The sequence below is a fragment of the Tenrec ecaudatus genome, chromosome 15, assembly GCF_050624435.1.
Source record: "Tenrec ecaudatus isolate mTenEca1 chromosome 15, mTenEca1.hap1, whole genome shotgun sequence".
NCBI classification, from domain to species: domain Eukaryota; kingdom Metazoa; phylum Chordata; class Mammalia; order Afrosoricida; family Tenrecidae; genus Tenrec; species Tenrec ecaudatus.
In genome coordinates this window covers 110,952,645-111,241,002 of record NC_134544.1, presented here as the reverse complement: position 1 = coordinate 111,241,002, position 288,358 = coordinate 110,952,645, and the positions used below count along the sequence as shown (strand labels likewise).

Genomic DNA, 288,358 nt, shown 5'->3' with positions numbered 1-288,358 from the left:
CCCCTTGTGTCAGTTATTCTCATTATGCACCCACTTCTCCCATGCTTCACAGCTGGGAAACCCAACAGAGAACAATAGAAAACAAAATTGCACTGAGGTGGTAAAGACAAAATCAGAATAACATAAAGAACAAAAATACAAATAATGCGTAAGAAGGGAAAAACTTCATGAACATTCAAAAAGCCAGGGAAGAAATGTCTGTCATGGAAGAAGTAAGAGATACTTGCACCAAATAAAAATTCAGGTCATGTCTATAGGGAAGTCAACTGTTTTTATCATTAGAACAAACACTAAATTTAGATATCGTGGTGCAGAACATCAAGAACTATAAACTCTATGTTACAATGTGATAAAGGTTTGAAGATGCCATGGTTTCATTTCCATGTTATTCAGGAATTTTTTAATTAAACTTTTGTTTTGTTCTATTACCCAGTAGTTTTTAAACACTGTGGGGTTTTTTTCCTACTTGTTTATCTCTAATTTTATAGCATTGCATTCTGAGATGGTGCTTTGTGGTATTTTTATATCTGAAAATGCATTGCTTTGTGGTCTAACATCTGCTCTCTGCCAGTTCCAAGTATCTGAGAAAAGCTGCCTCGTGCTGTTGTTAGGTGGAGTGTTCTCTACATGTCTAGGAAGTCAAATTGGTGGCTGTGTCATTTAGTTCTTCTATGTCTTTGCCGTTCTGTCCTTCATCAAACGCGATGTATTAAAATGCCCCGCTGTTATTGTGGAGTTGTCTATTTTTTCTTCAATTCTGTTGAAGTTTGATTTTTGTACTGGGGGCTCTATCCTTGGAGGTATAGCCATTTATTATAGCATTGTTTCTTTAATCATTTATCCTTAATCATTATAGAATGTCTTTGCTTGTCTCTTATGCTACTTTTGCCTTATGGTCGATTTTGCAAAACATTAGTAATGTCACCCCTGCTCTTTTTTGATTGTAATTTGCTTTATATATTTTTCAATTCTTTGATTATAAATATATTCTTATTTTTGTGTCTAAAGTGTGTCTCTGATAGACAGCATGTTGGTGAGTTTAATTTTCTTTTTCATTCTGCTATGCTTTCTCTTGAGTGGTGCCTTTAATCTATTTGTATTAAGTATAATTATCGATATGTAGGGATTTATTTTTCAATATATTTATAATGATTCTGGTGTCTCTGTTGAATTCTGGGATGAGTTCATTTTATTTTTGGGGTTTTCTTATACTTGTTGTTTCAGTATTCAGTGCATCTTTATGACTTTTCTGTTCTTTATTTTGATGAGAAGGTTTATTAGTTTTCTTTTAGGCTACCATCTAATTTATAATTTTCTTGCCAAGATTAAAACAGTCTGTTCTATGATAAAATCATCTTGACTTCCTTTCCATTTAGAAGTGTTGTAACTATACCATTTATTCCTTCTTGTAGTTTTATAGTTGTCTTTTGGGGAGGGGGGAATTCCTGAGGTTGTGTTTTTTTTTTAATCATTTCATTGGGAGTTAATACAGATATCATATCATCCCATAGTTCAATCACATCAAGCATCAGTGTACAATTATTATAACAATCAGTTTCAAAACATTCTTTTCCTTCTTGAACTCTTTGACTCCCCTCCACCACCACCACCACCACTGTGCCGTACTATGAGATGAAGTTAGCCTGCATTGGCACAATATCCCTCTCTCAACAGTGCTTTAAAATGTGGTGGTGGAAAGGGAGAACTGATTACAAGGATCTACATATAACCTTCTCCCTGGGGAATGGACAACAGAAGAGTGGGTGAAGGGAGACGTCGGACAGTGTAAGATATGACAAAATAATAATAATTTATAAATTATCAAGGGTTCATGAGAGAGGAGAAGTGGGGAGGGAGGGGGAAAATGAGGAGCTGATGCCAGGGACTTAGGTGGAGAGCAAATGTTTTGAGAATGATGATGGCAACAAATGTATAAATGTGCTTGACACAATGGATGGATGTATGGATTGTGATAAGAGTTGTATGAGCCCCAAATAAAATTATTAAATTTAAAAAAAAAAGAGGTGAAGAAAGCTGATGGTGTCTGGCTATTAAAAGACATAGCTGCTGGAGTCTTAAAGGCTTGAAGTGAAAAAAAAAGTAGCCATCTAGCAGGGAAGCAACAAAACCCACATGCATTAAGCACACTGATCTGTGTGATCACAAGGTGCTGATGAGAACTGGTATAAGGTATCAAAGGACCCAAAACAAACAATCCTACTGATGCAAATGAGGGAAGTTGGAGTAGAGACCCAAAGCCCATCTGTATGAAGACAATTGAACATCACTTCACAGAAGGATTACGAGAGAGGAACAAGCCAGCCAGGGTGCAATATAGAACCAATGAAACACACAACATTTCTCTAGTTCTTTAATGCTTCCTCTCACCTACTATCATGACCCCAGTTCTCCCCTACAAATCCAGCTAGACCTCAGTTCTCCCCTAGAAATCCATGACCCCAGTTCTCCCCTACAAATCCAGCTGGAGCATGTACACTGGGACCTATAAGAACTCTCCACACATGGAATCCAGGACAGATAAACCCCTCAGGAACAGTAAGGGAGTAGCTATACCATGGGGATAGTGGGAAGATGGGAGAAGAAGAGGGAGTCGGGGGAACTGATTGCAATGATGGAAGTATAACTAAGACCACCACCACCCCAGGGGGATGATCAACAGAAACATGGGTGAAGGGAGACAGTGGATGGTATAAAACATGAAAATAATAATAATAATTTACAATTTATCAAAGTTTCACCAGGGTGGGAGCGGGGTGGTGGTGAAGAGGAGCTGATATCCAAGGCTCAAGTAGAAAGGAAATGTTTTGAAAATTATTATAGCAACATATGCACAAGTGCACTTGCTAAAATTGATGTATGGATTGTTATAAAAGCTGTAAGAGCCCCCAATAAAATGATTTATGAAAATAATAAATTAAATAAATAAATAAGAAAGAAACAAAATATTTGAAAAATTATTGTGGTATTGATTGTACAACTCTTCTGGATATGATTGAACTATTGAATTGTATATATGTGGATGAAGTGCCAATACAAGTGTTTAAGAAAATGAGCAGCAGGGGCTAATCAAAGACATTATTAATGGAAGATCTTTATGCCCCAGGGGGATAATCAATAACACTCTCTACCATAAATTAACCAGGAGGTTTTGAAAGGGAGCCCAAGGCAGATGCAAAAAACATAGATCCAGGAATGAGTTTGGGGCTGGCACTAAATCCTAGTTACAATTTAAGAAGCACACCAACATCAGTGACCAAAGGATTGTAAGTCAAATTATTCAAAGCCAAAGGAGGGAATAGTCTCAGAGCCTAAATTGTGAGAATCTTGTTTGCGGAGGGCTATGGATGGCATCAGGAGCCCAAGATGCGTTTGTGGGATCTACATAGGAAACAAGTCTCCAGTGGATTCCTCCCTATCTCTAACAGAGGAAAGAAACGGGTTACCAAACAGAGTGCACTGGAGGAATGAATATGGAAGCTCAAAATGATACGCCCGACGAACCGTCAAAACCTTGTCAGCTGATCCCCTGTGGTGCATGTTCTGCCGGATCTGGTTTTCAACGTTTTCTGTGTTTTAGTTTTTGTTTGTTCATCTTGGGGTTTAGCTTAGATATATTTTGTCGCTGGAGCGAACTTCTGTTTTGTTTTTCTGTTTTTCAATAGATGTAACCCAGGATTATAGTTTTCCTAACTTACAGTCATAAAATTTACAATTGCTCTTTTCCATCTTGTTTTCTGGTTGATTTTCTAGAAAATTAATATTGAGAGATTAGTCTTCAAGCTTCCTAATTCTGTCTTTATTCTTTCCATTCTACCTTTTCCCCTTTCAAAGTGTTCCCTATTGTTGAAATCCTAGGGGTTATCTTCTGGATTTCTAGTTGGGGTTTTGTGTGCTTTCTTTTTTTCCCCCCATTTATTTTGTTTGTGTAGTGTTCTTCTGAATTCTTCTGTAGTTTTGCTTGTTTTCTTGATGTATTGTCTACAGTTTCCTCAATTTGTTGATTGTACCTATCTATTATTCTTTTAAATTTCTTATCAAGTAGTTTTCATGTAATTTCTTTCAGAAAGATATCTTGGCTCTGTATTTTGGCAACTTGCTCGAGTCACTTTGTCTGGTTTTTACATATGAACTGAGGCTATCCGTGTTCTCTGAGACAGAATGATGTTGTTGGTTGTTGATGTGTTTTGCCCAGGTTTTGTTTCTCTTCTGGAGTTTGCCTTATTGATTTACTTGGTATATCCCAGGGAGCTGGCTGGTTGTGCGACTCAGCTTGCTAGCTTGGCGATTCATAGATGGTCACCACTTGTCTCCTGGTGGGAGTGATAGAGGCTGGGTCTCCGTGCATCGTGCTCTGTGTGCACTCAGGCAAAGTTGTGGAGAGTGGGTTAGGCTCTGGTGGTGCGGGGGGGGGGGGGAAGACGAGGGGGTGGAGGGGGTTGGTCTTTCCCCATTAGGTCGTGCACAGGCGCTGTGAGTATGACTGAGCCATGCAGACCCAGCAGTTCTTTATACCGGGACCGAAAAATACAAGGAAAAAGTAACAACAAAATATAATACATTTTAAGACTCAAAAACAAGGGAACAAAAAAACCCAAATAACTACAAGGAAATATCAAGTAATAAGGAAAGGGAAGAAAAAAGGCAAAGAGAAAAAAAACTCAGGAAAGAGTACGATACAAAGATAAAAGTAAAGAAAAACAAAAAGAGTGAAACCTAGGGAGTGAGGGATGCAGGTGATGCTCCCCCAACTACAAGGAAGGAATAGGGGAAAGGATACCTGGTATTGGTTGGCATACATTGCCATCTAAGGAGACCAGGGGCATATGGTGGCGAGATACCCAGTTCTGCAAAGAGTTCCTACTGGCTTACACAGTGGCTGAGGACAGGGGCCTCGTGCCATAAGGACTTCCCACAGACTCGGAGGGCAACTAGGGTGAGAACACTCGGTCCTGAAATTAGATCTTCCTCAGGATGTGGGTGCAGATATGACATTGCATGCTCTGCTTGCCCAAGGAGGCAGAAAGCGTGCAGCTCTAAACACAGGGTAATGTGCACCCAACATTCAATCTACAAGGCTGCCCCTCCAACTCAAGTGAAGCAGAGGCAGCATCGTGGAGTTTGTCACTGGTCGCGGATTGGGTGAGAGTGTGGACAGGCCACACTTTTGGTCACTGGGGTACAATGAAAAGCAAGGACAACAGCATACCTTTCTGGTGGCCAATCACTGGTATGAGTGCATATTCCATCCTGGGCAAGCAGAGCCTATTATCAAGGTCACGGTCCTGAACAGAACAGTGCTTTCAAAAGTTCAAAATGAACACGTTGTAACAGGTCCCCTGACAGACAATTCACTATGCTGTTTGTCTCGGTTTGCTGGTTTGGTTCAGCTTCCCCGCGAATCAGTATTCAATCTACTCTTCTAGTCTTTCCTCTGAGCTCTGGGTTCCAGGATCATCATGATATCTGCATCATTTGATTTCTCATGTCTTTGTTGCAGACAGAGTCTAATAGCCATTCTGCCTAGTCCACCATTTTCCTTACCATATCTTAAATTCAACTTCACCAATACCTCAGGATGAGCCAAACTGTTCATGAGACCATTTTGTTTTAAAATCTGATCTCTGACTATTCAGGAGCGTTCTGATTGGTTCATGTCTACCCTGGTCTGGAACCCATGCATGCATTCAAACAATATGTATTGGTTCTTCTTGTTGTCAGCTGTTGTCATCATTGTTGTCAGGTGGTGTTATCGGGTCAGTTTGACTCACAGTTACCGTAGGTCCAAGAGAACCAAACGCTGCTCGATCCAGTGCCCTCCTTGCAATCATTGCAGAGTTTGAGCCCATTTGTGCAACTGTTGTATCACTCCATCTCTTTCACAGTCTTCCTCTTCAACCCTCTATTTAACCAATGGTCCTTCCCCAAGAACTTGTCTCTTCTGATAAATAGAACCAAAGTACCTGAGGCAAATTCGCACCATCCTCACTCTAAGGAGCCTTCTAGCTGTACTTCTTCCCAGACAGATCTGCTTGCTTCACTGGACGTTTCCTTCCAACACTCTCTGCCGGCACCATCATTCAAATGCAGTCGTTCTTCCACTGCCTTACTTATCCATTGCCCAACGTCCACATGAAAATGTCACGGCTTGAGTCAGGGGAACCATAGGCCTCCAAGTGGCATCTTTGCTCTTCAGCATTTCAAAGAGGTCTTGGGCAGATCAGCTTAAAACAATACCTCAGTTGACTTGATTGCTACTTCTGTGAGCATTTATTTCTACCTCGGATGTGCCAAGCATGGTACTGAAAATATAAACATATAGAGCCGTAGGAGGGACCCTCAGACAGCAGAGGGAGGCGCAGGGAGCGGGGCGCACCGTCTGGACTCGGGTCGTACACTGAGAGACTCCTAGACCCTGGGGGAGCTTAGTGACAGGGACCTACCCCAGAGCCAACAGAGAGGGTGGGGTCTTCCGTAACTGGCTCCTGAATTCAGGCTTCAAGCCTCCTAAACTCTGGGAATAAACTTCTGCCTGTTCAAGCCCCCCCCAAAAAAAAAAACCATATAGAGCCCTATCTCAACAAGAAAGCAAACAAACAATTACTGTAACACCAAAAGTGCCTTGACAGAGGTGAGCATGAAATTCTAAGGGAAAGCAACGGAAAGGTACTCAGCTTGGTCTGGGGTCATCATCAAGGATTTCCCAGATGACATGACATCAGATGTTTTATCTTAATAAAATTAAGTAATTCTGCTATTTAGCAGGAAAACAGGTCAGGGGCCAAGAGGGGAACTGTTCCAGGAAAAGGAGCAAATTCACAGCAAGAGGAAGCAGACCTCATGCAATAATTTATCTTGTTAGCACCTTGCCCAGCACATCCTGCAATTTGAAAGGTTCTGAGGCTGGTTATTTGCTTGCCTAGTAGTAGCATACGACTAGCGTCCTCTACTTCTGTCACACACCTGAACTATTGTTTAGGAATCTAGAGGACGGAGAAAAAATAATGTAGGGCCTCTGCTTGGGTCTCTCCTACACCTTGTAGGTTTGTCTCTCAGTTCCTTAAAAAAAAGAGAGAGAGAAAAGCAAAATGTATATTTCTTTTATTAGCTACTATCAATTTGACTCTGACTCATGGCAACCTTATATTATAACAAAGCAAATAATCCCACTTCCCCGCCCCATTTTTCTTTTGAAGTCTGAATTGAGTGTTTGGGCTATTACCTCATGAGGCTGTTCCCCATTTTCACTGATCCTCTTACCAAAGAGGACGCCCTTTTCTAATAAGTACTCTTTCTTGATGTCATGCCCCAAATGAGTGAGCTGAAGTCTCGCCAGCTTCGTTTATAAGGAGCATTCTAGTTGTGCTTGGTTTTACTGTTTTCTTTACTTTTCTTGGCAGTCCATGGTGTATTCACCACTGTTTGCCAGCATCACTCTTCTGATGTATCCATTCTCTCTGACTTCCTATGAGTGTGAGGCTGGGCGGACTAGAGAAATAAATCCAGTGACACTCATATATGTGTAAGAAAGAACTTTATTATTATCATTTTTAAAAACATTTTATTAGGGGCTCATACAACTCTTATCACAGTCCATAGATATACATACATTAATTGTATAAAGCATATCTGCACATTCTTTGCCCTAATCATTTTCGAAGCATTTGCTCTCCACTTAAGCCCTTTGCACCAGGTCCTCTTTTTTCCCCCCTCCCTCCCCGCGACCTCCTCCCTCATGAGCCCTTGATAACTTATAAATTATTATTTTGTCATATCTTGCCCTATCCAGAGTCTCCCTTCACTCCCTTCACCTCCTCCCCCAGGGAGGAGGTCACATGTAGATCCTTGTAATTGGTTCCCCCTTTCCAACCCACTCACCCTCTACCCTCCCAGTATCACCCCTCACAGCCCTGGTCCTGAAGGGATCATCCACCCTGGATTCCCTGTGCCTCCAGCTCCTATATGCACCAGTGTACATCCTCTGCTCTATCCAAACTTGCAAGGTAGAATTCAGATCATGGTAGTTGGGGGGGAGGAAGCATTTAGGAAAGAAAGAACTTTATATCAAGAAGTAGTTATAGATCATGAAAAAGTCTCAGCCAAGTCTATCCCAAGTCCATCAGTCCAATACGAGTCCAATAAATCCCTCTTCGTACTCATGCACCCCCATGCAATGATGCAGAATCCACAAAGATTACAGGCCAATGGGTGTAGAGTTGTGTGAATCCAAGGGCAGTTTAAACATGGCAGGGCTCTGGCAGGGCTCAGGGTGGCCAGCATGCAGGAAAGTGAAACGGAAAAGAGAGAGAAAGCAGTTCTCAGGGTCTGACACTCTTATACCATCACGGAGTCATCAGGCTGCAACTTGATCGACAGATTTGACTCCACCCTAGTCAGGAGTGTCCAGTTAACATAACGTCACTTCACCACCACACACCTTATCCTTTCCACACCTTATCCTTTCATCTCCATTTTGATTCATTTTAATTTTTTTCCCTAGTTTTTAATGTTTCCTAGTTTTCTAGTTTTTAATGTTGAGGGTTTTTCCTCTGTTTTACTTTGCTAACGTTGTTAGTTGATTTTTAAAAATGTTTTTATGTATATGAAATCTAGGCTAGTTAAATCGATACAGACAGTAACTGGATTAATTGTTCCTTGTGGTTGTGGCAAGGGAGGTTCGGGATAAACGGGGTGCCAATAACAATGAGCACAAGAATGAAGCAAATGTTCTGAAAGTGGCTGTGGTGATGATTGCTCAGCTCCTCTTAAAGTGATTAAACTGTTGGATTGTATGATTTTGGAATTATATGCCAATGAAACTGCTTTTTAAAAAACTGTTAGGCAGTTTTGAAAATACAAAGTACATTAAGATCTAAATGCAGCATTTTATTATTACTTATTGTTATATATTTAACCCATTGTGACAGATAGATTTATTGTGCCAACCTGGCCAGTCAACACATGTGGGATTAATAAGGTCACAGTTTAATTGAAGGGCAAAGAGATAAATGGCTCGGCAAGTCTCACCTTTCTGTCTTTTGCTCTCTCATGATAGGACCAGTGTAAAGCTACCTTAGCTAGTTCTCTGCCTCTACTTGCGAGCTACACTGCCTGTGGGACACTCAACCCATGGACCGTGTCACTACAGTTTGAGGTTCCTTCAAGACCTGCTTTGCCACACTGCTGCTGGGGACTGTTGGTGACCCGCCCTGTTTACTACCTGTGGCCAGACTTCCTGTATTGCTCTACAGAAGACTCAGCTGTCTGCTTCCTTGACTTGCACCCAGCAGCCCTCGTGAGTTCAAGGACTGCCAGTATATTAACTGTCTCATGGAAATGAGTTGAACTAAGCCTTCTGTACTGCTCTGTGAACTGGTTAGCTGTTCATTTCTTCGTGTTGTATCTATATATTTATGTATCTATTTATAAAATCATAAGTGTCCAGGGTTTGTTTCTCTAGAGAACCCTGTCTAACACACCCATAAATAATATTTATTATTACTTGTTACTGCATTTTATTATCTGAATGCATTTTAAGTATAATATCTTCCGAAATGAATTGCAGTTTCAGGAAAAAATATGTTTAAGTCTATTTGTTTTGAATGTGGCAGTCATAAGGAAGTTAGATATAAGTTTATTAAAATAAAGCCAAATTCAGACAGTTTAATTACAGAGAATCCTTGTAATTAGACAAAATGGGGAAAATGGAGTATAATTACATAATACTGATTCATTGCATAATTCTGAGAACCATGGTGTAGTCAAGTTGACATTTCACTTTTTGTAAACTCCCCCCCCCAAAAAAAATATTCATGTCCTTGCCAAATGAACTCATTCCACCATATCATCCAAAGTCTTAAATCAAATCCAACTCCAGATTTAGTCCTGGGACAAAACTCTTCATCTGTGAATCTGGAATACAAGTTATCTGCTTCCTGAGTGAAGTGGTGGTAAAAACACAGACAGATATTTCCATTACAAATAGGTAGAAATTAGAGAAAAAGAAAACATGTTGAGGACCAAGAACGCCCAATCCCCAACAGAACAATTTATATTAATTTTCAAGACTTGAAAATAATTCTCTGTTCTCTGAGAACTCAAGGCAGTGACTGTCCTCTAGGCTCTGGGTGTTGACGATTCTCTCTGGATTCTGGGTGGAGGGCCCTTGAACCTGGGATTAAGTTCTATTATCCAGGGTACCTGGGCTAACAATGGTGCTCCCTCAGCTTTGGGTGGCTCCTTCTTCCAATCCAACTGAATGGCAACCCCACCTACCTTAGTTCCAACAACATTCATCTATCTCATTATGGTAGCTCTGTCCCTTAGCTCTGGACCTCAGCTCTGACTCCATCCTACGAGCATTCTTGAACGGCAGCTCCACATTCCAGAAGTGAGTTTGGTAAAGACGTGACTCTTAGAAACTTATAAAGCTGTGGCACACCCCACAGGAGCCCAGAAGTCATGGTCCCATACTTTGATACCCCTGAGTTGTGGTCCTACTCTTTGTGACCCAGGATATTCTGCTTCCCGTGTTTCTGATCTCTTTAGCTTCTTCTCCCTGATTTCTAGGACTCTTAGTGAAACTGGCCTCTGCCCACTTGGGCAAGTGTTCCATAACCCTTTACCTCTACCAGTAAGTTCCTGGAGGCCCCACTCCTCCAGTAAGCTTTGGCCTGAAAGTGCTCAGCTCTCATGCTCTGGGGTTCAGCAAACCTAGCTCCACTAGGCTCGTGCTCAAAGGCATACCACTCTGTCAGGAAGCCTCCTGCTTGAAAGAACTCATCTCTAGCTGCATGGGTTGGTTCTCATGCAGTCTTGTGCCAGTCTCTTGGATCAATCGCCATCTTTGTTTCCTGCCATTTCTTGTCACCATCTGTGCCAGCCTCAATTTTACAACTCTCCATACTTTCTTCTGATCCTTCACAAAAATTGCCTTTGATGTCCAAAATTTCACAAGTATAAAGAAGAATGAAGCATCAGGATTTGAGGAGGGCTTATTAACAACCTGCAGTATGCAGATGATACAGTCTTGCTTGCTGAAAGTGAGGAAGACTTTAAGCACCTGCTGATTAAGATCAAGGATAGCAGCCTTCAGTATAGATTAAAGCTCAATGTAAAGAAAACAAAAATCTTCACAACTTGACTAATAGGTGACATCGTTATAAATGGAGAAAAGATTGAAGTTCGCAAGGATTTTGTCTTGCTTGGATCCACAAGCAATACTCGTGGAAGTAGCATTGAAGAGATCAAACGACTTATGGCATTAGGTAAATCTGCTGCACAAGACCTCTTTAGAGTATTGAAGAGCAACGCTGTTACTTTGAGGACTAAAGTGCACCTGACATAAGCCATGATATTCTCCACTGCAGCATGTGCATGTGAAAGTTGGACACTGAATAAAAAAGACCAAAAAAGAATTGATGCCTTTGAATTGTAGTGCTGGGAAAGAATTTTGAAAGCACCATGAACTGGTAAAAAGGACAAACCAATCTGCGTTGGAAGAAGTGAAGCCAGAGTACTCCTTAGAGGCAAGGATGGCGAGACTGGCACACTGATACCAAGGGCTCAGGAAGAAAGAAAATGCTTTGAAATCGATGATGGTAACATCGACACAAATGTGATTGATACAATTGATGAATGGATTGTTGTAAGACTTGTAAGAGCCCCAATACAATGATTTTTAAAAGAAGCAGATGACTGCTATCACAAGGTGGGTTTGACTGTTGTGCTTCAAAGGTGCCCAATAAATGGTGGCCTGGGACAACCATCTATTTACTATTCTCATGTCCTCCTTCCTTCCTTATGTCACGAATTAGTCTGGTAGGTGTGTTTCTGCCTTTGTGGCTATGAGTGTTATTGGAAGTTTTGCCCTATCACCAACCAACCAACATTGTTTGAGTAAATAGTGTTTAACCCTTTAAAAGTCAAATCTATACACATCAACAGTTCATGTGTTGCAGTTCAAAGTCAGCCTATACTTGTATTATTTTTTTCTCAACAGTGTTTTAAATTCTGTATATGGCTATACTAATGACACTATTAATAGGATTACCTTATGCAATCATCCAGGGAGATGAAGTATAATGTTCTCTATCATAAAGTATTAATGATCTCTGTAAAACGAACCATATATATATACCTTAGATAAGTGAATGGATTGGGGGCTCGCACTTAATCCTAGCCCAAATCTAAGAACAATTATGCTCACCCTCATGAAAAGATCACTGACGATATGGGTGCTGTAGTAAAGTGTGGTGAAGAAACCAGGTGGTACCTGGCTATCAGAAGGTATTGTGTCTGGGGTTTTAAAGCTTGTTTTCAAATAAGTAGCCATCTGCGTGAGATGTCAACCGAGTTCACATGGAAGAAGCACACCAGCCTGGGTGACTCAAGGCTTATAAATAACAAAATCCAAATTCAAAGGAGGGAGTGTTATCACAGCTTAAATTCTGAACACCCAGTTTGCAGAAGGCTTTGGACGACAATGGAAGCCCAAAATCCATTTGCAGGACCTACACATGTCTTTAGCCTCCGGTGAGTCCCCTCTGAACATATCACAGGGTTATGTATAGCCTTGATATCAGACAGAGAGAATTTTTTAAATGATGATGGCAGAGAGAGTTGGGTTACAAGGTGGTACTTTATCATTTGATCTCCGTTTTCATCCATTTTAAAGTTGTTTCATTTAAAAAAATACTTTCTGCTTCCTTTAGGTTGAGGGTTTTCTGTGTTGTCTAGTCATTGTTGTTGGTGTCTTTGCTTTTTGTTTGTTTGCTTCCTGATTTTGTTTTGTGTAAGAAATCCACTCTAAGACAAGCTATAGAGACAGCAACTGGATTAATAATTACCCAGGGGTACGGCAGGGGAGAACGGGGGGAATGGGGAGCCAACAACACTGAGCACGAGAAGAAAATGTTCTGCAATTGATGGTGGTGATGACTGTACAACTCTTCTGAATATGACTGAACGATTAAATGGTATGAAATGTGAAGCATATGACGATAAAGTTATTTTAAAGTATTTTGCCATGCTCCTTATTAGGGAATATGAGGTTGGATGTTGTAGTGATTACATGGAACCTGCCACCTGTCTCCTCCTGCTGCCTTCCCCGGACAGAAACACTTTTCATCCACCCAGTTTCCACAGCCCTGCATGAGCACTTTTTTCTCCCTACTTCTTACCTACCCTCCACCACACCCCCACCCTTTGGGAACCTTCCCAGCACCTTCAGGCCCTCACTGACCTCTCCCTGCCTGTCCACAACCTCATGCTGTCCTTCCATTAACCCGTGCCTTTTGGGGTCAGACCAAGATGTATTAGACAACAGGGGAAGGCATCCCGTGACCATTGGGCTGTGGTCCCTTACTTGACCCAGTGATCACTGAAATCTACAGTATTTCATTTAGGGTGGCCTGCCCAGGGCATCCCAGGCCCAACCAGCGCCCTTCATGGGTCTCTATCAAAGACACCCACCTGAGAATTTCTTCAACGTTGTAGTTAATGCAACATGCCAACTAATTGTATAGTTGGTAAATGAAGAATAGGTAAGATTTTATTTCTCACAAATGATCTGTGACCCTTAAGGCATAAAACATTGTCCTACCTAGAGGAATATTTACATACATGCTTCAGGACCTAAGTAAAAAAAAAATAGAGAGAGAGGATCTTTATTCGAAATAGTCAAAAACTAGAAACAATACAAAAACATATCAATAGGTAGATGAGTGGGGTGTATTCACAAGACGGAACACTATATCAAAGTGGTAAATTATGCATTTCAAAAAGTAAAGAGCTTGAGGGAAAAGACAGGTCTAAGCAAACTGCCATTGGTAGGTTTTCCATTAAAAAGAGAAATTTCCACCACGGGTGTGAGGGGCGAGGCTGGGAGAATGGAGGGTGAGTGGGTTGGAAAGGGGGAACTGATTAAAAGGATCCACATGTGACCTCCTCCCTGGGAGATGGACGGCAGAGAAGTGGGGGAGGGGAGACTCTGGATAGGGCAAGATATGACAAAATAACAATCTGTGGATTATCAAGGGCTCATGAGGGAGGGGGGAAGGGGGAGGGAGGGGGGAAAAAAGAGGACCTGATGCAGAGGGCTTAAGTGGAGAGCAAATGCTTTGAGAGTGATTAGGGCAAAGAATGTACGGATATGCTTTATACAATTGATGTATGTATATGTGTGGATTGTGATAAGAGTTGTATGAGCCCCTAATAAAATGTTAAAAAAGAAAAGAGAGAGGAAGGATGGGGAGGGAGGGAAAAATGAGTTGATACTACCAAGGGCTCAAGTAGAAAGCAAATGTTTTGAGAATGATGATGGCAGCAGATGTGCAAATGTGCTTGACACAATGGATGGATTGTGATGAGCATTGTACGAGTCCCCAATAAAATGATTAAAAAAAGATTACCCCTTAAAAAAAAAGAAAAGAGAAAATAAATAAAAATAAAAAGAGACATTTCCAAACAGCCCAGACTGAGGGGACTTCCTGTACAAGAACAGGTATTCTAGCTCTTTTAGTGGTGGGTACGAGCGTGTTTAGTTATATTTAAATCAAGCATGTATTACCTTTATTTAGGGACCAACGATGGTCCAGTGGCAGAATTCTCACTTTCTAGGCAGGACTCAGGTTTGATTCCCAGTCAATGCACCTTATACAGAACCACATGAAAGACCCCAGTGACCTAATTTTATGTATCAATGGGGATGAGAAGTAGCAGAGTGGTATTAGAGAGCAAACTGTTTGGACAACAAAAAGGAAATACTTGATTACATAAATTGATACCATTCTAATTTACTCCACTATGAGGAATGACAATTAAATAAAGGAAGATTGGCATAAGGAAATCATTCCAAAGTTTGTATCCTTTATTTTACTCCAATTCTATTGAAATAGCAAGCATCTTTATTAGACTTCTCTAATACCAAGCTTCCAGAGGAAACTTAATTTATTTATATTTCTTAGTGGATCTGGAAATTACTACATAAATGTTTCCAACAGTAAAAATCAAGCCCCATTCTAATTTAATTTTTTAACTTTAGCCAACAGCCAATCACTGACACAGTTTCCTCTTTTGTTGGTTCCCAGGAACAATTTTAGGACAAAACATGTTGAAATATTTTTGTTTGTATTTTTCTCTCTTTACATCTTCCCCCTTGTGGTAGTTACATAATCTCCTGTCAATTTGAGGTAGTAAGAGTGAAGAGGTGCAGTTTAGCCTGTCAGTCAGGTCACAGCTTGATGACCTAATTTGAAGGTGTGACAGAAATAAATAGCTCACTCTGGAGGCTGGACCCATTCTCTCTCTGCTACACATTCCTGTTGACAAGCCACATGGAGCCACACTTACGGTAGCCAGCGCCCTAGAGATACATCCACTGCCAATGGATCCACAGGACTTTCCCCTCACTGGCCTAATCTAAAGGATTCAGACCTTGTACATGTATTATCAAATGGAAGCCTCACACTGTTGTTGCTTTGTTGACTGCCATCAAGTCAGATTCCAGCTCATGGAGATGCCCCATGTACAACTAAACAAAGTGTTGTCTGGTCCTACGCCATCCAATGATCAGTTGCAAATCAAGCCAATGTGATCCCTAGGGTCTGAAGGACAATGTCTAACCAGAACCACCACCACCATCACCACCACCACCTTGGACAAACAGCACAAACTTATGCCTGCAGAAACATCTTGTTCAATAATTTTTTGCGCAAACAGTGCAAATACAAAACATCCTGTTCAACCCGCCCACCGATGGCCCTGGTTCCTGAAATTAGTGAAACCACACACATATCCCCACCCACAGATGTACCCCCTTGACAAGTCCTGTGAAACCCTGCCAGTCTGTACAGAGAGGTCTTTTGTCTCAGGTCATGAAGGAGGTAGAACAGAAGCATGAAGCACAATTAGGACAATTAACTGTATGGTCTAAGAAATCATAAGCCTAAACCTCCAAAGGAACCAGCTCCCATGAAATTTGATTGTATATAAACAGTCTTAGTAGTAATATTTTGGTCATTATAATAAATATGTTTATCGTATAGTTTCAAGTTCAACTTTTTATACGTGTACAAATTATTCACAGCAATTGCAATAATTTCAACTCTACTTTTAAGCAATGAAAAATTTCCAACATCATTACTTGCTCCTTTCTCTCTCCCTATCACCAAATTAATTTAGATTTTTTTAAAAACTTTTTGTTTTTTTATGATATTTTTTTAAACCACATTTTATTAGGAATTAATTCAGACATCATACCACTCCATAGTTCAATCATATAATATCTACCACAACCCATATCAAAACATGTTTTTACTTCCTGAACTCCTTGATATGAGCTTCCCTTTATCCTGTCCCCCACCTCCCCCACCACACCCCCAAGGATCTTAATTGTAATTGTTGTCTCTATAGATTCATCAATCGTGGGTTTGATATACCAAAACTCAGAAAAACACATAACAAAGATTCAAGAAGGCTACCCACAATGACATAATACATTAGGGATAAACTCCAAAATGAAAAAAAAATTGAAAACCATATGGAGCCCAAAGTGTATCAGAGGGGAGATCAAGTGACAAGGTCATAACCATTATCATTTTAATCTGCTATCGCCATCTCTCCACTACTCCAATAACCACTTTATCCCCCATCCCTCAATTATGGCTAGAAGGAAATCACCAGAGTCTTATTTCCTGCATAGATCCCGCAAATGTATTTTGGGTTTCCACTGTCATCCATAGCCTTCTGCACACCAGAATCTCATGATTTAAGCTCTAATGCTATTCCCTCCTTTGGATTTGGATTTTATAATTTACCATTCTTGTATCTTGTTGGTGTGCTTCTTCTATGTGGACTTAGATGACATCTGAATTAGTTGACAATCTTAGCTGCTTGTTTGGAAACACTATTTTAAGACTCCAAACACTATTCTATCTGATAGCTAGCCACCATCTAGTTTCATCACATTTGACTAGAGCACTCAATAAAATGAGTCTCCTTCATGGGGGTGAGTATTGAGCAGGGCCAAATACTTGTTCTCTGATTGGAGATAGGTTTAACTGCTAAGATTAAGTGCAAACCCAAAATCCATTCCTGGATATATGTTTTTATTTGCATCTGGCTCCCCTTACAGACGTCCTTGTTAATTTATTGATCATCTCCCCGGTGCATAAGGATCTTCTATTAACCAATGGCACTAATTTTTTTCCATTAAAAAATCATTTTATTGGGGGCTCATGCAACTCTTAGAGAGATTGAAGCATTGCAGGCTAACTACATATTACTATACCTGAATTATTCACTATTACAGAAGAAAACCTTTTGTGGCTGAATGTCATTTACACAAACAATGGAAGTTGGTAGTCAGGCAAAATTTGCAATACTATTCACTGACAACGACACTGTGAATGTCAGTCACAGGTCTGCCAGGATAATATATATCTTAATGCATCAAGTAGGACATTGATGTACTAAGCCAATGTTGGTTCACCTACCAATAGTTCAGTACTCTTGGTATAGCCATCTTCTGCCTCTTCACACACCACGGAATATCTGTCTTAAGTACTCAGGGTACAGGTGTGTTGGATGTAGAGTATAATTCACTGAGTGGAGTCCCCACATCACATCCCTCTGGTATGGCCTTTGGAGCATGTTGTGCACCTTGAAGATCCAGGATTCAATGCCCCCATGTTCTATGGCACATGGTCTGGGTCCCCAGGGAAAGTACAGAAAGTTGGGCCAATGTGACTTATTAGGGGCATATTCCCAAGGCATATCCACCCCCTTCAGGGGCCTTAAAAATATTGTTAGTCCTTTATTTCCCCCATTTGGAAGTTGGTCCTTCCCCTTTTTTCTATCAACAGACATGTACTGTCTCTTCCCAGACACGTCTGCTCCCTTCCACCCTCCTGGCGTGACTTTCCCTCTTCCCTCTGATAAGAATATCTGCCAGTCCTGAGTAGGGAGCTCAGCATAACTTTGCATGGCAGCCACTAAGCGGCCATCCTTCCACTGCCCTCCTCGCTGCTTTACAATCGGATCCCAGTGAGGACCCCTCCGCCAAAGTAACCTTCAAGATACACAATGAGAGAGGATGGTGCATTGTTCACTGGCACCAGTGAGGCTCTCTACCAGGCTGTCTGGTGCTCCTGGTCAGCAAACTGGATGTTCTGCAAGCCTGTGCCTGCATCCATCCTATTTCCCTTCCCTACAGCAGTGGAATCAAACAGCATTTGTCCTTTTGTGATTGACTACCTTCACTCAGCATAGTAGTTTCATATCTCTCAATGTCTTGAGGTGTTTTGTGGTTTCATCACTGCATTTCAGGGATGGGTAGTATTCCATCGTGTGTATACACCAAACTTTTTTATCCAATATTTTACTGATGAGAATTTAGGCTGTTTCCAGCTCCTTGTTTTGTGAACTGTGCTGAATGAACATGGGAGAGCGTACATCTGTCCATGATGTCCCTTATTTCTTTGGGGTATATGGGAGTACCCAAAAATGGAAAATAACTCCACTTGGTGGAACTTTTTTTTTTTGTAAGAGAGAACTTTATATCAGAGAGCAATTGTACATTAAGAAACAGCCCAGCCCAGTCCAGATCAAGTTATAAATTCTTCTTCAGACTCACACAGCACATGCAATGATGCTGAACGCAGGAAGAAAGATCATGGGCTGGTGGGTGGAAAGTCTGTGGATCCAGTGACTGTGGAAGCATCTCAATGCTAGCGTGGGTCTCCACGTGGCTCACCCAGCTCCAGGGTTCTGGCTCCATCAGCATAGTTCAGGTGACCAGATTTTAACATTGGTAAAGCGGGACACCATTGATAAAACTCATATCCTGGCAAAATAGCCACATGGCAGCCGAAAACCGTATACCCAAGCTTGTCATGCATTCTTTCAAAAAATCAGGACTTTTAAAAAAACGCCGCGGGACGCGGGAAAAATTGTTAAAAATCAGGACATCTGGTCACCATAGGTAGCTTGTCACCAGAAACGTGCAGCGGAGAGAATGTATCTGGCCTCCAGCGAGCTATTTATCTCCATTGCGCCTCCAAATGAGGTCATCAAGCTGCGACCTGATTGACAGGCTAGATTCCACCCCTTCGTAAATTGACAGGAGATTATATAACTGACACAAAGGGGTAGAAAGCCTCGTCTTTCTCCCTCGAAGTGGCTAGTGGTTTCAAACCGCTGACCTTGCTGTTTGCAGCCAGCTTGTAACCGACTCTGGCATCACAAGCCCACCAACGGTAAAAGGTGAGTCCCAAAGAAAAGCATAAATACGGAGAGAGGATAAAAGCTTGGCCTAGCCTCCACCTCCTCCTGAAGCCTTCCTGCCCACCTGGTGGAACTTTTGTAGTATGAATTTTCCTGCTAGGCGAGCATCGAGAACTCGCTCTGAGTTAGTGCACACAGTGGCATCACCTGGGAAGGTTCTCTGTATTCACAGTGAATTTTTTTTCATAAAAGCAGTTTCTCTCGAACCTCATTTGTGTGTGTGTGATAGTTGATTTAACAGAATAGGGTGTGGTTATGAAATTTTGTTTTTTGCTAGATCATATGGTATTTCTATTGCCATCTGTTTTTGGAATCACCATATCACTTTCTACAGTGGTTGCACATGTTTACAAGCCCACCAGTAGTATATAAGTGTTCCAGTTTCTCCACACTCACTCCAGCATTTGCTGGTCTCTGTTTCTCCTTCTCCTTTTGCTTGTTATTCTTCTTTTTAATTGGCTGTGGTTATGGGTGTTAGATGGTATCTCATTGTTGTTTTGACTCGCATTTGTGAACGACAGCATTTCCTCATGTGCTTGTTAGCCGTGCAGGAGTCATCCTTTGTAAATAGCCTATCCAGGTCCTTTGTCCACCTTTTAAAAAGATCATTTGTTTTTATCTTGTTGTAGACTTGTAATATTCTGTAATTAGTCCTTTGTCCATTATGTCATTGCCAAATATCTTTTCCCAGTTGTGTGTTTTCATTTTATTCTCTTAATGAAATACTTTAATGTACACAAGTGTGTTATTTTTAATAGATCTAATTTGTATAATTTATTTTAATATGTTCAAACTACTGGAATATGAATATATGAATTATACACCAATAAAACAGGTAAAATTTAAAAGAAATACTTTATAAACTGATTATCACAACTGTCCTACCAAATAAATGTGTACCTTGGAGAGAAAAAATTTCTGAAAATTTCCTTTTGATTGGAACATGAAATTTGGAAGCAAAGTAAAAGGAATGGTAGTTGGCTGAGAGAATTTTTCAAGACCAACGACTTAGCCATTACAAATACTTTTGTTCCACCACAAAAATGGTGGAGCTACACGTGACCTTCAATAAGACGAACTGCAGTTGCAACAACAGGCTCAGACATAAATACTATGAGGCTGGTGGAAATCCAGGCAGCGCTTCATTCTGCACATGGGGTGACCATGAGTCAGAACTGACTTGACAGACACCGAGCAATAACATATCTGGACCTCGCCAGCTGGAATGCTCAAGAATCAAGCCAACTACATCTGTGGAAAGAAATGATAGAGACGCTCGATATCATCAGTCAGAACAAGGCCTGGGATGGCAGTTGGCTTGGAGTTTTTTTTTGTTGTTGTTTTTGGAGGGAGTGTTTGGAACTATGACCCCAAACCCAACGAACATAGTGTCCCAAGGACAGGAAGAATGTTGTGGCGGGGGTTTGCACTCACCTGGGCATTTCCAGCAGTCACTTCGCTGGAGTAGTCTGTAGAAACAGAGTTAAGTGTTGGAGGGATTCTGACAAGTTGGTACTGAGTAGCACACACAGCAGAGACTGCAGAGAACAGTGCAAGGAGCCACTGAAAGGAATAACACCTCCAGACCACAGGATTTTCAACATAAAGACAAGTAGACCCAAATGTACTAACATTAGCAAGCAGTAACATCAGCCAATTAGAATCCCCCTTGGTCATCTCCCTGAGGCACTCGGCCACCTGAGACAGGAGCTAGCTGGTGGGGAGCTACCGTGGAGCAACAGGGACATAACCCTAAGGGACCAGGGACTGGGACTGCAGAAAAAAATTCCTTTCTTTGGCCATCTTCCCAGACCAGAAGACCCCAGTAATACCCCACAGCAAGGCTCCCCAAGAGCAGGGACAACACAGTCTACCAATCCGTGCAGGGTATACATAAGGACTGGGGTGGGGTTGGGGGGGGGGGGTAGGCGACGCGGAATATATATATAACTTTTTTCCTCCCAATTTAATATGTTTATTTTCTAGCTCCTAACACACCATCTACCCAGAAGTTAGCACCCACAACAGAGACTAAGCTTCTGGCCGAACCTTAAAGCACAAACGTACATTAACAGCTCTCCTGCATCTCACTCTAGTATTATTTTTTCCTATTACCATTCTTAAAATTTTCATCTCTTACTATTTCCATTAATTTTCCATTCTTTAATCTGAATAGCTAACATTTTACCTCATAACACTATTAACCTACCTTTTAGTTTCACTTTTCTTCTCTTCCAGCCTTCTCTTACCTTCACATTCTCATAAAGCCAAAAGCTGACACTATTACTACCTCTTTTAAAATCAGTTTTGCTATCAAATACTAGTACCCATTCATTCCTCTATCATTGTAAATCAGGCATTTGGGGGGCCCATTCTCCTTTCCTTTAACCTACCAGATAACACTACCAGATCTCTCACATGTTTTCTACTTATTGCGCCTTTCAGTCTCCCTCACCTAAAATGTCCTCCCCCCAATGCGGATCACTCCCCTAACACATATCTAACACTTGCCCCAATATACTTAATAAATACTGCCCATCACCCCTCTACTACACCACCTAACATAGTTAACCACTCCCGAACAACACCACCTACCAAATATCCCTAATAGTGACACCAACACCAGGATATCAAGTAAACAGAAGAAGATGTTGGTACAAACACACACACACACACACACACACACACACACACACACACACGAGAAATGGAAACAGATAACCAAATACCAACCAGACTTAAATTTAATGCCTGGAATTGTATAGGCTATGGGTATACCAGAAAAAGAATTTTAAAGTGTGGGGGGAGGCCAGATGCTCAGATATCCTCCCAGAGCACCGATCAGTTGCCAAACTATATGGCAGGCCCCACTCCTGGCTATTAAAGACAATGGATGCCTGCAGCCATCTATTTGGTTCTAGTAGGTGGGGTTTACACCCTACTGATAATGGTTCCTATGGAGATCTAGGGAATAGGTCAAAGTTAAGCCGCCATCCTAAACCTAGTATCTGCCCATCTTGTCACATGTATAACCCCAGTCCCTCCTCTTCCTATTGCGTGTATGTCCCTAGACCACCCCCCTCTCATTACTGTATTACCTATAGGACAGCCCCTTCCAGTGATGTATGTCCTCACCTGTAATTAGAGGGCCTGCATTTCCCCAGAGAATATAAAAGGGGCTTGGGATAGCATTAAATCTCTCTCTCTCTCTCTCTTTCTTTCTCTCTCTCCCTCCACGTGGACCATCATCGGGGCAGAGGTGAGCATGCTACCATGAATTGTGTCTGACTCCCATTTATTTCAATATTTCACTTCTATCTCTCATGCTCTCTGTAACTTTACTATGATCTTTACTTATTATCGCTGTACAATTGTGCCTACCGGACCCGTAATGATGTGTTAGGGGCTGGCTTCCCCTGACATAAAAGAATAATGATTGAACTCATGTAACGAAGGCTTAATTCATGTGTAGCTTGCAAATGGATTTTGAACTTGCACTGTCATCAGGTGATACTATTCCTTTCTTCACATTTGGATTATTTACAATCCTTGGATCGCACGGGTTTGTGTGCTTCTTCCATGGGAAGTTAGTTGATGCCTCTTATGTGGCTGCTTGTTTTGAGACAAGCCTTTAAGACCCCAGCCACTGTTCTTCGGAGAGCTGGGCACCACTTGATTTCTTAAACCCAGTTTGTTATAGCACCCATATCTTCAATGATCTCTTCATGAGGGGAAGTATTAAGCAGGACTATGTCATAAGAATTAGATGTTCTTATATTGGGCTAGAATTAAATGACAGCCCCAAATCCATTCATATATCAATGGTTTATATTGGTCTCTGCCTCCCTTAGTGACATCATTCTCATTTTGTGTTAGAGAGCATTATAAATCCTTTCCCCTGGGGCATAAAGTAATCCTATTGATAGTGTTATTGATTTGGCCAATGGCATAGACTTCAAAATATTGATGCGGAAAGGAAATCATACAAGCACAGGCCAGCATCAGACTCAAGAAACCGTTCACTGCCACCAAATCAATACAGACTTGTGGTGATGCTTTCTGTTTAAGAGAATAGAAAGCTTCATCTTTCTCCCAACATCCGACTACAATACATGAATTGTTGGCTTACACAGATTATACTCATGTGACTGGACACTATTTACCCAAACAATGGGGGTTGGTTATCGGGCAAAACTTCCCATAACACTCGTTCACAAAGGCACAACCATAACTATCAGACTAATACATGTCATAAGGAAAGCAAGGATGGCATTAAAATAGTAAATATATGGCAGTCCTAGGCCACCAATCATTCAGAATCCTCAAAGCAAGGGATCCAACCAATGTCCAATGACCACGAATTCCATAACATTGAAGTAGCAGGTATCCACTTGTTATCACACTAGGATGTTTCAGCCTTAAGCCCAGGGGAGTATGCCAGGTTCTTAAATATGTTACAGGTGAATTTGAGATAAAGTCCTTTCTCTTAGTGGGGTTTCCCCATCAAATCCTTCTGGTGTGGACTATGAAGGAGGTTGTGCATCTCCAATAGACAGAGTTTAAAATCCCAGTAGTCTATAGCAACATTGCCTGGGTCACCAAGGGCTGGACAGAAGCCTAGTAAAGTGTCCAATCTGGAACATAGTAAGGGTTATACTCTCCTCTTGGGATCTACATAAGTATTGTAGGAGTTGCTCCACCTGGTTTACCCACCAACGTAAATGTAACCACCTTCTCATACACATGCATATCCCTCCCCCTTCTTGACTTTAATTTTCAGTAAGGTTTGCTTATCACTCTTGTAGGAGTGGCTGTTGATTTGAGATGACCTTAGCATAATATTGTGTGGCAGCAACTGAATAGCCTTCTCTCTCTACCTCCACCTTGAAAACTAACCCCAGGTGAGCTATCCTCTATGCAAGAAAGTTTAAAGATAAACATGTAAAATGTTGATAATATGGTTTATAAGCACTAGGAGGCTCTCTACCTTGTTGCTTGTGAGGCTGAATTAGAAGGTTACAATACCTGAGAGCAGAAGCATGCATTTATTTTGGTGTATAACCTTATAGTAGTGAACTTAAAGTGTTTGTCCTTTTGTGACTAATTTCACTCAGTATAATGTTTTCAAAGTCCATTCTTTTTTATAATCATTTTATTGGGGGCTCGTACAATTCTTATCACAATCCATATATACATCCATTGTGTCAGTACATATGTACATGTGTCGCCATCATCATTATCAAAACATTTGCCTTCTACTTGAGCCCTTAACATCGGCTCCTCATTTTTCCCTCTCTCTCCAGTCCCCCTCCATCATGAATCCTTCATAATTCATAAATTATTATTATTTTGTCATATGTTACACTCTCCGACGCCTCCCTCTGCCCTCTTCTCTGCTGTCCATCCCCAGGGAGGAAGCTATACCTAGATTCTTGTAGTCGGTTCCCCCTTTCTACCCCACATTCCCTCCACACTCCAGGCATCGCCACTCTCACCACTGGTCCTGAAGGAGTCATCTGTCCTGGATTCCCTGTGTTTCCAGTTACTATCTGTACCAGTGCACATCCTCTGGTCTAACCAGATTTTCAAGGTAGAATTGGGATCATGATAGTCGGGGGGAGGAAGCATTTAAGAACTACAGGAAAGTTATATGTCTCATCGTTGCTACCCTGCACCCTGACTGGCTCATCTCCTCCCCACAACCCTTCAGTAAGGGGATGTCCATTTGCCTACTGATGGGCTTTGAGTCTCCACTCTGCACTCACCCACATTTTCAATGATATGATTTTTTGTTCTTTGATGCTTGTTACCTGATCCCTTCGATAGCTCATGGTCACACAGGCTGGCGTGCTTCTTCCAAGTGGGCTTTGTTGCTTCTGAGCTAGATGGCCACTTGTTTATCTTCAAGCCTTTAAGTCCCCAGATGCTATATCTTTTGATAGCCGGCACCATCAGCTTTCTTCACCACATTTGCTTATGCACACGTTTGTCTTCAGTGATCGTATCGGGAAGGTGGGCACCCACTGATATGATTTTTAGTTATTTGATGTCTGATAACTGGTCCTTTCTACACCTCGTGGTCAGACAGGCTGTTGTGCTTCTTCCATGTGGGCTTTGATGCTTCTCAGCTAGATAGCCGCTTATTTATCTTCAAGCCTTTAAGACCCCAGATGCTATCTCTTTTGATAGCCGGCACCATCAGCTTTCTTCACCACATTTGCTTATGCACCCATTTTTCTTCAGGAATCGTATCAGAAGGTGTGCATCATGGAATGCCAATTTAATAGAACAATGTGTTCTTGCATTGAGTAAGTACTTGAGTGGAGGCCCAGTGTTCATCTGCTGCCTTAATACTAAATCTATAAATATGTGCACATAGATCTACTTTCCCACCCTCCTATATAAATATACTTACATATGTACAAGCCAGTATTTAGACCTCTATAAATACCCTTTATCACCTAGGTCTTTCCTCTATTTCCTGTTACTTTCCTCTTGTCCCACTATCATGCTCAGCCTTCATTTGGGTTTCAGTAATTTCTCTGTTACATTGCCTCAAGGTCCATTCTTATCATGAGGTGTTTCATGTTTTCATCAATGATTTTTAGAGACACATAATATTCCATTGTGTGTATATCCCAAATTTTCTTTATTCATCCTTCTATTGATGGGTTTTGGGCTGTTTCCAGATTCTTGCTATTGTGAACTGTGTTGCACTGAACATGGAAGAGCATATGCCCGCATATGCCTGTTCATGTTCTATCTCTTTTACTTTGGGGTGTATATCCAGCAGAGTTATAGCTGAGTCATGTAGTATTTCTATTCCCAGTTGTTTTAGTTAGCACTATATTATTTTCCACAATGGTTGTAAATATTACAAGCCCACTAGTAGTATATAAGAGTTCCAATCTCTCCATGCCCTCTCCAGTATTTGTTTTTTCAAAATTGACCTATTTTTGTGGGTGTAGCTATCTCATTGTTGGTCTGATTTTCATCTCCTAGATGGGTAATGATAGTGAGCCTTTCCTCATGGTAACAATTTGACTGTCATCCTTTTTGAAATATCTGCTCATGCCCTTTGCCCACCTTTTAATGTGATTTTTAAAATTATTATTTGGGTGTTGCAGAATTCTATAGATTTTAACAATTAATTCCTTGTCCATTGTATCATTGCTAAAGACTTTTCCCCTTGGGGATGATTCATAATGATCTGTATTGTAAAGTGATAGTGATGTCTCCAAAGTGAACCAGAGACATAAAATACGCATGGCTTGTCGCTGTTGTTTTAGGTGCCTTCCAGTCAGATCTGACTCACAGTGATCCTGTGAACAACAGCACGAAATATTGCCCAGTCCTTGGCCATCCTGCCAAACATAGCTACAGGAATGGATTTGGGCTCACACATACTTTTATCCCTAATCTAAGAGCAATTAGTGTTTATGACATGCCTTTACTGAGTACTTGTCCCCATGAAGAGATCACAGAAAATATGGGTGCTATAGCAAATTGTGGTAAAGAAATCAGATGGTGCCTAGTCATCAGAAAAAAATAACATCTGGGATCTTAAAGACTTCTGGTAAAATAAGCAGCCATCCACAATAGCCAAACATAAATTGAAATATCTAGGGATATACCTGACTAAAAGAACAAAAGATCAAGGGGCTTAAGTGGAGAGCAAATGCCTTGAGAATGATTGGGGCAGGGAATGTATGGATGTGCTTTATACAATTGATGTATGTATATGTATGGATTGTGGTAAGAGTTGTTTGAGTCCCTAATAAAATGTAAAAGAAGAAAAGAGAAAAAAAATGATTAGGGCAAAGACTGTACAGATGTGCTTTGTACAATTGATGTATGTATATGTATGAACTGTGAAAAGAATTGTATCAGCCCCAATAAATTGTTAAAATAAATAAATAAATAAATTTTAAAAAAGAACAAAAGATCTATATGAGGAAAACTACAGAACACTATTACAAGAAACCAAGAGCGACCTCAACAAATGGAAGAATATCCCATGCTCATGGATTAGACTCAATATAGTCAAGATGTCAGTTCTGCCTGAGGCATTATATAAGTTTAACTCAATCCCAATACTATAACTCTCATCTTTCTTCAAAGAAATGGAAAAACTGATCACTAGCTTCATATGGAGAGAGAAGAAGCCCAGAATTAGCAGAGAACTCCTCCAGAAGAAGGACACAGTGGGAGGGCTTGCTTTACCTGACTAGCACATACTATACAGCCACAATTGTCAAAAACCACATGGTATTGGTACAATAACAGATACCCAGGCCAATGGAAAAGAAATTAAAACCCAGAAATAAAATCATCAGCATACAGACAACTGATCTTCGATAAGGGCCCCAAAAATATCCCATGGGAAGCAGATGCCCTCTTTAACAAGTGGTGCTGGAAAAAAATGGATATTTACCTGTAGAAAAATGAAGCAAGACTCTTATCTCACTCCATGCACAAGAGTAAACTCAAGGTGGATCACAGACCTTGAAGTTGAACCCCAAACTATGAGGGCCATCAAAGAGGGAATTGGGGTCAACTTGAGAACTTTGGCACAGGGAATACATACGCTATCAGAAATAGGGAAGGACACAAACACAGAGGAGGCACAAATTGACATATGGGACATACTGAAGATAAAACACATGTGTACATCTAAAGAATTCACCAAGAGAGTAATAAGAGAGTCCATGGACTGGGAAAACATCTTTAGCAATGACATATCAGACAAAGGCCTTCTTACTAAAATCTACAATACTCTGCTAGCTTCCAAAAAGAAAAAAGCTAATTGTCCAATGAGGAGGTGAGCAAAGGACCTGAACAGAAGTTTCACAGGGGCAGAAATCTGAATGGCCAACAAACATATGAGAAAATGTTCCCGGTCTCTAGCCGTAAAAGAAATGTAAATTGAAACAACCAAACACCACCTAACACCCTCAAACGCAGCCCAATTCAAAACACCAGAAGGCAATAAGTGTGGAGGGGTTGTGGGGAGACAGGAACTCTCATCCACTGCTGGTGGACCTGTAAGTGAGTACAGCCACTATGGAAATCAATCTGGCAATACCTAAAGCAGATGGAAATAGAGTTACCATATGACCCAGCAATCCCTCTACTGGGCATATACCAGACATCTGTGCTCCAATGTTCAACGCAGCACAGTTCACAATTGCAAGGAGTTGGTAACAACCCAAATTTCCATCAGCTGATGAGTGGATTACAAAGCTGTGGTACATACATACAATGGAGTACTACACATCGCTAAAAAGCACTGATGAATGTATGAAGCACATCACTGCATGAGAAGAACTGGAGGAAATCATGCTAAGTGAAGTAAGCCAAGCAAAAAAGGACAAGTACAATATGAGTCCGCTGAGGTAAGCTTTAAAAAAAATGCAAAAGGGACATAGGGAAAAAGCTACTGTATACAAACATTCCTGGGCTGAGGACAAGGTAGTATGGCAGGGACCAGACCAAATACAGGGATACACATGCTAGCCAACTAAAAAGGAGGTGGGGAAAGCAAAAAAGAAATGGGTAGCAGGGCCACGGGGCACTAACCCACCCAAGGGGAGGGTACTGTTTACATCTCCACAGGGAAAGAGGGACCAGACTTCAACCCAGTGCTCCAAGATGTGAATGCAACATGCCGGCGTGGACTAGGGAACCAGTGGAGAAGTCTGAGGGGCTGGCTCCAATCCCAACTACTACGTGGACATCTGCCCCTCCCTCCAGAAGAATTTATTTCAAAGGACGGCACTGAATCTGCAGCTCCACGAGAGGGACATATCTGATTAGAGCACACGGGAGCAGATGAAGGGGTTGAGGGGGAGACTGGGAGTGCGGTGGGGAGTGGAGCACATTCTGGCCCACCAGGCCTTGAGGACGATGTTTCTGATTAGAGCAGCCAGTCCACAGAGAGGACCACATGGCTGGCCCCACTGTGAGACACAACATCCCTCACTGACCCATAGCCCTACAGGGGACAACACTGCAGACACAGTGTGGGAGTTGCACCCGATCTGATCCCGTCAGACCGAAGAAAAACACTAAGGGGGTGCAACAGAACAGCAAGGGAAGTGAGCAGTGAGGTCCTTAGGGAATGCTGAAGGTGGACTTTGGGGCCAGGACTTGGTACCCCAACACACTGGACTGGAAAACATTCCTAAAGGCCAAAAAACAATCCTTGAACTAACTACAAGTTTTTCTTTCTTGTTCTGTTTGGTTTGGCTTGGTTATCTGTCGTTGGTTTGCTGTTGTTTTGTTGTATATTGTTGCTTGGTTTTGCTCTGTCTTGTTTTTGTGCATGTTATTATCTCTGCAGGTCTGTCTAAATAAGATAGGCTGGATAAACAATCTGGAGGAGAAAACAACGGGACCGACAGTTCCAGGGGGACATGGGAGAGGGGGAGGTGGGGAGAAAGGTAGTGGTGTTAACAAACCCAGGGACAAGAGAACAACAAGTGATCCAAATCGGTAGTGAGGAGGGTGTAGGACACCTGGTAGGGTGTGATCAAGGGTAATGTAACTGAGAGGAATTACTGAAACCCAAATGAAGACTGAGCATTATAGTGGGACAAGAGGAAAGTCAAAGGAAATAGAGGAAAGAGCTAGGAAGCAAAGGGAATTTATAAAGGTCTAAATAAAGGCATGTGCATATGCAAATATATTTATATATGAGGATGGGGAAATAGATGTATGTGCATATATTTATAGGTTTAGTATTAAGGCAGCAGAAGGACATTGGGCCTCCACTCAAGTACTCTCTCAGTGGAAGAATACTTTGTTGTATTAAATTGGCATTCTATGATGCTCACCTTCCCGACATAATCGCTGAAGACAAATGTGTGCATAAGCAAAGGTGATCAAGAAAACTGATGATGCCCGGCTATCAAAAGATATAGAGTCTGGGGTCTTAAAGGCTTAAAAGCAAACAAGCGGTCATGAGCAGCAACAAAGCCCACATGGAAGAAGGGATCAGGTATAAGATATCAAAGAACTAAAAATTATATCATTGTGAATGAGGTGGAGTGCAGATTGGGGACCCATATCCCATCTATAGGCAACTGGACATCCCCTTACAGAAGGGTCAGGGGGAGGAGATGAGGCAGTCGGGATACAGTGTAGCACCGATGAAACATGCAACTTTCCTATAATTCTTAATTGCTTCCTCCCCCACACTATTATGATCTCAATTCTACCTTACAAATCTGGCTAGACCAGAGCATGTACACTGGTATAGATAGGAACTGGAAACACAGGGAATCCAGGACAGATGATCCCTTCAGGACCAGTGGTGAGAGTGTAGGGTGGGGGGAAGGTGCAGTAGAAAGAGGGAACCGATTACAAGGATCTACATATAGCCTCCTCTCTGGAGGATGAACAACAGAAAAGTTAGGGAAGGGAGACATTGGATGGTGTAAGATATGACAAATTACTAATCATTTAAAAATTATCAAGGGTTCATGAGGGAGGGGGGAGCAGGGAGGGAAGGGAAAAACTGAGGAGCTGATACCAAGGGCTCAACTAGAAAGCAAATATTTTGAGAATGATGAAGACAACCAATATACAAATGTACTTGACACACAATGGATGGATGTACGGATTGTGATAAGAGTTGTATGAGCCCCCAATAAAAAGATTTAAAAAGATGAAAAAGATGTACAGCAGAGTGCTTCTTAGAGGGGAAGATGGCTGTACTTCATCTCATGTACTTCGGAAATGTTATCAGGAGACACCAGTCCCTGGAAAAGGATGCCATGCTTGGTAAGCTAGAAGGGTAGCAAAAGAGAAGACACTTCGGAGATTCATTGACACAGTGGCTGCAACAATGTGCTCAAAAATAACAATTTTGAGGATGACCCAGACTAAGTTACGCTCCAATTCTACAGGGTATCTATGAGTTGGAGCCAACTCAATGATACCTAACAACAACAACAATACTTCAGTCACTTATTGTGTAGTAGTGAAAAAAAATTCCATCAAATAATTAAAGGGACAATGATTCATTAAATTACATACAAAGTACATTGGAGGCAAAAAGAATACTGGGGAAAACAACAAAAAATAATCAGAAGATGAGAATTTTTCACAACATCTTAAAATACAAGCAAAAGTTCACTAGGTATCTCAGTAACTGAGTGTTGTCTTAAAACACCACAGTGGGTGACTTTAAGGTCCAAATTTTTATTTTATCAGCATTCAGGAGGCCAGAAGTCACAATCAATTGTGTGGTTGTGAAGAGAGGTAGTTTCTGGTTTCTACATTTCTGGTAGCGTTCAGCAATCCTTGGCATTCCTTACTTATAGCCAGAAATATCCTCAGATTGTATTTTTCTTCCTCCTGTGTGTGATTCTGTATGATTCTGGTCTCTTTATAACTCAGAAGTGATTAGGTCTACCATATTAAAATCGTTAAAGAAAACTCTTTCCAACCAGTTTGGGAATATAATTTCAAGCTTAGAGGTAAAGATTTCAACATACACTTTGGGGGGAGATTTAATTCAATCTGTAACACCAGACAGACAAACAACACGGAAGTCATTGTAGGCAGGTGGAATTATACACGGAAAATCAAAGAAGTGCACAAGAGCATATTATGTGACCTCAGTGTATGGAATACTAGTCGGAAATGAAGATGGAAAGATAGGATTAGGTGGCCTTTTCAAGGGATAAATCTCAGGAATGATAAACCAATGTAGGTTCTAATCAGGGAAGGAATGTGATCATATTTACATGCAGTTTCTAAGTTGCTATTTAAGTTTATATATGCATTTTGGGGTACACAACTGAATACACTCCAATTCCACAGTTTATAGACATAATGATCAGTGGTATTGATTACATTCTTCACATTGTGTCCAAATTCTCATTTTTGTTCTAGTTGTTTCACTCCTTTTTACTGACTCGCCTTACCCTCCTTCTCGTCTATGCTTTAAAATATCCACCCGTCTATCAAAAGAGATAGTGTCTGGGGTCGTAAAGGCTTGAAGGTGAACAAGCGGCCATCTAGCTCAGAAGCAACAAAGCCTACATGGAAGAAGCATACCAGCCTGTGTGATCATGAGGTGTTGAAGGGATCAGCTATCAGGCATCACCAGAACAAAAAACCTTACCATAGTGAATGAAGGGGCAAGTGCAGAGTGGAGACCCAAAGCCCATTTGTCAGCCACTGGAGATCCCTTCACAGAGGGGTCTAGAGGAGGAGATGAGTCAGTCAGGGTGCGATGTAGCACTGAAGAAGAATACAGCTTTCCTCCAGTTCCTAAATGCTTCCTCCCCACTACCATGATCCTAATTCTACCTTGCATGTCTGGATAAAGCAAAGGCTGTACACTGGTGCAGATAGGAGCTGGAGGTACAAGGAATCCAGGGTGGATGATACCTTCAGGACCAGGGGTGTGAGGGGCAATACTGTGAGGGTAGAGGGTGAGTGGGTTGGAAAGGGGGAACTGATTACAAGGATCTATATGTGACCTCCTCCCTGGGGAATGGACAACAGAAAAGGGGGTGAAGGGAGACACTGGGCAGGACAAGATATGACTAAATAATAATTTATAAATTATCAAGGGCTCATGAGGGAGGGGGGATCGGGGAGGAAGGGGAAAAAAGAGGACTTGATGCAAAGGGCTTAAGTGGAGAGCAAATGCTTCGAAAATGACAAGGGTAAAAATGTACAGATGTGCATTATACAATTGATGTATGTATGTGTATGGATTGTGATAAGAGTTGCATGAGTCCCTAATAAAATGTTTTTTTTTAAAGAGGGAAAAATATATATCCATCACCCCTTTATTCTTCTATAGAAACTAACAACAAAAGCCATCTCTAAGATGACAATCTCCGGTCATTGGACTAAGCAACGATTATTTAGCTCACATGTTTGTACCTTTGAAAAGGTCCATCTACATGGGAAAGACACTGAAGGAAGGTCAGTGTGGTCAGTGAGGGAAGTTCGGCTCTGTGATGACATCCTCAACCACCACAACGGCCGCGAGGGGAGAAAGAAAAGAATAAATTCAAAAAGATGTTTGGGTAGTAGAGGCAGCAAGATTGAAGGACCACTTGTGGAGGGGGTGAATCAATACGAAATAATGCTGATATCATTATACAAGAGAAGGCCGTGGAAGAAAAAAAATTGGGTGAATACAATGCATTGAGACTTTATATATTTATGGTTTTCTTTCTGAATAACCAATGTAAGAAATATAATTGAATCTTACATTGTCTGCAATAGTGTAGAGTCATTCACTTTAAATGAAGAGCTTTTCTTCTGTATCAGTCATTTTTAAGTTTACTAATTCAGTGATAGTTCTCTTGACATTTCCTTGTGCTTGCCTTGAAAGACAAGCTCATCACCGAACATAATCTTTGTAGGTTCATTTCTTATTTTATCAGTACCTGCTAGGGAATCATGTTAGTAAAGTGGCATGAGAAGTGGAGACAAGTCAGGAGATACTTATCCATCTTTGTGTTCCCTGCTTTTTTCGTAGCACAAAGATTGTGCCCAAGTTTAATGAATGATTCATTGTCATCTACAAAAATCTAAGTGTAATAATAGGCTGGGTCAGACAAAGATTGTGAGACCCCAGAGACCGTGGCTACCAGTCTTCGGTTCTAGAAAGGAACTCATCCCCATGCCTAATTTTCAGCAAAATAGGGAACGACAAAATTGCAAAAGAATAGTCTATAATTATACTAACACATTACTCAATCTTTTAAAATCAAGAGGACAGCATTTGCCAAAGGACAAAGTTCAGAAGAATTGGGCGGTGGGAGGTCTGGGGGGAGGAAATGGAGACAAGAAATACAAGGAGGGCCAACCTAGCAGGGTCTACATTTGATTCAAAATTCAAAATGAAATAGCATACATGTTGAAGGCTTATGCTACCCAAAATCAAAGCATATAATAATCAATGAACTGTAGTGCCTACCAATTTTTGCCTTGATTACCTTCACAGATATGATCTCATATATAGAAATGTAATATCTCTATTATTCAAAGGTGAAATTTTCTATTCTTTCACATTTTCATACGCATCAGTTTATTGGACATTCTGTTAAAATTTTAGGTCAGCTTCGCTCTTAACAATTTGCAGATATAGATTTTTCAGTTCATTATTTTGTTCAAGAAAGAAGATTCATTACAGCTAGTCATCTATTGATCACTGTCATTTACCTCCTGAAGAAATCTTTCAAGAATAGCATAAATCTATTAATATTTTCTTGACTTTACTTTGGATAAGACTAAAAACCAAGAGTTGATATGGATAATGAAACACAATTCCAGTTAATAATTTTCATATAAAACCTTCATTTTAGCACTACTGTTTAGCCAAAAAATTCAACTTGGATTTATTATTATTATTATTAATCATTTTATTGGAGGCTTATACAACTCTTATCACAATCCATACATACATCAATTGTGTAAAGCACATTTGTACATTAGTTCCTCTCATCATTCTCAAAACATTTGCTCTCCACTTAAGCCCCTGGCTTCAGCTCCTCATTTCCCCCCTCCCTCCCTGGTCCCACCTCCCTCCTGAACCCTTGATAATTTATAAATTATTATTATTATTTTGTCATATCTTACACTGTCCGCCCTCTCCCTTCACCCAATTTTCTGTTGTCCGTCCCCAGGGAGGAGGTTCTATGTAGATCCCTGTAATCGGTTCCCCCTTTTCACCCCACCCTCCTGGTATCGCCACTCTCACTATTCAACTTGGATTTTAATAGTCTGAATATGTGACTTCCACTGTCCACCAGATTGTAGGACAAAAATATCCTGCCACCAGCTGCTCCTAGGGAGAAAAACGTGGCCGTCTAGTCCCATGAAGGTTGTTTTAAAAGATGATAGTCATGAAACTCCAATGGGACAGTTTTACTCTCCCTTACAGGGCCACTGTGAGGCAGACTCGGTGGCAAACAACAACATTAAGGCTAATAATGTTTTCATTTTATTTAACATTAGGACAAGTATCTAATTATCTTCCGGGGAAAACATCACCTCATAGTAAGTCTTCTGAAATGAAAATTGTCTCTAAAAGATGTCCTCCAAAGATAATTGTCTCACATTGCACAACTGTAAACAAAATTTCAATCCATTTAGGAACTTGAATTACATTGTGCAATTTTTTTATGAGTTCACCAGAAAGCTATTTTTCCAAAAAAATAATATACCATGGGAGCATTACAGAGCTTTTTCTTAGCCAAAATAATTTCAGATATGAAAGATGGGTTAAAACCTTCAGAATTAAATCAAATATTTTTCATGGACCAAGGAGGGACACACTTTCTTGAGAAACATTATTTCTTTGGAAGTTGATTTTTCATACTAAGTCACTATCATCACTAACTTTTCCTATAATTTACTTTTGTTTCCTAACTGTAGAGGGTAGCAAATGCATTTCAGGTTGACTGATGCTTCTAGATAATTAAGCTCATGCTATGTATATAGTAAAATATCAAGAAAATTTCAGCATTGACTTCATTTATTCAATGTGATTGTAAATATCCCGTTTTAACATAACTTGCTAAATTTCCAACAATTACTATCATTTCAGACCACCTCTAATGTTATGATGATACCAAGGAGGAAATCTATAAACATTAATCTTTTAAGCTTATAGAGACTGATATTTTTCCAGTTTCACACTCACATTTACATCTGTGTTGGCTAATTAGATACTAAAGAATTAAGACCACAGGTTTTCCTTTATGAATACACAATGGATAAATTTTATATAGTTAGGAAATTAATTGGGAGAAAGCAGTAACTATGGCATATTCTTAATAAGCATCAATTAAAGAGAAAATTCTCTTTCCTGAAAAAATGGAGTGTGTTAAAAGGAGATCATTATCTTCATTTCAAAACATTTCAAGAGATGTTTTATCTGTGCACTTTGGCCTGTGGAAGTACAGGGAAGCAAGGAATGCATCAAGACTTTGTCCAAGAAAAATGGGAACTTAGTTGTTTTGCCTGGAAATGGAATGATTTTGCAGTCATTTAAGTTTCTAGACACAGAAATTCTCTGAACTATGACAAGGCAGAATTTTATGTTCAATGAGAGATGGAAGCTCCATAACAAAAGGAAGCCATTTAGGGCTCAGCGTTTACACATCTCAAGTGGTCTTCCAGTAAAACTCTGTGCTCTCACCAAGCTGTAACATGTACTAAAACTGCATGAAGTGCATGATCTTTTGCAATAAGATTTTTTGATGACTAGTAAATTGGAATTAAAAGAGTCAACTCAAACACCTCATTTGAATTCTCCCAAAGAAATTTTTCAAATGTAATCCATCACTTCCTTTCAAAAAGCATTGCATTCAACCCTTCATTTTAAACCATTTCTGAATTCATAACTTTAGGTGCTTTGAATCATTCATGACTTCTTTTTTTTTTCTAACTCAATAGTCTTCTGGTCTTAGATTTATCCATTCATTCATTCATTCATTCACAGGTTTTTAATGAACCTCTGTTACATGGAGTCCCACAGTGGCTCGACCAATTAATGCACTTGCTACTAACAGAAAGATTACAGGTTCAAATCTATCCAGAGATGATCCAGAAAAAAAGATCTGGCTTCTGCTTCTGAGAGATCAGCTATGCAACGATGAAACATACAACTTACCTCTAGTTCTTTAATGCTTCCTCCCCCCACTATCATGATCCCAACTCTACCTTACAAATCCAGCTAAACCAGATGACATACAGTGGTACAGGTAGGAACTGGAAACACAGGGAATCCAGGACAAATAAATCCCTCAGGACCAGTGGTGAGAGTGGTGATACTGGGAGGATGGAGGAAAGGTGGGGTAGAAAGAGGGAACCAATCACAATATTTACATATAGCCCCCTCCCTGGGTGTTGGACAAAAGAAAAGTGGGTGAAAGAAAATATCAGACAGTGTAAGAGGGGAAAAATGAGGAGCTGATACCAAGGACTCAAGTAGAAAGAAAATGTTTTGAGAATGATGATGGCAACAATTGTACACATGTGCTTGACACAATGGATGGATGGATGGTGATAAGAGTTGTATGAGCCCCGAATAAAGTGATTTTTAAAAAAAAGTTACTGAAAATCATATGAAATTATACTGTGACACTGAGGAGACTGTCATGAGTGAGAATTAACTCAACAAATGGTTCTGGTTAAAACAGGTATAATTCTGCATTAGCACAATAAGGTGTTCAGAAGTATACTGTTATGAAATATTTAAATGATATGAGGCAAAATAAAATTTAGCACCAAAAGGAGTTCATAAGAGAAGCTATGAATGATGAGGGCAATGAATGTTTAAGGGTGCTTTACACAATTGATGTATGTATGGAATGTGATAAGAGTTGTATGAGCCCCAATAAAATGATTTTTTTTAAAAAAAGAGAAGCTACGTATGTTAAAGGAAGGGTCAACTAGATCCCTTCTATAGCATCCCTGACTTCAACTAACCACATTCCTGAAGTGACTTTCTCACTTTGTCATACACAAGCACACCATCAGTTGGCTCATGGAAGACCGATAGAAACTTTTCCTCCTAACAAATAAATCCATGTAGGACATTTTCTCTCCTCTACTTTTCCTCTAGCTCATCTAACCTAACCTATACCGCTGATTGTTTCCTTCTTAGGGTCATGTGTTTTTCTAGGAAAAAAATCCCTACATATCGTGTATTTTCAGGATTAGTTCAAAGAAATGGTTTGACCATGGGAATGAAATGATGACAGGGTTCATCATATGTTTATAGCATGATCAATCTATGTATCCCCATATCCTGCCAATGAATAGCCTAACCCAGTAAGGAATACAGTTTGAGAAAGAGGTTCCTCTACACGTGGTAAAAAATGAGCCTTCCGTCAATCCTGGAATAGCTAGATGGTCCCTTCGAGCTGTCATAAATTGAGGCAAGGAAGATGGGGCTTTTATCTTCATGTCATACAGCCATTGGCCACAAGCTGCTCCTAAAATGGAATGGTAATGCTCTGAGATAGAAGGAAATTGTCAATGAGACACATAGCTGTGAGCTGAGAGAATCCGATTTGGTCAATTTGGGAGTAGAAGCATTATTATTGAAAAGAGAAACTGAGAGGAACCTTAAATGTGAAGGTAAAATCATGGGAATGCTTAGGAGTGTTGTTGTTGTTGTTATTGTTGTTAAGGGCCATTGACTCAGTTCCGACCCATAGCAACCCTACGTACAACAGAACAAAACCCCATCGGTCCTATATCACCCACACAGTTATTCTGATGTTGCTGACTTTTATCAAGTAAACTTCAACTATGGAGGATTTATGTGCAAAAAGATTTTAAAGTTGTGTGGGGAAATTCCATTATCTTTTCATTCCATCTGCCCACCAAGTTTTTGAAGCCCACTTGAATAACAGAACAAAGCATTGCCCTGTCCTGTGCCATCTTAAAGTTCATTTGATATGTTTGAGCACATTTTTTGTAGCTATTATGTCAATCCAAATCATCATGTGACTCCCTGGTCTGGGCTGGTCATCTGCTTAGCCTTTCCTAATGACATGCCTAATACAGTCAAGACAAAGTTTTACTATCTTGGCTCCTACAAGCTTTTGAGTTTTCTTTTTATTAAGACCAATTGGTTCATTCTTTTAGCAGTGCAAGGTACACTAAATATTTTTTGCCACAACCAGAATTCAAATGCATCATTTTCTTCTGCCTTCTTTTTTCATATCCAGTAATATCCATAGAGGTGGCTAACAAGACCGCATCAGTTTAGTCATACTGTGGTGGCTTGCATGTTGCTACAAAGCTAAAAGCTATGCCACCAATATTTCAAATGCCAGCAAGATCATCCACAATGGCTAGGTTTCAGTGGAGCTTCCAGAATAAGACTAAGAAGAAAGGGCTGGAAATTTGTTTCTACAAATTAGCCAATGAAAGCCTACATTGCCCTTAACTCCAAAGTGATTTTTAAGTCTAGATTTCTTACACTAACAGAGTCGACATTAATATAATGCCCACAGACATTCACATATCTCAATGAATAAAATGAAGCTCAATGACTCGAGATGGTTGGCCCAATCATCTTGAAAGGATTCTCAAAATGACAACACCCTAACATAAAGGGCCCCTCCAGGTAGTCCAAATGGTACCGTCAGGTTCCTGATCATACTTCTTGGGAGTTTCAGTGAACATTGAACTTGAGGCTGTTTTGTTTCAGCTGCAAAAATACTGGCATAGAATGAGTTCAGGCTTGAAAATCAAATTCATGTGTTTTCTGCTCTCACACATTCAGGAGATTATATTTTTAACAAAAATTCTTTACCCTTGTAATCAGCAAGAAGTTTGGTCTTTGTGGAACCTGCAAATTTACATACTTGGAGGGGAAACAAACCAGCCTTCTGAATGACCGTGATTTTGCAAATCCTTTCTTCATCAAGTAATTAAAGATGAGATTTCATATTTTCAATTTAGCACACAGTCTAATTTTCAGTTTATACTGTTGTACTTCTCAAAGCAATTCTTGGAAGAGAAAGGGGTCCTCATTTCAGAACAGGTAATTTAATATAGTGCCATTTCATCGGACGTATGCAGACTCTACTTTCCACCAAAAATTACTGACAATGAATTCAAAACACATTCCACAGGGCCCAAAATTATATCCTCTGATTTTCTAGTCCAATTTTATAATGTTCTCACAGAAATAACTAATTTGTTTAGACTTACTCCTTTTTGAATTATTGTACTTTTGACAGATATTCATAGTTGTTATTGGGGAGTCCTTAAGTTTTTAGAGCCCTTGGGTGTTCAAATGGTTAACACTCTTGATTTTTATTTTAAAAGACTGGAAGTTCACTAAGGCACCTCAGAACAAAAGTCATACTGATCTGCTTTCAAAAGAAACAACCATTCAAAATTCTATTAAGTATATTTCTTCTCTGATACACATGGGATCATCATAAATCAGAGTCAACTCAATAGCAACTGGGTTTAGCATCATTTAAAATGGAAATTTGTCCTCATCTAATTGTCAATTACAAAATTGAAAATTCATAAGTTCTTTGGTCAGTTCCCGGCTCAGTAACTTTGGAATTGTACTCAGAGATTGAAAAGTTATGGAGGATGGCTATGTGTATACATCACACACATAAGTCATCAAAAATGTCTTCTTGCACAGGTCCGATAATTCAATTAATTAAACTAGCAATTGTATTAAGAATGTAGTTAATACCCCTTTTTAAAAAACATCCTAGTAACTAATCTCTAAAGATTTTACAACTTTTGCCTAGAGTGATCATTATTTTTTTATTAAAAGATCATTTTATTGGGGACTCTTACAATTCTATAATCCATATATTGCTTGCATCAGGTGAATTTGTACATATGTTGCATTCATTCTTTTATAGACATTTACTTACTATTGAACCCTTGGTATCAGCACCTCTTCCCCTTCCCTCCCCCATCCTCATAAGCCTTTGATAGGTTGTAAATTATTATTTTCGCATCTCACACTGACTGCTGTTTCCCTTCCCTTCCCCCATGGTTTGTTGTTCTTCTCCCTGTGTCCATCATTAAGATCATTTCCCCTTTCTTCATTCCTCTCCCCCACTTTCCCCTACCCTTCTGCTATAGCGAGTCACACTCCTATTCCTGAATTCTGTGTGTTGTGAGCCCCATCTCTTTTCTATACCTGTGCACATGTTCCGGTCTAGTCTGAATTGAGAAGCAGTACTGGGGTCCTGGATAGTGGGGGCTGAGGAAGCCTCAAGGAACCAGAGGAATATAGTGTTTCATGGATGCTTTATTGCACCTTGGTTGACTCATCCCTTCCCTGTGGCCCCTCTGTGGGGGGATTGTCCCATTGTCTACAGATGGGCTTTGAATCTCTGCTCCAACCCCCCTCGTTCTCAACAATATGTTTTTGTTTGTTTGTTTGTTTGGTACATGTCTTCTGATGCCTATTACCCAGTCCTCAATGACTCCTCATGATTGCACCGGCAGTGTGCTTCTTCCATACTCAGATACATTTATACTACTACATCACAGGTAAATAATTTGGCGCATGCTTTATAAGAGCCAATGAATTATAGACACATGTAAACATATTTGGATTGCTAGTAGCATTCCTTATGAGAATACTTAAGACCTCATTAGCAGAAACAAACTTTTGTGACTGTGTGTACAAACAAACATACTGAGAAGACTCACTAATAACCTATTTGTTATTTGGTCAGTTCGTGTCCTTCATGTTAGAGGTCATATTCATGTCTTTCCCTATGCAGAGTTGGTTGAAATGTCTGAATATGTAAGAGGGGTGGGCACACAGGAAAGATGACATGGTTTGGAAATAATTTATCCTTCCCACTTTAATTCGAAATACTAATAAGGAGAGAGGGGTCCTTTTGTCTTCCCCTTTGAGCTTTTAAAAGGCAGGCTGTTCATAACAATGCTTAATACTTAAATAACACCTTTCTTCTTCCAAGTGTTCTAAACATAGCAAATACCTTTTAGAATCTATTCTCAGCAGGGCAAGAGAGCTTCTTCCCTCAAACCCAGCGGAACCCTCCACTGGCACGTGTTAAGTGCAGTGACAGTGGAAAGGGGACAAAACAATGGCTCCCCACACACAATCACCCAGACTCTTAAGACTGTACCGTGACTAGTTAAAATCTTGAGCCACTTATACCTTCTAAGAATGGCCTTTTTTTTCCCAATAAAATTTAATATTATTTTTTTATTTCAACCCTTTGTCAGACTTTTTTTAAAAAACTTTAAAAATGCAGGCAAAGGAGGAAAACCCAATGTAGTGAATTACTATCGACTCGGTAAGGAGCTCTGGTGACACTCTCCAGGAAGGGTTGGACGGTTAACCACAGGTCAGCGGTTCTAACTCACTGGTTGTTTCAGAGAAAGAGGCAGCTATCTGCTTCTGTAAAGACTTACAGCCTGAGAACCCTATATGGGGTTGATGCGAGTCCCAATCGATTCAAAGGTTTATTTCGTTTAAGTCCAATGAGTCATAGTGAATTTTCAATAATGTAAGCCTGATAGCAGACCTAGCATAACTAGAGAAATACAATGACCCTGCAAAGAAGTGAGAAATAAGCTATATGCAGGCAGATACATCAGCATATTTAAATACAACATGATTTTTAAAAGTATTTTTGACTTCATTGATTCTTAAACATAGATTAGTTTCCATTTTAGCAGTCACAATATTTAATAGCATGCATTTACCATATCTTGATTTCTCCCCCTCTTCTAAGGTATTCTTCTACCCGCCCTAGCCCCACCACCCCATGGACCTTTCTGTTCAGTAACTAAGAATAGCCTTGGGCTAGGAAATAACCAAACTTCATGCCATTGAGTCAACCAAAGCAATTGTATAAAGCACATCTGTATATTCTTTGCCCTCATCATTTTCAAAGCATTTGCTCTCCACTTAAGCCCTTTGTATCAATACATTAGCACACTCTCTTTGGTTCTAGACTCCATGAAGAGGTGAGTTCTTGCAATTACACAACTGCCCCTTAGGACCCATTCAGTTGTGGAGGCTGGTCCTCCACACCTGAAGTAGAACAGCATGCTTGGTAAAGGAGAGGGGCAGTGAAAAAGAGGCAGGACCTCAAGAAGATGGACTGACACAGTGCTGCCACAATGGACTAAAGCATAGGACCACGTGAGGATTGCACACACTGTACTGTGATTCATTCTATAGGGCAGAGGTCCCTATGGATCAGAACCAACTTTATGACACGTAAAAACACCAATCAAGTTTTTTTATCCTTTTAGTGATCAATAAGTATTCATCCTCCTAAAAGGAGACACTTTAAAAAAGCCTGGTATCATTTATAGGTCTCTTTCTGCATCAGTTTGTATAAGGTTCAGTGAACAATTTTAAAATTGTACATCTTTAAAATTCTAGTTTAGAAAGATTACACCTATGTTATCCAAATGGAATTATTAAGAATAGAATATGGGAGGCATTTTAAGAATACTTGACTCAATCCTCTACTTGTATTACCTTTGGATTGTAGAGACAAACTACTTTCCAGAAGAGAAATAAACACTATTTTCTATTATATAATCTTATACATTCTCAAGTATTTTTTTATTCATTATCTTATTTTTTCTTCATAGACAAAATGTCTGTTTCTTATGATGAGGCCTTTAATATAAAAGAGTTATTCAATTTACTTTTTCTTTACTTTATGTGAGTAATTTTCTTAATCCCCTTTTCTCAAATAAGGGACTGGATTTGCAAGAAAGGTACTAATTTTAAATGCCCTGAGATTCAGTAGTTAAAAAATTGGTTATATACTGCTCACTTGTTCCATGACAGAAAATTTCTACACTGACTTTTAAAATATTGTTGGTGATTCTTTCTTTCTTACTCTTTATTTTTATATTATTATCACTCATATTTTTTCTTTCTGATTTGTGCTTTTTGCTTTGTTTGTTCCTGTAAGGTTTTCCAGTTTATGAAATACAGAAGGAGTGATGCATAGAGACAATAAATGATGCAATGGTTACTGTGCGAAATTGGGGCACAAACAATGAATGTGGGAGAAGTGAGGGAGCATTAGAACTGATTGTGATGATGTATTATAACCCTTTTAAAAAGCGAATTGACTATGGAAGAGTATGCTATTTGGATATTATATCAAGAAAACTACTAAAATATTTTAACAAAAAGAAAACAAACTTGACCTATAGTTACTATGGGTGAAAGAGGAAGAGAATTTGCCTAGGAGTCATTGAGTCCATACTAATGGTAGTGGAATAATTTAGAAATAATTTAGGGAGGCGCCACACAGGGCAAGATATGATAAAATAATAATTTATAAATTATCAAGGGCTCATAAGGGAGGGGGAGGGGGGGAAAGGAGGGAGGGGGAAAAAGAGGACTTGATACAAAGGGCTTAAGTGGAGAGCAAATGCTTTGAAAATGATGAGGGCAAAGAATGTACAGATGTGCTTTATACAATTGATGTATGTATGTGTATGAATTGTGATAAGAGTTGTATGAGTCCCTAATGAAATATTTTTATATAAAAAAAGAAAAGGTTGTCAATAATAGTTTTACAACATAGAGTATAATCAACAGCACAGAATAATATATTTAGCAGTTGTTCAATTAGAGAATGTTTTGTTGTTATGCTTCTTCCACAATTTAAAAAAATTACACAAAAAATTGTTATAATAGACAATCAACATTCCAAGCATAGGGAACCCCCATATCACAAATGAAATGTTTTCCAAAAGTTAAATAGAAAGTAAGCCTTTTAGAAATTGCAAAAGCATTCTGTCATGGAAACATAGTTAAAAATGATAGCTGAATTTCTGGGCTAGCCCATGAAAATCCATCTAACCCATAATTCTGAGTCCAATTGCTTCAAGAAGAGGTTTGTAAGAGAACAGAATTGTTCATTGACTGATCACTGGCTCGCTTCATGGGGATCTCTTAATTTAGTAAGGTTGCCTTGTCATGTTATTTCTTAAAATTTTATTCCCCTAGAGAGGGAGCATCTTCATCCTGGTGTCCCAAGCCTTGAAGGCAACATACCAGCACGAAGCAGCAACCTAACATAGAGGAGTACGAGGACTATGGGACCAGCCCCAATCCCAGCTATGTCTACTCTCTCCCCAGAAGGATGCACTACAGAGCACAGCAGGGAAGACATAGCCCAGGGAGAGTGACAGGTCTTCCAGGACCACACAGGAGCAAACTGAGAGAGAGAGAGAGAGAGAGAGAGAGAGAGAGAGAGAGAGAGAGAGAGAGAGAGAGAGAGAGAGAGAGAACCATATCCTGGCCCACCAAGCCTCAAGGATGACATTCCTACTAGGAGCAGCCAGTGCACAGAGAAGAAAATAGGGCCAGACCCACCATGAGACACAACCTCCCCTAACTGATGCACAGAGCTATAGGGGACAGCATTGGAGACACAGTGTGTGAATTGTGCCCAGTCTAACCCCCACATACTGGGGCAAAACACAAAGGGGGCACAACAGAGCAGTGAGGGAAGAAAAGCAACGAAGTCCCCAACGAATCTTGAAAACAAGGCTTCCGACTCAGGGAGCAGGGATCATCAGACCTGATCGGAAAATGTTCCTAAGGGTCAGGAGACAGACCTGGAACTATTTATAGGGTGCTTTGTTTTGTTTCATGTCTATCTATATAAGATAGGCAGGATCATTTACAATCCTGAGGAGAAAACAACAGGACTGACAGTTCTGGGGGAAATAGGAAAGGAAGAGGTGGGGGGAAAGGGGGAAGGGGGCCAACAAACCCAGGGACAAGAGAACAACAAGTGATCTACAATTGACAGTAGGGATTGGTCTATGCACATATATATATGTATTTATGTTAAGTATTAAGGTAAAAGACAGACATTGGGCCTCTAGTGAAGCCCGCCCTCAATGCAAGTATACTTTATTTTAATAATCTGGCATTCTGTGATGCTCAACTTGCCGACACTATCGCTGAAGACAAACTGGGTGCATAAACAAAGGTGGTGAAGAAAGCTGATGCTGCCCAGCTATTACAAGATACATCATCTGGGTTCTTAAACAAGTGGCCATCTAGCAGGGAAGCAACAAAGCCCGCATGGAAGAAGCACACCAACCTATGATCATGAGGTGTGGCTTGGATCAGATATCTGGCATCAGAAGATCCAAAACAATCCCATCACCCCAAACCTATCTGTAGACAATTGGACATCCCCTCACAGAAGGGTCACAAGGAAGGGATGAATCAGCCAAGGAGCAGTATAGCACCAATGAAACACAACATGACTCTAGTTCTTTAATACTTCTTCTCCCCCACTATCATGACCCCAGTTCTACCTTACAATCCAGCTAGACCAGAGCATGTACACTGGTACAGATAAGAACTCTCTACACATGAAATCCAGGACAGATAAATCCCTCAGGAACAGTAATGGGAATAGTGACACCATGAGGGTAGGGGAAGGTTGGAGAATGATCAAACACACACACACACACACACACACACACACACAGGAAGATGAGCAACAGAAATGTGGGTGAAGGGAGACAGAGGACAGTGTAAGATATGAAAATAATTTACATTTTATCAAGGGTTTACAAGGGTGGGAAGGTAAGGGAGGGGGGGGGGAAGAGGAGCTGATACCAAGGGCTCAAGTAGAAAGAAGTTGTTTTGAAAATGATGATGGCAACATATATACAAATGTCCTTGATACAATTTATGTATGGATTATGATAAGAGCTGTAAGAGCCCCCAATAAGATGATTTATTAAAAAATTATTCCCTAAATATGTATTAGTCAAATCATCATACCTTTCTATAAAAACTGCTTATTTAATTTCTTATAACTATAGAATTATTTTTTAGAAATTTGATTTATTTTAAAGCAAAAATCAACATTCTTTTCTTGGATAAAAAAATCAATTTCTCTTAAGTTTTTACTCGTTTATTTGTTTGATGTTTGTTATTTGCTTGCCCTGAGATGTATGCAAAGTTAAAATTCTTTTTCTAATCACTTGATTTGATAGCGTTAATCTATAGACGATTTCTCATTTTATTTTAAATGTTGGCCACTTAACGTCTTGGATAACAATGACTTGACAAATGGCAATGAAGCAGTTCACTACCAACTTGGTTTTTGGTTTTTTTTTTTCACTTTTGCCATTTCATTTTTCTGCCACCCTGATTAAAAATCAGTGGTTGATAAATTCATCACTTGCCAATCAAGGTATCTCTACAATTTGGTCCCGATTTACTTCTGCTCCTATATCTCGAGATTTTTTGTTCACAAAATTTTGCCTTTCTTCACAAATTGCTTCTTACCTTCAGGCACACTTGGCATTATCTCACCTTTATGTCTCTTAAAACTATCTTTGCCATAGAGTCTGATCATCCTACTTCTCGTAGGTTCATCCCAATATCACCATTCTGAACTAACATGCAGTGAAGAAAAGAGTGCATTTGGAATGCACACACTAAGTATGGATCCCAGCTTTTCCACTTCTTCAGATGTATAATGGTTAACATATTTTCAGCCTTTCGGAGCCAATGTTTCTCATAGATTAAATGGAACTAATAAATCGCTTTGAGGATTAAATAAATGATATGCAAAGTACAATGCTGCCTGTCTTTGATTAGCCCAAAGAAGCATATCACTCCCCCTTTTGAACCACAATGGCAAATTTTATCTGAGCCATTCATTTCCAATAGTGTACCTGTGCTTGTCTTCTGCCATGAATGTGTTTTGTCCCCTAGTTAGGCATTTATGGAGCCCTGGTTGCACAACAGTTAAGCACTTGGCTACTAACCCAGAGGTTGGTAGTTTGAACTCATCCTGTGGCCCTGCAGGAGAGAGTCCTACCAATCTGCTTCTGGAGAGATAAGAGTAACAAAGCCCATATGAGGCACCTCTACTTGTGTCACATGTGGTTACTATAAGTTAGAATCCACCGGACAGCACATACCAACAATAGCAAGCAGGTACTTTAAATGGTATATTTATCAGCTATTGAAAATATCTATCCCTCAAAAACCAGGCAGAAAACTAGAAAACATGCTAAGGATTTCATACAGAGTAATGTCATTAGTCACATAGATGTAGACCAAAAGAGCAGATGGGTGATGTAGGACTTGGGTAGGACTTGGGGGCGGCATTCAAGAGAGAAATTAGGAATTTGGAGCAGAGGGGCCCTCAAACATGCCTGCGAGGGATGTCGTATGGGTGCCACTTAGGTTAGCAAGGTGTTCTACCTGACTGGTCCTGGTCGCCAGGGAAAGATATGGCACAATTAGTGCTCAATATACCAAAAAGACACCAGAAGCTATTACTATGACTGTTATCTGTTGAAAGAAAGACACTAACAAGATAGCAAATAGAAAGCAAGACCTGTGTCTCTTTTAGCTGCATTTCAACCACTCTAGCAGGGGTCCTCAAACCTTTTAAACAGGGGGCCAGTTCACTGTCCCTCAGCCCCGTTGGAGGGCTGGACTATAGTTTTAAAAAAACACACAACTATGAACACATTCCTATGCACACCGCACATATCTTATTTTGAAGTAAAAAAACAAATGGTACAAAAACATCTGGCAGGCAGGATAAATGTCTTCCGCAGGCCGCATGTGGCCCGGGGCCCCATAGTTTGAGGACACCTGATAGAGTTACTATTGTCTCCTCTTGGGAAATCCCAACAGGAGGGCAGCTGGTAACGTAATCTGGGAAATGTAGTTTCCAGACCTAGCCCCACCACTCCATGGTAGAGTATAAAGTGGTGGGATTGTAGTTGAAAATACAATATACATTATCAGCACAAAAAATGATCTGTTAAGGCAAGGACCATTTGTTCTATATACAGAGCCTTCATCAGAAGATACTCTAAATATTTCTTGGTTGTTAATTAATTGTTTGCCTTGCAATGGACTGCTCACGGAAGCATATTAGGATTATCAATTTTAATTGTATTCTTACTAGAAAGAAATTTGGGCTTGTTTTAAGTTTTAACAAGATGCCAGTACAAGAAGGAAGAAAATGTTTTGAAATTGATTGTTTCAAATTCAATTTTACAACACGGTTTGATATCACTAACTATTGAATGGTAAAGTGTTTGGAGTAAGTCCTAATAAAGTGGCTGGGAAAATGCCTAGTAGACAATCAATGCCCAATAGACAGCTTATGATAAAAATTAATATAGTCATTCACTTCATTAATACCCAAGTCCCTCATGTGAAGTACCTAATTGTTTACATGGCTGAGGTTACACCTTTAAACTGTTTTTACTTCAGGTGTTGAGCATGTTTGGGCAGCTAGATGAAGCAGATTAGGCTTATTTACAGAGGATGAAATAAACTCGAGTGAAGTTTTTATGAAATGAAGTGAATATAAATGATGGAAAAAGTTCTTTTCAAGGTCAAGTGCCCAATATTAAAGGAATAATCTTAATGGACCTTGTTGCCTACCCTTGGATTCATGCCTGAGTTCTAGAGTAACAAACAAATCACGCTTTTCTATGATTTCCACGGGAGTTTCTACCCTCAAAGATCCCTAAATGGGGCACCTGGTTTGTGTCAACGGTACTCTGTAACACATGGGACGCCATGAGTCAGAACTAATTAGATGACAAAGGGTTTGGATTTGTTTTGTTTTGTTTTCTTGGAGCTCCAGGCAATAGAAACAGGGATGGTAGCCATGGAAAACTGTATTTTGGTACAGACAGTGTTGCTTTTAAAATCTGAAATCTGAAGCCAACATAGATAGCTCTACAATGGGGGAGCTTTGTTGTAAGTAAGAGGAGGAAGATGATGGATGGCATGGAATTGCTCACAGGGCTAATTCTTGGAATACACCTGTACAAGTTCCTAGGAGTTCTTAGAATCATCTGGCAGAAACTAGAGTGTGGACATGGGGAGCGCATAAGAATACTCTGTAAGACTTCTATTGTGATAGCATTTTTACTCCATTCATCTGTAGCCTGGGAAAATGGGCTTCATTTAAATTTCCAATGTTTTAAACTACTCTAATTTAAAGCAAAGTGTTTATTTAGTAAAGTGATATTTATTTTTAAGACACTCTTCATTGTACTTTCTCTTAGTAGTGACAATTACTATTCATAATTAACTTTTGTTTTTATATTTCAATATAACTATATTGGGTTTGTGTAAATATAGTGTAAAGAGAAAAAAGAAACAGTTTTGATGTGTCTTGATTTAAACAAATATTATAGACAATAATTTGAAATAAATAAAATCAGTTGAGAATTTTACTAATTTCCTTCTATACTCCCCCATTCTACATCAGTGTCCTTGAGATGCATGTTTTATTTGCATATTATATTTAGAATTAGAGGCAAATTATCACATAACTGTATTTACTCTGCCTAACATGATTAGAGCACATTCAGTGGGAAAGTGGGTCATGCATTGGGCTGTAAACTACAAGGTCCGCAATTGGAAACCACCAGAATCTCCCCTTTAAAGATTTACAACCTCAGAAACTCAAAAGAGGCATTTTTCCTTCCCCCTAAAATTTCTAATCGACTCAATGGTAGTGAGTGTGAGTGAATATGTGTAAATAATTAATTTCTCTGTTAATTTAAAAAATACAGTTTGGGTTAAAATTTTCTTTGGAAATTTAAGGAAGCCTTTTTTAAAATCTGATAAACTGTAACTGAATTAAGCTTATCTGAATTTTTATTTCCTATATCATTTAAATTTTATTTTCTGACTTTCCAGATTAAATTGTTATTGTTATCTTAATAAAGTATTTTTTTAAGATCATTTTATTGGGGACTCCTATAGCTCTTATGACAATCCATACATCAATCGTATCAAGCATATTTTTACATATGTTGCCATCATTATTTTCTAAACATTTACTTTCTATTTGAGCCCTTGGTATCACCTCCTTTTTTACCATTCTTCTCCCCTCCCACCCCCGTGATCCCTTGATAAATTATAAATCATTATTATTTTCATTCTTACTCCCTTCCCCCATGGTTTCTTTACCCCTCCTCTTCCCACTTTCCCCCTACCCTCCTGGTATCGCTACTCCCATTTCAGTTCCTGAGGGGTTTGTCTGACCTGGATTCCATGTGTCCTGAGCTCTTGATAAAGTATCGCTTTAGGTTTGAAATTTGCTCTTCTGAGAAGACAAACAAGCAGGTAGTTTAGGGATATTTCAGTTAAATTCCAAGTGTGTTAGTGCAGGTTGACTAGAGAAACAAATCCAGAAACACTCATCTGTGTATAAGAGAGAGCTTTATATTAAAGAGCAATTGTATATTGAGAAAACATCCCAACCCAGTCCAGGTCAAGTCCATAAGTACAGTATTAGCCCATGTGTCTGATGCTAGTCTATAAATTGCTCTTTAGACTCATGCAGCATATGCAATGATGCTGAATGCAGGAAGATCACAGGCGAGTGGATGAAAAGTCTTGTGGATCCAGAGGTGGTGGAAGCATCTCAGCGCTCTGGCTCTCATCAGCATGGCTCAAAGTGGCTTGTCAACAGGAATATGAAGCAGAAAGAAAGTGTGGTCTGCCTCTACTGATGGCAGAATCAAGAAAGAAGAAGTTCCCAGAATCCTTATGAGAAGGCCACGTCCACACAGATGCATCATTGGCTATGACCTGATTGACAGGCTAGACTCTACTCCTTCACTCATAATACCTTCTAGTTGACACGAGATTATTCAATTACCACACCAAGTCAACTATTCTCTCATTTTCCTTGTAGATAACTATCAACTTCTTCTGTCCTTAAAATTGATCCATATGTTCTCTGGTTATGTTGGATAATGATCATAGTGTGTTCAATCTGTACAAAATATCAAAGAACTCTTGAGGGTTTAAAAGACAGATATAGAAGTCTGTTTTTCAACTTAAAGCAAATCTTTTCAATCTGTTTATTGTTATATAACCTCTCAGGTCAGGAACCTATTTGGTAAGTACTGAGCAGTAGACAGACAAGACTTTTCCTTTCTTGGAATTAAGATTGTTTCTGATAGCATTGTTTTGAAACCATATCATTAACACTGACAATTTTAGACTATTGGGAATATAATTTTGTGATAAAAGAATTTCTTGGTCTCTCCTGATATGTTTCTCACTAAAGGAAATATATATATTTTCCCTGTAAAGAATGTAAAATACTTGAAATATTGAGTCAAACTTAGTTTAAATCTATGTCAAGGGGTGGGGGGACATCTAATTTTGTTTGAGCTGACTTTTCTAGAACACTTGAAGTGTTGTCCATGGAATAACCCATCAGAATCTCCCTGACTACTTATAAAACAGTGGTGAGAATCCACTATATTTTAAGCAATCGCAACGGGTGATTTTTTGTTTGTTTGTTTTTTTAGTCTTGCCTAGGCTTGAGAACTGCATTTATAGGACAAAGTTGCACTTAAGTGAATTTTTTTTTATTTTTCAGAGAAAGCTAAGTAAGTCTTCTGAAGCTAGTTTGAATTAATGTTTGGACAGAAAACAAAGTGTTAATTTGCTCTGAGTAATAATAAATAAATAATACGAATTTTAAATTGTTCCCTATGACTTTAGAATGAGGCAGTTTTAAGGTTCCCATAAATTCAAAAGATGAGGAAAAGGTTCTTGTAAAAGTGAGGAATCTTAGCAACATAGTGGTAGGTGGATTCTGAGGAGACTTATGACCAGGAAGAGAACCTCTGTGGTAGGCATAGCCAACATTCAATGTCATACGGCTTCGTATAGTGTGCCTTAACTTCATTTTGACACTTTGGTTTGAGGAAAGGAGGTGTTCCACCCACAAGATAAAGTGTGACTAGGATGGTACAGTGAGGGATAGAGATTGGAGAGGGGAGGGAGTCAGAATTCAGAGCAAGAGTTGATCCTGGCCAGATCCCTTCCAAAATGGGACTCTTCAGGGAAATTCTGGAATACACATAATATGTGAGATGGGAAAACCTGAGCTATTTTAATTACATATTAAAGAACAAGGTCATTTAAGGAACCTGGGCTATCTATATACTTGCAAACTTTTTACTTTAATGTAGTAGACTTTTTCAATGCTTCTATATGTTAATTCTCAGAATCTTGTTACTATCTTCACATAAAACAAGGAGCTCTGGTGGTAAAGTGGTTAACCACAAAGGCAGCAGTTCTAAACCACCAGCTGCTTTGCAGGAGGAAGATGAAGAACTGACTTGATGGCAGTGAGTTTGAGCTTTCGATTTTACATAAAGTAAAATCTTCCTTTTCTTAACAATAGCATGTATGAGTATCCTTTATCCAAAGAGTTTATACTAGTTGGAATTCTTTGCCACTGTCGGTAACAAAACCAAAATTGCTGTGGCTTTTAAAAGGTGGAAACTGATTCAGCCTTCATTTTAAAATACATGTAGGTTTGGGGCTCAAGGGTCAATTCTATGATCATCAGAGATCTTGACTTTGCCTGTATTTTTGTTTGGCTATTCTAAATATAGAATGTCTGCCCTAAAGTGCAAAAGGACTACCAGTCATCATGTTCACACTCTAAAAATCAGGTAAGGATCAGAAGAGAGTTATGTATCTGCCTATGAAGGACATATACCAGAAATGAGATACTTTTCCGTTTCCAATGCATTGGGCCAATCCTAGTCAAAAGGTTATGTTGTTGTTATTGTTAGGTGCCACTGAGTCCATTCTGACCCATAGCAAGCCTACGCACAACAGAACAAATACTGCCGTGGCCTGCGCCAACCTCACAGCTGTTCCTATGCTTGAGCCCATTGTTGTAGCCACTGTGTCAATCCATCTTGTTGAGGGCTTTCTTTTTTTAACTGTCCCTCTACTTTATCAAGCAGGATGCTCTTCTCCAGAGATTGGTCTCTACTGACAACATGCCTTAAGTATATAAGATGAAGTCTTGTCATCCTTGCTGCGAAAGAGCTCATTGGCCTTACTTCCTTCAAGACAGATTTACTTGTCCTATTGGTAATACATGGTACTTTCAATATTCTCTGACGGCACTACAATTCAAATGCATTGATTCTTAGGCCCTGGTGATTTTGAAGGCCCGTAAAAACATCATGTGGAGTGGCCTGCCAAATTTGTTCTCTCCTTCTGGACCGAAGGCCAGAGCCGAAACTTGCTGCACTAGATCGTCTCTCAGGCAAAGGCACACCTGAATTTGATACCTCTTTGTACTTATTGGACGTACTGGAGCAGCACCAAAGGTCATGTGTCCACCATTGTTTATTCCAGATGCCAGCTGGGACAGAAAGAACACCCAGAACTATGAAGTAAACTGGGTCCCAATGAGCAACGTCAGTTCTTTGCAGTGAATAGGAATTACATCAAACTGAAGAAAGAAGGCTCTGACTTCTAAATGATTTTCCCCCATAAAGCTGCTTAGAAGAAGGTCTCCCAGAAATTATTTGCACAGTTTCCCACTTAACCAGGATATTGTTATTCCCTAACTGTACAAAATCATGGTGGTGTATCATGGAGGATTTATGCTGAATAATGAAACTAAACTAAGCTAAACAAATGCACCAATTCTTCTGGGGCCTATCTGATTCAATACAAATTTCACATGCATATGAGGCAACTGAAAATACCATGACTTGGCACAGGAGCACCTTCCTCCTCAAAGTAACATCTTTGCTTTTAAATACTCTAAAGAGAATGTGTGCAGATTTGCCAGTACAACTTCTCTTTTGATCTCTTGACTGCTGCTTCCATGAACATTGATTGTGGATGTAAGAAAGACAAAAATCCTTGAGAAGCTTTTTTCCATTTATCATGTTCCAGTTGTGAGGATTTTGGTCTTCTTTACATTGAATTATAATCCACACTAAAAGCTGCAGTCTTTGGTTTTTAACAGCAAGTGCTTCAAGTCTCCCTCACTTCTGACAAGTAAGGTAGGTCACCTGCTTATTTCAGGCTGATGATAAGCCTTCCTTTGAACCTGATGTTACATTCTTCTTCACATAAGCCAGCTTCTCTGATTATTTGCCCTGTATCCAGATCACCGTAAATAAGTATGGCAAGAGTATGTAACTCTAAGAGACCCCTTTTCTGATTTTAAGCCAGGCAGTATTCCCTTCTTCAATTGGCACAACTGCCTCTTTATCCATGTACAATTTCCCCAGGAGCACAAAGACGTATTCAGGAATTCCCATTCTTCTAAAGGCTATGGCTTGTTTGTTACGATCTACATAGTCAAATGCCTTGTCAGGGTTAATCAAGCACAAGTAAGCATCTTTCTGGTGTTCTCTGCTTTCAGCCAAGATTCATCTGACATCAGCAATGATATATCCCTTGTTCCATATCCTCTTCCGAATCCAGCTGGGACCTCTGGCAATTCCGTCAATGTATTGTTACAATCATTGTTGGATGATGTTCAGCACAATTTTACTTGCATGTGATAACAGTGATATGTTCTATAGTTTGAGCAATCTGTTAGGTCACCTTTCTTTGGAATGGGTACAAATATGGATTTCTCTCAGTCAGATGGCCAAGTAGCTGTCTTCCAAATTTTCTGGCATAGAGCAGTGAGTGCTTCCAGTGTTTCATCAGCTGGTTGGAAAATTTCAGTTGCTATTCCATTCAGTGTAGCTTGAGCTTCTTTCAGCACCATTGATTCTTGCTCATATGCTACATCCTGAAATGGCAGAATGTTGACTAGTTACTTTAAATAGGGTGACTTTGTGTATCCATTCCTTTGTCTTTTGATGCTTCCTTATATTGAAGATTTTGCCCAGAGACCCTTTCATTATTGCAACAAGGCTTGAATTTTTTCTTGAAATCTTTCAGTTTAAGATATGCTGAATATGCCCTTCCTTTTTGGTTTCTAACCCGAGAGCTGTGCACATTTCATTATAATATTTCACTTGTTTTCTCATGCTGCCCTTTGAAATTTTTCCATTTGGCTCTTTGATTTCATCATTTCTTCCATTTGACTTAGCTACTCTATGATTAAGAGTCTCTTCTGATGTCCACTTTGAATTTTTTCTTTCCTGTATTTTTCATGACCCTTTGGTTTCTACCTGATTGATGTTCTTGATATTCTCCCACAGCTCCTCAGGTCTTCTGTCATTAGTGTTGAATCCATCAAATCTGTGCTTCAGTTCTTCTCGAAATTCGGGTGGGATACACTCAAATTTATATATTGGCTCTTCGGGACTTCACTTTATTCACTTTTAACTTGAACATACATATAAGCAATTGATGATCTGTTCCACAGTCAGCCCCTGGCCTGATTTGAGTTGGTTATATTGAACTTCTCCACCATCTCTTCTCACAGATGCAGTCAATGTGATTTCTGTGTATTCCTACTGGAGAAGTTCATGTGCATAGTCACAATGTGTGTTGTTCAAAAAAAAGTATTTTCTATGTACAAGTTGTTTTTGTAAAATTCTGTCATGTGATCTCCAGCTTCATTTATGTCACTTAGACTGTATTTTCCCACTACTGTTCCTTCCTCTTTGTTTCCAACTTTTGAATTCTAATATCAAGTAATTATCAATGTATCTTGATTACATATCCAGCCAATTTCAGGCTGAAGACATTTGTAGAAGTCCTCAATTCTTCATCATTCGCTTTGGTGGGTGAATAATTGTATTGATTGAGTTTCCTTGAAGACAGATAGATATAATCCTGTCACAGACTGCATTGTACTTCAAGACAGATTTTGAAATGTCCTTTTTGACAATAAGCACAATTCCCTTTCTCTTGGTTGTGTCATTTCTGGCATAGTAAACAAAATTAGTTAAAAATGGCCAATAACAGTTCATTTCAACTCACTAACACTTAGAATATCAATCTTTACATGTTCCATTTATTTCTGATGACTACCGGTTTCCCTAGATTCATGCCGCGTTCTAGTCATGAGATCTATGCAGCCACCTCTTCTCACCATGGGTTGCACCCCTTCAGCAAACAAGGAACCCAAAGGCTCCACTCCCACAGGCTTTACTTCATTCACACCCCAATTGTTGACTTTACCATGGTAGAGTAGTTCCTCCTCAGTCACATTTTGAGTGCTTTCAAACCTTTGGGGTCTAATGGTCTGCCTCCATTTATTAGGCCTTCAGTATCTGACCATATTTTATGCTATATATAAGATTTTAAGCAGTTTCTTCACCCAAAGTGGGCAGTTGATTGCGGTTCTTAACCTGGAAAGTCCACTGAAACCTGTACACTTTTATTGACCCTACTGGCATTTGAAATTACAGTGACATAGCTTCCAGCATCACCCAAACCACCACAGGACTACAAACTGACCAAGTGGAGGCACATGGCCATATTTAACTACAAAAAAGACTGGGAAATACAGTCTTTATTCTGAATTGCCATGTATTCAAATAAGGTTATATTAACTAAAGATGGGGGGATGACTAATAGGCATGAGGATCTAGAGCTGTTTCTACAGAAATTAACATATTCCTAAATAGTCAACTTTATTCTACTGGACAAAAAGTGAGAGGGGTAGTGATAATAAACCAAATAGAGGAAAGCCTTCTTAAAGTTTAATACATAATAGAATACATGTATATATGAGGAGACTTCAAAAAGTTAATGGGAAAATTCCACTATCTTCTCGTTCCAAGGCGGGGGGAGACATCGGAGAGTGTAATATATGACAAAATAATAATTTATGAATTATGAAGGGTTCATGAGGTAGGGGGCAGTGGGGAGGGAGGGGGAAAATGTGCAGCAGATATTAAGGGCTCAAGTGGAAGTCAAATGTTTTGAGAATGATGATGGCAACAAATGTACATATGTTCTTGACACAATGGATGGATGTATGGATTGTGGTAAGAATTTTATGAACCCCGAATAAAATGATTAAATAAAAAAAAAGAAAATTAGCCTTTTTAAATATGTCTGTACACCTTCCAATTCCATCTGTTTCTTATTGCCCTACCCTAACTAGGTCATAATTAGTCAGGACATACAAATCATAACAGTTATAATTTAGTTATTGAGCATCAAACACACACCAGGCATTTTTATGCATGCTGCCATTTAATCCTCACAACTGGACCAATAGGCAACATCATGATAAACAGAGAAAAGATTGAAGGATTTCGTTTTGCTTGGATCCACATTTTAAGCAATGCATTGCATTGAATAAATCCGCTGCAAAGGTTATCTTTATAGTGTTGGAGAAAGCAAGGATGTTACTTTGAGGACAAAGGTGTACCTGACCTGAGCCATGATATTTTCAGTCATGTGGATGTGAAAATTGGACATTGAATATGGAAGACTGAAGAAGAATCCATGCATTTGAATTATGGTCCTGGTGAAGAATATTGAAAGTACCATGCATTCCCAAAGGAATCAACATGTCTTGGGAGAAGTACAGTCAGAATATTTCTTAGAAGCAAGGATGGTGAGACTCTGTCTCACGTATTTTTGGACATGTTATCAGGAGAGTCCAGCCCCTGGGAAATGACATCAACCTTGGTAGAGTAGAAGGGCAGTGGAAAAGAGGAAGGCCCTGGGGGAAATGGATTGACACAACAACAATGGGCTCAAACATAACAATAGTTGAGAGGATGGTCCAGGAGCAGGCAATGTTTTGTTCAGTGGTTTTTAAGGTTGCTATGAGTTGGAATTTACCTAACAGCACCTAACATGAAGAAGTATTTTGTCTTGGTGAGGAACACGTCAGGGAGGTCAAGAGATGTTTTCCCCAAGGAGATCACTTTTGAGCTGGGACCTAAAGGACAAGTAACAGGTTCTTACAGGGTCACTAATGAGTCAGCATTCATTTGGTGACAGTGAGTTTGGAGAAATGAGTTCTTGTCCCAAGGGCTCCCTCCTCAGGTTCTTCTCGTGGAGGTAAGGACTTAGGAAATCTGTCTTCCAGTAGTCATACAGGGAATGGTTTTCCCACAATGTGACGGTGCACAGACCAAGAAACGAACCCCTGTGTTATCCATTGAAGTAAATATCTACACACCATCTTGCAATGGCTCTACCAGTTTGAAACGGAGACATCCAAGCACCAGTTCGTTGAGTTCCTATACTTTGGAGTAGGGATCCTCAAACCTTTTAAACAGGGAGCCAGTTCACAGTCCCTCAGACCCGGAAGACCAGACTATAGTTTTTTTTTTTTAAGTAATTAACAAATTCCTATGCACACCACACAGATCTTATTTTGAAGTAAAAAAAAACCGGCAAAAACACCTGGCGGACCCATGCATATCCTCGGCGGGCCACATGTGGCCCGCGGGCCGTAGTTGGAGTGTGTCTTTAAAAGCCTCCGGCAGGGTCAAATTCTGGGACACTGGGATGGAGAGTCGACAGTCCTAGAAACGTCCATTCACACACGCTCACAAGGGGTGGGGCCTCAGAGGCCGGGAGGTCGCCCTCGGGCTGGGCTCAGCCTTGATCTCCCGTAGAGACCCCCTCCCCAAGCGCGGGAAGCAAGCGGCGCGGGGCCGCGGGCGCCGTCGGTGGGGCTCGCGCAGTCGCAGTCGGCGCGCCGGCGCCGGGCTCCTCCCCTCCCCCGGCTCCGCAGTCAGCATGGCGGCCGTGGCGTTGGTGGTCCCTCGGGGGAAACAGAAAGCGGCAGCTCCTCGGCGAGGGAGCGGCGAGCGGGGCTGAGGGGCGGTCCCTGCCGGAACACCACCGCAGCCGTCACGGCGCCGGCCGCCGAGGCTGGCTCCGGCGCTGAGGTGCCGAGAGACCGACCGGGCGCCCCAGGAAGAGTCCGGGGAGCCGCCGCGCCCCCGCCTCAGAACAGCGTGCCTCGCAGGTGAGCATGCCAACCGGCGGACCGCGGGCGAGCCGAGCGCTGACGGGGCAGCGCGGAGACCCTTAGGGGGGTCCGAGGCGCCGGGACGCCCTCCGGCGGGCGAAGGCCCCGTCGAGGGGCGCGGCCCCCCGCCCTGCGTGCGCTCGGCGCCTCCAGGTAACAGCGGGGAGCGCCCCGGGCCACTTCTCCGGCGGCACCTGCCGGCCCCCGGGGGCGGGGCTGCCGGGCGCGAGCATCCGGGACCCGGCCGCCTGGAGGCGGCGGCCAGGGCTCGGGCTCGGGCTCGGGCTCGCAGGAAGCGCGCAGCCGGCAGACGCTCCACGGCGCGGCTTTCGCGCGGCGGGTTTGCTCCGCGCAGCCCGGGGTTAACACCTCGGAAGCCCGCCCCTGCGCGCGTGACCCCGGTGGGCGGGCGTCGGTACCTGGCGGGGCCTCTTCCCGGCGGGGGCGGGGAGCCACCTGTTGACGGCGGCGCTCGGCTGGATGGTGCCGTCCTCGCCCCGTGGGACCACCTGGCTCCTTGAACTTCTGACGCGGCGGTTTTGCTGGACGTCCCGCGTTAGGTAAAGGGAAATGCGCATCCCTGGTGTAGCCGTACCATTACGGCGGCTGTGTAAATGACTGTTTAAATGGACATTACGGCGGCTGTTTAGATGACGTGAAGCCTTGTATTGCTGCTGACGTTAGGAGCCCTAAGCATTGGTGGGCGGGTGTGTAATGGTTGCCAGAGGTGCCAGGAAGGAGAAATGAGAGGTTTGTCTTTTGCTCGATTTTATGTCCGTTCTACCCCTTTCTATTTAACCATCTGTTAGTTACGAAAGGTGGCAAGATTTTTTTCTTTTTTTTCCTAACAGTAAAATCTTGTATGCGTTCACAATGGACTTTTAAACGAAGCAACGCAATCGTTCTGCTTCTTGCTGTTGTCTGGATTCTTAGTTCTTGAAAGCAAAGTTTGTGTGTGTGTGTTTTCCTCTGTGTGTTGGGTGTGAAGTAACAGCAGTTGAATTCTGAAGTATTTGTAGTATAATATTTTATGATTATGCCATTACTAGCAGCGCTACTGAACATATGTTACTCGAGAGTGTGAACCATATGTTATGCAGAAACGAGTGAGTTTTGTGGTTTTGTCTTGTCTGTGGGTAAATTTTTAGTGCTTGTGTATTCTCTAAATCTACCATTCTTGCCATCTCGTAAGGGTTTCTAATTCTCTTAAATCAACTAAAAACGTTCAAGAGAAATCAGTCTTTTGGCTTTTTCGATATTTCTTGGCTTCCATTAATTTTTCTCAAGTCATTCCCACTGGGACAACTGAAACTATAGAACAAACAAAAGACAGCAGTGAACATTTTTAACGTGTTTTGTAAAACGCAACCTATAATTATGCTTTTTAGCTCACTATCATTGTTGCAATCTTTAATATTTTCAATTAGTGGGAAGAAGGGATAGTAAAACGTGATAGGAAAAACATCTTGTTAGAAAGTAAAAAAAAATTTTTTTTAGCATTCTAACATTGAATTGTGTTCTTTCCCTTCATAGATCATCTCTCAGTCATCTATGTGTAGGTTTACTGTGGAAATACTTTTTAAGCCCAGACTGGTTGCCTATAGCCACCTGTATGCTTCTGAAACAACTCCTTTTTTTTCTTTACCATTTTGTGTGAATCCTCAGAATCATGGTGGTAAAATAACCTCCTGGTTAACACTTGCTTCTATCAAGCTTAATTATAATGATAATTTTCTTCTCCCAAATTAATTATATGCATTAGGGAAATTGAGGGGGGCACTTGAGTCATCACTTCCTCTCTTCATGTGAGTAATTGAGAGCTGATATATTTTATTTTCCTATGCATTTTATGATTGCCTTTTACTTATAAATTCTCATCACTATAACATTAAGCATATCTTATAACTGATTAAGAAAAACTCTTCTGTCACTAACCAAGCATAGTAATATTTGTATTTGTTTTAGGATTTGTTTATGTATTTTTTTATATTCATAAAACCATCATTGCCATCTAGTCAATGCTGACTCGTAACAACCTATAGGACAAACTGCCCCTATGGGTTGCTGAGATGGTAACTTTTTACAGGAGTAGAAAGCTCCTTTCTCCCTTGGACTGGCTGGTGGTTTCAAACAGCTGACCCTGCAGATTGCAGCCAAATGTATAACTACTAAGGCATAGGGCTCCTATCCAAGACTTGTATGCCTTATATTTTGACATATTTTTAAGAATGTAATTTGATGAAGTAGCTAGAAGGTGGTAGTGGTATTATTATTTTTAATGTTCTTGGTACATCTTTCCTGAAAATAAATTGAGCTGTTTATCAATTTTATTAGCCAGACAATTGATTGATTATGTTTTTTTATTTTTTTTATTTTTAGCAGTCTCTCACGCAAACTTACTGCTATTGAGTTGGTTATGACTCATGGTGACCCTATAGGGCAGGGTAGAATGCTTCTGTGAGTTTTCAAGATTGTAATACTTTACTGGAATGGAAAGCATCTTTTTTATTCCATGGAGCAGTCTGTGGCTTCAAACTGCTAACCTTTTGATTAGCAGTTCACCACATAGCCATTACACCACTGGGGTTCCTTAGCACATTAAATTCCCAATACATGCAGTCCCCAGATTATGAATGTCAGACTTAAATATAACTTGTAGTTAGGAACCAACCAGGTAAAAGTCTAATGTGTTGAATTTAGGAGGTACATAAAGTGGGTTTTAATAACAAATGTGCTACTTTGCCACTTGTAGCTAGACATTGTTATTATTACTGTATTATGTTGAAAGAACCCTAATAGCACAATGGGTTAAACACTGGCTGCTAAATGCAAGGCCGGTGGTTCAAACCCATCAGAAGCTCTTTGGAAGAAAAGAGCTGTCTACTCCCTGGAAGAGTTACAGTCTTAGAAACCCTTTGGAGCAGTTCTATTTTGCCCTGTGGGATCACTGTCAATTTAAATCTACTTGATTATCAATTGGTTTATTATTATGTTCGAGATGAGGTTTTTGAGAAGTGTTTTAAGGCATAGACTATTTTATATACTAAGGCAAAATTTGGCTACCTTATATTAAATCTGAACAGAACTTAGTGGTTCTGACTTTATACACATTCGACTTGAAGATAGGCTTAGGAATTGAATCAGTTCTTACTCTGCCTCCTGCATGTGTTGTAAATTCAAAGAGTTGGAATGCTGTCCGTGACTATTCCATTGAGTCCCTTTTTCCCTATCCATAATTCCTCCCCACCACCATTGGGTCTTGTAGTGCTTCAGTTTATTATATTGCAAAAGCCAAAATGGGACTGCATGTAAGTGCCAACAACTGCTTCTTAAAAGGAAGCTAGTGGCTGATGATGTCAAAAGAAAATTGTGGGTTTTTTTTTATGTGAGCTTTTATAATTGTATAATGTTCTTAGTATTATGTACTAGTCGTTTTTTTGTCCTTATCTAACTTCCCACTATTGTGTTTTACCTTGTCTTTGTAACATAACATTTGTAGTACAGCCGGTTCCTTTATCGGCGTGGTATCATCCTTGATGTTTGCAATCATTTGTCACCTATTACCAGCCCTTAGGATGTTTCTAAATGAGAAAGATACATTTGGGAGATAGCATACGCATTGAAGATGATGAGGTATTCTTAAAATGGGGGATATAAAGACAGTGTGGTATGTTTCCTTTCCTCCGATAGTTTACATACTAGTGAGAGAGACTAGACTAACGCACAGGAAATCGTTAGTAAGTCTGTGATAGTATTAAATTGCGTGGTGCTGACTAAAAGGGAATATGGCCAGTGTAGGCTAAAATGATCACTTGAAGGAAATAGGACTTGACATGGAGGAAGGATGTCTATAGCAAAGAGATAGACAGACGGCATTTTAAGAAAGAAAGAAAGATGGAGTTGGAAGAAGTGGCAAGGAAACAAATGTGATGGTGTCTAAGAACACATATTAGGAAAGAAAGCTTAGAAGAGATTTGACTCAGCCTCCCGACCTGGTCACAGAGAAATAGGCATCACTGGACAAGAATAGTTTGTGTCATGATGAACCTAGCTTTGAAGGAACTATGCGTTCTATCTACTTTGATGGATTCATATCTTCAGCATTATGTGTAAAGACAGATGGTTGTTTTCCTAGCTCAGATTGGGAGTGGAAAACTTTTTCTGTTTAATGCCAGGTTGTAAACATTTCAGGGTGTTGAATATTCTTTTTTATTTCTTCATTATTTTTTCAGACCTTTCAAAGTGTATAAACTATTAGTTCTAGGACTGAACCAAACCAGAGGAGCTGTAGGCTGAATTTGGCATGTTGGCCTAATTCACTAGCTGTTAATTGGCTGGGTAATCTTCTATAAAGTACATATGAGGGTGAGTCAGAAAGTATTGCTACTAGGCTTCTAGTTCATACATACATGGGTTTATTCCAAATAAAATGTGTTTAAACATGTCGCAACAATCACTGGGTGCTGCAGACAAGTTCTCAGTAATGCATTTGCCTTAGTCCCATTAGGGTACCTTAAAAAAAAGATCCTTTTTGTGCCATGGGAAAAATGATGTTTAGTTCAGAGCTATTTTCATATACTGTGGGCAGCGAGGCAGTGGTAAAGGGTTAAGGTGGAGAACAGTTTTCTTACTCAGGTCACAGCCCCGAGGCATTTCAAAGAATCTCTCCACTGGTCTGTGTCTACTCTTATTTAAGCAGACTGTGTGGGAATGCTTGTTTCTTCTTGCTGTGGATCCTGCTCTGTCACAACAACCTTTAGCCCACCATATTGCCTACTGGCCCTGGGAAATTTGATTGGTCTGCAATACTGCCTGCTGACTGCAGTCAGGAGCAGGGCTTGCTGCCAGGATCATGTTCCAGCTTCCTGGATGTCAGTCCTGGAAGCAAGCTACTTTACTTGTGTCAGGAAAATCCTCCAGCTTAACATCTGACCCACAGACTGGCTGGACTTACCTGCTTCTACATCTGTATGAGTCATTTTTGGGTATAAATGCACACACAAACACACATGCAAACACAGTTTTGAAACTAAAAAAGCCAAGATCACTGCCAGCGAATCATTTCTGACTTATCACAACCCCATAGGGCAAAGTAGAACTGACCCTTCGAGTTTCTGAGAGGAACTCTTTAAGGAAGAGAAAGCTTTGCCTTTCTTCTGCAGAGCAGCTGGTAATTTTGAACTGCTGACCTTGAGGTTAACAGCACAACGTGTAATCACTGCCAGGGTTCCTAATGCTACCAGGGCTCCTATCTACAGTACATATTTAGTATATATATGTCACTGATTTTGCTTATCCATATTTAGTATAGGGAATCGTGATTTTGCTTTGCTTATCTAGTGTAATCACTACCAGGGTTCCTAATGCTACCAGGGCTCCGATCTATATTACATATTGTGTGTGTGTGTGTGTGTGTCACTGATTTTGCTTATCCATATTTAGTATAGGGAATCCTGATTTTGCTTTGCTTATCCAGAGAGCCCAGCCTAACCAAGCAAAGGAAACAAATTCACTGCCATCTAGTCAATGCGGACTCATAACAACCTCCATAGAACTGCCCAGTGTAATTCCAAGACTCTACAGGAGTAGAAAGCCTCATTTTCCTCTTGTGGTATCGAACTGCTAACCTTGTGGGGAGCAGCCCAATGCATAACCACTATAGCACCAGGGCTCCTCCAGTTTATTAACACAACTATGATCATTTAAAGGACACATATCAGTTATTTTTGAAATTGTATTATGTGAAAATTTTGAGTTTTCTTAATTTATAGATCTCTATATGAATTGTTGGATATGTATGTATGTATATGTGTATTGTTGGAATTCTAAGACAACTCTATTTCCTCAACACATTAAGTTTTTAATTAGTGTACCATTACCAGATGAATAGTGTGGCTCATAAACCTATTGGCTAGGGTTGCTCTATGTTGGGGGCCATCTTCAAAGCAAGTGTGTATAAGAACCTTTCATTCAGCAGACATTATTAAATTTATTAAACATTTGAAATATTAAGAATAATGATATTAGATTCTAGAAAAAGTAAAGATATATAGGAGGGAACACTCCCCCCCCCCCAAAAAAAAACAAAAACGGAATTGAATTGCACTGGGTGAAGCTTTCAGAGTATGCATTTTCCCTGCTAGGCGAGCATCCAGCAACTCACTCTGTGTGAGTGCACCCAGTGGCGTTGCCTGGGAGAGTTCTCTGGTCACCGTGAGTTTTTTTTGTAAAAGTATTGTTGCTGGGAACTCTTTTTAGTGATGGCCGATTTCAGAGAACAGCATGTGGCTCTGAAATTTTCTTTCCTGCTTGAGGGAAAAATGCTGCAGAAGCTGTTGTGATGTTGAACACAGCTTACAAGGACAGCGCTGTGGTAAAAACTCAAGTGTATCAGTGGTTTTCTCATTTCAAAAAAGATTAAATGTCGATTGATGACAAGCCTTGTCCTGAACGTTCATCAACTTCCCGAACGGACGTAAAATGTCGGCTCTTTGTGCATTTGGAGTTCGTCCCACCTGGTCAGACTGTTAATCAAGCTTTCTGTTTAGAGGTTCTGAAAAGATTGCATAAAATGGTGTGTGACCAAAAAGGCATGATTTGTTGCAGACGGGACTGGTTTTGCCACCATGACAATGCACCTGCTCAAGCAACCATCTCAGTGCGCCAGTTTTTGGCAAAAATCAGCATGTTTCTCTTGCCCCACGCACCTGACTAACCTGACCTCAGTCTGTGCAACTTTTTTTTGTTCCGTGAATGAAAGAACAGTGATTTGAGAAGTAGAAGAGGTGAAGAAAAAAAAACAATGGAGGTGCTGTCAGCCATCCGAACAGATGAGTTTGAAAAATGTTTCCAAGAATGGAATCACAGATATGACAAATGTTTTAAGTGTACTGGAGAGTAATTTGAAGGAGATAAGATTGTACATATCTTTGGCGGAAAAATAACCATTTTGGTTTTTTTAGGGGTACCCCTTCATAACAGAGCAGCCCACATAGAATCAGTGAGCCCTTCTACTCACCTCCCGCTAGTTATAAATATTAAAATTAAGTAACCAAACAAAGTTCCCAAACTTATTTTTTGTACTTTTATTTATTAGGATTTTCATACTTTATAAAACCAAATGTACCTTCTTAAATTTTTAGGTATTATCAACTTTATAAATTAAATTACAGCCTTCATCAGTTGCTACCTAGTAAAATTGTGGTTTGTTGAATTTTGATTTTTTTAAGGAGAAATGAACAGTTCTTTCCCCACCAATCAGTACTTCAAGTGTCACTATAGTAAACAACTTTACTGTTACATGTTTCCATTTTCTAGATTGGATTTTGAAAAAGTATTTTAGATGACTCAAAACCTAGATCTTTATTTTTAATATCATCACTTTTCAGCTATATGATCTTTGTCCCCCCAGCACTTAAAATAGAGGGTAATATCCATATGATTTTTATCACAGAAATATTGTGAGGACCCAAGGAAATATTGGGAAGCATCAAAGTGTCATAGAAATGCTTAATTTTTTTGATTGTTCAGTACTATTGAGACAGAACTCTCTCATGACAACCTTAAGTATAACAAAATGAATTTTTGCCTGGTTTTGCACTATATATTGAAAGTAATAACAGTCCTTCTATTCTTCCTTTATTTTAAGTGTGAAAGATTTCAAAAAAGTGTATGGAAAAATGGAACTCAAAGATAATGGAACTTTTTGAAGACCAGGAAACACGAGTTTGAGTTATATCTCTCAAAGTTCTGTAAAGATAGTCGGCTTTCTGTAAACATGTTGACTGTAAAGTTCCAAGTGCTTTCTTTATGAAAGAAAATGCGTAGCTAGTTTCCTCCACTTAGTCATTTAGCGGAGCGCTGGTGGTTCATCATGCTACGAACCGAACCGTGAGGAGAAGATGAGACTGGTTCAAGGAAGATGAGGTTTTCTGCTGGCTTAAAGATCTACAGTCTCGGAAACTAAAAGGAGCAACTCTACTCTGTCATACAGTGTTGCTATGAATCGGAATTGACTGAATGGTCATACATTTTTGGATTTTCTGTTCTAGGTGATGTTCCAAACACCTTTATATCTATCATTTAAATTAATCCTTAAAGCAACCCTCATAGGTAGGTACTATTATTATCAGGATATTAAGGATATTGAAGCATAAAGAATTTAAATTGCATACTTAAAATCTGCCCTTGACAGTGTTACAAAAGTCCTTTAGGACTGCCAATAAATACTCAGAAGGCTCCCTAAGCCTCCTCCTGAAGGCTTTTTGTTCTAGCTGATAGATCAACACACCTACACTGTTTCCCCCAAAATAAGGCCAGTGTCTTATATTAATTTTTGCTCCCAAAGATGCTCTAGGTCTTATTTTCAGAGGATGTCTTATTTTTCCATGAAGAAGAATACGGTACACATTTATTTTATTAAAAGAGGCCTCACACATCCTGTCTGCTCAGGCTGCGCTGCGGCCAAAAGTGAGCTGCGAGGTGGCACCCACTGCTGCAGTCCAGAATTAGTAGCTCCTGGAGGCCTTATTTTTTTTTGGGGGGGGGGGAGTGCCTTATATTTCCTTTTTAAAATTTTTTTAGCATTTTATTAGGGACTCATACAACTCATCACAATCCATATATATACATACATCAATTGTGTAAAGCACATCTGCACATTCTTTGCCCTCATCATTTTAAAGCATTTCCTCTCCACTTAAGCCCTTTGTATCATGTCATCTTTTTTCCACTTCCCCCTCCCTCATGAGCCCTTGATAATTTATAAATTATTATTTTGTCATATCTTGCCCTAACCGGCATCTCCCTTGACTGCCTTTTATGTTGTCCATCCCCCAGGGAGGAGGTCACATGTAGATCCTTGTAATTGGTTCCCCCTTTCCAAACCACTCACCATCTACACGGCCAGTATGACCCCTCACACCCCTGGTCCTGAAAGTATCATCCACCCTGGATTCCCTGTGCTTCCAGCTCCTATCTGCACCAGTGCAGATCCTCTGCTCTATCCAGACTTGAAAGGTAGAATTCGGGTCATGGTAGTGGGGAGTGAGGGAGGGGAGGAAGCATTTAGGAACTGGAGGAAAGCTCTATTCTTCATTGGTGCTACATCGCACCCTGACAGACTCATCTCCTCCTCTAGACCCCTCTGCGAGGGGATCTCCAGTGGCGACAAATGGGTTTTGGGTCTCCACTCTGCACTTCCCCCTTGATTCACTATGGTAAGATTTTTTTTTTTTTTGATAATGCCTTATACCTGATCCCTTCGACACCTCAGGATCGCACAGGCTGGTGTGCTTCTTCCATGTGGGCTTTGTTGCTTCTGAGCTAGATGGCCTCTTGTTCACCTTCAAGCCTTTAAGACTCCAGACACTATCTCATTTGATAGCCGGGCACCATCAGCTTTCTTCGCCACATTTGCTTATGCACCCGTTTGTCCTCAGCGATCATATCATGGAGGTGTGCACCCAATGATATGATTTTTTGTTCTATGATGCCTGATAACTTACCCTTTGGAACCTCATGATCACACAGGCTGGTGTGTTCTTCCATGTGGGCTTTGTTGCTTCTGAGCAAGATGGCCGCTTGTTTACTTTCAAGCCTTTAAGATCCCAGGCGCTGTCTCTTTTGATAGCCGGCACCATCAGCTTTCTTCACCACATTTGCTTGTTCACCCGCTTTGGCTTCAGCGGTTGTGTCGGGAGGGTGAGCATCATTGAATGCCAATTTAATAGAAGAAAGTATTCATGCATTGAAGGAGGTCCAAGGTTCTTCCACCACCTTAATACTAAACCTATAAATATAGGCACATAGTTCTATTTCCCCATCCTCATATATATTTGCATATGTACATGTCTTTATCTAGACCTCTATAAATGCCCTTTGCCTCCTAGCTCTTTCCTCTATTTCCCTTGACTTTCCCCCTGTCCCACAATCATGCTCCGTCCCCACCTGGGTTTCAGCTATACCTCTTTGTTACCTTACCTTACCCTTGACCATTCCCTACCAGGCCTGCCACTCACACCTCACCACCAATTTGGATCCTTTGTTGTTCCCTTGGACCCTCAGCCTTTTCAAAATATTTACTCACCACTTCAGCCCCTGGCATCAGCTCTTCATTTTCCCCCTCTCTTCACACTCGCCCCTCCCTTATGAACCCTTGATAATTTATAAATTATTATTTTGTCATATCTTACACTGTGCGACTTCTCCCTTCACCCACTTTTCTGTTGTCCATCCCCAAGGGAAGAAGTTATATGTATATCCCTGTAATCGATTCCCCATTTATACCCCACCCTCCCTCGACCCTCCAGGTATCACCACTCTAACCACTGGTCCTGAGGGATCATCTGTCCTAGATTCCCTGTGTTTCCAGTTCCTATCGGTACCAGTGTGCATTCTCTGGTCTAACTGGATTTGTAAGGTAGAATTGGGATCATGATAGTGGAGGTTTGGGGGGCAGGAAACATTAAGGAACTAGAGGAAAGTTGTATGTTTCATCATTGCTACACTGCACCCTGAAAGGGATGTCCAGTTGCTTACAGGTGGGCATTGGGTCCCCACTCTGCACTCCCCCTCATTCACAATGATAGGATTTTTTTCTTTTTTGATGCCTGATACCTCATACCTTCTACACCTCGTGTGCTTCTTCCACGTGGGCGTTGTTGCTTCTGAGCTAGATGGCCGCTTGTTTACCTTCAAGCCTTTAAGACCCCAGATGCTATATCTTTTGATAACTGGGCACCATCAGCTTTCTTCACTACATTTGTTTATGCACCCATTTGTCTTCAGCGATTGTATCAGGGAGGTGAGCAAACAAAGATGCGATTTTTTATTCTTTGATGCCTGATAACTGATCCCTTCAGCATCTCGTGATCACATGCCGGTGTGCTTCTTCCATGTGGGCTTCGTTGCTTCTCGTCTAGATGACCGCTTGTTTACCTTCAAGTATTTAAAACCCCAGATGCTATATCATTTGATAGCCAGGCATCATCAGCTTTCTTCACCATCTTTGCTTATGCACCCACTTGGTCTTCAGCTATCGCAACAGGAAGGGTGAGCATCATGGAATGCCAGTTTAGTGGAACAAAGTATTCTTGAATTGAGGAAGTGCTTGAGAGTAGGCCCAATTTCCATCTGCTACCTTAATACTAAACCTATAAATATATGCACATAAATCTATTTCCCTATTCCTCATATATAAATAAATTAACATATGTACATGCCTTTATTTAGACATCGGTAAATGCCTTTCCATCTTAGCTCTTTCCTCTATTATCTTTTACTTTCCTCTTGTCTCAGTTTCATGCTCAGCATTCTTTTGGGTTTCAGTGATTCCTCTCAGTTACATTACCCTTGATCATGCCCTATCTGGCCTCCTACACCCTCTTCACTACCAATTTGGATCACGTGTTGTTCCCTTGCCCCGGAGTTTGTTAACACCACTACCTTTCTCCCCTCCTCACCCTCTCCCAAGTTCCCCTGGAACTGTCAGTCCTGTTATTTTCTCCTACAGATTGTTCATCCAGTCTATCATATTTAGACAGACCTGTGGAGCTTATAACATGCACAAAAGCAAGACAGAGCAAAACTAAGCAACAGAAGAAAAGAAAAAACAACAAAAAGGCAATGAAAAAAACAGAAAAAAATCACAACAACAGAAAAGAAGAGCTTGTATTTAGTTGAATGACTGCTTGTTGGCCTTTACGAGTGTTTTCCTGTCCAGTCTGATGGGATGCCAACCCCTGGTCCCAAAGTCTATTTTTGGTTTTCCCTGGGAACTTCGTTGCTCTGTTCCCCTTGCTGTTCTGTTGTACGCCCTTAGTGTTTTGCCTCGGTGTGGTGAGATCACATCAGGCAGAATACCCACACTGTTTCCGGTGTTGTCCCCTATGGATCAGTTAGGGATGTCGTGTCTTATAATAGGGCCGGCCATATGGTCTTCTTTGTGCATTGGCTGCTGTGATCAGGAATATCGTCCTCAATGCTTGGTGGGCCACGATATGCCCCACTCTTCCTCCTCCTTCATTTGCTCCCCTGTGTTCTGATCAGATGTATCCTTCTCACTGTGCTGTAGCTTCAGTGTTGTCCTCTGAAATAAATTCTTCTGGGGGAAAGGCAGGTGTTCATGTAGTTGGTTGGCCCCTCAGACCTCTCCGCTGGTTCCCTACCCCATGCCAGCATGTTGCATTCACATCTTGGAGCACTGGGTTGAACTCTCATCCCTCTTTCCCTGTGGAAATGTAAACAATACCCTCAGCTTGGATGGGTTAATGCCCTGTTTCCCCACTACCCATTACATTTTTTTCCTCCCCCACCCTTTTTAGTTGGCTGCCATATGTATTCCGGGATTTGGTCTGGACTCTGGTCCTCACCCTGAGAATGGTTGTATACAGTAACTTTTCCCCTATGCCCCTTTTGCATTTTTTTAAGCTTACCTCAGCAGACTCATATTGTATGTGTCCTTTAGTGCTTGGCTTACATCGGTTAGCATGACTTCCTCCAGTTCTTCCCATGTGGCTATGTTCTTCCTACATTCATCACTGCTTTTTATTGATGCGTAGTGTTCCATTGTATGTATACACAGTTTTTTAATCCACTCCTCAGTTGATGGAAATTTGGGTTGTTTCCAACTCCTTGCAATTGTGAACTGTGCTGCGTTGAACACTGGAGCACAGATATCTGGCCATGGTTTTTTCTTGCCTCTTCTGGTTATATGCCCAATAGGGGGATTGCTGGGTTGTATGTAGCTCGATTTCCATCTGTTTTAGATATTGCCAGATCAATTTCCTTAGTGGCTGTACATACCTACAGGTCCACCAGCAGTGATGAGAATTCCTGTCTCCCCACAGCCCCTCCAATACTTGTTGCTTTCTGATTTTTTTTGAATTGGGCTATCTTTGAGGGTGGTAGGTGGTATCTCACTGTTGTTATAATTTGCATTTTCCTATGGCTAAAGATTGGGAACATTTTCTAATACGTTTATTGGCCATGTGGATTTCTGTTCCTGTGAAACTTCTGTTCAGGTCCCATGCCCACCTCCTCAGGGGCCAATTCGTTTTGGGGTGTTTTTTTTTTTTTTTTTGAAGCTAGCAGAGTATTGTAGATTGTATCGGGATTTCATTTAACTTGTATAGTGCCTAGGGCAGAACTAACATCTTCATTGAGTCTTCCAATCTACGCGCATGGGATATTCTTCCATTGTTGAGGTCACTCTTGGTTTCTTGTAATAGTCTTCTGTAGTTTTCCTCATACAGATTTTTTGTTCTTTTAGTCAGATATATCCCTAGATATTTCAATTTGTACTTGGCCATTGTGAAGGGTACCACCTTTTCTATCTCCTCTTCTGTGATCTTATGTGTATATTAGTCCAATGGACTTCTGTTTGTTGATCTTGTATCCAGCCACTCTGCCAAACTCCTCTATTGCTTCTAGTACTCCCCTTGTGGAGTTTTTGGGGATTTTCCATCATATCATCTGCAAAGAACGATAGTTTCACCTCTTCCTTCCCCAGGCAAATACCTTTGATGTATTTTCTTTGCCTTATGCTGTTACCTAATACCTCCAGTCCTATGTTAAATAATAGTGGGGACAAGGGGCATCCCTGTCTGGTCTCCTTTTTCAGTGGGATTGTGTTAGTCTTTTCTCCATTGACTGCCACATTGGTTTTTGGTTTTTCATATATAGTTTGTATTGTCTTGATGGATTTTCTTTCCATTCTTGTCTTCTCAAATGTCTTAAACAGGAATTGGTGTTGGATGTTGCCGAATGATTTTTCTGCATCTATCGATACTATCATGTCGTTCTTATAGTTTTTCATGTCAATGTGGTGAATAATACTAATGGTTTTTCTTATGTTGCTGCATCCCTGGTATGAATCCCATTTGGTCATGGTGAATTATTTGTTTTATATACTTTTGTATTCTATTGGCTACTATTGTATTAAGGATATTTGCACCGATGTCCATTAGGGATATTGGTGTGTAGTTCTCGATTCTTGTGGGATCCTTTCCTGGTTTTGGTATCAGAGTTATACCGTGGAAGGGGTTTGGGAGTTTTAGGTCTTTTTTTATGTTCTGGAAGAGTTTATGTAGGATTGGTGTTAGTTCTTCCTTAAATACTTGGTAGAATTCTCCAGTGAAATCATCTGGTCCAGGGGATTTTTTTTGTTAGTAATCCCTTGATAACCTTGGCTTTTTCATATATTGCTGTGTGTATGTTGAGATTCTTGGTATCCATCTGGGATAGTCTAGGGAGGGATTGTTTTTCCAAGAATTTGTGCATGTATCCCAAGTTGTTGAATTCATTGTAGTACAATCTTTCGTAGTACTGTGTAATTATCCTTTTGATTTCTTTAGGCTCTCTTGTAATGTCCCCCTTTATATGGAAATCACCCACTATAATTGTTCAGGTTGTGATTTCTTTATTCATCTTTTGGAGTGTTTTGGTTGAGGTATTCAGTAAGTTTCTCATTCTGGGACTATATGTTTACAATGCTTAGTGGTTCTTTGTCTTCCATTCTTTTGAGCATTATATAGTGTCCTTTCTTATCTCTTTTTTGTAGTTTGCACTCTGGGGTCAATTTTATCCGAGATTAGGGTTGCAATCCTTGCGTTATTTGAATTGCTGTTTGCTTGGTATACCTTTTGCCAGCCTTTGATTCTCAGCTCATTTTTGTCTGTAGCCTTGAGCTGTGTCTCTTGTAGGCAGCAGATTTCTGGGTTGTATTTTCTAAGCCAGTCTGCTAGACTCAGTCTTTTAATACCTGAGTTCAGTTCATTGATATTCAGGGTTATTATCTACATCTGTAGACTCTGTGATGTCATGTTATACTTTAGTGATGGGTGTTTTCCTACCTTCCTTTCTTTTAGTGTGTTGTGTGTGTGTGTGTGTGTGTGTGTGTGTGTGTGTGTGTGTGTGTATCATTCTTGACATCTTTCCATCCTTAAGCCAATGCTATTTGGGGGTCTGTTTTCTCTTCGTTGACCTCTGGGTGAGGTTGTTATATATGGCAGTCTCTTATTTATGCTTGGTGAGTGTTTTTCTTCTTCCCATACTGGGTCAGCAAGGATCTTTTGTAGGGCTGGGTTTCTTCTAAAGTATTCTTTGAGTTTTTTCGTGTCTGGGAAGACTTACTTCTCCATCTATCTTCATTGATAATTTGGCTATATAGAGTATTCTGGAGTTTGTGTTGTTTTCCTTCAGTTTTTGGAATATGTTACTCCACTCTCCTCTTTTTCATAGTTTCTGCTGATAGGTCTGAGCATATTTTTCTTTGGCAACCTTTATATATGATTGCTTGTTTTTCCCTTCCTGCCCTCATGATTTTTCCCTTTTCCTCAAAGTTGGATAGTTTAAAGTATTCTGTACTTTGGTGACTTCCTGGAATTTAGTCTAGCTGGTGTTTTTTCAGCGTCCTGAATGGTTGCCTGGTTTTCATTCATTAAGCTGGCCAAGTTTCCCCCCAAGAATTCTCACACCATTGTTGCAGATGACTTCTTTGTTTTTTCTCCTTCTAGTAATCCAATTATTCTGCCGTTTTTTCCTATTAATAGCATCAGACATGGCTCTTAGGTTTTCTTCAGCTTCTCTGATGACCTTATTAGATTTTTGTTAGTGTTTGTTAAAGTTTGCTTGGCTGTGCTCTAAGTCATTGGTGTGGTTGTCTGCTTCCCCCAGCCGACTCTCAAGATCCGTGAGTCTGCTACTGGTTTTTTTTTTTAATCTCCTCCCTAAGCTCTTGTATTACCCTTTAGTGTATGATCTTTTATCTCCTCTCTCATCTCACCCTTTTTCTGTATTTCCTCATATGCTGTATGACTGCAAGCAGCATTCTGAAAATTTCTTTCTGTGGCAGACCAATGTCTGCTTCTTCTGTGCACATCGTTAAGTTCAGGACATCTGCTATTGCCTTTTGTTTCTCTTGTTTTTTCGTTGAGGTCGTTGGGGCTGATTGCTGTTTGCATTGCATTGTTGTAGAGGAGTCAGGTGCCAATTTCCTGGCAGTCAAAGAGCACTGGCTTTCTGGGAGACACGTAGGAATGCTTTTTTGAACTGCCTTCGGCTAATTTCACTATGGAATTAGCCTACCACTTTACCCTCCCGTGACTTCACTCTCAAGGGACATGCCCCAGAAGGCTTGTGGGTTGCCTGCTTTGGTGTAGAACACCGCTAATGGTGGGAGGAATGGCCCTGGCCAGGTAGATCACTGAAGAATTTGGGCAGAGGTTCCTGCAGCAGCTTGGAACATTGGTGTTAGCCTAGCTGCCTTAGGTCGTGTGAGGCACAGAGGTAGGTGGGAGGAAGTTCCCTCAGTGATATGGGCCCATAGTGGAAAAATAGGAGCTCCCCCAGTCACTGACTGGAATTCCCAGTAAGTAGTTGGGCATAATATTCCTTGGTATAGGTCGACTAGGCTTTCCCCAGCCAAGGGCAATGCTGTACAGGGTGGAGCTGACCTAATTGGGTGGGGGGCAGGAATAAATGCCCTAGACTAAGGGGAGTGGTTTGGATGTCAGCAGTGAGAGAACATGGAAGAGACAGGAGGAAAAAATAACAATAAACTAAGCCTTCTGAGACTATGCATGGGGGGTGGATAGGGAGAAGAGAAACAAAAGTAACAATATACCTGAGCCCTGGTCCCTGTCCAGTAGTGCAAGGGTTTAATTCCTGCCCCAAGGCGGCAGCAAGCTGGGGTTGTGTTGAGATAAAGTCCTGAGCTGGCTCCAAATGGTCCCGGCAATGACTAAACAATGGCGGGGCTAAGATCAACTCCTAGCTGGCTCTCACTGTGGTAAGCCAAAAACCTCCAGCCCCTCAAAACCTAGTGGATCTGTGCCTACGTATCTTTATGATGCTCCTCCTCTGATCCGGCAGTGTTGAATTTCCCTCTTAGTAACTCTCCCTGGGCTGATATCTGTGGAGTCCCTCTGGTATGTGTTACTCAGAAGCCATCTTCCAGGAAGTTCTCAACAAAAATAATTCTATGGTTGGGGGAGTCACTACAACATGAGGAAGTGTATTAAAGGATCAGGACATTAGGAAGTTTAAGAACCATTGCTTTATGGGCTGGGAAGCCCACTACTCTATCTAGTGTATTGTGTTGATATTATATATAGTAGTGTGATCTTGGTAATAAATTAATGTACATTGAAGGGTTTCTGATATACCAAATTTAAAAATGTCATTAATCATATCAGTGTTTAATGCTGATTAATGCCACCTTTTGTTAAAACAGATTATTTGGGTTTTTTTAAAGAATTTTATTGGAAGTCTTAATGAAATGGACAGTACTGAGATTAAATGACATTTTAAAAGACATGGCAGCCTATAATTGTGTGCATCTGATATAAATCCTTATTCAAACAAATTTAAATAATAAGACAGTTAGAAGTTTAAGCATTTTCTATTAATGATTTATGAAATTAATTTTTATTATGGTACAGTTATTGTGGCTATTTTTAAAAGTCTTTCTCTTTATTGCTAGCTATTAATTTTGGTGAATATAGACACAGTAAAACCTGCTTTCACTGCATAGTTTCTAGACATAATGAGAAAGAATAAAGGATCATATTTTAATGCATCTCTATGTATGTCTTTATATGTATACCCACTGTGAGTGTGTACACATGTTGTTGTTAGGTGTCATTGAGTCAGTTCTGACCCATTGCAACTGTATACATAACATAATGAAACACTGCCTGGTCCTGCTCCATCCTCACAAGTGTTCCTATGCTTGAGCCCTTTGCAGCCACTGTGTCATTCCATCTTGTTGAGGTTCTTCTGGTTTTCTGCCCCTCTAATTTACCAAGCATGATGTCCTTCTCCAAGGACTACTTTCTCCTAACAACATATCCAAAGTATGAGAGACAGTATCTTGCCATCTTTTCCTCTATGCAACATCCTGGCTGTACTTTTTCCAAGACATATCTGATTGTTCTTTTGACAGTGCATGGTACTTTGAGTGTTCATCACTAGCACCATAATTCAAATGCTTTAATTCTTCTTTAGTCTTGTATTATTCAATATCCAACTATAACATTCATATGAAGTAATTAAAAATATCACGGTTCAACACTTAAAAAGTCTTGAGCAGCAGATTTACCAAGTGAAATATATCTTTTTATCTTTTGACTGCTGCTTCCACATGAGCATTGATTGTAGATATGAGCAAGATGAAATCTTTGATTTCAGCCTTTTCTCCATTTAGGATGATTACCTATTGGTCCAGTTGTGAGCATTTTGGATTCCTTTACACTGATTTATAATCCATATTGAAGCCTGCAATCCTTGATCTTCATCAGCAAGTGCTTCGAGTCCTTCCTCACTTTCAGTAAGCAATGTTGTGTTCTTTGCATGTTGCAAGTTGTAATAAGCTTGTCTCCGGTCCTGATACCACATTCTTTTTCATATATGAGACCCAGTTTCTCTGATTATTTGCTCAGCATGCAGATTGAACAAGTATGGTAATAGGATGTAACCATACTTGTAAATCTTCCCATATTTTAAACCATGCAGTATTCCCATGTTCTGTACACACAACTGCCTCTTGATCTATGTACAAAATGAAGTGTTCTGGAATTCTCATTCTTAAAATTATCTACAATTTTAAAGATCCATAGTCAAATGCATTGGTGTAGTCATTTAAACAAGAAAATATCTATTTGGTGTTGTCTGATTTCAGCCAGCATCCATCTGACAGCAGCAATGATCTGGCCTAACCTTCTGGTAGCTCCTTGTGAATGTATTGCTACAACTGTTGTTGGATGATCTTTAGCAGAGTTTAACTTGTGTGCAATATCAATGATATCTCTATAATTTGAGCATTCTGTTGGGTCACCTGTAATTTTGTAATCAGTACAGATATGAATCTCTATCAGTCAGTTGTCCAAGAAGCTGTCCTCCAAATGTCCTGGCATATGTGAGTAAGTGCTACCGTCATTTCATCAGCTCGTGGAAACATTTTGGTTGCTGTTGTTGGAGCCTTGTTTTGGCTAATGCTTTCAGTGCAGACTGAACGGACTGCTTCAATACCCTAAGTTTTGCTCCTCTGCTACCTTCTGACTGTGTATTCTTTCCATCTTCACACGTCCTTCAGTATGTTGCTCATAGAATCTTTCAGTATTGCAACTTGAATTTTTTCGGTTCTTTCAGTTTAAGATATGTTGAGCATATTCCTTTTTGGTTTACTAATTCCAGGTTTGTGCACATTTCATTACAATATTTTACTTTATTTTCTTGTGCTTCCCTTTGAATTTTTCTATTCAGCTCTGACGTCATTATTTCTTCCATTTCCTTTAGCTACTTGTGGTAGTTCCCGTATATATGCGTGTATAAGCCAAGTTTTTTCAGCACATTTGTAATGCAGTTTTTGTGGTAAAATTAGGTGCCTTGGCTGATATTCAGATTGGCTTATACTCGAGTATATAGGTCCATAATCTTGTGTCAGATTGAGAGTATTAATGGTGAAGGGGTGGAGTTTAGCTTGTCAATCAGGCTGTAGCTTGATTGGAGGGCTATCAAGATAAATGACTTGCTGGAGGCCACTGCCCACTCCCCTACTTGCTGTCTGCTTTTACCTTCCTTTTGACAAGCCTCGTGGAGCCACATGGAGCCATGCTGAGACATTTGAGTGGCCTGGAGATGTTTCCACCACCACCGAATCCATAAGATTTTGCACACACTTGCCTGTGATCTTCCTGCATTTTGCATCATTGCATGTACTGTGTGAGTCTAAAGAAGAATTTATGGACTAGTATTGGATTTGTGGGCTAATAAAGGACTTATGGATTTGATCTGGACTGGGTTGGGATGTTTTCTTAATATACAATTACTCTTTGATATAAAGCTCTTTCTTATACATATATGAGTGTCCCTGGATATGTTTCTGTAGTTATCCCGGTCTAATACACTACTCAACAATAAAGACACGCTTCAGGGTCTATTCTGACATCTACTTGGATCTTTTCTTTCTTTCTTGTCTTTTTAATGACCTTCTGCTTTTGTCATGAGTGATCTCAGTTTTCTCCCACAGTCACTCAGGTCTTTTGTCATCAGTGTTAATGTATCAAATCTATTGAGTTCTTGAAATTCAGGTTGGATAGACTCAGGGTCATTGTTGTAGTTACAGAATCTGGTGCCAACTTGAGACAATTAAGAGTAAAGGGGTGGAGTTTAGCCTGTCAATAAGGTCACAAGCTTGCTGACCTCATTTGGAGGCACTACAGGGATAATAGTTTGCTGAAGGCAGGACACACACTCTCTGCTTCATCTCCCTGCAAGACATTCCTGTTGACAAGCCACATGGAGCTATGCTGATCGCAACCAGAGCCTTGGAGCTGGAGGAGCCACGTGGAGACCTACACCAGTACTAAGATGCTTCGACTGCCACTGGAGCCACGAGACTTTCCACCCACTAGCCTGTCATCTTCCTGCACTCGGCATTATTGCATGTGTTGTGTCATTCTAAGAGGAATTTACAGACTGGTATTGGGCATATGGGCTTGATTTGGACTAGACTGGGATGTTTTCTTAATGTGCAGTTGCTCTCTGACATAAAGTTCTTAATTACACACATATGAGTCTTCCTGGATTTGCTTCTCTAGTCTACCTGGACAAACACAGTCATGTTTTGGCTCTCGTGGACTTGTTTTCATTTTCATCAGCTTCAACCTGAATATAAAAATGAACTGTGGTCTGTTCCACAGTCATTCCCTGGTCTGGTTTTTGCTGCTGATATTATGGCTCTCCATCTCTTCCCAAATATGTAGTCAGTTTGATTTCTATGTATCACATCTAGAGAAGTCCATAGGTATAGTTGCCATTTGTGTTTTGGAGAAAAGTTCTTTGCTGTGAACAAGTTGTTGGTCTTACAAAGTTCTGTCCAGCAATCCTCTGCTTTGTTTCTATCACCAAGACCCATATTTTCCAACTACTGTTTTTCATCTTTATTTCCAACTTTTGCATTCCTGTCTCCAATAATTACCAATGCATCTTGATTGCATAATTGGATCAATTTCTGACTGAAGATGTTGGTAAAATTCTTCAATTTCTTCATCACTAGCTTTTGCAGTTGGAGCATAAATTTGAATAATAGGTGTGTATATGTCAGTGCAATACTCAAGAGCGATGTATTTACTCTGGACTAAGTTACTTTGTTTAAAGGTTACTTCAGAGTATGGTTTGCAGAGCTTAAAGAAAATTCAGGACCTAAAGGAAAACTCAGGGTGATAATTTCGTGGGTTCCTTTAACCTCAGTAGGTCCACAGAGTTTGGATTCTTTTAAGACCGTTAAGTTCTTTTCTATGGTTTTCTCATTTTATAATGATTCTCTTGTGTTCTTGGTCACAAGGTGAAGGGGCACTTGTGGGGGAAAAGCCAGCTCCCCAACAACTAATCACAGGTTCAGTAAGTACAATTGTATAGTTAAGATATATAAAGATTATAATAATAAAGTCATAGAGATCATGAGAGATAGACTAGAGATTAAAGTAAAGAAGTCAGACAAATTTCATGGTAACATGTTCACCTCCTGGATGGCCATGATCTTACCACCCAGGTCCATGCACATTGTGGGCCAAGGCAAGGTGGGGCAGAGGAGAACAAGGTGTGGTGGGCCAGAGACCTCCCGCTTCTTGCTAACCAAGGTTTGTATCTACTGGGGCGGGGTGGTGCATGATTACAGGTAACAACATGTCACATGAAGGGTCAGTACAGTAGGAATATACATTATAGGAAGGGGATGTACAATAGGCATAAGTGTGAGAGGAAGGGGATGAGCTAGGGGTGCGCACATAATAGGAAGGGGTGACAAGATGGGCGGGCCCTAGACTAATAATGGCGGTCTAACCTTGGTCACCCTTGGGTGGGCTTGACCTCCCTGAACTCTACTTCAGGGAAACAATTTACTACTATGCTTATCAGAAGGGAGTGGGTCCTATTTGTTGTGGAATAAACAGTGATGATGGCTTGCTCTAGATGTCTGATAACCCTTTGGGAGAATAACCTCTGACCTACTTCTGTTGACTTTCAAGGGTATAGCCATTTGCCATGTATGTAGTAGCAAGCAGCTAAATTTGGCATATATTTGGGGGAGACAACATGGGAGAGTCTTTCTGTTTCCCACAGGTACTGATTCATGGAGACAGCTAGTCATATTCCAATTCTTTCTCTGATTCTTCGATTCCCTTGTTTTTCTTATGTTATCCATGAATAACAACCATTCATCGTATCTTAGATTTCTACCTTAAAAAAAAAAAAGATGTCTACCTTTAAGCTACTTACCAAGTGGTGAGTGTAATATAAACTTTAAGAAGTATTTAAAAAACAAAAACTTTAAGACCTGTATTATGCCAGTTTACTGAGTTGTCATCTAAGAGTATGACCACTATGCTCCAGATCAAATCTTCAATATTATTCAACAGAACAAGTTAGAGATAAAACTAGCTTTTCCATTAGTTGAGATAGTTGTTGAAATTGTGTTCATGGGAACTTATAAAGACTATTTTGCCTACTTTGATGTGTGTTTGAAATTTTCCATAATGTAAAGAGATTATAAGAAAGATATAAAGTTGCCCTTTACCACCAAGATATGAGATACGAGAATTTATATCATGTTTATATCATTATTCTGTGGTAAAATATTTTCCAAATATTTATGAATTCTAATGAAATGTTAGAAGGCAACCTAATTCTAAGTTACAGACTTTTCTTCATGTGATTGCTAGCACCATTTATATCTCTAACCATTATTTTTCAACTCTTTATCCTTCCTCTTTATTTTCAACTTTGACATTCCTGTCACTAATAATTATCAATGCATCTCAATTACATGTTTAATCAATTTTAGACTGAAGAAGTTGATAGAATTCTTCCAATTATTCATCACTAGCTTTAGTATTTGGTGCATAAATTTGAATAATTGCTGAATTAACTGGCCTTATTAACAGAAATACTATGTCACAGACAGTATTGCATATTGTGTTAGCCTGGGTAGACTAGAGAAGCAAATACAGAAACTCCTATGTATATAAAACACACGCAATAATGCCAAATGTAGGAGGAAAGCCGAATCAGTGAGCATGTAAGCATCTCAGCGCTGGAAGGGTTCTCCACATGGCTTCTCCAGCACCCACGGCTGCATCAAGGTAGCTCCATGTGGCTTCTCCTCAGAGATGTCTTTCAAGAAGTGAGCCTTGCCAGCTGAGGCAAAGAACTAGCTAAGGCAGCCGGACACTGGTCTGACTATCAGAGAACAAGAACCCAGAGAACCAGAAAGGCGAGGCTTACCATTTGGCTTTCTGCCCTTCAATTAATCTCACATGTGTTTATCGGCCAGGTTGGCACAATAAAGCTTAACTATCACACATATCAAGATAAATCTTGAAATGTTCTTTTGAATTTGTCTTTCCTGACATAGTATAGTATTGTCTGATTCAGTATAGCCAGTACTAGTCCATTTTAATTCACTGAAACCTAGAATATTGCTTTTTCTGCCTTCTGTTTTATTTTTGATTCCTGAATTTATTCTTCATACATTTCACTATGATTCAATAATCATAGATGTTTCCTTGAGTTGTGCTCCATCAGCAAATGAGGTCCCAAAAGCTTTGTTCCATCCATGTCATGAAGGTCTACTCTACCCCAGTTGTGTTTTAAGTGACTTCCAACATAGGGACTTCTTTTCTGGCACTGTGTCAGATAACGTCCCACTGCTGTCCATAAGTTTCTCAGTGGCTTATTCCTCAGAAGTGGGCCTCCTATTCCTTCTTTGTAGTATGTTCTTTATCTGATATTTAAATAGTAAATAAGCCATCTATAACTCTTTGGTTGTCTGGGACTCTTCAAAACTTGTTAAATCAAAATTTTCTTAATAAATAAATGTATAGCTGTAAATGTAGTGTAGCCGTATTACAAAAAAAGTTTGGGAACTAGAGGAAAGTAGAAAAGTGCCATAATTTCACAATCATAATACAGTGATTGCTATTTTATATACGTGTGTGTAGTACTATATATATATATAGTATGTGTATATATATATACACATTCCAGATTAGAAAATGGGATTCTTTGAAAAATATACTCTTTGAAGTATATAATTGTTTATAGTCTCATTTATGACGTGAGGTATAGTCAATTAATATGGCCTTAATTTTAGCTGTGATCATTATGTGATATAATATAAATTCTAACCTCTATACCTGTGGTTATAATACTATTTTAGAAAAAATTCTTTGTCTCTACCTTAATAGAGAGTCTCACCACCCTTTGTTTCCTTGGTCTATGGTCTTCTGAAAGACAAAACCACACCTTCGTCCAAGCTATTCCTCTGGGTATAAGAGCCATCTCGGAAGCAGAAACAGAGAAATTCAGTCCCATCGAGGAAGGAGAGCCACGAGTGGGATATGTTTGAGATCTCTGTCTGAAGTGGCAGAGACTGAGGCCAGAGGTTCCAGAGAGGCAGAATAAAGCAGCAGACTGGCCCAATGAGAAACCAACAGACCGTGTGGCTGAGGAGCCTGGGGACTAGAGAGAAATCTGGGTGCTGGCTGAGGAGAGGTACTGATGGGGACCAATGACTGTTTCATCAATATTTTCTTATCCTGGCTTATGGCCACCTGTTAATTCCTATGGAAACCCTCACTTAATTGTCATTATTATCCGTGAGTTCTCCGTGACCATGGTAATGAATGATCAAACCCAGCATAGAAGTAGAGTACCATAGGAAAAGGCTTATCTGGTCTCTACCTAGTGACAATAGGGAAGCCAAAGGAGGTCAGTTAGTTCCCATGCCTTTTACACATGGCTTTAAGACCCTGTAATTTTTTTCTTTTTCTAATTAGATGGCAAAAAAACCAGGCACATTCATTGGTTTTCTCGATCTACATGTGCTTTTTGTTTTCTGGAAAATGTATTTTATAGTCTGTTCCAACAACTTGGAGACCCTGTAAAATAGAGCAGAACTGCCCCATAGGGTTTCCAAAACGATGATCCTTATAAAGGAGACTGCCACACCTTTCTCCCTTGGAGTGCTTGGAGGGTTCCAACTACCATGTCTTTGGTTAGTAACTAAGCAACTATATCTCCAGAGCGCCTTATTTTTCATTTATCAAAACCCCAAACCCACTGCCAAGGATAGGAGTCTGACTCAGAGTGACTCTGTAAGACAGAGGAGAACTCTCTAGGGCGTCTGAGACTAAACCTTTACAGGACTGGACAACAGTATCTTTTTCCCCTATTGATTCCCAGCCCAGTGATTAACTCACGGTGCCTCCAGGGCTTCTTTATTTTTCCTGAACATCCTTCACTTACACTATGATTGTGATCCAACTTTGCTTTTTCCTATATATGCTCTATATAGACAAAAACCAAACACATAAAAAACAAACCCACTGTCATTAAACTGATTGGCTCTCAACAACCGTGTACCAGGTTTCTGTAATTGTAAATTTTCAGGGGCAGACAGTTGCTTCTTTGTTTTGAGGAGAGCCTGCTGAGTTTAAACCGCTGACTTGGGCTAGCAGCTCAAGGCCTAATCCCAATGTCACCAGGGCTCCTTGCTGTTTAGATAAGTGCAGCCAAAATGCCAGTCCCAGGACAAGTTCACAGATGCCAGGTCTAGGCCAGGGGCCAGCAAACTGGCTCACAAGCCATAGGGGGCTCTTTTGGTACCTACATAAGGCTCTGAAGTAAAATTGAAAATTTTTGAAGACTGCTTTTCAGATAATAGTAATTCTATTTGTTTGCAACAATACATTTATGGCTAATCAGTGTTTTTAAAAATTATTGTGAGGGACAGGATTGACTCTTCCGTTACAAAAATTTTCTGACTCCTGTTCTAGGCTATTGTCATTATTATTATAACAGCATCATTAGAGTAGAGCAGATTTGGGTAAAATAAATAAGAATGTGGACGTGAATAAGAAACCTCGGAGGGAAAAGGTAAGAAAGCATGCATGAGGAAGGAAGCTAGAACAGATTCCAAGTTTTGGCATTGACTAAGAAAGCATAATAACTGTTTCTAAGCTTTAAGTCAGGTGGGAAGAAAACACTTGTACTGTGAAATCTGCTTCTGGCTACATGTATGAGAATCATCAAACGAAAACGCTCACTGCCATTGAGTCGAGGCCAACTCTGAGTGACCCTGTAGGACAGGGTAGAACTGCCTCGGTGAGTTTCTGAGACTGTAACTCTTTTTGGGAGTACAAAGCCCTGTCTATCTCTGGAAGACCAGCTGGTGGTTCAAACTGCGGACCTTGCATTTCTCAGCTCAGTGCTTAACCACTATGCTACCAGACAGGCTCAATCCTCTTGTATTTTAAAGTTGGCTAATGGAAGAAAAATAGGCTAGAACCTGTGATAAATACAATTTAAGAATACAGCCGCAGTCTGGATGTTGTGCTATTTTAATTCAGATTTTGCTTTTGCTATGGTTAGAATATAAGTTAGAGCTGCACTGTTCAGTCTAGCACTGGGGTTCTCAACCTGTGGGTTGCAACCCTTTTGGGGGTTGAATGACCCTTTCACAGGGCTTGCCCGATTCATAACAGTAGCAAAATTATAGTTATGAAGTAGCAACGAAAATAATTTTATGGTTGGGGGGGTCACCACAATGTGAGGAACTGTATTAAAGGGTCATGGTATTAGGAAGGGTGAGAACCACTGATCTAGTAGCCACCTTGCCACTATTTATATGTAAACTGAAATAAAAACTCAATATCTCAGTTCTGACCACATTTTAAGTGGTTATTATATAGTAGTTATTGTATAGCTAGCAGATAGAGAATATTCTGCCATTGCAAAAAGTTATGTCAGGGCATACTAGGAAAGAGAGTGACTAGACAGAGGAATTAGTAGTTATGTGGTGGAAAAATGAGGTGAAACATCTTGAGAAGGATATACACATGATTAGTATGTTTCATGACTACTAATACTACTTGATACCATGGAGTCGATGCTGACTCATAGTGACCCTATAAAACAGAATTAAATTGCTCCTATGACTTGAGACCCGAACTCTTTTTGGTAGTAGAAAGCTCCATCTTTCTTCTGAGGAGTGGATGGTGTTTGAACTGTTGTCCTTGTGGAGACTCACCATGCCACCTGGGCTCCATGTTTCTATCAGTAGTCTTGAGATGTAGTCAAATAGTTGATATGGCCCTTCTAGCCATAGTCTAATTTTCCATATTCCCTTTTGTGATATGTTGTATATTTTAGCCTCTGTGCCTGTGGTCTTAGCCCATTTCAATTTGGGTGACCCTGCTGGTATTTGAAAACGTGACATAGCTTCCAGCATCACAGCAACATGCAAACCAGCATATTATGACAGACAGACAGGAAATGGTGATCAAAGTATTATATGAACAAATATTAAATGAGACAGAAAGTATCATAGGAAGTTGTACATAGATCACTGTTCCAACAAGAATTGATCAATGTTCAACCTTTTTTTTTCCTTTTAACTCTTTATTGTGAATTCATGCACATTTGGTTTCAATTTATCCTTTGAAATCCCCTCAGTATACCACCATTTATCCCACTGCTCATGTTTCGTCTTTCCATTCATCTCTCTTTTCTAATTTCTGTATTTTGTCTTTAGGGAAATACCACCCTTTTGATTATCCTAACATGAGATGAGTTCAGTTCTGGACCAGAAGGGTGAGTAAGGGATATATACATACCATATATACTTGAATATAAGCTGACCTGAGTATAAACCGAGGCACCTAATTATTACCTGGGAAACCAGAAAAACTGATTGACTGAGTGTAAGCTTAGGGTGGAAAATGCAGAAGCTATTGGTGAGTTTCAATAATCAAAACTAATGAAAATAAAATTACTAAAAATTGAGACATCGGTGGGGTAATGTATTTAAATACATCCATTCTTCCACCAATGAGCATTTGGGTTGTTTCCATTATTTTGCTATTGTGAATATTGCTGTAATGAACATGGATATGCATGTATGTAGGATACATATATCCAGTAGAGGGTTTTTTAATGAGTCTCACATTTCTATTCACATCTTTCTGGGGAAGTGCTGTACTTCTTTCCACAGTTATTCCACCATTTTGCAGTCTATGAGTGGCACTTGAGAGTTGTAGTCTTTCCACAGCCTCACAAGCGTGTGTTGCATTTGTTTTCTGTGCTTTGTACTTTGCTGTTAGTGCTGGGGTGTGGTGATATTGTTTTGATTTTCATCTTCCTAGTAGCTAATTACGGGGAGCATTTCTTCATGTTTGTTGATTGCCTGAGTGTCTTCTTTGATGAAGTGTCTGTTCATGTCTTCTGCCCATTTTAAAATTTAATTATTTGTCTTTTGTTGTTGCGGTGTTGAAGTTATCTAAATTTCAGGGAGTACTCTTTTGCCTATTATGTCATTCCCTCTCTTTTTTCTTCCAATTTTGGTTTCTCTGTTTATTCTTTTGGTGAAATCTTTTGACGCATATTTTTTGGAGAACCAGTAATCTACTTTGTCTCTGATGTTTGCGTGTTTTTCACTATATTCGATGGTGTTTATTTTTGTCATGTAGGGCTCCTCTAGAATTTTCCCTAGTTTTTCATAGATCATCTTTATTGTTTTAGGTTTTTACACTTAGATCTTTGATCCATCTTGAGTTCGGATGGGCCGTGGCGCGACCCGGGCGCTCACGGGGGATCACACGAGGCGCCCCCAGAGCCTGTGGTGCAGCTTTCCTGTTCTTTTTGTCACCAGTGAAATTTTCTGTTTTCTTGAAGCCTTTCATAAACCCCAGTGATTAACTATACCTTCCAGGATGACACCTTTGGAAGCTCCAGAACAGTTGCTATAACATTTTGAGCCGACATCTCTTTGCTGTGAGTTTTATTTGCATTTTGCCGACTGCAGACCCTTCGAAGCCCATGTTTTGATTGGAACATACTCTCTCAGTTGTATTGTTAAATAAAAGACTTATCTCAAGTTTATATATAAGTTGGTTTATAAAATTGCCTTCATTAGTTTTGATCTTCCTTAAAAGGTTGACGGAAAGATTGGCTTTTTGAGCTTGCTCATTTTTGAACAACACTTTTAGCACAAATTGAGCTGAAAACTTAACTCAGTCAAGATATGTGCTTAAAATTGAAAATGCCAAGTTATGTAAGAAGCTACTCAATCGCTATTGTGTTAGTCTGGGTAGACTAGAAAAACAAATTCATGGACACTCGTGTATAAGAAAGAGTTTTCTCTAAAAGAGCAATTGTATATTTAGAAAACATCCCAGCTCAGTCCAGATCAAGTTCATAAGTCTGATATTAGCCCATATGTCTGATACCAATCTATAAATTCCTCTCCTGACTCACATAACACATGCAATGACATCGAATGTAGGAAGATCACAGGCCAGTGGGTGGAAGGTCTTGTGGATCCAGTGGCAGTAAAAGGATCTCAGCACTGACAGGGGTCTCCAAGTGACTCCTCCAACTCCAGGACTCTAGCATGGCTCCATGTGTCTAGTGAACAAGAATGTCTCCCAGGGAGTGAATGTGTGTCCTTGCCTCCAGCCAGCTATTTATCTCCTTAGCACCTCCAAATGAGGTCATCAACCTGTGGGCTGATTGACAGGCTAAACTCCACTCCTTGGCTCGTAATAGTCTCAAATTGACAACAGATTATGTAACTACCACAGCTGTCCCATTAATGATAATTCTACAGTTTTCTTCCACCAGTTTCTATACCTCAGTCACATGTTTTTCCTTATTTGAGGTTCACAGTTTCCCTTCTCTTAGTTCATCTTTGAGATCTTCCTGACCTAAAATGTTTTCTCTGTTTAAAAACTTCTTTTTTTGTGAGGCAGTGTTCATGTAAACTTGTCGCAAAGCTTTAGCAATTTAAGAATATATCCCCTTGAGTCTTGTTAAAATTTTTACATCAACCTTAACCCCAAATAAGTTTTTCCATGGTATAATTAATACATATTTTTAAGACACTGGAAGCCCTGGTGGCATAGGGGGTTACTGCAAAATCAGCAGTACAAAACCACCAGCTGCTCCTTAGGAGAAAGATGAGACTTTCCACTCCCAAGAGTTACAGTCGCGAAAATCCACAAGGGTAGTTCTGTCATGTCCTGTGAGTCACTTGATGGCAGTGAGTTGTTTTTTTTTAATAGCTAAAGATGTTGGACATTTTTCATGGTATTCGTCACCAGGTGAATATCATCTGTGATGAACTATTTCTTTAAGCCCTTGTTCATTTTTTATTCATATATTTTATAATTTGGTTTGGATAGATACATTGCTTGGGATTTTTTAAATTGAGAGTTAACAGAGATATTATTCTTAGTTCAGTCACATCGGGCGGTATTGTACAGTTGCTACCACAATCAGTTTTAAGACATTCTTTGACATCGGATACCTTTTAGTTAACCCTCCCAACCACCCATCACTGTATCCCCCAAGAAACCCTTCTACGTGCTGTTCCTATACATTCATCAATTCTGGCTTTTTTATACTGAAAAGCAGGAACAATGTAACACAAATTCAAGAGGGTGACCCTAGGATAAACCCCAATATTAAAAACCAGAAGATGGTGAAAACCAGATCAGGCCTAATGTACAACAGAGGAGGGAATCAACTGACAAGGTTTTAGCTGTTCCCGTCAGGTTTGTCATTTTGATCTCCTATACTCATCTCTCCAATGCACTCTGTTTAGTAACCACTTCCCCCCCAGTATGGATAGCGGGAAATCCTGGGAAACGTAGTTCCCACAAATATATGTCGGACGCCCACTGTCATCCATAGCCTTCTGCAAACCAGATTCTCACTATTTCGGCTCTGATACTATTCTCTCCTTGGACTTCGGATTATATGATTTACACTCCTTCAGTCACGATGTTGGTGTATTTCTTCCATGTGGACATAGTTGACATCCCACTTAGGTTGCTGCTTGTTGTTGGGAAAAAGTCTCTAAGACCCTAGATGCTCTTTTATCTGATCACCAGACACCATTTAATGTTTTGCCACATTTTGCTATAGCACCCAGATCTTCTATGTTCCCTTCCTGAAGGAGAGTAGCAAGCAGAATACTTGGGATTTTTATATCTTTATTAATAAAGAAGTATTTTGGGTTTTTTTTTCCTCCCTTGTAAATACCCTTGTCAAATTTTATATTAGGTTTTATTGACATCATTATTATTTCTACCTTAAATGTCTGATAAAATACACAAGTAAAAACACTTTTGTCAAACAAACCAAAACCAGTCTTAAAAAGATTCGTTGCAAGCAAATCAATACCAAACCTTTTGTCATCTAGTTAATTTCAACTCACAGCAACCTTGTAGGACATGCTGGAACTGCCCCCATAGAGTCCCAAGAATGATGTATTTACAGAAGTGTGCCACATCTTTTTGCTGTGGAGTGACTGGTGGGTTTGCACTGCTTGCCTTTCAGTTAGTAGCTACGCAGTTAACTAACTGCTACTAGGAATTCTTGTAAAATAAGCTCACTTGAAAACTCCTCAAGGGAAGAATAATTTGGGAGGACTAGTTCTCCTAGATAGTGAGATTTATTGTAAATATATTTATTACTAGCATAGGAAAAGACAAGCATGAATGGCTTATAAATATATTGAAAATGTTCTTTAATCAGAGAACTGCAAATTTTGACCTATGAGATGTAGTTTTATATTCATTAAATTTTTTGATGTGTTTATTTTTTTAAACAGTTTTATTAGGGGCTCATACAAGTCATCACAATCCATACATGCATCAATTGTGTAAAGCACATTTGTACATTCATTGCCCTCATCATTCTCAAAACATTTGCTCTCGACCTAAGTCCCTGGCATCAGTTCATTTTCCCCTCCCTCCCTCATGAACCCTTGATAATCTACAAATTATTATTTTGTCATATCTTGCCTCGTCCGACGTCTCCCTTCACCCACTTTTCTGTTGTCCGTCCCCCAGGGAGGAGGTCACATGTAGATCCTTGTAATCGATTCCCCTTTTCCAACCCACCCTCCCTTCAACCTCCCAGTATCACTGCTCACACCACTGCCTCATTCAGGTGTCATATTTTACTGTCTAGCCCAATGTTCAGCTGAAGTAGCTAAATGCATTAAGTTCTGTATAAACATAGATGAAAAGGCAAGAGGTATATAATATAAACAGAGCTGCTGCTATAAAAACTTTAATGGGCCATAGTGTATACATTGACAAACCGTTGACTGATAAGCATATTTCTTTTAATACACTCAATAAAAGTACTTCCTTGATTGAAAGAAGTCAATAGTACTGTGAAATTTTCAGTAACATTTCCTTACATTAACAGTAAAGGTTAATTTTGTAAGGACGTGCACACAAATGGCTGTTCTGTTTTTGTTTTGCAGAGTTGGAGGGTTATCCAGTATATGAATGGTTTACTGATAATGGCCGAACACCCACCGCTACTGGATACAACTCAGATTTTAAGTAGTGAGATTTCTCTTCTATCTGCCCCCATTGTAAGTGCAGATGGAACACAGCAGGTAAGGAAACTGAGATGTTTATTCCCTTAGCTCTAGTATATATTCATTTATTTCTGAAGAAGTTTAAATTAATGAGGCTATTTTAAAATCACTTCTAAAATGTCCCAATAATAAATGATCAAATTTCTCATGTGCATGTTGATTGGCCAAGTTGTTTTCAGATAGTAAGTCATTCTGTTGTGCATCGGGGTCGCTATGAGTTGGAACTGGTGCGATAGCACTTAATAACCACAACAGAGTTGTTTTTGTTTCCCTACAGATAAGCAATGGACTAGCCCATGAGGTTTTTAAAAAGTAATTGTAACATATTGCTTTAATGATTATTATAAATCATTACTGCAAATCATTATGGAATCATGTTATGAAATTTTAAAACTGCTTTTATAGTAATAGAACTTTAATATTCCAGTGTTTTTCCCCGTTTTGCTTTTTTTTACTAGACTTTCCCATCCCTAAAGCAAATATACATTTCTTGAAGATCTAGAAGATCTCAATTTAGGACTCCAAAATGTAGTTTTGAAGTTTATGTTTGCACTCAGTATTCCTATAATAATCCTAAACGTTTGGAAATTAATATGTGCTAATCAGTGGATATGCCGACTAGGTATTTAAGTATTATAGGTAAGGGAATAAATAATAACAAGGAGAAGGCATAATTCATGGTTGACTATTAGCTTACTCTGTAGCACACATTGTTCTAAGAACCTCATATACATTGGTTTAATTCAACAGTACTATGAGTAAGGTATATCTGCCTGCTTCAATTTTGCAAATGAAACAATGAATTTCAGAAATGCTGAATAACTTTTACAAGAAAATGTAGTTGCTTGTATTCTGGTCAAATTTTGTTACTTTATAAATTCAGTTTCTAAATTATGATTTATTTATAAGACATTTATTTACTATGGTTTTGAAAAAACAAGAGCAATTAACTTAGATTCTAAATTTTTCTTTCTTGAAAACGTGGCCTAAAGAGTATATCCTGATTTTAGTTTTGATATATGCTGAGATTATATTTTTTTACATTAACTTCATTTTTCTCATTTTTTGGTATAGTTTTATCGATATAAAATTCACATATACATTTTCATGGTCACTTTTTAAGAGTTGTATACACATCATCACAATCAGTTTTATTGTTCCCTTCCCCTCCAGCCTTATTATTTGCTCCTTAGTTCCCCTCACCATCCTCATCCCCAACCCCAATAAGCAATTGCACCAGTGACTCTATGCATCCACTCCATCTGTGTTTCATAAACTGAGAAGCATAACAGAAACAATAAAAAACAAAATGAAACAAATAATTTAAAGTAAAAATAAATATAAAAATTAAGAAAGAAAAGATTGACAGCAATATGAAATTAAACCAGAAAGGAAATTTCTGCCATGAAAAAAGTGAGAAAAAATTTAAAACTACAGCAAATTCAGGTTGTGTCCAGAGAGGGAGGTCAATTGATCGGGTGTATTATTATATTATAGTTCTATGCACTATAATCAACTTTACAGTAATCTCTTTCTGGCAGCCACGCTGTTTATGTCCCTCCACTGTGGCCAGAAGAGATCTGCCAGAGGTTTAATTCTACTAGGTTCTCTGCAGATGGATTTTGGGCTCCCACTGTCCTCCATCGCCTTCTACTAGGTGTTCACAATTTAATCTCTGATACTTGTCATCATATTTGGATTTTGTTATTGTCAGTGCGCGCACACACACACACACACACACAGACTGGTGTGCTTCTTCCGTGTGAACTTATTTGATGGCTCATTTAGATGGCTGCTTGTCTACAAGCCTTTAGAGACCTCAGACACTATGCCATTTAATAGCCAGAACGATCACTCTGAACTGTAGCACCCTTATCTTCAGCGATCTCTTTTTGGAGGCGAGTATTCATCAGGGACACCTTGTAAGAACTGACTGTTCTTGGATTGGGGCTAGAATTAAGGGGGAGAATTAAGGGGAAGTCATCTGCTTCTCCACGGGTTATAAACCTGGGTTACGTTAGCGATAATATTATCATTTTATGAAAAAAAAACAAACCCCTCCACCAATAATTTATTCCAGTGGCGTAGAATTTAAGGTACTGTTGGGAAGAGGAGTTGAGGTGAGTATAGTCTAACTGCAAACTGCAATCCACGAGTAGTTTTATGCAGATTGAATTCTTAAATGATTAAGTGCCATTTACATTGAGCATGAGGATTGGTGGTCAGGGGGAAATTTTCCCGTATCATTTTCCTTACAAGGGCAGGTCTTTGCCTAACAGTTTAAAACCTGTCATATTAATGCAAGGAAGGGATTGAGGTAGAAAATATATGGTAATTCTGTGTGGCCCCTTCGTTGGAAGCCCTTAAAGCAGTGGTTGCACCGAAGGTCCAGCAGCCATTATTTCCACAGTGTTGAGATGGCTATCCTTTGTTTCCTCTGTCAGGAAATTTCAGTCCTAAGTCCAAGGGCTGCAGGCATTCAGATGGGCTTCCACGTCAAGTCCTTCTCGCGTGACCCTTGGGTGAGGCCCTGTTCCCTGTAAGGCCAGCGTCTAAGGTCATCATAATGCTTAGTCCTTAGCGTGGTTCACCATGGTTTGGGTAGAAACTTATTGAAAAGTGTCTACCCAACTCATGAGGGAGGGGCAAAAATGAGCTGATGCCAAGGGCTTTAGTGGAAAGTAATGTTTTGAGAAGAATGAGGACAATGAATGTACACAGTTGATGTATATATGGATTGTGATAAGAGTTGTATGAGCCCCTAATAAAATGATTTTTAGAAAAAGGTGTCTACCCTAAAACATAGAACTGGGTGTATTTTGCCCTTTAGTTTCTTGCAATGCTATTTATTAGTATCCCTTCCCAATGTGAGGTTGCTCCTCCACATTTACCCCCTCCCACATCCTCCAATAGACGTAAATGCCTTCTCTGAAATGTAGATGATCCCCTCCTTTAGTCTTAATTTGATTTTCCAGTAATATTCTCTCAGACCTATGGATGGCCTGTTGATTTGTTACAGCTTTGAATCAGTGTTGTATGGTGTCAAGTGAATGGTTGTCTCCCTTTTCCCCTTCTTGAAGGAGTAACCCAGGCTGATGTGAGGTCTCTTCTTTTGAGGTGGTTCTTATGAAGTGCATATAAGTGGGGTGATGTATGATTCATGGGTGGTGAACGGACTTTCTACCTCCTTGGGAATTAGACTCTAAGACAATGGTTCTAAACCTGTGGGTCGCAACCCCTTTGGGGGTCGAACATCCATTTCACAGGGGTCACCCGATTCGTAACAGTAGCAAAATTTCAGTTATGAAGTAGCAACGAAAACAATTTTATTGTTGGGGGGTCACCACAACATGAACTGTATTAAAGGGTCGTGGCATTAGAAAGGTGAGAACCACTGCTCTAAGATATGTTTAACTGGTGTTTCTCCTTATAGAAATGGACTCATACGCTATTTGTCCTTTTGTAATTGACTAACTTCACCCAGTATAATGCTTTCCAAGTCCTTCCATGTCATGCAGTGTTCCATACTTGCATCATTTTTTTAGGCATGCATAGCAGTCCATTTCATGTACCATCGTTTCTTCATCCATTCTTCCACTTTTGAGCACTTGGCCTGCTTCCAGTTGTATTGCTCTTATGAACGGTGCTGCTGTAAACATCAGAGAGCATACATCTAACTCGCCTAGTGTCTCTTATTTCTTTGGGGTATATGCCTAATAGTGGTATTGCTGGATGATATGGAATTTCAATTCCCAGTTGCTTTAAATATCACCATATTGTTTTTCACAGTAGTTGTGTGTGTATATATATATATGTGTGTGTGTGTGTGTGTGTGTGTGTATAATGTCTACCAACAGTTTATACAAGTTCCAATCTCTTCAGAAGCTCTCCAGCATTTGTTGTTTTATGTTTGTTTGTTTTTTTAATTGGGTTAGCATTGCGGGTGTAAGGTGGTTTCTCACTGTGGTTTTAATTTGCATCTCCCTGATTCAAGCCAGTGATTGTGAGAATTTTTTCATGTATTTTTATTTCTTTTTTTTGTTGCTATTTTGTTTTTAATGAACTGTCTGTACATGTCTTTTTCCCACTTCTTAATTAGGTCATTTGTTATTCTTGAGTTGTTATAAAATTATGTAGATTTTTGTAATTGGTCTGATGTGGCTGATAAAATTTTTTCCCCAATCTGTGGGCTCTCATTTTACTCTTTTGATGGATATAAGTGATGTAAGTTCAGCATATTCCAGTCATCTGTTTTGTATTCCATTGTGTGTGCTTTCTTTATTACTTTATATATTTTATATAAAATATCTTGTATATTTCTTTATATATACTTGGTAGTCTTATATATGCCCTGAATTAGGGCCATACATTTTTTTCCAGCTTTCTTATTGATGATCCTGATAGCTCTGGGGTTTATATTTAGATCTTTAATCCATCTTGAGTTTGTTTTTGTACATGGGAGATATAAGGAGGTACCCCCAAAAAAACAGAATTGTGGGGCAGAACTTTTGTGGTATGCATTTTTCCCAGTGGATGAGCATCCAGCAACTAGCTCTGAGTTAGTGCACCCAGTGGCTTCACCTGGGAAGGTTCTCTCTGGTCACAGTGAATATTTTTATAAAAACAATGTTGCTGGTATGATGTTGACTAAGAGTGATAGTAGGGGACATCCTTTTCCGTTCCTCATTTTCAATGGAAATGTCTCTAGTTTTTCACCATTGAGTATGGTATTTGCTGTTGGTTTTTCATGTGTGGTTTTTCTTAAGTTGGGGAATTTCCCTTCTAGTCCTACTTTGTTGAGTGTTCTGATCAAAAAAATGGATGTTGGGTATCGTCGGGTGCCTTTTCTACATCAGTTTACTTGTTTATGTGTTGGATTACATTGATTATTTTTTGAATGCTGAGCAATCCTGGCATCCCTGGAATGAATTATACTTGTTCATGGTGAATTATTTTTTGGATATGATGTTAGATTCTATGTTCATGAAAGAGATTTCATCTGTAATTGTCTGTCTTTGTGGTGTTTTTGCCTTGTTTGGGGATCAGTGTTATGCTAGATTCATAGAATGAGTTTGGGAGTTGGTTTTCTTTTTTGGATGTTCTGGAATAGTGGGTGTAGTATTGGTGTCAGATCTTCTCTGAATACTTGGTAGAATTGTCCTATGAAACCATCTGGTCCTGAGCCTTTTTCGGTTGAAAGATTTTAATGATCTGTTTCTTCTTTTGTTACAGGTCTGTTACCCTTGTGCAACGCCTAGCTGCATTAATTTGAGTGAATGATATTTTTTGGTATCTGTTCATTTCTTTTTTGTCAGATATGTTTGAATAGCGTTTTTCGTAGTATTCATCGTATGGTTCTACTTTTCATTGTATGGTTGTTCTTTTTATTTCTTTTGGATCTGTTGGAATGTCACCCTTTTCATCTCTCTTTCTGGGTATTTGCATCTTTTCTTTTTTTAACCTTTGTTAAGTTTTCCAGTAGTCTACTTTATTAGTCCATTCAAAGAATCAGCTTCTTGTTGTGGTGATTTTTTTTCTCCATATCATTTATTTCTTATCTGATTCTTATTATTTATTTTCTTCTTTTATTGGAGGGTTTATGTTGCTTTCCTTGTTCAGTTCTTGAGGGTGTTGTGTTAGGTTATTGATTTTGGATTTCTCTTCTTTTTTAATGTATGTGTTGGTTACTATAAATTGGCCTCTGAATACTGCTTTCGCTGTTCCCCAATGGTTTTGAGATGTTATCATTCTCGTTTGTTCCAAGAAAAATTTCCCCCTCTCATTTGCTTTATTACACAGTCATTTTGAATATCATGTTGTTCAATCTCTGTGTTTGTGTTTCTGTTCACTTAAATGTTGGCTTCTGGTTTATAGCGTTGTGGTCTGAGAAGATAGGTTGTAGGATCTTACTTTTTAAAAATTTATTGAGGCATGCCTTGAGGCCTACTCTGTACCCGTTATAATTATGTATTGTCTGTTCTTGCCTTTTATATGTTGTTTGCTTTGAAGTCTGTGTTTTTTAGAGATTAATATTGCTATACCTTCTTTCTTTTGTCAACTGTTTGCTTGGTATGCTTTTGTCCAGCCTCTGATTTTTAGTCTGTTCATGTCTCTTATCCATCCTGCTACTGTCTTTCTTTATCCATTAACATCCAGGGATATTACTGATATACATGTACTTTTACTGTCATTTTGCTTTGTATTTGTGCATGTTTTATGTGAGTGTGTGTGTGTGTTGTGTTTAATTGTTCTCTTACTATCACCTTTGTGTGGACCAATATCTTCTGTTGTTTTCTTGACATCTTGATGTAGTTATTATAGGTAGTAGGGAGGTGAGGTTATGTGAGGGGAGTTAATTCTTATTATCTGGGGAGAGTATTAGTGGAAGTGTTAGGGGGCATCAAAATTCCTGTGTGGAAAGTCTTTAAGAGGCAAGAGAAAAATTTTTAAAAAACTGTGGGGGGTTGGGAATCAAGTGGGCTGTTTGGTGGATTATAAGAAGGGGAATTAAACACACAAAATTTTCTTATTTTGCAATGATGGAGGAAAGGCTAGTGAAAGGGAAAATTGAAAAGATTTTAAAAAGGTAAAATTTTAGGAATAGTGTCATCTGGTTGTAGAAGGATGAGAAGGAGAGAGGATTGTCAAGAGAAAAAAGAAAGAGTTATGAAATGAAAGATTCAATATTGAAATTGAAGGAGAAGAACAAATGATAAAAAATTGAAAATAAAAGTAGAAATAATAATACTAGAGGAAGAAGCTGAAGAGCTGTTTATATTTGGCTAAGCTTTGCCCAGGTGCGTTGTCTCTGATTTGGAAAAGAAATATTTGTGTTTCTTGAAGACTGAATGAGAACTTATGTGAATTCAGGGCCAGATTTTGGAACACACTGAGTGTAGATCTGTTCAGCATTTATGTTAGTGTGTGAGTATGTGCTCTTGGTCAGGGACTTGGGGTGGCTGGAATATGTTTATGGTCTTTGTTGTCCTGGAGACCAGGGGGTAATGTCAGGACATGGAGAAGTGCTTAGGGTGATCTTGGGCTCCATGCATATGAAGGAGTAGGGGTTTTAGAGAAGGATTATGGGGTGTACTGGGGCTGTGCACCTAGTCTTGGTGATGGTGTAAGAGGAAGAGGTGAGTATTGAGCGGTCAGGGGCCAGGCTGTAGCTGTGAACCACCTGAGATGATCTAGCTAGCTCTAAATTAAAGGAGGGATATTGCTAAGTTGCAAATTAATGATGTGTTGTGGCACTAAATGGAAGGAAAAAATAATAACTTGAAAGGGGGAAAATGATGGTGATGGCTTTGTTTGTTTTCAATGTAGACCAGACGATGGAGAAGTGCTGAGTAAGGGGGGCTTATAAGATAGTGCACGGCTCTGTGTTTAAGAAGGGGGAGATACAAACACCACCACAATGAAAGGACAGTGGGGGTGGAAACCTTTTCTGGAGGAAATCAGTCTTTGTGGAGGAGAGGTCTTTTGAGCAGCTTGGGACAGTGTCTGGTAGTACTAAGTTGTTTCCCCCTTGTGGTCTTGTAGAATGAAAACTCAGGGTTGAGAGTTAGGCAAGCAAATTGATTTTGATGCCAGATAGACCTGGTTTATCAAGTGGGAGAGGGGGTGTTCACTCTTTTCATATGATGAAAGTCACCAAATGGTGGGTTATCAGGTCTGTATCTGCCTCTCCTTAGAGAGAAGGGAGAAGCAAAGGCCTGCTCAGAGGTCAGCTTGTATCTCACAGAGGCCTGGAGTGGTCTATATTGTAATGCTGATGAGCGGCTGGCTGCTGATAGACCTGTGGATTACACAGTTATTCAATACCTCGACTGGGAGAGCCTCTTGAGCCCTGGGGCTATAGACCTTGATGCAAACAAATGCTCTAGCTGTCTGATATCTCAAAACTCTGGAAATTCGACTGTGAGTGGGTGCCCTCCCAAGAGTACCCACACACACGCATAAGTAGGCTCTGTGAATTGTGTAGTCCAGGTGGTGGTGTTCTAATATGGGGTATTAACTAATTCTCTCAGGTCTGTGAGCTCAGCTCCAATTCCTCTGTCTCTTAGCACTTTGCTCCTGTTGCTAGGCTAATACCATTGTTTCAGGGAAAAGACAATGTGAGGCAAACAAAAGGTGGGGGGGAGGAAGGCAGCCTCTAAAGACCGAGATTTTGGTTGCCTCAAGACTGCCCTTTCAGGTACCCCAAAACAAGTCATGTAGAGCTGTACTCTACCCCCTTCCCCCACCCCTCCCCAGGACAGGGGCCACTGTCAGTATCCCGTGGCGTATCTGGTGGGTTAGACTTCCCTGGCCTGTGTGAAATTCCCGCAGAGTCCTTCCTCCATGGCTCAAAAGGCGGTTACCCTTAGTATCAAAAAGCTAAGACTGATGAGGTAGGACTGCATGGAATCAGATCAGACTCGTGACTTGAGCAGAGAGCTGAGCCCAGCAGTGTCTGTAGCTGCCCCAAGTTTGTCATGCAGAGTTCTAGCAGCTCGTTTGATCTATTGCTAGCTAGATCCAAGACCAGGAAAAATTGTCACATGAATAGGAGAATCAGCTCGCACTAGTGGCTGATGATAAAGGGGAATCTCTTGGCTAGGGTTACTGCTCTTTCATAATACTTAATCTTTATGTTGAGAATCTCTCTGTCAGCTGTTAATCGAATGGTTGGTGTTTTAACTCAAAAACCTGCTGGAGAAAGAAGAAAGTCTTTTCCTGTAAAGTTTTGGAAACTATATAGGCAACTCTACTCTGAACTGTAAGGTTGCTGTGAATCAAAATCAAGTAGACAGCAATGGATTTACGAATGTTTTATCTACGACATATAGGCATTTAGCTATATGGATCACAAATTATGAATGGGATTATAAAAAACAGGAATTCCAGAATACCTGTGCACTTGTGGAACTGATTCACGGGTCTAGAGGAAGTCATTTAAGCAGTGTAAGAGAATACTGTGTGGTTCAAAATTGCCGGTTTTATGAAGGGTGTTGTGTATCCTTCCCCTTTACATATTTTATCTGTATGCCGAAGTATGAAGTCTTTATAAGTGGGAGAGTTTGTCCTCAGAATTGGAGAAATGCTCATTTACATATTAAGATATGCAGATAACAACTCTTGCTGAAAACATGAAGACTACTGATGAAGCCCTTATGGATGAAAATTGAAACTTTCAGTAAGGATTACTCCTGAACATGAAGAAAACGTTACAAAAATCCTCAAAGCTAGATGTTATCATGATGACGAATGAAGAAATTGAAGTTGCTGATGTTGTTCTACGTGGATTAACAATTAGTGTTCATGGAAGAAGCAATTAAAAAATATCTAGTGGTGTGTGTTTCATTGTACAAATTTTCTGCAAAAGACCACTTCAGCATTTTGAAAAGCAAAATGATGACTGTTAGGCCAGGTTGACTATAGAGAGAAGCAAATCCAGTCACACTCTTGTATGTGTAAGAAAGAGCTTTATATCCAGAAGTAATTATACATCAAGAAAGCTTCCCAGCCTCGTCCAACTCATGTCCATAATCCCTCTTCACATTCCTGAAGTCACGTGCAACAGTGCAGAATGCAGAAATATCACAGGCCTATAGGTGCAGTTGTGTAGATCCAAGATCAGTGGAAACATGGAAGGGCACTGGCAACTCTCAGGGTGGCAGCAGAGCCCCAGCGTGCAGGAAGGTGGAGTGGCAGAGCAAGGGAAAGGTGCCCAGAGTCTTCCTTGTAAGAAGGCTAGAGCCCCAAGGAGACAGTTTCAGGCTGATTGGCAGGTTAAATTCCACCCCTACACTTTTATACATCTTTAAGTTGACATAAAACTCCCTACCACAATGACTAAGGTATGCCTGACACAAGCTATGGTCTTTTTAGTCACTCCATAGGTATTTGAAAGCCAGACAATGAAAAAAGGAAGACAGGGATAAAAATCAGTGCTTTCAAACTGTTGTATTGGTGAAGGATAATGGAGATAACATGGGCTGCTAGAAGAGTGAAGAAGAAATAGACCATTCCTTAAAAATGAGCGTGGGAGCCCTTCAGGTCACTTACACTGGAAATGTCCCAGGAAAGACCAGGCCTTTTTTTTTTTTTTTAACATTTTATTAGGGGCTCATACAACTCTTATCACAATCCATACATATACATACATCAATTGTATAAAGCACATCCGTACATTCTTTGCCCCAATCATTCTCAAAGCATTTGCTCTCCACTTAAGCCCTTTGCATCAGGTCCTCTTTTTTTTTTTCCCTCCCTCCCCGCTCTCCCCTCCCTCATAAGCCCTTGATAATCCACAGATTGTTATTTTGTCATATCTTGCCCTATCCGGAGTCTCCCTTCCCCCCCTTCTCTGCCGTCCATCTCCCATGGAGGAGGTCACATGTGGATCCTTGTAATCAGTTCCCCCTTTCCAACCCACTCACCCTCCACTCTCCCAGCATTGCCGCTCGCACCCCTGATCCTGAAGGTATCGTCCACCCAGAATTCCCTGTGCCTCCAGCTCCCATATGCACCAGTGTACAACCTCTGCCCTATCTAGTCCTGCAAGGTAGAATTCGGAGGATCATGGTAGTTGTGGAGAGGAAGCAGCATCCAGGATCTGGAGGAAAGCTGTGTTCTTCATCGGTACTACATCACACCCTGACTGACCCATCTCCTCTCCTAGACCCCTCTATGAGGGGAATCTCCAGTGGTCAACACTTGGGCCCTCGGGTCTCCACTCTGCACTTCCCCCTTCATTCACTATGGTATATATATCATAGTGAATGAAGAATATATATATTCTTTTTTTTTTCTTTGCATGATGCCTTATACCTGGTCCCTTTGGCACCTTGTGATCGCACTGGCTGGTGTGCTTCTTCCATGTGGGCTTTTTTGCTTCTGAGCTAGATGGCCGCTTGTTCACCTTCAAGCCTTTAAGACCCCAGACAGTATCTCTTTTGATAGCCGGGCACCATTAGCTTTCTTCACCACATTTGCTTATGCACCCGTTTGTCTTCGGCGATCGGATCATGGAGGTGTGCAGCCAATGATATGATTTTTTTGTTCTTTGATAACTGATAACTGATCCCTTCGGGACCACGCAATCACACAGGTTGGTGTTTTCTTCCATGTGGGCTTTGTTGCTTCTGAGCTAGATGGCCGCTTGTTTATCTTCAAGCCTTTATGACCCCAGTCACTATCTCTTTTGATAGCCGGGCACCATCAGCTTTCTTTACATTTACTTATTCACCCGCTTTGGCTTCAGCAGTTGTGTCGGGAGGGTGAGCATCGTAGAGTGCCAGTAATAAAAGAAAGTATTCATGCATTGAGGGAGTGCTTGAGTAGAGGCCCAAGAAAGACCAGGCTTTATTTGACAAAGTAAAGGGTGAGGGAAAGTAAGGGAAATCCTCAATTAGATGGATTGACTCAATTGCAGCAACAATACCAATGATTTATAAAGAAGATTTTGGGTTTGGCAACAGTTCTGTTATACATGAGGTCTCCATTTTTATAGAACAAATTTAATTATAGCAAAAAGAAGAGTGTCTTTAGTTATTATTGCTAGTATCTAGCTTTATGTTCTTTATACTCTAATGCATAAAACAATCTATTAAACAATTTGATAATGTATACTAATGTTTCTAGAAAAGGCAGACAACAGATTGAAATATTAAGATCAGTGCCCTCCTTGCACCTCTTTTCTTCCACCAAAATGGACACTGGTTTATTTTTTAAATTTTCTTGAAATTTCACAAGGTGCTTCTGCTAACTTAAAATAGCAGTAATGTAAAAGTCAGTAGAGTAAAGAATTGGGAATAGCAAGATAGAACAAAATTCAAAGAATCTTCAGACAGAGTCAATGTATGTAAACATCAGGTTTTAAGAAAAACTCTTAAGGAATTAGAGCAAAGCTTTGAATTCTAACTAGCAGAGTAATTTGATTTGAAGGAGAGAAAGCTGGAAAGAGCACCGTCCTTGCTTGATAGATTTGCATTTGATTTGCATGACCTAAGACTTAAAGCTTTTCTGAATATGTCTATAAAATGGAAGTAATATTAGTTTTTTCTTCTAGTAAGCTATGGGGATGAAATGAGCCTGAAGAATCCTTGCTTGATGCAGTTAGGCACTTAACTGTTAGCTGAAAGATGACAGTTTAAACTCAGAGGCACCACAGACTCTAAACCTAGTGATGGACTTCCTGACGGAAGCAGCCTCGAAACCCTGATTGAGTGCACATAAACTTTTGGATACTATTGTTCAAAATCTCAGAAAAAAAGTTGTTTACCAAGCTGCTTTATCATAATCTCCATCTTATTAATTTGTTAATTAACATTATTTTGGAAAAGAAAGGAGAAACATGGCTGAGTAGAGTTACTCTTAATCTCTTTCTGGACATTTTTGGAGCAGTGGAAAGATTGTAGCAGCCTAAATTTCAGACCTGTGTGATACACGGGAATAATTGAAAATGCCTCCAGGAGAAACTGACAAAAAAAATTGGTAAGGGAGGAAAAATCCTTGGGTTCTGTTCCACTCTGGCAGGATGCTGCCTAGGTAGTAAGTAGCCACTCGCCCTTTTCCCCTGCTAGTCAACTTCATACCTGCACCATAATTGGGGAGAGGCTGTGTGGGAACTTGGCTGAGGATACACAGGCCTGCCTCTGAGCCCTGGGATTAGGATGGCCCTAGGTTTCTTACTGTATATCTGCTGGATTGGAGAGATTTTGGGTAGGCTGTAAATTGGCTCCCACCTTCTCAGTGGACCTCTTAGGGTTTGGATTGTGGCAGTTTGCCTGGAGTATCAGGAGGACTGACTATCTCTGATTGGAGCAGAGGGCATGTATTAGGGGAAACAGTCAGTAGTGGGTGAGCATTTCCTCTAGGGCCCAGGACTCAAAGTACTAGCATGTGCCTTCCACAGGGCTAGGCCCAAAGAGTACTGAGGCTCAACACCTGGAGGACCCTGTAACAGATGTTTTTGATGAATGTTCTAATTAGTCGCTTCTCTCCTCTCTATTTGCTGGTTTGATCAAAACTTTCCAGGTACCCCTAACAACTTGGGAACTAGCCTCAAGATCATGATTTTGAAGGAGCCTTTTTTTAACCATGTAGTGACTCCGGCCCCTGTTGAGGTATGCTTCGTATATGCTGACCAACCTTGAGCACCCAGGATCTGCAGCAGTTGTGTGAGAAAAACTCTTCATTTAGAGTTAAACAAAAAACAAATTAATAACACTATGTCTTGGAGATAGCAATTGATTGCTGTACTCTTGTGGAAACAGCATAAGTAACTACACCACACAGAGATGTTGATCTGGAGGAACCTCCTAGAGGAAGAGGAGAGATCCACTGATCTCCCATGATGGAGATTACAGAGATGGTCTCCAGTTAATTTAAGCATCTGGAGGAAAAATTAGAGAAGAGGCACATACCCAAACTCAATTCAAATGTGCCTTTACAGAACATGCCAACAATGGTGATGCCGGAAGGGTAGGGGGAAGATGATGGGGAGAGGAAAGGAGAAAGGGGGAAGCGATTGCAATGATCAACATAACCATAAACCCCTCTAAAGGGGGAAGAACAACAGAAAACATGGGGGAAAGGAGACAGCCGTCAGTGTGAGAGATGAAAATAATAACAATATACAATCTATCGGGGGGTTATGAGATAGGGAGGGAAAAAAAGCTGGTACCAAGGGCTCAATAGATACTAAATGCCGAAGAGAATGAGGGCAACATAGGTACAAACATGCCTGATTCAGTTGATGTATGGATTGTGATGGGAGTTGTGCGAGCCCCAATAAAATGATTTAGAAAAGAAAATTAGAAATAATACAACCCCTTCAAAAAAATACAAAAAGCAAACACCAAAACATTAGAACTCAGTAACATAGTGAAACAACAAAACAGCAAGATATAAACATTGGAATAAAGAGTAGCAATCTTGAAAATGAATCTTTCCAGAATAAAATACAAGTTGACGTGGTTATAAAAATGACCAAAAAAATAAAACCTTGACAATAATTTAAGAATAATATAGTGCACCATTGAAGGAACAATGTACACCTGATAAATGTCTTAAAATAGAATGAAAAAATGAAAACAGTAATCAAATGCTCTAACATTAATGATATGGAAACAGTCCTGAAAGCTCCACTGCCAAGTAGAACGATTGCATACAAAGACCAAGCATCAGGATAAGTTCAGAGTTTTCCACCAAAATCATTCTGGCATGAAGGCAATGGAAGAGATACTCAAAATACTGAAAGAAAGAAAAATTATCAATCAAGATTCCTACATTCAGCAAAATTATCCATCAAATAGGAAGAACTAAAACATTTACAGACCAAAAAAACCCTAAAGGCATTTATAAAATTTACACAACCACCTTTACAAAAAATATTTAAAATGGAATTCTATAGAAATAAAATCTATAACAATAAATAGCAAATTAAAAATATTAGAATAAGAATTACTATGGAGAAAGCATTCTACTGAAGCAATACACAAAGTGAAGTAGAACTAAATTAAAATGAATTGTGGGTAATATTCCAATATAAAGATTAAGAATAAATAAGAGCAGAGAGAGCAGGACTTACAATTAGTACCTGAATGATGACCATATGTAACTGTTCACAAAATACAACAAACTACATTGAAATTGGAAAGAAAACCACACACAAAAAAGCCAAAAAACTACAAAGAAAAAAATTAAAACTTCATCAAAACAAGATGTAAACCATATAAGCAAGAGAAACAATACAAATTTTAAAAAGCAAAGAGAATAACAAGACAACCCAAAAATTGAACACAACACAAAAAATTATCAGGAAAACTAAAACTGGTAACACCATAAAAATTATTTAACAAAATGACATCAACAACACTGAATGTAAATAGACTGAATTTACCAGTTAAAACTAACAGAATAGATAACAAAACATGAACCTTTAATATGCTTCTTATAATAAACCCAACTTAGTTGTAAAGATAAATACAGACTTATATTCAAAGGATAGAAAGCTATACAAAGCTAGCAGCAGTCAAAAAAAGTTGGAGCAGCAATATTAACCTCAGACAAAATAGACATCAAAGTTAATAACATAATGAAAAGTGTGGCAGGTCACTATATAATTATGAAATGTTTAATTGAACAAGACACTATAACCATAATTAATATATATACCAAATGAAAGACCGGGTAAATACATTAATCAAAATCTTAAAGAAATTAATAGACAAATCATAATAAGATATTGTTAGAAGCTTTCAATATATCATTTTGAACTAAAAATTGATCAACTATAAAGAAAATCAGCAAGGCTATACAAATAACAATTTTATTATGTATGTATATGTAAAACGCTTCACCTAAAAAAATTCATTTTACCTCCTTTAGTGTCCATGAAAGATATTCTAGAATAGACCCTATATTAGGTCATAAAGCAACCATCAATAAAATTTTAAAACATTGAGATAATATAAACCATCTTTTCTGATCATAACACTGTAAACTTAGAAATCAACCATAGAATGATGAAATCCAAAAAAATCTTCACACATCACTAAGGCAGAAAGAATTTCAAAAAACACCTTAACACATCAGCTACAACAATTGGAAAAAATGCAGCAAAACAAACCATACTAGATGATGATGCTAGAAGAATGATATTAGATGAAAAGAAATTAAGGCAGAAACAAATTAATTTTTTTAATGTTAAACTATTGAAAAAATAAGACAAGAAGTTGGTTTTTTGAAAAAATTAATGAAATTGATAAATGACTGGCAAACCAGAAAGGAAAATAATGAGAAAAAAACAAATTCTACAAAAGGAAATGGAACCGATGATATTACAACAGAACCTAATGAGATAAAAATATCACATGGTATAATGAAAACTTCCTTTCTGACTAATTTGAAAATCTAGAAGAGATGGATTAATTTCTAGAATGTGTTATTTTACCTAATTCCTATAGAACGATGTAGAAAATCTCAGTGATAAAACATCTCCAAAAAAAATCTCCCATTGTCAAAAAGTCCAGGTCCAGATGGTTTTACTGAGGAATTGTATCAAACATTTACCAATTTTACAGTAACTATTCCACAATACATAAATGGACATTATGCTACCAAACTCATTTTATGAAGCAACAAGAACTGTGATATCTAAACCAAGCAAAGATATCACCAGAATTGGAATGAATGTAGATGCCAAGATCTCAAGAAAGACATTTGCCAACATAAGTCACCTAAGCATTAAGAAAAAAAATACATCCCGATTAGATGGGAATCATATCAAATATACAAGAATTGTTTCATATAAGAAAAACAATGAAATTAATCAGAAACAAAAGAGAAGAACCATATGATTATCTCAATTGATGTAGAAAAGGGATTTGATGAAATTTAGCCTCCATTCCTTAGAAAAACATGCAAAAAATAGATGCAGAAGGGACATTTCTCCACATAAAATAAAGGTATCCATGAAGGCACAGGAGAGAAAACAAAACTATTTGCAGACAGATTAATCCTCTATATGGAAAAGCCCAAGATTCAATTAAACAATTGCTCAATCTAATTGAAACATTTGGCAGTGTTGCTGGTTATATGATCAACATACAGTGAATATTAAGGAATAAATATAAAAAGGTAAGCTATTTAGGAATAAATCTTACCAGAGAACAAAATACAGTAGAACCCCAGTACTTGACCTCATCAGGACTTGACATAATTCGATTTCAACATATAAAGGCAAGAAAATTTTGCATCAGAGCTCAAGCAAAACATTGGAATCCGACCCGATGGCACGTTATTTTTGTAAACAAAAGTTTGTGTTTCAGACATTCATTTAGTTGTTAATATGTTGTTGAAATCTTTTGTGGCTATGTTCCAAGGATTTTGCTATAATTTTCTTAGTTTTGGTGACTTTTGGTACTGTTTTTTTTTTTACATTGAACATAAATTAAAATTTTATTACCAGCAAGCATTATTTAGATCCATGTCACAAGTGATACATTTATATCATGGAGTTAAAATGCAAATGTAACTAACAAGTGATTTTCAATTTTGAGTTACTGTGAGTGAAAATATTTTTTTTTACATTTCATTAGAGGCTCATACAACTCTTATCACAATTCATACATATACATACATCAATTGTATAAAGCACATCCATACATTCTTTGCCCGAATCACTCTCAAAGCATTTGCTCTCCACTTAAGCCCTTTGCATCGGGTCCTCTTTTTTTTTTCCCCTCCCTCCCCGCTCTCCCCTCCCTCCCTGCTCTCCCCTCCCTCCCTGCTCTCCCCTCCCTCATGAACCCTTGAGAATTTATTTTGTCATATCTTGCCCTATCTGGAGTCTCCCTTTCCTCCCCCTTCTCTGCCATCCGTCTCCCAGGGAGGAGGTCACATGTGAATCATTGTAATCAGTTCCCCATTTCCAACCCACTCACCCTCCACTCTCCCAGCATCGCCCCTCACACCCCTGGTCCTAAAGGTAGCATCCACCCGGGATTCCCTGTGCCTCCAGCTCCTATATGCACCAGTGTACAGCCTCTGCTCTATCCAGTCCTGCAAGGTAGAATTCGGATCATGGTAGTTTGAGGGAGGAAGCAGCATCCAGGATCTGGGGGAAAGCTGTGTTCTTCATCGGTACTACATCACACCCTGACTGACCCATCTCCTCTCCTAGACCCCTCTATGAGGGGATCTCTAGTGGTCGACTCTTGGGCCCTCGGGTCTCCACTCTGCACTTCCCCCTTCATTCACTATGGTATAATACATATATATATATATATTTTGCATGATGTCTTATACCTGGTCCCTTTGGCACCTCGTGATCGCACAAACTGGTGTGCTTCTTCCATGTGGGCTTTTTTGCTTCTGAGCTAGATGGCTGCTTGTTCACCTTCAAGCCTTTTAAGACCCCAGACAGTATCTCTTTTGATAGCCGGGCACCATTAGCTTTCTTCACCACATTTGCTTATGCACCGGTTTGTCTTCGGCGATCCTATCATGGAGGTGTACAGCCAATTATATGATTGTTTTGTTATTTGATGCCTGATAACTGATCCCTTCGGGACCACGTGATCACACAGGCTGGTGTGTTCTTCCATGTGGGCTTTGTAGCTTCTGAACTAGATGGCCGCTTATTTACCTTCAAGCCTTTAAGACCCCAGACACTATGTCTTTTGATAGCCGGGTACTGTTTTTTAAAAGAATCATCATTGTAAGGAACTGGTTAACTGTGCTATCGATATTGTTGACGATAATTTAGTAAACCCTTTTAGAAAACAGTTAAGAAAATGCCAACAGCAGACCACATTAGACAGATTTTTTTTTTTAAGAGAAAGCCAGCCAGGTCTTAGTGAAAAAAGGCAAAGAAGGGGGAAAACTCCTGAAAAGCATCTACCAGTTGATTTTCTGGAAGGGGAATCCCCTTCCAAACAATGAATTTCTCTTCATACTTGCTCTCCGCATCTGTGTCCACAGATACAGTTCCTCATCAGTCTCAAGGTATGGAACATACTGTAATTGTTAAAAGGCAAGGTTAGGGTAAAAACTTCTTATCGGAAAAATTGATTTGAAACTCTACTGCATCGCATCTGGATCCTCCTTCTAGAACAGATTAGTGTTGAGGTCTAGGATTCTATTGTAATCATATAAAGGAAACTACAAAATATTCCTTCAATAAACCAGAAGAAAAAAAAAAGAAACCGGAAGGAACTTAGACAAATGGAACAAGTTACCTTGTTCTTGGATAGGCAGGCTAAATATTATGAAAATGTCAATATTATTAAAATTGCTTTGCTAATCTGATCCAATCAAATCAGAATTAATAATAGAAATGAGGAAACTACCAACTTTACAAAGAAAGCAAGAAACCTGGATAAATAAAACACTATTAAAAATAAAAGCAACGTTAGGAAGCCTTTCACTCCCAGGCCTTAAAACTTACTGTATAGCCAAAGTAATCAAAACAGCCTGATATGAAGACCAGTGGATTAGAATTTAAAACCCAGAAATAAGACCAAGTACATAAAGCTATCCAATTTTTGATAAAGAAGTAAAACACATCAAATAGGCAAAGCATAATCTTTTCAACAAAGGGTGCTGGAAAAACTGGATCTTCATTTGTAAAAGAATGAAAAAAGAGCCACACCTTACCCCCGTTACAGTAACAAAAGCAAGATGGATCCAAGACCTATATATAAATCACAAATTTATTAAGACCATTAATGGAACAATAGGGAAAAACTTAAGGACCCTAATACAAGGCATAAGCATACTACCAAATATAAAGAAAAATATCCACATTGTAGAAGACAAAATGAAGACCTGGGACCTGCTTAAAATATTACCTTTATGCACAACAAAAGGCTTCATCAAAAGAGTCATCAGAGAATCTACAGACTGGAAATATTTTTATTAATAATTCATCAGATAAAGGAATAATCTCCAAAAGTCTATAGAAAACTACAACATTTTAATGAGAACAGTTCAAATAATCTAATAAAAATGGGCACAGACATATAGCTAATTTGCCAAAGACAACATTTAGATGGCCAACAACCACAGGAAGAAATGTTTGAAATCATTATCAATAAGATAATTACAAATTAAAACAAAAATGAGATATCACCTCTCACTGATATTTTTGTCCAAATTCAATAAAACAAAAAACAGACACTGGCAAGGATTTGTAGAGATAAGAACACTTTCATTTTGCTGTTAGAGTTGCAAAATTGTAGAACCCTTAAGAGAACCAGAATGATACTTTCTTAAGTGCAAATACAAGGACTTCCTTTTGATTCTGCAATTTCTCTGATGGGTAGGGACCCTAAAGCAGTTAAGACTGTAATGCAGGCAGACTATGCACACCTATGTTTATTGCAGCTATTTCCACAACAGCAAAAACATAGAAATAACCAAAACGCCAAATACAGAGGAATGACTACACAAGCCCTGGTAGAACCATACTATGGAACTTTATGTATCAATAAAAAACAATGATAATTTTTTTTAAACACCGCAAGACATAGACCAAACTAGAAAATGTTATGGTTAGGAATTCTAGTCAGTCTTACAAAGATAAATATATAATGTCATTATAGTTATATAGAAAAACAAAGGAGCAAAATGGTTTATAGTTTGTAGATCAACCGTTAAGACTGATGACTATGAAGACAGCAGGGTAGGGGTGGGAGCAGGAAGAGGAGAGGGATGGAAGGGAGGGGACAAACATGGAAGAGTTTAAAGGGATATTGTCATTGATTTTATTTCTTAGGCTGTGTTAAAGATGTGTGTGTGTGTGTATAATGTTTCTTTTAAAGCAAAATCTCTTCAGATTCCTTATCCCTCAAATCTAAATAGAGGTTTGAATGTCTTAAAAAAATTAACAAGAGTAAGAGTAAAATTGAAATAAACTTGGAGTCTTTAGTTGAAATAAACTTTGGATTCTATATATAGATATATAATTTTATATGTATCTAAATTTATAGTATATAATTTTATAATGTATATATTTAAATATATTTAAATTATGAGCCATATATAGAAAAAAGTTTATAAACAAGCATGTAGTGAAGTATATCAATTTAAAGCCAAATATTTCAAGAACGACCCAGATGAAAAGACAGAACATTGCCAATGTGCTTAAAAGTGCCCCTTTCATTTCTTCCATATCACAAAACTTTCAGTATAAGCTACCACTGTACAAAATTTGGTAATTTTTTTCTGACTTCCTTAACATTTTATCGGTGCATGAGTTACAAAGCAATAATACTTTAGTATTGTCTATTTATTTTTACATAAGTTAAATTACCACAATATATTCATGTATATATTCCATTCTTGATAGACACTTGAGTGATTTCTAGTTTCGGGTTTTGATGAACCTAACTCATTTGTTAGGTTGTTGTACAATGATAGCTTTCATGTTACTGTTGTACTGGAAACTGTGCCAATGGGTATTTCAAATACGAGCAGGGTCATCTAGGGGACCAGGTTTCAACAGACTTTTCACACTTGATAACAGACTAGGAAGAACGTTTAGGCTGTCTATTTCTGAGAATATTTTTACCCACTAAAAACCTGGACTATTATAACATAATGCTGGAAATGAGCCCCTCATGTAGGAAAGCAATCAAAATATGACCAAAATATGATCTACTTCTTAGAATCAACCTTAATGATTAAGAATAGAGTAATACTTAAATAACTTTTATTTTTCTCTTTGTGTCTACCTCCAAATGAGAATAATCAGGAGACATCGTTAATAATCCAAACATGTGATAGACAAAATATGAATCTAGGAAAATTGGAGATCATAAAATTTTACTTGCATGTAATATTAATCATATTGTCTGAATTTGTGCATTCTAATTGGCCGATTTTCTTTGGAATGAGTACAACTATGGATCTCTTCCTGTCAGTTGGCCAAGTAGCTGTCTTCCAATTTTCCTGGCATAGAAGAGTGAGTGCTTCCGGTGCTTCATCAGCATGTGGAAACATTTGTTGGTACTCCATCATTTCCTGGAGCCTTGTTTTTGACATTCTTTCAGTGCAGTCTGAACTTCTTCCTTCAGTGCTCTTGATTCTTTCTCATGATGTCTCCTGAAATGGTGCAATGTCAAGTAGTTCTTGCTGATAGTGACTCTGTATTCTTTACACCTTTTTTTAATGCTTTCTGTATCATTGAATATTTTGCCCATAGAATCTTCTCAATATTTCAACTTGAGGCTTGAAGTTCTTTCAATTTAGGATATTCTGAGCATGTTCTTCCTTTTTGGGTTTCTAACTCTAGGTCTTTGCCCATTTCACTATCTTTTTTTTGGTCTTCTTGAGCTGCACTTTGAAATTTAATGTTCACCTCTGACTTCATTATTTATTCCATTTGTCTTAGTACAGTCTGATAGGATAATGTCTATCCATGGCTACTCTAAAACAAAGAGCACATTTCAGAGTCTCTTCTGCCATCCCTTTTGGTCTTTTCTTTCTTCCCTGGTTTTTTTTTTTTTTAAACATTTTATTAGGGACTTGATGCAAAGGGCTTAAGTGGAGAGCAAATGCTTTGAAAATGATTAGGGCAAAGAATGTACAGATGTGCTTTATACAATTGATGTATGTATGGATTGTCATAAGAGTTGTATGAGTCCCTGTCTTTTTAATAACACGATTTCTTCAGGTATGATGTTCTTGATATTATCACACAGCTTCTGTCGTTAATGTTCAGTACATCAGATCTGTTCTTGAGATGTCATGCCCCGAGAATTCGGGTGGGATCTATTCAAGGTCATATTTTTGCTTTCATAAGTTTGTTTGAATTTTCTTCAACTTTAACCTAAACTTACTTACAAGCAATTGATGATCTGCTCCATTCAGGCCCGGATCTGGTTGTAGATGCTGTTATTGAGCTTCTTTCTCTATTGCCTGTTCTTGCAGATGCAGCCAGTTTGATTTCTGAGTATTCCATCTGGAGATAAGATTTTTGCGTTAAAAAAGTCATTGGTCTTGCAAAATTCTACCATGCTATCTATCTCCAGCTTTGTTCCTGTTACCAAAACCTTATTTTCCAACTCTGTTACTTCCTCCTCATTTCCAACTTTTGCATTCCAATCACCAGTAATTATGTCTTGATTGCATATTTGATCAATTTTCAACTGAAAGATGTGATAAAATTCTTCTGTTACGCCATTACTGACTTTTAGTAGGCAGTACATAAATTTGAATGATAGTTGTATTGATTGGATTTCCTTGTATATGGGTAGACATTATCCTATCACAGATAGTATAATACTTCAAGGCAGATTTGAAATGCCTTTTTTGAATATTAATGCAATGCCATTCCTCTTGATTCTTTTCATGCCTGGCATAGTAAGCCATATGATTTTGTAATTCAAAATGGGCAATTCCAGTCCATTTTGGCTCACTAATGCCTGGAATATCGATCTCTATGAGATCCATTTAAATTTTAATGAGCTTAAGTTTTCCTATGTCCAGTTATTAATAGGTTTTTATAGCTATTCTCACTTTCAGTTGTGCACAGTCAGCAGATGAAGGTCCCAAAGGCTTTGCTCCTGCAGGTTTTAAACTATGGTGTTGGGGATGAATATTGAAAGTATCATGAACTTCCAAAAGAACAAACAAATCTGCCTTGGCAGATTGGCAAGAGTACTTGGCAAAAGTACAGTCAGAGAGCTCCTTACAGGCAAGCAAGGCAAGACTTCATTTCACACCCTTTGGACTTGAGAGATGAGTCCCTGGAGAAAGACATCACGGTTGGTCAAGTAGATGGTCAGCAGAAAAGAGGAAGGTCTTCCATGAAATGAATCGACACAGTGGCTGCAACAATGAGTTCAAACACAAGAACCTTTGTGAGTTTAGTACAGGACCACTGGTGTTTCGTTCTGTTGCACACAGGGTCACTATGAGTTGGAACTGACTTGATGGCATCTCATAACAACTACTATTTTAAGAAGGGACCTTTTCCTCAGCCATATTTTGAGGACCTTCTTACCTGAGAGGCTCATCTTCTGACACTACATCTGACAAAGTTCTGTCCATAGTGGCTAATTCATCAGAAAGAACAATGTGCCCCTCCTTTGTACTGTTTTTAGGCTGGAAGCTTTGCTCAAGCCTGTTCATTTGGATGTCCCTATTAATATATGAATACCAGGGCCTAGCCTTCAGCATCACCACAAAGCACAAGCTATCACAGTATGACAAACTGACAGAAAAGTGGTGTTACAGTGTTGTTGAAAAATAACTGAAAGTATCTTAGACTGCCAGAAGAAGAAACAAATCTGTCTTGGAAGAAGTGCATTCAGACTGCTCCTTAGAAACAAAGATAGCTAGACTTTGCCTTACGTATTCTAGACATGTTTGCAGAAGAGACTGGTCCTTGGAGAAGGGCATCATGCTTGGTAAAGTAGAAGGCCAGCAGGAAAGAGGAAGGACCATCGAGGGAGATGGATTGATACAGTGGCTGCAACAGTGGCCCCATGCCTAACAACTATTGTGAGGATGTTTCAGGACTAGTCAGTGGTTTATTATGTTGCACCGCTGGCTCATTCGGAAGCACCTAACTACAACAGTAATTTGAATAATGCGGATTCCTCCCTGCCCCACGTGTAAAAACTTTCGATATATATTCTGGATACAAATTATTTATTTGTAATATGTTATTAATATTTATCATTCTCCTTTTCACTCGATTATGATGTTTGGATTTTAATGGCGAATTCATCATTTCTTTTAAAGAGTACTTTGTTTCTTGTTTACGATTTTTTTTCCTCTCCAAAGAGGCCAATATAGTACTCTTGCATTATCACCCATAAATTGTTTTATTTTGAACATTTCAATCTCTACTGCAACTAGAGTTGATTTTTATGCATTATATATTGGCCTTGATCTGTTTTGAGTATTTTATCATGCGCATACCAAACTTTTTCAGAATTATTTATTGACCAGATGTTCATTTCCCTACATTTTTATCTAGAGCCAGATGTTTTAAAATTTGTCATTTTAACTCAACTTTTTCTTTCACTCTGAACTAAGTCGGTGAACTAAGTCGGTGTATGGAGCAGAAGACCTACTATGTTTAAGTCTTAATTTGGTGTGCTCTATGTGTAATCCTGAATAACACACATAACAATAGCCTTTAGTTAGTCTATTTTCTGTACTATCAGTTTTGAAATACCATAATCATGTCTCACTCATTTTTATCTTAAAAACAAGTCCTCAAGTTTCCCCCATGATTTCTAACTTATTTATGTATATTTGGTATACTCTAGGTTCTCATTATTTTATGCTTGGTACTATAGATACATACTCAATCATTTTTCTGGTTTCCCCTGCCCTATTTCACTTAATTGTATAATTAAAAAAATAATTTTCAAGAAATACTCCATATATGAGGGAAATTGAAAAAGTTCACAGAAAAATTGTTATTGTTTACACTTTTATTTCACATAATTTTTAAAGCATCATATTCATTTTAATTTTAGAGCAGCATATGTTTTGTTTTCGCTATTATAAAGAACTGGAGATCTGGTAGCTTAGTGGTTATGCATTGGACTGCTAACCACAGGGTCAGCAGTTCAAAACCACTAACTGCTGTTTGTGAGAAAGCGCTTCCTACTCCCATAAAGCAGAATAGTCTCAGAAACTCAGAGAGATAGTTACAGTAGGGTTCCCTTGAGTTGGCATCAACTTAATGATCGTGTGTTTGGTTTTGTTTATCATAAAAGGATATAATCTCAAAGCAAGGATTACTTTTATTTCAGTGGTATACTTTTTAAGCTTTATTCACTATTTTAACCTTAAATCCAAAACATTAAATATAGCATTCAAAACTCTTTAATAACTATCCTGTCTATATGTCTAATTCCATGTCTTTAATCTATTAAATTATGAAATTTGAAGTATACAAAAATGTGTAGTTTTGGATCCATCATTTTTCCAAATTAATTCGAATTATGTAGTTATTGAATTTACCTTAGCTTCTCTTTAGAAAAAAAAGATAGGAATTATAGATCATTGCTTCTCGAGTTTAAGTGTATCTTCCACATACTTGTTTCAATATTTTTATTATACATATTTCTATATAGCTCACTGTATAGGACAAGAGTAAAATGACTACATAGGATTTCTGTTCTTTACGGCAACAGATATCCTCTTTTCCCTGCACAACAGCTGTGTGTTGAATTGCCATCATTTAATTAGCATCAGGAAATCGCACCAACTGGTTCTGAGTTGATTTGGAGTCATGATAACCTTATAGGACAAAACAGGTTTTCTCTCTCACTCACTCACTCTCTAACTCACTCACTCTCTTACTCACTCTATCACTCACTCTCTCACTCACTCACCCACTCACTCTCTCACTCTCACACACTCTCTCAGTCTCTTGCTCTCTCACTCACTCTCTCACTAACTCACTCCCTCAAAAAAAAAACAAGAAAAAAAAAACAGGTTTTCTGAGACTTTCAGTCTTTCAATGACCTCATGCCTTATATTTGACTTTCCAACTTTCTATATTGAATTTGTGAGACATATCCATTATATAGATTTACATGGCAGAATACTTGTTGGGCTGGGATCGATCCAAAAGGCAAGCAGTTTGAAACCACCAGTCACTCCACAGGAGAAAGATGGGAATTTCAATTCCCATAAAGAGTTAAAGTCTCAGAAACACACACTGGGTAATTTCTGTCTTGTCCTACAGAGTCACTATGATTTGGTATCTATTCCAACAGTAAGTCATGATGAGTGAGTCATGAGTAATAGTTGGGCTTTATGTCAACTTGACTGGGCTAGGATTCTTCCATGATGTTATATAATTGATATGATATATATATAATAAGATCTTACATAGCTTGCTTAGCTTCATGGTGTGATTGATCTGTGAAACAGGCAAGCATTCTGGGAAGAATAGGATAAAGTATTACTTTCTTAATCTAGTTATAGCCTTGTTAAAATCAAAGGGGTTTTCGTTTGGGTTTGATCTGATAGTATAGATCAATATGTACAGAAACTAGTTCACTTCTGCTAGATCTGTATCTTGCTTCTGGTTTTTCAACCTCCTGCCATATTGCCTGCCAATCTCAGGAGCCATCAGCCTACTGCTGACCTTGGATTCATTCAGCTCAGCATCCATCAGCCTTTGGTCTTCCTGCTTCATCTTTCTGCTTCCTGTTTGTCAGCCCCTGCAGCTACTCGAATCAGGAGAAGCTTCCTGCTTACATCTGACCCATGGACTTCAACCAGACTGGACTTACCCACTTCTACAACTGTGTGAGCCATTTCTTGATATAAATCTCTCTATATATATCCATGATGATACATTCACATATAAATGTCACTGGTTTTGCTTCTGTAGAGAACCCAACCTATTACAGCTTGTATAGTATTTCTCTATTCTATTGTATGAATACAGCAAAATCTATCCATTTCCCTACCATTTCTCATTTGCTTTTTCCAGTTTTTTCATTCTTACAAAATACTGCAATGAATATTCATGTGCATGTGCTCTTGTATGCATGTATAAAAGTGTCCATAAAAAACATATCTAGAAGCATATTTTTTAGATTTGGGGCCTATACTTTTCCACCTTCATTAAATATTAGTAAATCACTCCCAAAATGGTCGTATCAACAGTATGTGAGGGATGCATTGCTCCACAGCCTTCCTGTCAAGTTTCATTATGTAGGTATGAAAGGATTATGCTTAGTGAGATTCTAGTTTCCATTTTACCCCTTCCAAATATGCAGCTTCCATAGTGTAGTTGTTAAAGTGCCTTGCTGCTAACTGAATAGTCGTCGATTTAAACCCATCAGCCTCTGTGTAGAAGAAAAGTGTAACTTTCTACTTCGGTAATTATCTACCAGTATGAGTCAGAATATGACTAGGTAGCAGCAGGGGTTGGACAATGGGAGTCCTCGTTGACTGTGTTGCTCAAACCTTTCTTTCTTCCCCCAGCTCTAAAATTAGACCTATGAATCACCTCTAGAAGATAAGGCACTTTGTCTGTATATAACATTGTCTCTTGCCAACTTCGCAACTAACACAAAATCCTTCTTGATAAAATAGGCACTCTCTAAAATGTGTCTGTTAATTTTACCAGATGTTTTAGTTTTAAAAAGCCAGTGTCTGTACTGTATAGGTATATAAACAGTAGGTGGTCAAATGCATGTCTATAGATACATACAAGACACTGAATCTGATCTTTACTATCTGAAGAACAGGTGTTTATTTGGACATTTCTCAGAGGAAAGCATAATGGATAACTCAGCCATGTTAAAAGCTCAAAAAAAAAAAGAAGCTACTGTATTTCAAATGTATTAATTTATTTCCAAGGCACTAGGGATGAAAAAACCTTCTAGATCACTTTCTATATATTGATTTATAACATTAAGTGTTTATATGTGGGTACACTCACATTTAATTAGTAATCTCTGGAGAAAGAAATGCTTTTTTTGCACTTAGTGTACTTCATACAACATAACCTAGTAGTGGTTGCCTGAGTAGATGCTTATGAAAATTGAATTTTACTTACTGAAAAAAATTATTTGAAAACTAATCATTATATATAAATAGTTGTAAATTTATTGACTTGTTATTTGTTACATAGTCATTATTCCCACTGATCCATGTAGAACAATCAGAAGAAATATATTTAGGAGAAAATTTTAAACACTGAAGGAAATATGAACAAAAATATATTTGAAAAGAATACTTATCGCAAAGGGGGAAATGCAGAATTACAAGTTCTAATAGAATCAGATTTTCTGGGACCATGGAGACTAGATGAAGCTCTGAAATAATTGCTCTGACATCATATTTAAACTGTAACCAAAAATATTTCCTGAAGTCTTCTTATAAGCCTTTTCACTTTTTTAGCTTAACTATTAAAGAATGTCTGCCTTGAGCATTATACTTTCTTAAGATCTATCTGTCTAGGATCAAATTGACAATAGCAACTTGAAATTTCAGATAAGAACCTTAGGGGACAGTGAGCTTATTCTAATAGAGAAGGAATAACTCAGAAAAGTAGGGTGGAAATGGTTGTATAACTCTAAGAATGTAATCCATGTCATTGGATTCTACATGTAGAAACTGATGAATTGGTGCATTTTGTACTGTGGATATTCTCAACAATAAACTTTAGTCATTTATTTTAGGCAGGCAGAAAATATGGAAATATGAAAGACTGCGACCTTAAACATTATTAAATAAGAATGTGAGTGACTTGGCCGATTTTAAACTGACAAAAAGCAATTATTTTCAAAATTGTGTTAAGGAAAACTATCATGAATTGTAAAAATGACTCCTCTTGCCTCTGATAACACACAAAAACTGCTTATCCATTCATTCTGTGAGTTACTGGGACTGTAACTCTTTATGGAAGTAGAAAACTCTTGTCTTTCTCCCACAGAGTAGCTAGTGGGTTTGAACTGTAGACCTTGTGGTTAGCAGCCCAATTCATAACCACTAAGCACCAGAGCTTTTATAAATTATTAAGAGAGGGATATTCTAAAACTGAATAAGCAAATCTCAACCTGTATGAGTATTTACAGAAACAACCATTTAATTTGTTGCACCCTCCCGCAAAGTCTTGCTTTATAATAATTTCCTGTAAAAGAACACCTAAGAAACCATGGCAGGGAGGGGGCTCTTCAAGAAGCCTCAGTTTTCATTGTCATCGCCCTTTATGAAAAGCTCAGCTTAGTCTCAGTTAATTTTTCAGGTCTTTGTAGATGATTCCTGTTTTGTTTAGCACTGTGCAACTACTGCTTCCTTATTTTCTTTCTTTATCCCAAACTGTATTACTTAGTCATCCATTTCTGCAAGATTCTAGAGCATAGGAGCTGAGTCACTTAACTAGAAATTTGTGAGTTTTAACTGTTGACTATCAGGCAGTGAATTTTGTAGTACCCAGTGCTTTTTTACACCGAGTATTCATCAAAATTCTGTGACCATTATGTTTTGTTTTTTTACATTTTTTACCTTGTAGAGTTAGATGATCCTAGTTCATAACAGTTATTTATCTTTAAAATTGTTCTTTCATACATAGATTTCTTGAACATAAAAAGTGCTCGGATATACATGAAATTATTTTTTTTCTAAAACAGTATAACTGATTTTTATGATACTTTTAAAAATATGTGCTTATATAGCAGGGGAAGAAGGAGAGTCAGGATTAGAAAGAGGATATGAAAATCATAGCTAGTTGCCTCTAAGAACAACTGCCTCTGTTGCCATAACAACTGGATGGTTCCTGGCTACTATTGCTAAACATTTTGATCAGAGATTCTATAGAAGAATGCTGAAGGAAAATCTAAAACAGAACTCTATATCCTTATCCACTCCAGACTTTCTAGACCTATGGAAGCTGAATAAACCCCTGAAACTGTTGCCCTGAGATAATTTAAAAATCTTAAACCAAATAAAATATCTCCTGAACTTTCCTTAAAACTAAACAGTAGTTTAGCTTAACCAGTTTAAAAAAATAAAAAAGTCTGCCCTGAGCGTTATGCTCTTTAAGAATGATTTATTTGAGTTCAAATTGACTGTAGCTACTCAAAAGTTTAGGTAGGAAATTTAAATGGTGTAAAATTTATATTAATGAGGGATGATGAACAATTCAGAAAATGAGTTGCACAAAATAAATGTACCGTAATTGGTATCATTGAATTGATTTGTATGTGTAGAAACTGTTGGAGTGTTTTCCTCTCTATAGTCTCAGCAGTGAATTAAATGCCATTTTAAAAGCATATGTGCTTCTAAAAACTACGCTAATACAAGCAGATTTCCAGATCTGTACTGAGTGTGTGAGGCTTTTTTATATGTAAGATAGTTCATGGGTAACTGGAATTTTTAGAGGTATTTGATTTTCTCATGCAGCATCATAGAAAGTAGCATGTGTAGGTGTTCACAAGGAGAAAATTCTTAATTATGGGAGAGAGAGAGCAGATTTAATGCTTAATTTCTAACCTGTCCATTATGTGCCAATAAAACTGTTAAACAATTCTAACCTAAGTGAATGAAGCATTTAGCACATAGTTGTTTCATGTGCCTGGCAAGGGTGCAGCGCAGTCAGTTTAGGAGTAATTTGGTGCTTGAAGCCTGTGTTTGAGGGTTTGGATTAGAATTCACGAATGCAGAATTACTATTAATAAAAGTATGAGTTTCAGAAATCTATTGCTTAAAATTTAGTAAATGTTTAATAGCTTGATGGTGGATTTTTAACTTCAACACCACTTTCTGAATGTAAAAAATGTGAGCTACTTTTTAGTGTTCTTACTTTGAATGTTTATTAGAGAATTTCTTTCTTCCTTCATTTAAACCAAACACACTTTCCAAAGAGATAAATTGTGACTCAAATAGCTAATATCAGGAACCAGCATTTAGGATTTGCTTTCGATGACATAGAAAGGAAAAAGTACCTTTAATTTCCTTTGCTTTTTTGATTTCTTTCGAGATGTTATTCAATCAAGTAGCCAGCCAAAGAGCTTTGTATTTATAAGAGCTTATCACATATCAACAAAATAATGAGAATCCCACAAGCACAAATTCAGTGAAGTAGTTCATTTATACTAAATTTCTGCAGTAAAGTTCTGGGTCAGATGAAAAATATATTACAATTTGTTCAGTAGGCTTTGAACCAAGTTTTATTTAGGCATATAGTACTGTGTTTCTGTAATTTTGAAACTGGTTACTTTGTTGTTGTAAGCTTTTGAGTCAGTTCTGTCTTTCAGTGACTCATGTAAGAGAATAAACCTGCCACATAGGCAGCTGCCAGGGCTTTCCTTTGAAGAGCCACTCGGTGAGTTCAAGGGACCAGCATTGTCGTTAGCTGTCAAGAACGTAACTGTTCTGCTCGCAGGGCCCCGTGGACTGCTTCGACATGTTGGTAAATCATAAACGTTTGATTGTTTTTCAACTGAAATGTAGGTGTTGTTACATATGTGTACATTCGTATTGCAGTCATCACCCCTGTACCCAGGGTGTATAGAAATGTAATCACTTTCCCTAATGAAATCTAATATCATGTTACTGAGATTATGCAAGTGTAGGTCTGTCCTAATCCTAAACTCATCTGAGTTATACAAAAGCAAATTAGACACACAGAAGTAAGCACATACTGGAGAAGACATATGCTTTATGAGGATTCCTAAGAACTAAGGAAAGCCCAAGGCTGCTGATGAAGGAATTAAAATGACTGATACCCTAATTTGGACTTTGAGCTTCCAGAACTGTTAAAGAAAATAATTCCCTGTTCTTTAAAGTCACCTACTAGCATTTCTGTTTTAGTAACAGGAGAGAACTAAGACTGATGTTAATTTCTAAAAAATTAAAAAATGACAATAGAAAATTACTATATTCCACACAGAACAGGACTTCTCACTGATAATTGTGTACTATTTATCTAATAAAAGCTGTTTTTAGGTGATATTACCAAGAATGGTAGTGTAACAAACTAAAAATCTGCTCTTCCGTAAAAGCAATGAGAAAGCAGGCAAAAATCATCAAAATCAACTTTTTCAGAACTCAGTAAATTAACTGATGGCTTGCAATAATCCTAAAAGCATGTGTTCAAGGCAAACTACTGTATGTTAGTATGGGCAGTGGGCTTTGTACCATTTTACTTTGTTGTATTTTTATCTCCTCCCCAGTTTTTTGAAAACAAACTGCCTTGAAATAATTATAGTGATAAAAAATTTTCCATCTAGCTTTTATAAGAAGAGACTTAATAGGTATGGAGCTTCATGTATCTCCAAAGAATTTTCATTCTCTCTCCTCTATGACCAGTCCTGGTCATCTCCGCTCATGGGGCTCGTCTTAATCTGACTCAGAGTTCCCTTACTGCAAACACCTGGAGATTTTCTTGCCAGCCATCAGTGGCAGTTCTTTAATATCTGCACTAAGCAGAGGGCCAAGTAGGTAAATTCCATCTCTATTGCCAACTGCCTGGTAAGGATCAGTATGAATCAAATCCCCCAAAAGTAGAGATTGATCCCACTCCTCATGGTCACAGGTAATGGTAAATCACCTCAGTGGCTTCCAACCTTCACTCTACCTATAAAGTGGATTCAGAGTTACAACTGAGATAGACGCTGGCCTCCAGACCATTTGCCCATGTAGTCCTTCTGACCCTAGCCTTACAGAAATGGGTCAGCGCTCAGACATTAGAAGGACACCATCCTTCAGAATACTGGATAGACAGGTAGCAACCCCTGCTGGATCTCATTGCCCCTTTGGGTGAAATATTTGCTAGATGAACTCAGAGTACACAAAACTACAGATTTATTACAACCCAAAAGGATACAAATGAAAAGTCACAAGGTGTGAGGTCTGGAAAAGTTCCCAACACCGAGCTTCTATATGTGTAAGGACATATGTCCCTCCCCAAAGGATGTACAATCAGGAGGCTCAGAAACTGAGTCTCAGGGTCTAGGACTGTTAGCCTCCCTAGCTATTATGATGGATTACATCATGCCCCATGAAAGTAGGTAATAGCAGCCCTAAGTGGTCTGTCTTGAGGGTCTCCCCCCCACCCCCTTGCTTCTAGCCTCAGGTGTGGTCTAGCCCTCAGGAACTCAAAACAAAGACCACATTGCTTTCTTTGCCTTAGGACATCACAGCTGTATGAGGCAGTAATACCATTTGGGGCATAAAAGAAGCTGGCCAAAACCTCAAAAGGAAAAATTCGGGAATGAAATGTCTATAGAAGGCTTCGACAAAGTTCTGGTATGTTTCTGGGAATATAGAATGTCTCATGGCTGTGCAATGGTCTCATGCCTATCCCCACCCAAAAGAGGCCATGAAGGCTCTAATCTTAACCTTTGTCCGACCTTGAGTCTGTACAAACAGGATTGAAGACAAAGATACTGTTGTAAACTACTTGCCAGAGCCTTGAAAGTGTGGTTGAACATGTACAGAGAGCCCTTGGCCAAGACTGGGGAACTTCCTAGTTCAAATCACTTGAAGCAATATCTGTACAAACATTAGCTGATCGTTCAACTAACATAGCAGCTATTTCAGGGACCAGAAAGTCAGTGGTTGCTAGGGACTGGGAGAGGGGAAAATGGAAATAATTGCTGAGTTTGGGTTTCTTTTTGAAATGATGAAAAATCTTAGAATTAGTAGAGATGAGTACTACAACAATATATACTAAAAATCACTCAATTGTATATTTTAAAAGAATAAATGGATGGTATAAGAATTATATCTTAATAAAATCATGCCATGTGTGTTTTAGACATGTGTATAGCTTAAATGTGATTGTTAATAATTCAGAAATGTGACTAGGTATTATCAATTTTTCCTTGATAATTAACTTTTTGAAATTGATTCCAGAATTAAAACAATTACTAGGTTAATATTTTAGGTGTGTGATGTCAAATTATTTGTACGCTAACACTGCTTTCATACATATGTAACAATACAATAGTACATAAACTGTAAATACATGGGGGTAATGCAGGATCACAAAAATTTAAATAAATTTAAAAGATGACATTAAAATAGAATATATTTGGAAGCAGTGTCTTCTTAAATTCTAACCTGTTGATTGATGTTGGATGATCCAGAAGCAGATGCTACTGTGGCTCTTTGTTGATGTAGTTGCTATGGTGACATGATACCTCCATGCACAGCAGGAAGCTTACTGTACATTGGCTAGTTTGCTAGAAAGGAAGGTTTGAAGTAGGTATTGATGGATATAGTGATACATGGTTGTACCTGTACCATTCTTGCTCTAATTTTTTTTTCGCCAGGTAATTATAGAATAATATACAACCCAAAATGGAGGTTTTGTAAAGATTGACTTAGTAGAATAAGAGTCACTTGAAGTCCAACTTGTCAAAGAAGATTACCTCAGTATTTAGTTAATGGAACAAATTGGAACATCTGTAGCAGAAACTTGCAGCAACCTTTGTGTAGGTTTGGTAGCAGCAGTTGAATGAGAAAATTAAGACGATGCGAGCAACAGTAAGTACTAGTGCTAAGGTTTCGAAACTGGCCTTGGTGCATAAGCATAAACATGACTTGACACTTCATCAGATTTCACAATTTATATTTAAAGGTTATGTATTGATGTGATAGTAAGATCGCAATACTTTTTTTTTTAAATGCTGGCTTTGTTGTTTTTTAGGGGGTTAAAGCTACAAATTTGGTAGTTTTAGGGTAAACTTAAGATTCTGTTATTTCCCAAGAACAATTTTGTTCAAACTATAGCGATCTGTGTTTTGAGAGGAAAAACAAAGTAATCACATGGTTTAAGTAAAGTAAAAGAATTTTTAAAGACCTGTGTAGTTTAGAACATTAATATTTTAAATATGTAAACTATCTTAGATGAACTTCCTTTAGGCTATAACATGTTTAATGCTGAGATGTTAGCACTTCAATGTTTGCAATTTTAACATTGCCTTGAACTTATAAGTTGTTGAGAGTGTCATGTTTTACTAATTTATTTAAAGTCTTATAATTTAAGTTTACAAATACATGCCTCTGTACCGACAAATACACAGATACATTGCATGTTTGCATATATGTGATATTACCTTATTTATCTACCATTGTCTGAAAATGTTAGTCTAGATCCAGGGTCGACAAACTGTGCCTCTCAAGCCATATGTGACTTTCAGTATGTACATATGGCTCAGAAGTAAAATTGAAAATATTTAAAGGAAGTTATTCAGATAATGATGATTTCATTTTTTGTAGAAATATAACTATTTTTCTCAACTAAGTTTTAAATTGTTTTGAGTGACAAGATTGACTTTTCTGTCTGAAAAATTTGTCAATCCCTAGTCTAGATGATTAAGTAGTATTTTCTTTATAAGTTTGAAAGAAACCCTTTTTTCAGGACCTACTATAGATCAGACACTGTGCTGAGGATTCATTTATAATGTTTCTCCCCAATATTCCCAAAAGACCATTATGTAAATTTTCTTGTTTCCATTTTAAAAAAGAAGATTCTAAATTTCAGAGTTAAAATAATTCACCTAAAATTGCACATCTGTTAAAGTAACAGTAAGATTTGATTCTGCCTCCAAATCCATTTTTCTTGTCAAAATACTTATATATCTATGAAAACAAATGAGCCTAAATTGAAAAAATAATTTATAATTAGTTTATGTTATACTGTTTACTCATCTGTCCTAATATTTGTTGTAATTGGCTATAATCATCTCCCTTACTGACGGATGGTTGTATTCCCAGTTTCTCAAACAATGCTTAACATGTATTAATTAACATTAATTACTTGTCCAACAAGATGAATTAAATGGGTAGATAATTGACAGATCTCCTTTGTTTGTTTGCTGTCACCAAGCATATATTTTTACTTAAATTATTTTCCAGAATAGGACTGAAAAAATATCAAGTTCATTAGTTTGAACATTATTCTTTCTTTGTAAACATCAATTTCTGTTTGGATTTCAGTTCACTAATATCATCTACAGATAAGCAAGATTTAGCAAAGTTCAGATAAAGCTTGATTCTCAACTCCCTGGAACATGTCAGTTTAACAACAGTTTTTACATATTTCTGACTTTTGAACTGACACTATGTTTGAAATAAGTTCAAATGTGGATATCATACGGTTGAGGTACCTGCAATTTATCATGGTAAATAAAAAGTAGTTAGAAATGTAATGTTAGTGTTTAGAGAGCCTAGAACTCTGATAATAGAGTAGCCACTATCCATTTGTGGCTATCTAATTTTAAGTACCATGGACTGCCAAAAGAACAAAAACTTCTGTCTTAGAAGAAGTACAGCCAGCACGCTCCTTAAAAGCAAAGATGGCAGGCCTTCTTTCATGCACTTTGGACGTGTGATCAGGAGTGGCAAGACCCTGGAAAAGAACATTATGTTTGGTAGAGGGGCAAGGTAAATGAGGAGGGCCCTCCACAAGATGGGTTAACAACAGTGGCTGCAACAGCGGGCTCAAACGTAAGAACAGTTGTGAGGATGGTGCAGGACTAGGCAGTGTTTCAGGTTCGGTAGTACACAGGGTTACTGTGCGTTGGCAACAACTCGACAGCACCTAACCACAACAAACTAAACTTAGCTAAAAAACTCGGTTGCTTGTTCCTAATAGCCACAGGACACTATAGCAACTACCATATTGGAGAGTGCAAATATAGAACATTTCAGTCAGCACAGAAATTTCTGTGAGAACGTTCTGGTCTAGAAACCAGATAAAAATAAAGATACAGGAATCATTTAGTAGTGGACAGTAGTGAACTCATTGAACCATCTCTCATTTTGTGAATAGATCCCATAGTTCATGTAAATATATAAAAACAAGGCTTTACTTTTATTTTTTAATCATTTTATTGGGGGCTTTTAACAACTCTTAATCACAATTCATTTATACATCCATCGTGTCGAGCATATTTATACATGTGTTGCCCTCATCATTCTCCAAACATTTGTTTTCTACTTGAGCCCTTGATATCAGCTGTTTTCCCCTCCCACATCATTGCCCCCTCCCTAACCCTTGATAATTTATAAATTATTATTATTTTGTCATATCTTACTTTGTCCAATGTCTCCCATCACCCACTTTTCTGTTGTCCATTCCCCAAGGAAGAGGTTCTATGTATATCCTTGTAGTTGGTTCCCCCTTTCTACCCCACCTTCCCTCCACCCTGCCTGTATCGCCACTCTCACCACTGGTCCTGAAGGGATCATCTGTGCTGGATTCCCTGTGTTTCCAGTTTTCTCTGTACCAGTACATCCTCTGGTCTAGCCAGATTTGTAAGGTAGTATTGGGATCATGATAGTGGGGGTGGGGGAGAAGCATTTAAGAACTAGAGGAAAGTTGTGCATTTCATCCTTGCTACATGGCACCCTGTCTGGCTCGTCACCTTCCTGTGACCTTTCTGCAAGGGAATGTCCTGTTGCCTACAGATGGGCCGTGGGTCCCCAGTCTGCACTCTCCCTCATTAACAGTGATAAGAGTTTTTGTTCTTTGATGCCTGATACCTCATCCCTTCGACATCTTATGATCACACAACCTAGTGTGCTTCTTCCATGTGGGCTTTGTTGCTTCTGAGCTAGTTGGCCATTTGTTTACCTTCACACCTTTAAGATCCCAGATACTGTATCTTTTGATAGCCAGGCACCATCAGCTTTCTTCACATTTGCTTGTGCACATATTTGTCTTCAGCAATCATGTTGAGAAGGTGATCATCATGCTATTGCCAGTTTAATGTAGCAAAGTGCTCTTGTATTGAAGGTGTACTTGAGTGGAGGCCCAATGTCTGCCTGGTACCTTAATACTAAAACTAAATATATGCACATAGATCTATTTCCCCATCATAATATATAAATATATTTACATATGCACATGCCTGTATTTAGATCTCTGTAAATGACCTTTGCCTCTTAGTTCTTTGCTCTGTTTCCTTTCACTTTCCTCTTGTCCTACTATCATGCGCAGCCTTCGTTTGGGTTTCAGTAATTCCTCTCGGTTACATTGCCCATGATCAATCCCTACCAGACCAGGCCTCTTATACCCTCCTCGCTGCTGATTTGGATCCCTTGTTCCCTTGTCCCTGGGTTTGTTATCACCACTTCCTTTCCCTCACCACCTCTTCTCCCATCTTTCCCCCGCCCCTCCACCTTTGGCCCTGGTCTTCTTGTTTGCTCCTCCAGATTGTTCATCCAGCCTATATTATCTAGATAGACCTGCAGAGATAATAATATGCACATAAAAACAAGATAGAGCCAAACAAAGGAGTCAGTGTTTTAAAGGTAGTGATAGTATGTAAACCGCTCCTGTGAAGGCATAGCTGTAGGTGGATATGCTGTCAGTGGCCAATGTCGACCAGAAATTTCCGAGTCAGTGATGGGGGGGGACTGCATTTGCCCTGACATAAAAATGTGGAAACATAAATTTTGCTACAAGAACCAGCTGTAATCCATGTAGACAGAGAAAATAACTAGCCAATATGATGAAAGCTGAGGGCACTGAAATAGGAAAGATGCTTGCAGAAAAAAAAAACAAGGTCTATTTGGTGCTAATGATTGACAGTGTGAAACTGGCAATAATGTGCCTGGGTCAGCCAGGGGCTTAAGTGGAGAGCAAATGATGGGGGCAATGAATGTACAGATGTGCTTTACACGATTGATGTATGTATGGATCGTGATAAGAGCTGTATGAGCCCCCAATAAAACGATTTTTAAAATGTGACTGGGCCAGAAGATCGGAATGTAGCATGTGATATGCTAAGTTAGAAGAAAGAACAGGCTATGGTGGAGGTTTTAATGAAAGAGAATGTTGAGTTTATAGAAAGAGAAGGATCTGGTGGTGACTATGATGAGTTTGACGTAAAAAGAAAAATACAGAGGAAAGGCTGCTGGTCCTGCATCGAGTTTAAAGGGAATGGAAGATAGAGAATCTGCGGGCAAAGAAGAGGATGAGGATGGAGATCTTTCTAAATATAAATTAGATGAAGAAGATGCTGATCAGTCAAAATATCTTGATGCCAGAGAAGAAGATAGTAATAAAAAGAAACCCAATAGAAGAAGAGCAGATGCTCAAAGTCTCGATCTTCACATTCATGATATGATCTTCATCACTCTCATGCTCCCCCTCAAGTTCAAGGTCTAGGTCCAGGTCCCAGTCCCGTTCAAGAAGTTCTTCTGTAGTCAAGATCTCGTTCCAGTTCCCGAGAACATTCGAGATGTCGGGGTCAAAATCAAGATCCAGCTCCAGGTCCCACAGGGGCTCTCCTGCCCCAGGAAAAAGATCTTATTCAAGTTCATCATCTTCTCCCAAAAGGAACAAAAAGAGAAATCATTCAAGATCTTCTGGTGATTGCAAAAAAAGACAAGACCACAGTTACCTGAAGGCGCTTGGTGAACACACTGAACAGCCCTGAACACAGATCCAGTCCCTGCGGAACACCACTACGTTACCAGGCACCGCAGGTCATCTTACGGGTTCTCTCATTCTGGTGCCTGTTCAAGTTCAAAAAAGAATGTAGTAAAATCTACATCTTAAAGAAAAGTTCAGTACAGTGCATGAAGCGTATTTTTAAAAAGTTGATGTCTTACTTGATCAAAAGTGCTACATTTGCTAATAGAGGTGCATGTCTTTCATTGCTTTTGAGAACAAGACAACTGTTTTTATTTGCGGATTAAAAATAAATAGCATTTTAAGCCATAATCTCCCAAAATAGAATGCTATATTTAGCATTCATTTTTAAAGCTATTTGCTTTAAAAACCATCCCAGTTATAACTATGTTCTTTTTCCTAATTTTAATTGTTTTATTTCCAAATCTATTCAATCTGTTGCCTTAGAAGTACGAGGCTTGTTGAAATTGAAAGATGCATTTATTTTAACCTGGAAAAAATAACTTCGCCTGTTTATGTGAGTTTATGTCTAAGACAATCTCTGAAACTTAAACTAATTGGTAAAATATTTGACCAGAAACATCTGCATTTTGACTTCCTCTGTACTAAAGGCTCTTCAGAATCATTGTCTTTTACTCATCTCTACTTTTTAAGACCCCCACTTTCAATGTAAAATTACTTTGTTAGTATTAGAAGGAGAAATGTGTTACTCTTCTCTCACAGACATAGTTGGGGCAAAAAAGAAACTTGGTCTAACAGTTGATCTATTGATATGGTTGGTTGATGAGAAAAAAATCGAATTCTAAAATGTTTGTCTTAATATTTTAAGAAATTTTATATACTATTCTCAAGTATCTAGTTGTCACGTGATGGGGTAAACAAGACAAAATCATAGTTGCTGATAAATAGCAAATTGAAGAAATCTGAAGTATATTTCTCTTTGGGTGAAAGGCCTACAGAAATTGTGAATTTAAATGAACATTTGAAATGTTTCACTGCATAAAATGACCTTAAATGCAAGTGTGAGTTCTGTTTGCTTATGATGTAACCAGAAAACCATTATTGTTCCCATTCATTTATAGTTACTTATGGCTTAAAATGCTTTCAGAGTTTATTTCTCAAAATTATAATCTGGTCACAAGCTCTGTTTTATCTTCTTGTTTAAAAATAGAGGTTTCTCTTAACAGTGTCTTCAGCGATGATACAAGGTAAGTATATTAGAGGAGATCAGCAATCTGCTTCTGGACTTTCTGCATTGGATATTGATTTATTTTTTTAATATACTTTAACACTAATGTCTGCTACAATTTAAATGAAAAAACATTTTAGGAGATCTATTAGACCAAACAAAATTATTATTTTTTTCTTTATTTTTAAATGAGTGTTTTCTCAACCCATCTAAAGATGAAAGCTTAAAATACTATTAAAATCGGACTATTTTTAATAACATTATTTTTAATAGCTCTATTTTAATATTTTTAAAATGACCTCATCCCCAGGTTTTTTTATGCCTTGTTATTTTTTGCTCTGTTTACTGTAGGTTGCACAAGAGCTCTCTTGTGATTGTGCCTCAGACTTCTTGAAAGTCCACCTTCTAAATTGCCCAGATCAAATAGCTTCTAGATTCTACATGGTTTATGCTTGTGCTTTCTGTATTTAAAACTTTGGCTGTACTAAGCAAATTCAAAGTTATAAATTTAGCTAAGAGTCGTTTATAGACAATTCCGATGATTATGGTTTCCTTTGGTTTAACTAAACTACTAATTTGTTTCATGAGGAAATGATGCTGTAGACAAATGTAAACAAATCCTGTGAGTCAAAAGCAAACAAAACAAAAACAATTGAATTACAGTCCTTTGCTTTTACAATAGAACTCCTATCAAATACTGTGAGTCCTAGAGTAGAGTCTGTCAAACTCTGTTTTGAAGTGTCAGAATCATGAAGGCTGAGTAGAATTTCCTGTAGAAGAAATTCTTTGTTCATTGGCTCAGTTCTTAATTGTTTCCAGTGAATGAGAAGCTCTATTTAACATAGGGAAAGGTCAGCAGGGCTCCCATAAAATTTCACAGTGGAGAGGGTTAGATAAGGCACACGCCAGAAGTGCAAGTGAAGTGACTGACCACTGGAACACTACACTGGAAAGAATAGAGCATCCCTGTGGTGTGCAGGTCTCCTCTCCACTGGGGTCGCGAAGACTTGTAATCAACTGTGCAGCAGCTGGTTTGGGTTATGGTCCTAAGCACTTCACCAGTGTTAATGCATTCAGTCATCTTAACAGTTCTTTGAGTATTGAATTAAAAGGCTTCAACTATGAGCTTGTTAATAGTATATTACTATCAATTATTTTTCCAGGCTACAAGTCTCAAAGAATTTTTCCTTTTATCATTGCTCTTTTAAAATTAGTTCCCTGGAACGAGAAGCAAGTAATAATAAAGTAGTAGTGAATATGGAAAGCAGGGAAAGGATTAGGCGTTTAAGGTAGATTTTTAAAAATATATATAATTTTGGCATAGTTAAGGGAATTAATTCATAACTCTAGAAAATATATTTCCTTTTAAAAACAAAAAACCTAGGTTGATCTTTCTCTGCTAACACTTGTGCTGAATTTCAGAAGTAGAAATGTGAATTGCTTTGCCCTCAAACCTAAATTAACTTCACAAGAAGAAATGCACATTTGATCCCCTTTCTGGTAGAGAGCAAAAAAAAATTAAAATTGTATCTGCAAAATTTATGCTATCTGTCAACAATTCTCTTTCTCTTTTTTCAATAATTGTATAGATTATTTTTCCAATTATAAGTGAACATTTAAAAATTATGTATCATTAAATATTGTATCATTAGGTACATATTAGATAAATTCCCTGAGAAACAATTTAACTTGTTAAAGAGTTTTGTAGAAACACAGTTTAAAATTCTTAAATGGAAAAGAAGGCAGCTGCTGGGCGCAACTTAAAAAAAGTTTAATTTTGGTAATGTCTGCCATACTACCCCAGTTTTCTATTAAAAAATTTAAAATATTAACATTAACCTTTTACTTTTTACTGAATCCTTTAGGACTTAAGAGTAGTAATACCTTTTTGCGCAGTAAATAAGATCATGGTTTTTCTGGTGGCCGTCTTAGCAACCTATGAGTAATTATATTCAAAAGACCTTCCCCTGAGATTCATGTTAAGGGAAAGATACTGGTTTCCACACATTTGGTAAACCTAAATGTGTTTACCAAAAAAAAAGAAGAAGAAAGGAGAGAATCACTACCATTAAGTCAATTCTGACTCGGCAACCTGGTGGGTTTCCTAGACTGTAACTCCTTACAAGAATAGGAAGTTTCATTTTCTCCCACAGAGCAGCTGGTGGTTTCGAACTCTTAACCACCCTTTCAGACACCGGGGCTTCAAATATATTTGTAGTATTTTTTTTAAAGACCAAAGTAATTTTAAGATATCTTCCCTTTGCCTAGTGAACATCTGCTCATTAGCTATTTTAATGACTTGTGGGGCAGATGTGAGGTCGTTTTGTTTTCCTCCTGCTCATTGTAGCAGATACAGAACTTAAGACTAACAGTATTGACATAAAATTAAAATAGGAGATAAAAGAGATGTGTGCTACCTTAGCAACATAACAGAAATGAAGACCAAAGTTAGTTTTTAGCAGTAATTAGTGGAAGTTGAAAATTAAATAGTAGGTATTTCCTTAATTGGCGCACAGATGCTTGCAAATGGTTTCTCCTTGGCATTTGATTTTAGTTTGCTGTGTATTAAAGCCTGGGTAGCTAAACCTTGACACTCATTTCTTGTAGTTTAGCTTCTAAGGTGTTATCTCAGCCCCATACTTTTTATTGTAAATCCATGTTTGTATTTGCCTTATTTTAAGTGGTTAGTTCTTGCAAAGTAAGTTTTAAGGTAAGTGTTTAACTAGGGGAGTTTATCTCAAAAGGAAACCTTTTCTTGGACGACTTGGTAAAATGTATGACATTTTGAATACCAATACAATGATTCTTTGAACGGAATGAGATGAATTAATGTGCCTCGGGTCTCATTCAGCTCTCCCTTTTCCTGCACTCTGTACTGATGTAAAGGTGTTCCTATGTCAGTCGTGCTCTTGTTGGCATGAGTGTTCCCTTGTACTTTTCTCTTTTCATTCCAGTGATATCTTTTTCTGCTGTAATGATTTTTATGAAAAAGATTTCTTTCCCAGTAACATAATTCTTCAAATATACTTTTATTGGGGAGCACTTAACATCTCTTATCACAATCCATGCATTCCTCCAGCGTGTCAAGCACATTTGCACATATGCCGCCATCATCGTTTTCAAAGCATTCTCTTCCCATTTGAACCCCTGATATCAGCCCCCCATTTCTTCCCCCTCCTTCCCCGCCCTTCCACTCTCCCTTACAAACCCTTGATAAGTTATAGATTATTTTTTCCATATATTACATTGTCGTCCATTGCCCCTCACCCACTTTTCCATTATTTGTCCTCCTGGGAGGGTGGGTTCTAGGTTGAACCTTGTGATTGGTCCCCCCACCCCCTCTAATCCTCCTGGTATCTCTACTCTCCTTGTTGGCCCTGAGTGGTTTATCTATCCTGGACTCCAAGTGTTTGGGGCTCTTATCTATAGCAGTGTGCATGCTCTGGTCTAATCCAATTTATAAGGTAGAATTGAGGTCAGGATAGTGGGGGAAGCAAGCACCAAATAGCTAGAGGAAAGTTGTGTGGTTCATCGGTACTATACTGCACACTGACTAGCCCATCTCTTCCCTATAACCCCTCTGTGAGGGGCTGTGCAATTGTCTACAGATGGGCATTGGGTCTCTACTCTATGCCCCCCCCCATTCACCTTGGGTATGGATGGTTTTATTCTGGGTATTAGATGCCTGATACCTGATCCCATCAACACCTCGTGATCACACAGGCTGGTGTGCTTCTTCCATGTGGGTTTTATTGCTCCTCAACTAGATGGCCATTTATATTTTTGATATAGTGGGGCTCCATCAGCTTTCTTCACCACATTTGCTTATGCACCTATCTTGTCTTTGGCAATCGTTGGGAAGGTATCACAGAATGCTGGATTGTAAGAACAAAGTGTTCGTGTCAGTAACATAATTTTATCTTGATCCTAATAACTTTATCTCTTCTTATCCTTAACTCCCCCAAGCCATTATAAATATATTTTTGTTATTAAGAAATTTAGTGAATGTCTTAGTGTCTTTAAGCTTAAGACTTTTAAAACATCTTAACTTTTTATTTCATTCTTTTTTAATAATCTGTTACTTGATTTATTTGAGGTCAAATCCTACTACTTATTTTATCTGCTTACTGCCAAGTAGTTCATACTTTATATTTTGAGAAGAATGTATTTATTATCACAGATTTTTTCAGGGAATTCTCAGTAACATATTTGAAGGGTGTTTCTCTCCAACTTTTATATATGTATTTCATACATAATTGGGCTTTATTAGCCAGAAAGTAACTTGGGAATAATTTTTTTACCTTGAGAATTTCTAGATTATATGGCTAATATAAATTTAATCTCCAGACCTATTTAAAGGTAGGTCATTAATTGTTAAGGAGAGTATTTGACTCTTTTTGCACAGAGAGGTCCTTATCTCCTGATTCTCACGCCCACTGTCATCGAGTTGTTTCCAAATCAAAATGGCTTTATAGGACAGAGAAGAACTGTCCCCTTTGGATTTTCAAAGTTATAAATCTTTCCAAGAGTAGAAAGTCTCATCTTTCTCCCACAGAAATGCTGGGGGTTTCAAACTGCTGACATAGCATTTGTGAGCCCAGTGTATAACCCACTACACCACCAGAGGTCTGCCTAATACTGAAGGTAAAAATTTTCTGATCTAGTCTTTCACTATGTACTCGTCAGAATAGCTACCAGAGAATGACTTAGTAGTGTAAAGTCAGTGTCTTTCTGGGAACACAAACTGTGTCTCCTATTTCCTTTTTTTTGAAACGAATGTTACCAAAGTCATCACTGCCCCTTATCATATGAGATAAACTCAGCTTACACTTACTGCTCTACTTTTTATATCCTCTTTGTTCTTAGAACTTCATTTTTTAAAATCATTTTATTAGGAGCTCATACAACTCTTATCACAGTACATACATACATACATTGTGTAATGCACATTTGTACATTCATTGCCTTTGTCCTCAAAACATTTGCTCTCCACCTAAGCCCCTGGCACCAGCTCCTCATTTTCCGCTCCCTCCCTGCTGCCCTTCTCCCTCATGAACCCTTGATAATTTATAAATATCTTGTACTGTCCAACTTTTCCCTTCACCCACTTTTCTGTTGTCTGTCCTCCAGGGAGGAGGTTATATGTAGATCCTTGTAATCGGTTTCCCCTTTCCATCCCACTCTCCCTCTACCCAACCAGTATCACCACTCATACCACTGGTCCTGAAGGGATCATCCACCTGTGTTTCCATTTCATATCTGTACCGTGCACATCCTCTGGTCTAGCTAGATTTGTAAGGTAGAATTGGGATCACAATAGTGGATGGGGAGGAAGCATTAGGAACTAGAGGAAAGTTGTATGTTTCGTCATTGCTACATTGCACCCTGACTGGCTCATCTCCTCCCCGAGACCCTATTGTAAGTGGATGTCCAGTGGCCTACAAATGGGCTTTGGGTCTCCACTCTGCACTTCCCCCTTTCATTCATAATGATAGGATTTTTTTGTTCTGATGATGCCTGAAACCTGATTCATGCGACACCTCTTGATGGCACAAACTGATGTGCTTCTTCCATGTGGGCTTTGTTGCTTCTGAGCTAGATGGCCCCTTGTTAATCTTCAAGCCTTTAAGACCCCAGATACTATATCTTTTGATAGCCGGGCACCATCAGCTTTCTTTGCCACATTTGCTTATGCACCCATTTGCTTCAGCGTATCATGGAGGTGAGCACAAAGTGATATGATTTTTTGTTCTTTGATGATGATAACTCATCCCTTTGGCACCTTGTGATCACGCAGGCTGGTGTGCTTCTTCCATGTGGGCTTTGTTGCTTCTGAGGTAGATGGCCGCTTGTTTACCTTCAAGCCTTTAAGACTCCAGACGCTATATCTTTTGATAGCCGGGCACCATCAGCTTTCTTCTACACATTTGCTTATTCACCCACTTTGTCTTCAGGGGTTGTGTCGGGAAGGTGAGTATTATTGAATGCCAATTTAATGGAAGAAAGTATTCTTGCATTGAGAGAGTACTTGAGTGGAGACCCAATGTCCTTCTGCTACTTTAATATATGCACATAAATCTATTTCCCCATTCCATATATAATAAATATATTTGCATATGTATATGCTTTTATTTAAACCTCTATAAATGCCCTTTGCCTCCTAGCTCTTGACTCTATTTCCTTTGACTTTCCTCTTGACCCACTATCTTGCTCGGTCTTCATTTGGGTTTCAGTAATTCCTCTTGGTTACATTACCCTTGATCACATCCTACCAGGCCTCCTAAACCTCACCACTGATTTGGATCACTTGTTGTTCCCTTGTCCCTGGATTTGTTAATACCACTACCTTTCTCCCCACCTCCGCTTCTCCCATGTCCCCCCGGAACTGTTTGTCCCTTTGTTTTCCCCGCCAGATTGTTCATACAGCCTGTCTTATTTAGACAGACCTGTGGAGATAATAACATGCACAAAAACAAGACAAAGCAAAATCAAGCAACAGTATACAACAAAACAACAAAAAAAGACCAAAAAAAAAACAAGAAAGAAAAGCTTGTAGGTAGTTTAAGGACTGTTTGTTGGCCTTTAGGAGTGTTTTCCAGTCCAGTCTGTTGGGGCACCACGCCCTGGCCCCAAAGTCCACTTTCAGCATTCCCTGGGCACCTCGCCACTCCATTCCCTTGTTGTTCTGTTGCACCCCCTTATTGCTTTGCCTTGGTGTGGCTTGATCAGATCGGGCGCAGTTCCCACACTGTGTCTCCAGTGTTGTCCCCTGTAGGGCTATGGGTCAGTGAGGGACATCCAGTCTCATAGTGGGGCTGGCCATGTGGTCCTCTCTGTGGACTGGCTGCTCTGAGCCAGCACATCGTCCTCAAGGCCTTGTGGGTCAGCATGTGCTCCACTCTCTCCTCCTCCCCCTACATCTGTTCTAATGTGCTTATACTTTGCTTAGCATGATTTCCTCTAGTTCTTCCCATGCAACAATGTGCTTCGTACTTCATCACTGCTTTTTAGCAATGCATAGTACTCTATTGTATGTATGTACAATAGCTTTTTAATCCACTCATCAGTTGATGGAAATTTGTAGCTCTTCATTTTTTACAAAGTCATCTATAATTAAAAATTTTTAATATTCCCTGTATTTTGCGATTTTTTTAGTGGTATGATTTTTAGGTTATTTAATATTCATGTTGCCAGGGGAAAAATTCAGAAATAGCTCACTAACATATATTCAAACATGTTTTTAATCCTTAGGTTACGTTTTTGCCATCTTAATGCATCGGTGGGTTTTGTAGTAATAGGATTTTGTTTTTACCAGGACCGTACAAAGCGTAGGCCGATCTTGTTCATTCTATCTTGGTGTTGTTAAGCAGCAAACATTCTGTTGAAACCGTTGTCTCTATTTTATGAAAAATAGAAAGGAAAAAAGAGATTGTTGATCCAGTAACCTTTTTCCTAAGTGCAAGTATCTGCTGGCACTACTAGGATGTCTCTCATTTCAACCCATCTTCGGTGGCTTTTACTGTACTCTTCCTCAGGCTGGCATCTTACTCGGTTTAATTCACTCAGGTTATGTCACAATCCCTAATTCGTAGCTTTTTATTTAAGACTGCCTGTTACTGGAATTAGATTCTTACCTTTTACCTAGAGAAAGAATTACTCTTGTCAGATATAGAGGCAAACTGGGCAGTTTTTTTTCAATGTTCCCAGATGGGAGAACCATGGCTAGTGTGATCAAGAGATTGGCTTCTTTTCTGAGCACGTGTTCAGAAGCTCTCCATGGGGCTTGAGGGATTCCAGAAACTTCAGTCCAAGCGCATCCCCCTAAAAGAACTTGGGTTCAAGGGGTTCTGGGAAATGAAGCCCACAAAATGGTGCCAGTTTTTTAATTTGGAGGCAATATCTGTGAGTAGTAGCCTCTAAGTTTTGCTAAGAGAGAAAAAAGCCTAAATACTGTGCCCTACGAAAGGAACCAATGCAAGTACAAATTATGCAAGGACCAACTGACCACGGCAGAGAGAAGGAAGTGTTCAGTAACTGATAGACATGGAAGAAGAACATAAGTAGCCAGCGTGAAAGGGTTCTCATTAGTTAAATTTGTGACCATTTTAACATCAAAATGACAGCATAAGGAGCTTCAAGAGTCCACCCTTCCACTGAAATGATCCTGAAGAAAGAGAGTCATAATGTTGGGATTCCAAAGTTGGCTCCATTGTGAGGATGGTGCAGGACACAGGGTACAACCCTCTGTTGTACACAGCGTCACTGTCAGTCAGAACTAACTTGATGACAACTAGCAACAGCACCAACAAAGTTGGCGCAATGGCAATGAGCTGGTTTTGATTTGGCTTTGAAATCTAATTAAACAGAACGTCAGTAAAGGGAGAAATGAAAAATTAGCAGTCTTAGGGACCTGTGGGGTAGCACCAAGCTTTCCACTGTATTCATTATGGAAATCTAGAAGAGGAAGCGAAAGGAACAGAAGGAATACTCAATCTAATTGAATTATGGGTTGTTATAATCTCTGTAAAAGCTTCCCAATAAAATGATTAATATGCATTATATATGCAAAACACAAATGGTTGCAAATCTCCCTAATTGGATGGAAGACATAAGACTACACATCTAAGAAGCTTAAAGAACTCTTAAGTAAAATATAGCTATCGACACCAAGATCAATATAATCTTAATAGTCACACAGAACCTTGAAAGCAGAAGAGAAGTGACTTATCACATCCAAGGAATCCTCAGTAAGATTAATAGTAGTTTCCATCAGAAACCATGTAGACCAAAAGGCAGTGGGATGACATACAGAGCTCTAAAAAGAAAGGAGAGGGACCAAGTCAGAAGGAGATGGAGGAGAGGCAGGGAAAGCTCTGGAGCAAGTGAAGGAGAGCTCTCAACCACGACTCTGGCCAGACTTGGCTTTCAAAAACAAGGGAGGAATTAAGGTGGTTCTGCGGGAGCACAAGGTGGAGTTTATAGTTAGTGCACTTATCATATAAGAAGTGCTAAAAGGAAGGGAGTCCTTTAGGCTAAACTAAACAACACTGGATAGTAACTTGAAGCAACATGAGGAAATAATACCAGTAAAGGTAACTACATAAATTCAAAATCCAGGATTACCTCAGTTTTTCATGTAGAATTTTTATATATAACTTAAAAGAAAAACATTAAAATAATTATAACTATAAATAATTAACATTATTAAGTGATTATAATTATTGATATAATCATTGTTAACATAATTAACAATATAAGATAATTATAAAATATACTAATGAGTATAAAACTTATAAGTATGTAATTCATGCCAGTAATAACAAATATTTCATTTATACCAATAACAACATAAAAAGAGTGTTACAGAAACAGTGTTTTTATATACTATGTAAACTAAATTGGTGATGATTTTAACTTAAGTGCTATAAGATGATATCACTCCTATTTCTACCCCCTGCCTCCTGGGCCTATGAATCCTGGGTATTGGAGAAACAGTACCATATACTGGATGCTGGTTTGGAACATACAAAGCTTCTGGAGAACATTGCTCCCTGGAGAGTCCTGCAAGGAGCTGCCACCTGTAGTTTTGTCTTTAGAAAGCCATTCCATCATTCTGTCAAGCCAGTTGCTTCTGAATGATGAGGAACATGGTAAAACCAGTGAATCCCATGATCATGGGCCAACCGCCACAATTTATTTCATGTAAAAATGAGTCTCTTGATCTATAAGGCCATTAACACGTTAGTTTGGCCAGATGTATTGCATGCTGGAAATCAAATTCATATCCAGAATAAGTGTCTGTTCCATTAATCAGAGGTATGTTTTTTAAAAAGGAAACCATAAATAGACTACGTGGCCAATTTTTTTTGAAATTGTGTAGTTGTGATGAAATAGCATTCAAATGTTATGAAATAAAATATAGTTAAAATAATTTCTTACATGAACTTTTTTAAGTTTTGATGTAGCAGAATAATTTTTATTTAATGAACAAAGAAATAGATTTGTGTTAAGTGTTATAAGCAAAGAGCTACCTTACTTGGCATACAAAGAACATACTACACATCAGTAGAAGAAAACCAAACAACTCAATTGAAAAATGGCAAAGGAAACCAACAGGTGATTTGTAGGAAAAGAAATTTACATTTCTGATAAACAAATGTTTTAAATGAATGAGTTTATATAAATATATACTCATATACTTGTGTGTTCAAGAGTGTAGAATAAATATACTCTTGTGTAGTTATCTAAAATGTACGTTGTACTTACCAATCCCTACTTCTCTGCCCTATTGCTGTATAAGAAACCCATGATTGCTGTCTGAAATCAACCAGTGTTTGCTTCTGTTTCTGTGCTCTAGGTATTGCTCAACAAGGCAGTTTTTGGACTGGTCATACCTAGACTCATTCAGCTACCTACAGTCATTTCAATATTGAACTGGGCATGGAACTCTAGAATGGGCTGACCAGGTAGCTCTTTATTCTTGTGGCATCTGAGCTACCTTTTTATGGCACCTCAGCAATCCTGGTACTTCAAAGATCCAAGGAAGCACATTGCAAGAGTCTTAGCTGCAGTATGCAAATACTTAAAAAAAAATAATCACATAGCCAAAGGTAGTACTAGTGTGGAGTAAAATATATAAATATAACACCAAGAAGTGTAAATCATTGGAACCACAAGTATAATCACGCTTCCTGACATATCATTATTTGATACCAGTCTCTGCCATTTGTGTATAAATTCTACAAGGACACAAATTTTGCCCTTCTTACTCATTTTTATATCTGTCAAAAGCAAGGATGTTACGTTGGAACTCAATAAATTTTATTGAGTAAGCATATCCAGTAATAAAAAGGGAACAGTGTCGTTAGTTAAAATAAAATGGTAGGTATTAGGGGTTAATTTCTGTGTGATTTCAAGATTTTTGAGAAGATAAAAACAAGTCATGAGAAGGCAAGGGGATTAAAGGCGACTCTTTTTTTCCCATTTGTTTTACTTATCACCATTAACCTTTCCCACTTTTAGCACTTAACAAAATAAAAAAGTAAGATAGAGTAGGCTTAAAAACTTCATGGAAAAATGGACTTTAAAAGATTATGAATTTTTTCCACAAACTTTTGGTGCCCCTTTGTGTAAGCTTAATCACTGCAATCAGATCAATTCCAGCTCATGTCAACCCGTTAGGGCAGGGTAGAATTGCCTCCTGTGAGTTTCTGAGACTAGCTGTTTGCGGGAGTAGAAAGCCCTGTCTTTCTCCTACAGAGTGGCTAGTAATTTCGAAGGAGCAGACCTTGCAGCTCATAGCCCAACATGTAACCACTGCCTCGTCAAGGCTCCTCCCCTTTGTACAGAGGTAGTCCTTATTTGCAAAACAATGGTTAGTTTTGTTAGAAACTTTTGCTAAATATTTAAATCCAAGAACAGAGCCAAGTAACTTGCAAATGTTTTTTCCGAGCTGCCTAGTCAGTACGGTGGGAGAAAGATAAGGCTGTCTACTCCCATAAAGATGTACAGCCTTGAAAATCCTATAGAGAGTCCCTGTGAGTTGGAATCGACGGAATGGAAATGAGTGCGGTATTGAAAGAAGTCTAATACCGCAGGCTACATTGAAGCCGTGGGTGAAAAACAAGGCTCCAGGGATATTGTCAACACAGATGGCAGTGTTGGAAGCTCTCACTCTTCTATGACAAATTTGCAAGACCGTTCTCTGACCAACTGGTTGGAAGAGATTTGTGCTTGGGCCCATTCAAAAGAAAAGTGATCTAGCAGGATGCAAAAATTATCAAACAATATCATGAAAGCACACACAAGTAAAAATTTGCTGAAAATAACTTTAAAATGGTTGTAGCAGGATCCAGGCAAAGGCTGGCAGAAATTCAAGCCAGATTCAGAGGAGGGCATAGGACAAGGGATATCATGGCTGATGTCAGATGGATGTTTACCAACTAAAAACAATACCAGAAAGACACTTACTTATGTTTCATTGACTGTGCAGTGATTCTTGACTATATGGATCCTAAAATTAGGGGTAATATTAAATGGAATTTCAGAACACTTAATTTTTCTTAATCAGAAATTGTATATAGACCATGTGTCAGTTGTATAAACAGAACAGTGGGAATTGTGTGTAGTTGGAATCAGGAAAGATGGATGTCAGGGTTGCACCCTTACACTGTAGGAGATGACACAAGCCTGCTTGCTGAAAGTGAGAAGAACTTGAGGAGCATAGCGATGAAGGTCAGAGATCACTTCCAATATGGATTGCACCTCCGCATACAGAAAGCAGCTGGGCCAATAAACAGCGTCATGGTATATGGAGAAAAGTGTAAAGTTCTAACGAATTTCATTTTACTTTTATTCACAATCAGTGCCCATGGTAGCAGCAGTCAGGGAGTCAAAACTGCATAATTACATTGAGGAAATGTGCTGCAAAAGACTTTTTTTTAAATCTCTTTCAAGGATTAAAAAACAAAAATGTCACTTGGAAGACTCAGGTATACTAACTAAGGCCTCAAGCCTTGGTATTCTTAGTCACTTCATTTAATTGAAAAGGACAACTGAAGAAGAATTGAGACCTTTGAGCTTATGGTGTTACTAAAGAGTTTAAAAATAAGCCATGGACTGCCAGAGAACAAATAAATCTGTGTTGGAAGAAGCACAGCCACAATGCTCTATAGAAGTAAGGATGTCTCTGAAGAAGCCAGTCCCTGGGGAAGGACAACGTGCTTGGTAAGGTAGAGGATCAGTGAAAAAGAGGAAAACACGCAACCAGATGAATGGACACAGTGACTGAGCAATTTGGTTTGTTAAAGCAAAGTCATTGGGAGTGGAATTTAATGAATAAGAATCTGGACCAGAGGTGTATGACATACACTAACTGTCGACCAGGGGAAAGTAGTTCCAGCTACTTGGAGCTATCCAGAGGAGGGACCTCATCTGATTTGTTCATTGCTAGACACCTGGGAGCCAGAATGCTACGGGGCACATTGATCATTTTCAATAAATTCTTATTGAATTAATGTATAAAAATAGGAATGCATACTAAATACGTAATCTGTGTGTCACACTATTATATGCACTTGTTTTTTTAAAAATTCATAAGCCATCCTAAGATGTAGGCATTATTGCTTTAATTTTTCATACTGAGCAACAAAGACTTAAGTAATTTTCCTCAAGTTACAAATAGCTGATGGAAACCCTACATCTGAGTTATTGGAAAAATCATTGTCTTAATGACAATATCTTTTTTGCCAATAGTTTTATTGGCACATAGTTTACATATGATACAATTCAGTAGTTCAATCATATCAAAGAGAATTGTACAATCATTGCCACTTCAATTTTAGAGCTTTCTGCCACCAATACCCCCCCTCACATTTAAGATGAATTATGCACTCACAATCCATTCTGATGCTCCTGCCGTCCCCCCTTTGTTATTTACTCCCGAAATCTCTTTCCCACCCTATCACCCACCCCTACCTGTCCTCCCCATATTCCTTTGTTTCAGTTATTATCATGCTTCCACTCCTCCTGTACTTAACAGCTGGGAGACCCAACATAAAACAATTTTAAAAATCTGGCTAAGGTGGTAAGGTTAAGGTCATAATGGTACAAAGACAAAAATACAAATAATGCGTAAGAAGGAAAAGGCCCTCATCAACAGTCAAAAAGCCAGGGAAGAAATGTCTGCCATGGAGCCAGTAAGAGACCCTTGCACCAGACCAAATTCAGGTCACGTCTATAGGGTGGTCACCTGGCCATGTGTCGAGTGTGATCCAGCGTAATCAAGATTACAGTAGCCGCTGCCTTACGGTAAAGCTGAGTGTGACGCTTGCCTGTGGTTACAGTGGATCTGCCAGCAGCTCAGGGTGACTAGATACTCTGCAGATGGATTTTGGGTTCCCACAGTCTTCCGTAGCCCTCCATAAATGGGTGTTCATAATTTTAGCTCTGGGACCTTTTTCCTCATCATATTCGTATTCTGTAATTGTCATCTTGGGATCACACAAGCCCGTGTGCTTCTTTTATGTGGACTTAGTTGACTCCTCGCTTAGATGGCTGCTTGAGTACAAGCCCTTAAGACCCAAGACCCTATTCCAATTGATAGCTGGCACCATCTGCTTTCTTCATTACACTTTGCGGTCACGCCTTATTTTCAGTAATCATTTCATGAAGGTGAGTATCAAACAGGACCATAATGTAGAAACTTACTATTCTTCAGTTGGAGCTAAGATTTAGTGTGAGCCTAAAACCCTCTCCTGGATCTATGCTTTTTTCTTTTTAATTTGCTACTATTTTTTTTTAATTTGCTACTTCTTGACATCCTCTCCCTCTTCTCTCCCCACCCCTCTGTATCCCTCTTCCCTCAAAACCCTTGTTATATTTGTATTCCCGATAGGCTCAACATTCCTGGGTTTCATTTACCAAAGAAACAAATAACACAGCTTCAAGGTGAGCCCAGTGATGACATACCTCTGAGATACACCCCGAGATCAACAAGCATAAACAGAATGTAACAGAATGGCTGTCCCAGGATTGCCAGAATAATACGTATTCTAATATAGCATACACAGCATGGATGTAGCAAGACCTTGTTTGTCCGCTAACCACCAGTACATTGCCCTTGGAACAGCTGTCTTCTGCTTCCTCGGACACCATGTGTTTTCTGGCTCAAGTCCTCAGGTTACAAGTGTATCTGACACAGAGTGCATTTCCCACGTGGAGCCTCCCCGATGTAGCCTCTGGAGCATGACGTGCTCCCTGAAGATCCAGGATTCGGTGCACAAACATTCCACAGCACCCGGTCTGGATTCTTGGGATACCCCCAGAGGCCCTAGATTAATTCTGCCCTCCTGCTGCATGCCCCTGAAGAATCTCCCCACCTAATGATCCTAAGAGCCTCCTCAGTCTCTCCTCCTCCTCCACCTGGTGGTCAGTCCTCTCTCCCCTCCCCTACCCTCAACAGACATGTACCTATGTTTGCCCAAGCTTGACCATACCCTTTCCCTTCTGTGCTGCCCCTCCCCTCAGTAAGCCTCATCCATCTGACAGGGCCCTTGCCTCCCTCTCTGGGGTACCTCACCCCAGATCCAAATGGTTACGTCTTAGCAAACCGCATTTCCCCCTTCCCCTCAACCATTTGATTGTAGCTGCCATGACGTGCCATCCGGGCAAGTGACCTACACTTTACTTACCTTTACCAGGTTGTCTGGTTCCCAGCCAGAGACTGGATGGATGGCCTGCAAGCTTGAGCTTGAGCTTGAGCTTGTGCTTGTGCTCGTCCTGCTTGCTGCTTGTTCCTACCGCAGTGGACTCGTACAGTATCTGCCCTTTAGTGCTTGACTAACTTCACTCAGCATCATGTCTTCCAGGTCCTTCCACGAGTTGAGGTGGTTTATGGTTTCATCACTGTTATTTATGGATTGTAGTATTCCATTGTGTCTGTGTATCAGAGTTTTTTATCTACTCTCTATAGATGGGAATTTGGGTTATTCCCAGCTTCTTGCTATTTTGAACTGAACTGTGATGAACATGGGGGGGGGGGCAAGTGTTAATGACTATATATCTCTAGGCCCCACTAAACTGCTTCAGAATAGTGTCATTTTGCATCTATATATTCTTGCATATTCATTCAAAAGTCATTCTTACTGTTTTTTGATTGCTCCAAGGATACTCCATGAGAAAAGGGTAGCTAGCAGTAAAAGGGAAACGTCAAAGATCATATGCCTGGTTAAACTAGAATGACTTTTTTTCCCCCACTCCAAATTATATTTTTGGTGAGTTTACACAGTGAATTAGGTTTTCCCTTAACGATTTCTGTGCATCCTATCCATTGATAATGATTACATTTTTCACAATTTGTCAACATTCCCTTATTCCCTTTTGGTTATTCTGTTTATATTAATGTAGGTTCCTTGTTCCCTCTAACCTTGGCTTCTTTGGTGTAGGACAGTGTTTCCCAGATTATCTGCTTAGGGGCACTGGAATGATTTTGGGAAGTTTCAAAAGTAGATACCTATACTTTATCCTGGATTATTGGTTGTACTACAAAAGTTTTTCATTGCCAGGGGGCACTGAGAGATTTTTTTTTTCCTTCTGAAAAGGGACAGTAGACCTAATAAATTTGGGAACCTATAGTCTAGGGCAGGCATCCTCAAACTACGGCCTGTGGGCCACAGGCGGCCCGCTGAGGACATTTATCCAGTCCGCCGGGTGTTTTAGCCCCATTTGTTGTTTTTTTTTAATTCAAAATGAGATAGGTGCAGTGTGCATAGGAATTTGTTCATAGTTTTTTTTGTTTGTTTTTTAAACTATAGCAGTGAACTGGCCCCCTGTTTACAAAGTTTATTAGCCACTCTATAGTTTGGGTGATAGAGTTGACTTTAACAGACGGGATTAAAGGGATAGAAAAGTACCAAATTGAAAGTAACTTGAAAAGCCACAAAAAGGGTTATGTTAATTGCTCATTAACTACTCTTCAAAGGTGAAGTGATCCCTCATAAGCTGGCCCCTGTATACTTCTGCATCAATATTTCTCACCTTTCCCAGTGTTCCATCCATGCAGAACTACAAAACCTTTAGTTCATTGGACCACAACAGTTCTTGACGTTTCCATTCCTTGAGCTTTACACTAACTGCTGTGTGCACCTAAGATATTTTTCACTCTGATTCCTTAAATAGTTCCTATTCAGTCTTCAGGATTTAGCTCAAATTTTACTTCCTCCAAAAGTGTTTTAGAAGTGGGTGGCCATCTAAGTTGTAAATAGTAGTCCCTCCATATCCAGAGGAAGGAAGAATGCTGAAAATGGAAAGGCATATGGAAACAGTCCAATGGACCAGTCAAACATCAGTTCCACAACCCTAAAACAGGGTGAACTAGAGGGTGCATGACTACCATTACCCATTGTCACATTACAAGGTCCTAGTTAGAGTAAGGGTGAAATGTGACACAGAACTCAAAATCATTTTTTTTTAAAAAACCAGACTTATTGTTCAAGTAGAAATTGCTGAAACTACTAAGACAGTGGCCCATAGTTTGGCTCTGTATTTGTTGCCTACAACCTTACCTAAAAAAATTCATCACTATATTTTATTCTGTTTTTAGCTTATGTATGACTCTAGACAAGTGAACTATTTAAAGAAGCCCACATGATATATATGCAATCTCCCTTTTTCTCTCCAGTGTCATGAAGTTTAATAACTCATTTTTTATTTTTCTATCAATATTTTGATACACTAATATGCTCTATTACTGTTTTGATTAATTATTCTCTTCATTTTAAGGTTATACTGGTACAAGTTAATCCAGGGGAAGCATTTACAATAAGAAGAGAAGATGGACAATTTCAGTGCATTACAGGTAAGAATGGTAATTTAGTAACATTTCTGTCTTGCTACTATAACACTAAAGCATAAACAGTGACACTTTTTGGAGCTCCCTCATATTTGACTACATTTTGTTTATTCATTTATTGGCTATTGGACTGAACTATTACAATAGGCAATAGCATCTTAATTAGTCTTTTTGGCCTGGTTTCCTGAATAAATCAATGTTATAGTATTTTTATTGTTCATAATTCTATATATTATGACACATGGTATAGAGCATTTATACTGTACTATGATATTATTCATGTTACTCCCTGCTCCAAAATCATTAAGTCCAGTTCATATTATTTAGTCTTTCAAAAAGATCGTTTTATTTTTCTAGTCTTATTCCACTTCTACAGTAGTGCTCCCCTCAGTAAACTTCATTTAGCCATCACAAAAAAATGAGGCCCAAGCAAAACTGCTTTTACAAAATATCCCATGTGACCAAAGAGAAGCTTCCCAGACAAGAGCACTGGCTGCACTGACCAGAACAAGTTGCTTGATGCTCACCTAGTGGGAAAAACGTGTACTATGAAAGTTCCACTCTTCCCAGTGCAATTCTGCTTGTGTTTCTGGGTTTTTTGGGGAGGGGGGAAGAGGGGAGGGGGCAGCTCCTCATCTGTATCTCTCCCTCCTGGAGAAGTATCTGTCTACTCTGGTCCTTTGCCCATATTGTAATAATGATTTTTTATTTTTGTTGCTGTTGTTGAGTGCCTCAGAGTCTGTTCTAATTCATGGTAACCTGATGTGCATAGAGTAAAAAAGGCTGTAGACCTTCTGAGGTGCCTCTATTATTGTGGTGGTTGTTAGGTACTCCCTGACTCTTAGGGATAATAGAAGGAAACACCACCGGGTCTTCCACCATCCTTACACCTGGTCTCATGTTTGAATTCACTTTGTCAATCCATTTCCTTGAGGGACTTCCTTTTCTTCACTGCCCACCTAGTTTACCAAGCATAGTGACATTTCTCAGGGCTGGTCTTTCCTGACAACCTGTGCAAAGTACTTCAGATGAAGTCTTGCTATCCTTTCTTCTAAGGAACATTCTGGGTGTACTTCTTCAAAGACCGATTTGTTTGTTCTTTTGGCAGTTTGTAGTACATTCAGTATTCTTGGCTGGAATCCTACCACCACCATTTCTATTCATAATTGAGTGCCTAGCTGTTTGTGCCACACAGCGACTGTGGAGTTGTTGCTCTTTTTATGTTCTGGATCCTAGACATTTATTAGAGATCTGACATATACATATTTACACCTAATATGCAGCTATATTTTCACTCTCTTATGTTATTTGATATGTATATAAGTTTTAAAATTCTGATGAAATAATGTACAAGGGGCTTCAAATAATTAATGAAAAAATGGAATAAGAAGACAATGGAACTTTTCCACAAACTCTTTTTTCAAGTTTTATTGGCATATAATTCACATATAATACAATTCAATAGTTCATTCACATCAAGAAGAGTTGTACAATCATCACTCATGTGTATAAGAAAATCATTATATACAAGAGCAATTGAATATTGAGAAAACATCCCAGTCCAGTCCAGATCAAGTCCATCAGTCTAATATTAGCCCATAGGCTCAATACCAGTCTCTAAAGTCCTCTTCAGAGTCACGAAGCATATCCAATGATGCTGAATGCAGGAAGATCACAGGTCAGTGGGTTGGAAGTCTTGTAGATCTAGTGGCGTTGTGAGCATCTCAGCACTGCTGGGGTCTCCACGTGGCTCCTCCAGCTCAGGGCACTAGCATAGTTCCATGTGTCTTGTTAGATGCAATTGTCTCACAGGGAAAGTCTGTGTCTTATCTCCACTAAGCTATTTATCTCCCTATCGCCTCGAAATGAGGTCATAAAACTGTGACCTGATTGACAGGCTCTACTCCACCCCTTCACTTTTAATCCTCTCAAATTGATGGCAGATTATATAACTACCACAACATGTTTCTTAACATAATCTACTTACAAATATGTGCCATGTGAACTTGAAAAGATGTGTATTTAAAAAAAGAATGTGGTTTTTGTTTGTTTGCTGTTGCGTGGAAGACTCTGAATTATGCCCATCAGGTTGAGTTGTGTAATTGTAGAGTTGAATTCTGTACCTTCCTTGTTGAACTTCTTTTCTGCTGATCTGTCCCTCTCAGAGAGCCGTGTACTGAAGCCTCCTACTGTGATTGGTGATCTGGTGATTTCTTTTTTCATCTTTTGAAGGATTTGCTTGACATATTAATGGGTCTTCCATTGGGTGCACATATGTTTATTATGCTCACTGGCTCTTGGTCACCTGCTCCTTTAAGCATTTCCCTTAAGCATACTTAGTTAGCTCTTTTATGCCCTGCACTTCAACATAGATATTGTCAGAGATTAGAATTGCAACTCCAGCTTTTTTTAGATTGCCATTGGCTTGACATACCTTCCACCAACCCGTGATCCTTAACCTCTGACCAAAGTGAACTGGGGACTAATTTTTATAGTGATAGATTTGGGGGTGTGATTGTTTTGTTGTTGTTTTTTTTTTTCCATTTTAACCTATTCTCTAAATTGTCCCTAATCTAGGAAAAACCCTTACCTCTCCGTCATTTTTGGTGGATAATTAGGCAGGGTAGAAGATTCTTAGGTCACCATTATGCTTCTACAACTTTTGGAAGATGCTGTTCCATTCGTTCCTCTTATTCATGATTTCTGCTGAAAAGTCTGAGCATATTCTTATCTGGTTACCCTTCTAGGTGACTATTTTTTTTTCTGTAGCTGTTCTTAAGATTTTCTCCTTTTCCTCAAAGTTGGATAATTGGGGGTTCAATCTCCTTAGTGTTCTCGCTACTTCCTGGATAATTGTCTGGTTCTCTTCCATTAATTTGGGGATGTTTTATTTTCAAGAATCCCCTCAATGTCTTGGCTATTGATTTTTTTGTTGTGTCTTGCTCTTGTAAGCCGATTATTCGAATATTATTTCTCTTCATAGCATCACTCATTGTTATCTGATTTTCTTCAGCTTGACTCTCTTATTTTATTGTCTGTCATATTTGCTTGGCTATCTTCAAGGTTATTGATACTTTTCTCCACCTCGTCCAGCCTGGTGGTAAGGTTTTTTTTTACCATTTGCTTTGCTTCTGTTTTGCTTTCCTTCAACTCTTGTATTTCTCTTTGGTAAGTGGACTTTGCTCTATTTTTACATCCTTCTCCTGTATTGATTCCTTCATATCCTGTACGATTCTAAGCAGTATACTGAAGATTTCTTTTTGTAACAGTTCAGTCTGCTTCTTCTATATATGATGCTAGGTTCGGGTCCTCCTCAGACATTGTGTTTGGTTTCTCTTGCTTTCTTGTAGTGGCTTCAGATGTAGGTTGTTGTCTGCATGGTGTTTTGGTGGAGTTCCGCACCATTTTCCTGAGAGTCTAAGAGCCCCAGGAATTTCTTTCTTGGGGGCTAATAGAAATGATTCTAAGGACTGCCTGGAGCTAGCTGCACTGTAGGTTCTAGCTGCATCTCTATCTAACTTGGGTTGATCTCTCCCTAGACAACCAGAGCTGTCTATTTGAAGGGCGACATGGGTGGCTCTCTCAGGCAGTGGAGGGAGGGTGAACACAGGCAGCAAGGGTGGTGTTGTGCAGGCCAATTGTTTGCAGGGTGGGCCAGCATTCACAGGCCGTAGCAGGGGAGGGAACTACTCACGGGTCGTGTGCACAGACCAGTTGCAGATTCCAATCCCTCGCAACAGGACCAGGTCTGTTTCGATCAGTGAAGGTGGCACTTATTGACCCTGTAAGTTGTGAAAGTGAGAGTGCAGACACTTAATTATTTGTGTTTGTAACAGAAGGCCCCTTTACATTAGGTTGCTGCACACCTCCGAATTCTCCTCCCCTTATGTACAGTCCCAAAGTCTACATAGATTGCTGCTGTGGGTGCCCCTGTGAGGCGGGGCTTCTGTAAAAGGGGTTTAGGTTAGGGTCAGTGGAACCCTGTGTTCACTGGCTACCTTGCCAGGTGTGTGGGAAGGCCTCTGAGTAACCCAGCTCCTGTGGTGGAGAAAGGAGCCCTGTGTTTTCTTTCTGAGAAGGTAATGTGAATAGGGGTAACAACTATATGGAGCTAGCTTTGCAGGGAGTTCAAGTTCCATCTCTTTCTCCCTAGAGGCCGGCTCTCTCCCTAGAAAGCTACACTTTTCCTTGGTGAGTTTAAAGGAGGTTGTGTGTTGCTGACATGAAGGGAAGAGCTTCCAGAGGTGGTTGTGGTTGTGGTAAAGGAAGAGGGTAGTGAATCTTCCAGAGCTCCTTGTCATTCCCGCATATTATAAAGGGGTGGTTTTTGGTGGTAGGATGATTTGCTGCCTTGTGGTCTTGTAGGGTGTCAGGCTTGGGGGGGGGGTTGTTTTTAGTACCTGATAAGGCTGCAAGGCCTATATTCTTGCACTTGGGTTAGTTATCCTATAAAAACATACCTCTGGTAGAACAACAGGTCAGAGGGGATGCAGATGGTGGAGGTGGGTGATGGGGTCTATTCCTGTCACTTACCTAAGTAGCCTAGTGGGGTGGAATATAGCAATGGCTACTCAGCAAGCTGGTTTCTTACTTGGAAGCCTGGGTCTGCAGACTTACTTTTGTGTGATCTTTTAACAATGTTTCCAAAGCCTCTTTGTCAAGCTGAAAATTGTTCAAACCTGTATTTGGCCATAGTCCAGGACTTTAGCTATGGGTAGTTATGAGTATTTTGTTATGTTAATGCCTTGTTAATGAACCTTGCTTGGGATGGTTTTCTTTCAAAGTTACAAAAGGAACACAGCCCTGGAATCGACGTATTTCTGTTCTGTTTTGTTTTGCGGGGGTGTGTAAGGTGTTCTAGTATTGGTGCTGCACCTCACTGTCCCCAGGAGAGGGAGATTAGATTAGTCAAGTGGGTTTGAGGCACACAGGATCTGAGTTTTCTTGGCTGACCTCCTGGGTCCTTCCTGGTTATACCTGCATCTCTTGGTAGGCTGTGGCTTTCTTCCTCTGCTGTGGGTAAACAGCTTCAGGGCTCTCCGATTGCAGCAAAGGTATGTCTAATTATCTATCGATATCCATCTGTCAGTCCGCACACACAACTGGGGAGAATGTGACAAGGGGGTGTACCCTGAAGTTGCTCTGTTTCTGGGTAGGGAGGGAAGGTACAAAGTCTGGGAATGACTTCCCGATACAACCGCTGAAGACAAAGCAGGTGAATAAGCAAATGCGGTGAAGAAAGCTGATGGTGCCCGGCTATCAAAATATATAGCATCTGGGGGTCTTAAAGGCTTGAAAGTAAACAAGCAGCCATCTAGCTCAGAAGCAATAAAGCCCACATGGAAGAAGCACACCAGCCTGCGTGATCACGAGGTGCCAAAGGGATAAGTTATCAGGCATCAAAGAACCAAAAAAATCATATCATTTCGTGCTCACCTCCATGATACATCGCTGAAGACAAAATGGGTGCATAAGCAAATGTGGCGAAGAAGCCTGATGGTGCCCGGCTATCAAAAGATACAGGGTCTGGGGTCCTAAAGGCTTGAAGGTAAACAAGCAGCCATTTGGTCAGAAGCAACAAAGCCCACATGGAAGAAGCACACCAGCCTGTGTGATCATAAGGTGTCAGAGGGATCAGGTTTCAGGCATCATCAGAACAAAAAAAAAATCTTATAGTGAATGGGGGGTGTGTGCAGAGTGGAGACCCAAAGCCCATGTGTAGGCCGCTGGACATGCCCTTATAGAAGGGTCTTGGGGAGGAGATGAGCCAGTCAGTGTGCGATATAGCAACAATGAAAAGTATAACTTTCCTCTAGTTCCTAAATGCTTCTCCCCTTCCCCTACCACCACTCATCCCAATTCTACCTTGAAAGTCTGGCTAAACCCAAGGAAAGGATGTACACTGGTCCAAATAGGAACTGGAAACACGGAATCCAGGGCGAATGATCCCTTCAGGACCAGTGGTGTGAGTGGCGATACTGGGAGGGTAGAGGGAAAGCAGGTTGGACAGGGGGAACCGATTACAAGGATCTACATGTGACCTCTTCCCTGGGGGACGGACAACAGAAAAGTGGATGAAGGGAGATGTCGGACAGGGCAAATATAACAAAATAATAATTTATAAATTATCAAGGGTTCATGAGGGAGGGGGGCGCAGGGAGGAAGGGGGAAAATGAGCTGATTCCAGGTGTTTAAGTGGAGAGCACATGTTTGGAGAATGATGAAGGCAAGGAATGTACAAATAAATGTGCTGTACACAATTGATGTATGTATGGATTTTGGTGAGTTGTATGAGCCCCTAATAAAATGATTTTTAAAAAAGTCTGTGAATGGGTAAACTGAGGGAGAAGAAAGGGAACTGCAGCGTGAGCTTGCGGCTAGTTTTCAAAGGCTCTCTGCAGGCCTGCAATGATGACCACCCTTTGACAGCAGTGTGGGCATACTGCTGCATGTCAGTGGGTCTCCAAACTCGGATGCAGGAGGGGGAGCAGACGCCATCCCACAGGGAGGAAGGGAACCTGCGGGCAGGCTTGGCGAGTTGGAGCGCTGCCGCAGCCTCTCGGGTCACTCAGGTGGGGAAAATCACGAGGGGGAGTCTAAGCCACAGACCCTGCTTAGTTCACCAGGGTTCTGTTTCACGCACCCGTCATCCCAGTATTGGCCGCCTTATCTCTTAATCTTCTGATTTAACAACGGGAGCACCGGGCAGGTGATTCTACCTGATGCCACCTTGACTCCTCTGCAGTGCTGAATTTTAACCTAACTGCGCCTGCAGTTACCCACATTCCACGCCTTCTGCATGGAGCAAAGCTATTCACTTCCTAGATTCACTAACGGCTGAATCTGTGTGTCTTTCCCCTTCACTTTCTTTCTTTGTTTTTGTTTTGGTTACTGAAATAGCTTTGAAATGAGTCAAAATAAAGAGAGATCAAATAATGAGATACTACATTTTAAAACCTAATTATGTCTGCCATAATCAACTTTACAATGTTGTCTGTCTGCTTAACAGGACTAGTCACATCCCTCAGCTATGATCAGAGGGGATTCACCAGAGGCTTAATCTGTGTGTGGGCCCTGAAAATGAATTCTCGATCTCCATTGTTATCCAAAGCCTTCTGCAAACCGCAGGTGTTCACAATTTAAGCTCTGAATGCTTATCCAGTCGCTCCAGCTAAGTTCTAAGCCCTTTGTACCAAACGGCTGATACCATTTGGTTTTGAGCTATCTAGTAGTGGATATAATTAATGAATAGTTGTTGCTTCAATTTAAAAAGAGACCATTAGAGGTAGGGTTACCCTATACTTTATCATCTAAACTCGGATACTTTAAAATGTGAAAGGGAACTCTAAACACTACTCTAAGACCATGATCTAATCCAGTACTATTGTAGGCAAACCAGAATTTATAGTACCATCCTTGATTTTCTTTGGGCTGAATAATCTACTTATACCAAGAAGAAATAAACCTACCTCTTTCCAGAGAAATAATTAGACAGTAGTTAAAACTAAAACTGTTAGCCTGCCATCTAAATTTTACTAGGCTTAAATGTAGAAGTTTCTCCAAAGTATTTGTGTTGCAGTTAGGTAACTTTATCAATAGAGTTTTCAAGGCTGACGCCTTTCAGAAGCTGATCACCAGATGTTGTGCTCCTGGCTGGGGGTGGAATCAAACCACAGCCTGATGACACCTCCCACCCTGTGTGAGTGTGAGGCCCTGGGAACTGCTCTCTCTTTGCTCCATCCCCTTTTTGTGTTCTGGTTCTCTGCCACTGCCCCTGAGAGCTGCCGTTTTCCCTAGCATGTTTCCATGTGTCCACAAGACTCTGTACCTATGTTCTTCCTGCATTCTGCATCATGGCATCACAAAAATCAAATGTATGCTATCTGATAAAATATATTGAGAGGAACATGGTTACTTCTGCCAACAATGCATGATATGAATCTAAACTGAAGGAAACGGTTCAAACTCAAATCAGGAGATGTTCTGCAAAGTAACTGGCTTCCACATTTTTTTAAATGTTGTCAAGATCAGGAAAGTAAAGGGATTGAGGATTTTTTTTTATTAAAGGAGATTAAAGGGCTGTACCAACTACTAAATGAAATTCATGAATTGAATACTTTTTCTAGAAAGCACATTAGAAAAGTTGGTGAATCTTGAATAGGATTTGTGAATTGGATGGTAACATTATTAATTTCTTGGTTTGATGGTCATGCTGTAGTTTTTTCGGAAACTCTTTATTTTTAAAATTTAAGTACTAAAGTTTTCTATACACAATGGCCAACATGTCAGCAACTCACATTCGGGTATTTTAGGGAATTCTTTTTTTACCATTTTATTGGGGGCTCTTACAACTCTTATAACAATCCATACATCAATTGTATCAATCACATGTGTGCATATGTTGCCATCATTATTTTCAAGGCATTTTCTTTCTACTTGAGCCCTTGGTATTGGCTCCTTTTTTTTCCCCACCCTCCCACCCTCATGAATCCTTGATAAATTTTAAATTTTTATGTTCGTATCTTCCACCATCCTCTGTCTCCCTTCACCCATGTTTCTGTTGATCATTTCTGTATGTCGATCATTGAAATCAGTTCCCCCTACCTCACTTTTTCCCCCGCCTCCCCTTGCCGTCAATGATATCCCTACCCACATTACTGTTCCTGTGGGGTTTATCATGGGAAGAAGATTCTTTTGAGGAACTGCATATGCATCTTTTTTATAAGCTTGTTACTAAAATTTTTTTAAGCATTACTTTAAAAATTATATTGGCTAGCCCCTTTCCCACTGCTGTTAGCTCTACTAGTCCTCTGTGATGTGGTGGCACCAGGGGCTTATGCAGCTCTACCAAGATTGACCTGGAAGCTGGGAATTAGTTCTTTCTCACACAGGTGGGGTGATTATTTGGGGACTCTTGGTTAGAGAGCACTGCAATAGCCCCCAGTCCTATGATGGGGAGCCTGACCCCCAGTGATGCCATGCCCCCCACCCGCAAACCCCAGCTTCTTCTGGCCCTATATGGCACCGTGATTCCCAGGGGGCCCCGTCCCAGCCTGTGGATGCCGAATCAGCCTCTAGTAGGGCTTTCAGGCGAAATGGACCCCTCCCCTCAGGCACAGGGACATCCCAGCATGGGCGGGCCAATACAGCACATAACGCCTCCCCAGGGTATGGCTGGTGTTGGGCCCCAGAGCTGTGGAGGCAGCATTCAGCCCCTGCCCAACTCCCTCACTGGCCCTGGAGTGCCTACCCTGAACATGGGCCCAGCAGTCCAAGGACCATGGGGCCAGTCCTAGGGGCAACCTGGTCCCCTACTCCATGGTCTCTCCAGGACTCCCTGGAGGTGGACCCCCTGGTACACCCATCATGGCCAGCCCTGGAGACTCCCAACTCCAGTGAGAGTATGAATACTATCGTGAACCCTATTGGGCACACTGGAGCCTCAACTAACTTCCCACTCGGTCCTGGCCCCAAAGGCCGCATGGCTGCCACGGGCGCAGTGGAACCACATCTCGTGAACGGATCCTTGGGCTCTAGCTACACGGACAGGTTGCAGAAGACCTCCCCAGACTACAGCCTGAGCAATGCCCCTGGCAACCCCACAGAACAACAGCGAGGTGGCGGCCTCTGGGACCTTTCTGCAAGCCTGTGAGGGGCCTCGCCCTGGCCTCCCCAAACTTTTAATTTTCTAAAAAAACGCAAGGACCTCAAAGAAGAGCTCTCCTGTATGTCCCTTCCCGGCCGCTCTTTAGATTTTGTCCCGAGGGAACTAATGGAAGGGCACGGTAAATGGATCTATCGTGTGTGTGTGTGTGTGTGTGTGTGTGTGTGTGTGTGTGTGTGTAGGCTATCATACAGAATCTTTGGGAAGTCTAAAGTTCACAGCTAAGTGAGCTTTAGGTCAGTGCCTCAAAACTTGCCACAGAACTGATATGATGAGAAGACAGTACGGGCTGTGTTTGTACCATTGCCTTTTCTGCAGTAAGAACCCAACATGACTTGCCTCCAGGGCAGCTATCACATCTGCAATAGAAATCTTGTAGCCGCCGCCGTCACTGCTTGTTAAGTTTTCAGCACCTCTGTCTTTCCCTTGCACCCAGATGGCTCCTCAAACATACAAAGGCATTTCAGGTCCTATGTGCCAAAACAATGTCACTGGGTTTAGTACAGTGCAAGAGAGGAACATTTCACTCACAAGGAAGAACTGTTTGCAGTTCTATAAAAATGGAGGCACTGCTTTTTATGAATAGAATTTGAGCTGAACCAAAGCTAAATATGAATCAACGATTGAATTCCATTTTCAAAAGAGAAAACAAATGAAATTTTATACTGAAAAAACAGAAGCAAAAGTTCGAAACAAATGGTGTTGTGTGCTGATTAGATTACATCCTTTTAATATATGTACTTAACAGTAGAATTGTCAAGTAGGGATGTGCCCCTACAAAAGTACACAAGCATAGAATTATGAAAACTTCAGACTAGAAACATTTGAAGGATACTTGACTTATAAGAAAAAAAAGCAGTGACCTGGAAAACCTTGCTCTTTGCAAAACCTGTCCCACTGCCGTCAAGTTGATTCCAATCCCTATACAAGATCTCCCAGCATTTCGGCAGGAGTATATATTCTCAGCTTTCTCCCTCGGAGAGCCTGATGGGTTTGAACCTCTCACCTTGTGCCGAAGGAGCCTTGGTGCTTGCCCAACACCAGGCAGGGCTCCTTTGGAGAGTATAATGTAGACCAATGGGTGAAATTTTCAAAGAAGCTGATCGTGACAGGCCTGTCTTACAATTACAACTTTATAAAAATTGAGTAATTATTTTGTTATACCAGAGTCCTATATGTTAGTGCCCTATTTGAATGATATTAAAGTAATTCATGCATTACAAGAAATGTTTGATTAAGTGAATGCCAAAATTCATTCTAACTAAAGAGTTTGTGATTCTAAAAGTCTGTTCATTGAACTGAGATCTCTTCAGTTAATTATAGAAATTAGTACTCTGAATAAGATTCTTAAATTTAATAACTATCTGTGCACACACATTTAATTTACTAATAGAGCTAATAAATGGCTATTGCTCAAAGTCGATTTATAAACAGAAAGCGCACTCGTTAATTTGTTAAGTCCTATCCCTGATGATAGAGTTGTATAGACACTTACAGTAGACTTGTGAATTTTAAAGAGGCAGGAACAATTGTGCTGTCTTTATTTTGATGCAGAAATTTAAGTGTTCAATAAATATACTTTAAAAAAAAGTCATTTTACTGGGGGGCTCTTACAACTCTTATCACAATCCATCCATACATTCATTGTGTCAAGCACATTTGTACTTGTTGCCATCATTTTCAAAATGTTTTCTTTCTGCTTGAGATCTTTGATATCAGCTCCTCAATTTCCCCTTCCCTACCCTCCCTTGATAATTTATCTTTTTTTTTTTTCATGTCTTACACCAACCGCTGTCTCCCTTCAGTTTTCTGTTGCCTGCCCACTTGGGGGAAGGGGTTATATGTAGATCATTGTGATCAGTTCCCCCCCCCCCCACTATACTACTTTAATTGTATTTCTCCTGGTAATGTAAAGGGTTGTGAATTTGGCTGCTAAGCACAAAGTCAGCAGTTTTAATCAATGAGATGCCCTATTGGAGAAAGATGAGACTCTCTGCTCCCATAAAGATGTAGAGCCTGGGAAACCCACAGGGCAGACTATGCTACTTTCACCATTCTTCACCAAAAGGCCGCACAAGCCTGTCTTGGAAAAAGTAAAGCCATAAATGCTCCTTAGAGAAAAGGATGGTAAGGCTTGGCCTTACATATTTTGGACATGTCAGTCAGGAGAAACCAGGGCCTAGAGAAGGATATTAAGCTTGGTACAGTAGAGGGGAAGCAAAAAATAGGAAAGCCCTCAACAAGATAGACTGACACAGTGGCTACAATAGTGGGTTCAAGCATAAGTACACTTGTGAGGATGGCACTGGCCTGGACAGTGTTTCGTCCGTTCTATTGTACCTAACATTGCTATGATTGGAATCAACGTGATGGCACCCCACACCAGATGTTTATATCAAGGAAATGGATCCGCACAGTTATAGAAGCAGTTAAGTCCAGTCTGGTTCAAGTCTATGGGTCAGGTGTTAGGGTGTTAGGTTGTTGCTGCAGAGCGTATAGGGCTGATGAACTAAGAAGCAGGAAGACCACAAGCTGCTGAGACAGAAGCAGATTAGACTTGTGGTTATAGTCTAATGAATGCAAGGTCAGCAGGCAATGTAGTGGGTCATTGGCTCAAGTCCAAGAAAATGGAGGTCGATGCAGGATTCACACCGGCAAGAGGAAAGGAAGCTTCCCCTCAGATTCTACTTGAATCTGCTACACCCCTGGGGAAACGTCCTTTCCACCATACCAGGGCTATATGACCTGAGTGAGGAGGCTGAACTCTTCCTCCCCTTACAGCTGGTTTGCTGCCAGAGCAGATCCCATCATGGGATTGTTTACATTCTGCTAGGTTACCTTATGAGGAAGGCCTTCACAGTCAAACTACTGAGAAGTCTGTCCCAGCCAGGTTGACACAACGCCTATCACTTCCCCGGTCCCTGGTCTCCCATTCCAGGATTTTGATCTGTAACTTTGTCCAATTCAGATTAGCATGCTGAATCATCCCAATTGTAAAAATTTAGATCTGTTCCTGTCTCACTTGGTTGAGAACAACAGAACATGTTCGGAGCAGTTTGCAACCCTGCTTAAAAGGGAAGTAGAAGTGTGTTGGATGAGATGAATATTCATTACCCAGAGATTGCCTGTCTAAAGAGGTAGGGGGGAAAAAATCATTCTTTTTTCAATTTCTATAGAATTCATCCTCACAGTTCAGATTTTCTTGTATGATTGTAACGAACTCTGGACTTAACTTCATTTCAGACACTGATAACAGTTTGACTGTGGTTATGATATTATATCAAAGCACACCCAAACATGCCACCATCAGCCATAAATTTCATATAACAACATAATTATGAGGTGAATAGGATTCCCTTACAGATGTGTGTTATTTTCTCTAAGGCTCCAGTGGTTAAGTAATTGTGTCAGAGTCATAGTTTTAACAGGATTGGATTCGTTGATCCCAGAACCTGTGCAACAACATCATTTGAAGAAGTTGGCTAACTTTTTTGAAGTGGAGTAAATTTTAATTAAATCTAGAAGAAATGAATTACCGTATATACTCGAATATAAGCTGACCCAAGTATAAGCCGAGGTATCTAATTATTACCTAGGAAACCAGAAAAACTGATTGACTCAAGTATAAGCCTAGGGTGGAAAATGCAGAAGCTATTGGTGAGTTTCAATAATCAAAACAAATGAAAATAAAATCACTAAAAATTGAAACATCAGTGGGGTAATGTATTTAAATATTTATTTTAAATAAAAGGACAAGTCATTTAACATTAGTAAACCAGCACAGTAAGTGGAAACTAGGTTCAACAAAAACAATAAGGTATCGACAATGATACCTTAAGAGTACTATTCCCTGAGCTCAATCAGCAACCAAGCTAAAATGTAAAGAGTTAAAATCCCTCAAAACTGGATTCCTCATCATCATCCATATCCCAATGCAGAGCTTCAGCTGGTGTGAGGTCATCATAGACGCTGTCCTCACTGAGATCGCCGTCATCACCATCATTGCTGTCATTTTCATACAAAGCACAGTCTTCACTGCCATCCATAGCATTACTAATACTACGTTTCTGGAAGGCACGTCGCACCATGTCTTCTGGAATGTCTTCCCATGCATCTCATGGGAAGACTATTAACTCTATGTCAGGCTTCATGAGATTGCCTCCTCTTGTTAGTCGGGCTTGACCAGATGACATCCATTCATGCCACATCCTTCGCACATGGTCTTTAAAAGGCTCATTCAAAGATACACGGCTTATTCAGAGATAGGACGGCTCTGATTGGTTAGATGTGAGTAAATAAACATTCAAAGCCCTGCAGTGTCTGCGGGGCTTTGAATGAACAGCGGAGAAACGGCAATCACCCGTGAGATAACGGGCTCTCATCCTGTTACCCCGGGAATTGTAGGGGCAGCAAGATGTTACACCTCGCTGGGGTACCGCTGACCCATGTATAAGCCGAACCCCAGTTTTTCAGCACATTTTTTGTGTTGAAAAACTCGGCTTATACACGAATATATACAGTAAGTTCTTTTTCTTTCTTTTTTTTTAATTTTTTTTTATTTTAACAATTTATTGGGGCTGATACAATTCTTTTCACAGTTCATACATATACATACATCAATTGTATAAAGCACATCTGTACAGTCTTTGCCCTAATCATTTTTTTCTCTTTTCTTCTTTTACATTTTATTAGGGACTCAAACAACTCTTACCACAATCCATACATATACATACTTCAATTGTATAAAGCACATCCAAACATTCCCAGCCCCAATCATTCTGAAGGCATTTGCTCTCCACTTAAGCCCCTTGCATCAGGTCCTCTTTTTTCCCCCCCTCCCTCCCCATTCCCCCCTCCCTCATATGCCCTTGGTAATTTATACATCATTATTTTGTCATATCTTGCCCTATCCGGAGTCTCCCTTCCCCCCTTCTCTGCTGTCCCTCTCCCAGGGAAGAGGTCACATGTGGATCATTGTAATCAGTTCCCCCTTTCCAACCCACTCACCCTCCACTCTCCCAGCATCGTCCCTCACACCCTTGGTCCTGAAGGTATCATCCACCCTGGATTCCCTGTACCTCCAACCCTCATATGTACCAGTGTACAGCCTCTGTCCTATCCAGCCCTGCAAGGTAGAATTCGGATCATGGTAGTTGGGGGGAGGAAGCATCCAGGATCTGGGGGAAAGCTGTGTTCTTCATCGATACTACCTCACACCCTAATTAACCCATCTCCTCTCCTAAACCCCTCTATGAGGGGATCTCCATTGGCTGACACTTGGGCCTTGGGTCTCCACTCTGCACTTCCCCCTTCATTTAATATGATATATATATACATATATACACATACATATATGCATATACACATATATACACATACATACACACACTTATATCTTTTTTTTTGCATGATGCCTTATACCTGGTCCCTTGGGCACCTCGTGATCGCACTGGCCAGTGTGCTTCTTCCATGTGGGCTTATTTGCTTCTGAGCTAGATGGCCGCTTGTTCACCTTCAAGCCTTTAAGACCCCAGACACTATCTCTTTTGATAGCCGGGCACCATCAGCTTTCTTCACCACATTTACTTGTTCACCCACTTTGGCTCCAGCCGTTGTGTCGGGAGAGTGAGCATCATAGAGTTCCAATTTAATAAAAGAAGGTATTCATGCATTGAGGGAGTGTTTGAGTAGAGGCCCAAGGTCCTTCCGCCACCTTAATACTTGACCTATAAATATAGACACATAGATCTATTTCCCCATCCTCCTATATATATTTGCATGTACATGTCTTTGTCTAGACCTCCATGAATGCCCTTTGACTCCTACCTCTTTTCTCCATCTCCCTTGACCTTCCTCCTGCCCTACTACCATGCTTCGTCGCCACCTGGGCTGGAGTATACCTCTTCTCTAAGCAACCTTACCTTTGATCATTTCCCACCAGGCCTGCCACTCCCCCTTCTCTACCATTTGGGGTCCCATGTTTTTCCCTTGTAGTAAGTTCTTTTTCTTTGACATGACCAGGCTGCTTCACTTCCTCATGTAATCCAACCTTTTTGGAAAATCCCTTTGTTGTTACAGTGAAATATGATGTTACCATTGTTAATAGTCTTGTTCCAGCTCGTAGTGAACCTATGTGATAGAATAGAACTATAAGGTCTTGTAGGCCATTATCTTTATGGGATCAGACCCCATTTATTTTCTCCCACAGAGTCACTGATGTGAACTGCTGGTCTGGCACATCCCAGTCGACCACTAAGACGCGACACCACCGGGGCTCTTTACTTTTAGTCACAACGCATTACAATTCCTCACCCTTGTGTGCCTATTGTCCCGTGCCCAAGCACTTGCAACAGCACAGAAAACACTCTAACTCAGAATACACCCCTTTCCTGCACACGGTTAACAGTCATTTTATAGACATAGACCCTGCTTCACAGACTTCTTGGGAAGACAGACAAGTAACTGGGACTTAAAACAGAGGGGTAAGGCTAAGTGCTATGATGGGATTAGATATACCAAGCTCATGTGGGAGGGCAGAGGAGGAATACCCAATCCAGTGGGGACGAGTAACTGACCGTAGCCAAGAAAGGTTACACCTATTGTAAACATTACCTGGAAGGAAAAATACAGAAATATTCTACTTCTGTTTCCATCAATCGATCTAGCTAAATCCTTTTCTTCTTGTCCAGTTATTTGCTTAAACTTTTCTCCTAGCCCACCCACTATCTTTCTATTCTCTCCTTTCCCTCATTTCATGATATCTATTCATTCTTATTGTTCCTCTTAAAATAACATTTAAATTTTCCCTTTGTTCTTACAAATCTTTTGATTTACAAAGGTGTACCCAAAATAAACCGGCAATTGTAATATACGTTTTTTCCACCGGGCAAGCATTGAGTAACTCAGTCTGCAGTGTGTGCACCTAGTAGCATCACCTGGGAAGGTTCTCTCTGGTCGTGGTGAAATTTTTCATAAAAGCAGTTTCTCTTAAACTTCATTTTTTGCGATGGCTGATTTAAGAGAACAGCGTACGGCTGTGAAATTTTGTTTCCTGATCAGGAAAATTGCTGCAGAAACTTATGATGTTGATCATAGCTTACAAGGGCAGCACTATGGGAAAAACTCAAATGTATGACTGGTTTTCTCATTTCAAAAACGGTGGAATTTCGATTGATGACAAATCTCATTCTGGACATCCATCAACTTCCTGTATGGGTGAAAATGTCAACTTGTAGTGCATTTGGAATTTGTTCCACCAGGTCAGACTGTTAATCAAACTTTCTATTTAGAGGTTCTGAAAAGATAGTATAACGCTGTGTGACAAAGAAGGCCTGATTTCTGGAAGACCAGGGACTAGTTTTGCCACTATGGCAATGCACCTGACCTTCTCGTGCAGCTACCAGTATTTCAGTGTGCCAGTTTGGGGCAAATAAAGAAAAACAACTGGGGGGATAGCCAGGCCCCCACAACTAATCACGGGTTCAGTAGGTGCAATTGTACAGTTAAGATATATAAATATTATTATAATGTCATAGAGAATATGAGAGAGAGAGAGTAAAATTAAAAAGTCAGACAAATTTCACAGTAGCATGCTCACCTGGATGGCCATGATCTAAACAACCAGATCTGTGCACAGCACAGGCAGAGGAGGAAGGAGGACAAGGCGAGAGAAGGGGAATGGGGGAGAGAGGCCTGGGGGATAGAGCTCTTTATTTTTAACCAATGCTTATGTACCTTTGGGGGTGTGCAAGCCCTCTAATTATAAGGAAAGACATACGTCCCAGGAAGGGGTTGTACTATAGGTAATACAGTAATGAAAGGGGGACGATCTAGGGGTATACATGCAATATGAAGAGGGGGGATTGGGGGCACACATGTGACAAGATCTAGGACACTGCTTGCAACTAATGGTAAATGATTGTCAAGTTATCTCCCTAAAGACTGCAGCCATCCAGAGCCAGCAGACACCATGGTTTCCCCGACATAGGTAGAGCTCACTCCCTGCAGTTGGGGACAGTGGACTGCTTCCCCTGAAAGCTTAGGCTGAGTAAAGTCTCCAGCTCTAGGGCAATCACGGTTAGGCCACCATCCTGAATCTAGGATGTGCCCATCTTCAACTTTCTCCCTTGGAGCACCTGATGGATTTGAACTGCAGTTAGCAGTTGAACACTTAACCTGACAGCACCACCAGAGCGCCTTTCCTTTGATGAAAGTTGAGTACAATGAAAACTTTTGTAACATTTAAGCCTTTCTATAAAAACGTTTGATTTCTAGTATAGAAAATTTAGCTTTAAAAACTATCCCATGGAAGTAACTGTGAGGATGACTGGCCCAGAAATATTTTTCAAACATTTTTTTGATTTGCTTAGCAGTTTTTCACCGAAAACATCAGAGCAAATGCTTGAAGGCATGGGAAGGGACTGTTACCATGATTTCAAGTTGTTTAATCATATTAATGATAGTTGTACAAAAAGTTAGTAGACACTTCCAGCTCTGATTTCTGTTTTCAACTTTTCCCATCTTACCTGACTAAGTGATGGCATTTGGGGAGAGCATAAGAAACAGTGTGCAGGCCTTGTTTCTCTCTTCCTGGGAGCTTACAGCAGGATGTGGCCATTCTGTGGCAAGCCTCCAGGGACCGACTCCGTTCCTGTTGCACAAGAGATATCTTCAACTCTGGGTGAAGCTATTCAGAAACCTTTCATAGGCACTTAGAGTAAGCCAGCTTCTCCAATCTAGTTGTGGCCAGTACAAATTAATTTAGTTAATATATTCCTAATACTGCTGTTGTTAGGGCCCATCAAGTTGATGTCAATTCACAGAGACCCCGTGTCAGAGTGGAACCTGCATCGTAGGGTTTTCTAGGCTGCAAACTACAGGAATAGATCACGAGCTCGTTCTCCCATGAAGCCACTGGGTGGTTTCCAATTGCCAACTGTCTGATTAGCGACTAAGTGCTTAACCATAGTGCCACCAGGGGCCCGTCACAATTACTAATAAAAGTAAAGTTCCAAATAAAAAGGTGATAGTGGGGAGACATTGAGCTAACAGTCCACCTATCTATAGCATAATGAATTCCAAGGGCAAGGTACAGTGTCCCAATCCACGTCAAAGTCTAGCCAAAATGTTATATAATATGCTTAATAGCTGGTTACATATTCTACAAAAAGACTTGTCTTGAGAGCCTGGGTGGCACCCTTGTGGCATACTGTGTTACGCATTGGGTGGCTAACCACAAGGTCAGCAGTTCAAACCCACCAGCCGCTCCACAAGAGAAAAATGAGACTGTCAATACACTTAAAGATTTATAATCTCCAAAACTCTCAAGTGCAATTCACCCTGTCCTATAGAGTCATATGAGTCATGAATTGACTCGATGGCAGTGAGTTTGGTTTTGGATTAAAAGAGCCTGAGTACAGAGGTGAGAAAGGATGAGTCATTAGTTATATAGTGGTAGAATTCTTGCCTTCCATGCAAATGACCCAGCTTCAGTTCTAGTGCACAAATGACCCAGCTTCAGTTCCAGTGCACCTCATGTACATTGTCAGTGAAGACTTGCATGTTACTATTCGTCCTACACAAATTTCAGCCATACTTACTTACACTGAGACAGACTAGGAAAAAAGGCTTGGCAATCTACTTAAGAAAATAGTCAACGAAAATTCTATTAACTGTAACCAACCTATTCACAACTAATCATGGCGGTGACACAAGATCGGGCAGCATTTCATTCTGCTGTCCATGGGCATGTCATGAGTCACTGGCTATATTGTAGAATGTGGAAGATTCTTTAGATCATAGGAATCCATGTTCCTGGTGGAATCTTATTAAAGTATATTTTAAAACGGCCAAACCTTAAGCCATAGAAACTGTGTGAAAAGCGTAAAGATAAACATAATCTGTTATATGGAAAATACAAAATTTACATTTTAAAAGTTAGCCTTTAGATAGAAAGAACCTAGCACAACCTTTTTTAACATTGCAGTGTGTACTGACTTAATTCCGTATGTGCATGTGGGATGGCTTGGCTGCCCTGTCTTTTGGGCACTTTCTTCCCCCAACTGTTGTGCCTTCATGTTCACACCTGACAGGATTGACGCCATTGATGGATATCACTGCCTGTGTGATGTCAATGTGTGGGTGGTCAGTCAGTGAGACATAGTTAACCTCTAGTGTCGTGCAGTAAATCCTACGCATTCTTTCCTAGTAGAGTAGCAAAGAATGACTCAACATTGTTCACATTAGACTACAACTAAAAATAGCAGCTTTCATAACCTGGTGCATTCAGGCACATTAATAAATGTGCAGCTTTCTAATCAAAAGCACTAAAAATAATTATTGTCTAGAAATAGGTGCTAAGCAAACACACCTCCTACTTAAAATTTTTCGTCTGTATGCATTTCGGTTTAGCAGTAAAGGTAGATTCTAATCATAACATGATCCTCATTCTTCAAACTTATTCTGCTATATCTAAATGTTTTAGCAAATAAAATTATAGAAAATTAAATTACCTCTATACAGATAAACTACCTATAATCTTGAGCCAAATTTAGGCCTCTAGTTTAAACACTCTCCTTTATTCCCCTGAAAAAAGAATGTTTCCAAAGAAAACAAGGACCTATAAACATCTAAACAATAATGAATGATCTTGATCTTTTCTCATTTTTCTGTAATAAACTGCTTCATTTTCTCCTCAAATGTCAACAACTTGCTAGATTTTGGGACACTTAACTGTGTGTTAATTGCATTACTTGTGTGATTAACATTGCCAGGTATTTTATAACCTTCAAAAACCTTATTAGAGAATTTATGTCTTAATTTGGATAGGACAGGCCTAGTTTATGCTAATATTGAGTTTTATATAGCTCCTCGTGTTTTTTTAACTTTTTAATGTGGATTAGATAAAGGTTTACAAAACTATTTTACATCAAAGAGCTCATACGTGTCTTTTTTCGTGTCATTAATTTCAATCCCCACAATGCAACATTCTTCCTCCTCCCCTGAATCTTCTACCTCCATTTTTCCTTCTTTCCTAAACCTTCTAAACTCTGTCCTTTTGATCTCATATATTGATGTTCTGAGGGGTGTGTACTTCACATGTTACTGTAACGCTATAGACCTGTCTATTGTTTGGACAAAAATAGAACCAGGGGGTTGAGTTTCATTTCTCAATCTGAAAAGTAACCAAGGGCCATAGTCTTGGATTCCATTAGTCTCTATCCAACAATAAGCATGATTTCAATTATCATTTTTAATTTTTGTTTCACAGTTTTCTCCCACTCTGCCCAGGATCTTCTATTGTGATCCCTCCTATGCCTTTGAGGTTAAAATACCCTGTCTTTATGAAATAATGTGATAGTGATATAGGATAGATTTCCACCTATTCTTATTTTCTTATACTAACTACTTGGCCTAAAGAAAACCTGGGTACTTTTATGAGTCCCCAGAATTTGTTTTGAAATTTTACCAGCACCTAAATTACACATTGAGTTGCTAACACAAGTTTAGCAGTTCGAATCCCCTCCTACAGGGGAAAAAGGTAAGTTTTTCTACTCCCATAAAGATTTACAGTCTCAGAAACGCAGCGGGGCAGTTCTACTCTGTCTCTCTCGTAGGGTCACTCTGAGTCAGAATTGACTTGATGGCAGTCAGTTTTTGAGGAATGGAGGTGCCTTGGAAATAATGCATTAGAACACAGATATCTGCTGTAGTTGCCAATCTTTAACTAATATCTAACCTCTTCAACTTACCCCCAGATACCCTCACCCCTGGTTAATTCAAATCACCTGATTTGATTAATTTGCTTCCTATTGGCATGTCATTTAAAGCAAACATTATCATATTCATAACTTGGTAAAATATTTTAAAAGGTGAAACTTATGGGGATAAGGTAGAGGGAAATTATATTGCCAAATCTGCAGGGTGAATAAGGTCCCTAAAAGATGAAAAAAGAACATGGCAAGACTATTAGAGAAATGCTTAAAAACACCAAAGATAACAGTTTTCACTTGTGCCAAAGGGGAAATTATAGGTTCAAATCTCCCAAACTCATTCCCTACACCCCCCACCCACCCCCAAAAGAAAACCCACTGTCATCAACTCAATTCTGCCTCTCCAGGGAACCTACAGGTCAGAGTAGAACAGGGCTTTTGTGGTTGTAAATCCTTAGAGAAGTAGACTGCCCCATCTTTTCCTCTCAGAGCAATTGATGGCTTCAAACCACTGACTTTCCATTTAGCAACTCAGAGCTTAACCCTTGGTGCCACCAGAGCTCCTCTTCTCAATCTTCGTTCTCCGTCTTTTACTGAGATTATTTGTGCATACCATTGTCAGTCGCTCACCAGCCAGAGAGCACTCTCGGAGCAAGGATGCACCTGGTGAAGTAGAAGGGCAGTGGACAGAGGAAGACCCCAGTGAAGTGGACTGACACAGAACCTGCAACAGTAGACTCAAACATAACAATTGTGAGGTTGGCACAGGACTGAGCAGGGCTTTGTTCTTTGGGGCCTAGGGCTGCTGTGCAGCAGAGCTAACTTAATAGCACCTAACAACAGCATCAGTGTCCCAAAGAGTGAGGACTTTCTTACCTCCTCAGCCCATTACGGACAGCCTACTATCTATTCTGTTCAGCTTTTACATGAATGAATGGATTTGCCATCCTACTCTGATATCCGGTAAAGATGTTCATAGGAGGAGAGGGAGAGCTGGAACCCAGAGCATGTAGGATTTTACAATATATCCTAGGTAACTTATGGGAAATAGGGAAAAGGAAAATCAGTAGAGACTATACTGAATTTTATCAAACTTAAAGCATTTTTAAATTGAAGTATTGTCTTAATAAAGCTCAAGTATAACATAACTACAAAAACCAAACTCATTGCCATCAAGTTAAGCCAACTCACGTAAGAACTGCCCCAGGGGTCTCCGAGACTAGAAATCTTTCAGGGAGTTAAAAGCCACATCTTTCTCCCAAAGAGAGACCGCTTTCAAATTGCTTCCAGTGTCCGACCTCACAGAGAGCAGCCCAGCGGATAACCTACCAAACCACTAGGATCTCATGTAAGGTTTATTTAGACTACTGGGAAAGGTGAATCTAGAGGGCTGTGCTCCAAGATATATTTGGGTCACCTCTCAGACTTGGGAGGTCCCAGGCTAATCTCAGATTATATCCTGATAACCTTTCTTTGTTTGATTTAAGGCCTTCAGTTTGATGGCCTCAAGGACACTAATCCTTAAGAATTTATATGGATATATTCTTGTCAACCTGAGAAAAATTTTGCGCGCCCCCCCCTTTTAATTCAGTCAAGGATGTATGGTAGTTTTCTGCTGTGGAAATGGCAAGCTCTAGTTGTGTGGAACACTTGCGTTATAGAAAAAGCAAGTATGCATTAGGCACAGTAGAATCCTCAGCTTCCGCAAGAGAGACCCAGTTTTAATTCCTGACTAATGCATCTGAAGTTTATTGCTGAAAATGTCTCAGTAAAATTTCAGAATAAGACTAGGAAGGAGAGGACCTGATGCCAGGCTTAAGTGGAGAGCAAATGTTTTGAGAATGATGAGGGCAATGAATGTACAAATGTGCTTTACACAACTGATGCATGTGTGGATTGTGATAAGAGTTGTATGAGCCCCTAATAAAAAGAATTTTTTTAAAAGCTAGGAAGGAATACCTGACCTCAACTTCTGGAAATCAGCTCATGAAAACTCTTGAGTTTTAATGGTAGGATTCGGTTGTGCATGTTGTCACCAGGAATCAGGGCTGACTCGGTGGCAGTTATATTTTGTCACCATGGAGAAGAAGGTGTTAATGATATAGGACAATTACAGGCCTCTTGACTTTGTAGACATGCATCTGTTATGATATTAGCAGTCTGAGCTTTAAAATGGGTTATTCAGATGTCTATTCAAAACCTTCACCTTAATAATATCACAAATTCATATCACTTGAGTATGTTGATTGATCAGCTCCAAAATTACATAATTGAGCAATAGGGGGGGAAATCTTTTTTTTAATCATTTTATTGGGGGCTCATACAACTCTTATCACAATCCATACCTACATCCACTGTGTCCAGCACATTTGTACATTTGTTTCCTTCATCATTCTTAAAACATTTGCTTTCTACTTGAGCCCTTGATTTCAGTTCCTCATTTTCCCCTGCCTTCCCTGCTCCCCTCTCCCTCATGAACCCTTGATAATTTATAAATTATTATTGTTTTGTCATATCTTACACTGTCCAATGTCTCCCTTCATTCATTTTTCTGTTGTCCATTCCCCCTTTCTACCCCACCTTCCCTCCACCTTCCCAGTATTGCCACTCTCAGTACTTGCCCTGAAGGGATCATCTGTCCTGTGTTTCCAGTTCCTATATGTACCAGTGTACATCCTCTGGGCTAGACCAGGGGGAAATCTTTTAATGATAGTTATGATTCTCCACTCTCCATTTTGTTTGTTTGCTTCAACTCCATGATCTGAAGGTGGGTCTTTAAGGCTCCTGTGCCTTGATTGCAGTCTGCCTCCATAAACAGCATTCATGAGATAGGTCAAGATCTCACAGAAATGAAAGCAAGTCCCACACGCATTCCCCCAGAGTGCACTGTCCTTTCCTCTTCCTACTTAGTGTTTATTTTCAGCACCTGTTCAACGTGGTTTCCTATCCCTGCCCTGTTGTGACTTGTTGGCCATTATTTGATCTTTGTATAAGGGGGGGGGGCTTTGTTATTAGAAATCAGCATACTAATTTTTTAAGTCTGGAGAGAGATATTATGGTGACTGAAAATATGGTCAGGTATCGAATATAAATGTATAAAGTCCTTGCTGTCCTGTCATATTACATTCATTTTATATTTGCTGGCAATATTAAAAGTTTCTCCTTTTTTGTTTGTGTAAATTTTAACTTTTAGCAGTCATGAATTTTCAAAATTAGTATCTCATTACTGCCTCTCACCCCGAGCACAAATCATCTGGCCTAACTTGGCAAACGGGTGTTAACAATAAGGAAAACTGCATCTGGTTTACAGAGGTTTGCATCTCAAGTATGAAATAATGATTCACCACAAGCCAACCATCATTAGCATGTCTAGGAAACACTTGTCTAGAATGAAAATGAATATTTAATTTGCATTGTTCACTTAAAATTTCCATAATTAAAATTTTTTAATTGTTTAAAAAGTAATAGTACCACAAGAATCAGAGTTACTGTGATGACCAGAGTCATTCGCTGTTTTGTAGAAAAGTAGAAGATGGATATACTCTTAATTCCCCTCCCATTTTAACATTTCTAAATTATTGGAAACGATTCTTTCTGAGCTGGTTTTGAATTTGAAATTGTCATGCACATATAACCCAGGCATTATTCAGTCCAAGGGTGGCCTTAATTAAAAACATTAAAACTCACTGCCATTGAGTTGGTGTGAACTCCTAGCGACCCTATGGGACAGGGTAGAGCTGCCCCTGTGAGTTTCTGAGACTGTTACTATTTACTGGGGTAGAAAGCCCTGTCCTTCCTCAGAACAGCTGGTGGTTTTGAACTGCCGACCTTGCAGACCAGGGCACAACTTGTAACCACTATGCCACAAGGGCTCCTCCAAGAATAATCCTAATAGGCATCCAGTATTGTTTATTTAGTGCCAATAAAAATTTTAGTGAATCAGAGTCATAATTTTTTAGAGATTATTTCCAACTTTGAATTCATTTTATATTGAATGATCCCTTTTTTCAAGTTGACGCTTAAGTTGTCTTATTTCATTTTGCAACCAATTATTTTGGAGGTATATTCCTTAAAGTTAGGCATTTATTGGTATGTTTTTGAATTTATATATGGCAGAAGTAAGCATAGGGCTAAACCTGTTTGAGATGTGGTCTTTGTTTTCTAATTTTGATCCCAGACGTCTTAAAAACTTGAGAAATTTTATGGTTGAGCACTTCTAAGGGCAAAATCAGCCTCACTTCTTATTTATATTATTTTTCTCATTATCACATATTTCATGTTTTACTTTTGGTGTTGTGTATCTTTGGAAATTGACTTAATTATCTTTTAAAACAGGCTTGGCTAAAAAAAAAACAAAAAACAGGCTCGGCTGTTGATTAACTTACTGAATACTTTCCATGTAATAATACCCCTCACTTACAAGACATTTTTAGGATCTTTCTTGCAAAAGTTTCAGCAAGACACATTTAAGTACTTATGCTTTGTTATAAAAAAATAATGCAATAATTCATATATATAAGGTAGAGAAAGGAAGTCTTCCATCTAATATTCACGCTTTTGTTTGTGTGGCTTAGAAGTTGGTGATTTCCTTACTTCAGTTCCCCTTCTACAAAGGCTTAGCTGCATCCCCCTACTATTCTCAGCAGTTACTCTCAAGAGTTCAGGCACCTGGTATAAATGACATTGTTACTCCTTTCAAGGACCTTTTCCGCCTTAACTAGGAATGTACCAAGTTGGATGCATATTATTTGAGGTAAACGTTTTTAAAGACCTTGTTAATTTGAGACTGCATCATTGAACCATTTTCCCGTAGATACAGACAACGTGGAAGGATACACTAGGAACACTCCAACTGCCGGGATGCACTGAAGAGCCTACTTTTCATTTTCCCATTCCTGCCTGATTTTATGAAAATTTGCACTCAACCGCCACTGTGTTGATGCTGGCTCATAGTGATCCTATAGCCTTATGAGACAGGGTGGAAGTGCCCCTGTGGATTTCTAAGTGTGTAAATCTTCATGGAAGTGTCTGCTTTTTATTGTCACAACATTGTCACCAATATATTGCAGAGGGCTCTCTCTTAGATTTAAAGCCTGGCATAAATAGCAGCTTTCCGGAGTTCTTTATAATTAGATACTTAATAAATAGTTCTTCCTCAACTATTGATTTCAAGTAGTCTTGTCAGTAGAAGTGTAAGTACTTATTGTATGTCACGCACTAGTCTTAAGTACTGTTTTACAAGTGAGTAAGCTAAGATAGGGAGGTTTAAATAATTTATAGTTTATATAACTAGTAAACTGATTATAATTAGATGATCTAGTTCTTAACTCTGTGCTCTTAATGACTACTTTAAGCTGCCTGTGTTGTTTGGGATAATAACACATATTTAAGTTATGATAAAATGTATAACTATCAACACTAATAGCAAAATACACTTGAAGTTATTTTGATACCATTGGGATTCATACCGGATCAGTGAGGATGGGCTGATATTGCACCACCCAGTGGCAAAAACATGTATTTATTTTAAACCCACTTGACCACTCAGATTTGAAATTACATTTTTGTTTTGTTTTAGATTGAGGGGATTTATTTAATCCCAATTGTTAAAATAAAATCAGACTTTATTCCTATTTTGTGGAACACTTAATCAAATTTTCAAAATCAAATGCTCATAAAATGCAGTCACGCTCTATATTAACAAAATATAATAATAATATAGGTATGTTATTAAAGCTTGAATAAGGTATAAAGAACAGCATAGCCAGTTGATTATATCATTAGTTATATCTCAAGACATGAGGAAAGACATCAAAGAAAAGTGTAAGAAATGACTAAGTGACTGCTAGGTATGTTGGACTCAGGAAAGGCATTCCAAATAGAGGAAACTCTGAAACATCTTCAAGGAATTGCAAGTAGTTAAGTGTGTGTGGTAGTGACATAATTATTTTTCAGTTTGAGGATTAAGAGTGTCGGGGTGGAGTCTAGTCTGTCAACTATTATATAGCCAATGAGGCCTCTGTTGTGAGCATGGCCTTCCCCTGAGGATTTTGGGAATTCTAGTATTTCCTCCTTGGAGACAGGAAACACACTCTCTCGGCTCATTCCCTGAGAGACACTGTACTGATAGGACACATGGCGCTACGTCCTGGGAGCTGGAGAAGCCACATGGACCTGCCCTGATGCAACCAAACCTCTGGAGCCAGAGAAGCCACGTAGAGACCCCTGCCAGCTCTGAGATGCTCATGCCACTGGATCCACAAGACTTCCCACCCACTTGCCTATGATCGTTCTGCATTCGGCATCATTGCATGTGTTTAGTGAGTCTGAAGAGGACTTTATAGATTGGTATTGAACGTATGGGCTAATATTGGACTTACGGACTGGGCTGGGACATTTTCTCAATATTCAATTGCTCTTGTATATAAACCTCTTTCTCATACACATATGAGTATGTCAATAAATTTGTTTCTGTAGTCTACCCGGACTAACACAGTGTGCTTGAATGAAAAGCATAGTGAGGGTGAAGATGGTGCTGGATAATCAGCCCCAAGGCTAGAGAAGCTGATAGAAATCACATTCATGGAGAGCACATTTAGCCATGCTGAGGACCTTGGACTTTATATCCTAAGTAATAAAGGATCATAGGTCTTAACAATCAAAGTGGTTTATTTATATTTTAGTATCAGTGCAAGAATATATTGATTGCTAGGAATTGGGAGCCAGCATACCTGTTAGAAAAATATTGAAATAGTTCTAGAAAGAAATGTATATTGTGAAAGCAGTAGCAGTAGAATGCAAGAGAGCATGAATTTGAGCGCTCTTTGAGAAAGAAAGCTGTGCAAAGCTGCTCGTTGTCTGATGTGGAACCAAGGGAACGTAGTCTAGGGTAACTAACCCTCAAGTTACTATCTTGGTGGGACCGTGAACTTACCTCGGGAAATGAAGGGGAGGTAAAGTCAGCATTGGAGGAAATATGAGTTTCATATGAATTAAATATTAAGGTCAAGAAAAAGTTTCTAGATCAGATACTAAATTGTGAGCTTTCGTGGGAGTAGTTAAGATCACCTTGCTAGGTAATTTAGACTCCAAATCCAGAGTCCCAAGAAAATCAACAATTAAACTGTAAAAAAACAGAAGATAAGCCATGAAGGAGACTGAAATGGTGGAAATAGAAGGGGATCCCAAAGAGAACAGAAGTACAGAAGCTAAGCACATGGATTGAAATATTTTTATAAATTTCCACCTTCAATCATTTGCCAGACTGGATGGCTCGAGAAGATCCTCCACCTATAAGACATCTCTCTCACTGCATCAAGTCGAGGCTAACTCATAGCGACCCTGTAGAACAGGATAGAACTGCCCCTGTGAGTTTCCAAGACTCGCTGTTGATGGGGGTAGATAGGTTCCTCTTTCTCCTGTGGAGCAGCTGGTGGTTTTGAACATCAAACTGCAGTTAGCAGCCCACCCAACCACTTTATCACCAGGACTCCTTGCTCTATAAATAAGACCCTTCATCAAACAAATCTTACTGATCTTTATGAAAAAGACAACTCGTAAGAAACTAGACAAATACATGGACTGGTAAATGCAAAAAAAGATCAAAATGAAACTGACAAAACTTTTAAACCTTAATACCAAGTAATGGTGAGGATGAGAATCAGAATCTCTTAGACATGGTGACTAGTAGGAATATAAATTGATCTATCCTGGAAAAGTTTCTGACACCATCCAACAAAATGAACACTCACTCACATAACCCTAAGTACCACCACTTTCCCTCCCAGTTACATGACATAAAGAAACTTATACAAGGAAAACAATGGAAACATCTAAAAACCACATTTGTGAAGGAAAAGATAAATTCTAGTACATACACACAATGCAATATTATACATCCTTAAAAACATCAATAAGACTGTCAAACACCTCATGACATGGATACAATTGCAAGTGAGTCAGTCTCGTAAAGATAAATCTTTCGTGGGATCATTATTATTAAGGGGAAAGATGAAAAAATGGTATTCACACTAAAGGAAAAGATTTTGAGGACCATGATGAGAAGGGGATGGGAGGTACGAGGGAAAGGACAGATGAGGAGGAGGGAAAGTTGTTGGGTGCGAGGAGGGAGGAGGAATGAATCACATGGGCATGGGGTCCTGCTGATTGTCACTGTTCTGAGGATGCAGTGGGCTGTTCAACTGTGTATAGTGTGTTTTCTTTGTAAGTAGTGTGTTTCACAAAAGGGAGAAAATAAGAAAAATACATAAACAAAGTTAAGGGAGAGAAGTGCCACCACCTTAAAAACGTGCTGGACTCCTTACCTGTCAGATCTAAACACTAGTCTGAAGGGCTTAAAGGGAGGAAAAATAAAACAGAAACTGACTTGTTATTTTGTGATGCACAAGCTACTTTCAAATAAGCCAAGAAAATAGACCAAAACACATACAAAACTGTGTCCATAGTACATTTCTGTTCTATGTCCCTGGAGAAAGATATAGCTTAGTCAAGTAGTGAGGCGGAGAGGAATGCCCTCAATGAGATGGATTGACGCTGGCTGCCAACAATGGCCTCAGACATGAGAACAGTTGTGAGGATGGCCCAAGACCAGGCAGTGTTTAGTTCTGTTGGACATAGGGCTGCTACGAATTAGGTGGCTTTGGTGCCACCTGACGACACCATTTAACATTAGTAGATGTTCTTCATCTACTCTCAAGTCCTTTGCTAATCTCATCCAGGGTCATGGATTTAAAGTCTTATCTACTAAAGAATCCAGAATCTGTATCTCCAGATTGTCTCCTCTAAATTCCAGAGTAGTAACACCAACTACCCACATGAAACTTCCACTTGGATGCCTAATAAACCTTGTAAACGCCAACAGTCTCTGTGCTGCAGACATCTGACTTACAGACAACTCCTCCTTACTCTTTTTTTTTAGGTGAGTTCTGTCATGACCAATAAAGCAAAATAGGAACAGGCCTGAATTTTTATAATATGGGTGATTTGTCACAGTAACCAGAGTGGGAACAATATAGGCTGAAGCCATGGTATGGGAGGCTCAGAAGAGGTATAGTGAACCCGTTTAGGAGCCAGATGCATGAGACCGGATAGCCACAATGTGAAGAACCACACACAGAATGGTCAACTGTCATCTTTTAGCAGGCAATTTAACCAACTTCCTACTCAAAACAAATTCTTTATCACTTGCTTCAGACTTTCAGCAGCCTTACACAGGATTTCCAAGACTGTCGCAAGCAGGCAGACTCCTCTCTCTTCTACATAATAGCTGGTGTTTTTGAACCACCAACCATGCAGTTAAGAGAACCATGCCCACCTGCTCTGACTGCTCCACAAATTCTTCCAGACGCATTTAGGAATGTTTCTGCCAGGGGCTGCCTGGATAATACATCCATATCTGAACACCGATTCTTCCCAAGGTCTGTTCCATCAGTATCAGTCTCTATCTAAGCAATAGCAACTTCGTCCCTCCATTTGCCAAAGCTAAACCCTTGGCATCCTTGTTTGCCTCCATTTAACTCACAGACACATCCAATCTGTTAGTAAATATGTCCAGAATTAAACTACTGCTCATCCTTTTCCCCCACTGCCATCCTTTCTGGTATAGCCACTTCTAACAACCCTCCCCACTTCTCCCTGTCCACACTACACCACACCCATTGCAGTCTAGTCAGAAGATAGCAGCCAATGAAATCTGTTTTTAAAGTTTAAATTGGTTCGCTTCTCGGACTTTTGGCTAAGATCAAGTCTAGTATATAAACTTTACATTGACATAAATGTATACATAAGGAACCTTGGTGCCGCCATGAGTTAGGCATTGGGTCCGCATTTCAACCTCACCAGCTGTTCCATGGGTGAATAATGAAATTGTCTTTCCATAAAGATTTGCAGTCTCGGAAACCTTATATAGAGTCCCTATGACCCTAAAGCAGTGGTTCTCAACCTTCCCAATGCTGCGACCCTTTAATATATTCCTCATGTGTGGTGACCCCCAACCATAAAATGATTCTCGCTGTTAATTTTGCTACTATTATGAATCGTAATGTAAGTATCTGATATGCAGGATATATTTTTATTATTACAAAATGAACATAATGAAAGCATAGTGACTAGTCACAAAAAACAATATGTAATTATATATTTTGAAATATTTATTTCTAAAAACAGATAAATGAAATTTTGCCTTGAAGACTGGTAAAGCATGGGTAATAGTCTTCACACCCGGTACTCATATGTGGGTGTTTCTGCATGTCATCAGATAAAGGAGCGGAGTCTCAGTGCCTGACACGATGGGAAATATGTGTTTTCCGATGGTCTTAGGCAACCACTGCGAAAGGGTCATTCGACACCACCCCCCCAAGGGTCATGACCCACAGGTTGAGAACCACTGTTGTAAATGAAGTCAGTGGCAGTGGATTCTTGGGTTTGGTTTGGATACGTAGATAATTATATTGGTATAGCCTGATCACTCCAATGAGGTGCCAGAATAATACCAAGATCCCAGAATCTCTCTGGATGTTCCCTTCTACTTGCTACCCTCCATTTTAAGAATAGTCATTACTCCAACTTTCTATAACCTTTATTAGTTTTTCTTGGTTTTGTACTTTATAGAAATAGAAGCATATAGTAAGGCTTTGTTTGTCCCGTACAGAAACAAAAAAACATAGCAAGCACATCTCTCACAGGTCAGATTTTGACCTGAGTAGGAAACAGCTAGCCGTGTCCTACTCAGTGATGGCCGACCACACGGCAAAACACATCAAAAGCTATGGAGTCATCCACCATCTTTGAGCTAGAACAGTGCTGCTTCCTACTCAAGGCAAAATCTAACATGCAAGATAGTTGGTTGCTATTTAATGAATATGCTGCCTTTATATCATTAAGCCATGACTTAACTATTCTGAACCAATGTGGAGCACTGGATTAGCTCTACATTTATGAGATGCATCTGTATTATTGCCTAAGGTTGTATGTCATTAATTTTTGTTGCAGTATTCATTTATTTTGCTTAACTGCATCCATTTATTCAACTATCGTTGGGCATTTGAGAAGTTTGCATGTTGGGGCTTTTATATACAGTGGTACTATGACTATCCAGATAGATACTTATTCTTTGATGCATATAGATATATAAGCATTTCCATTCCCGTATTATTTAGGAACTTACAGGATTATAGGGTATGCCTGTGTTCACTTTTGGTAGATGGTGCCACATGATTGTACCACGTTCCTAGCATAGAAGAGGAATCTTTTTAAAAATGTAAATCAGATTATGCCTCTGTCCCAAATCTAGCAATGACACCATTTCCCTAAATGGTAAAGTCCTTACAGTGACCTGCAAGGCTCCAGCAGGTTCTTATTTCCCTCATTATCATTCTGACCCTCATCTTTTGCACCCTCACATTGGCTAAGTGTTTAACCTGCCAGGCATGATCACATTTTAGGAACTGTGCACCAGTTATGTAGAATGTTCTTCCCTGCTCTTAGACGTCTTTGCTCTAATATCACCTTCTCAGTGAAGTGTAACCTGATCTCTGTATTTAAAATTGCAATCTTCAACAAATAGGAATGAGTGTCCAATCAATTGCATCTATAAATAACTGCTTCCTTTGCCATTAGACCAGAAGAACCAGACGTTGCCCAGCTATCGTTACTGAATGTTTTGTTCAGATAGTCTATACAAGAATCCTGGTGCAAAGAGGAAAACTATGGCATCAAATTACAGAATTTCTAGAGGCAGTGAAGCTAGTTTTCCCAAAACTGAGGAAATTGTTAAACCATAAACCAAAGTCATTTTTAAACCAAACAATAGCTTAATTGGGAAAGAATGCTTGCTTGGAATATTGTGCTATTTTATTTAATTATCAATATATTATGAAATTGTCAACAGCAGTAGAGAATAATGGATTTATGTTAATGGTAGTAAAATTATTTGGAAAAGGATACTAAGGTGCCATAAAAGGCACAACTTGAAGAATATAAACCATGGTCACTGAATTACACATGTAGAAATTGTTGGATTGGTGTATATTTTATATATTTCACCAAAATAGTAACAAGAAATCACTCAAACAGAAAATAACACCCCCCCCACACACACACACATTGTAATACCCACCCCGGTACTCACAGTTGTCGTTCACTCACTCCCTTCCTTCCATGGAGTAAATTCTGAGTCATAGTGGCCCTGTAGGACAGTAGAGCCTCCCTTCACCACCACCACCCCTGGGATTTCCGAAGCCGTCCGTCTGTACGGATGTAGAAAGCCTCGTTTCTCTCTTGTGGAGCCACCTGGAGGTTTCAACTTGCTGACCTTGTGCTTAGCAACCCATCTCAAAACCAGTGACACACCACAAGGGCTCTTTCACAGTTCTCTTGATCCTGACTCCGCCCCAACTCCACCCTCCATTGTCACCTATCACTATTTGATTTACTTAATACGTGTAAAGATACTTATCCATAGCTGTTTTACTGTTCTATTTTAAGTACCTAGAAAAGTAGTTTGCATAGTGTAGTTAATATGTGTTTACTGAGTGAATGGTATGCTGATAAATAACAAAAACTGGGAAATACTGTAAAGTATACGCTCTGCCATTGAGTTAATGTTGGCTCCTAACAGTTCTGTAGGATAGAGTAGAACCGCTCCTTAGGGGTTCCTAGACGGTAAAATTTGTGGGAACAGACAGCCTCGTCATGCTCCCACATATGCAACAAATGTGCTTGAACTGCTGACCTTGAGGTTAGCAATCCAGTGCTTTTATCCATTACACCACCATGACTATTTTCCCAGAGGGTGGTGATAGTATATTTACCTGAAGGAATACATAGAAATGAGGCAACTTTGTCAGAGGAGCCTCAATGGTACAATGATAAAGCAATATTAGACCCAAAAATCAAGGATAATGGAGATGTAAGTACCAAGTCAAGTTGAATACAGGGGGAAGGAGCAAACTGACGGAGGCAACAGTGTTGTATGATCTATTACTTTTGTATGTATGGTCAAACTCACTACTATCCAGTAGATGCCAACTCTTGCAACCCTACAGGACAGGGTAGAATTGCGCCTGTGGATTTCCGACACTTAACTCTCTCTCTTTTTTTTTTACTTTGAACATTGATATTAAGTTGGTTCCTGTACACATCCAAAGGCCCAGCATCTCAGTAGTATTGTGAAGTGGCACAGCTTGTACCAGAGTTAGAAAATAAAAATAAGCAATGCTACATTGTGTGGCTAAAAAACACATGAACAAGTAGTCTTAACAATCTATAAATTTTTCATACTTAAAATCATGATTGAGTTGAAATTCAAAAGTGCGTCTCAATTGCTGAAAACAAACAACAACAAACACACATATTAATTCAAGGGAGAAAATCAATGCAATTGGAGGGATGTGCCAGGTGCCAGATGATGTGGGAATGATGCCGGATGACTTGGGAAATTAGGCAAAGTGGGCTAGCGAGAGTGCAATTCTCTACAGGAGTAGAAAGGCTTATTTTTATCCCAGGTTTGAGAGTAGTCACTTTAATATATTTAATGGCTTCCGTTTTTTTCCCTTTATATGTATCAGTATTTCACAGTGAAAATTTGCCAGTGCTGGACAGTCAGGGAGTTGCGTTCACGCACTTTGAGGAGCATAGCGGAGAGGAGGATGCTAGCTAGATGTTCACGGGTCAGAGGAAAGGGCACGACTACATTTGTGAAGAGAGAGGTGTATATTTGAAACTTTACCCCCTTTTTTGACTTCCCAGAAGGAAAGGTTCTGAGAGTTTGAACAGAAACAGAGAATAGTGGACAGGATTGAAATGACCAATGATACTAGGTTTCATTAGCTGACAAAGGGGAGGTTGGGCTAAGAGTCAATGGGGATTGGTTAACCTCTGATCTGGTAAAAGGTCCGTCGCTGCTGCTTCTGAAAATGGAGAGAAGGGGTGAGGTAAGTTAGTAATGACATGAAAAGAGTTCAGTTTTATGTTAAGAAATAGGGTGAGGTCAGGTTCTTCAAAAACTATGAGATTCTCCAATGACCTCTGTAGAATATAGGACAGGTTATTCACCCGGGGCACCATCCTCAAAGGATACTTGGACAGTGTAGGGGATGAGTTAAGGTTGAGGATGCAAAATTTATAAAGATGCTAGTCTGAGGAAATGAGACTATGATAACAGGGTTGGGTCAGGAGAAAAAGAGACCATGCAGAAGCAGAACATGTGTAACAGAAGAAAGGAAGCTAAGGATAAAGATTAAATAAGTTAATACATATAAAACACTGAATCTACATAGTACATCGTAAGCACTGTGTAGCAGACAGCTATGCTCCCCGAAATTATGATTTTATAGTGCTTACTGTTAGGCGTCATTCAGTAAGGAGCCCTGGTGGTGCAGTGGGTACGAGTTGGACTGCAATCAGCATGGTCCGCAATTCAAACCTACCCAGCTCCTCTGGAGAAAGACTGGGCTTTCGACTCCTGTTAACTATTAGTCTCAGAAACCCACAGGGGATCTCTATGAGTCAGCATTGACTCGATGGCAGCGAGTTTGGTTTGGGGTTATAGCATGCTATTGACTTTGAATAAATTACAACTTATCGAGTGGTAACAGCCAGTGTACCTGGTGCTTTAAATTTATACTTAGATTTTTAGGGCAATACTATGAGATTTAATTATTTGAACTAAAGAAAGGTGAAACTCCAAGAAGTAAATTCCTTGTTGATAATAAGTAAATCTATCACATAAACATACATTTTTGAATACAGGATTTTCTTCCAAGTGTGCAACAAATCAGTCATTTTCATTTCCTATATTTTTGTCAGTTGTTAATTTCTCCCAAACTCTTTATTTATTTCATATAAAGAAAAGCTCTCCAAAAGTTTAGTCTTCCTCCCCTCTTTTATCTTGTAACAGAAGCTTATCTTTGGTCTCCTCTCTAGTTGTGCTTGCCTAGAATGCGCTGAGACTTAGGAAGAAGTGTAGCATGTACAAAATTAACCTCCTTAAACCTCTTTACTTTTCTGCTCTCCCGAACCCATGGCCTAACTTTCCAGAATTCATGGGTATGCGTGAGAATGTCATCCACCACGTGTCAGTATTTGTGTCCAGGTTAAAAAGAAAACATTTTTTAACCAGGAAAAAAGAAAGTAAAACCAACAAATAGTTCATACTTTATTCACCCAGGCTGTCATTTGCTTGAAACTTAACTCCTTGTGGTTGAGGAAATGCATTCCTTAAGGATTGAGGATGGAGAGAGGATCAAGTTTTAGAGGTGTACTTCAGTCCAAATTCTGAAAATAAATAAATGTTCCACATACCCAGTCTGTAGAAAGCTCTGGAAGACAGTGGGAGCCCGCAATTCCTCTGCAGAGTATCTGGTCAGAGAAAGCCTCTGAAAGATTCCCTCTCGACTAAGCCAAGGGGACTCGACCAGCTTTACTCAGACAGATTATTATAAACTTGATTATGGCGAATCGAACCATAGTATAATGTAATAGTCAGTTGACCTCTCCTTTGATTTGCTCTAGGATCAAGTGTTTCTTGCTTGTTCCACACCAGAAATTTTTTTCTCTGGGTTTTAAAATATTGACGGTGGTCTTTTCTTTCTTACTCTTTATTTTTATAGTCTTTATATTATTATTTTCTTCTTGCCATTTTGTTTTGTTTTTATCGTTTCTGTTGGGTTTCCCGGTTTGTGAAGCACAGAGGCGTGGATTCATAATAACTGATGTAATGGTTTTAGGGATGTGGGGGTGCCATGTGGGGACAGGGGTGGGGGTTAGGGTAGCCAACACTGAACATGGGAGAGGGAGTATTAGAACTGATTGTGATGGTGTGTTTACAACTCTTTTAAAAAGTCATTTAACTATGGAAGGGTATGATATGTTAATACTGTATCCAAAAATATAACAACAAAACTTGATCAGTGATTACCATGGGTGATAGAGGAAGAGCTTTTGCTTAGGGGGCATTGAGTTTGTGTTCATGGTGGGAGAATAATTTGGAAAAGGATGTCAATAATGGTTGCACAGCACAGAGTAAAATCAGTGCTACTGAATTACACGTGTAGAAGTTGTTAGAGATTGTTTGCTTGTATATATTTGCATAATTAAATACTTATTAATAACAATGAGTAAAAGGAAGAAAATGCTCAAGAATTGTGAAAATTGTGCAACTCTTCTTGATGTGATTGAATTGTTGAATTCAACTGTTATAAATAAATAAATATTGCACATAAGCTAAACTTTTTAAACAGCAGGCTAGATAAATAAAATGCTTAATTAGAAATTAGTGCCTGAGGTGTAATTGGAGGAAAGTGAAGATAAAGAAGCTCGTGTTAAATTATGTGTGTATTTCCTTGAACTTTGAATCGCTTCATAAGGAAGTCTGAAAATTCCTGGACTTAGTGCAGTGACGGTGTAAAGCACTCAGTCAGAAACGCTATGAGGAGGATAGGTTTTTTGTTTTTTTTTTCCCCTTCCCTTTCCCGGTGTGGTGCCGGTCACGTGACGCCCATCACGTGACTCGGTCAAAGGCTCTTTTCCTCTTACTGCTGGAAGAGGGGGCGGGGCAGCCACCATTCTCCAATTAGAATTGTTAACGTGTTCTACGCCGTTTCCTTGTTAGATTTTCTTGTCCTCTGCTGCTACTGTAAAAACAAAATGAGTGGTAAGATTTGCTAGCTGTTTTTGAACATTCTGCTTTTATTAAAACCTAGAAAATTTATTAAGCTAAAATGCCGTCTGATTTCCCTTTAAATTGGTGCCAATCGCTGAAAAAATATTTTAAATTGTCTCCGTGTAATTATAAAAAAAGATTGGCGTGTGTGCATAATGGAGCTGATTTTATATCGCTCCGAGTATTTCTTTCCAGTGCCTTTGTTTTATACTACGTTTCTGAAGTCTGCATCAGATTAGGGGGGTGGCGGGGGAGGGGGGATATTGTAAAAGCTTGCTTATCAAGAGAATGTGTAACTGTTCAGCCCGTTGCATTTTATGAATTTAAATTCTTTAACACAAATGCAACGTTTCTCTGTTTTAAGAAATGAAGAAATCTCTTAAATGTAAATCGACAGTAACAAAGATACTGTTAACTTTTACTGGATGACATCTCCTTTTTTAAGTCATTGGCGGCACTTTTTAAGGACTGGAGGAGAGGCTACTTAAATGTTACCTTAAGGCAATTGTCGAGAAGAATCGATTCTTCTATGGGGTGATGGTTTGAATAGATTTTTCCCAAATCAAGTAGATTATTCAAAAGCTACTACATATTTTCATAGTTGTTTAGATAGTACTTTTGCACCAAGTGTAAATTTCATGGTACAAACTATAGCAGATTTAGCTGTTTTCTTGGGACAGAATTCCCCTTTCTGACTACATATAAATCAAAACTTAAAGCATTGGAAAATAAGTTTGGAAATAAAGTAGCAAATCAAACATCTTTTATTAAGTAGGCAAGGTCTTAGAATTTTACTGTAAACACATATAGTAACATTAGACATTGTGGTACTAAATATTGACGTTTGCATGTAAACTGTTCATACAGTGAGGACTTTATTCAGTGCAGATGGGTACTAAAAACCAGTACTTTTAAGTATTAAATATGGTACTGATACTCTTTTTTTGTTAAATCTAACAATGTCTGATGAAGCCACAATTATGAAAATCTGCTTGCTAGGTTGAAACGATTGCTTTGTCAAGAGATAAGTTCATCATCAAACATGGACTTCAACCGGGAATGTCTCCTGCTTCACTTCAGATTGGTCCTGTTTTGATTTTTTAAATGTGTGCTGTTTTGGGTACACTTAAATATAATCAAAGAATAAAATGGATTTAATCAATAATAAGTCTAATTTTAAAAAGCTTCGGTGGCAAAAAAAATCTTTGTTCTAATGATTTAATATGATAGAAGGTATATAAATATTTATTTGCTGTAATCTGTATTAAAATCACAAGTATGGTTTTCAAATAATTATTTTTTTAGCGCTCACCTAAATTTTGCCCATTAAAAAAAAATTTCTAAACCAGTTCTAAAGCGTCCGAAATCTAATGATGGGTATTTTATTAGTTTTATTTAAATCAGTAGAAGTAAGTCATCGTTTTTGCTGATTAAGGCATAGTTGTCCTTATAGTTTACAGACATTAAAACGTAAGTTGTTGAATGAAGCCTTCTTGCCTAGAGATGTAAAGTAGTTCACAAAATTTCTCAATAAACCACAGGGAATACATTGGCTTAAACTTAAGAGTTTGTTCTTCCTTTTCCCCTTGTTTTTCAAGAAACTGAAAGCCTTGATTTTTCTTGGGAACATTAGAACATAGTTCTTAAATCTCAGAGTTCATCGGTTGACAAGAGCAAAGACATATAGCCGTAGGAATGACCCTGTCTGATTTTAATCCAGTTTTACCACTTGGGCAAGTTTATCTTCTCTGTGCCTCAGTCTCCATATCCAAGAAATGGGGTTGTTAATAATAACATTTACCTAATAAAATGACTATACAGAGTAGAGGATATGTGTGGGGGAGGGAGGTGTCCTGACATGAAGTTGGTTTTCTGTGTTGTTGATTACCTCATAGCATTTACGGTGCTTCCTAGGGTTTTCATGGCAATAACCTGTAGCTTCTAGGTAGGTTTGAACCACGTGCCTTTCAGCTAGAAGGATTCCTATGCGCATTTTAGAAGCAAAACCCACTGCTCGTGAAGTCCATGTCCCTCATCACAACCCTACGGGACAGAGTAGCACTGGCCCTTTAGGTTTGGGAGGGCAAATGCTTAGGGGAGCAGAAAGCTCTTGTTCCTGTGGGGAACTGCGCCTGTGCCTCTGAACCACTGACACTGCTGTTAGCAGCTCAGTGGCTAGCCCACTGGGCCAACATATCATTAGCTATTTTACGGAAAGTTTGTCTATTTAGGGAGCTTATTTTAGCTGAGGAATATTTTGCTGGGACGTTATTTGCATAGTTTTTTTAGTTTAATTTGGTACTCTGTAAAGCACACATACTCACTCTCTCTCAGACCCCCTTATTTTCTCTTAAAGTCACGTAAGTTTTGTCCCTGCTAGCTCTTCCCATCGCTTCTGTTTGTCCTCTTCTCATTGGTCCACCTTGTATTCCCCACTTCTTCTCTCCTCTTCCTCCCTCCCCTTCTCTGTACCCTTTTCTCCCTGTTTCCTCACCCTTCCTCTTGCCTTTCTCTGCTCTCTCACCCCTTTCCATACCACTGACTAATATTTCCACCCTGAACCCTATTTTTCTTTTCTCATTCCTTCCTTTCCTTTCTTGTTTCCCCCTTCCCAGCCTCTTTCTTCTGCCCTCCCCTCACCTCTTCCCACAAAATGGGAGAGTGGCTGTAACCCCCCTGCTCTTCATCAGTTCTCAAGTCTGTGAATGTTACCAGTGACATTTGCTTCCCGGCTTACTGTTAAACTTTTCCTTTTTCATATCTTTATACAGAAAATAACAGACATTTTATGAACCCTGTAGATTTAAATTCTACCTGTAAAAGGAGTTCTCTCCCCTATGACATTCTTCATCAGACTCGGGTGTAGACATTACCATATCTATACTTGTGTATAAATGGAGTTTTCAGCACATTTTTAGTGCAGAAAATTAGGTGACTCGGCTGATATTTGGGTTGGCTTATACTCAAGTATATACAGTATTTCCTCAGAAATAAGTAAGGCTCTTTGAAAGGATTTCATGTCAAGTTATTAAAAACTGGTGGGTGAGAGGTACAATGTAATCTAAAGTTGTAGCAAAGAAAGGATCTGAAGGGAGATACTTCCTTAAAGCTAGTAAAATTGTGGCTCCTGGTGCCCTGTGAGGAGCCCTAGCGGCGTGGTGGGTTACACCTTGAGCTGCTAACCATGTGGTTCGAAACCACCAGCCACACGGACGGAGCAAGAGGAGACTCTCCGCTCCCGTTTGGAGTACAGTCTCAGAAAACCACGGGGTTTTCCTAGTGAGGAGTCAGAATTGAATCAATAGCAGTGAGCATTTTTTGAGTTCCTAGGGGAGAAAAAGAGAAATTCAAACATATAATTTGTAGAGGCCTGTTTATTAAGTCTTAAAACATGACAAAGATATGACCAAGACAAGTAATACAGGTGGAAACAATCAGGAGAGGGCCATAAGACTGTCCAAAGCTTCACAGAGACTCTGCCACTTAACTAGGAACAAGAAAACTCACAAAAATCATGATTGGTTACAGAGCAACTCCTCACAGTTGCAGTCAGGACTACAGTGTATAGTCCAGGGTAGTGTAGGCATCTGCTTTTGTAGCCCCTCTGGACCATGCCAGCACCCCCTAGTGGGAGGTATCACCTACCTGAGGATTGCTCTAGCCCAGAGATATGCAAACTGAGGCTCTTGTGAACCATATGCAGCTATTTTGTTGTGTACATACGACTGAAGTAAAATTGAAAAAAAATTTAAAGCATATTATTCAGGTGATGGTGATTTCATTTGTTTGTAAAAATATATTTATGGCTCTTTAGAATTTTTTAAATGAGTGTGAGGAAGATAGGATTAACTTTTCTCCATCAGAAGTTTGCTAACCCCTGCTGTACATCAATGTTTCTAAACTTGCACAATCATCAGAATCACCTGGGATATAGTAAAGTATATTGATTTACTATTGTGCCACATATTAAGGATCTCTAGGATAGCCTGGAAAGCATTTCCCATGTAAATGTTATCACCAGACAAGTTTTAGAAATAATTGTACATTAAGGGTCGTGCACTTCATAATATAAATTCTGTATCTTACAGCAGTGGAAAATTTTTTTATTTTCCTAGTAAAGCAGTCACTATTACCTTGTTGCAAAAAAAAAAAAATCCACCAAAGTCACTGCCAGAGTAATTTCTGACTCATCGTGACCCCATAGGAAAGAGTAGAACTGCCCCCCTGTAGGTTTCCAAGACTATAAATCTTTAAAGAAGTAGAAGAGAGCCTCCTCTTTCTCTTGCAGAGCAGGTAGTGATTTTGAACTGGTGACTTTGCAGCTAATTGCCCACCATAACCCACTGCAAGACCAAGGCTCCTACATTGTTTAGATGAAATACTCAAATTCACATACTGTTTAGATGAAATACTCAAATTCAAATACTGTAACTCAAGTTGTTTTCACTTCGGGCATGTGAAATGATCATGTATTGATATATTTTCTGTAACTCTCTCAGGTCCTGCTCAGGTTCCAATGATGTCCCCAAATGGTTCTGTGCCTCCTATTTATGTGCCTCCTGGATATGCTCCACAGGTATGTTTTCATCTCAGTTTTTCCCTTGAAAACTGTATCATAGCTCAGCTTTGAGTCTGATGAAAAGATGTCATTTGAGTGCTTTAAGATTATCGGTATTAAAGGTATAATGTATCTGTGATAAATCTCTTAAGTATATTTGGAAAGAAGGAAAAGGTATTTAGCTTTATCTTTGGATATTGAGTTACAAAACTGAATTCATTGTACACTTTTATTTCCTTGAATACATTAGTAATGTAAATATGTTCATGTAAAGGTGCATACACTAACACATTTTTAAGTAATTGTGTGTGTAGGAGTAGCCCGAGATAGTGCTTTTCATCTTATTCAGACAATGGCACACAGAAATCGGTAAGAATTATGTGGTACATTATAATAGATAAAAGAGACTTTAGACCTGCAACCCTAAAGGTTATCCACCCTTTCCTGTACACTGGTTGGGAAATTGTGACTTCCAGAATAAGAAATAGCTTATGGTTTGCATGTACAAACTAGATTAAACTGTAAGATGTGCAGTGTCAGTAACACCTACTACTGAGATTCTGTGTGGTCTGCACGCATTGCTTTAAATCCTCTGGAAGCAGCCACCTTCTTTATAGGCACTGAATTTACAGGGAGACTGCAATTTTCTTCATGCCTGAGTATGCCCGGATATTGGTGGGATAGTGCAGTGCATTCTCCACCCACGATAAATCCTGTCGCTGTAAAGGACATTCCTAGGGAATGCAAATGGTTGAGCACTGTACTACCAACCAGAAGACTGGTGCTGCAAACCCACCCAGCCAGGATTTAGAAGAAAGGCCTGGTGATTTAACAGGTAGCCTTGAAAACTCTATGGAAAGTCAGGAGCCAATCAACAGCAACTGGTTACCTATGTGAAGGTGACAGCAGCCGGATGGGTAGAGTGGAACTAATAGTCTTGCACCACATAATATTTGTTTGGGCAAAACCTAATTGCATATATGTCCACGGTCCCACAGGGTTATGATACACCACTCCTATGGAGTTGATTCCAGCTCATAGTTACCTTTATCCAGTTACCAAGACGAAATCTCTACAGGAACCGGTAGCTTTGTCTTTCTCCCTCAGAACTTAGCTGACAGAGCCATCCGGGAATCTGACTGCTATCAAGTCGCTTCCAACTCATCATGACCCTGTGGGACAAGGTAGAACAACCCCTTTAGGTTAGAAAACAATCTTTTTAGGAGTAGACAGCCTTATCATTCTCCCATAGAGCAGCTCCTGGGTTCAAACCACAGACCTTGTAGTTAGCAGCCTAGTATGTAGCCCAATTAAGAAATCCCAGTCATAGAACAGAACAAGCACAACAGCGCCCTACATGTGGCATATGTCTTGTATACAATGTATACATATAATGCGCAGTACATATGTAGCTTACAATATAGATGACTTGATCAACATGTGACTGTCTTGTGTTTGTAGTATACTGTGATTTCTACTTTAAAAGTTTACTGTGTAACTTTATGTTTTGACTCAGCATCCAGTCTCATGTATTGTGCATCTTTTGAATGTGTTAGCTCTGTTTCGTTTTCTCTTGAAAATATGACTGAAGTGTATCTCGGCTGCCAGATTCAGGAGAACAAGTGTGCATGATAGCAGTAGTACGTAGCAAAAGAGAAGTGTGGATTTGAAATAAGAAAAGGTTATTAACATGAGGTGGAAAATAAGTGAAGGTGATTGATTGTGCCTTGTTTAGGTATGTCTCACTGGACAATCAAGATGAACGTCAAAAACAAAATATTCTCCAATCTATTAAGCATCAGCTCCACTGAGCTACAAGGCTAAAAAACCTTCAAAAAGGAGTTGTAGTGGGCATGGAGAAATCGGTAATGACATTAAAAGAGAAACAAAAGAAAATCACTCAGCATATTAGTGATCACCACTAGCGAGAGCACAGCGTTGGAGATGTTTTAAAGCAAAAGCAGAGCCAGACCATGATACCGCATAACGCTCTGTTTCACAGAGTGTATCCTACATGTCATGCGCTACATGGCCGTAATAAGAGATGCAGAGTCAGAAAAACTAAATGTGTGTTTTATTTCATACCTTTGCTGGCTGCCTGGCCTTGGACGAGTCAACTCGGTAGTTGCTGTGCCCTCGTTGTTAAGGTGATAGCAAGTAAGAGAATGTGTTTGAAAGTACATCGGAAGCTTTTCAGAAGAAGAATCTGTACTCAGTAACACTACTTGTGTTTTAGCACACTACTGACTCCTTTACATATCACAGTCTGCATTTTTTCTATTGTACCTACAGTTTTCTGCTATGTAACAACTCCAACTTCCTCTTCTCCAGATTGATCTGTGACCTCTAAACATTTGACATCAGGATTTCATGGCCATAATGTGATCCTGACTTTTTCTACTTCTCTGACTTCTCCTCCTTAGCTTGTGTAAAGACCATGGCTGCTCTTTTTCTCTCTAGCTTAGTTCAGGTTAACAAACATTAAAATGGCACCATACAAGGAGGTAATACCAGAATTACCCAAAAATGCCAGGATTGAGCTGGGCGGAATGAAGCCTTCATAGTATGCATTTTTCCTACAAGGTGAGTATGGAGCAACTTGCTCTGGTTTCATCCACCCAGAGGGCATCGCCTGGGAATTTTCTGTGGTGAAAGTGAATTTTGTTTTCTTCGTAAAGGCAGTTTTGCTAAAACGTCGTTGTTGTGAAGAACGATATGAAATTTTGCTTCCTGCTTGGGAAAAATGCTGCGGGACTGTTGTGATGTAGAACACAGCTTACAAGGACAGCGCTATGGGGAAAACTCAGTGTGCGAGTGGTTTTTTCGTTTCAAGTAGGTGAGATGTCTGTTGATAACCTCATGGACATACACTTCCCAAAAGGATGAAAATGTCAACTCAGTGCATTTGGAGTTCATTCAGCCAGATAAAACTGTTCGTCAAGCTTTTTACTTAGAGGTTCTGAAGAGATCACGTAACAATGTGAGACAAAAAAGGCCTGAGTTGTGGCAGGCGGGGGACTGGTTTAGCCACCACAACAATGCACCTGCTCACGCGGCCATCTCAGTGTGCCAGTTTTTGGCAAAAAACAGCATGCCTCTCTTGCTCCATGCACCTTACTCACCTGACCATGTGACTACTTTTTGTTTCCGTGAATGGAGAGGGACATGAAAGGACGGCAATTTGAAAGTAGAAGAAAGAGGTGCTATCAGCCATTCAATGAGATGAATTTGAAAAATGTTTCCAAGAATGGAATCATAGATTTGACAAATGTTTTAAGTGTAATGGAGAGTACTTTGATGGTGATAAGGTTGGTTTGTAAAAAAAATTAAATAAATAGTTTTGAAAAACTGTTTGGGGGAGGGGTAACCCCTCATATATCTAGCTCTGTCTTGGGTGCTAAAGCTAGAATGGTGGTTAAGACAAAGCATTTCAGTGTAATAACAGTAGATACCTTTGCTGCTGTTCTCAGCATATAAAACTGTTCCGTTTCATTTTCTAGCATTTCTCTATTCATTTCACTAAATACAACTTTCTTAGAAGCTACTTCCCTTGAGCCTTTTCAGATACCTCTCCTTTCTACTCTCAAGACAAGTTATGTATATTCTTCTTTCACTGTATTTATCACATTGCTTAGAGAGAAAATAGTGAAACTTTACAGTTTCTCTTTTTTAAATGGTTACAAGTATGTTCTGGGTGTTCACATATGCCAGGCATGCTTCTATTCATGTTCATATTCATGAATAAGAGGAGGCAAAGATCATTCTCGGTCCCTGTGGAGTTTACAGTCTGGTAGGGAGAAACAAGCAAACCTAATAAATAGATAAATTATGAATCGTGTGACATGGTGAATGATAAGGGAGAAATAAGAGGAGAGCTGATTACTTTTTAAAACAGCTTTGCCAGGGTATACCTACCTCACTGAAAAGGTGACATTCGCCAGATGCATATCTGGGGGGAAAGGATTCTGGCAGAAGAAATGGCTCAGTAGCTGGCCTGAACGAGCACACTTTGGGGGATAGCAAGGGTGGGGGCTGACGGAATGTATAAGGCAGAAGAGTAGAAGGGATGGAATAAAAAACTAACAGGACAATGACATCACTCATCTTTCTATCTTTCTTCTCCCCAGTTCTGAGTGCAGTGCCTGTCAGAGCATTAGTGTGTGTCGTCAGGTCAATTGTGGCTCATAGCAACTCAGGGAGTGAGTAGGACTGCCCTGGTTTCCTAAACTAATCTTTTTTTCCTCCTGTAGATTTTTATTAAAAAACAGAACATTTTTTATTGTAAATTAGGTAGGCTTTACATTCTCGATTATTAACTTTGTATTCAACAGTTCGAACCACTAATCAGACCCTGGATTTTCCACAACCTGCTTGTTCCATCCTCCTCTCATGGACCTCCGTCCTCCATTACACCCACCACCCGTGAACATAGACTGTAGTCTATTGGAGCATCTCTCTGAGGCTTTTCTCCCGTAGAGCAACTTGTGAGTTAAAACCACCAACCAGCAGCTCAATGCTTAACCGTTGCACTATCATCCAAGTCAAGGATTCTGTATCTTCAGACCAGGTGCCTCTAGAAGCTTTTTAGTTCTAGTCTGCTTTCAATTGTGTAGAAAATCAGATTATCAAAATAGTTCTCTGTGGCATTTATCTTTTCATTTCTTTGCTTGGCATTCTTGTCCATGGAATGAAGTCTAATTTTCTTGGCATTTAAGGCCTTAGCCAGCGCTGTCTTAGTTTGCCTTTGTACCTTTACATTTCTCATAATATTTCCAGGATGCATCCAGACATTACTTTTCACATGCTCACTTGATGTTTTCATTTCTCTGTACTTTTACTGTTACGTAGTTTCCCACCTCTGCTCTTTAAATTCTACCCATCCTTAAGTATCTAGATCAAGTTATTTGTACCACTTCTTGCTTGTGTGTTGCATACTAGTATTACAGTTTTATACATGTAGGTATATATGTTTTTCATACAGGCCTTTAAGTTCCTTGAGCTGTCTTTTCATTTTTCTGTTTGCGTGAGCTCACACATAGGTGTTCCATAAATAAATGGGCTTTAGCAGTAGTCCTTCTAGAAGGACGATGTGAGACTCGTGAGTTACTACCATCACTCTGACTTTAGGATCAAGGGTATCTTTCAAAAATATGTATCATTTTCAAGCACAGAAGGGTAGTCAAAAGATAAAAATCTAGCCTTGTAATTATAATAGTTTTATAAAACAATATTCTAGCTTTTTCACACCACTAGAAACTCCCCTCTCCCAACACACAGAATTTATGTTGAGAAAATAAAATTGTAATCAGTAAACACAGTAAATACAATTAATCAGTAAGAACCAGATTCTAAGTACAACTAAGCACTTAATGACTGTCCAGAACTTGACATACATGCAAATATAATGATAGCAAATCTAGAAGCTGGGAGTTGAGCCAAAGGTTAAGATATGTGGACAACAATGATGAAAAAGTGGTTTGGGGCTCACTAAAACAATGACTAGTTGAACTAAGATAACAAATGGAGAGAGTGGAGAGGGCCACAAAGTAATTGACACAGGAAACAAATGGTGACAAGAGGAGAAGGGATGGAACCTCACTGGCAGATAGTATTAATGTAGTAAAGCCCTAGCAGTGCTGCCTGGTGAGCACTGGACTCGGTTCAAACCCAACAGCCCACGCCATGGAGAAAGATGAAGCTGTCTGCTTCCACAAAGATTTACAGCCTCTGAAACCGTATATAAGGTTGCTGTAAATTGGAATTGATTTGCTCGTGATGGGATTGGCTGGTTTGGGCTTGGTAAGATTATCAGGAGTGACCTGGTCACCGGTATATTGGTTTAAGCATTGAGCTGGTAGCCATAAGGTTGGTGGTTCAAATTCACCAGCTGCTCCATGGCAGAAAGATGGAGCTTTCTACTCCCGTAATGTTCCACAGACTCGGAAACTGTGGTGCAGTTGTACTCTTCCCTGTAAGGTCCCGATGAATTGGAATCTGTGTGACAGCAGTAGGTCTTTTGGTTTTAAGAGTAGCATTGTATTGCAGCACAGAATAACACTTGATAAGTTAGTAAGAGTAAGACTCCTAAAAAATGTTTTTATAAGTTTTCTCTTTCAGTTCTTATAATAGCTACCGTGTTATTTGTGGGAAATAGTGTGCTATGTGATGAGCAGGGTACTGAATAGGGAGGGGAGAGGGAATTGTAGCACTTAACAATATAAAGGAAAGGGATTATATCAACTTCAAGACAAGTTTCAGGTTACTCCTTTGAGTTGGGCTTGTTATTTCACATTGCCTTTATGTCAGCACACAGTAATGAATTAAGTAAGCTTTACAAAGATTCTTTAAATCAGTCTAAGCTCGGGCTCTGTCTTTCCTGGGTAAGATACCCAAAAGGGATGGACAGAGTGCATGTGGCGAAGGTTGGGGGAGACATGTAGTCAGAGTAACAGGCCTGAAAAGAAAGGAGTTTGTGGTCACTTGATGCCATCACATGTGTTTGTGGAGTGGCATATATAAAGTAAATGTTTGTAGACTGGTAGATCAGAAATAATGTTATTGTTTAAGAACTTAAGTTGGAGTAATTCTGGGTTCATGATGAGACCATAGAAGAACCAAAAGTCAACAAGTGTTGATAGTTCTATAATTTTGAATATACTAAATGTCACTGAATTATACACCACATAATTATGAGTTCATGGGATATGAGTTACAGGTCAATAAACCTTTTTCTTAAAGCATGTGTGTTGAAAGTTAACAAACATGGCAGCCTCATTCAGCAAAAGGAAATACTGTCTAGTCCTGAGCCTATCCCATTGGTGGCTTACAGATGAGATCGTTGTGCTTATGAGGGTTTTCATTGGCTAATATTTGAGTTAGGTCACCAGGCCTTTCTTCTTAGTCTGGAGACTTAACTGAAATACATATACTATTCTACATCATAGTGACATGCAAGCCTCCATGTGGAGATACATGAGGTGTATTGACAGAGATTGAATTAAGTTTCACAAATGATAGGCAAGATTGCTTTCACTGACCCACCACTACCTCTAGCAAATACGACAGTATTAGGAATAGCAAGTAAATGGTTCAGAATAAATACAATAGAAATTTGGAAGAGGGAGATGACATTGAGATCGTGGTAGCCAGAAAGTTCATTCAAGAGAAATCAGGAAACCTTCTACTGATTCCTAGTTACATGTCTCTAACAGCATCTGGAGTTACATCATCTGCTCTTTCCTCATCTGGAACAGCGTCAGACGCTCCTGCTCCTGTCTAGACCCCGTACTCCCCCTAGAGTACTGGATCCTTTTCCCTTTTTCCTATTCTAGCAGAGTCTCACTTCTGTATCAGCATGTTGCCATTGCACTGGCTAAAATAACAATAACAAAACCTGTTCCTGCTAGCTACCCACTTAACGTTGCTGTTGCCCTTTGCCACAAAACCTGCCAAAATTTTGCTCTCTAATGATTATTTCCAGTTCTTTTCCATACTTTTTCTCTTAAATCCACTCTAATCAGGACTTGCCCCTAAAATTGCTCTCATCAAGAGGAGAATGACTTTTACATTTGCTAAATCAAGTGCTCAATTTTTGGTCTCCCTCATACTTGACCTATAAGCAGCAGTTGATCATTTTTCCTGAACCAAACTGCCACACACTCCTCCTCCACTAGGATGCCCGTTCCTATGTTTCCAAGAGAGAACGATCCCTAGAGAATGACAGCATCGCTCCACGGGAGCAAGCATTGTGTCCTTCTCCACGGACTGGTCCCTCTGGATGACATGCTCAGAGATACAGGATGAGGAGTGCTTGATCCTTTTGGCAGTCCATGGTAATTTCAATATTCTTCTCAAGCACCGTAATTGAAATGCATTGATTCTTCTTCAGTCTTCTCTTTATTCAGTGTCCAACTCTCTCATCATATGATGCATTTGAAAATACTGTGACTTGGGCCCAGATGCACCTGAGTCCTCGAAGTAACATCCTTGCTTTTCAATACTTTAAAAGAGGTCTTATGCAGTAGATTTACTCAGTACTATACTTATTTTAGTCTCTTGACTGCTGCTTCCTTGTGGAGCCAGAAAAGATCAAATCCTTGACAACGTCCACCTTGTCTCCATTTGTCATGGTGTTACCTATTGGTCCAGTTGTGAGGATTTTTGTCTTCTTTCCATTCACTGAAACCCTTGATGTTCGTCAGCAAACACTTCAAAGGTTGTTGCTAAGTCCTCCTCCCCTTCTGAGGTGGCCTTCTTCTCCATGGAGTCCAGCTTCGCTGTTGAGCTGCTCAGAATACACGTTGAAGCAGTGTGGTGGGAGGACACAACCTTACTGCACCCCTCTCCTGATTTTAAGTCATGCAGTACTCCTACGTTGTGCCTCTTGATCCACGTACACGTTCTGCAGGAGCACAGTGAAGTGTTCTGGAGTTCTCTTATCAAGTTTATCCAGAGTTAATTATGATCCACAAACTCAATTGCGCTGGCATAGTCAGTGAAGCACAAGTAAACGTCTGTCTGTGTGGTGTTCTCTGCTTTTAGCAGTGATAGCCCTTGTTCTCTGTCCTCTTCCGAAACTGACTGCAGCCCCCCCCCCCCCCGGTCATTGCACTGCTGCAACTGTTATTGGATAATCTTCAACAAACTCTCATGTAAAATCAGTGATACTGTTCTATGATTTGAGCATGTAGTTAAGTTGCTTTTCTGTAGAATGTTTACAAATACGGATGTTTCAGTCAGTTGGCCCAGTAGCTATCTTCCAAATTTCCTAGGATAGATCAGTGAGTGCTTTCAATGCTTGTTGAAACGTTTTGGTTAGTATTCAGTCAATTTCTAGAGCCTTGTTTGTGGCTAATGCTTTCAGTAGTACATCTTGAACTTCTTCCTTCAGCACCGTTGGTTCTTGCTCATAACCCACCTCCTGAAATGGTAGAATGTCTACTTTTTGATAGCGTGACTCTGTATTCCTTTTTTTTATTCCCTCTGTATTCTTTCTGTCTTCTTTATGCTTCCTGTGTCATTCATTATTTTGCCTACAGAATCTTTAAATTTTGCAACTCAAGGCTTAAGTTGTTTTTCAGTTCTTTCAGGGTAAGATGTGTTAAGTGTGTTGTTCTTTGGTTTTCTATTTTTTGCACATTTCGTTATAGCTTGGCTTTGTCTTCCTGAGCTGCCCTTTGATATTTTCTACTCAGCTCTTTGAAGTCATCCTTTCTTCCATATGCAGTAGCTACTCAACAATTAAAAGCAAGGTTCAGAGTGTCTTCTCACATCTATCTACTTGGATCCTTTCTTTCTTACCATTTTAGTGACCTTTTGTTTCCTTGGTGAGCGATGTTCTTGATGTGCCTCCACAGCTCATCAGGTCTCCTGTCATGAGTGTCGCATGCATCAAATCTCTGCTTGGGTTCTTGACATTCAGGTGGGGTAGCCTCGGGGTTGTATTTTGGCTCTCCTGGACTTGTTTTCACTTTCTTCAGCTTTAACCTGAACTTGCATACATGAGCATTTAATGGCCTGCCCCACTGTTAGCCCCTGGCCTGCTTTTAGCTACTGATACTGAACTTCTAACCATGGTCTCTTCCCACAGATGTAGTCAATTTGATTTTCGTGTATACTATCTGGGGAGGTCCATATGTATAGTCGACTTTTCTATAATTAAAAAAAGATGTATGTGCTGTTAACAAGCGGTTGACTTTGCGAAATTTTTATCATGCAATCTCCAGCTTCATTTCTATTACCAAGACCATGTTTTCCACTACTGTACCCTTCCTCTTTTTACAATTCATACCTTCCAATCACCAAGAATTCTCGGTGCATCTTGTTTGCATGTTTCATCAATTTCTGATTGAAGTCATTGGTAGGATTCTTCAATTTCTTCATGATTAGCTTTTGTGTGGGTACATAAATTTGAATAATAGTTGTATTGATTGGATTTCCTTGAAGGCAAGTAGATGTGATGCTATCACAGCCAGCATTATATTTCATAATTAATTTTGTGATACTCTTTTTGACAATGAATGCCTTGCCATTGTGTTATTGCTAGCATAGTAAATCATGATTTTCTGATTTTAAATGGCCAATGCCAATCCATTTCAGTTCACAGTGCCTAAGATAATTGATCTCTATGCGTTCCATTTCATTTTTGACAACTTCCAACTTTCTTAATTTCAGGCTTCTTGCATTTTGATCATTATCAACGTTTGGCAGTTGTTTTTCCTTACCTTGGAAAGTGCCCTTTCAGAAAATGTTCTACTCTCACAGGTTTTACCCAACTCATGTCACCATGGTCGATTCCACTCTTGAGAATTCAGCTCCTCCCCGGTGACATTTTGATTTACTCTGACTCCAGGGTCCCATCCCGCAGCATAGTTTCGAAACATTGTCAGATACTGTTCCGTGGCGGGGAGGTTTAATTAGCTATTATATTTTCATAATGTTTATGTACACTTAAGTTTCATATTTTTAATGGAGTCGCTTAGGATTCCTAAATTTGAGATATACGGTCCTTTGACCTTGTAAGCTTTCCTGTATGTATTACCCACTTAAACCTACAGTGAGGTTCAAGGTGAATAAGTGTTGGGGTTTTTTTTAATCTGTACTGTGTTAGTTGGTAAAAACTGATTTCTTTCTAAACCTTAACATTAAAGCCATAGTTTTTCATTTTTCTGGTTTTGGTTTTCTGTCCTATGTGCATTTTAATAGGCATTTGATGGTTCTCTCCCTTGAAGTTATCTTCAGTTGTAAAAATTGTCCTGGCTGGAATCTTGTATTTTAAGTTCTAATAGAAAGTTGATCTTTCTCATTCTAGATGCAAGCTTTTGTTGTTTTTCCTCCCATTTTCCTTTGATCTTTTTACAACTTAATACTGTCTTCCCCTCTCCCATAATAATGGAAAAGGAAAGTACTTGCCTGATCTGATACTTAACCAAAAATCTCTTGAGTCTTTCTTCAGTTTTACTCTCTTACTAAATATGAGGGAGCTTCCAAAAATTCATGGGAAAATGCTATTAACTTTTTCATACCATTTCTTTCTTAAGCTTTTTAAAGTCCTTTTTACATGTAGCACGTAATTCACTTAGTTGCCTAATATCATAGTTCTTTTTTTGCTCGTATTATTGTTTAGCTAGTGTCACCGATGTTTTAAATTTTATATTACAGTGTTTAACAAAAGCTACTTCGTGTCCAATGTTAACATATCTGATGTATGAAGGAAAATGGAATTTTTCCTCTAACTTTTTGAAGTCATCTTATAGTTAATAAATTCTTTTCATGTTGTTTCTCTAACATGTTTTTATTCAATGGTGTGAAATTTCTTATTCTGACAGTTACCAAGAATTGCTCACATCCTATGAAAGAACCGTTTAATTTTGTAGGTCATTGAAGACAATGGCGTTCGAAGAGTTGTTGTGGTTCCCCAGGCACCAGAGTTTCATCCTGGTAGTCACACAGTGTTACACCGTTCTCCACACCCTCCACTGCCTGGTTTCATCCCTGTCCCTGCCATGATGCCCCCTCCACCTCGCCACATGTACTCACCAGTAACTGGAGCTGGAGACATGGCCTCACAGTATATGCCACACTACCCATCTTCACAAGTTTTTGGAGATGTAGGTAAGACATCTTAAAATAATCCTCTTTTACTGAGTTGGATGGTCTTTGCTTATCTGGTAGGTACTATCACCATGAGTTCGGCTAATTGTGCTGACAACTGGTTCGTTTGTTTTTGTGTGTCATTATCATATAAAGGAATCAACAGTAATTTTATAACAATCATTTTCTGCTAGGCACAGTCTGTTAGGTATTTCAGCTTCCTACCCTCCCTTTAAGGCAGGATAACAGAACCAAAGAAAGGCAGTAATTTATCGCACTCTGAAACTTCAAACAATGAATTTTTCTTGTCTTGTAGTCTAGGTTCTGTTGAACTTTTCAATCAGGAATAGTCATGTCTTTTATTTTCCCCTTAAATTTTATTAATTTTGTTGTTGAGAAAATATATGTGTGTATATAGCAACAATAAGCCAATCGGTAACTTTGCGTGTACAAATTTAGTGACATTGATTGTTTTCTTCAAGTTGTGCGACCATTTTTATCCTCCCTTTTTCTGAGTTGTTCATGATTAACTTGAACGTAGTGCCATTATGTTTGCTTTGTTACCAATTTAACTTCATAGATACTTATTAAAAGGACATGCAGCTCAGACCTTTTTTTCCTAGTTTGTTGTAAGAAAACTTAGAGGGTGTTTTTTGCTTAAAGCTTGAAGATTGTCTCGGGTACGAGTTTCAGGATTTTGTATCCCTTTGATCTTTCATGGAATTGTTTATCTAAATGTCCCGTGATCCTCGCCGAGCACCAATTCAGTTCCTATGTTCTCATGGCAAGAGAGGCAGTTATTTATGGAGGCAACTAGCTATACATTTCATGTCTTCCTTTTGTACTTGACTCTTCTCCTGTTGATCAAAGTGAATAGAGACCAGTCGTGCCTTGAGTGGCTGTTTGCAAGTTTTCTTAAGACCCCAAGCTCTATGCTGCAAATCAGGAGATCAAATGGCAGCATTAAACATGTTTAAGGAGTCTTGGTGATACTGTGGATTAAGCATTGGGCTGCTAACTATATTGGCACTTCAAACCCTCCAGCTACTCGATGGGAGAAAGATAACCTCTCTGCTCCTGTGAAGACTTTCAGCCTCAGAAATCCTATGTAACGTGTCAGAATCGAGTAGGAGGCAATGGGGCTTTGTTGTTATTAACTTGTAATAAACAGAGTTAGACCATTGAACTGGACTATCCCAGGAAACCATAAACCCACATCTCTCAACCAAGGAACCATAAAGCATGTGGTTGGACATAAACAGCCTCAGCAACTACTTGGTTTTCCTTGTTTGTTGTTGTTATAAGTACATTTATTATTACAACTTTTGCCATTCCTTTTATCCCCCAGGTATAAAACTTATTTACAGTAATTACAACAATCAGATGTGCAGCCCGACCCTTAATGTGGTTATTCCATCACCATTGACTCCCTTTTTCTCTGCTTCTTGACCTTGGTAATCACTAATAAATGGGTAAACAAAATGTAGTCTATATATACAAGGGGACTGCAAAAAGTTTGTGGACAATAGAATAAAAAAATTTTTCTACAACTTATTGAAGCTCCTTTCTATTGGAATGATGCTCAGCCAGTAGGAGAAATGAAGTCTTGATACAGGCTATACAGTATGCTGAGGTTTGAAGGTAGTAGACTGAGTGGAAAAGCCAATCACAAAAGAACAAATACTGTATGACCTCACTTATATAAAAGCATACCTTTCTTAAACCAGGACACAAACTAGATTCTAGGTTTTAAAAAAAGAGTTAAGAAATAACCTCTGACCTCCGGGAGTTAATAAATTGTTGGAAAGAACAGATTACCTCACAAATACTCAAAACAGCTATTATATTCCCCATGTCTTTAGCCCTGTGTATATACTGATACAGAGATGTATGTATGCTTGTATGTTTGTGTGCACACACACACACAGTATGTATCAAATGTGCATCTTCCGATTTGTTTCTTTGATCCTATCTTCTGATCTGTCAACTTACACGTCTTCTTCTGGGCTCCAGGTAGATGTCTTAAGCATCTCAGTCATAGCATTTCTAATCGTACGCCTCAGTTAAAACCCCAGGGTCTGCTTTCCTCTGTCATCTTCATCTCAGTGGTTGAACCCTCCTATCAGTTGGTACCGGTTTGTTTTCTAGAGTTTCCTTAGTTTATCAGCTCCTCTCCACCGTTAGCGCTTTCTAGGACTGCTTCATCATTAGCTTTTGCAGTTAGTTTGCTGCTTTCCTGCTGTCCTCTTACAGTCTACTCTCAGCCAGGCCAATCATTTTAAAATGTGAATCACACCTTTGCCCTTTTGAGATATTTCAATTACTTCCCATTCCTCATAGAATAAAATCTCAAATCCTCCCCTAGACCAGGGTTTCACAGCTGAGGCACTGTTGGACATTTTGGGACGCATAATTATTATTTCTTTTCATCCCCTGTTGTGACAAGCAAACTAGACTCTAGATATTACCAAATGACCCCAGGGAAATAACCAAACTCAAACTCACTGTCATAGAGGTGATTTCAGCACAGATAGACCCTATAGGACCCAGTAGAACTGCCCCTTTGGAGATTTAAAATATTTACAGGGGCAAGCAGGTTCCTCTTTCTCCATTGGCATGGCTAAGGCATTTGAACCACCACCCTTGGGGTTAGCAATTCAGTGCGTCCATTGCACTGCCAGGGCACAGTCTAGTGGACAAAGTTGGCCCAGAACGATGCCACAGACAATGGGCCCTGCTGTGCTGCTTGTGGCCTCTGACCACCTTGTCCCATTCCTTCCCCTCCCCAATTCCTCTTCACCTTTCACCTTTCCAAAACCTCCAAGCTCTGGAGGCGTAGTGTGTTAGTAGTTGAAATCACTAGACTCTGTGCAGTAGAATGGGGACTGTACTCCCGTAAGATTTGCGGTCCTAGAAGCCCACAGGGGCTACTCTGTCCTGTAGGGTATCAAAGGGTCAGAACTGACCTGAAGACAAGGAGCTTTGTTTTCTGTTTCTTTGGAAGCTCTTTCTTGCCAAAGTACTTGAGCACGTACTCTTTGCCTGGAATGTTCTTCCCCCTTTTATTTCAACTTTCATAGAGACCTCTCTTAAACCTAGTGATATCAATCAAAGATAATTTGATTTGGGGGTGCATTTTACTCCCTTATTTGACTCAAAACATCATAGGAACTGAATCTATTTTATTTGTAATTGTTTCCCCTCCGCCTACCACACAGTGTTAGTCACATATCACGTCTTAGTAGATTACTAGCATTGTGAACTGTAAATACAAAATTCAAATTAATCAACAGCATGTAAGTAGTGGGATTCACACATATTTTTTCCAGTTTATTTCTCTTGTGTTTGAAATACATCCCTATTTTAACAACATTTTAAAATAGAATAAAGCAAAATATTTACTAGTAACAGTTTTTGTTTTTGTCACTATTTTTTTTTCAAAGAGGGTTATAAATAGCATTGTTAATGTAATTTTTTTAAGTAGATAAAAGTATTTTTAGTGCCATACTATCAGACCAGACAGCTAAAATTTCACCCCAAAGAACCTGGGTTCAAATTAAATTTAGAGCTAATAATGATCTTGTACTTTTCACAAAAAGTTGGTATTAGCCAGATGTTCAATTATCCAGGAGTCCCTGGGTATCACAAATGGCTAACGCACTCAGCTGCTACACGAAAGCTTGGAAGTTTGCAATTTAACCTCCAGAAAATCTACCATTGAAAACCTTAAGCACCCTAGTAGTGCTCTGAGGGCATAGTACGGATGCTTCAAAATGTCCATCTGCATGCAGATCGGCTGTGGATGTTGTTGAAATGTAGATTGGTTTGGCAGATGAGAATTGGGCCTGAAACTTTTTGTTTCTAATAAGCTCCAAGGTGATGCTCATGTGCTAGTCTAAGGCTCGATGACTCTTTTGAATAGTAAGATTGCGTACTAAAAACCAGTCAAATTCTGTCCTTTTTATTGTTTCCACTGCTAGTTATGAATTGGTTCTTTCAAATATCTGAGAACGTTATAAGGAAAAAAGCTAGGTAAGAGTATTACAATTTTACATTGTTGAAATGCACTATTATCCAGAGTACAGAATACCAAGATAGAATTTACCAGAAAGGAACATGAGGGGTAAAAATCTATAAATTAGCTACCCAGTGATGGAAAACAACATCATTCTGCCAGAGGTTATAAACCAGGGATCTCAAATTAATAAACTGACATAGAGCTAAAAAAAGAGAAGCAAAAATAGGCCCAGCACTCACACAAACGTTTCAAATTCTCGAGCCCAATTGGAACCATTGAGTAGTATCTATGCACATTTATACCCATGTTTCTTTTTAAGAGGAGCTATGGTGGCAGTGTGGGTTAAGCAATGGGCTGCTAACCTTGAGGTCAACAATTCAAGCCCACTAGCCGATCCACAGGAAAACAATGAGCAGTCTATTTCCATAGTTTCACAGTCTCTGGAACCATGGAACAGTTTTACTCTGCCCTGTAGAGGTGCTAATGACTCTGAGTCCACTTGATGGCAGCAGGATTTTCTAATCCTGGTAAGATTTTTATCTTCTGCAGAGTGACTGGTACAATAGGTTAAGAACTGACCTTTTGGTTCTTAACCAAGCACTTGAATCAGGCCTCCTCAAGGGTTTTTATAGTGGTTTTAGTTCTTACATTTAGGTTTTGGTCTGTTTGGAAGTTAATTTTTTACGTAGTATACAGTGAGATCCTAAGTTTTTCTTTTTCGTGTAGATATCTGGGTTCCTATCTTTTTACTGTAATGTTGTTTTATATGTAGTTATTTATACTAGTCTTCATAAAGCACTGATAAATTATGACCTCTGTCTCCTGAGAATGTTAGGGCTTTAAAAATATTTTTCCATTATCAATACTAAATTTAAAATAAAAATTAATTAGGGGGTAGGTGATCTATCATATTTATGTGATTTTCATTTGAGGAAATCTTCTAACTCACAGCTTTGAGTTTTTAACCTAACATGCAGCTCTTTGTGTTTATTATGGCTACACAAGAGTAAAAGAAAACTGAATCCAAGTCAATTCGAATATTGTCACCTGTAGTAATCATAGCCTGCTGCCAAGCTTTTTCTGGAGACTAGGAAAAGATGGGGTTAGCGTCTCAGGATTCATTTGGGGTATATAGAATCATAAACAGGAACAAAGCTTGGTCTATCAGTTCTTTTATATAGTATAATAACAACTTGCTTTTTCTTTCTAGATGCTCACTCTACACACGGAAGGTCTAACTTTAGAGATGAGAGATCTAGTAAAACATATGAACGTTTGCAAAAAAAATTAAAGGATCGCCAAGGAACACAGAAAGATAAAATGAGCAGTCCCCCATCATCGCCCCAGGAATGCCCTTCTCCCACAAATGAGCACAATGGACTTATGAGAGGACAGAGTGCTGGTGGCAGGAATGGTGGGACAGCAAAGAGCAAAGCGGGGAAAGGCAAAGGTGGCGTACAAGTTGATGCAGAGATAGAAGGTAACTAGTCAAATACAAGGCGATTTTTACTTTTCAACGTTATTTGATTGACTAAATGTACATTCTAATTCTCCAGTCATTTCTTCAAGTCAATTGTCGATTAATAGCTTAACCATTCCTAAAAGTACAGGGGGAAATGACGTGCTGAATTGTTACTGCAGTATATCATTTAACCATTTGGGAAGCCTCGGTTAGTAATATTACATGTCTCCTAAGTTTTACTGACCAAGAGAAATGTCCCTGGTGGGGCTTCCAGGTAAGTGTTGGGCTGATAACCAAAATGTCAGTGGTTCAAATCTACCAGCCCCTGTTCAGGACAAAGATGAGGTTATCTGTTCTCATGAAGATTTAGAAAGCCTCAGGAAACCCCATGTCGGATCGCTATGCATCAGAATGAGCTCAGTGACAGTGGGTTTGTGCTAGCCAAAAGATAAGGGGTTTGAACTCACTAGTTGATCCACAAATGAAAGATAACGTTCTCCTTGCATAAAGATTTACAGCCTCAGAAACTCCACAGAGGTGATCTAGTCTGTTGTATAGAGTTGCTATTGAGTCAGAATCAACTTTGATGACAGAAGGTTTGGTTTTACTGGGTTTTATATTTGTATTGGAAGGGTTTAACTTTAAAAACGGTCAAATTTACTTTTGATTTGAGATTCTATAACATCTTATTTTTCAATTAAAAATCAATTTATTGGGGGCTCTTACAACTCTTATAACAAGCCATACATCAATTGTATCACACATATTTGAACCTATCTTGCCATCATTCTTTTCTAGACATTTACTTTCCATTGAGCCCTTGGTATCAGCTTCCTCACACCACCCCCGCTTCCCCCCATCCTCGTGACCCCTTGATAAATTATAAAGTAGTATTATTTTCATGCCTTACACCAGGGGTCTTCAAACTTTTTAAACAGGGGGCCAGTTCCCTGTCCCTCAGACCCGTTGGAGAGCTGGAGTATAGTTTATTAAAAAAAAAAACTATGAACAAATTCCTATGCGCACTGCACATATCTTATTTTGAAGTAAAAAAACAAAACCACCCAGCGGGCCAGATAAATGTCTTCAGCAGGCCGCATGTGGCCTGCAGGCCGCAGTTTGAGGACGCCTGCCTTACACTGACCACTGTCTCCCTCCCCCCTCCCAGTTTCTGTTGTTCGTGCCCCCTGGAGGGTGGGTGGGTGGGTGGGGTTATTTTTCAATGATTGCAATCCTTCTCTCACCCCACCCTCCTCTCCCCACCTTCCCCTCACCCTTCTGTTATCATTATTCCTGTTCCTGGGTTCCCTGTGTTGTGAGCTCTTCTCTCTTATCTGTACCTGAGTGCATGCTCCTCTCCAGCCTGCAGTGAAAAGCAGCATTGGCGTCAAGTGTTTGTAATTCTTATTTCTGTTGAATCATCAATGAGTACAGCTAATTACTGTGCGACTGGCAACTCAGAATACTTACATGTTTTGAGGAAAATATCAAAATGGTAGCGTGTTTAAACTCGTATCTTCCATTTCTTAAAATTCCTATTCCTTGATAATAAATTTTAAATAATCTTCTAACAGTCTAATAGCTTGTATAACAGCATCATTTATAAAACTGTATTTCCATAGTTTTGAGACTTTGTGATTATTTTTCCCAGCATTCATGGTTCAAAGAATTATGCTAAAATTTTAGGTGTAGTACACTTAAAACCCCAACCAGAGCCACTGCCCTTGAGTTGTTTCTGATTCATAGTGACCCTGCATAGGGTTTTTGGAACTTTGTGAATCTTCATGGAAGTAGACAGCCTCATCTTTCTCCCTCAAAATGGCTGGTGGATTTGAGCCACCGGCATTGTTGTTAGCAGTGTCAGGGTTACCTGCGCCATAAATTATGGGTAAAGTCAATTTTATTATTTTGGGATCTTAAAATCAAGACAGGTTATGAAACAAATACTCGTTTGACTTAATCATTAAAAGATTTGATTAAGATTGACAAACATGGACTTTCCAAGTGTATTTTTTAATATATCTATGAATAAAAATACTTTTCTCTAAAAACAAATAAGGACCATTAATTCACTGCCTGATTCAGATATATATATAGTGGTATTATAATTAGTAAATGTTGGTTAAAAGAATGCCAAAGAGCCGCAAACTGCTAAGGATGTGTGAATTTAAAAGACAAATCTAAAACACCAGGCTAACTTAGAAGGGTGGAGTTAGGGTTATATCTAAGTCCTTTTTAATATTTTTCTCTTATTTTTTCTTTCTTTCTCAAAAGAAAAAGATGAAGAAACTAAAGCATTTGAAGCACTTCTTTCCAACATTGTCAAACCAGTGGTAAGTATCGTGTATTTTATCGATGTTTATATTTACTATATTCATATAGAATTTTGGTATATTTTTATCCAACTTTTGCTTAAAGCATAATTGTATATTGAGAATGGAAGGTCAAAATCAGATCAGTATGAATCTAACATAAGATGAGATAATATTGCTCAGGAAAGCAGGATATTCGGTCAAAAATCCACTTTTTAAATAAATAAATGACCTTGCAAACAGCTGATAAATAATATGGGTACAATTATCAGATTTTTAAAAGTCCATTTATATTATTTCCTCATAAAATAGGCCCAGTTGATCCTTGATATAAAGAATTCAGTTAAATCTGGATATAGGAAAAGAGACATCTGACTGGTGGTAGTGCTCCGTATCCTTCACGGGCAGAGCCATCCCGCAGTCCTTTGCTCATCCTAGCCGGATGCCTGGGTTGTGGCCTGACCTGTTTTCTGCCTAGGGAGAAAAGCACATTTTTAAAAGTTCTTATAAGTATGTTGCCAGTTTCTTAATGTCCTCTTGTTCTGTAAGGAATTTTTATTCATCTCAGTGAAGTTTAGCATCTTCCCAATCACAGCACTTAAAAGGGAGGCATATGTCCATAGAGGAAACTTGATAAACAATAGACATGGTTTCATGTGGTTTTCAACTAGTTGAAACAATTACTAATCCTGTTCTTTTTTTAAAAAAAAAAAGATAATTTACATCAAACTGTAAACTGGAAGAAAATTCATATTTCCCAACTTTTTATAAACAAAGATGCCATTAAAAAATCAGAAATTTAGTATGGCAAGAATTAGATACATTAAAATTTTTGTATGTTCTTAAAATAACTTTAGTAAAGATGATTATCCTATTTTTTAAAATTACATCCAATAGGGCAAAAATAATAATATTAAGAGCTTATACAAATTGAATTTTTAAATACAGTAAGACTCCAAAGAATTCTTCACCAGTAATTAAAAGAAATATAAATTAAACTTCTAGTATGCTGAAACTCTGAGGCTTCAATAAATCCATAAACTCAATACCAGCAAAAAATGTTTTAGTATTAACAAAAAGTAAAAGCACAACTATAGAGACAGCTCAGCAACAATTTTTTTTTAACTTGGTGTCTTAATATTTAGACCTGTTCAGACCTGGGGGTATTTGGTATCTTGATTCAGAACACTGCATTGGATAGACCAGATCAGCTCTAGTTTCTTAGATATGGTTGAATTTATAAAATTTCAGCCTGCTCTTTAAAAGCTCTCCTCTGCAGAATTGGGACATCATAACAAGCTCTCTTATTAGAATGGGAAATTTATGTATTTTAAATTACCCAAGTTTTTGGTGTCTAAATGACCTTTGTTTCACAACTAATCATCTACTCATCTTCTGTAATACACACTGTTCCACACTCCAATGTTGTACCTATTTCACCATTCTGTGATGTTGCACAAGGTAAAACATACAGGAGCAGTGAGTCATTTCCAGACAACCTCACATAGTGAACGTTTTGACCAGAATGAATTGAGTGATCTGATCAGGGACCGAAATCTAGGCAAGGAGGCTTCTGAATTGCTTACCTCCAGACTAGAGGAAAAGAATGTGCTTCCGCCTGAAACAAAAGTTACATTTTATGGAAGAAAAGGATTTGCTGACCTTCTTTACCATGCACAGCAACTTCGTATTCTGCCATGATAGCGGAAACTTTCTGAAGAAATTGGTTTTTCAAAATCTAATCCAAATGAGTGTCATCTTTTCGTCTGTCATCTTTTCGTCAACAGCTCAAAACATAATTTGAAATGTGTTCTTTCAAATAATGGCAATAAATATGGTTCTCCACTGGGATTAAAGAGTACAGGCCATCTCTTTTGTTAATTTTCTTCTTGGCCAACAAAGTAGCTACACAAAGTATCCTTGCTTCTTCTGTTTTGGGGGTAATAGAGCCAAGCATGAACATTGGACAAGAAAAGAATGGCCTCTGAGGGAATATGTGGTATTTGGAGAACAAAATCTAATCGATAAACCTTTGGTAGCAGAAGATAGCATTAAACTGCCACCACTACATATAAAGCTTAGGCGTGACAAATAAATTTTGTACAAGTTTTGAAAAAGATGGTTGTGCATTGAATACATAGTGCACAAGTTACTTGGATTTACCGTGCAAAAACTGAAGGCAGGAATTTTTTATTGTCCGCAAATCAGACAACTTATTAATTACCCATATTTCATAGCATCAGTAATGAAATCAAATTATGTGCCCAGTCTTTACCTGTTCTCCTTGTGAAAAATTCTCTTGACAACAAAGAAGCAGACAACTACACACAATTAGTAGAGGATGTGCTCCTTCATTTCGGCGAGCGTGGCTGTACCATGAATGGCACAGTCCGTTGCTTGCACAGTGAGATTGCTTTCCAGAGGACTGTGGTGACTTGCGTAAAGAGCAAGCTGAAAGAGTTCACCGAGACGTACAACCAAAGGAAGCCAAATACCAAAGAAGATGCACACATGATGGCAGAGGATTATCAGACTCCTTCACAGCTTGCCCTGGCAGATCCCACTTTCAGAAGTCTTAGGGAAGGAATTACTTGTGTGTCGAATGTCTGGATAGTTTGTGTCAGAACTCTGGTTTTAGTACGAAATAAGTAGATTTTTCATGTAGTATGTTTTTCTTTTAATTTTTGTCTCTTTCATGCTTAAAAAATAATGTAAGCACTACGTTAAAATACCCTGATTTTTTTTTAATGGGTGAGCAGAGTGAAGGAGTGGTCTATGGCATATCTTCTGTATCTCAAAACTAGAACTGGTCAGGGGAAACTGGTACCATTTTTGGAATCAGCAGGTGAGGTAACTGCAGAAACAGGTCTAACATTTAAAGCACCAAAATATGTGTTGGCCAGTTTATTATAATTATAGTATTTTTATGAGTGAAATGGTGGTGTGGTACAGCTATTAAAATTATACATAGAGAGAGAAAATTCAGAAGTATGCATCAAAGATCAAGAAAAGATGTGAGGAAAACAGAGAGATAGAAGGAAAAGCACCACAGTATCACAGCAATCGTTCCAATTGGTCTTTGCTTATCCTCTTTTTTCGAAAAAGCATCACATTCCTCCATTTTGAAAGCAAGCTAACAGGTGATGGTGATTGATATTTGATCTTGAATATCTTTATAATTAATATGTGAACTATTACAGTGAACGGTTTGTATAAATATGTAGAGTACAATTTAAAATCCTTTACTCCTCCAACTTAATGACTTTGAACAATTAGAGTTCCTTCCAGTTCTGTTTCAGTTGATTGTGTGTGTGTACGTGTGTATGTACCATCTATGTATATGATTTTTCTCTTTCGTCTTTTTATAAAAATGGGGTCATACCGTACTCTGCTATTCTATGATTTGTTGTTTTGGGGGTTTGTTTGTTTTTCACTATTCTTTAACCATCTTTTGTCATTATATTATTCTTTGGAGATTCATTTCACTCAAATTCAGACCATCAGAAAATATTTATTGAGCTCTTCCAAACTCCCTTTCCGACTCTAGACAAAGTAGAATTGCTCTCTTGAGTTTCCAAGGCTTTAAGTCGTTACATAAGTAGACATCTCTTTTTTTTTCTCAGAGCAGCTGGTGGGTTCTTGTCACTGACCTTGTTAGCAACTCACTGTGTAGCCCCTCCCCCCAGAAGCGTGCGTGCACGCACACACACACACCCCATCACCACCAACAGAGCTCCATTCAGCTATTCGTATATGCCAGGTAATGAAAACAATGATTGTACAGTGAACTATTTGATAGGATTCTTGTAGGCATAGTCTTTCTAACTCCCCCCAAATGACTTTTGCATTGTGGGTATGGGTAAATGAAGGTGGGGGGAGATAACTGGTAGGATTATATGATTCCATTGTGAGTATTTGTTAACGGGGTTGATTTTGATTGTAAACATATGGAACTTTGATGTGGGATTGGTTACTTTGGGCATACCGTTAAGTATAAATGAGCCATCTAGGAAGCAAAAAGTAGGAAAGAAGAGCCAGGAATTGAGTCTGTCTTTAGATCCCGAGAGCCTTAGATGTTGAACCTCTTTGCTCCAGGACAGAAGGCACAGAGGAGCTGCAGCAGCAGAACCAAGAGCCCAGAGTATGACACACAGCGGCAGGCGTCCAGGAGAGTGCCTTTGGGCGGAGTGGGGACCTCCAGGCGCTTAATTGGAAAGCTGGATTTGCTGATCCATAGCGCTAGAGCTGAGTGACCTTGTGCAGCCATATATGGCAATAAAGGTCTTTGACATTTAACTATAGTCCTGCCCTCCAACGGGTCTGCGGGACTGTGAACTGGCCCCCTGTTTAACAAGTTTGAGGAGCCCTGGCCTAGAGGAACCCTCAGAAGCACTTCAATCACATCAATGTGGAACAGTCTCCTTGGAAAGAAAAAAAAAAAAAGAGGCTTCATGTTGCCAAATGGTGGGGAAATAGAAAGAAACTGGTGCTATCTGTATAGAACATGATCAGGAAGGATACACTGGGCTCCCAACTCAAGATGAGGTCTGTGTATGCTCACGTTTCTATCAAAACTGTTATTCAGGAGAATGGATCTCTTGTGGAAATCTGTTACTTCTTAGGTAAAAATTACCTGAAAAGTTCAGATAAGGACAGGTGGTGCCCAGAAAGATGAATTAATTCTTGATGGAAACAACATTGAACTTTTATCAAAAGTAAAATGTTTTAAATTTTTAAAAGTTTTTTAATTAAAAGCAGAAGCATGATAGGAGTTCCTGAGGGAGAGCTACGTTAAGTCAAGGGATCAAGAAAGCCCTCTAAGCAGACACTTGAAGAGTAAGAAAAATTAAATTACTTGGAAGGAACAGGAGGAGGCAGAAAGGATACAACTAGTGTAGTGTGAGGTTGGTGGAAGAAGTATCTGAGCCACAGGGATTTTTAGCCAGGGTAAATCCATTTATTAACATTTATAGAAATGCCTCTTGGTTTACAAAACCAAAATTCAGCTCCTCCCTATGCCCCTCCCCCCAGAAAATCCATGGTAAATTATTTTGTGTTAAGTAGAACAAATGGACATTTGTTCTTTTTTTTTTAATATGAAAACAGATTGGAGAAGCGAACACCTGCTCCATCAAGGCACTTAAACACTCTTTAATTTTGCCTCATTGAATAGTAGTCTCATTCTTATTTAGTATGGTCAAGACAAAAGCAAGAACACCTTTATTTCAAAAAGGCTTAAAATTATGTATGACTTGCCTTTTACTCATTATCTCTTACTTTTAGAATCATTTTCCCTTCCCTTTTTATGGTGATTAGAGCTTTATCTGAGAGTCATGGGGCGGAAAGACCAGTACACCACCACTTCCTAAATCTTCAAAGAAACATCGAGAAAGCATTGTCATTTCTTCTTCCTTAACATTTCTGTAAATCCAGAAATAATTGAAATGTGTATCCTACCAGAAGGGACTCGGGTTTAACGCTTTAACAGGAAGCCCACTTCTCTGTGTGCTGCTCTGGCTCTTGGATCTGCTGGCTGCTTCTCATTTCTCACTTCTGCAGTCTTTGTCAAAATCCATACCACATAAATGGTTTGAACTCTAATAGTAACTTTCTAGCTAGATATAATTTAATTACTAGAGAGCTTTTCACAAGGGTACATGAACATTACCTGTTTAAAACAGTCTGCCTCAAAGATTAAAGTAGACTGCACATCATCTGAAATATTGTATGTAATAACTATTTTCATTTTGTCTGCTAATTGTTCTTTGTCAATCTTCATACATATTTTTACAGTCATATCTATTTCAGCCACTACCTAAAAGTGAACTCAGAATGAGGAAGTATCCAGGAAAAGAACTGGATTGAGTGCTACTTACTAATTGAATGAGCTCAGCCAAACCTTTTACCCTCTCTGAAAATAAAAATATTATACTTATTTTGCATACTTTAATAGATGTCTGTTTAAAAAAAATCTTGTGGGTTTTTTAAATCTCTTCGGTTTTTACTCAGCAGTTTTATTGGCATCTAATTCACTATATAATTCTGTAGTTCGATCCCCAAGGAACGCCAAGGAAGAGTTGTGTGATTATCACCAGAGTCGGTGTGACTGTATTTTCTTCATTTTGTATGCATAGTTATTAGCTCAAACTCCCCTGCCATACCCACAAGGAACCATTAATCCATATACTGTCTATACATTTACTTATCCTAGATTTCATTTAAAATTTTTAAATTAATAAAACAATTACAGTGAAAGTGATTTTAAAAACTTCAATCGAAAAGAAAGAAAATTTTTTTAAACTAGAACAAGTTTAAATGGATCATAAGGGAGATCTCACAATAGGGTGCTAAATTTTAACTTAACTGCCCACAGCAATCCGCTTTCCAGTGCATTTTGCATGTTAGCAAGGCTGTTTACTTCCTTGGCCTGGGCTCAGAGGGGATGCTCTATTCTTTTCTCCCTTATACCTCAAAAACATAAAAGCAGCTGGATTAGATCCCTCCTTTTTTCTGTTTCCTTTTAATATTTCCATCAATGGGATGGCTGCTCATCCAGATTTCATTGGATTACACACCAAAATAATAATTTTATATCATCTTAGATTTATTTCTCCCTTACCTTCACATTGAACTCCATGCTTTTCAGTTTTCTCACTGTAAATTCTTAAAAGCCATTCCCCTCATCCCCATCTATTCCAAATGACATAAAATTAAAAACCTCAGTCTTCACCCAGAAACTTCACAGTAGCAATGTGGGAGCCTCTCTTTCTTTTGTATCACTCTGTGTAACCCCTGCTTGCTCATTCTCAAAGAGTAGCTCTTTAGCGGTTCAGGCATTGCTGTATTTGGTCTGCTTACCGCTCTGTAGTATTTAACCCTTGATCACTTTTGTCAAAACTCTATAACCCTTGTCTTTCAAGATATGAATCTTCTTCCTTCTCCGATTCCTTTAATGATCCCTGGTGGCAAAAAAACGAGCCCTTGGGAACGCATTAGAATGCTAATTTTGAGGTTGTTAATTCAAACTCACCAGCTGTGCTGCAGGACAAAAATAAGATTATCTGCGCTCATAAAGATTCATAGCCTCAGATTTGGAATTGGTCACTATGAATTGGAATTTGGTTCAAGTATAGTGGGTTGGGTTTGGTTTATTGGTATGATTCTTTTTGTGGTACTCTTCCCATCCCACACCACCCCACCCTTACACTATGGTTTCACAGGGCAGAAATAACTATGGAATTTTTAAAATAATGCATATACACATGTCTTGCACAATCAGTGTGCCAGTCAGTATAAGCTTAGGGGAAAAAAATTACTCATCCTGATAATTTATCTCTTTTCTACCAATTGAACCCTAACTAATCCCTAGGTATTTTTTCTTGTTAAGCATTATTAAAATATGCTCTTAAAACAGAATTTATAAAACTCTTCATCTTTCACAGTTCTCCTTGCATCCCAACACACACACACACACACACACACACACACACAACCTCTAACAGTAGCGATTCATATATGAAATAGTATATTTTTAAACATTTTTGAATATTTCAATTTAAACACAACTGAAATTGTGTCATATAATAAGACTATGCTGCTTTCCACTCTTTTTTAAAGTTTTATTCACATAATTTACATACCATACAATTCTGTGGTTTAAATATATTAAAAAGAATTGTGCAGTCATCACCACTATCAATTTTAGAACTTTTTTTTCATTCTTTTACACATTATTTGCTCCCTATTACTTCACACTTCCCCTGTTATAACCATAGAAAATTATTAATCTAGTTATTGTCTATAGATTTACCTATCCTGGATTTCATTTAAAGAAAAATTATTTTTAAAACTCCAATGACAACCTAATGAAGCACAGAAAAACTTCAGTCCAAGAGAAGCTGCTTTCCTCTTTTTACTATTACTAAGTACCCGGATATTGAAGACATGTTTAAATGTCATTCTTTTTTGATTGCTATATTGTCATTTTAATGTGTTGATTCTCTGCCATTGTTAGGTGCCCGGTTTCTAGACGGTTTGTGGGTTTTTTTGTTTTTGCCATTATTTAGCATTGTTGCAATGGACATTCTAAAATGAGTATCTTCATCCACTTTTGCAAGTTTATCTGTAGGATATTAACCTAAAGGAAAAATTCTTAAAGGTGGATTTGCTCAATCAAAGCACAAACACATTTCAAATTTCTATAATAGTCCCCAGGTTGCTCTGTGTAAGGATTGTGCCACTGTATAGTCCCATGCACATAAGGGAGGGCCCATTTCTCCAAACTTAACACACTGGGTATTAGCTTTTAATCTTCCTAAATTTAGATGGAAAATGCTTTATTAAATTGCATATTTAATTGTGAATATAGTGACACATCACCTTTTTTTTCCTTTCATATTTATGTTTCTTGGACTGTCCTTTCCTCATTTTACTCAAGAGGGTTTTTTGGTCTTTTTTATTGTAAGACTATAAAATGAAGAAATTGACACTTTCAAATATATTGCAATTATGTTTTTTCTTCTCGATTGTCTTTTGACCGTTTATGATGTTTGCTCTAATAACTGTGAATGGCCTCAAAATGGTCTTTAAGTTTTTGTTAAGCCCATCAGGTTATTTCCTGTCTCCAAAAGGACAGGGTTCTGTGTGTGTGCCATTGTATAGAAGTGTATACAGGTTTATGTCGTTTAAACTAGAATTCTCATTAGACATTTCACTACTCGTTGTGCACTTTATGGCTGTTTCAAAACTTTTAAATATAATGTTTTTGCAGGCTTCAGACATCCAGGCAAGAACAGTAGGACTTACCTGGTCACCACCTCCCAGCTTCATTAACGGCGAAACAGATGAGACTACTATTGAACCAGAGCTCTTTGGTTATGAAATTCTGGTTTCAAGTACTGGAAAAGATGGGAAATATAAAAGTGTTTATGTGTGGGTATTTATTATATTTTGCTTCCTCCCACTATATAAGCTGGTGGCTTATTATAAAGGGCCTACTGCTGATTTTGTTCTATTTTCACTTCTCTTGTGTTTTATTTTCTAATCTCTAAGTTGACCAGTAGTGGTGCCTTTAATGTGTACAGTACAGATACAGCCTAGTGTACATGTTTAACAACATGGCCTTGGAACAGTCACTTTCTTTGGCCACATACTACTTTTGACAATTCATTTGGATCCCCAGTAGTGCTGACATATTCTCCGGTTAGAAATATAAATTGTGACATATTGAATTTTAGAGAAGTAAAGACCCCATATGTGATGAGTTTGTGAATGATATTGTTCCTGTAAGGACTTGAATTGTGTAGTTCATGTCCTGTTAGCAATGAATTTACTACCGGTGTTCTTGTTTTGTTTGATATATTAATAATTATATCCTTAAAACCTATAGTGATTCTTTATACGTAGATTAATATCAAACAACCTTAACAATAATAGCTAAGATTATGGTAGGTGATCTCTGATTACTAGTTTATTTATAGAAATTATTTACTCTTATCAAAAGATAAAGAGTAGAAAAAGGTGATTGGTAGGTAAAATTGTGGCACCAGGAAAATCGTAAAGGAGGCGTTCATCTGGATACATCAGCCTTCCTGGGATCTCTGGGGTGTTTTTTGTTTGTTTTTTAATATCTGACCTGGGAGAGAAAGGAAAGTGAAACTGCTTGGGTGTAACTATTATCTAGGAATATAGGGTTATATAAATTTCCTTCTCTATTCAAATTACCTTGTCTTGATTATTGTATTTTTTAAGAGACAAACCTACCTTGGGGTAAATGTGAGATAAAGTAACATAAATAGGTTTCTTTTCTTTGTTAACATCTATTTCTACTTATATATGATTTCACATTAGCCATGTGAAAGGTAAATTTTTATATATTTTAAAATATTTCCATTTCTTCAGTAAGTTAAATATGGAAAACCCCAAACATATTCCTTAGCTGTATAACCTGGTGGCTTAGATAGTTTTTTAAAAAAGAAAGATCTGTTACTCAGTTGCTTTGCTTAGCGTATCTTTTGGTTTTAGCATGGTATGTACTTAAGGAGCCCTGGTGGCGTAATTGTTAGGAGTACAGCTGCGATTTGCAAGGTCAGCAGTTTGAAACCACTCATTGCTCCACAGCTCAAAACCACTAATTGCTCCTCGGGAGAAAGACTAGGCTTTCTACTCTGGCAAGAGTTGAAATCTTGAAAACCCACAGGGGCAGTTTTAACCATGTCCTTTATAGGATTGCCATGTATTGGAATCAACTTGGTGGCAGTGAGTCGAATACTAATTTGTACTAATTGCACAAATTCCATATTAGTGGAATCTAAATAAGGTGAAAGTAAAGAGCAGTGTAATTTCACAAAGTTTCACAAACTGGTAATGAACGCAGAATACATTCTCTAGAAATGTTTAATTTATCAAACAATCAATTATTCTACTTTTTCCTTTCCCAGTGGAGAAGAAACAAGTATCACCGTAAATGATCTCAAACCAGCTACAGAGTACTATGCAAAGTAAGGAAATCCTCCTTGTTGCTTTAAGTCACATAGCATGTTTTTTTAAATGATTTCCTGAAAAATGTCAATTTCCTAAAAAGTTTTAATTTGTTTTAATCTTTTTATTGAGGGCTCATACAGCTCTTATCACAACCCATGCATACATCTATTGTGTCAAGCACATTTGTACATATGTTACCATCATTTTCAAAACATTTTCTTTCTACTTGAGTCTTTGGTATCAGCTCCTCATTTTTTCCCTCCCTCCCCCATGAACCCTTGATAATTTATAGATGATTATTATTTTTCCATGTCTTGCATTGTCCGGTGTCTCCCTCTACCCCCTTACCTGTTGTCCATTCCCCTGAGAGGGGGTTATAGGTAAGTCATTGTGTTCAGTTCCCCCTTTCTCCCCCTACCTTCCCCTCACCCTGGTATGGCTACTCTCAATATTGGTCCTGAAGAGTTTATCTGTCCTGGATTCCCTGTATTTCCAGCTCTTAGCTGTACCCGTGTACACGCTCTGGTGTAGCCAGATCTGTAAGGTAGAATCGGGGTCATGATAGTGGAGGGAGGAAGCATTAAAGAACTAGAGGAAAGGTGTATGTTTCAACCGTGCTATATTTCATCAAAAAGTTTAATTTTCTATTGACAGGGAGTGTATAGACATTAATTTTTGTATTGGTATAATTTTATCGACATGTTTTTTTAAAAATCAAAACAAAAATATCTAATACAGGTATTACAATGAAAGGTTGATCACTTTGTAGCATTTAGAATTTGGCATGAATCTATGTGATATGTTTGCATACCTAATTTAGCACTAAGAGTCTTAAGATTTTTTTTTTTTTTTGCACAAAACAGGATCATCAATAGTACTCAGTTTATGTTATGAATTTTGACTACAGCCTGTTTTTGAAAGACAGTTTGGGACGTTAAAATGCTCCAAAGTTTGTTTTAATTGGAGTGACGTAGACACAGCTTCACTCTGAAGTTACTCTCCTAGTGGAATTGACTGACATTTCAATTTCCAGGGTGTCCTCAGCGGGGGCCCACATAGTACATTTTGTCCACCATTTTTAAACTGTTTCACTAATTCAAGGATACTTTCTGTTGATGATTCAGTATTATCCAAACGTGTTTTTTTAAAGTGAATCATGAAATTAATAATAGCATTTTTTAGGAAATGAAATGGAATAAAATAGACTAGAAAACATCTGTGTATTGCATACCTGGTGGCACTGTTGGGTGGGCGTTGTAAGTATGTATATACACATAGACACGATTTGAATGTCTTGGAGTACATTAAAGGGAGGGCTGGGTTGCAACCAGAAATAATTGTAAAAGCTACTGGTCCTGTTTTAAGAACTATATTTCTAATATTCACATTTTCTAGATAGGACATTTTGAAAACATGTACCTGTTAAGGGTAACACTGGTGAAGTTAGGATATGATGCTTCTGCAGGGTCACACTGTTTACTTTATCCATATAGAGTCCAAGCAGAATATAATTGTATACAAGGAGCTCCTTCAGAAACTGAAAGCTTCACCACCTTGAGCTGTGAACCTGATGCACCTAATCCACCAAGGATAGCCAATCGAACCAAAAATTCACTCACTCTACAGTGGAAGGTAAGAAAACTCCGTAGAGAATTTCCAAACGTACATTTATTTCCTTCATTTTTGATAATATTAAAGTTCAGTTCTGCCTGAGATGATTGGATCTTTCTACCAACTACCTAGCTTCCTCTGGGCTTTGTTTTGTTATTCGAACTGGCCTTCACTGGGTCCAAGGCATAGTGGCCACATGTACAGAGAATGAAACACTGCCTTGCCCCACCATTCTCACTGCCACTCCTGTTTGAACCCAGTGTCACAGCCCTTGTGGCAGACCCTCAGTGCGTGCCTGCGCCTTTTCCCTAACCTCTGTTTTACCGAGCATAACGCCCTATCCTTCCTGAGAGCACGTCCAAAATACAGGAGGCGGTGTCTCGTGTCCTTGCGTCTAGGGAGTATGCTGGCTGTATTCATCAAGCACATACTTGTGTAGGTGTTTGGCAGTTTATGGCACATTTAATGTTCTTCACCAGATGCCATGTGCAAAGGCATCATCATTCTTCTGTGTCCCTTACTCCTCCTCACAACTTCCACGTGAGACCTTCTCCACATGGCTTGAATGAGCCGTGCTTCACATGACATCTTCCACTCTGTAAAAGAAGTCTTTTGCAGCAGATTTTCCTAATGCAATATGTTGTTTGATTTCCTGACTGCTTTGCAGATTCAAGTAAAATGAGACCTTACTGACACCTCAAGTCGTTTCTCCTTTTAGCATGCTCTTGCTGGTTGGTCCCCTTGTGAGGATTTTTGCTTTCTTATGTTGAGATGTAATCCACATTGAAAAATGTAGATTTTGATCTTCATCAGTAACTACTTTAAGTCCTCGTGGCTTTCAGGAGACAAAGGTATCTTATCATCTGCCTATTACAGGTTGTCGTGAGACTTCCTATAACCCTGGTTCCCTGTTCTTCACATTGGCTTGTGTCTCAGACTAGTCAGCCAGCATAAAGAGTGAAGAAGTCTGATTAAGACCATGAACCTGGATACCTTTCTTTATTTGAAGCCAAGCTGTAACCCTGCCTCATAGTCTCTGGATGCATTCCCCAGGAGTGTTATGTAGTTCCCATTCTTTTCAAGGTCAGAATATGTCAAAAGTCTTCAGGGTCCATTGCATCAAATCTGTTCTTGAGATGTTCTCTACGTTCAGGTAGAATATACTCAGGATCATATATTGCCTCATGTGGAGTTGTTTTACTTTTCTTCGGCTTCAACCTGAACTGGTATGTGAGCAATTGATGTTCTGTTCCACAATCAGCCCCTGGACTTAATCTGGCTTTTGCTATTGAACTTCTCCCTGTCTCTTCCCATAGAGGTAGTCGGTTTGATTTCTGTATGTTCTATCCATATGTACAGTCAACCACCAACGTTGTTGATAAAGGGTATATATTACTGAAGAAGCAGCTGGTTTTTTAAAAAGTAGTAGTAGTGGTGGGTTTTACAAAATTCTATCTTCTCATCTCTAGCTTCATTTTTCTCACTAAGGCTTGCCTTTCCAACTACTGATCCTTCTGTTTTCCAATTTTTGTATTCTAATCACCAGCAATGATCTATGCATCTTGATTGAATATTTGATGAAATCCAGACAGAAAAATTTGGTAGAATTCCTTAAGTGTTTTCATCACCAGCACTGGTGGGTAGTGTATAAATTTGAACAGTAGTTGTATTAACTAGACTTCCTTGTGGTTTCATAGATAATTATCCTATCACAGACAGCATTGTCCTTCAAGAAATCATTCTTTTTGGTGATGACTGTAACATAATTCCTCTTGAATTTGTCGTTCCCAACATAATAAATAATGTGGTTACCCATTAATAGATGGCTGGGTACAGCTTTCTCTTTTCATTTTGACTTGTGCCACATCAGCAAATAAGGCCTTGAAAGCTTTGCTCTATCTGGGTCATTAAGGCCATCTCTACTGTGAGGAGATACCTCTTACCCACTTATATTCCGTATGCCTTCCAACGTGAAGGGCTCATCTTCTAGCAGTATTTCCCCTGGGATTCGAAAGGTTTGTAGTTAATAATCCTTCCGAGTGGACCGCCTATTCCTAGTCTCTCCTTAGTCTAGAAGCTCTGCTGAAGACTTAGCCTCCTGGTTTTGGAGTACAGGAAGCAAGGCTCCCAGCATCGCAGCAGCTTGCAAGCCACCACAGAGCAGCAAACAGACCAGTGGTGGTGCACGCGTAGGGTGGATGTATAGTTGTTTTTTTATCGCGTGTAAAGCAAGCTATAGACTGTCTCATTTACATCTCCATGAAAAGTGAGCTAGACTGACGTTGTTACTTAATAAATAACCAAGGCCATGGACTTTGCATGCTTAGCTATGATTGTTTTGTTCCTGTTTGTTGAGGTAGTACTATATGCCGGGAGCTTCAGAAAGGTTGTGCGTAGATGTTTGAATGGCTCTGGGGCTCTCACTTAATTTTAGCCCCACTCTGAGAACAGTTAGTGATGCTATGGCCCTGCGTGATGCTCATCCTCATAAGGAGATCCCTGCAGATCGTGGGAGCCCTAGCGAAGTGGAGTGAAGAAGCTAGATGACGCCAAGCTGTCAGTAGGAATAGCATCTGGGGTCTTCACGGTTTGTCTTCAAACAAGTAGCCCTCTAAGTGAGGCTTCAACTAAGTCCACATGAGAGAAGCACCCCAGCCAATGTGATCCACGGATTGAGAACAATAAAATCCAAAGAAGGGAATGGTCTCAGAACTTAGCTTGAACATGCCTGATGTAAAGAAAGCTATTGTTGACAGTGGCCTCCCAGAAGCCATTAATAGGGTCCTCATGGGGATTACGCATCAGGTGAATCCCCTCTGATGGTAGTGAAGGGATGTGAATATCCTTTTTATCAGACAAGAAACATTGTAAAGTCGACTGTAGCATTTGCTCTCCCTCTGACCCATTTTAAAGTTGTTTGCGTTTTTCAAAAAGGGAAAGGGAAATACACCTGGATTTCGCCCTGGTGAATCCCTCTGACTGACCAGGGACGTGAATAGCCTTGCTGCCTTGCAGAGTGCGTTAGAAAGTGGATTGCTATCAATAACTAGACTAACATTTCACCCTTCCTTTGGATCCTTTTAAAATTTGTTCTAGCTTTTAATATTTTCTACTTTCTACGTTACTTTTTTCTACGTTATTGTCTATCGAGGTTTTTATCTGTTTGTTGTTATTGTTAGTTTGGGGCTATATTTTTAATGTATATGAAACCCAGGGTGGGTAAATCTGAAACAGTAACTGCATTAATGGTACAAGAAGCTCTGGTGTGGCATAGGGGATATGAATCGGGCTGCTAAGCACAAGTCCTGCGATTTCAAACCCTCGGCTGCTCCACCGGAGAAAACGGGGGCTTTCTTCTCTGGGGAAGAGCCAGTCTCGGAAGCTCACAGCAGCAGTAGAGTCGGTCTAGGTTGGCATTGACTCTGTGGCAGTGAGTTTGGTGGTGGTTTTCTGTTAACTGCTGTTTGGGAGGTATGGCACTAGAGGGAGTAGGGGAAATGGGGTGCTAATAGCAATGCATACAAGAAGGAAGGTGTGTGATATGCAAATTGTATGGCAATAAAAATGTTTGTGAATAAATAGAATTAAAAGATACATTTTTCTCTGAGCTTTTTGAAGCCCCTTTATGTGTGTATAGGAGGGAGATAGTTGTGTTGCGGTTTGGGTAAAATTTTTATTCTTAAAATTATTCATCTCAAAGAAAATAAATAAATAGAATTATTCATCTCAGTGAATGAGTTAGCAGTCTTTTTTGGGCACGATGAGTCTAGAAGTGGCAATCTAGGTAGAGTGCTCTCAAGGGCAGTAGCAGCCCACTTGGACCCTTTGGTACATAGTGTAACGTTGTCACCTAAGAGGAATTCTCATGAAAATGAAAGAAGCCCATTAGACCTGGTGAAAATTAAGTCATTTGGTTTTTTTTTTCCCCCAGCAGGTGTATTGGCACATAATTTGCATAGCATCCAATTAAATAGTTCAGTCATTGAGTCATATCAAGGGTCACTGAACAGTCCCCACCACATCAATCTGAGAGCATTCCACCTCCCACCCCACACTGGATAAACGAGTTGTGCAATCACAATTAATCCTGGTGCTCCCTCCCCTACCACCCTCATTATTTACTCCCAACATGGCCTTTCCCTCCTGCCGTCCAGCCCACCTCTGCCTCCCCTAGAGCCCCTTGTGTCAGTCCCTCATTGCGCAGCCACTCCTTCAGTGCTTCCCGCTGGGAGACCCAACAGAAGACTATGAAAACACATCGCACCAGGTGGCACAAAGACAAAATACAAACAATGCTTACGAAGGAAAAGGCTCCCGTCAACATTCAAAAGAAGGAAATAGCTGTGTCTAAATTTTAAGATTGTTCCTGTGAAAAGGGACTGTTCGGTGTTTAGAATAACTTGAGTAGCCTTTTGCTTTCTGTTCTTTCCTGCACTTAAAAGTGTTATATGGTGTACGGTACATATACTTTTGTATTTTCTGTGAAAATTATTCTAGAACTAAGTCAGAGAACAGCTAACCCACATTAGAATCCTTAGATTAGATTATTTCTATATGTATTACAAAAGCATTAATTTGGCTTTTTTTGGTGTTTGTTTTAGGCACCTAGTGACAATGGTTCTAAAATCCAAAGCTTTATTTTAGAATGGGATGAGGTAAGTACATTGAATATTTCTATATTTTTAATTCCTCAAAAGTTGTTTTTATTTCCTCCGCAGAAATAATATTTTTGCTTTTTTTAAGGAGACTCCCCTCCCCCTTTAAAAGTGATATGATCTCCATGTTGTACATGAGTGGTAAGCTTAGAAAACATTACTGGCTGGGCCTCGGCAGGGCTGCTGGTGCTGAAGGTTTGGGGGTACTGGCAGGAGCACAGTGTTGTTTGCCAGTCACTGAGGCTCTGCTCTGAAAGACATGTATGTCTACACTGAATTCACTATGAAACCAACACTCTTCGCTTCTCTGCAACCTGGCCATGGCAGTGTGGCTCCCCTGTGTCGGTCCGTAGACGGTCACTGCAGTCCTGGGTCTGTGAAGTTCTGTACCCAGGCTTTCATCCACAGGGGAACTGACAAACTCAAAACCCATGTGGTTTCTTGGGGTCCATATATAAGCCATGCGTAGACACACACACACAGCAGCAGCAAAGAGTTAAGCCAGTTTTGTTAAAGCAGTCACTTGAGTCACTTCAAAAGAAACCAAGTGGATCCCTCTCCTCTCAAGAGTTAAGGAGGACAACTTAAGCATAGATAAGATACTCTTTGCTCTGAGTTTCCTCCCCCCTTTTTCAATTTAGGACCAACTTTTTAGAAAACACTTCTAGTTTTTCAATGACACTTTCTAAAGGGAAGGGACTGTCACTCTGCAGATGGTCATGCATCTTTGTAATCAGTTCTGTTCCTTGGGTCTCACATTGTTTCTTTCTGATTGATCTTGGCTGTGGTTCTGAGCTGGCATGTCCCTTGTTCCAGGATGATCTCAAAATTCAGTCCTGTGTCAAGATTTTCAGGGCATGCCTTCAAGATTAAGGTGTTCACCAAGCCAGTTCTCACAGATTCCTTTGTTCATAACTTGTTTCACAGGGGCCTTTGTTCACTCCCTTCGCAGGCAGGGCAGAAGCCTCTGTTCTGTCCCTGTCATCTGCAGCCCCTGGAGCTCAGCATCTGCTAAGTCAGCAGCCCATGGTTCATGGAGAGGATTCTCACCCATGAAACAGAGCTAGAGAAGATGGACAAGTTCATCAAATAGCTCATCAAGGACGGAAGAACTTACCGCCGAGAAAACATAAGTCTTTCAACAGCCAGAGAGTGTTTGCTCATTTTCTCAGAGACTTGAAATCCAAGTTGATTTGTGATGCAGAAACTAATGACAAGCACTGAATAGTCTTGGGGAGATTCCAAGAAGAGCAACTCGGAGCTGTAAAGTAAGAAAAAAAAGTTTGACAAAGAAACAGAGAAGAACGATAGCCTAATTGATAAGCATTTTAATTTATCAGCTAAAAAGAAAGATTAACGAGAGGCAAACATCCATGTGGAGCAAACTGTCAACACTTTTAGGAGGTATCTTGAATATGTATGTAAACAGGAAATCCAAGAAAGAAAAGAAAGTTTTGAGTTTCTATCATCAGGGCCATGAACTTGCCAAAGACTTAAGGTACTACCAAATAGAACTACAGTTCAACATGCAAAATACATGGAATCATTTTGAAGAAACAAGATCAGAAGCGGAAGAGCTTATGAACAAAATCAGGCAGAATCAGAAGAACTACAAGCAAGCAAGTCAGTTTATAGCAGGGGGAAAGGCCTGCTCCGTTTGGTCCGAATTGGATAAAGCACGTGTATCAGAAAACAGTCAAGAGGCTCAACAAGTTCCCATTTGAGCACAGATCTAGAGGCAAACATGGGGATGGTAATATCGAGTTTTTGAAAGAATGTACCAAAAGGCATACTGAGTCCATAGACAGAAGCGTTTGTTTGCTGTAGAAGTTGCAGATGATGCAGGCATTTTTCAGAGGAAGAAAGGAAGCTATGCTTAGAAGCAGTGGTTGGGAAAAAAAACCCCTCTGTTCCATAGTTTTAATAGAGCCAACTCAAGACCAGAAGGAAGTGCACAATTGGACACGGTGGGATTCACGGTTTTTAGAAAATGCATCAGTGGATTGCATGAGGATTCCCTGGCATGCCATCCTGCTGTTTATAAAATGTGCCTCTGAGAAGCAAGAGGAGAGGTCTCAGTAACAGCACGATCCAAGAGTGGAGCATATCCTCTGTAGCCAAGATCCCTGTGCAGTGAGCCTCCTGGATCCAGGAGACAGCTATACCATCAAAAGGAGCAGCAGCAGGACCAGGAGCCAGACCATGTAACAGAGTGATGGGCTTCCCCACCCATGGAACACATGAAGCTGAGTGTGTGCTGGAGGCTGCCTCTAGGCACTTAATCCAGGAAGTTAGGCGTGTGACCCAGGGAAGTGGAGCTGCTTGCCTTTGGGTTGAGGCTTACTGGAGGGGGTTGTCTTTGGGCACCTGTTCTGGGAGCTAGGTTTGCCAAACCATGGAGAAGCTGTAGCACGTGATATGCCCCTTTGGGTGTTAACTAACAAGTCTGAAAGAACTCTGTAACATATCTTGAAAATCAACTCAACCCTGAGCATTTCTCACTGGCATTAAACTTCTTGTTAACTCCCTCAATAAACGCTGTAATCAGGGAAAAAAGAAAATATTATTGACCAGACTTTTCTTTTTTAGCTAAATCACCATGAAATGTGCCACTTGATTAAAGAACATTTTTACCATATTAATCTTAAAGAGAAGTAGTATTTATTTCCCAAAGCGACTATAGTAAATTGTCATAAATTTTGTGGCTTAAAACAGTGCACATTTACTGTCTTACAATTCCAGTGGAAAGAAAATCAATATGGGTTTCGGTGGACCAACACGAAGGTGACATGCTCCCAACAAAAGCCCTAGGGTTCCTACGTTCCAGCTACTGGAGGCTGCCCTCGGCACCTGGCTTACTGCCAGACCTAGTGCTTCCTTTTCTTGCCCTGCTCCCTCGCTTTCCTCTGCTCTCTGCACACCTTCTCTCTCATAAAGAGCCTGGTGATTACAGTTAAGACATACCCAGATAATCTAGGATGATCACCCCATCTCAAGATCCTCAATTTCATCATACATGTCTGGAAGCTGTGGTTCTCAAGGTCCCTTAACTCTTTGGATTGGTAGTTTACGTGAGTCTTTGATTTTCATCGTGGTTTACTTCAGATGGTGAGAAGCAAAGAGTTCTATCACCCCAATCACTGCTCACCTCAGTGGGATGTAAAGCACTGTCTGATCTCTTATACCAATTGACCTATGTGTCTCTTCAGACTGTGGTCCTAAGCCCCCAATTCAGTGACCCATTCCTTCAAGGTGTTTAGTTAAGACTAAGAACTTTTCGTAACTTTGTGTCCTGTTTGCTTTAGTATATACAATGGATACATCAGAAGCACCTGCAAATACATACGTAGAAATATCGTCTGCCAAATCTATGTGTTTGTGGACGTACTTCAGTTCGCCTTCACGTACCTGTTCACTTGGCATTGATTATTATTCCTGTTATTGCAATAGGGTGGACTGTATTAGTATTCACCTCTTTCGTCTGTGACATGTTGTGTGTTTTGGTTTGTTTATCAGAAGAGAGATTGAATGACAACATTTTAATTGTTCGAGTCAGATTTATCGTTTTAATCTCTAGTTGTCTCTCCAGTACCCTGTCTGCTGAGCAGGTTATTCCCATCCCTCAGGGTTCGAGGGAAATAGCTGGTGTGTGACTTCTGTGCACCACTGCAAGTCTCCTTCACCCTGCTTGTGTTTGCTGCACTCCTCTTCACCACCGCGTTGTTCACTGGCACCCCTCTACCCACGCTCATACGGGTCTGGTCTGGAGTTAGTGATTTTCTGTTTCTCTTCATATTTTCTCTAATCAAGCTTTTCTCTCTGCCAGGACTCTTTCAGTGTTTAAGCAATAGCAGTTCCATAATCTTTATTACAGAGATGCTTAACTGCATACATAGAAGTTTGGGGAGGGGTACAGGTTTTAGCTCAAAACAATTTGCAGAGAACTTTTCATAAATTCAGAAAATGCATTAATTGCCCAAATCAAAGATTGCCTTATAAAGGGGTTTCAAAATGTTTGTGGCAAAATTCAGTTATCTTTTCATTCTATCATTCCATGAACTGTGTGAAATCCCCTTGTACTACCACCATTGTCAGTCTGCCACATACCTGGAATAAGGTTCTTTTACTAACTCCAGAGATTCAGCATCTGCTAAAATAAAATATAATGCTTAATCAGTTTGGGGTTGTTGTTGGTTTTTGGTTTGTTTTTTCATTTGATGAGCTATATCATAAATGATATGAGGTGTCTTACCATCTGAAAACCATGACTTACGTGTAACAAAAATGACTCTTAATATGTATTGGCTAATGTGCTAGCTAGTGTATTAAACAGTCTATGCTGGAATCCCCGAGTGGTGCAAACATCATGTTCAACTGCTTGCCAGAAGCTTGGAGGTCCCGCTCTCCGAGATCCTTGTCTCATCGGCCCTTGGGCTCTCTTCATGTGGCATCGCATCCCTGTTCTTCATCATGGCTTGCGTGCTTGTTAACCGCTCTGCTTTCAAACCTGAGAGTGACTCACAATCCGAATTTGATGTGGATGTATCATTTTAAAATAATGTACAAAGAGATAACAATCAACTGTTTCTTGCAGGGAAAAGGAAATGGAGAATTTTGTCACTGTTATATGGGTTTACAGAAGCAATTTAAGATTACTAAGTTGGCACCAGCAATGGGTTGTAAATTTAGATTATCAGCCAAAAATGACTATGGTACAAGGTAAGATATATTTTATAAACTAATTTAGCTATTTTGTGTTATCTAATCAGCTTTGTGTGTCTTAAGTTTCTCATAGCCCAAATTATCCACTGAAACTACTTTGGTGTATAACTTTGTTGATAGTTAAGATATGTTACAAACCTAGCAAATATAGAAAATATAAACACTAGCAATTTAACAAAGATTTTCAAATATTAAAAATTAAATGTTGTATATGATCAAGAGGTTTTTCTCTATTCATCTTCAGTATATGTGCTTTCATTATTTTGTGTAGTACCTGGTGAATTTTAAACACCAGAGAAACCTGATTTAAATAAGAATGCCATTTAATCTTTAAAGGCGACATTGAACTGATTCTTGTTTTATATCTGAGGGAAAGTCAAAATATATTCCAAAATCATAGAAACTATTACTGTATGTATTCAAATATAAGCCGACCTAATTTTACACCAAAACTGCATTAAAAATTTGTTGGAAAAGCTCAGCTTATACTTGAGTATGTACGGTATTAAACAAAAATACCCAAATGTGAAGCTGTTTGTTCTCGACGTGTGCTCCAACTGAAGGTGGAATTTCCATCGCTAAAGATCTGCCTCCATGTGTTGCCCTCTCACCATGCTGCTTCAATCTGTATTCTGAGCCAGTCATCAGAAAAACTACTATGTGAAGAAGAACCTGGACTCAAGATTGGAGGAAGGCATATGAGTAACCTGAAAGGTACATGACACAACCTTGCCTTCCAAAAGCGAGGAGGACTTGAAGCATTTGCTGATGAAAAGCAAGGAGTGCAGCCTTCAGTATCGATTACAACGCAATGTAAAGAAAAGAAAATCCTCACAAGTGAACCCATAAGAAACAACATGATAAATGGAGAAAAGTTTGAAGTTGTCAAGGATTTTGTCTTGTTCTGATCCACAGTCAGTGGTCACGGAAAGAGTAGTCAAGAGATCAAATGACACATTGCATTAGGCAAATCCTGTACAAGACCTCCTTCAAGGAGGCTAAGCTGTTACTCTGAGGACTAAGGTGCTCCTGACCCAAGCCATGGATCAGTTGCCGTATATGCATGTGGACATTGAATAAAGAAGACTGAGAAGAATCCATGTATCTGACTTGTGGTGCTGGTGAAGAATGTTGGGAGCATTATGGACTGCCAAAAGAAAAGGCAAATCTGTCTTGGAGGAAGTACAGTCAGAATGCCGCTTAGAGGCAAGGATGGTGAGGCTTCATCCCCGGTACTTTGGACATGCGATCAAGGAGGCCAATTCCTAGAAAAGGATGCCATGCTTGGTAAAATTGAGGGGCAGCAAAGAGGAAGGTCCTTGACAAATGACAGTGGCTGCAATGATGGCTTAAACCCGGCAACAATGGCGAGACTGGGGCAGGACCATACAGGGTTTCCTTTTCTTATACATGGAGTCGCTGTGAGTTGGAACTGACGCAGCGGCACCTAACAACTCTACCGAAGAATTCTGCACTCTTCCATTTATAACACAGCAAGATGGCAGTTTTGACATCTGCAAGGTACCCCAGTTGTGCTCCTTTAAAGTGTGTGAGTTTAGGGAACAAAAAGAAGCCCAAAGGAGCAAAGTCGGGGCTGTAGGATGGATGGATGCATAAGATTTTCCAACAAAACCCTTAAAAGCCAGACCCTACTACCATCAAATAATGATCAGGTGCATTGTTATAATGAAAAAATTCCTCAACTCAAAAACTTCTTCCTAATGTCCTATTATCATCTATAAAAATTATCTCTCTGGAACCCCTAAAAAACAATCACCATAGTCTTGTGAACTGACCTCTCAGCCTTTAATGTAACCGATCTAGTATCTTTTGAAAGCCATTGTTATAATTAGACCTTACCCTTTGGATCGTATTGGTAAGTCGAAGACTCATCCCTAGTAATTATTCATTCCATTAAAGCATTATCTTAGCTCTTGCTTAAAAAGACTAGCTGAGCCTTCCAAGTGAGGGGTCAACTAGGTCGACACAAAGAAGCACACCAGCTTGTGTGATCCAGAGATGACAATGACAAAATTCTAATAGGGTGAGGAGAAAAGCATCAGCGCTAAAATGAGGAACACCCACTATGTGGGAGGCTATGGGAGCCCCAAACCCATCTGCAGAGTATTTAACCTCCATGACGGTCTAATTATGTCAGTAATTTTGTACCCAAAGCGGTACATTGCTTTGCATAAAATTTGTTGTTTTATATTGTAGGCCTGTAATTCTTAAGAAATTGCTCATTTTAACTTCTCTAGTAGACATTCCAGGTATGATAAACTGTTCACATTTGCCCCCAAGCCACACTCAGGATTACCGTCTCAAACAGCCTTGCTATCAGGCAGAGACCATTGTAATCTTGATTATGCCAGATCGAACTTGACACTTGGCCAGTTAACCACTCTATAGACGTGACCTGAATCTGTTCTGGGTGCGAGTATCTCTTACTGGTTCCATGACAGAAATGTCTTCCCTGGCTTTTTGAATGTTGATGGGGGTCTTTTCCTTTTTATGCGTTGTTCTTTATGCTATTAAGGTTTCGTCCCTACCACCCTAGTGCAGTTTTGTTAGTTGCTGCTTTCTGTTGGGTCTCCCAGCGGGAAGCACGGAAGGAGTGGCTGCGCAATGACACTAACTGATAGAAGGAGGTGGAGGAGAAGAAGGACGGGTGGGGAAGGGGAAGGGGCTTTGGGGAGTAACTACGGAAGGTGGGGAGCACTAGATCAGCTTGCGATTGCATACCTCACTTTAAAGGCCATGGAGCCATGGGGGAGGGGTGCTCTAAGATTGATGGCTGATTGCACAATTCTCCCTGTTGTGAGTTTTATAATATGTAAATTATGTGCCCATGAACTGTAAAAAAGAAAAAAGACTGGCCAAACGAGCTGATCTGCACACTAAGGCCATGATGTTCATTTAAAATTGAAAACCTGTGGTCTGCTTCCACGAGCTCTGGGCTTCTGCTACAGTTTCTTTTGTTTATCAAGATTAACAGTCTTCTCTTCGTAGTACATCTTCATGTCTGCGCTTCCGTCTCTAAAGCACTGACCCACGGATCACAGCAGCATGTTTCAGCACCTTTTGTTTTCAGTAAACCAGTGCACACAAGAAATAGGACCATAGCAGCTGTAATTTTTGGCTTACCCTCATATCTCTGTTCACCTTCATGGGGTCAGGTAGATTTATTTACATAACTGAGAACATTTTCTCTTGCATGTAAATGATATTACATGGTATTAGGTTTAAAAGTTAAAAGACATTAATGTATTAATGGCGATGAATTAATTTGGACAAACGTAATGAGAATGGTTATATAATTTGAAGATTAAACAGGGAGTAAATAGTTTCATTGACTAGATAAAATACGAATTTAAAAACCTAAATGTAACAGCATTTTTGAAGGAATGTTAGAATACACTTCCAGGTATCTGATCTAGTTAGCACAAAGGTGTTGTCAACTTTCAATAGATTATACAGCTTATAAGTTGTTAGCAAATTAAGTCTTTAGTTATGTATCTCTCTTTCATTTCTTGTTTAAACTCTTTGTCTCAACAGTGGCTTTAGTGAAGAAGTCTTATATTACACCTCAGGTTGTGCCCCTTCGATCCCAGCAAGTCCTGTGTTAACTAAGGCTGGAGTCACCTGGTTATCCTTACAGTGGAGTAAACCCTCAGGAACACCGTCCGATGAAGGAATTTCTTACATTTTAGAAATGGAGGAAGAAACTTCAGTGAGTGTGGATATGTATTTTAATTGTAAAACATTTAAAGTGTATTGCATTTTGGAAATAATCCCAATTTAGTAAATATTGCCACAGTAGTCCATTTGTTATTGTTGGGAGGAATTGGGAATGTGCAAAAACTCATCTCGTGTTTTCTGGATGTGTAGGGAGGAGTTTGGATCTTTTGTGTGTTTTTATGTGTACTTTTGCCTGGGAACAATATATTTTAAATGTGTAGTTTCTAGGAAGAAAAAGAGAGGAAAGAATCTATCACCAGACTAAGCAGCTCTGAAGGTAATGAAACAGAGTGTCTGCCTTCTTCAGTTATTATTCATGCACTGCTTCTCAAAGTGCTACAATATTTTAGGAGCTTCACGTGCTATGTAGTGCAACCTGCATCTAGTTCTACACGAGTGGCTCATCTTCCGTGAACTGGAACTTGGCCGAGCAAGAGTTCTAGTAGCTTTATACATTATTTCTTAATTTCAGACTTACTTTGAAGGAATATGGGATAAAATAGCATTGGTCCACTTCTAGGGATATATATGATGTGTCTTCAAAAGGTTTGTAGGAAAGAGAATTAAAGGTAAAATAAAAATACTTTTTGAAGCCCACTGAGATTAAATTATTCCACTTAAATGGAACTTTTAGAATGAGCAAATCCATAGAGAAGAAACTATTAATGGGTTTGGCAGGGATGGGTCCTTACTGTGAATGAATAATACAGATTTTTTAGGGAATGGAAGGTAATAAATGACATGTTCTGAAGGTAGATAGTGCTTACAGTTGTACAACTCAAGAATATACTTGAAAAAACACTGAAATGCCCACTTAAATAATGACATTGGGAATGAAATGGACACTTCTAATCCTGAGTGACACGCCCACCTGTCAGCACAGCCAGCCATTGATCTATAGACACAGCTGTGTTCAGAGACAAATGAACGCACTCGACAGTTAGTCTTCTGTTTAGTTCTGCAAGCTCTCTGGAAAGTTCCTGTTAGTTCCATGGATAAGCTTACTAATGATCAATAGACTACATCTTCCCATTCCTACTTAGCTCCCTCCACACAAAGAGTTTTGAATTTGTTTTTTGCTATTATAGATAGTGAGAAGTGGTCTTTATCCCATGTGTGTTCAGTAACATCTCCGGGTCCGTCTGGGCCAGATAGAAACCAGGGAAATGTTACACGGTGTACTAGATAAAAAGGAACCTAGACCTTTTCGTATATACATTAATCACTTTTTCTGCTGGTTGACATCTGCTGTGGACACTTTCCTTTTCTTCCCAGGGATATGGCTTTAAACCCAAATATGATGGAGAAGATCTTGCTTACACAGTGAAAAATCTCAGACGTAGTACAAAATATAAATTTAAGGTAAGCTTTGAAACAGTTTTAAAATCTTCTTCTTGTTTTTACTGTTATTTTAAAGAGCAGAGTAGAACTGTTCCTTAGGGTTTCAAGCCTTTAAACCTCCACAGAGCAGCTGGTGTATTCAGACAGCTGGCATCCTAGTGTGCAACCCACTGTGCCACCAGGCTCCTTTAATTGCACAGAAAGCGGGTGTCTCCACGGCAAGGGACAGCAAATGTGCCTCCACTTGCCAACCTTCCCATAGCACACTCTGCTTCTTAGCTGGATTTAAGGATTCCTTTCAGAACGTATAGACCATATTCACGATTACGGGCTGGATTAGGGAAATTAATGGGTGAAAGTTCATGATAAAAAATGCTTACGACACACTTGTTCCAGTCAGGATACCCTCGCCTGTCCCCACAGGCAGCCAGTCTTGTCTCGGGCCCTCCGCCTGTTGGTCTGGCCTTTGCCCTGTAGGGGCAGGCAGTGCCGCAGAGCTCCTTTAGCACTGCTGATAGTGTGCAGAGGGCAGTCCGCCCACTTCACCGTAAGCTTCACTTCAGAGGTGCTGCGCTCTGGCCAGTGAGTTGGGAAATGTAGCCGTTGAGGGACCCCCTCCACAAGCAGTACTCTCTACGAACACTCTGGCTATTGGTTCTGTTGCTGCCGCTCCTCTGCCACTCCTTTCCTGCGTCTGGTGTCACCACCTCTGTCCCTGGGCTGCGGAGCTTCAATACCCAGGGATCGTGGGGTTCAAAGAACATGGCTCCACTCCTTGAGGTTAGTGAGATTCTTACATTCCTGTTTCTGAAATGGCATATTTTATACTCAAAAGAATAGCAAAATTAAACAGTCCCCACATTTGAGTTCCAAGTTTTTGCCATCACAATTAACCCTGTGTTAACAATTATTCAGCTAATTCATACCGCCATAGTAGCATCTTCTCTTACCTTGTCTTACCCAGACCCGTCAGGAAAGAGTCATTTGGTAGAACTTGGACAGACTAGCTAGAAGAGATAAATCTCATAGTTCATGGGGACTACAATACCTCATTCCTTTTATTTTAATAATTTTGGTTTTTCTGTGAGCTTTATTGTTTCCGTTTCTTAATACTATGTGATAGTGTGTATAACTATATATAACAGTACTTCTCGAACTATATTTCAATGGCTTTGCTGAACTCTTATTTGCAGGTAATAAAGAAACATCGTTTTTAAATTTATTGTATGAGAACACACCCAGAGCATGCATTTTTGGCAAGGATTCCACAGAAAGTTTCCTCTGTTTATCCAGTACCTACTTTCACTTTATCCCATTACTGGTAGTCACATATTGGAAATGCTATTTCCCATGTCTCTTCAGTCACTTGGTAATATTTAAAACATTATTTAACAAGTATTTTGTTAATCCCCTGTGAGCATCTTGTTCTTTCCTATTTTTAACCCATTGCTAGAATCAAATGGTGATTTTTAATTATATATATGTATTGCTCGATAATCTAAGGAGAAGCTTTCCCTTCTATTAAATCAGTGTTGACTCCTACTCCTTTTTATTCAGTAGGTTATGTAACAGTACTGCTTTAGGTATAGGATCACCTTCAACCTGGCTTCGAACCCTGACCCTTCTTTTGTATGTCCCCGTCATTCTCAGAGTGCTTCGTTGCTCTCCAGCATAAGATAAGCCAGTCTCCCATACTTTCCCTGCTTCAACTTTGGAATGGGCCATTTCTCAAAACATCCCGGATTCTTTTCGTGGCCATTGGTATCTTCAAATCAAGATATGGGCATAACATGTATTTGTTCTTTCAAGCCTGTGAAGAAATGGCATGGGGCCACATCTGAGCTCCTCTCACTTCACAAAGAAGAAGACTCCACCTCCCCATCTACCCAAAGATGATTGCTAAGAGACATAGCTCAGGCATGCCTCCGTCCTCCCATTTCCTGTGCCAAATTTGACACTGTGTTAGGCCGCATTGACTAAAGAAACAAATCCAGGGATACGCATCTATTGTAAGAGAGAGCTTTAGATCAAGAAGTAATTATCAACCAAACAGCTCAGCCCAGACCAAGTCCGTAAGTCTTAAAGGTGGATACTAGTCCATAAGTCCCTCTTCAGACTCTGCACTGGTGCATCATGAAGGAAGATTACAGCTCGCTGGGTACAGAATTGTGTGGATCCAATGGCAGTGGCCACGTCACAAAGTGTTGCCGGTCTTGGTGTGTCTCGTCAGCAGGAAGGTGAAGGCAGAGAAAGGGAAAGAGGGAGGTCCCCAGGACCCTCCTTTTGATGAGAAGTCCACCTGGTTGACACGCTAGACTTCACCCCTACATTTATATATCAAGTTGACATGAAATTGTGTAACTACCATAGACACCAACCATCTTCACCTGACACTGTTGCTAGGTTTGATGATCCATTGCAGCAGCCACACAGAACTGCTCCTGATGATGTGGCTTATTAGGGAGTTAACAAGTTACCACAAATCAGAATTAGAAAACATTAAGAATACAATCCTCTTGTTCACATCAGCACCTCTTCTGAGTCATTTCAAGTAGGCATGTCTCTTGCTGATCCTCTGTTTCTCTCCTGTTCTCAGCCTCTCAGGTACAGCGCCCCTTGACCTCTTCCCTTCTTGGGCCAGTGTTAAAAACCCTGTTAGCGCCATTAGATCCCCAAAGATCGCCTTATTCTACAACAGTGCTCCCATACTAAGCTGTGTTTGTTTCATGGGCACAAAAGTCCACAGCTGTGCCTCACAGCTCTGCTTCACAGCTTGGGTGCTGCTCTTCTGCTCTGTCTTACGGTCTCGGTGCTTCAGGCTCCATGCTTCTGCTGGCTCTCCCACTTCACACCAGGGTCTTGGACATGCTGCGATGGTGAATCGCCCCACAATTCTCTTTTGCTGTTTCTAAGAGGACTCCCTGTTACACTCAGCAGAATGGCAAAGCGGATCAGGCTCTGAGTTAGAGTCCTCTGCACCATGTTTGCCTGCTTCAGACGCTGTAAGAATTGCAGAGACTAGAGATAGAAGAGTCAGACCAAGCAATTCCACTTCTCCACAGCCTAGTACTTACTCCTCCCTGTAGCCTGGCAGTGGAGGAAGCTAGGAACGAGATGTAGATACACACACATATACATACATAGATATTTTAATATAGTTAGATGTATCTAAACAAACACATGTCCACTTGCAATTTACATGTATACTTCCATATAGGTTTATTTTTAAATTATGAGTACCAACCCAGAGCCTCCAATTGTAACTCAGTGCCACAAGTTAATTCTTGTTTTTCTCCCTTCTAACTCCCTTTGTCATCAGTGAAAAACTTTGTCCCAGTTGTTTTCTATTTACCCCTCGGATCCTTTGTTAAAGCCACATCGGGGAACTGGAGTTCCTATGGGCTGCTCTTCCTGTCTCACCCATGACTCCAGCTGGAAAGTGCCTTGCTTGCTCTCCTTACTGGCCTTTTGACTGAATTCTTCCATGAAGAGAGTAGGGGAGCTCAGCATATCATTGTTGGCTTCTTGATGCTGTATGAAGTTTTGGCAGTTCTTCTCTGGGGACTTGAAATTATTACTAGGGACCTAATAAGGATTTTGACTATTTGACTTGGTCAGAAATAGACATTGTTCATTCTGAGCAGACCGTGATTTCTTGGCATGTATTAATATGTCAGTTGCTGTAAGCCAGCAGACATACTTGTACAGAAGTTTCGCTAAATTCACATTTCTAAATTAGAGATATTTATAAATTTAGAAACTTTTTCTTAAATATAGAAATACAAGCAGTCAGTCTAGTTTTCCGCTTAAAATGTTAGATTATACTTTTACTTCAAGAATGACAGGCAGAGGAAGAAGAGGGTAAGTCAAGAAGTATTGCTATTTGGGTTCCAGTTCATATTTGCATATGTTTATTCCGAACAGAACATGTTTAAACATGTATCTGTGATCAGGGAATGGCTGCAGAAACATTCTCTTAGTAATACACTTACTTAAAAAGATACTTCTTGTGCCATGGGGAGAAAATTTTTGAGGTTAGATATTTAGCAATCTAATTGTTTTAATCATTTAAAAATACCAAGTTTAACAAAATGTCCAAATCACAGGTTTTTCAAAAAGTTTACAGGAATGCTGATCATATAAAATTACAGTTTTTATTAGTTGGATCAGTGTTTTAAGGAAAGTAAGGAAACATGTCCAAGATGAACCAAAGAAGGGAAGACCATCAACTTCAGTGAATAAAAAAGACCCTGGCTGAAGTCCAGAAACGATGAACTAATAGCATAGAATTATCATGGATGCAATAGCTGCTGAAGCTGGGGTTTCACATGATGACAGCGTGTTCCATTTTAAGTGAACATCTTGGCCTTAGCAAGCTTTCAACTCAAAGATGATACCCAAACATTGCATGAATATAAGCTAGCCCAACAAGTTTATCTTCCCTTCAGCCTTTTAAGCCTTTTGATCTTGCTTCAGATCAGAGCTACTGAGTACAGTTGTATGGAGTGAATCCTAACTGGAAGCCAGTCTTGGAATTACCATTATGATTCTGAGAGTAGGGACAATCAAAAGAGTGGCTTGATTGTGGTTGAAAGATGTGGATCTGCTTCCAGGCTTACACGGCTGTTGCCAGGAACTCGCACTACCTCTCTCCCTGGGCTTCTCCAGGGAGAAATTGCGCAGTGCCCCTTGGACTGTATTCTTTGGTCTAGCGGCAAGCCGTTAAGTAGAACTCATACTCAAGGGACAGGGAAGGAAGCGTCTCCTTTTGAAGAAGAAAGGAAATAAAAGAATTTGTGGTACGGAAGTCTCTAAACTTCCAAGGAATAGTGAAAGAATAAAGGGCGTGTGGAGCCTGTAAAGAATCTTCTTATTATACCTGGACCTTATGGTGACTCTCTTGTTAAGTAAGATGTTATACTGCGATTTTTATTTCCAGGACTTGATAGTAGACCTGAATATTCATCACATATGCATAGATCCCCAACAAGTCTTTGCATCTGAAAATGTATCATTTGACTGAACCTGCTTGTCTCTCATTGCTTTGCTCATTATTCCATAGATGAAGTGTATCAAACATTAATTATTTCATGTCTTTGTGTTGTCACTGTAGGTCATTGCTTATAATTCAGAAGGTAAAAGTAATCCGAGTGAAGTAGTAGAATTTACTACGTGTCCTGATAAGCCGGGAATACCTATAAAGCCTTCAGTTAAAGGAAAGATACATTCACACAGTTTTAAAATAACTTGGGGTAAGATAATATGCATATTTTTAGATTACTGCTTTTGTATTTAACTAAAATAATTTTAATAAGATAGAGTAAGTTATCTCAAGCAAGTCCAGTAAAATATGAAAGTCATTCATTATTTAAACTTTTGTGGAAAACCTTGTACTCAAATACAGTAAGTTCAGAGTTGATATAAGAGAAACTTGGGATCCACTGTGGGTTTACAAACTAGAAAAGCATATGAGAAATGAAAGATTACCAAATTTATAGCGAAAGTCACTTGGGTTATCTTGGCTTACTCATGAGAAATAAGCATCACACGTCATTTAAAACCACCATTAATTGAGGACCCGTTTCTATACTGGAAAAATTAAGATCAAATAAAGTTAGTTCCTGCCTGAAGAATTTAGACCAATAAAATTCAGACTAATATGTCATTGCTATTTATAAAATATTTAAAATTTTGGAACAGCCCTGTCTCAAGTGAGACATTTTCTTTAGAAAGTATTGCTCTCTATACAATGTAGCCATTAAAATTGTTTTAGAAAGCTAGATTGATAAGAATGGGAAAATAAACTAAATTTAAGTGAAAGGTTACTAGCATGGAGTCCTATGGTGCTGGTATTAATAGTGAAGCATTGCAAGTGATTCTTCTCTTTAAACAGTGCTAGGTTTTATTTTCTGTTTATTCGGATTTGCTGTTATTTTAAATTGTGTATACTTTACCTACCGTGGCGCTTTGCTTCTTTGGCTAGACCCACCCAAAGACAGTGGAGGCGCGGCCATCAGTAAATATGTAGTGGAAATGGCAGACGGGCCGACTGGTAAGAAGTGCTGATTTAAACCATTTCCCCTTGATAGACTTATACCTGTCAGCTTTCCCTACACTTCATGACTGGACACCTTCTGTTATCTCCTTTCAACTCTTGTTCTTAATGTGCTACCATACGTTTTGGCTTTACCTGATTCTCATTTTGGGTTTTCCTGGTTTTTTTCTCCTTTTTTTGTAGCAGTTGAGATGTTATTTGTTAAGACCCACTTTGAATTGTGATCTCCAGAAGTATATTAAATGAAACATAAGACTAATATACATCTATATTTTTATCTTTACATTTTCTTATTTGCTTACATTGCTTTTAAGTTATTAAGTCATTTTTTATTCCATTAAATTTAACCCAGATATGTCAGAGACAAATTATCTTCTTAAAATATAACTCAAATTATACTACTTTTAAAAAATAGATTCTTTGCCTAGTGAATGTTTTCTTGACTCGTAGATTCAGTGACCTATTTCCTGCACACGTCTCGCCTCCCAAAACAAATCTGTTAATTAAAACCGAACTTCCTTTGGTATTTATTCTTCCTGCTCTTTGTGTACTACAATGCTAATACTGGGCCATAAACTCATTTAAAATGCTTAGTTAAAAGCAAATTATCCATGTAAGCCAAAATCATTGTACAGTTACCGAGCTATTTAACTTCAACAAAGCCATGCAAATTTGCCTAGGAAGCTGCACCCATAAATTAGATAATTTCCAGGAAACTTGAAATAAGCTTAGATTGTATCAGCTAAGTTACATAAACAGTTAGTGAAGCTAGGATACCTGCTGTTTCCATAATACTCGAACATTAAACATTACCTGGTGGCTGATTGCACATGATTCTTCCTTCACCCTGCAGGAAACAAGTGGGACATGATATATAGTGGCACTACTAGAGAACATCTTTGTGATCGACTAAGTCCTGGCTGTTTCTATCGTTTTCGAGTTTACTGCATCAGTGATGGAGGACAGAGTGCGGTAATACTTACATGTAGATTCTTTATTATTAGTTTGGTTTTTTAATACATTTTGCCAAATGATAGGGTACCGTCAGGTGCCACCTCACTCCAAATTTTGAGTTGTGTCCACAACTGCATGCAAGAAATTTCTCTACCTTATGTGGTTGGTTTTATAGTGACCAGGATATTGTAATATAGTATTAACTAAAGGTAAAGAGTGAATAGCTATTGCCTAATTAATATCTAGCTTTAGAAAACGATAGAGTTGGTTTTTAAAGAAAAGTCTAAGGATGATGCTCAGTAAAGCATATCTAGTGGAAATAGAAATAAGATCATTGTAGACTGATTTCTTGGTTCATAAATTACGCATCAGGACAAGCCATAAAATGTCATTTACTGTTTAAGCCCAAATTAAAATAATTCGTGCAGAAAGTTACCATAATTATTTGTTGTTGCTCTGAAGAGCTGTTGAGTCCATTCTGACTCATAATGCCTACATGGGACAAAGTAGAAATGCCCCATGGGGTGTCCTAGACTGTAATCGTCTTGGGAGTGGATTGTTGCCTGTGGAGCTGCCAAAATAAAACCAAGCTCACTGCCATCGAGTCAGTGCTGACGCGTAGTGACTCCCTGCGGGTTTCCAACATAGTAACTGTTTGAGGAGTAGAAAACCCGTCTTTCTCCCAAGGAGCTGCTTATGGTTTCAAACTGCTGACCGTGCAGATCACAACCTAACATGTAAGCACTACACTGCCAGGGCTCTTGAAAACTGCCGGCCTTTTAGTTAGCTTCTGAGCGGTCAACCATTTTGCCACCAGTCTTTCTAATTTATTGTTAGGGTGCCAGTAGCTAACAGCCTTTTAAATTGTGCCATTGATCATCTATGAAGCATTCACAAAGTGCTGCAATTTAAATGGTTTTTTATCAGAGGTGGTTGGTGGCTTTTATTAATGAATTTAACCAAGAATCCTTTCTTGGATCATTTCTATTTTTAATTACTTTTCAAATGGAATTTAATGCCATGGAAGTATTCTTTATAAAAGGTAAATTAAAAGATTTTGGTTTAAAATGTGAGTATTGTGAATTGAATTTGAATCCTACTTAATAATAGGCCTGTGTGCCGATTGCTTTATTTGTACCAATAAGAAAATCTACTAGATTTAAATCTATATGTATATATATATATAATTCAAATATAGCCTTTTTATATAGCATAATCTTCTAAATAAAATTATGGCCAAATATTTTGCCTTAGTTTGAAGTGAATGTTCAATGAAAGTAAGGAATCTTAACACTGAGTGTGTGTAGAGGCTTTTAGGAAAATAAGGAAATATCTTTGGAAATAAAACTAAGAGGCATTTTTTGTAAAAATAATATTTATATTAAAAGTAGTACTAAGTACCTGAAATGATTATTAAATATCTTGTAAAACTTTTAATTAGTAAGTTAATATCTAGGTTAAAAATATAAAATGCAGTAAAGTGACCAAAAAAGCCTAAACTTCCTGAAAATGAAGTAAACAGCATTTATAGAACTCTCTTTAAAAACTTTCCTTATATGAGCAGAGAGTAGTGGGTCTATTTAAATAGGAACAAAAATAATACTACCCTTTAGGTTGTGTTGGAAGTTGGTGTTTGTTTACTCTTAATGACAAGAAGAAAAGGAAGTTTTTCTCTAGTTACTTGACTTTGTGCATAGTGTTTACATAGTGTGTGTCTTTATTCATATAAAATTTGAGTTTTAATTATTTAATTGGGTTTTTATTTTCTTCAGAATTTTTATTGCTTTTATTGATATTGAAGTGCAGTTTCAAATCATTGTGGCAACATTTGTGTTTGTGGTATTTTCCTTTAACAAAAAGGTCTGATTAATTGGTTTGGGGCATTTTGTTTCGGCAGGTGTCTGAATCCTTACTTGTGCAGACTCCAGCAGTGCCTCCTGGCCCGTGCTTCCCTCCCAGGTTACAGGGTAGACCCAAAGCAAAAGAATTACAGTTACGATGGGGTAATTCCATTTTGGTAATAAATCAAAATTAAGTTAGTGCTAAATATATTCATCTTGTTAAATTGCATACATCTTTCCACCTTTAGGACCTCCTCAGATTGATGGTGGATCACCCATTTCCTGCTATGGTCTGGAAATGTCTCCGGCAGATGAAGATGAAGCCAAAGAAGTGTACCAAGGCTCTGAAGTAGAATGTACCGTGAGCAGCCTTCTTCCTGGAAAGACGTACAGCTTCAGACTTCGTGCAGCTAACAAAATGGGGGTAGGAAAGACATGCTGACTAAAGTAGAGTCAAAATTCGTTCATTTTACCTTGGATAATTGCACCCATTATGTGATCCTTTTGTTTTCAGCATGTGACTCCAAATCCTATCATTTATAGTAAGTCCATATTGATAAATTAAGAGAGCTTCCTTATTTAGAATCTCAGAACTTTCAAATCCTATTGTAATATGACACTTGGGACTTAAATTGAGGCCAGGGTTCAACTTTTAGACTGTACAGAAAGGGTTTAAATACCCTGGTGGCGCAATGATCAAGTATTCGACGGCTAACCCAAAAAGTCTGCATTTAATTGCAGTCCTTACATAATGTCTTTTGGTTTATATTCTTCCTGCCTAATTCCCTGATCCAATACAGAGCCCTGGTGGTGCTGTCAGGTAAGTGTTGGATTGCTAACCTCTGGGTCAGAATATTACTGAATTTTGAAGTCATAGACTAAAATACAGAATGTAAGTTATATGTAGCGGCATCTTTGAAACTGCCAGTTAGGCACTGGACTGCTACCGTAGGTTGGTGATTCAGACTCACCCAGCTTCCCTCAGGAGAAAGATGAGGCTGTGTGCTCCAGAAAGAGCTGACCGGCTCAGAAATCTTGTGTAGCATCTTTGTGAGTCCGCATCAACTCCATGGCAGTAAAGTTTGGTTTGGCGTTTAGTTCTCTAATGCTTTGGCCTCATGAATCAAAGTTCATGAAGGAATAATCAGCAGGAGAAAAAAGCATAGTAAATGAAACTTCAAAGCTCTTCACACCTTCGTTTTCATGGTCTAGTAAATCTTTCTACGTCTATGAATGATTATAAAACTATTTCATGCCAGTTAATCTTGAAGGACAGGGATGATGAACTTAATTATTAGTGAATTTTTAAGTATTGAAATCTCTGCAGTTAGTGAATACTTAAGGGCTAAAAAGTGAAGACGCTTATTATAGATACTGTTATTTTTTTTCCCCTAGTTTGGTCCTTTTTCAGAAAAATGTGATATTACTACAGCTCCTGGTCCACCAGATCAATGTAAGCCCCCTCAAGTAACATGCAGATCTGCAACTTGTGCACAAGTGAATTGGGAGGTATTGTATTTTCTGCTTTAAACAATTAAAGTTTTATAAAAGGAATAAAAATACTCATTTTTGGCACCTGAATTATACAAAGACTAAACCTTAGTAAATTCACCTGGGTAGAAAGTGAGTCCTTTTCTCTTAAAACCATCTGAGTAATTTACAACTTTTTGTTTTTATTATCTCCATTGCATGTAATCTATACAGGAATAATTAGTCCTGATGATCCCATTTTCATTTTTCTTTGAAATTTTAACAAGGAATATCTTTGTATGATTTATTATTTTGTATTAACAGGATTATTTTTAAATATATTTACCCTAAAATACTTTTCTAAAGTGACGTAGTCATATTACTGCTTCTAATTCCCGGCATAGTTTTGGGCTTACATTCAAAATAATACAGTTGAGTGGTTTTAATTGTGCTTAACTATTTAAATTCAAACGCAGTTCAGTTTGTTGTTGTTGTTGTTGTTATACTCAGATAACAAGCTTCCTGTCTTGGTCTTCTTCTTCCTTTAAAGGTCCCACTGAGTAATGGAGCTGATGTCACTGAGTATCGATTGGAGTGGGGCGGAGTTGAAGGAAGTATGCAGATCTGTTACTGTGGACCTGGACTCAGTTATGAATTAAAAGGGCTTTCACCGGCAACCACGTATTATTGCAGGGTCCAGGTATAGACAGTCAATGCTTTGTCACTTATTTTGTCCAGAAGTAGTGTGTTGCCTTGGCATCTATCTTCATGGGCTTGTGTCTTTGCTAACTTGTAGGCGCTGAGTGTTGTTGGGGCAGGCCTCTACAGTGAAGTTGTGGCCTGTGTGACTCCACCGTCAGTTCCTGCCATTGTGACTTGTCTGCAAGAAATTAGTGGTGATGACATAGAAGATTCCCGTTATTCACCTTCTACATGCCTTGCAATCAGCTGGGGAAAGCCTTGTGATCATGGTTCAGAAATCCTTGCCTACAGCATAGATTTCGGAGATAAACAGCCTTTGACCGTGGGAAAGGTTACAAGCTATATGATTGACAGTTTACAGCCAGATACAACATACAGGTATACTCTAAAAACTACATAATACATTTTGCCTAGACCATCGAGAAGTTTTAAATAATCACCAAGGGTTTCTTTTTTTTTTTTTTTTTATGTGACTATTAGAATACGAATTCAAGCCTTGAATATCCTTGGAGCAGGTCCTTTCAGTCACATGATAAAACTGAAAACTAAGCCCCTCCCTCCTGATCCACCTCGTCTGGAATGTGTTGCCTTTAGTCACCAGAACCTTAAACTGAAGTGGGGAGAAGGGACCCCAAAAACATTGTCAACAGATGCTATTCAGTACCACCTTCAGATGGAGGATAAAAATGGAAGGCAAGTTTTTAAAAATTGCTTCTTTATGTATTTTCCTAAGTTTCAGTATATAAATGATTCTAAGTTATAGAAATGAATAAAAATCTTTTTAACAACAGTTAAGATTATAACATAGTTGAGTGTACTATTTTTTTCTTAAACAACAGAACACAATGTAGAGTTCCTATTACTTGTGAATGAAAAGTCGAGAGAAAAGCAAGTTATTCTTTGGCTCTGTTCACTCTCTAGGCTAGTAATCTTGGCTACAAAATAGAGTTTTCAATATTTATGTGGAAGGCAGCCATTTTTCAATTTTTTCAATAATTCCTATATTTCAGGGATTAAAAACACAAGACTCTTCCTTTGAAATGTGTTCACTTTATTTAGATCATTGTTTACCAAAGTGGACAATACCACTCCCCTTGGGGGCATTGGAATGATCCAGGTGGAATGCAAGGGCACATGTCTGCATTTTATTCTGAATTATGGACTGTATTGCAAATGTTTTTTAATTGCCAATGGGGTGCTGAATAATCTTTTTCCTGAAAAGGGAGCAGTAGGCCAAATGAAAGTTAGGGAATCTACCATATATACTCGAATATAAGCCAACCCGAATATCTGCTGAGGCACCTAATTTTACTACAAAAACTACATTAAAAATGTGCTGGAAAATTTGGCTTATCCTAGAGTATATACGGTTTGCTTTATCACGATATTTTTCTTCATTTTTAGCCTGATTAGTTTTGAGGGTGTTAGAAATAATATGAAGCATTTCTTATTTTCTATAGTTAAAAAATTAATAAAAGCAATCAAAATATCATGAAAAATTCGAGTTAAGGATGGCATATTAAGGAGAAATACATATGCTGTTACCCTTCCCAAATAATCCCAGTGGAGTAACTCACTGGAGACTGTATGTTCTCTTACAGTGCTATGTCTGTCTCTCTCTCTCTCTCGAACATCGCCAAGTCAGCTAAAATTATGCATGGGGACCAAGAATTCTGTTCTTTTCAAGGAAGAGTGATAGAGAAACAGTCTCATAGCCCAGGTTCATGTATACATATTACTTAAGTTAGAAAGTATTTATAATCAGAATTAAGGGTCAAGTCTGTCATCTATTTTGAAATATATACACATTAAAAAAGTCAGTGGAAACCATAGAGATGTAGCAAAGCTGTTCCAGAAGTCTCAGAAGGAACAGTTACTATAGTTGGACATAAACCTTAGTGGGAAAAAAAAATTTTAATTAATAAATAAATAAAAGAGTGACCCATTTTTAGGAAAGTATCGAATTGGAGGATTTGCTGCCTTTATGGTTTTTATCACCTGAGGTAAAGCGTATAAATTTACTGCCCTGGGCATTAAACTTTAGAGTAACTCATTATTCCTAAAAATGCCCTGAGGGTGTTGGCATGGTGGAAATGCTAACCGCGATGCCAGCAGTTCAAAACCACCAGCCTACGCTACAGAAGAAAGATGAGGTTTTCTTTCTGTAATGATTTAATGTCTCGGGAAGCGGGCAGCTCCCCTCTCTCCTGTATACCTACGATGGGTCAGAACTGACTCCGCAGTAAGTTTGGTTTGGTACTTTTCTAGTGGTTGTGATAACTTTAGTTATAAGAGAGTCTGTTTTTAAGTACCTAGTACAATTTTATCTTTCTTTTAGGTTTATATCCTTGTACAGAGGACCATGTCATACATACAAAGTACAAAGACTCAATGAATCAACATCCTACAAATTCTGTATTCAAGCTTGTAATGAAACTGGAGAAGGTCCCCTCTCCCAAGAATACGTTTTCACTACACCAAAATCTGTCCCAGCTGCCTTGAGAGGTACAGTGTACCATCCACCAGTGAAGTAGGCAAATCTGCCTACTGAGTTGCCTTGAATAATAATAGCTCTTTTATCTGGTACATAATACTTAGGTACTAACGTTTTCTGTTTGTTTAATCTTTTTAACAGGCTAGCTAAAAATGTCAAATTGAATAAACCCCGGTTGACTTTCTGATAGGGTCTCTTGTATTCTTAAGTAAAAAAATCACAGGCTGGTTGCTTAAATGCTTTGAATGCTTGCTTCATAATTCATTTGGATTTCAAGGAAAAGGTCATGGTACCTATTAAATGAAACATAAGTAAATTCTTAGTGACCTTGGATTTTTTTATAAACTCAAGTTTATACACATACACATGTACTTGTATAAACACATATATGATATACATATATTTTAAATTAAGCACAGAAGAGTACATATTTTTAAATGACATGTTGGCAAAGATTGCATTCTCTATTTAGCCAAAATGTCTAAACTTCATTGCATACATTGGTAATGAACACAGATTCTAGTACAGTACTCTGGACCATGTATTTAGATTTATCATCTGTTTGACGGATCTGTGGTTTGCAGAAATGTTCGTGAATAATCTTTCAAGTAATGTTAAGTTTTACTGAGTCCTTTTTCTTTTCCTTCGTATAGTTCAGTCTTTCTTAAGAAAGTGGCATTAATTTTTACTCTCTTAACATCTTCACTCAACTTAAGTGAAGCAGTAACATAGAGCCAGACATTTGAGGGTTCTATTCAACTCATCTAGCCAAGAGATTTCTTAAATTATAAAATGCATGTTCTAGTTACTATACTGTTAGAAGCTCCATAAAAATTACTTCATGAGACAACTTTGGTCTCAGTCCCCAGTTTCACATGGAGTAAAAACCACTGCCTAGAATGCCCAATATATTCATGCCTCTGTAGCTTGAAAACACTGGGTCAAACCTTGACAGCTCTGTCAGTCAATCTCACTGTTGGGGGACTGTAGACTGTGTAGCCTGCTGGCGAGAGGGAACCACTGACATTTTCTGTACAAATGCAAAAATTCATGTTTAGCGTATTTCAAGTTTGTAACTGAGTTTTAAAGATTATTGGCTTTCATTAAAATAGGGCATATTTTGATTAACATTTTTTTCTTGCAGCACCCAAAATAGAGAAAATCAATGATCACGTTTGTGAAATTACATGGGAATGTTTATCACCAATGAAAGGTGATCCAGTTATTTACAGTCTTCAAGTTATGGTTGGAAAAGATTCAGAATTCAAACAGGTATGTGCTAATGTATAATCAATCCTGTGGCCACTTATTTCATACTTCTTTCATCTTCATATTTTTTCTATCTAAGAGTTAGCTGTGTTTACGTTCCCAACTAAGAAACATTCATTCAGTACTTCACCACATTTGGAAGATTAATAATCATACAGTGTGTAAATATTCAGAATCATTTGGGATGAAAGACACTTAAACAGAACATACAGTCATTTGTAAATATTTACTAAATAGCTACTCTGCACCAAGCACTCAGGATACTACCCTGAACAAAAGTCCTTGTCTTACATTCAAGTGGAGAAAGAAATAATTCAAGCAAGAATAAGCAAAGCGATATATAGTGATAAGTGCAATCAAGAAAGAAAACCAAACTGAGGAAGATGACTGGAGTACTGTTTGCGGGGTAGATGATGAGCCTTGAAGTCAGTCAAATGACATTTGAATAGAGAGCCAGCAGATGTGAATATTGGAAGAAAAGTATTCTAAGAAGAGGGAACAATGTTGCAAAGGCCCTGAAACAGAAGCATACTTGGCAAATTTGATAAGCAGGAGGAGGCCAATCTGTCTAGAACAGAGTGTGTACAGAGTTGGTTGTAGCCGAGGTTAGGTAGTTAACGGCATGGGTTCTGGGGTAACACAGATATGTAGGGTATTAGAGACTTTTCTTCCATGTGAAATGCTGAACTAGTAGAGGATGACCAGAGTAGACACATGATCACACACAACAGCATCTTGGCTACCAATGTTGAAACTGGACTACGGAAAAATGAGAACAAGGTCAGCAAGTCAAGGAGAGAGGCTTTTGCAAGAACAGTGGTCATAATTGCAATGTTTTAAATAACAACAACGCTGACCCTACTCATTTGTGTATGACTAGAAGAGATTCATATTTGTAAACTCATCCCAAAGAAAAGTAACCCAAGATAATGCTCAAATTGTAGAGCATTATCATTCATATCACATGCAAGTGAAATTTTGTTAAAGATTATCGAACACACAGCTGCAGCAATACATTGCCAGGGAACTGCCAGAAATTCAGGCTGGATTCAGAAGATGCGGAACAAGGGGTATTGTTGCTGATGTTAGTGAGTCTAGGCTCAAAGCAGAGAATACCAGGAAGGTGTGTTATTTGTGTTTATTGATTGTGCAAAGGCAATTAACTGTGTGGACCATAACAAACGATGGATAGTCTTGAGAAGAGTGAGAATCGCAGAACACCGCATTGTGCCCATGTGGGAGAGGTACATGGGTCAAGAGGCAGTTGTGTAAGTAGAACACGGGCATGCTACCAGATTTTAAATCAAGCAAGATGTATCCTCTCACCATACTTAATTCAGTGTGTATGCTGAGCAGTTCATCAGAGAAGCTGGCTTGCGTGAAGAAGGATGTGGCATCAGGATTGGAGGAAGACTTATTAACAACCATTGATATGCAGATGATGCAACCTACTTTGCTGAGGGTAAGGAGAACTTGAAGCACTTGCTGATGAGGATTAAAGATTGTGTCCTTTAGTGTGGATTACAACTCTGGAAAGAACACTAAAATTCTCACCCCTGGACCCGGACCAGTAGGTAGCATCATGATGACAGAGGTAGATTGAAGTTGTGAGGGATTCTATCTTGCTTGGATCCACAATCAATGATTATGGAAGCAGCATGGGTAAATCTGCTGCATAAGACCTTCCTAAAGTGTTGAAAAGCAATGAATTTACTTTGAGTATGAAGGTACACCTGTCCCAAGCCATGGTGTTTTCAATTGCTTCAAATGCATGTGAAAGTTGGACATTGAATAAGGAAGACCAAAGAAGAATTGATGCATTTGAATTATGGGGCTGGTGAGGAATATTGAAAGTACCATGGCCTACCAAAAGAACAAACAAATCTGTCTTGGAAGAAGTACAGCCAAAATGCTCCATAGAGGCAAGAACAGTGAGACTTCATCTCGTGCACTTTGGACATGGTGTCAGGGAAAGACCCCCATGGAGTTTTAGTGCAGCCAAAAAGAGGCCTTCAACAAGATGGATTGACAATGATGGCTGCATAGATGGACTCCAGCATAAGAACAATTGTGAGGATGGCACATGACCAGACTGACTGACTTTCGTTCTGCTGTGCAGAAGGTCACTATGAGTCAGATCCCACTCAGTGGAACCGAAGCACAAGAGATTCCGCTCTCAGAGAAGACTTATGGAAGGGTCTCTTTCCTGGTCTAGAGATTTCAAGGGTAGCGTCCCGTCAGCCGTAATAAATGAACTGAGTTTTAAAGGATGGATAACATCTAGATAAAAAAGGGAGTTGTCACTGTTGATTACAAATGTTACAAAAAATAAACTTTTATACAGTTTCAAAGCTTAGTTTCTATAAATTCTCCATCTTGTTATCCTGAATTTTATTTTTCTCATAAAAAATCTAACATTCTATCAGCTTTATTGTAGTATTATACTGTTAAAATATTGATAGAATGTTTTCAATGGATATGTAATTTTTATTTTGAGTTTTGTGGTACATGGAAATATAATTTAATAACTAAAATTATTAAGGATCCAAAAGATGCAGATTAAATCTGGCATGAGATTGTTTTTCTGTATTAAGTTATCTGCAAATTGACATGATAATTAGATTTGAAATGTAATTTAGTAGATAAGCAAGTTTCCTTCCAAGGAGGAAGCAAACTTATTATTAAAATAAATATAATCATATTATTACATATTTAAAGGAAATAAGGACCGTGTATCTTAGTGATATATGAATTTTAATAAGTTTATGTCACTACATAAGACAACAGTGCTAATTTTAACTTAACTTAAAAACTAAATTAACCCTATGTACTTTCACTTACTTTGGATTGCAAACATGCTGTAAAATTCAAAATACTGGTTTACTTAACATTTTATTTTACATATGCTTATCTAAATTACTTAAAGTTTGTAAATTTTTACATGTTCCAAGAGTTTATATATGAGAGTTTGATCTTAATTATGAAACAATATTTTATTTGAAATTTAAATGATGCTCGGCACGTATATTTTAAATACTTCAGACTCACTGTCATCGAGTTGATGTGATTATTTTATTAAATCGCCCACACTCACTGTCGTTGAGGTGAGGCAACCTTATGGGACAGGATAAAGCTGCCCCTGTGAGTGTCTGAGGCTAACTCTTTGTGGGAGTGGAAAGTCCCATTTTTCGCCCGCAAAGCCAGTGGGTGGTTTTAAACTGCTGACCTTGGCAGTTGGCAGCCCATGTACAGTCACTACACACTGGCTATGTCCTGTTGAGGTGTTTTCTGTAAATTTTAGCAATTAGTCCCTTGTCCCATGTGTCATTGCCAAAAGTACTTCCCTAGTGTGCAGGTTCTCCTTTTACTCTGTCAGTGAAATCTGATCAATGCAAGTGTCCGACTTGTAGGCAGCCCTAGTCAGTCAGTCTGCTGCTGTTGGTAAGTTTTTGATTATGTTTGATAAAGTGTTTATGCCATGTATTGGGACCTCTAAGTTTGTCCCTAGTTTTTCTTTGATCTTTATAGTTGCAGGTTTCACACAAAGATACTTAATCCATTTTTATGCAAACAGATAAGTTCCAGTTTTTAAGAATGGGAATGTTATTTATAAATGGTATCGGAGTTTCCAGACTAGTTTCCAGTAAAAGACTTAAAATAATATGCCTAAAATTATCCAGGTGATACCTATGATATGGTCCAAATTCAGAAACAAATTGCATTCTTTGCATATTCTCTTCATCTCTCTTTGATTGGCCAGTAGCTTTGCCCAACCTTTCGGTACTTTATTGCTGATTCGTGCCACATTGTGTAAAGCCTCACCTAGACTGGTCACCATTCTTTAAGATAACGTATCGTCTCTGACTCTCACCTCCTCTCTCCGATACACATTGCTACTAGTGTTTCTGTTCATATATGTATGGGTTTGTTCCAAACAAAACATGTTTGAGCATGTCTCTGCCCTCAGTGGGTGGCGGTAGACAAATTTTCTCAGTGACACATTTGCCTTAGTCTCATCCTTAAAAAAAAGGTCAAGGCCAGACAGTGTCTTCGGTGGGGGTCTGCTTCCAGTGGCGACTAGGGGATCTTGAACTTCAGTTCAAGGCAGGGATCATCTTAGGTTATGACAACGGGTTTGGATTCCGAGGGGGTAAATCGACATAGATTTTCATCAAGGACGTAGGACAATCATGGGAGCTTAATTGAAAACCGATTAGAAAAGGCCAGGAATGCTGTGTTAAGGGATGTTTCCATCATGACGGCGTAGCAGCTCATCCTTTAAGGGGAGTAAAGATGGAGCTATGAGGATTTTCTTGGGAATCCTCACCCCGTCCACCCTGCAGCCCCAATCTTTCCCCTTTGGGTTTCTTTTCGTTCCCAAAATGCAAGGAGCCCTGCAAAAGAGCAGGATTTGAGTCCTCCTGGGACGGCAGGACTGCCTTTTGACGTGGTACACACTGAAGAGCGCAGGAGTCTTCTGAGCAGGGCTAGAGGGAAGGAACCAGCATCTTCAAAGCTGCACACACCTTTACGGAGGCTTTGTTGAGCCTTCACATTTTGATAGTTGTGTTTAGTAAAGGTTGCTATGGTTTTGTTGCAATAGCTTTTTATTGACCCTCATACACAGTATAGCTGACCTTAGGAGACATTGAGAGAGAGAGACCCTTAGCTAGGAAGAAATACCAAAAGTTTCTTCTCTTAAATACTCTTAGGATGTTTTTTAAAAATTGTTTCTTGATCAAATTGCCGTCTTAAATTGTGTGTGTGTGTGTGTGTGTGTGTGTGTGTGTGTAACAAGGTGAAATGTATATATATATATACATATATAGATATATAGATATAGATCAAGGTGAAATGAAAATATGTGAGGATCATCGATCCATTTTCAAAGCAAATCAGCCCTACCTAGGAGTCTATATAAGGCAGTACTTGTATCAGAATTCATATGTTGGAAGAACCAGGAAATGAACTCAAACTGATTTGTAAACAATTACATTTAAATCCTCTAAGGGAGAAACCTGAGACTGAAAGTTGGAATGACGTCATTAAGAACATGTCCTTGTCAGCATGGGCACTAGATCCTCCCTTAGGCTTCATGGGGGAGAAAAAGACAGGTTTCAGAGCGATTGCTCAGCCACTGGCTGTTAGGCCCCCCTGAGGGGAATGAAGACCGCGTCTCTCCTGGTGTCTAGTTGTTAGGACAGTGTGACTCCTTAGCCCCTAGTCAACTTCTGACCTCAGATTCTCAAAAGAATGTTTCTCAGTGTGGCCCACAGAGCTGATTTACCTGAATATGTAATATTAGGACCCACAATTCGGGGATTTTTTTAAACATCACACGTGATTCCCATGGACACTAAATGTAAGAACTTAAACAGTAACTTTAAGAATTACAACTCAGATATCCTTCCACCATCGGAAACATCAGATTGAAAACTTGATCTCATCGTTTTACTTCCCAATCCATCCCCTCCAATATTTTCTTATTCACGTTATTTTTTTGGGGGTGGGGGGGTAGGAGGGCTACCAACTATTTTTCAAAAGTAATTTGTAGATTCATAGAAATTGTATCTGGGCCTCGTTAGCCCTCCTCCTTACATACAGTGAGAGCCACTGTTCTACACTCGTACCTCACACAGCCTAACGATTACCACTGCCATCCAGTTGACTCTGATCATGGAAACCCTTGAAGGGTTTCTGAGACTGCAAATCGTGATGGGAACAGACAGCCTCATTGTGCTCCAAAGCAGCTGGTAGGTTTGACTGCCGACCTTAAAACCAGCCACCCGCAGTCTCAGGAGGATCCCTTAGCCTCATGATTCTGACTGTCGTCCTATCAGTCCGACTCCTACAAATCCTACAGGACGAGGTAGGACTGATCCTTTGGCTGAGGATGTGCTTCTCATTCATTCATTGTTTAATCCAACATATATTACCACTTGTACAAAAATTTTAACTTTCATGCAAACATGTCATAGAGAGCAAGATGAGAGAGGCACTACCTGAATTTTTTATAAATCATCTTATTGGGAGTTCATACAATTCTTATTACAATCCATACATACATCCATTGTGTCAAGCACATTTGTGCATTTGTTGCCATCATCATTCTCAAAACATTTGCTTTCTACTTGAGCCCATGATATCAGCTCGTTTTCCCCCTCCCTCCCTTCTCCCTCATGAACCCTTGATAATTTGTAATTTGTATTATTTTGTCATGTCTTACCATTATCCAACGTCTTCATAGACTTTTCTGTTGTCCATCCCCCAGGGAGGAGGTGACATGTAAATCCTTGTAATCGATTCCCTCTTTCCACCCCACCCTCCCTCCACCCTCCCGGTATCACCACTCAGCACTGGCCCCGAAGGGATCATCCACCCTGGATTCCCTGTGTTTCCAGTTCCTATCTGTACCAGTGCACATCCTCTGGTCTAGCCAGATTTGTATAACCACCTGATGTTTTACAGACTGCCCTCACAGAGGTTTGGCTCCTTTGGGACACTTCCTCACCTATCCTGAAGCTCTGGGAGGGCAGATGTCACATCATCCCATTTCTAATTTCTCCTGCTGTACTCAGCAAACAGATAAAAAGTTCAGTGGATAGCTATTTTTAAATGTTGCTTAAAAGACAAAAATCCTTGATTTTAGTTGTCAGAATAATTCTGAGCAAGCCAGTTTGACACAACTCTTTCTGCAGATGTACAAAGGTCCCGACTCTTCGTTCCGGTATTCAAGCCTTCAGCTGAACTGTGAGTACCGCTTCCGTGTGTGCGCCATCCGCCAGTGCCAAGACCCTGTGGGACAGCAGGACCTCACGGGTCCCTACAGTACCACAGTGCTCTTCATCTCCCAGAAGACGGCCGCGCTGGCCAGCACCCACAGAGACGCTGTGGAAGGCACGAGGTGCCGGCGGGCCCTCAGCGACGAGCAGTGCGCCGCCATCATCCTTGTGCTCTTTGCTTTCTTCTCCGTTCTGATTGCCTTTGTCATTCAGTACTTCGTAATCAAGTGAAAACACAGCTTTCTTTTTAAATTTTGTATTGCATTTCATTTTGTCATGTACTTAAAGTGATTTCTGTATTGCTTTTAGAAGCAGTGGCATTAAGCACCGGCATTCAGACTATAGCACATCATTTACAATGCTTGTATTACTAGGGAAAGGCTGGCACTTTTTTAGAATGCAGGCCACAAAAAAGAAAATTTAAGTGGGGGAGGTTGTTTAGGGCTTTTTTTTTTCTTTTTTTTTCTTTTTTTTGATATGCTTCTTGTAGAACAAACTTTCAAAGAGGCAACATTACATAGTTGATATTTTGCCCAATCAGCATGAGTGGAACAATGATAAACCTGATGTCTTTATTACAAAGTAAAAAATTCAGAATTAATAAAATTTAATATGCTGTGCAAAAACATTAAGGTCTGATGCTGTGAAAGCAATCTAGTGCTATATTTCTACCTCCTCATTTGTCTTAATTATTTGGTAAATGGAGATTATGATAAATAATTAGAGGGGCTAAGCAAACAAAATTGGATGAAAAATATGCGTGAATAAAGAAGCTTCTTGTTTGACAGAGTTCTTCATTACAAGATTATATTCATAAATTCGAAGAAGAGTCACTTAAAGAAAGCACAGGCAGTTGATTTAACATAAAAATATTTTAATGTTTACTATTAAAGTTTCTCTTAAGGTCATGAAAACTTAGAAGAGAGGGCTTTATGGATAGTCTTTTAAAAGTAATAATTAAAGTAATTTTCTAATTTCAAACCTATTTCATTTGGATTCTGTTTGTGGTACTTTGATCTATACACGTGTGTATAAGGGTATACACATACGGCATATGTAATAACAATTGTATATGCCAAGAGTGTATATATAAAAAGAGAAGAGAGAGTGTGAGTGTGTGTGAGAGAGAGGAGTGTGTGTGTATGTGTGATGCATACCACACACAGACATTCCATCTGTCTGCTATGGGTTAATTTTGAAGAACTTCCATAAATGTTGCTGCTTCTCCCATAACTACTGCCGTCACCATCAGAATTCATAATCAAACCTAGCCATTGTGTTTGGGCCACCAAATCGGAAGACAAGACTAATGTGCACCAGTAAACGTCAGGAAAGCGAATGTCTCGTAGAATGCGTCCGTTGCATGTGGTTAGTGTTGCATTAGAGCACTGTGAAGTGGCTTGATTCATCAGTGTTTTGTGAGCTTGCATTTGTGGGTTACCGGATGATCCAGTTGAGTTTGTCAAGTACCACATTGTTCATCTTGTGTAGATGTTAATGACTGTCAGTAATTACACGCTCTGTAATGAAATCATCTAAAATTGTTGTTTTGTCGCATCTTATCTGTAAAACACTTGTAACTAGCTATTTTAATTTATTATTTGAATTTTTAAATAGTGAATCACTAAATTTTAGTTGCTGAGGTTAGCATTTTAGTGATTACTGAGCACTTCTGTTGGTCTTCAAAAAAGAAATGTATGTTTTGTGCTTTGAAGCTCTCTGAAGAATTAATCTTGTATTAGAATGGGCATGTATTATAATTGTTGTACGTCAAATACTCTATGCTGTTAAAAAACATTAATCTGTGTTCAAAAAAGAAATGGATATACTTGGCCTTTCCAAGTGGTAAGAATGATCTGTCGCTATAAAATACTGTATGTTTACATTTTATTTAAAATTAATCTCTTATGTGTAAGCAGAAAACCTTCCCACAAAACAACCGTGATTGTGATTATTTTCTAGAAACTTCTTAAACGTGCCACATTTGGCAGAAAAAATGAGTTTGAGTGTAATCGCCCAGAGATTTCTATATAGTTGAATGTTGAAAATGGTTAAATGTGCCACTGTGGCTAGTTTATAGTGGCTTATGTTTTTTCATAGTAAATTCAAATGAACACCTATTTTTGATAGTAATTGTCATTTAATAGTGTATTTGCCATTTGAACCTCACTGCAAAATTAGTGCAGAGGAGTAAACAATTTCTAATGTATTCTTGATTTTACCTCATATACTATACATTCCAAAAACTCTAAACTTTTTAAAGATTATAGATACACTACCAAACATATCACCTTAAAATTGTATAAGGTTGGAAAAAAATTGTATAAGGTTGAACTTCATACAATGAAAAAATGTAATCTCACAAAATGCATAAACTGTGTAGCAAAACTATCTTTAAATCCATGGAAAATAAAAGTATCATTTTTGAGACGTGTTTATTGTATTCATATACATTATTTGCTTCCTTCTCCAGAAAGTGAAATGTTAAGGTGTCGCATGCACTGGTTTGAGACTGTTTGTCCAGCAACCCTTAAACAGTCACCATATGAGGACCCGCCCGTGCGTCATAGGAAATGTGCTCAAGTGGATTAAGTAGCTAATACTAGAAGTAGTTCATCCTAGTGATTGGTTGTGCTTCACTAAATGTATTTGTAACTTTCCATGTACTTTTTTTTTTTAAAGGCCTGAAGTAAACCTTCCAATCTCTCCTACATTTCCTTCTATCTTCTTGCTCTGCCTCCAGAGGCCCAGAACTTCCCTTTTCCTGGGACACTGCCTGTCCAGGTTTGCCTTCCATCCGTTGGAATGTTCAGCATGCTCTCACTCATTCTGTTCCGTTTACTGTTCAAATGTCCATTACGTTGTTTAGAATCTAACCCTACTGCAGATATCCCAATGAAGCTTAAAATTAGACGGGGGTCGGGGAGGAGATGGAAGGAGGCAGAGACTTTGGATTTAGAAACATCGCCCCAAAGAGGCAACAAGGTTTAGCCTTGAGAAGGATCACTGTGTGTGTCATCTTTGGTTCTCCCAGTAGTTGGAAATAGACGTTGTGTTTGAAAGTTCCATGTTTGCGAATACCCCGTTTTTCTCCCATAGGAACATTGTTTCTGCAGAAGGGTCCTATGCGAATTGTGACTCAGCAGCTGCCAAGGAATGGTCCCTAAAACTGAAAGCAAGCAGTCATCCGGAAACCTAACTATCCACTCGCTGCACAGTGATGATAGCGCTTCGTTTTAACATGGTGTTTAAATGTCAGAGTATTCTACCTGGTGATTCAGTCAGCATTTTCTCCAGGAAGCTTTTAGGGAGTAAAAAGAGAAACGTTGAGAAAAGAACCAAAATGTTAATAGTTGTGATGATCAAATCTGCACTGTCCTGAGTGGTGCCTTCAAATACAGTAGCTTTTAGTTTCATGGAAAGGATGACTTCGTCGCTTCTGCTTGCTCGGGGAGATTTTCAAGAGAAAGATGTCTCCATGTAGGACAGGTTTTCAAGTCAATCCACTCGAGTCATTATGGCTCGCAGTTCTTGACCACTTGCAAGCTGAACACTTTGTTCTGTGTTTTACATTACATTCAAAGGGGCTGTAAAAGGGTCCTGGGAAAATATCTTTGATACCATGTTTTCACAACACTTTGAAGGCCATTTGTATCATTTCTTTTTCTTTTTTATTGATCTATAGCTAACATCATACAATTCAGTGACTCACTCAAAAGGGTTTGTACAGTTTTAAAAATCAAATTTATAGCTTTATTTCCCCTTTTACACATTGATACTGATTCCCACTTTTCCCATCCCACTCCCTCCATGTCCCCAGTTAATCATCAATTTCATTATTTCACTCCCTATACAGATAAGTCTAGAAAATGAGGGCATCTTCTCAATTGTTCTAATCACTTTAGAGTTGCCCAGGAAAGGCAAGCATACGAGGGGGTACCAAAAAAAAGTTTTCTTTTTTTTTTTACATAAATTAACCCATTTATTACAGGCCAGAGAGGTTTCAGATAGTGGAGCTTCTACTGGTCTTTCAATTCCTTCAGTCTTCTGATGGCAGACTTTACTGTGACAGCAGAGGTGGTATTGTAGGTCCAGGCTCCCCCAGCTACTGTCTTCATGCAGGAACCACAGTGCCAGATGCCCACGGCGCGTCTCTTCATCTTGGTTTTGCCGCAGAAGGAGCAAGTGTACTTGGCATGTTGGCTGATTTCAATTTTCTTCACCATTTTCCTGAGGGAGGTGCCGTAACGGGTCCCATATTTGCCCACGATCCCGACCTTGGTGCGTTTGGCCGTCTTGCCGCAAACTAGTCCCGAGCCAGAGAGCAAAAGTTTTCTTTTTCAAAGCTATGTATTTAAATTTTTCTACAAATCAACCTTATCACCTTCAAAGTACTCTCCACTACACTTAATACATTTGTCAAATCTGATTCCATTATTGAAAACATTTTTCAAACTTAACTATTTGGATGGCTCACAGCGCCTCCATGGGTTTTTTTCTTCACCTCTTCTACGTGGTCAAATCATTGTCTTTTCATGTCCTTCATTTGCAGAAACAAATAGAAGTCGCACTGAGGGAGGTCAAGTCAGTAAAGTATGTGGGGCTTGAAAGGCATGTTTTTTTGCCCAGAACTGCCACACCAAGATGACTGCATGAGCAGGTACGTTGTGGTGGCAAAACCAGCCCCCTGTCTGCCCCAAACCAGGCCTTTTTTTGTTGCACGCCGTTATTCGATCTTTTCAGAACCTCCAAGTAGAAAGCTTGATTAACAGTCTGACCTGGTAGAGAGAACTCCATATGCACAATCCCCCATCACGTTAAAAAAAAAATGAGCGTCATCTTGATCTTTGATTTCACCTGACCAGCATTTTAGGGGCGAGGTGGCACTGGCTTGATTGATGTTTGCTTTCATGGTCATAAGAATAGCACCATGTCTCATCACCAGTAATGACCTTGGAGAAAAAAATCTGGATCACAGGAGCTGTTCTTTCAAAGCACGGCATGTTTCCACTCCATAGCTCTTTTTCCTGGTAAGTCAGGACCCAAGGCACAGATTTCGCAATCATTCTTCTCATCTTCCATTAAAATTCACGGAACCGAGTGCCAAGATGGTCCAGATAACTTCCCCGTCTCTTCAATGGTCTGTTGTTGATCTTTGAGCAAAAGTGGGTGGATTTTGTCAACATTTTGTCTATTTAGGAAGTTGACATGTCCAGAAAGAGGCTTGTCATCAGTCAACATTTCACCTTTTTTGGAACGAGAAAACTACTCACACTTGAGTTTTTCCCATAGCGCTGTCCTTGTTGTCAACATCACCACAGTCTCTGCGGCATTTTTCCCCGAGCAGGAATCAAAATTTCACAGCTACATACTCTCCCCTTAACTTGACCATCATAAATGTGGTTCAAGTGAAACTGCTTTTATGAAAGGTGCTCAGTGCTTGCGAGGGAAAAATACACCTACAAGAGTTCTACCATGCCCAGTGCAATTGCACTTCTGATGGGTGTACCCCCTCATGTATTTGTCAAAGGTCATGTGGTTACTGAAGAAGCTGGAATATGACCCCAAGCGTAGTGCCACCACTTTGACCCCTGTCCCCCAAATGTCCAAAATGGACATGCCCTTTAATATTGCTTCTATGACAGCAGTGAGTACTTCATTTAGGCCAGGCATTGCGAGAAGCACTTCCCCCAGATCCCAAACAACCCACAGTCCTCTGAACAGGCATCTGTTAGAACATATCGGGAAGGCTTAGCAGACTGCATGAAAAGCTGTGGCCGTCTTTCCTCCTGGGCTTCACCCTTTGCTGGTCTGACTCCCATTCTAAGCCTACACGCAACTCATCTACAAAGACTTGTTCATCTGAGGATGAAAATAGCTTGATTGCTTCCATCACTGCCCAGGTGCCTATTTGTTGTACTCTGGTGGCGTGTGGGTGGCTGTACTGCTAAAAGCTGTGCCACCAGTATTTGAAATACCAACAGGTCACCCATGATGGATGATGGGTTTCAGTGAAGCTTCCAAGATCTGAATCATACTTGCATTAGAACAAATCAGTTCTTACAGCGTGAGCACTGAGCCCTGGTGGCATAGTGGGTTATGCTTTGAACTGCTAACCACCAGCCACTCCAAGGGAGAAGGGCAGCTTCCTACTCCTTCAAAGATCGAGAGTTTCAGAAACCTACGGGGGCAGTTCTACTCTATCCGGTGGGGTTGTTATAAGTCAGAATGGACTCAATGGCAGTTTGTGTCGTATAATCACATTTGTTTTTTAATTTTATTGGGGGCTCTTACAACTCATCACAATGCATACATGCATCCATTGTGTCAAGCACATTTGTACATATGTTGCCATCTTTTTTTTTTTTCATTTAAAAAAATCATTTTATTGGTGGGGTCGTACAACTCTTATCACACATCCATGTGGCAAGCACATTTGTACACTTGTTGCCCTCATCCTCAAAGCATTCGCTTTCCACTTGAGCCCTTGGTATCAGCTCCTCATCTTTTTTTTTTAAACATTTTATTAGGGGCTCCCACAACTCTTATCACAATCCATACATATACATACATCAATTGTATAAAGCACATCTGTACATTCTTTGCCCTAATCATTTTCTTTTTTTTTTACATTTTATTAGGGGCTCATACAACCCTTATTACAATCCATACATATACATACATCAATTGTATAAAGCACATCTGTACATTCTTTGCCCTAATCATTTTCAAAGCATTTGCTCTCCACTGAAGCCCTTTGAATCAGGTTCTCTTTTTTTCCCCCTCCCTCCCTGCTCCCCCCTCCCTCATGAGCCCTTGATAATCCACAGATTGTTATTTTGTCATATCTTGCCCTATCCGGAGCCTTCCTTCCCCCCCTTCTCTGCCGTCCATCTCCCAGGGAGGAGGTCACATGTGGATCCTTGTAATCAGTTTCCCCTTTCCAACCCACTCATCCTCCACTCTCCCAGCATCGCCCCTCACACCCTTGGTCCTGAAGGTATCATCCACCCTGGATTCCCTGTGCCTCCAGCCCCCATATGCACCAGTGTACAACCTCTGCCCTATCCAAACCTGCAAGGTAGAATTCGGATCATAGTAGTTGGGGGGAGGAAGCATCCAGGATCTGGGGGAAAGCTGTGTTCTTCATCGGTACTACCTCGCACCCTGACTGACCCATCTCCTCTCCTAAACCCCTCTATGAGGGGATCTCCAGTGGCCGACACTTGGGCCTTGGGTCTCCACTCTGCAATTCCCCCTTCATTCAATATGATATATATATGTATTTATATATTTATATATACATACACAATATATACATATATATTTTTTTTGCATTTTGCTGAGTAAAATGTATCAGTCACACAAGGATAAATTGATAAGTAAGATATTTCATGGAAATCAAGTATATAAAAAGAAAATATTTAGAGAAAAAGTTTATTAATCTAGTGGATAGTCATGCTGTGAAAAAACCTGGGTCAAAATTACCATAGAGGATGCAGGGAGTACACATAATTTAGTATATTCCAGATTATACAGTTTCTAACAATACAATTTAAATTTGTTCTTAATCAATTAGGGCGCTTACATTTAACAGTCCATGCATCCATTATATTAAGCGGATATGTACAGATACTGCCATCCACAATTTCAAAACATTATCTTCTTGAGTCCCTTGACATCACTTCCTATTTTTTTCCCTCCCTCCCTCCCTCCGCAGCCCTGCCACCCTCGTGAACTCTTAATATATCATGTATTGTTGTTTACACTTCTCTTCCATGGCCCCTTCTGTCCCTTCACCTATAATCTGGTATTCATCCCCCTCAAGGGGAGTTATTTCACCATCATTGCTAGCAGTAACACACACACATACCCTTCCCTGCTCCTATCCTCCTGAAGTTGTTACTCCCATTACTGTTTCTGAGGGGTTCGTCTATCCTGGGTTCCATAAATTGAAAGCTCTGTGTTTGTGAGGTAAGACTGAGATCATAATAGTGGGGGGAGGAAGGATTAACGACCCAGTGAAGTGGTGTATAGTCAGTGCTGTACTGCCCCCTGGATGTTTCTGTTCCATATGGTCCCTTTGCTGGAATGTCCAATTATCCCCAGGAGGGTCCTGGATCTCTACCTCAATCCCCTTCACCTTTATTTTTGAAATTCTGATATCTGTTCCCATCAACACCTCATGATCACACAGGCTGCTTCCATGTGGGCTTTGTTGCTTTCCTGCTAGATGGCCACTTGTTTGGCTTCAAGCCTTTGTGACTCCAGACACTATACCTTTTTTCTATAATTCTAGGATTTATTAAGTAAACACTCAAAGATGCATAAAGATCAAGTGTATAGGACCGTTTCCCGCACAGCATTAACTGGGATCACATTGTTGTAAATGGTACTTGATTTTCAAACACAGGATTAGAAGTGATTGCCATAAACAAAACCACCCTCTTAGAAATGGCGATATTCTAACACAAAGACTTGTAGGACTTTGCTCAGCTTCTCAATGGTTGGCACATCCAAATTTTTTTCATTGTCCTCCATAGTGTGCTAGACTCAGGGAAAGGAGACAGCAGCAGATGCAGAATTGGAATTCTTTTTCTTAAAAACGGAGTGTGGTCACCTTGAACCGCAACAATGCAATCGAAACTACTCTGGAAATACTGCCTCTCCCAAGAGGTATCCCTAAGCAAATCCAGTTCATGAAGCTCGTGTTCAATTGCTTGAAGTCCATTGAACCCTCTGGAAGTATGCTGGAAATAATTAGATGTTGGGTTTGCACTTCCAATTCTGTCCAATAGCATCAGTAAACCCATGCCTTGCAGTTGCGTAGTGCCTGGGGCTCCAGGTGGGTGTAGGCTGGACGCCATCTTGGAAGCTGAGTGCCGAGACCCATAGAGAGAATCTCTAGGAGACCAGTGAAGGAAAGCTGCTCCATCAAGGGAAACCAGCTGAAGTGAGAGAACGGGCTTGGAGTCAAACATTCTTCAGGGACAGGAGAGAGATTTGTCCAGGGCTCAAGCAAGCTGCAGTGTCATCGCACACAGCTTGGCTGAATCGGGGACCCCCACAAACACCCTGTTGTCCCAGTGGGCAAAATATGTGGAGTCAGAGTGGCAGGGGAGGACCAAGTGTTTAGCAGTGGGGTTAAGGGTGTTGATGATACTTAAGAATGACCGGTACCCATAGGGTGTCTGATGTAATAAGGTGTTTCCAAGATGAAGTCAGCTTGAAGTCTCTGGGGTCGATTCATGGTGTGCTGGTGGGCAGCATAGCTTCCCGGGGATCCTGGGTACCGCTCTATCAGCAGGGGCCGAAGGTCATTTCACCACATTTCCTTAATATCAGTGCCTTCTGCAACTTGCTGGGGAGCTGATGAATTAAAAGTGGCTTGTTGGTGATCATTTTTAAGAGCTGAAGGGGTGAGCTGAGGGTATTTGGAGAATGTGAGAGCCAGGACCCCGGTTTCCTGGATGGCCTGAGAAGTGCAGCTTGCAGCATTGCCCCAAAGTGGTTCTCATCCCTGTAGGTTTTCTTAAGATGAGATGCCAAGATGTGTCTACCTGAGCAATAAAAATAACCTCATGCTATTTTTAATCTGCTTTCTAATATAGGAACCCCCACTTCTCTCTTCGTCTGTCTTACTCTCTGTGGTGGTTTGTGTGATGCTGTCACGTTGGAAGTTGTCACTGGTATTCCGAATACCGGCAGGGTCACCCAAAGTGCACAGATTTCAGTAGAGCTTCCAGACTAAGAACAGACCAGGAAGAATCAGCTGTCCACTTCAGAAGAATGAACTGCTGCAAAACCTTAAGGATGGCACCAAAGCATTGCCAGGTGTTGAACTAATGAAAGCAGGTGAGGCCCTGGGGTCAGAAGGCACTCCAAATACGACTGAGGAAGAGCTGCTTTCCCACATGGAAGATGCACACCAGCCAGTGTGATCACGAGGTGTCGAAGGAATCAGGTATCAGGCATCATCAGAACAAGAAATCTTAACCATAGTGAATGAGGGGGGGGGAGTGCCGAGTGGAGACCCAAAGCCCATTTGTAGGCCACTGGACATCCCCTTACAGAAGGGTTTCGGGGAGAAAATGAGGCAGTCAGGGCGCAATGTAGCAACGATGAAACATACAACTTTCCTCTAATTCCTAAATGCTTCCCCCTACCCCATCCCACCCCCTGCACTATCATGATCCCAATTCTACCTTGCAAGTCTGGCTAGACCAGAGGATGTACACTGGTACAGATAGGAACTGGAAACACGGAATCCTGGACAGATGATCCCTTCAGGACCAGGGGTGTGAGGGGCGATACTGGGAGAGTAGAGGGTGAGTGGGCTGGAAAGGGGGAACTGAATACAAGGATCTACATGTGACCTCCTCCCTGGGGGATGTTGGACAGGGCAAGATATGACAAAATAATAATTTAGGCGAGTCGTCGCCGCCGCCCCCTGCCCCGCCCCCCCCCCCCCCCCCCCCCCCGGTTCCCTCAGCCCCACCCGGTCCAGGCCGGTTCCCGGGAGGATGAAGTTCGTGTATAAAGAGGAGCATCCGTTCGAGAAGCGCCTCTCTGAGGGTGAGAAGATCCGAAAAAAAATACCCAGACCGAGTCCCGGTGATAGTAGAAAAGGCGCCCAAAACTCGGATAGGTGATCTGGACAAAAAAAAAACAAACCTGGTACCGTCTGATCTCACAGTTGGCCAATTCTGCTTCTTGATCCGGAAGCGAATTCATCTCCAAGCTGAAGATGCCTTGTTTTTCTTTGTCAACAATGTCATTCCGCCCACCAGTGCCACAGTGGGTCAGCTATACCAGGAACATCACGAAGACTTCTTTCTATACATTGCCTACAGTGACGAAAGTGTCTACGGTCTGTGAAGCTGCTGCCCTGGAGCTGGGGTGTTCCATTCTGCAAAGAGAAAGGTGGCCCCCCTTTCTTGACCCGTCCCTCCTTCAGGCTCAAATACCACCTCCCTTCTGCAGGACCTGCACTACTTACTGTCTGCGGCTTTCTCCCCAGCCCTTCCTAGCAGGCGCAGGAATGGTGGAAATGGCCCCTAGTAGCACTCCTTTTCTTTCTTCCTCTGCGCCTTTCTCTGCCACCTCTCCCACTCCACTTCAGACTTCTTGGTTGTCAGTCTTACATCCAGTGATTGTTTTCGGTTTCTGTACCCTTTCTAACTACCCAAGGGGCCCAGCACCCCAACATTGCCTTTCATTGCCTTCTCTTTGGAGGGTAGATGGAAGGAACTAAAATTGTATGGGGGAAATAGGCACATCAATAAAGAGGAAACCACCCAAAATAATAATAATTTATAAATTATCAAGGATTCTTGAGGGAGGGGCAGTAGGGAGGGAGAGGAAAAAAAGAGGACCTGATGCCAGGGGCTTAAGTGGAGAGCAAATGTTTTGAGAATGATGAGGGCAATGAATGTACAAAATGTGCTATATGCAATTGATGTATGTATGGATTGTGATAAGAGTTGTATAAGGCCCTAATAAAACGATTTTTTAAAAAGCGCTGCTATCTCAAAATACTCCATAATGACGTGAGGGAGGGAAAGCCTGTGGAAATAAAGTCTTTGGGACCTTCGTTTGCTGATGGAGCATGACCCAAAATCATCAGAACGTGCAATGTGCAAAGTATGACTCTAGGAAATTTGCAAGTAAAATTTTGCTGAAGCTCATCCGCAACAGTTACAGCAGCACATTGGCAGGGAGTTGGCGGATTCAGAAGAGGATGTGGAGCAAGGGATGTCATTACTGATGTCAGATGGATCTTGATCAAAAGCAGAGAAGACCAGAAAGATGTTTATTGTGTTTCATTGACTAAGCCAAGGCATTCAAATGTGTGAATCAAAACTAACTATGGATGACCTTGAGAAGAATGGGAATTCCAAAACACCTCACTGTGCTCGGGTATATGTACTTGATCAAGTAGCAGTTATGTGAACAAATGAGGGAATGCTCATGGTTTAAAATCAGGAGACGTGTGCATCAGAGTGGTAGCTGATCCCCATACTTATTCAATCTGTATGCCGAGCAAATCATCAGAGAAGCTGGCTTGTATGAAGAAGAGTGTGGCATCAGGATTGGAGGAAGACTCATTAACTCGCAATATGCTTAGCGACCTTGCTTGTTTCAACAACCTTGCTTGTTGAAAATGAGGGAAACTTGCACTTGCTGATGAAGATCAAAGCTTGCAGCCTTTAATATAGATTACAGCTCAATGTAAAGCAACCCAAAATCCTCACAATTGGACCAATTAGGTAGCATTATGATAAATGCGCTGAAGTTGTCAAGGATTTTGTCCTGCTTGGACCCAGAGTCGAGGCTCGTGGAAGCAGCCGTTAAGAGCTCAAATGAGGCATTGCATTGGGTGAATCTGCTGCACCTCATTAGAGTGTTGGAAACAAAGATGTTACTTTGAGAACTAAGGTGTACCTGACCCAAGTCATGATATTTGCTATTGCCTCATGTGCAGGTGAACGCTAGACCTGGAATAAGGCAAAACGAGGAAGAATCAGTGCATTTGAATTATGGGGCTGGAGAAGAATATTGAAAGTACCATGGACTCCCAAAAGGGCAAACAAATCTCCCTTGGAAGAAGGACAGCCAGATGCTCATTAGAGTCAAGGATGGCGAGACTTCATCTCACATGCTTTGGACATGTTTCAGGGGAAAACAATCCCTGGAGAAGGGCATCCTTCTTAGTAAACAAAAAACTCAAAGACACTGCCATCTAGTCAATGCCAACTGATAGCAACCCTATAGGACAGGGTAGAACTGCCTTTGTGTGTTTCAGAGACTCAACTATTTACGGGATAGACAGCCCCATCTTTCTCCTGCAGGGCTTTTGAACTACTGACCTGGCAGTTAACAGCCCAACTCCTAACCACTACACCACCAGGGTTCCTTAGTGAAGTCGAAGGACAGCAAAGAGGAAGGCCCGTGACAAGATGGATCGACACACTGGGTGCAACAATGGACTCACACCTCAGAACAATTGTGAGGCTGGGGCAGGGCCAGGCGGCACTTCATTCTCTTGTACACAGCCTCACCATGAGTCAGACCAACTCGGCAGCTCACAACGGCAACCATCGAGGAGACCATAGATGAGTTCCTGAACATGGAGTCTGAAAACCAGCGAGCCAATACAGAAACTGGTAAAGATTACAGACAGATCACAGAAAAAGAAATACAAAGAAACATAGCAAGATGTTCACTCACGTGCAAGCAATGCAATGGTGACATTTAACTGTACAGCCCGAGGAGGGCAAACTATGTGCTGCAAATACCGTTCCATCTCGCAACTCCACATACAAGAACTTATCCTACAGATGCAGCAGAAGACTGGAAGATTTTTAACAACACGTATTTTTAAAATATTCACTTTAGTAGAAAACATGACATTGTGGTCCGTCCCTGGGTGCCATCATGGCGGACGCGGCCAGTCAGGTGCTCCTGGGCTCCGGTCTCACCATCCTGTCCCAGCTGCTCATGTACGTGAAGGTGCTCATCCAGGTGGGATATGAGCCTCTTCCTCCAACAATAGGACGCAATATTTTGGGGCGGCAAGTATGTTAGCTTCCTGGTCTCTTTTGTTATGCTCAGCACATCGCCAGCATCGATGGGAAGCGTGGGCTGTTCACAGGCCTCACCCCCAGACTGTGCTCTGGGGTCCTGGGAACTGTGGTCCACGGCAAAGTGTTGCAGCATTACCAGGACTGTGAGAAGCCTGAGGAAATAAATTCTGGCAATGTCCAGAAAGATGCCTCGTCTTCCTTTGATCGAGTTATTAAGGAGACAACATGAGAGATGATGGCTCGTTCTGCGGCTACCCTCATCACACATCCCTTCCACGTGATCACGCTGAGGTCAATGGTACACTTCATTGGCAGAGAATCCAAATACTGTGGACTTGGCGACTCCATAATGACCATCTATCGAGAAGAGGGCATCCTAGGTTTTTTTGCGGGTCTTATTCCTCGCCTCCTTGGTGACATCATTTCTTTGTGGCTCTGTAACTCACTGGCCTACCTCGTCAATACCTATGCACTGGACAGTGGGGTTTCCACCATGAGTGAAATGAAGAGTTATTCCCAGGCTGTCACGGGCTTTTTTGCCAGTATGCTGACCTATCCTTTCGTGCTTGTCTCTAACCTGATGGCTGTCAACAACTGTGGGCTTGCTGGTGGATGCCCTCCCTACTCCCCAATATTCACTTCTTGGATAGATTGTTGGTGCATGCTACAGAAAGAGGGAAATATGAGCCGAGGAAATAGCTTGTTCTTCCGGAAGGTCCCCTTTGGGAAGACTTACTGTTGTGACCTGAGAATGTTAATTTGAAGATGTGGGCAGGGACAGTGACATTTCTGTAGTCCCAGATGCACAGAATTATGGGAGAGAATGCTGATTTCGACACAGTGTGGCGCGCTTTTGTAATAATCATTTAATCTTGGGAAAAACAAAACAAAACATGACATTGTAAATAGGAATTCCATTCATGCCTTAGATCAAAATAGAATGACACCACAATCACATGCAAAGGCTCATGATGAAATGCTGGTACGAAATGCTTCATTAATGAGATAGGAGCCGGTTTCTGAAAGGTCTTTCCAGAAGGAAAGAGAGCTTCAAATAGGCAGGCTCAGAGCAGGCGGCAGGCAGCATGGAGTCCACAAAGGCTGACTTGGGAGAGGAAGCGGAAGTGGCACACTAGACTCAACCTTTGAATAAGGCCTGAAGGTCTAACTGGAGAAAAGGGCCTATTCTCTGATGTGGGAATTTCAGCCACACCACCCTGTCTCTGGCTAAACATTAACACTGAAATGGAGATGGTAGCTGCTTCCCCAGGAGCCTCCCTCCCACCTTTTAATTAAGTGTGGACTGAAAGAGGAGCCATTGAGACCTTTTACACAAAAACCCAGGGTTCTGGAGAGGCTGGGGTGGGGGTGGGGTGAGGAAACAGGTTCTGCTGAGGGAGAGGGGAGGGTTTTGACATGTCTGGGCCCACTGTTAATCTGGGCTCCTCTACAAAGGCCTTCTCCACCCAAATCCTCCCCCAAGGAGTCCTCCCACTTCACAGAAAGTTCAGCTGTGAGAACAGAAAAATCAACTGGAGTTGGGGGAGCAAGTAAGGGCTGTTTTCTTTCCATGACACTTGTCACTGAGCACACGGACCACAGACAGTTTGCATCTTGATCGAGGACAGCAGGCCTCCAATAAGGGGCCAGGTCAGTCCACCATACCCAAGCGCCAGTTCCCTCCCGAAGACTAGACAGGAGGAATGGCAGTGCTCCTGAGGAGTGCGGTGGACATGTAAACCATGCCAGACTCAGAGCAGAAAGTGAATGCCCCTCATCTACATGTGGTGGAGATCAAGATAGCAGGATACATTCCCTACAGATTTTTACCTCCTGAGTAAGTGGGGAACCATCTTGCCACACAGCAAGAAAGAGATGTTTGCCCCTTTTCCTGGACTAACCATACTGGATAATAGACATATGATTCTACTAAAGATCATTTCCAGAAAGACCCATGTGGCTCGATGAGGTAGTTGGCAGTAGGTTCCAGCACAGGTCAATCACTGTGTCTTTTCTTAGAAAGCTGGCTTTTCTCCATATTGTACAAGGGGTCCACCAACTTGCTATGAACTAGTATTAAGCCTTTGAAATACTTGATGGTTGAACTTTCAGCTCCAAGGTGGCTGCCTCATCACACACAAACACCACCCTGGGATGCCTCTGGAAGGCAGACACGGTCCACTTGTGTGGGATTATAAAGTTGTCTCCCCCAAACACATGCCAAACATTCCAGGCTATTTGCCAGGATATGGTGGGAGGTCAGATGCTGAGATACCCTCCCTCAAGGCAGTCAGTTGCCAGACTACTGTCTGGTCCCATCACAAGTAGGGCCCACTCCCTGCTGTTAAGGACAATGGGTTACTACTTCTCCCTAAAGGCTTACTACCATCAGTAGGTGGGGTTTACACCCTAGTGATAATGGTTTCCATGGAGAGCCAGGGAACAGGTCAAACCGGCTCAGTGACATCCAAAGTTAGGCTGCCATCCTGTATCTAGGATCCGCCCATCTTGTCACATGTATACCCTTATTCCCTCCTCTTCCTTTGGTGAATGTTCCCCTGGATCACCCCCTCCCATTACCTTATTACCTGTAGCACAACCCTTTCCTCAGACATATGTCTTTACCTATAATTAGGGGGCTTGCATGTCCCCAAAGATATATAAGCCTGGGTTAGCAATAAAGAAGCTCTCTCCCCCATACCTTTCCTCTCTCAGCTCTTCCCATCCTCTCTCCCCCAGTCCTCGCTCCCCTGTTCCCTTTCCCCTTGTCCTCCTTCCCATCTCCCTCTCTCCTGCCCTCTGGTCCCCCTCCCCATGTGAACCATCAAGTGGGGCTGAGGTGAGCGTGCTACCATGAATTGTGTCTGACTCCATTATTTTAATCTCTCTTCTATCTCTCATGCTCTTTGTCTTTATTATAACATATATGTATATATATATGTATTTTTACCATAAAATTGAGCCTATCAACCCCATAATTAGTTGTGGGTCTGGCCCTTCCCCCACACACATGTAGTTCCGCCCTCCTGATGACCTTGTACAGGGCCAACACCTTGTGAACATTGGTGATGAGGATCATCACCTCTCTGGAATCCATGATGGTGTCAACACCCACCCTCAGAGGGCCATGCTGGGCACCTTAGAGAGGTTTCTCTGGAAGAACCTGGCATTAGCCAGGATGGTGTCCATAACCAACATCTTCACACAAATCCTGGATGCCAGACTGGAGCCCGGTGTGTTGAAGGCAATGTGTCCATCGAGGCCGAGGCTGCCAGTGAACAGCTCGATCCCACCAGCTTTCTTGATCTTGTCTTCGAAGGCGGTCCACTCAAAGGTCAGCTGCGTTCCCAGCCAGGATGTGGGTATGTTGGGGGTCGACGTCGATGTGCTTGAGGAAGTTGTTCCACGTGAAGGAAAAGTACCTCTGGGCATGGTCTCGGGAATACCCACATACTCATCCATGTTGAACGTCTTCGCGAATTTAAAGGAGAGGTCACCATTGTTGTTGTTCTCAATAAGTGTCTTGTCGCAGCCAGTGGGGGTGCTCCCAGTGGGGAGACCCAGAGTGAAGCATTCTGGGGACCCAGGGTTAAACTGGACAGTGCAGTCCCTGATGGGTTTGGCTGCCTACTCTCTGGCCTGAGGATGGTTGTCCATGACAATGAGCTTCATCTTGTCCAGGCTGGCCCCCTCGGAAGCTGCCGTGACAGCTTTAACAATACATATCCTTAAAAGAGTAGAAATCACTTAAGTGAGCAGTTACAGTGAGGAACTGCTCAAGTCATGGCACATTCCTGCTAGGGAATACTATTCCGCTGTAGCACACTGGATAAGATAGCTTTCTGTTGGGTGAGACTTAAAAGAACTCCGATTATTAAGTTTAAAAACAATGTGAAGACTGTAGGTGTGCCAGGCAGCAGTCCTGCCCATGGAGTCACCTTGACCAGGCCCCAGCCAGAGAAGAGCCTTCACAGGACCCCAGGACCCACCACTCTCAGTCTTGGCATCCTTCCCAGCTGAGGCCCTAGGCTTCATGGAGCAGAGACAAGCCATTTCTGGGTTCCTAACCCACAGCGGGAGGGAGCACAAGTAGATGGCTGTTTGGGGGATCATCTGTTACGTAGCAATAGTCATGCAATGGCAGGAGGTGGGTTTCTTTCTACTCCAGTGTGACCCTGGTTCCCTCAACTGTAAAGAGAACCTCTACGTCCAAACAAGGTCACCGTCACAGGTTCCAGGGTTAGGACTTCAGTATATTAGAGGGAGGACATGGCCCATTCCACAGCATTATCTATGTCCGTGTGGCTCGTGGGAGCCTCAAATCCTGCCAAACACAGCAAAGTAGAGAGGATGGGGTATGATCAGGAGAACACCCCCCCACCCCCCGGGAACAGAGTCGTTACTACATCCTGTGAGCCAGCAATGTCATTCCGGACCCGGAACTGTTGGCCTCAATCAGGAGGGGTGTACTGGAATATCCAACAGGCTTTTCTTCCAATCTCTATACCCTCTCTTCACCCCCATTTTACTGATAATTGATGCCACAGGGAGCTGTCTGTCTCTCAGGAGAAATTCAGACCAAAACATGACTGCCATGCAATAGTTAAAGGGCCTGCGTAAGCCACGAAGACTCGCCTGAATTTGCCCTTTTGTGTCCTGCTTGGCCAAGGGGAACCCTGGAAAGAGGAACCCCGGGTCAGGGTAGTGGCCAAGGCCTGGCAGGGAAGCGCTGACAGAGCTGACTCTGGCCTCTGCCTGGTTCCCCTGCCAGTGCCAGCTCTGCCATGTCCTCCATGGAAGAAAAGTCTAGCCAACGGTTTCTGTGACGTTTACCATAAGAGCCCCACCCCGGAGCAGCTCTGCTCTGTAGCACACGGCATCAGGGGCAGGGACAGACTCGATAGCAGCGAAATACAACAGCAACATTGTGTACAGCAAGAGACGGCACAGCACAGCAGTTCACGAACATGGAATCTGGTAGCAACAGCGCTGATCTTCCTGGCTGTGTGGCCCTGGGTAAGACCTCAGTGGTGTGGTCATCTAATTCATGAAATGAAGGTCCCAAGAGCACCCACCTCAAGACATTAGTGTTAAGGAGTAAATGAATGACTACATGAGAGCCCTGGGGACAATGCCTGGAACCCGGTGTTAGCCCGCCCCAGGCCAACTGGTTTTGCCGCCAACCTGAAGCAAGAGCCATTAAAAGAGCCACCCCTTGCTTCTAGAGATGGCAACCGCAGCCCCATCAGACCTACAGCCCCCTAAGTACCACGCACAGAGGGCAGGAGAGAGAAGGCCTGCCTGCTGGGAACGTCTTCCTCGTGCCTCCTGAATTCGACAGTCGGTCAGGTGGCGAATGAGAAAAGCCGATTTAGTCAGTTCTCTAGTCTCCCAGCTTGTCCTCCTGTGGGGGCTTGTCACTGCGGTACGGGAAGCCATGCCACATGCTCAAGTACTAGTAGGGTCCGATATCAGTAGACTTTCCAGGAAGAAATATCTGGTGATCCACTGTGGAAAATTAACCAAGGAACCCCAGGAGAACGCTGTCTGATTCACTTGTTCTGGACACATTACAAAGAGAGCTCCATCACTAGAGGACCCGATCATGTGAGTGAAGTAGACAGGCATTAAGAGACCCATGGTGAAATGGGTTGGCACAAGAGCCCCAATGATGGGCCCAGATATGAGTATGATACCAGACGAGGCAAGGTGGCCGGCCAGGAGTCAGAGCTGACTTCCTGAGAACTATCTAACCAGCTATCTAGTCTCATGCTTTCTAAAACATGAAGTGCCAGGACATTATAATAAGGATTCATATATGCCCTGAGAACCAAGTCATGCTTGAACCGCAACAATATTATTGAAAAAGCCAGCCACACGAGGAGGGCATAGGATGCCTGGTAGGGCTTGATCAAGGGCAATGTAGCCGAGAGGAATTACTGAAACCCAAATGAAGGCTGAGCATGACAGTGGGACAAGTGGAAAGTAAAAGGAAATAGAGAAAAGAACTAGGAGGCAAAGGGCATTTATAGAGTTCTAAATACAGGCATGTACATATGTAAATATATTTATATATGATGGGGCAATAGATCTATGTGCTTATATTTATAAGTTAAGTATTAAGGTAGCAGACAGACATTGGGCCTCTACTCAACTACTCCCTCAACACAAGAACACTTTGTTCTAATAACCTGGCATTCCATGATGCTCAGCTTCCCAATACAATCACTAAAGACAAAATGGATGCTTAAGCAAATGTGGTGAAGAAAGCTGATGGTACCCGGCTATCAAAAAGATATGGCATCTGGGGTCTGAAAGGCTTAAAGATAAACAACCAGCCATCTAGCTGAGTAGCAACAAAGTCCATATGGAAGAAGCACACCAGCCTGTGTGATCATGAGGTGTCCATGGGATCAGGTATCAGGCATCAAAGACCCAGAACAAAAATATCAATGTGAATGAGGGGAAGTATGGAGTGCAGACCCAAAGCCCATCTGTAGATAATTGGATATCCCCTTACAGAAGAGTCACAAGGAAGAGACAAACCAGTCACAGTGCAGTATAGCACCAATGAAACATACAACTTTCCTCTAGTTCTTTAATGATTCCTCCATCATGACCCCAATTCTACCTTACAAATCCAGCTTGACCAGAGCATGTACACGGGTACAGATAAGAGCTGGAAACAGGGAATCCAAGACAGATAAACCCCTCAGGAGGGGAAGGGGAAAGTGGGAGGAAAAAGCAGAGGGACCAATCACAATGATCTACATATAACCCCCTCCCAGGAGGACAGACAACAGAAAAGTGGGTGAAGGGAGACATCAGTCAGTGTAAGATGAAAAACTTATAATAATTTATTAACTATCAAGGGTTCATAAGGGAAGGAGAGTGGGGGAGGAAGGGGAAAATGAGCTGATATCAAGGGCTGAAGTAGAAAATGTTTTGAAAATCATGATGGCAACATATGTACAAATGTGCTTGACACATGGATGGATGTATGGATTGTGATAAGAGCTGTATGAGCCCCCAGCAAAATGATTTCAGAAAAGAAAAAGCCAGTCACAAACCCAGCTCTATCAGTGTACTCTCTTGAACTAAATCAATTAGCACTCACGTGGGACCCACTGTGATCAGCATACTGTACTTAACTGCCAGGAATTGTAAAGATAATCGGGGCACCCAGTGTTGCAGAAGCTTATTCATGCCCCATGAAAACAAATATTTGTTAAGTTCTCACTTTGTGCCAGGTACGGATCCAGACACAGGAAAAGAGCAACGAACACAGAGATTACAGCCCTGCCTTTTTTGGAGCATGAGATGTCGTGTGTGGGGAAGGACGGATAGGTAACAGATAATGCAGTAAATCATTCTGTGGGTCAGTTGGAATCGATGGTCTAGAGAGAAACAACAGAGGGGCCTCGAGAGGGTCTGAATGGAAAGTAAGAGAGGGGAGTGCTCGGCATGAAGGCCTGCCGGAGAGGCTGCTGTGGTGGCTGGGGAAGGCCTAAGGGGCCTCCGAAAGGCAGAAATAGACCAAGGAGCATCGTGAAAAATATGAAAGAGACTCAGGAGTGTGAGGCCACGGTTGATGCTTTCAGGAGCACCACCAGGGCCAAAGAAAGGCCACAAATACACCAGCTACAGACCTCGGCACCCAAGGCCAACCATGGACCTGTGACCAACCAGACAGGAAGGGGGCAACAAACTGGGTCCTAGGTCCTGGGATCTAAGAGAGCAAGCCAGGGAGCTCCCAGGAACCAGCAGGAAGCTCGGTGCCCCTCCACCTGCTAATTTCATAAGGACCCTTAGGCCCCTCTCCATGCACCTGCCCCACCTTCATGGAGAAGAGCCAGGGAAATCTGTGTGAAGATATTCACGTTCAAGAGAAACAACACTGAAGGGCTGTTCGGTGTAACCAGCTGTGCACAGGACAGGTCATTAATTTCCTCTTGCCACCAAGTAAGTTGGAATTCAGGGGAAAACCAGATCAACGACAGGATGTCCTGACCTACAGTCAGACGATTACCCTTTGTGCCACTGGATCAACTATAGATGACGATATTATATTTTCTTGGTGGTGGAGAAAGAGAAAAATTGCAAATGATTTAGAGTATTCATTATTTTGCCACCTACATGCTCCACCACATTCATGGGTATATTTGACACATATACAAATATCCTCTGTCAAATCTACATACATTCAAAAGCATCCTCACACTCCTTTACACACACACACACACACACACACACACACACAACTGGTTCTGCCTGACTAGCCATCTAAGCATCCACTCAGAGATCACCACTATTGCAGAATTGTGTGTCTAACAGTACTTGCCTCTCTGGCCCTTAATTTTTGCCAACCTCCCAATGTCTTGCCCTGCCTCCATCATTTTTATAAAAACTACAACAAATTTAAAATGGGTCAAATGGGAGAACAAATGAAATGGTATTAAATTTTAACCGAACTACCTCGGCAGCAGTCTAGTTTCCAAAACAGTCTGATAGCCAGGCTATTCACATTCCTGGTCAGTGGTCAGCGGGGATTTCGAATGTGGGGACCCTGCCAATGGGTTTGGGGCTTCCACCGTCACCCGTGGCCTTCTGCAAACCGAATGCTCAGACTTTAAGATCGAGTACCATTCCCTCCTCTGGTCTTGGATTTTATCACATAGAAATCTTGAATCACACAAGCTGTGTGTCTTCTTTTGTGTGGACACACCTCACGGAGTCAGCTGCTCGTTTTAAAACAAGCCTTGAACGCCCCGGACGCTATTCTTTCTGATAGCGGGACATCATAAAATTGAAATTGCTTGATACAGTTGTTCATTGGAGCTCATGATCAACACCCACTTCAGGAGTCAATTATGTGACATTAATATTTTAACCTTAAGACTCGAGGGCCCGCCAACACCTCCCTCCCAAAACCCTGCGCACTATGGTCAGCTCCCCTCCGAGGATCGCCTCCCCTCCGCTCCCCTCTCCCCGGGCTAGCTCAGATCCCGTCCCCTCACCTCCAACTCCTCTGCCTCCCCAGCACCTTTCTAGTCCACCGCCTCCATCATTTTTTACCTCATCCAAGTTAACACCTATCTGCCATCTAGCCTGTGACTTTCCCTCCTCCATTTCCCTTTCTACCCTAGCAACCAACACAGTATTTTTCTTTTAGTGTGAAAAACTTTTCTTGACTTTTTATAATAGTAGCCACATAAACAATATTTGTCCTTGTGTGATTGAATTATTTGATTCAGCATGATGTTCTCCAGATTCAGATTGAGCACTCTTAACATTGCATAGAGTGTATGGACCAAAGTTTATTATTATTATTTTTTTTGGACCAAAGTTTATTGATCCATTCTTCCACTTGTCTTAAGACCATTTAGTTTGTTTCCATAGTCTTGATATTGTGAATAGTGGCGTGCATGAATATGGGTGTGCATCATATATCTACTCATGCTATGACTCTTACTTCTTATGAATATGTACCAAGGGGAGGGATTGCTGGATCATATGGTTTTTCTATGTCCAACTTTTTGACACATCGACGTGCCACTTTCCACAGTGGTTGCTCCACTTTACGGTCCCCCCGCAGTATATGAGGGGTCCGATCTCCGCACATCCCCACCAGCATTGGTTATTCCCTGGGCTTTTTAAAAACGTTGCTATTAATGTTGGGGTGCATTGGTACTTCATTGTTTTTTTTGTAATGATGGTGAGTACTTACTCATATATTTATTGGCCACCTGGATGTCTTCTTTGATGAACTGTCTGTTCGTGCCCTCTGCCCATTTTTATTAGATTATTTGTCATTTTTGTAGTGGACTGGTTGAAGTTTTCTATATTACTCCTTGTTCAATATATCGTTGTCAAAAAATATTTCCCAGTCCAGTCTGATGCAATCTTTGATGCACACACGTGAATAATTTTTAGGAATTCTCAGTCTATCTTGTCTTCTGCTATCTATCTTGTCTTCTGCTATTTGTCTTTGTTGTTGTTGTATTTGATAGTGTATTTATGCCATGTATCGAGGCCCTTGTTTGTCCCTACTTTTTCATTGATGGTCTTTATGGTTCCAGGTTTTACATTTGGGTCTTTATTCCATCTTGAATGCATTCTTGTGTTTGGAATGCGATATGGGTCCTGCTTCATTCCGCTGCAAATGGAAATCCAGTTTTTCCAGCACCATTTGTTCAATCTTTCCCCCCATTTCATGTGTTTCGGCCCTTCATCAAAGATCAGTTTTCTGTAGGTGGATGGATATATTTCTGGGTTCTCAATTATGTACCATTGGTCTATGTTTCTCTCATTGTATGAGTACCAGGCTGTTTTTATTTCTGTGGCTACGCAGTGGGTTTGGGATTGAGAAGTGAGGGGCCTCCTACTTTGTTACTCGCCTTTAGTAGTGCTTTTCTTATTCGGGTCCCTTTCTTTGCAATAGAGAGTTGGTGATTAGTTTTACCCTCTCTTTAAAGAGTGATGCTGAAATATGGATCGGAATTGCATCACATTATATGTATAGATCACTTAGGTCTTCATCATATTTTCACAATGTTAAGTTTTCCTATCCATAAGCATGGTATAGTTTTCAGCTCAGGATATGTTGATATTTCTAAAGGATATTCTTGATAGATTTTCTCAAGGGATACAGGACAATCATGGGAGCTTATAATAAAGTTTTAAGAAAATTGAAAACAGATTAAAAAAAAAAGAAAGGTAAGCCAAGGAAGTTTTTCCATCACAACAATGCACCTGTTCATTCTGGTGGATAGAAAGGGCTGTCCTGTGGGGGAAGGCTGTTAGTTCCTCAGGCAAACGGGACAGGACCAACTCATCTTATGGCCCAAGGTTGTGGAAGAATGCTAACAGCTCATTCTGGGGAGCTGTTTGAAGCGACTGTTGGTCTGTCTCTGACCTGGGAGAAATGGACAGTTTACCTCCCACTCACTGGCAAGGCCATAGAGAGCAGCCACCTCACTTTCCCAAGCCCCATTCCCCCCCACCCCCGTCTTTGAACAGCCTTAAGAATTAAGAACTGCCTCTGTGCAAACCCTGGCGTGAGCATGCTGGCTATGTGATCTGCTGGGTATATAGGCTCACTTCCAATAAAGCTCGGGGCCCTGGAGTGTCTCACCGCAGGGACCCCCAAGCTCCACCTGCATTTATCCTTTTTCTTATCTATAAGTTTTCTACTTGCAGATTGTACTCCTGCTGAACCCAATCGATTTATGAGATAAGGGCCGGTCTCTACTTTGTCTCACACTGTTCTGTGAGCATTTGGTGGTGGTTTTGAACTGCTGACTACACCTTGAGCCATGCCACCAAGGTTCCTTCAAGGAAGGGCGAGGGAGATGGAAACACCCTTCAGAAGTGGATAAACCTAGATGGAAGATAACATCAATTCACAATAGTTTCACATTTGATATATTTGTTTAATAAAGATTCCTATGATTTGTAGCAATGTTTTTGACTGCCCCACTGCCCTCCATGTTAAATAATAATGAATATGTACCAGGTACAAACCTTGAAATATCAACCGGAAATTTTTTATCGTGGTCTAACCACAGAAATTCTCCAAAAAGAACAACTTGACCATTTAAAAAGTCCCTGACTCGCCGTAGCAGATGCCCTAACAAATAAGTGTTACCTATAAAGCCAACGATAGAAATGACTCTGCTTTAATTGAGCCTCCTTTGCATGATGGCAAACCGGAGACCAAAAGCCCTGTCCTAGACTTGTTTAAATGAGCTCCTTTGGATTCTGGTTCAATAAACCCTGAGAGTGCTTATTGACTTGTTGATCAAATTTTTCTTCTTTTTTTAAAAATATCATTTTATTAGGGGCTCACATAACTCTTATCACAATCCATACATACATCAATTGTGTAAAGCGCATTTGTACATTCATTGCCCTCATCATTCTCAAAACATTTGCTCGCCACCTAAGCCCCTGGCATCAGTTCCTCATTTTTCCCCTCCCTCCCCACTTGCCCCTTTCTCATGAGGTCTTGATACTTTATAAATTATTATTTTGTCATATCTTGCCCTGTCTGATGTCTCCCTTCACCCACTTTTCGGTTGTCCGTTCCCCAGGAAGGAGGTCACACGTAGATCCTTGTAATTGGTTCCCCCTTTCCAACCCACCCTTCGTCCACCCTCCCAGTATCGCCACTCACACGCCTGGTCCTGAAGGGATCATCCACCCTGTATTCCCTGGGTTTCCAGTTCCTATCTGTACCAGTGCACATCCTCTGGTCTAGCCAGATTTTTCAGGTAGAATTGGGATCATGATAGTGCAGGAGGAGGAAGCATTTAGGAACCAGAGGAAAGTTGTATGTTTCATCGTTGCCACATCACACCCTGACTGGCTCGTCTCCTCCCAAAACCCCTTCTGTAAGGGGTTGTCCAGTGGCCTACAAATGGGCTTTGGGTCTCCACTTCGCACTCCCCTCCTCATTCACAATGATATGAATTTTTGTTCTGATGCAGATTTTTCTTTTGGACATTGGTAAATAATAAGGTGGTGTGGAGCTCACGGTAGCACAGACAATTAAGTGTATGGCTGCTGAAATGTTGGCAGTTTGAATCCACCAAGCATTCCCAGGAGCAAGCTGTGGCAGTCTGCTCCTGTAGAGATGACCGCCTAAGAAACCCGATGGCGATCCTTCTGTTCTGTCACAGATCATCACTGTAAGTCCGAATCTGGACACACAACAACACTACTAATGAAAAAGCGTAAGGAGGGCAAGATCACTGCTAGAAAGAGGAACGACACACTAAGAGGCCAAGACAGTGCCAGATTTATGGGGGAGGGGGCTGAAGCTGGTCAGTAGTGTTAGAGAAGTGATGGTTAGCCTAAGAATTCCGTGGGGGGATGTATGACCGCGTGTCACTTCACAAGGGAGAAGGAGACTCAAACTTAAGATCAGTTCAAGGCCGATCCCTGTGAGGCAGATGTTAGACATGCCTCCACCTTCAAACTTCCCACCAACTTTTCCTTCCTTCCAAGTCACTGTCTATCTCCCTATTGGGTTCATGATTCCACTCCAATGGGTACATAAAACCCACAAACAATATTGATGATTGTGGGTTTTATTAGGGACGTTAACAGAGTATAATTCAGGATCAGAAATGCTCCGGCTACAGCTCACGATGGCCTCTTGTCAGTGGTACCTGAAGGCTAGCCTCTCTCTGGTCCCTTGGCCTCTGCCTTCTATAGGCAAGTACTACAAAGCTCCAATAGCAGCGCCAGTAAATGCCCCAAGGGCATCGTCCTATTCTGGCAAAGCCTCAGCTTGTTGGTACTCAATTCTAGGCCTGTGAGTAACCAACCCTAGCTCCCTCTTAATTACATAAGTGCCCGGGAGAACCGCAAGCAAGCGTGCTCCAGGAAGGCACTCAGCTCTCTCCCCCTGTGGGCCAGGAAGCCCCCATCTGTCTCTTTTGGGGAATGCTGCCTTTCCTGAAACTGCTTCTCCCCCATGTATCTGGTGGCACAGTTCTCGCAGATTCTCCACATGAGTCTTGGGGTGCAACACATACACTCCACTCACGGCTCTTCTTTTCCTGACAGTAAAGAAGTACCCTTCAAGTTTCTGAGAGGGCTCAGTTTAAACCCAAGGAATAGCAAACTCATTAGATTTCTATGCACCTGATTTGCACGGCACAATCCAGTCATTTGATGAGACTAACAAAAACGATGTCTAGACCACAGTGTTCCATTCTATGTGGGGTGAGCATGACCAGAACCATCTGTATAGCAACTGAAAACAGCACCATCGTGACTAGAAGAGCTGTATCAAGCAATTCTGTGCACCGCAGTGAGGCACCCAAATCCTCAAAGGTGAGTGGTGGGGGGTTGGGAGTGGAGTAGATTAGAGTCAAAGTTGGAGCTCTGAAGATGACTAGAAATAGCAGTGTCGAAGAAGGTGACACCTTCACCTCCTGTGGCAGTTACATAATCTGATGTCAACTTGAGACTATTAAGAGAGAAGGGGTGGAGTCTAGCCTGTCAATCATGTCGCAGCTTGATGACCACATTTGGAGGTGCAGTGGAGATAAATCGCTCACTGGAGGCCAGACACTCACTGGCTTTCTGCTACACATTCCTGCTGACAAGCCACATGGAGTTACACTGATGGAGCCAGAGCCCTGGAACTGAAGAAGTCCCATGGAGACCGACACCAGCACCAAGATGCTTCCACCACTGGATCCACCAAACTTTCCACCCACTGGCCTGTGATCTTCCTGAATTCAGCATCATTGTATGTGTTGCGTGAGTCTGAAGAGGAATCTATAGACTGGTATCTGACATATGGGCTAATATTGAACTTAAAGACTTGATCTGGACTGGGATGGGCTATTTTCTCAATATACAATAGCCCTTTTATATAAAGCTCTTTCTTATACACATATAAGTGTCTCCCTGGATTTGTTTCTCTAGTCAAGCCGGACTAACACAACTCCTCCAAGTCCTTAGTTTGAGAGAGGACTGCAGGGTGAGTGGATCCCGGGGGGAGAGCCAGCTTTCACTTGGGGAACAAAGAGACCTTGGGAAGGATGTTGAGAATACAGACTTCTTGATAAGTGTCTATCAATAGAAATGCAGGACGGAGCGCTATGCCTAGTGGAAAGCAACTCACTGCTCTCAAAGTCAGTGGTTCAAATGTGCCAGCTGATCCTCAGGAGAATGATATCTCTACAGGCTGTAACTGTTAGGGAGCTAGCATAGGGACTGGGGTGTCCATTACGCATGCTCAGAGGACCGGGCTAGCGGCCCAGGAAGGAGTGGCACGCT

General features: G+C 39.8%; 2 protein-coding genes and 5 pseudogenes across 5 annotated transcripts; 4 read left to right on the top strand and 3 right to left on the bottom strand.

Annotated features, from left to right (window-relative positions):
- The first annotated feature begins 59,279 nt into the window (after positions 1-59,279).
- Positions 59,280-260,395, top strand: FNDC3A (fibronectin type III domain containing 3A). 4 transcript variants are annotated; one of them, XM_075533281.1, is made up of 28 exons: positions 59,280-59,510; positions 87,106-87,164; positions 91,849-91,986; positions 118,656-118,746; positions 149,793-149,868; positions 192,418-192,494; positions 203,852-204,089; positions 209,297-209,566; positions 211,823-211,881; positions 220,631-220,791; positions 222,300-222,359; positions 223,836-223,974; positions 228,555-228,608; positions 233,203-233,327; positions 236,886-237,060; positions 238,344-238,430; positions 243,523-243,661; positions 244,393-244,461; positions 245,318-245,436; positions 247,316-247,421; positions 247,508-247,683; positions 248,655-248,768; positions 249,280-249,429; positions 249,526-249,809; positions 249,912-250,124; positions 251,770-251,936; positions 253,070-253,197; positions 259,893-260,395. In XM_075533281.1, the coding sequence occupies exons 4-28, from the start codon at positions 118,705-118,707 to the stop codon at positions 260,205-260,207; spliced, it is 3,543 nt and encodes a 1,180-aa protein (XP_075389396.1). In that variant the 5' UTR covers positions 59,280-59,510; positions 87,106-87,164; positions 91,849-91,986; positions 118,656-118,704; the 3' UTR covers positions 260,208-260,395. The 4 variants fall into 4 exon arrangements, with proteins under 4 accessions (XP_075389396.1, XP_075389394.1, XP_075389395.1 ...); XM_075533279.1 differs by lacking the exon at positions 118,656-118,746; XM_075533280.1 differs by lacking the exons at positions 87,106-87,164; positions 118,656-118,746.
- LOC142428165 (rho GTPase-activating protein 10-like) lies at positions 228,616-232,454 on the top strand (annotated as a pseudogene).
- Positions 260,396-263,926: 3,531 nt separating the features above from the next.
- Positions 263,927-265,649, bottom strand: LOC142427685 (large ribosomal subunit protein eL43-like). The gene is made up of 2 exons (XM_075532837.1): positions 265,451-265,649; positions 263,927-264,282 (listed from the first exon to the last, which is right to left on the bottom strand). The coding sequence occupies exons 1-2, from the start codon at positions 265,647-265,649 to the stop codon at positions 263,996-263,998; spliced, it is 486 nt and encodes a 161-aa protein (XP_075388952.1). The 3' UTR covers positions 263,927-263,995.
- Positions 265,650-268,424: 2,775 nt separating this feature from the next.
- Positions 268,425-269,559, bottom strand: LOC142427684 (glutaminyl-peptide cyclotransferase pseudogene; annotated as a pseudogene).
- A 933-nt stretch (positions 269,560-270,492) lies between these two features.
- On the top strand, positions 270,493-270,940 carry LOC142427767 (gamma-aminobutyric acid receptor-associated protein pseudogene; annotated as a pseudogene).
- Positions 270,941-273,399: 2,459 nt separating this feature from the next.
- On the top strand, positions 273,400-274,441 carry LOC142427802 (mitochondrial carrier homolog 2 pseudogene; annotated as a pseudogene).
- A 1,117-nt stretch (positions 274,442-275,558) lies between these two features.
- On the bottom strand, positions 275,559-277,234 carry LOC142427873 (glucosamine-6-phosphate deaminase 1-like; annotated as a pseudogene).
- Between the last annotated feature and the right edge of the window lie 11,124 nt (positions 277,235-288,358).

Bases quoted from the DNA above. Each gene is read 5' to 3' on its own strand.
- FNDC3A (XM_075533280.1), top strand. From the start codon at position 91,870: ATGAATGGTTTACTGATAATGGCCGAACACCCACCGCTACTGGATACA. The intron at 211,882-220,630 runs GTAAGTATCGTG...ATGTTTTTGCAG, and splicing joins CCAACATTGTCAAACCAGTG to GCTTCAGACATCCAGGCAAG. The intron at 244,462-245,317 runs GTAAGAAGTGCT...TTCACCCTGCAG, and splicing joins AATGGCAGACGGGCCGACTG to GAAACAAGTGGGACATGATA.
- LOC142427685 (XM_075532837.1), bottom strand. From the start codon at position 265,649: ATGCCTGGCCTAAATGAAGTACTCACTGCTGTCATAGAAGCAATATTA. The intron at 264,283-265,450 runs GTAGAACTCTTG...GCTCGGGACTAG, and splicing joins GTGCAATTGCACTGGGCATG to TTTGCGGCAAGACGGCCAAA.